The 248,507-nt window shown below is 42.1% G+C and overlaps 4 protein-coding genes and 3 non-coding genes across 8 annotated transcripts; 4 read left to right on the plus strand and 3 right to left on the minus strand.

The window, feature by feature from the left end:
• Window positions 1-6,306: 6,306 nt before the first annotated feature.
• Window positions 6,307-6,413, plus strand: LOC122107027. The gene has a single exon (XR_006147279.1). It is a non-coding gene; the product is annotated as a U6 spliceosomal RNA (small nuclear RNA).
• A 35,288-nt stretch (window positions 6,414-41,701) lies between these two features.
• Window positions 41,702-60,389, plus strand: Sirt5 (sirtuin 5). Of its 2 annotated transcripts, none has more exons than XM_042678518.1 (9): window positions 41,702-41,720; window positions 42,940-43,087; window positions 46,646-46,779; window positions 48,576-48,801; window positions 51,479-51,566; window positions 52,858-52,911; window positions 55,256-55,379; window positions 56,316-56,431; window positions 59,948-60,389. In XM_042678518.1, exons 2-9 carry the CDS (start codon window positions 42,973-42,975, stop codon window positions 60,021-60,023), a joined length of 933 nt encoding a protein of 310 aa, XP_042534452.1. In that variant the 5' UTR covers window positions 41,702-41,720; window positions 42,940-42,972; the 3' UTR covers window positions 60,024-60,389. The 2 variants fall into 2 exon arrangements, with proteins under 2 accessions (XP_042534452.1, XP_042534451.1); XM_042678517.1 differs by lacking the exon at window positions 41,702-41,720 and adding an exon at window positions 42,408-42,483.
• Window positions 60,390-63,569: 3,180 nt separating this feature from the next.
• Window positions 63,570-67,103, plus strand: Nol7 (nucleolar protein 7). The gene is made up of 8 exons (XM_042678578.1): window positions 63,570-63,868; window positions 63,957-64,017; window positions 64,559-64,614; window positions 65,691-65,722; window positions 65,925-66,006; window positions 66,519-66,640; window positions 66,726-66,803; window positions 66,951-67,103. The coding sequence occupies exons 1-8, from the start codon at window positions 63,609-63,611 to the stop codon at window positions 67,022-67,024; spliced, it is 765 nt and encodes a 254-aa protein (XP_042534512.1). The 5' UTR covers window positions 63,570-63,608; the 3' UTR covers window positions 67,025-67,103.
• Window positions 67,104-67,690: 587 nt separating this feature from the next.
• Window positions 67,691-147,686, minus strand: Ranbp9 (RAN binding protein 9). Its single transcript, XM_042678515.1, has 14 exons — window positions 146,950-147,686; window positions 131,528-131,639; window positions 102,937-102,989; window positions 100,142-100,309; window positions 96,289-96,311; window positions 89,890-90,074; window positions 87,714-87,826; window positions 85,145-85,253; window positions 82,695-82,885; window positions 81,691-81,835; window positions 79,025-79,146; window positions 76,792-76,943; window positions 69,855-69,966; window positions 67,691-68,682 (listed from the first exon to the last, which is right to left on the minus strand). Exons 1-14 carry the CDS (start codon window positions 147,542-147,544, stop codon window positions 68,552-68,554), a joined length of 2,211 nt encoding a protein of 736 aa, XP_042534449.1. The 5' UTR covers window positions 147,545-147,686; the 3' UTR covers window positions 67,691-68,551.
• LOC122107033 lies at window positions 107,055-107,163 on the plus strand. The gene has a single exon (XR_006147285.1). It is a non-coding gene; the product is annotated as a U6 spliceosomal RNA (small nuclear RNA).
• LOC122107028 lies at window positions 128,309-128,415 on the minus strand. The gene has a single exon (XR_006147280.1). It is a non-coding gene; the product is annotated as a U6 spliceosomal RNA (small nuclear RNA).
• A 53,441-nt stretch (window positions 147,687-201,127) lies between the features above and the next one.
• Mcur1 (mitochondrial calcium uniporter regulator 1) lies at window positions 201,128-227,938 on the minus strand. Its single transcript, XM_042678530.1, has 9 exons — window positions 227,487-227,938; window positions 215,329-215,448; window positions 210,928-211,031; window positions 209,595-209,696; window positions 208,764-208,805; window positions 207,358-207,429; window positions 204,736-204,789; window positions 202,839-202,953; window positions 201,128-201,698 (listed from the first exon to the last, which is right to left on the minus strand). The coding sequence occupies exons 1-9, from the start codon at window positions 227,863-227,865 to the stop codon at window positions 201,643-201,645; spliced, it is 1,044 nt and encodes a 347-aa protein (XP_042534464.1). The 5' UTR covers window positions 227,866-227,938; the 3' UTR covers window positions 201,128-201,642.
• Between the last annotated feature and the right edge of the window lie 20,569 nt (window positions 227,939-248,507).

Here is a 248,507-nt window from a genome sequence, read left to right on the forward strand (position 1 = left end):
CATTAGAAGAAAAAGACAAGAGGGTTGGAGTGGCTGGTAGCAGTGTGAGGAAGGCTGAGGCAAAGAGCATGCTGTCATCATTACTGGCAGGCTTGGCCAGGCACCTTAGCTCATACCTGTAAGCCTAGCTACTCAAGAGTCTGAAATATGAGGGTCACCAGTTCAAAGCCACACTAAGGAGGTAAGTCCATGAGACTCTTGTTTCCAATTAACTGCCCAAAGCCAGAAATGGAGTTGTGGCTGAAGTGGTAGAGCACTAGCGTTGAGCAAAAACAGCTCAGGGACCATACCTAGGCCCTGAGTTCAAGCCCCAGGACCAGCACCCAAACAACAACAGCAACAACAAAAACTGGCAAGCTTTGCAGGACTTTGTAAGAACTCAAGCAGGAATGCTTGTAGGTCTGGGGTGCCAGAGATAGGCATGTTCAAGGTCACATGCCAGAGATGGGAAGGTTCACTCAGCCTAAAGCAGAGCTAGAGCTTTGGGGGCTGACTTCTGCCTCTGCCATTTACTCTCTGTGGGATCCGGAACAAATTCCCTCTTTGGAAAAACGAGGGTGAGAGTATAATCTCCAGAAAACTATTGCTTTAAAAAAAAGCCCTGAGATATTTATAAAGTCCTGAAAACAGGATCTAACACACATACAGAAATACACTATAGATATGTATATAACCTATGCTTTAATTGGTCATTATATTTATTACATAAATATATATGGAGCATTAGCTCCATGTAAATGTTAACCTGTATATATACCCCATATAAACACTCTATCACAAATGTTAAATGAACATAGAGAGTGGTCTTATTCCCAGCTTCCCACCTTGATGGGAGAGACAATTGCACAAATGAAACAAGAGCTAGCTAATCAGAGGGAGTTGTCTTTGTGTTCCTTTAATGGGAGTTCTACTGGGAGCCTCCACGTGGCCGAGAACAAACCTGGCATCCTTATATCATCAAAAGAAAATGATCCTATTTGAGTCTCACCAAAAATGTGTAAAGTAAACATTAATATCCAAGTTTCAGAGAAGACAAAACTAAATCCTGACAGCAACTCAGACTTACAGGAGTAAAATAGAAAGTTTCACTTGAAGCCTCCCTTACCAACAGGTATTACCTCCAACCTACCCGGTAGCCTAAGCAAAACCCCTGAAGCCATTCAGCCCTCCCCTTTTTCTCCATTTGCACAGATAACTGTCAGGAAATCCACTACTCCACCTGACCATCTGTCCCTATGTCCTGATGAGGGCATCCTAGTTACCATCAGCATCAGGACCGCTGCCCTAACTTTACCTGTCTCTCACACTGCACTTCAAAGCCATACTCTCCATTCAGCAGCCACAGTGGTACTTTAAAAAGTAAGTCACACCATGTCCACCAGGCTCCACACCTACCACTGAAGGCCACGTCAACTCCAGAGTCCTTGGGATACCTGAAAGGCTCTACCTGACCTAAGCCCTAGGCTTGCATACTGTAGCGCCTACCACTTTACTGCTCCGTGCATGTCCTGAGTTCCAGCATGCTGGTGCACTATATAGGCTACCTCAGGCCCTTTGCACTAGCTGCTCACTCTATCTAACACCCCTCCCCACTCATTGGGAAGATTATTAGAATTACATAAAGTCATAGGGTGGACCAGGAGACATACTTGCACATCCCTTTCTTTTGCTGAGAGATAATCCAACACTTCCTTGGGTTTCTGCTGCTGGCTAGAAAGCCATCCATCCCTCCATGTGGGTCCTCTCCCTTGGACCAGACCCATGAACCAAAATAAACCTCTTTTTTTCTGTTTACCTACTCTAGGGGATTATGTCATTAGCCACAGAAAACAGACTGATACTGTTAATGTTCATTCAGTCCTTAGAACTATGCCAAGTGCCATGAACAAGAATGATTTGGGCATTGGATGCCCCAGGGTGAGCCCAGCCCCTGGGCTACGTACATTTGGAGACCTGCTGGTTGGGGCTATGGATTGAGACTCCTAGGACTGCCTTGGGAGCAGAATGGGAAGCCTATGGAGATGTGCAGAGAGAGAACTGTGCAGGACCCAGAGTTTGAAACCTGCTGGGGGTTAGCCAGAAAGAGAGCAGGAAGAATTTTCTAGACAGACAGAAGCTGTCCTCAGGATAGCTCAGAGTGGGAGAGCCCCGGCGGTAGCCAGATGGGGTATGACTGGAAGATGTAAAGCAGAGCGGAAAATCAGAGAGGCATTTTAGAACCAGCATCACTCAGATTCCACTGTGGAGGATGGTTTGTGACACACAGTCCCTAGGGAGACCCAGATGGACACCCTTAAGGGAAAGAGATGGTACTGGACATAGGCAGCGGCTGAGGGAAGAGGCAGGCACAAAATGTGGGATAAAATGGGACACTCATCAGAGACGACTCTCCCTGTGTCCTAGCTGATGGGACATGGGAGGTGAGGGTAAAGGAGTTGGGTGACTTCTCAGCCAGGGCCAACAGGTTTGGCTGGGTGTGTTGTGTCTTGTCTAGCTCACAGGTCTTGCTTCACCTGTCCCAGGCCTGAGGGATGAATGAGCACACGTATACTCTGAGCTTTGCTAACCCAGGCCCTGAAACACGCAGTACCTGTGCACGAGAGACCCCAAGAACCATCAGCCTGACTCCTCACTTGGTTCGTGGGCAGCCCTCTTCAACCTTGGATGCCCAATCCTTCCAGGCACAGCCTGATATTCAGACAGCTCAAGAATGAGCCTAGGATTTTCTTTCCCCTTGCTGTACTTTGGATGGAGAATGTCCTCGGTGTGTTAAAGGCCTGTACACAGAGCGACACTATTGAGAATGGAGGAAATTTTGCCATGTGAGGCCTAGTGGAAGATCGTAGGTTTTTTGCAGGGGATGGGGGGGGAGGGTGGGTCATAGAAGACACTATGGGCCCCTACCCTATTTTTCTTTTCTTCCTCCGATGAGATGAGAACTTGGCTCCACACTCTCTCCCCCAGCATTTTACTCCCTCCAGAAGCCCAGAGCAATCTGTTTGCTTCCATAACTATAAGCCAGATGAACCTTTCCTCTTTACAAGTTAGTTACCTCAGAAGCTTTGTTCTAGTGATGGAAAACTAAGCAACACTCCCCTCAGTCCATGATGCACCTGCCAGCCAGCCCCTACTTCTTGCATTTGGGAGAATATTTTGCGGCCCATTTGAATTTAGTTTTTAATTTAAATTTGAAATCATTGTCAGCTAAGTGTGGTAACTCACACCTGTAATCTCAGCTGTCTGGGAGCTGGAGGTCAGGAAGATCTTAGTTCAATGCCAGCCTGGCAAAAAGTCAGGAAGACCTCTTCTAAGCAAATGATCTGAATGTGCTAGCACCTGGGATCCTAGCTATGAAGGAGGTATAAATAGGATTACAACCCACGGCTGGCCCTAGACAAAAAGTGTGAGACCCTATGCAAAACAACCAAAAGCAAAAAGGACTGGAGGTGTAGCTCAATGAGTGAAGCATCTGCGTAACAGATATGAGAGCCTGAGTTCAAACTCCAGAAGTGTTACACACAAAAAAGATAAATCATTGTCATTTTGATTCTATGTTTAGGATCGCCTAAACCATTTAGAAATAAAAAATAGAAGGGTTTGTATTTTATTCCTATATCTATGATGATTGAAACATGAAATTTCTCATCACAATAATTTGGTTTAATGCTAATATAAGAGACTTTGCACCATAAAAGTCAGTTGTACCTACTACAGGAATTTCAGAAAATGAGAAGTTCTCAGGCTTCCTCTCTCCCTCCATAGCTATTGGCAACAATTTGGTATATTTGCTTCCACAATTTTAGAAAATGCATTAAAGTACTTTAACAAAACATAAAGAGGAAAGTTTGGCTATTTCGATCTGTTTTTTGTTCTTTTTAACGCAACGTGGAGACAGCTTTGGATATTTTTAACTGAATGCTATAAATACCCAATGTCCTTATAAATCTTAGTATCTGTGGAATGCAATGCTTTGCCCTTTGTAGACTCATGCCTTTGCCATCAGTGGTCAGAGCTCTGCAGCAGTTCCACCAACTGTTCTGAGAGCTGTCCTGCATTTGTTTGTAAAAAGAACCCTCTTCCATGATCATTTCATTCTTTGCTCTTGTTTAGGTTCCAAATAGCTGCCACTTCCTGAATGCTTGCTTACAAAGAACTTTGAACACATCACTCCTCCTAGCTTATCCAGGAAGGTACAGTGATCCATCCCCATCATCACAAATAAAGGAATGAATTTTAAGAGCTAACTTCCCTCAAGTTTTGACCTAAATCTCCTGAGTCACAAACCAGTAAGCGTTGCTGCCCTTGAACTTACACACCGCTGTTCTGCCTTCCAACACACACACACACACACACACACACACACACACACTTTTGCCATCTCTTTTCCAAACAAGTATTTGTTATGAAACCTATGCATTTTAGAATCTCCACCAAACAAAGATACCTTTATTTGATTCTTTTTTTATTAAGTTCTGAGGCTTGTGCATGCTAAATACAAGCTCCTATGGCTTACAGCTATAATCTCAGGTACTCAGGAGATGTTTGTGGCCAGTCCAGGCAAAAAGTTAGTGAACGTTCATCTCAACAAGTAAGCTGAGCATGTGGTGCATGTGACTATGATCTCCAGTCAGCAGGAAGGATAGGTAGGCATTTCACAGTCTCAGGCCAGCCTTCTCAGGACTAGAAAACCTGACTAGCAAGCATGAGGTCCTAAGTTCAAATCTCAGTACTAGGAAAAAAATAAAAAGCTCATGCTCTGTACTGTTACACTCCCAAACAACACATGACAATACATATTCATTCTGTAAGCCCACCCAGAACATTTCCACACTTAAACATTTAAACCACAAAGGAAATCACAAGAAATTCCAAAGGAATGATACCATCAGATCATAGTCTTCTACCAACCACAATGTACCGAAAATAGAAACCAACATCAAAAATGCAAAAATGTATCCTCCCAGCCCATAAATCTGAATATAAAAATATCCTAAGTGATCTCTAGATTCAAAAATAAACTATGATGAAACAAAAAATCTAGAAATGAAATGATTAAATAATGCATCTAAAAATATACAAGGCGGGGCTGGGAAGGTGGCTCAGTGGTAGAGTGCTTTCACCACCACATAAGCAGAAAAAGCTGGAAGTGGTGTTGTGGCTCAAGTGGTAGAGCGCTAGCCTTGAGCTGAAGAGCTAAGGGATAGCGTCCAGGCCCAGAGTTCAAGCTTCATGACCACAAACAACAATAACAACAACATATGTATATATTATATATAAAAAACTAGAGAGAGAGAGAGAGAAGGTACTGCTAAAAAATGGTGCCTAAGGAGTAATTTTAGAACTTGAATATATTCCTTAGAGATTGAAAATGTAATGAATTTAAAGTTAACTTAATCTAAAAAGAGAAAATGCTAAAGGGCCTGTTGTGGTATTGTACACCTGTAATTCCAGCTCCTGAAGAGATGGAGATAGAAGGATTCAGCAAGATCTGAGGTCAGCTCCTAGCAAAAATGTAAGGCCTTATCTGAAGAACTAACTAAAAGCAAAAGAAATTGGTGTTTGGCTCAAGTAGAGAACTTGCTCAGCTAGCTTGAAGCCTTGAGTTCAAACACCAGTACTACCAGAAATAAAATAAAATCTAAAAATAAAGAGAAATAAATATAAAAGCAATAGAATGGAAAACCAAGAATATAAAAATCATCAGTAAAACAAAAATGTTATTATTTAAAAGACCTAAAAGAAGCTGGGCCTTGGTGGCTCATCCCTGTAATCCTAGCTGCTCAAGATGCTGAGATCTGAAGATCAGGGTTCAAAGCCATCCCAGACAGGAAAGTTCTTGGAACTCTTATCTCCAATTAACCACCAAAAGCCAGAAGTGGATACATGGCTCAAGTGGTAGAGTGTTAGCCTTGAGCATAAAAGCTCAGGGACAGCACCATGTACTGAGTTTAAGCCCCAGGGCACAGGCATATCTCTCTCTCTCTCTCTTTCTCGCTCTCGCTCTCTCATGCACGTGCGTGTGTACACATATGCACATACACACACATAATCTCTGGAAAGACTGTTCAAAAATGAGAGAAAAGGCCAAATAAACATCACTGAACAAAAGCTATAACTTCTTTCATGTAATTTTGAAAGCCTTCCCAAAACAAGCTTTACAAAAACAAATGAATTATAAAAAGGATGAATGAAGAAAGAAAATCTGCCTGTTGTGTAGTTGAACTCCAAGGGAAACTTTAAGCAAACAAATTGTTAAGAGAGGTTGGCAAGGGTACTGGATACAAAATAAAACCCAATGACACTTCTGTGCTCACTTCAGCACCACATATACTAAAACTGGAACAATACAGAGAAGATTAGCATGGCCCCTGTGCAAAGATGACATGCAAATTCATGAACTGTTCCATATTAAAAAAAATATATATGGGGGGGAGGAGTTGGGGAGGTGGGAAGGAAAGTAGGGGGAAAATAAAGGAGGAGGTAACAATGCTTCCTATGAAATGTACTCACTACCCTACTCATGTAACTGTAACCCCTCTGTACAACATTTTTTCGGGGGGGGGGTCCGGTCATGGTGCCTGAACTCTGGGCCTGGGCGCTGTCCCTCAGCTCTTCAGCTCAAGGCTAGCGCTTTACAACTTGAGCCACAGCGCCACTTCCAGCTTTTTTCTTTTTGCTTATGTGATGCTGAGGAATCGAACCCAGGGCCTCATGCATGCAAGGCAAGTGCTCTACCACTGAGCCACCTTCCCAGCCCCTCTGTACAACATTTTTACAATAAAAAATTAATTAAAAAATACAATGACACTCCTTATGCCAACAACAAACTTGTAAATGTAGGGGGAAAACCCTTCATTTATAATACCAATAGAAATTGTGCTGATCCCATGTGCCAGTTATCGCATTGTGATTATTATCACTATGCAGGTATTGAAATGTCATACTGGACCCCATGTAATTACTATATGTTAATTAAAATTTTTAAAGTTTTTGAAAAAATGCACTTGTTCATGCCTATAATCCTAGTTACTCAAGAAGTTGAAATCCTGAGGGTCACTGTTTGAGGCCAGTGTGGGCAGAAAAATTAGCTAGACTCCAACATGACCAGCAAAAAGCAGGACTGCTGGAGGCATGGAACAAGTGGTAGAGTGCCAGGCTAGCAAGCATCAGGCCCTGAGTTCGAACCTTAGTACCAGCAGAACAAAGGAAAGAAGGATGGAAAGGAGGGAAGGAAGTAAAGAAGAAGAGACAGAGGAAGGAGGGAGGGAAGGAAAAAGGAGGAGAGAGGGAGGGAGGGAGGGAGGGAAGAAGGAGGGGAGGGAAAGAAAGAGGGAGAGAGGGAGGAAAGAAGAAAGAAAGCAAGGGAAAGAGGGGTGAAGAAAGGAAAGAGGAAGGAAGGAAGGAAGGAAGGAAGGAAGGAAGGAAGGAAGGAAGGAAGGAAGGAAGGATGGAAGGAAGGAAGAAAGGAAGGAAGGAAGGAAGGAAGGAAGGAAGGAAGGAAGGAAGGGAGGGAGGAAGGAAAAAAGGTATTGATATAAAAATAAGATAAACAAATGATATCCAAAGCATTAAAGGAAACACTTAAAAAATGTGTTTTTTAAAAAAAACTAGCTGTGTGCTACTGGCTCGTGTCTATAATCCTAGCTATCTAAGAAGCTGAGATCTGAGGATCTCAGTTCAAAGCCAGCCTAAGCAGGAAAGACTTTTATCTCCAACTAATCACTAGAAAATTAGAAAGGGAGCTATGGCTCAAGTGGTAGAGCATTAGCTTTGAGCAAAAGAGCTCAGGGACAGCACCTAGGCCCTGCATTCAAGTCCTACACAGACAGAAAAAAAAAGCCAAAAATGAAATATTTCATGTTTTTGTGTTTATTCCCTCCCCCAAGATGAAACTAAATTCAGTAGAACTAACCTTGAAAAAGAGGTACAAATTAGGGAGGGACTAGGATCCATTATTTATTGATCTCCAGAGGACCAGGGTTAAAATCACCACTATGATTCTTCATCAGGGGTGGGCTTGGTGGCCAGGCTGCTGCTCTTAGAGATGGTCAATGGTGGCTATGCTAACGTTTGGCTAAGCTGGTTTGGGCTCTGCCTTCCTCTGGCAAATCTCCGTCTCTCCCTCCCCCCGTATTATGTCACCCTAGGAGTTGCACCAGTAGAGAAGCCAGCAGATTATTCACCTGATGGCGCACAAAGAACCAAGACAACAGGAGCAAAAGTTCACAGGCCCAAGGTTTAGGCCAAAAACCAACATCATTTTACTTCTCCTGACTGTAAAGTCCTAGGTCAGCCTAGATTCAAGGGGGAAAACCAAAGATTTGTACACAGGAAATGTGGCTCATAGGTGACCTACCACAAGGACTGCTCATACATTAAGATTTGTTTAAAACAGAGTTGGTGCAGAACTAAATAAACACCAGTAGATCAGCACAGAGGGCCCCCAGACATGTCTATTCCTGTGGGAACTTGATAAATGGTAAAAGTGTTATAAGACATCAGAAAGGAAAGGGTCGATTTTCAAAGTAAATCAAGGAGGATTGGAACAAATGACTTCTTACACCTATAAGTGGGTGTTTTAACAGCTACAGGTTTTTAAATGCTCCTTCCCTTTAAGATGTGGGATGGAATTTCCCTCCCACTAGATTTCATGACTCACTTCTGACACATAGAAAGAAGCGGAAGTGACAATGTGTGACTTTAGAAAGGATGTCAGGCAGCCTCCTCCTGGCTCTCCTTCTTGCAGGGATGACCCCTAGGGGAGGCCTGAGGACTCTTGGGTAGATTTGTGGAGAGACTTCCAGCCCACAGCCATGTAAATGCATCATCTTGGAAGCAGATCTTCCCCCTCAGTCCATTCAGGCTGTTCAACAAAATGTCACAGACCAGATGGCTTATAGCTGTGGAGGCTGAAAGTCTGAAAGGAAGGTGCTGTTAGATCCAGCATCTGGGAAAGGCCTGCTTTTTGACTTGCTATATGCTAGCATGTTGGTGGTTGGAATGGTAAGTCTCTTCCTCTTCTTTTTTGTGCAGTTTGTGCTCAGGGCCTCTAACTTGTTAGGCAAGAGCTCGCCTACTTAAGCCATGCCCCAAGCTCTTGCTCTCTTTATAAGGACACTAAACACATCATGTGACTTCAGTGTCACAACCTCATCTAAACTTAACCACCTCCCAAAGACCTCTATCTGAATACCATTACACTGGCGGTGGTGCTTCAACATACGGGCTTTAGGGGGACATAGCATGGTGGCTGCATTCTCATGAGAAACTAAGCCAAGACCACCAAGGTGGGATAACAAATGTTGGGGTTCTATGCAGCTAAATTGGGGTCTGATTATTATGCAGTAGTAAACAACTGATAGAATACCTCATCCTTCCAAAAGAAATAAAACTAGAGCCCCACTTCACACCTCACACACAAAACTTTAGAATACTTGAGATGATAATATGGGAAAACATTTGGAAGAAATCAGTCTTAATGCTAGCCGCATGCCTGTAATTCTAGCTGCTCAGGAAGCTAAAATCTGAGGATTGTGGTTCCAAGCTATCCCAGACAGAAAAGTCTGTGAGACTCTTATCTTCGATTAACAAGCCAAAAGACAATAGTGGAAGTGAGGCTCAAGTGGTAGACTGCCAACCTTGAGTGAAAAAGCTCAAAGGCGTTGTCCCGACACTGAGTTCAAGCTCTAGTAGTAGAAATAAAAGAAAGAGAAAAAAGAAAGGAATATGTCTGCAATCAGATATGTATATGCCGTGACAAAAATACCTGAGAAAATCTTAAATAAAGATTTGTTTGGGGTCATGTATCAGACATCTCAAGCCATGATCCTTTGGTCCCAACACTTTGGGCCTGAGCTGACGGAGAATATCTTGGCAGGAACTGTGTGGTAGAGGAATGTTTCTCATCTCCTGGTGGCAAGGAAGCAGAGAGAGGGAAAGGGAAGGGGAGGGGGGGAGGAGGGGGGGAGGGGAGGGAGAAGATAGGGAGGGGAAGAGGGAGAGGGAGAGGCAGAGGGAGAGGGAGAGGTAAGGGAGAAGAGAGGGAGATAAAGAGAGAGAGAGGGAGAGAGAGAGGGGAAGAGAGGAAGAGAGGGAGAAAAAGAGGAGAAGAGGAGAGGGAAAGAGAGGAGGAGGATGAAGGAGAGAGAGGAGAGAGTGAGAGGGATAAGGAGGAAGAGCCAGGGACAAACAATGCTCTTCAAAGTAGGTCCCCAGTGATCTAACTTTCTCTAACCACTCCCCATCCCTGAATAGCCCTTTAAGTTCCAAAGTCATCAATGGCTAAACCCATTGATGAGGTCAAAGCTCTCATGATCCAGTTGCCTCTCAGTGGCTCCACTCCTCAACCCTGTGACTTGGTGGACCAAGTGTGCAACACATGAGTCACTGGGTAGTATTTTATATACAAACCACACACACACACACACACACACACACACACACACCATAAACTAAAAGACAATATAACCAAGTTTAAACAGATAATGACAAATAGGGAGAAAATATTTCATCATATCCTACCCATGTTATATGAAATAATTAAGTAAAAGACACACAAAAGAAAATTATGTAAAATACTGGTGATGCTTTTTGGGGAGCAAAGTGGGCGAAGAGCATGATAGCAGTGAGATGGATTAAAATATACTGTGAATATGTGGAGATGTAACAACAAAATATCCCCCTGTATGACTAACATAAGCTTAAAAAAAAGATGATTATATATAAAGATGGACCAGTCAAAATGGAACCCCTTTGTATAACTAATTGAGGCTAGTGAAAACAAACAAAAAGGAGAAAAAGAGAGATAGGTAAAGAGAATAGACAATTCATAGAACATGAGACCCAAATGATCAGTAACCCATCTTGTGAACCAAAGAATACTAATTAAACCAGGATAAGATTTTGTTTTCCATCTACGAGATGGGCCAAAATTGACAAATCTAAAACTATCAGGGGTTGATCAGGGTGTAGGCAAATAGATATTTTCCATCACTGTTGGTAGGAGAACATATTTTTCCAGCCATTATAAAAATAAGTTTGCTCTCAGCAGTAAAACTGAATTATGTACATATTCTGTGATCTCATAATTCTACCTTTAATAGTGCCAGACATTCTAATGAGAATTTCTGGCCAGTTACTGAAGGCAGTCTATGCAAGAATAGCTATTGTTGAATTGATTGTAGCAGACAAATACTGGAATCAACTGAAACATCCATTAAGAAAATGGGTAAATAGAAGATGATATATTTAAACAAATACTATACTGTTGCAGATGAACACCATGCCATTACAGATATCTGTATGGATTGCTCTCAGGAATGTCATTTGCCTCCCCAAGATTTATGTAGGTCTAATTGACAAATAAAAAATAGACATACTATTGGTGAAAATAAAATATATGCTTCCTCTTATATTGATTTTTTAAACACATTTAAATGGGTTAGGTATGGTAGCATACACCTGTAATACTCGAGTCTCAAGCCTGCTGCTTTCTGACTATAACTATACCATCAGCTCCCTTGATTCATAGGTCTTCAGTCTCACACCATCAGGGCTCCTGGGACTTGCCTACCTCTATAACTTCATGAGCTACTTCTATAGATTTCTACATGCACACACACACACACACACACACACACACACTCATACATACACAGAGTCATCTCTTGATATCCACAGGAGATTGGTTCCAGGACCTCCCAAGGATGCTGTTTACTTAGCACCTTTGCACATACTCCTGTCTAATTTAAGTCCTGTCCAGATTACTTAAAATACTGAGCACAATGTAAATGCTATGTAAACAGTTGTTATACTCTATTGTTTAGGAAATAAAAATCTGTTTAGCAAAAGAAAAAATCTGCACATGTTCCTTACACATGCAAATCCTTCCCTAAGTACAGTATTTTGTATTCACAGCTGGTTAAATCCACAGATGTGAACCCCACAGACACTGGATGTTTGTGTGGCCTGACTGTACATACACCCCATTGGTTCTGTCTCTCTGGAACATTCTGACTAGTACAGAGGATGTATACCACAGTCATGACAGTGGTCAGATCTTCAGATAGGGAGGGGAATAGGAACTAAGTTCAATGTTTATTCCTGTTATTTAAAAAAGCCAAAAACAGCTGGGTGCTGGTGGCTCACGCCTGTAATCTTAGCTACTCATGAGGCTGAGATCTGAGGATCGTGGTTCAAACCCAGCCTGGGCAGGAAAATCTGTAAGACTCTTATCTTCAATTAATCACATAAAAAGCTAGAAGTGGAGCTGTTGCTGATGTGGTAGAGTGCTACCCTTGAACAAAAAGAAGCTCAGGAACAGCCTTAGGCCCAGAGTTCAAGCCCCAGGACCAGCAAATAAATAGCCAAAAAACAAGTGTAACAAAATACTCACAAACCTCATTTGTTAATATATGGTCATGTTATTATACTTTCCTTCAGTTTTGGAAATTTTTCCAAAAATAAAACACTACCCATTGTACAGACTTCAGAAAACAAAGTACAAAGAAGTACTGTTACTCATGATTTCCCTGTAGTTGGCATTTTGGTGTACATACTTCTAGACTTTTCCTCACTAGGAGCCCACTGCATATACACATACTCCTGTTTTATGAAAATAAATCCATCCTGTTTGTAGTCTGCTTTTCTCACAATATTGTTAACAAACTTCTTTCCATGTTGATAGCTTTAAGGACTGAGTGATGTTTCAAAGAATGGTAGAAGTCAAATTGATATTAATCAATTCCTTCTTTTTGTTGGCTTGCTTTCTTGCTTTTTTTTGTGCTGATACTGGGGCTTGAATTCAAGTCCTCACATTCTCACTCAGCATTTTCCCCTCAAGGTTAGCATTCTACCAGTAGAGTCACAGCTCTACTTCCAGCATTTTACTGGATAACTGGAGATAAGAGTCTCACCAACTTTTCTTCCCTGGCTGGCTTTGAACTTCCATCTTCAGATCTCAGTCTCCTAAATAGCTAGAGTTGCAAGCATAGGTCACCAGTGCCCAGTCCCCCTCATATATAAGACTTTCATGTCTGGGCTGGCTTCAAACTGCAATCTATAGATCTCAGTCTCCTGAATAGCTAGGATTCCAGATGTGAGCCACCAGCTCTCGGCTCAGGAATCACATATTTTTATTTTACTTTTCAAAGGCACCCAGAGTAGCTCACCAAATTCTAGCTCCTTTCCTAAAATGAAGTCTGCATGTGAATTACCTCCTGCCAGACCTGTGACTATTGAGCCCCTAGATTAAAGGCAGGGTTTGCCCAAGGGAAGCATCACCATGCTACTCAAGGGTGATTGGTCTTCCAATGGTTCGGAATTCCTTCCTCCTCTATGTTTTGTTTTCAGACACTTTCAACTTGCAAAGAGCTCTGCTTTGGCTGCGTGTCAAACAGGTGGCCGGTCTCTTTTTGCCTAGGTGTGGCAACATAAAATGCTTTGTTTTTACTGAGTCTTGCGAGGAGTCAGGGGACTAGTTCAGAGCAGTCACTCTAGCACCTTGGAGTCTGTCCCCCACTGATGGGGAGTTCACTGGAGTTGGACAGTAGTAACAACATCTCCCTAAAATGCTCAGCCCAGGAAACAGAGTAGGACTTTTAGGGACAACATTCAAGATACAGACTTTAAAACTAAGCTTCAGAAATAGAGGCCCAGGTTAGAGCTTTGGAGATGGAGCATGAGAGTAAATTCAGAGGCTCCAAAGTCCAATGACACCATGCACAAGAAGATGGTGAGGGAGAAGAACAAGACCCCTAGGCTATGGTGTCATCCAGTGAAAACACACATCGTAAACTTGTGTGTACTCTCCGGGTGTACTTCCTAAGGGACTAGAGAGAATAGGCAATGTGTTGAGCATGTGCCGAGGTCTAGGGAAGCCCTGATGTTTGGATGGAAGTTCTGCTAAGGAGGGCAGGAGACCCTCGCCCTGCCCTTCCAGCCAGGGGGTGTGGAAATCCTAGAAGATGAAGGAGGACTGACAGCCACTGTCTTCTCTGTGACCAGCTGCTGTAAGCTGCTCTGACCTACAGGTCCCTTTATCCGAAAAATGGGAGGATTGTGCTAGAAGGTAACTTAAGTCCTACCCAGCTTTCATAAATTAGGGTCCAGTTATTCTATGAACAGGAAGCACCTGCCTGGTCATTTGGGAATTCCAAACCCTTGTCTAGTGAAGAGAGAAACTGTGCAAGTCATTGACTTGATCACTTTTTAAACAGACACACGCACACATACATACACACACACACACACACACACACACACACACATACACATACACTGCTGGGCAGTGTGGTATGTACTGTTGGAGATTACTTTTTTTTTCTTTTTCGGTTTTGGGGCTTGAACTCTGGGCCTGTGTGCTGTCCCTGAGCTCTTCAGCTCAAGGTGAGTACTCTGCCACTTGAGCCATAGTACCACTTCCATTTTTCTGGTGATTAATTAGAGATGAGTCTCACAGAGTTTCCTGCCCAGGCTGGCTTTGAACCTCAATCCTCAGATCTCAGCCTCCTGAGTAGCAAGGATTACAGGCATAAGCCGGGCTTTGTTGGAGATTCTTCATTCACATCCTAATGACTAGTCATGGTCCTTCATTTGGTGGCTGTGTAATATTCCACCGTTCACCTGTGACAGCTTTTCTTCACTTGGGTTGTTTTCCACTTAGTGTTATTACAAACTGTGCAGGTGGAATATTATGGTATTTAATTTTTTGGTAGCCAGCTCTGCACAGACTCTTCTTGTTGAATGCAGGTATATAGGAAATGAAATTGCTGGGTCATAGGTTATATAAATGTTCGATTTTTTTTTAGACAAAAAGCCCAATAGTTTTACAAAGTGGTTTTAAACCTTCATTTGTTCTTGGCAGCCACTTTTTAAATTTCTGGCAAGGATAAGCAGAGTGTGTAGGATTTTTAATATCTTATAGGTTTCTTGGAACAAAGTATATTCTTTGTAAACACTATTTGAATAAGTCAAGTTTAAAGCAATAATGGAGCTAGAGATAAAATTTCTTTCTAAACTCCAGAGCTGTGTTTTTTTTTAAAGAAGTGTAAAAGTGCTTGGGGCAAAATACAGTGGGATTTCCTTGTTGCCAAAATATCTGAAAAGTAATTCCAGATGCTCAACTCAAATATACACAACTTGTCTGGCCAGTCTCAGACCTGATATCATCCTGGGGATTTCAACAAAACAAATGAAATACAGTATCAAAGCCATATAGAAAGCCACATATAGAAATATATCCATAGTTGCCCCAAAAAGTAAAACAGGTTTTGAAATTTAAAAAAATAAAATGAAGTAAGCCAGGCACCAGTGGCTCATGCCTGTAATCCTAGCTACATAGGAGAATGAAATCTAAGGATCGTAGTTCTAAGCCAGCTGGGGCTCTCCAATTAACTAGCAAAAAGCTAGAAATGGAGGTGTGGCTCAAGTGGTAGAGTGCCAGCCCTGAGCAGAGGGAAAAGCTAAGGGAAAGTGCTCTGACCTTAAGTTTAAATCCTAGTGATGACACAAAAATAAAAGTAAGGGGGCTGGGAAGGTGGCTCAGTGGTAGAGCGCTTGCCATGCATGCATGAGGCCCTGGGTTCGATTCCTCAGCACCACATAAGCAAAAAGAAAAAAGCCAGAAGTGGCGCTATGGCTCAAGTGGTAGAGCGCTAGCCTTGGGCTGAAGAGCTGAGGGACAGCGCCCAGGCCCAGAGTTCAGGCCCCACAACCGGACCCCCCCAATAAATAAATATATAATAAATAAAAATAAAAGTAAGTTAAATTTAAAAGTCCAGGTGCTTCTCAGAGGTAGATTCCTTGCCTTGATTTCCCTGAGTTGGTCTCCGGCATTAATAACTATCTTAGGCTAGAATCTATCTTTTTTGCTTATCAGGAAAAAGAAGGAAACAACTGCTTTTTTAAAATAAAAAAAAGAAGAAGATTTTTATTCAGAGCACACTAACATGCCTTGTTGTTCTGCCCTGAAAGAACTTAATTTATTTTTTCCCTTGGATAGCTGTTTTTCTTGCATCATTAAGGCTTTGAAATCATTCTTTAAGGCTGTGTAAGAATTAGCTCACCAGCGCCCCCTAGATTTTTTTAAAAACGCATTTCCTGCCAAGATCAATCTGGTTTCAACCTAAAAAAAATTAAGGCTTTTGTGTGCACAAGCATAAAAAACTTAAATAACTACTTAATAATATTTCTAAGATCTCCCACGTCAAAAATAAGTTTGTGATGGCAAGCATTTGTGCCAGGAACAGTAAATACTTAGGAAGTATAAATGAAGAAATTGCAGCATATTCACACAATGGAATACTAGGTAGCAATAAGAATAAATGCAAGGCACAAATCACACAAATACACAAATCTCACAAACCTAATTAGGAGTGAAAGAAGCCATTCACAAGGGAGCCAAAGTTGATAGAAAGTAATTTTCTCAAGAACATGAGTAAGAGAGAGCTAGATTTGAGGTGGGATTTGTCTTTTTTCAACTTCTCCTTTATCACTTCAAAGCCCCTGAGGGCCTGAATCTATCAGATAGCCCTGTCACCACTGACTTATCTATTTGTCCCTTTAACTAAATGGTGAGGTGAACTTGAAGAGTTGTATTATGTATCCTCATTCCTTAGCAAAGCATAATCTAGAAACCTGTTCCTGGTAAGCCAAGGGGCATCATGATTGCAGGGAGAGAAGCAAGTGTCTGAGACACTACTGCATGGCTCCTGTGAGCTGTTTTTCTGCTGTGTGACCTTACTGGCCTTACATCAGAAGATGTCTATCATTCCTATACTCACCGATATTGGCAACTGTCAAGTAAACATTTAATACAGGTGGAGGTAGAACCTGAAGAATGACGAGGAAGGCTTCTGGGCTTGTGGGCTGTAGGTGGTTGATGGAAAAAATTGGCAGGACAAAGAACTAAAAAAGTTATCATGGAATGAGGATAAAGAGCACAAGACCATAGACCATCCAGTGAAGGTCAAAGAGATGAGAAACAAAGAAAATGAAGGGAATACCTCACTTAGTGTTCCAAAATAGAATGAATACTTTACCTCTGGGAGATGGGATGGCTTTATGGACAGCACTACCCATGATGGGATTGCTAGCACAGCGTTTGATCTAGGATTCAGGTTTTCCAGTTTTCTCAATCAAACAGATTCAGAAGATTGACTCATACTGATCAAAGTCACAAAAAAACAACACATATATTTCAAAATGCTTATATATAATTCTTCCACAAAAATTGCTATGGTGAGCCAGGTGATGATGGCTCATGCCTATAATCCTAGCTACTCAGGAGGCTGAGATCTGAGGATCAAAGTTTGAAGCCAGCTTGGGTAGGAAAGTCCATGAGACTCTTCTCTCCAAAAAAAAAAAAAAACCTACCAAAAAGCCAGAGACAGAGCTGTGGCTCAATTGGTAGAGTGCTTGCCTGGAGCAAAAGAAACTCAAGGACCGTTCTCAGACCCTTTGCTCAAGCCCTGGGACAGGCATACACACACACACACAAAAAAAACCCTGCTGTTGCCTAGAAGAATATAATACTTCTATCTAATGGCCAATGCATTACCTTCCCTGTAAGAGTCTAGGGGAATGTTAGTGACCAGAAGACTGATAGGTGAGTAGAGAACTAGATCAGAGCTACCGATAAATAATCCAGTTGTGATCATTTGGTGCTCCATTTTCCACTGAACTCCAGATCAGAATTCAGGAGGACTTAACCAAAATCTCTAACCCAATTTATGAATGTCGTTCATTCATTTTGCTGTCTTTACTGGTGAGAATCAATAGGTACATGATATCTCTCCCATAAGCTACTATTACTGGAAAGAAGTGAATAGGGAAGTAAATATGATGCCTAGGAAAAAATATCTAAGTCAGTGTCATAATTTTTATATATTGTTAAAGATGATAGGCTGATTTTCTACTAAAACTCAGTGTTCTCAATTACTTCTCTCTTTCTGTGTATGTGTGTGTTTGTATGTATGTATGAATGTATGTATGTATGTATGTTTGTATGTATGTATGAATGTATGTATGTATGTCTGCTGGGGTTTGAACTGAGTATTTTGTGCTGTGGGAAAGCCATGTGGGAACTATGAATTGATGCAGAAAGTATGAATGGACAGAATGGATAGCACTAGGCAGGTGCTTTACCAGTGAACCATACCCTCAGCCTTTTTTGCACTGTTTATTTTGAGATAACTTAGGTTAAGTTCTTTCTTCCTGTCCCAGCATACCCCTGGATTATAATCCTCCTATTTTTACTTTGCATGTGCCTTCACACCCAGCTTCTCCCATTCATTTTTTAAAACATTTTTATTATTATCTTTAAGTAGTTGTACAAAGAAGTTCCCATTCTACAAAACAGTATATGAATACAAGGTGTCTGACAACATTGTTACCCATCATTCCTAACCCATCCTTTCTTTCACTTTTCTTTTCTTTTCTTTTTAAAATTGAGATTAGGGGATTACATAAATTTCACATATTTCACAGTATTGTGGAGTAGTGATACTTAGTCAAAGTCATAAACACATGTTAACCTTCACAAGGCAAATTGTCATTATCATGGTCTATAAAGTTTGTGAATTCTATGAGCTTTGACAATACAATTATTTCTTCCACAACAGGTGATATGTACATTTCTTTCCTTTTGCTTAGTGTAAGATGTTCCCTCTTTCCCTCTCATTCCTCCCTTCCCATCTCCCATTGCTTTTTATTTATTTGGCAGTACTAAGTATGAATTCGGGACCTCTCTTTTTAGGCAGGTGTTTTACTACCTGATTCATGCCTCTAGCTCCAATTTCTTCCATAGATATGGGGTCTCTCAGACATTTTACCACACTTTCTCCACCTCAGCCTCCCAAGAAGTTAAGGCTATGGGACTAAACCACCAGCACTTTTTCACTTGATTATAAAAGAAGTACCTTTTAAAAAGTCCTTGAGGGCTAGGAAGGTGGCTCAGTGGTAGAGTCCTTGCTTTGTATGCATGAGGCCCTGGGTTCAATTCCTCAGCACCACATACACAGAAAAAGCCAGAAGTGGTGCTGTGGCTCAAGTGGTAGAGTGCTAGCCTTGAGCTGAAGAGCTGAGGGACAGTGCCCAGGCTCAGAGTTCAAGCCCCATGACTGACATAAAAAAAAATAATAAATAAAAATAAAAAGTCCTTGAGTGGCTGACTTGAGTTACTCAGAGCTGAAGGTAATTCTAAGTTACTGAAGGTATTTCTAAGTCCTCAGTACTATTCCTCATACCTAGAAGCAGTGACCATTGTAACATGGAATACTGCACACCAGGTGTGGTTTCTAAATGTCATTCTCTGGAAGAGAAACCTGGGATCTTTGTAGAAACAATGAACTCAAAATCTGAAACAGAATTGTTCTGCCCAACACTAGAATAAGTTGTTGTACCCAAAAGCAAAGACACAGTCAGAGATGGTAGGGTTACCGCAAGAAAAAAATGAAGAAGCCAACCTGCACAGGCTCTCTCTGGAAACTATTGGGTAATTTTAAACATCAGACAAGATATAATAGTTTATATCCAATATGGAAAAATTCAATTGCTCCCATAATGATAATTAGTAATCAAATCAGTGATCATCTATGAAAGCCGCAAGCTCTCCAACTCTCAGCAGACCATGAAATTAATAAACTTAAAAAGGAATATTATTCTTCCTTTTCTGTATAAGCTGAATTTCAGGGCATATTAATTTTCTGTTGCTATTCCCAAATGTGTAGGTCTTGTTAAATCCTGATTAGAATATACCAACTGCTTAAAAAGATGTCTGAGGCAATTTCAACTAATTGACCATGAGATGCATTAGATCACACTACAAGTTACTGTCCATCTTATTGGGGACAACTACATGGAATTCTGTTTTGGTTTTGTGGGCCTCATCTGTATTAATCAGATTTTTGTTGTTGTTGCTTTGACATAATGCTTAACCAAGGAGGGCAGATGTATTTTGCTCACTGTTTCAGGCATTTCAGTCCATCATGGTAAGGAGTGTGTGGTGGAGCAAAGCACCTCACATAATGGTGGCCAGGAAGAGGGCAGGGGGAAAGCACATAGGAAGGGGGAAAAGAGGGAGGGAGAATGTCTGTGCTAGTTACTTTCTCCTAGTTCTCCTTTCGTTCCCTCTGGGCCCCCAACCTATAGGATGAAGTGCCCCACATTCAGGAATCTCATTCCCCTTCCCCCACCCCCAGTTAATCCTCTTCAGAAACTCCCTCACAGACACGCCTAGAAATGTACTTTACTAATCTCTTAGGTGCTTCTCAATCTAATCCACTTGACAACCAAAATTAACCATTCCAATTCCATTTCTTGTCAAGCTAATACCCAAACACATCTTCATGAAACATAATATTACCTCCCTGGCTTCCACAAGACTTGTATCCATCTCATAATGTAAAATGTATTCATTCAGCCCAACTCCAAGGGTCCTCATAGTCTCAATAGATTTAACATTAGTCCAAGTTCAAAGTCTCATTTGAGACTTAAGGCAAAGTTTTAGCTGAGAAACCCTTTAAATTCAGCCTCTAGAGCCTCTACTATTGTCTCAAGCCATGAACAAAATGTAGACAACGTCTTTGGGAGTATATAACATGAATGACCTCTAGTCCAGTTCCCAGTAGTCTTCATTTCCATGTGACACTTCATGAGCTTGGCCTTTACTGTTGACATTTCTTTACTGTGGTGAAATCAGTCACCAGAATTACCCATTAATCTCTGCCTACAACATCCTAGGTGCTACCGTAGCCCATGTCTACAAACTCTTCAAAATGACTCCACAAACTTGCTCCAAAGGCTGAAGAATTGTCAAGTTGCCACAGCAATAACCCCACTTCTGGTATCAATTTTCTCGATTGCTTACCTTTGCATCTCTGTGACAAAATACGTGACATGAACAACCTGGGCATAGGAAGGATTTCTTTTGGCTCATGGTTTTAAAGAGTTCAAATCACAGTCCTTGGCTCCTTTGATTCTGGGTCCCTGCGAATCAGATCATCGCGGTGCTGGGAACATGTGACGGATGTTTCCTCATGTAGGATGTCCAGGGAAGGGAAGGCAGGAGAGGTCCAGACAAGTTAGGGCCCACAAAGACACACCTCAGTGACCTCCATCCTCCAGCTGGGCCCCACCTCCTCTTCTAAAACCTCCTTAAATAGTCCTACTAGCTTTTTTTGTTGGTGGTGGAATAAGGTGTTGTTTTTGTGTTTTGTTTGTTTTTGTTTTGCTTGTTCCTTTATGTCTTTTGAGGCGGGCTAGGGGATACAGAATGGAAGGAGAAGGGTGAACAATGCAGGCATGGTACTCAGTATACACTATGTGGAAAATAGATTATACAACTTGTGGTCAAGGATGGGAGGGGAAAACTGGAGGAAAGCCAAGGAAGTGGTGACACTGTCCAAAAATAAATGTTCTCATTACCTGACTTATGACATGGTGATCTTCTCTGTACAACACCTTAATAATCACAATACAATTATATTAGAAAAATAGTACCTCTAGCTGAGGACCAAGCCTTCAATACATGAGTCTTTTTTTCTTTTTTCTTTCTTTCTTTTTTTTTTTTTTTTGCAGGGGTGGGGAATGCTTCATATCCAAACCAAGCCATTATCTATTACAAACATATATTGAAACATTTTAAAAACATTGATAAAATCTAGGATTTGCATTATAATACCAGGAAAAGAAAATCAAGGAGAATGGCTGAAACACAATGGAAGGATGTTAACTAATTGTGAGACTTAGCCAATAGATAGAGGTTCATTACATGACCATCTGAAAGTTTCCATCAGAAACCATGTAAGAGAAATGATCAGAAAAGTCTCATGTTTCTAACCCAACAATGGCAGGAGAAATTCACACATCAACCTTTTGTCCATTTTCCAAGGAATTATGAAAACAAATGTTTTAGTCATGAAAAATGTTAAGTACTTTGGCTCAGCTCTGGTGTGTAGCTTCTGTTTCCCATCTGGCAAGAAGGGCTCATTAAGATGTGAGTCAAGGACACAGAGTTCATTAAAATGATCTCAGGTCACATAGTGGGAAGAATACTGGGAAAGCTTTGCTGTGTCTGCAGGGCATGTCTACCAGGATTACAGCAAGTCGTAGCTAAAGAGATTTGAGGTTTGGAGAGAGAGAGAGAGAGAGAGAGAGAGAGAGAGAGAGAGAGAGAGAGAGAGAGAGACCTATGGCTTGAACTCAAGGTCTGGTCATTGTCAGTGAGCTTTTTTGTATAAGGCCAGCACTTTACCATTTGAGCCACAGCTCCACATCCAGCCTTTTGCTGGTCAATTGGCTGTAAGAAGAGTCTTACAGACTTTCCTATTTGGTCTGGCTTTAAACCATGATCCCCAGATCTCAGCCTCCTGAGTAGCTAGGATTACAGGCCTGAGCCATTAGTGACTAGCTATGGGAATATGATACTGCATAATACTAACCGAAAATGGTATCTCAATGAAAAACAACCAGAAGCCAAGTTCTTATTTGGGATCTTTTTAATTTTTGGATGTCTTTTATCTAACAAGGTAGAAGTATTTTTATTACCCTAAGACTAAGTACTGGATGGCAGTGGCTCACTTTGGTAATCCTACCTATACAGGAGGCTGAGATCTGAGGACTGAGGTTCAAAGCCAGCCCAGACAGAAAAGTCTGAGAAACCCTCATCTCAAATTAAATAGAAAAAAGCAGGATTCAAATGGTAGAGCACCATTTGTGAGCAAAAAATCTGAGTGAGAGCACAAAGCCCTGAGTACAAGCTCTAGTTCTGGCTCACGTGCATGCTTGCACACACACACACACACACACACACACACACACACACACACACACACACACATCCCAATAGGCATTTACAGAAATGTTATCCCTATATTAAAATTACAACTTAAAAATCATTAAAATTTTTCTACCCTTCAAAGGGTGTAGAAGGGGACAGGAAGGAGAGAGAGAAGTTCCCTGGGTGTCTGTGCCTTGAGTAATTCACAAGTGGTGAGCAAGTAGAAGATGGGATGACCCTCGTTGTTCCTCAGTGAATGTGGAAGGCAGAGCAGAGGAGAGAGGTGGTAAAGAGGCCCAGGTGATTTCATCGAACACTTCAGTCTCCTCTTCCATCGCTGATTGTAGCCTGAATAAGGTGACAGTCATGTCCCATGTCACCCTGTCTAGGTTGCCTGTGTCCTGAGCCCTCCAGCCCTGTCAGGAATAGAATCTCAAATGGTGTTTGACTACCTTCATGACAGGCCCTGCAGACGTCTCAACCAGAGGGTGGAGGGGAGGAGAAATAAAACATTCTAAGAAGGGGAGAGAGTCAGCCAGCTTTCAAAAAATACTCAAGTTAAAAAAAAACAAAAAACAAATAGAGGCCCCCAAAACATCACAATGTCCAAGAAAATCCAGAGAGACACTCAGAAGGCTGTGCCTGACAGAAAATGAAGAGGGTCTAGAGACAAAGAAAATATATACTTGGATCACTTGGATGCTGGTGTGACAGCCCCAAGGAGACATTAGCTTGTTTAGCTGCATGCACAACCTCTGATTCCTTGCCAGCCACAGTGCTTGCATCAGGCCACTAAGGCCCAAAGCCAGACAGCCAGGCTCAGGGACAGCAGACAGGCACTGAGAGTCCCCCAGGCCTTGACTCACGTGATGGGAAGTCAGCAAGATCATTGAAGAGCTGAGGTAGCAGCTTTTGATAAGCCATAGTTCCAAGGTCACCTAGCTACTCCATCACAGAGCTGAATTCAAACATTTGATCACAAGCCAAACCTTTTCTTCAATAAGTTCATCAGAATAGCTCCTCCTTTATTGAGTAATGTCCATATGCAAGCCTTATGCTATTTACCTTACATGCTTCAATATAACTCTCATGAAAGCCCCATAAAGACATCTCACAGCTATGCTTATTGATACCAGAATTTTGCTACTATTCCCTCACTACAAACCCATAAATTTGGGTTAGGAAACATAGTCACAAACAGATGAGCACCCTAATAGAAAATTTAGAAAGTACACTGCTCACAGTTAGGACCTTGGTACGAAAGGAATTATTCAAAATCTCAGCCCACAAGCAGGAAACTGTAGGTGTTGACTACTCAATCTGGTAGATAGGTATCTCCAACTTAACATAAACCTAAACAGATGGTACACTCCGGGGGAGACTTAATCTAGGAGCCGCTTATAAATATGAAATATAAAAGACTCTGTGATGAGCTCAGAAAGTATAATCTTTTCAAAAGATAGTATAATCTTTTCAAAATCTTTCAAAAGGTCAAAGCCCAACAAAATCAACATCAGGAAATGGGTACATGCAAGGGGGTTGGGGTAGACAAATGAAGGGGAGAAAGCCATCAAGAATTCATTGTATATACCACAAAATTAAGAAAAGGAAGGGAAGAGGTGGGTAGAAGGGGTGAGAATATTGAAGAGGGGGTGACACTGACCAAGATCCATTGTATTCATAAACTGCTTTGTTATATGGCACCTCCTTTGTACAACTACTTAAAGATAATAAGTGTTTTTTTTTTTAAGTGTGGGCAGAACTCAAAAGAGGCTATGAAAGAAAAGGAGGCACCAGAAACAATAGTGCTGGGGTTTATTATCACTGCTAAAATGGAAAAGACTGTACTAACTGGCACTGGGTCACCACGACAAAATGATTTAATTAACTTTTAAGGGGAAAGGGGTGGTTTGAGGCTCATGATTTCAGAGGTTACAATTCATGGTTGGTTGGCCATACTGCTTTTGAGCCTCTGGTGAAAGATGTGATGAAGCAAAGCTGCTAACCTCATAGCAACTGGAAAACCAAAGAAAGAGACCAGAGTCCAGTGCTTCTATTTGAGGCCACACCCCCCAATAACCTAAAACTTCCCACCAGACTCTGCCTCCTAAAGGTTCTAGTACCTCCCAATAACACCAAACTGGAGACTAAGGCTTATCCACATGGGCCTTTGGAGGAACTCAGGGTCCACAGGAGCTAGGAGAATGACAGCTTCCCAAGCATTTCTAACACTGCTGTTCTACTCTTCCATTCCCTTCAGGTTCTTCCATCCAGCAGGAAGCTAGCAGGCAATGATCCCTGAGAAGCTGCCACTACGGTACATTGCCTGATCCATCATCATTGCAAAAAAGAAGAGAAAGCAGGGGCAGGAAAGGAGAAATAAATAGAACATGATTGACCCGTCTGGTGCCAGCTCTGCTCAAGAAATGGCTTAAAGCCAGGCAGTGTCCAGTATCTACTCCTTGTGCAGAACCAATGTACCCTGGCTCATGTTTTCTCTAAAAATGCAATGATTTGAGTGCACTAAATATTAAAGATTTTAGTGTGCTAAATTGACACTAAAGTGTCAACATCTTCTGCATTTCTTTACCTAGGGACTTCAGTCTTCCCCAGCATGGGGAGTTTTACCAGTATCTTCTGGTCTTTACTTATCATGCAGTTGGGTCCCAACTATCCTAAGATGACAAAAATGTAATTCACCAAACCTACTACCAAGTATCCTAGCTGAGCAGCACAGCACACATGGTATGGTTTACTCTCATGATCCCAGAGCTGACTGGAGGCTGAGACCCAAATGCCATATGTCGTGGAGGAAGATCCAAATTCAAAATTTGAAATAATTTGTCTTCAGTACTTCTGACCTTTGATTCATCATTACAAAGTTACCAACATTAAGGCAATCCCTTGTACAAGTGGTCATGGACCAATTGTATGTCTGAAACAAACAAGTGCACCCTGTGGCTCATGACAGCACTATTCACAATAGCCAAGATGTGGAATCAGTGTCTACAGACAGACAAACAGAGAAAGAAGATGTGATACATACACAAAATAGAATGGCTCAGCCATAAAGAAGAAAATCTTGCTATGTGTAACAATGGGGATAATAAACCCAGAGGACAAGTCAGGCACAGAAATGCAAATGCCATGTGACCTCATTTACAAGTGGAATGTTAAAAAGTAGAATTCACTCAGTTAGATGACAGGATGAGGTTGTCAGAGGCTGTCTAAGAGATAAGATGTTGGGCAGAGGCCAAACTTGGAGCAATAAAAGATATACATTGTGGATATTTGAGGCACCACCGGGTATCCTTAGTTAATAGCACTATGTTATACACTTGAAATCTGCTCAGGGAGTAGATCTTAGTGTTCTCAGGAAAATAACGACAATTTGTGAGAGGTAATGGTTGTGTTAATGAACTTGATCAGTGATTACACTGATAACATAGATCTGCTGTAGATTAATTTAGTACATTGCATACCTTAAATATATAAAATGTTTGTCCATTGTATGTAAAAAAAAAATCCTCCCCTAACCAAATAAAAAGGATTTGTGGAAGCAGAATCCAAGAGCTGTTTTCCCTCTGTCTTATCTTCTCCTCCTGTTCTTTTTTGAAAGGATTTATTTCAAAAGAGCAGCAACCAAGAGCCTGTTTCCAGGCTAGCTGTGTTTCCATCATCCTGGGAGCAGAAAGCATCTGGTTGTCATGCAGGTGGAGGTGACAGTATCTATACCAACATGTCTGGCAGGGATCGCGCATCTGCCTGGTGGGCATTTCAGCTAAGGAAGGAGGGGAGAAGAGAGTGGAATGGCAGTTATTCTCCAACCACCTGTTACCATGGAAGGGGGAGAAGTCTTGCTCCTGATAATCAGGGTTGGGGGGGGGGGGGATAGCAGAAGAAGTTTAAAACTCAAAAGCTGCCTATCATTCTAGGCAGAAATTGGGGGATTGATGTTAGAGGCCAGTCCTTTGGAAAGGTCCCTAAGCAGACTGCTAGCATCTGAAGAACAGAGACAGCACCAGCAGAGCAACCCAATTCCTTCATTGGAATTACGATCTGCGTTCTGGGAATTCCCTAGGACTTTCTCACATAGCCATATACCACTCCACCTATGGTATCTCTAACTAAGCGTAGAGGGGGATGATGGCCTTGAACTAGCTAGGCTGTGGCAACCTCCTAGAGCCATTATTGGTGAAGTTGAAAGGAAAATCATTCAGGCCAATTAAATGTAGTAGAGTTTATTGGGGCAAAACAAAAACCATTTCCAAAATCAGGAACATCCAGAACAGGTTCCAACCAGGCACAGTACCAGACAGCATTTACAGAAAAAGAGAAATGATGTCTGAAAGACAACAGTTGTTACAGCTCAACTTGTTAATCAGCTACTTGACTACAGGGCCTCCTGCAGCCAACCAAAGCCCAGTTACTGTGGTTAAACACATGTGGTAAATACACTACCAGTAAAAGGAATGGACAAGGTGGGGGGCATCCCCCAGCTCCCCAATTTCCTTATCAATCACACTCCTTGAGATGCACAGCAAAAACAAAAACATGTTGAGGGGTTTCACAAAAAGGATCGCCTCACAGAAGGAAGTTTAGCAAGGATTCATTTAGCAAATTGGAATAAGGTAGGGAATGTTGGATGGCGAGAAAACAAAGAAGCCACATTTGAGAGGTTGAATTTGGAGTCTATATTGGAGTGCCTGGTCTGCAGATGGACTCCTGTCACGGAGACACGAGGCTCTGCAGCCCAGTGAATACACTTAACACGGTTAGAAAACTGAGCCATGAGAGCCCGAAAGGAAAGAAAGAGCAGAAATACAATACCAACAAACCCAATCAACTCCAATGGGAGCTGGAATGAGACACCATGTTGACCAGGAGGAGTGCCAGGAGACACAGAGAAATCAACATGGAGCCAGGAGGCATGGCATCCCACACCTGAGCTGGTCTGGGCCTACATACAGTCAGGGGGTAGGGTCACAGGGAGCTTGAGAATTCATGATCTAAGACTAGCAGGTCCAGTAAACTGCCAAGTCCCTGTCCCTGCCTCTAGGAATTCAAGCATGTCCACCACCTGGGAGGTGGGACTTCCCCGCTTCCACCAGGAAGATGGTGCCAGTTAAATCCAATACCCTATCATCACCCACAAGGCCAAGATGGTGCTGGTTAGATCCAGTGCCCCTATTTCAGGAGAAATAGAAAAGGGAAGGACAGACACCCTCTGCTTGTTACATGGGAGATGGAAGTGAAAACGACTCCAAAATAGTGGTTATTTAAACTTTCTGAGCTGGGGGACTCCATCTTGCATTCCCATCTAGACATGTGGTCATGTCCATCACCTAGCAACCTCTAAGTTTCCAAGCATGGAGAAAACAGGGTGTGTCTCTGACCTGAAACCTAGCTAAAACGGGTCTTATTATTACTCAAAACACAGAGACTAGGAGTATGAGGCCTGCTGACACAGCTGGACAGAAGTGTCATGCTTAGAGCATTTCTCAGACATGCCTTTTTTTAATTCTCTGTCTCTCTGCCTAGTCTAGCTTCTTTTAAAAGAAGCTTCTGTTTTAGTGATTTATTTCCTGGTTCTGCTATAAATTCCCGAGTCTACCCTTTTTATTATTTTTAATTTTCCTGACACCTCATCTATCGGTGCCTTAAATACATGAACATTTCTGCAGCAGATATATCAAGATTTACATCAAATGATCCCATCAGCCACATGTCAGGTCAGGTAAGATTGTACCATAGCTGCTTTTGCAGCTGAAAAACACCGACTCTACCTGGGCCCATGAAAGTAAACTAAAAGCATAAGGAAAGCTTGGTGTCCCTGCCTCCATTTTTGTGTCTGTTTTCTGAGCCATTAGCCTTGGAGTAACCTTGGAGCCCTGGAAAGGCAGTACTGATTGATAACCTTTACTAGCAGAGATGGAGAAAACTACCCCAGAGAATGGGGATAACAGACTCCAAAACAGACTTCTCTGGACAGACTCCCTCTCTCCCTGCCACGAAACAGTGACTTCTTACCTTGACCAGATCATACCCCTCAAATGATTATAGTGATCACAATTTCTCTGGAATCCCTTCCTAAACTAGGTCTGAGAGAGATGACCGACCAGGCCACACATTGCTGAACTGGGCATGCCTCTCTCTCAAACTTGCCCTAATTTTTTCTCTTCTTGAACCTGAAGCTCATGTCTGGACCCCAAAGAGGGGCTGAAGTGCTTACTTGGCCTCTTCCTGCACTGTACCCATGGCACATAATAAATCTCTTCTCTCTGCCCTTCCCCATTGCCCATCTCTTTATTTGCTTTTCCATGTGTCAGGTCCAGCTTGACCTGTAATAGGCCTGGACTTTGGATCTCTAGAGCCCACAACTCCACTTTCAGCATTACCAAATTTGAGGTTTGCAGAGCTTTGTGGGAGATCTGCCTGCCAGATATCACACAAAGCTTTGTGCATGGGTGACCCTCATAAGAGCCTTGACCAATAAGTGCTGTACTGTCCCCAATCAAAGAAACAGGAAACCGAGACATGACAGGGCCAAGTAATCCATCTGTAAGAAATCTATTTAAGTTAAAAAGCATATAGTGAATATACATGAAATAAATGATATATAATATAGGTTATATGTATACATATCATATAATATGTACATATATAGCATTTATTATATACAATATCTATTTTACAATATATATATATATATATATATATGGATTTTTCTTTTTCTCATTGGATGATGATACATATCCAGGATTTCTAGCTAGGCATTGGGCTTTGTTTGAATGTCTTAGCTTTATAATTTAAATCTGCCTTCTATGCAAGACATTCAAGCTTCAGCAAACACACACACACACAGTGCCAGGGGCTGGGGGCTCACGCCTGTAATCCTAGCTACTCAGAAGACTGAGATCTGAGGATCACAGTTCAAAGCCTGCCTGGGCAGGAATGTCTGTGTATTATCTCTAATAAACCACTAGAAAACCACAAGTAGTGCTATGGCTCAAGCAGTAGAGCACGCACCTTGGGTTGAAGAGCACAGAGAGAGTGCCCAAGCCCAGAGTTCAAGCCCCACAACCAACAAAAATTGATTAATTAATTAATTAATGCTTTCTCTTTCTTTTCCTTTTTCTTTGTGTGTGTGTGGGGGGGGGGGGGAGGGGAGGTACTGGGGACTGAAGCCAGAGCCTTGCTCTTGCTAGGTAAATACCCTGCCACTTGAGTCACTCTCAGCCTCTTCCTTTAGATTTTATGAGACATGGTTGTTCTGACTTTGACTGGGTTGGCAGTGAATTGAAGATCCTCAATGTCTTTCTGCATCTGCCCCTGGAATAAACTGAATTATAAGTATACATCCCTATGCCTCCCTTGCCTTCTTTTTCTTGTCTGTCTTATTTCAGTGCAGGAAATCCACACACATAGCGGTAGAGCTCTCCATGGGAAGTCTGGGGAGTGAGGTGAAGAGAAAAACTTGTGGTTTATAGGAATTCATTCATTTGGTGCTTGATGAATACTGAGATTGGAGGACTGTGGACCATGGCTCAAAGCCAGCCAGGACAGGAAAGTCTGTGATTATTTCCAATTAACCACCAAAAAGCCAGAAATGGAGCCTGAGCTTAAATGTTAGAATACTAGCCTGGAGCAAAAAAGCTAAGGGACCATGCTCAGGCCCTGAGTTCAAGCATTCAAGCTCCAGTACTAGCGCCCGCGTACACACACACACACACACACAAACACACACACACACAAACCTACACCAATGTTGTAAAATTAATGTTGGGCAATTAGGAATGAGTCTCTGTGGAGCCTCAGAACTTGGCCGTGGACAGTACTCTGCTCCTGCATAACTCAGCTTCCTTTGCACTGATAACCTTTGCCTTCCCAAAGCAATCTAAATAACATTCTCAAAAGCAGTTTCCTACCATTGTACCTAATGTTTTTCAAAATGTACTTTTCACTGATGCACTAATAATCACAGAAGTCGAAAGTGTTAAGATCACGTGACCATTCAAAATTCTGCAAGTACAGTGTGCTTTGTTTAAATAACCTTTCATTTTCTTCCCCAGAAGACTATAAAACTGTTGTGCAAATATACAGAACACACTGGCTGCCATGCATTCATCTTGCCATTAACGAAATTTTATTATTTCAGAAAATTGGAAAATTACTGTTTCCTCACTAAATGTGTTTCTTAATGATTTGCTCCTGTCTCAGGAATGCCTTTCTTTTTTGCTTGTACTGAAGCTTGAACTCAGGGCCTAACATTTTCTAGGCAGGGCTCTACCACAAGCCACTACTGGTTTTTGAGTGGTTAATTGGAGATAAAAAAAATCTCACGGGAACTTTTCTGCCCGGGCTGGCTTCGAACAGCATTCCTCAGATCTCAGCCTCCTGAGTAGCTAGGATTCCTGGCATGAGACACAGGCACCTGGATGGACTCAGATTTTTATTTCCCCATAGTGATGATGCTGTTGGTTTGGTAACTCTACATGGATAGCCAGTCTGTTAGGGGGACTGCAGTCCCAGTCATGTTCTCCAAGGCCAAGTGGGGAGCAGTCTAAGGGTCCTAAACTCATCTAGGGGGAGAGAGATCATTTCTCCAATTGCAGAACATCCTAAGACCTTAAGGTCTTGGGATTGGAATTCAATAAACACTGGCCATTCTTTTTCACATTTTAACCTTATCAAAAACCAAATCTATTCTTTGGCTAACATTTATTATCTTCTACATTTTTTCAGATGTAAAGTGGTGTCTTACTGTGGTTTTGATTTGCATTCTTAGTGGTGTTGAGTCCCTATGATTGCTTCTTGGCTGGTGGCTGCATGTCTTCTGGGGAAAAAAAATGTCCTGTTGTGACTGTTGAGTTGGCAGGTTTTCTGTGACAGGTTCTAGACATCAAGATAAGAAAAACAAAGGAGATGGAGCTAGGCACCAGTAGCTCATGCCTGTAATCCTAGCTACTCAGGAGGCTGAGATCTGAGGCTCACAATTAGAAGCCAAGTTAGGCAAGAAAATCCGTGAGACTCTTATCTCCAATTAATCTCAGAAAAAGCCAGAAGTGGAGCTGTGGCTCAAGTAGTAGAGTGCTAGCCTTGAACTAAAAAGGCTAAGGGGCAATGCAGAGGATCCTAGGACTGGCCAAAAAGACAAAAAAAAAAAAAAGGGGGATGGAGAGTTTGTGGATAAATGAACTCTAAATGGCTCTTACACAGATGAAAACATGAAGCTATGCTAACAAGCCATTTTTCATCTATTGCATTGGATAGAGGGAGAGAGAAAAGGAGAAAGGATATCTTACTAAACACTTGACATCACATGTTTTTGGGAAGACTGAGGGGAAACAGGCTCTCCCATATATTACTGTAAAAAACATAACTCCTTTTGGAGAAGCTGGTGATACGTACCCAAAATGCCGAAGTATTTTCCCTTTGACCCATCAATCATTTTTTTTGAGAATCTCTCCTATGCTATCTCCCGCATAAGTATGAAAGGACATAGATATAAGTCTATCCAATTTGTCAACTTGTCAAATTTAAATATTGCAAACTTCCCATGTATTCAGCAGTTGAATATTGGTTGAATAAATTAAGACATATCTACCTAGTGAGATACTGTGCAGCTGTCAAAGGGGATGTGGAAAGTCTCATGTTTATGCAGAGAGGCCCCCAGAGTATAAGTTATAAAAACAAAGTGGAGCGCTTTGTAATGACTGCATCAAATGTATACAGTGTGCTATTTTTAAGTGCAGAAAAGAAAAACAAGACTATGTATGTGTGTATATATGTTTTGGGGTGTGTGTGTGCGCATGTGTGTGTGTGTGTGTGTGTGTGTGTGAACTGCCTTTATATAAGTGCTGGAAAACTAATTAAGAAACTAATGAAAATATTCACCTTGGGAGAAATGTTTAAGCAATATCAAAATTCTCTAAGGATATTAAATAGATTTGAGATATTTATTTGGTTATTCTATGTTCCAAATTATTTACTTTGGTCTCTGTATTATAAGAATGCTTTCAGCTGCAAGTAAAAAAGTCTTGCAAAAAAAGGCAAAAATATATATATATATATAATGTATCAGTGGCTCACACCTGTAATCCTAGCTACTCAGGAGGCTGAGATGTGAGGATCATGGTCTGAAGCCAACCCAGGCAGAAGTCTGAGACTCTTATCTATATTTAGCCACTAAAAAGCCAGAGGTAGAGCTATGACTCAAGTAGCATAATGCCAGCCATTAGCAAGAAAAAGCTAAGGTACAGTGCCCAGGCCCTGTACACACACACACACACACACACACACACACACACACACACACACACACACACACACTGCAATACAAGTAGATGTTGGCATTCGTTAGGGCTCATAACTCCATAGTTCTTTCAGCCTTTCCTTCATAAGATAGTTACCATTGCTCCAAATGTTGTATATGTATTTACAGCAATGTCATGGCAGCGTCAGCTATTTCCAGACTCCTCTATCAGAAGAGCCAGAGAATCACATAGTCTTCTATAGGTGGAGTTGTTTGGATCCCACAGAGGACAGGATCCTCATAACCAACTTGGGCCAACGATGATCCATAGCAGAACTGGACATATCACCACCTTGAATTACATTTAGGATTCTGTTAAGAAATACAGGTGGAAATGTCAGACAAGGCTATCTTCTCTTTGTGTCACATTTGGGCCGGAATTTCCATCTAAATCTCTGATTGTCCACTCTTATCTCTAAGAGTGAAGTATCAGCAAAAGCAGGGGTGTGGGAGACATGGGTACCACTGGGCAGAGCCTGTGTAAGGCAGGTCTTCTACTGAGATCACAACCAGAGTCTGCTTCGCATAACCTCAAATACCAGGATGGTTAGCTGTTCCTGTGGCCTGCTCGCCTCCAAAAAGGAACCTTCCAGAGGTCTACCTTGAAGCAGGGGGTGGAGATTGGCAAGAGGAAAGGCTCAGGTGTCTGGCCACTCATTCCCAACTTTAACAGATTCATCACCTGATTCATCCACCAATAACAACTTCCTGGTTCCTGGTGTCTTTAAGGCAGGGATTTAACAAGATGGGAAGTGATTTTTATTCCTTGGGAAGCATTTTCCAGATTTAACAAATGCATTAACAAAGCACCCAGTCCAATTTGAATTGCAGATCAACAACTGAGAATTTGTTGGCATGAGAACACTTTCAATCTCACATTCTAACAGTTCTCTGAAATTCAAATTTAGCTGGCCACCTTGTATTTTAACTATGCCCAGGAAACACTTGGCAGTATCTGGGGTCATTATGGTTGTCCCAACTTTGGAGGTACAACTGACACCTGCTGGGACTACAACATAAGAGATAGCCCTAACCACGAGAATTCTCCAGCTCTCAATGAGGATTAATGGCAGATGGAGAGACATACTCTTCCCTTTCAGCTTCTCTGGAGAAATAAAGATCCAGTCTCCTGCCTGACATCTGGGTCCTGAGATGGGACATGTCCAGCTAGTTTTTACAACACAGCGTGATCTCTTTTCCACAGCCACAGCACAGTGAATATTCAAATAGTCTTTCTTCTTTGTTTCCTTCTATAGCTAATAAACATTTCAAGGAAGTGCTGGCTAAGATAAGCTAGCACTTACAGTAAGTTGAAGGGCAGGCCTCCCTGCCTGTGCCCCTGGAGTCTGCTCTTGGTAAATCCCACATTCATTTCTAGCCCCACAAAGCAGCCTTGAAGAGCTCAGGAGGGCGGTTGGGGTGGGCTTGCTGTCTCCTTTGGGCAGGAAGGCCATCCTTCCTAAGGAAGAGGGGCAAGCCCCACGCAGCTGCCTTCTCTCCAACAGACTCTCTCTTTGAATGCACAGGGAGGGAGGGAGAGAAAGCGGGACGAAGAAAGGGAGGGAGGAAGGGAAGGAGGCAGTGGGCAGCTGAAGGTGGGGATGGTATACCCTGTCATAATCAAATCAACTGCTGAAAGAACCAGAGAGGAAGGAAGCCAAGGGGCAGGGAGAGAGTTCTGGGTGTTCTGTTTAGGAGACATGTATGAACTCTCGGGAGGTTATCTAAGGATATGTATCCCAAGCCCTAGTCACACTTGTCCTTGAAATGAATGCCAGAACATTAGAATTCAGGGGCAATGGTTCCTTCAGTGCAATAGCTTGCCTGTTCTCTTCTCTTTCTGCAGATCCCAGCCTGCTCATGGGTAGATGTGTATACAAAATGCATAAGCACTGTGCCCTACCCATTTGTAGATGTTGGAGGGCCACGGGGAAAGAATTACTGGTAGCGGTCTTTCCTTTGTTCAGGTTTTATTATTTCATTTGCTTTTATTTTTAGTTCATTTTTGTGCCAGTATTAGAGCTTGAACTCAGGGCCTGGGTGCTGTTCCTGTTTTTTGTTTTTTGTTTTTTTTTCATTCAAGGCTGTCCCTCTATTGAGCCACATCTCTACTCTTGGCTTTTTAGTGGTTATTTAAAGATTAGAGCCTCACAGACTTTTTCCCCCATACTTGTTTTGAACCTTGATCCTCAGATTTCAGCCTCCTAAGTGGCTAGTATTGCAAATGTCGGTCCTGGCAACCAGTGCCTTTATTTAGGTTTTAAATTAGAAATTAAAAAAAAAAAACTTAAAGAAACTAAATCACTCACTGCTGCTTCAAGGATAGAGACTAGGATGTCGAGGGATATTTTTAAAAAAATTCACTTGGGGCTGGGAATGTGGTTTAGTGGTAGAGTGCCTGCCTAGCATGCATGAAGCCCTGGGTTCAATTCCTCAGTACCACATACACAGAAAAATCCAAAAGTGGCACTGTGGCTCAAGTGGTAGAGTGCTAGTCCTAAGCAAAGGAAGCTCAGGGACAGTGCCCAGACCTTGAGTTCAAGCCCCAAGACTGGAAAAAAATCACTTGGGTATCCATTAAGCAAAGTAAGATAAATCAGCTGTAAGTTTTATAACAGCCTGGCTCTCCATAGAACATCTGGCTTTCTGCAGTACATCTGTTTTTTCAGTTCTCAGCTGGCTGGAGAAAGGAAGGCAAGAAGTATAAGAATACAGAGGGGCTGTGCAAAGAGCCTTGGGAATAGCAGGGAAGTTCCTTTAGGCTGGGTAGCATAGGAGGGACAAGGAATGGGGTGAAAACCTGCAACTCTTACGTAACCAGGGAGTCACTGAGTTTGCTACTAAGCAATATTTGTAATTTCTCTATGAACTTCAAGTCTGTCTCATCTTTGGAAAGTATTGTTGCAGGGCTGGGAAGGTGGCTCAGTGGTAGAGCACTTGCCTTGCCTGCATGAGGCCCTGGGTTTGATTCCTCAGCACCACATAAGCAAAAAGAAAAAAGCCGGAAGTGGTGCTGTGGCTCAAGTGGTAGAGTGCTAGCCTTGAGCTGAAGTGCTGAGGGACAGTGCCCAGGTCAGAGTTCAGGCCCCACGACCGGACCAAAAAAGAAAAAAAAAAGAAAAAGAAAGTATTGTTGCAAATTAAATTAAATTTAAGATATATTTTTTCCTATGTCTTATAAAATAGAAGCCAGGCACAGAGGCTTAGCTCTATGATCTAGCCCAACCAGAATTGTCTATAAAACTTTATTTCCAATTAACCAGCAAAACCCCAGAAGTGGTTCAAGTGGTAGAATGCCAGTCCTGAGTGAAAAAAGTAGGAGAGAGTTTGAGATCTAGAGTTCAAGCACCAGTACAGACAGACAGACAGACAGACAGACAGACACACACACACACACACACACACACACACACACACACACACACACACACACACATACACGAAGTAGTAGAGCCAACCAACAGGAGAAAACCTTCGAAAATACAAAAGCAGGGTGAAAGGTAAAGAAATTAGGAAATGAATTACATTGGAATTCATAAATACTGGCACAGAACACCCTTGTCTATTTCTTTCCAGAGTTTTCTCTAATCTTCAATTTTGAATTTAAATAGTTAAAAAATGATTCTTTCGTGGCAAGATCATATCTTCCTTTTAAAATAGAAAGAACTAGAGGCTGTGTGTAGTGCCATTGATATTTCATGCTAAGCATGCATGAGATTATGAGCTTCATTCCCAGAACTAAAACAAAAAACAGCAACAACAGAAGAAAGGATTGCATGAAGGGAAGGAGAGACAGAGGAAGAAAGAAATAAAAGAGAAAAGGAGGAAGAGAGAAAGGAAGGGAGGGAGAGAAGGAGGGAGGAAGGAAGGGAGAGGTAGGGAGAGAAGGAAAATAATTATTTATAATTGTCACTCGTGCCACAGTTCTACTTTTCAAGTTGTTCTGCTAAACTCTTCATGCGAGGAATTTCACTTAATAACTGTAACAGAGTTTTACTTAATACCTATAACAGCTGCACAGAGGAGATACAGTTGTTAACCTCCTATCTTAGAGTGGGCAGAGAGATTGACTAGCTACAGAGCTAGCAAGCGGCACATCTAAACCAATCCTACTTTTCTGCTTCGCATTGAACATATAACATGGTATGTTATAACTGTGGTGACACCATTTGGTACCCCATCATTTGAGTAGCTGTCACACTTTATAAAATCATCTGTCTAGCGCTGGACACTTGGGTGACTTCCAACTTCTTGTGTTTATAGATGGTGTGCAATTTCTTTTGTTTGTGGTTGAGAATAATACAATGGACATCTTGGAAAAAGTAACTGTGTTTGGATTTGGATTTTGTTTTCTTTGAGACATGTACCCCAGACTGGCCAGGAGTTCACAGTCCTGCCTCTGCCATATCTTCTGGGATTTCAGGACTATACCATATGCTAACTGCGTTTAGATGCTTTCTTAAGAGAGATTTCAAAACCCAAAAGTGAAATGCTGCAATCATTGTTAAGCAGTCTTACACATAGGTACATTAATATCCAAGTCGACCTTTGCTCTGCACCTCAGCAGCAGTGAACAGCATTTTTAAAAGTGGCTGCCTTTTTCTGACCTGGGCGGTTCACCTTTCCTTAGGCAACCTAGTTGTCCCAGAAGGTCACCATATAGATGTCAAACTTAGTAGGGCATAGCACACTACATCCTTGAACTCCTGTACTTAAGCAATCCCCCCACCTCAGTTTCCTGAGTGGCTGTGATTACAGGCTTTCTCCATCATGCTCATCCTGGCTGCCTTTAAGATAGAGAACTAGTAAGTAGTTTAGCTTTGTATATAAGTAACCAGGTGTTTATTTTTTATTTTTTTTGGGTCCGGTCGTGGGGCCAGAACTCTGGGCCTGGGTGCTGTCCCTCAGCTCTTCAGCTCAAGGCTAGCACTCTACCACTTGAGCCACAGCGCCACTTCCGGCTTTTTTCTTTTTGCTTATGTGGTGCTGAGGAATCGAACCCAGGGCCTCATGCATTCAAGGCAAGCGCTCTACCACTGAGCCACCTTCCCAGGCCCCAGGTGTTTATATATAGGTAACAGGTGTTTCCAGTATGCAAGATACCTCCCATGAATTATTTTTATTTCCTAGCCAGTCAGCTATTAGAGGTTTTAATATATAGCATAAATGACTACTCAAATGGCAAATATTTTGTCATTTGTATTGCCCCTGGGTGGCTCTTTCCCTCTGATGTTTTTCTTTGTATAATATTTGACAGTGTTTCTTAGACCCCAGCGTTTTTCACTGTGCCATGTCTCACTTCGGGGGCAGGTCTTCACTCCTCTTTTCTTCAAATAACCCACTTTTCACATTCTGAGACGTTCTCTAGTAGTATTTACAAAATTTAATGTTCAAGGCTGAGCACAGTGGCACATGCCTGTAATTCTAGCTACTCAGGAGGTAGAAGAAGGATAATGATTCAAGTTTAGCTTATGAAAAGTTAACAAGACCCCTTTCTCACTAAATTATCCAGATGCGGTGGTTCATATTTATGGTCACAGCTGCACAGCCTGGGCAAAAACTTGACATCCTATCTGGAAAATAATTAAAGAAGAAAGGGCTGGGCCCGGTGGCTCAGGTGTTTAGCAAGTACAAGGCCTGAGTTCACATTTAAGTATTAGGTTCACCCCCATCAAATGAAGGTTCAAAATACACCAGCAGAGAAGCAGCACAAACATGTATGGATCTCAGCTTCACTTGAACAATTTGTTTCTGTAGTATACGTCAGTTGCCATTACAGGAGAACTTCATCAAAGCTTACTTGAAGCTCTTGTTCTTCCATGCAAATCCATTTGCCTTTGTTACATACGCCACAGAAACAAACAGGAAGCCGGTTTCCATTTGCCATGCTTTCCCAGGGCACAGTGGACTCTCCATAAATACTTCCTGAACAAAATGATATTCAGAATCTCTAATATGAACCATTCTGCATTACTCCAAGTGAGATGACAATCTTTCTTTTCTTTTCTCTGTGTGGGCTTGAACTCAGGGTCTCACAGTCTCATTTAGCTTTTTTTCCTCAAAGCTGGCACTCAACCACTTGAATCACAGTTCCACTTCTGGCCTTTTGGTGGTTAACTGGAGATAAGAATCTCACAGATTTTCCAGCCCTGGCTGGCTTTAAACAGTAATCTTCAGATCTTATCCTCCTGAATAGCTAGGAAGAAGTGTGAACCATCACTGACAAATAAAAAGTCCTATACATGAAAAGAGATAAACAACAGTGTATCAGCTATCTATGGCTGTTAGAGTATTTTAGACTTTGCCAGAGAACCACGCAGATATCCAGGTACAGAGAACAAAGAAAGGTTTATTGCTGGGAAAGGAGCCGGCAAGAACACTTCTCACAAGGTAGAAGTGAGAAGCACGGGCTATTGTCTGGGGTGACCTATATAACCCAGGAGGCTTTGGAGGGCCTAGAAGGGGCTAGGAGGTGGAGACCCTGGTGTGGATGTGAGGGCCAGGAGCTTCATCACGGTGGACTAGGATTTATGGCTACTGAGCAAATAGTAGATAAGGGACGCTGCATCTGCCCAGACCTGAAGGTCACTCTAAGGGGTTCTTGCTGCCTTATATGGTGGTAGCTGCCCCAGAGAAGTGCCATCCCAAGGTAAAGGGAGTTGGAGGTTGATTCTTTATTGCCTTTACTAAATGGCCTAGTGTTACCTAGGAAGAGAGCATGCTAAGCTGTGGAGAGGGGAAACAATGTACTAAGCTTTGGGAAGGGAGCTCATTAGGCTAACAATGGCATTTAAGAAATGACTCATCACCTTTATAATAACAATAAATTAATTTTAAAAAGAAAGGGAATAAAAATAAATGACTTCTAGCAAGGTAAATTTTTTCTTAAATATTAAATTTAGCCACCCTAAAATCCCTTTTAGTTTAGAATGGGAGTGTGAATAGCATATAAAAATTCAAGAAGAACTATCTGCAGTGACAGTTTTAGTGTGCAGTTGAGGTAATTAGCTAGTTTCATTTAGATGACTTAAGGCCTGTGTGATTATTGGCCCTCCCCTGGCCAGTACTTCACCAAGTCAAGTATTAACAGAAATCAGCTCAGCATGCAATTAATCCTTTTCTTGCCTCTGACTTTTAAAGTGGCCAGATTAAGTTTAGCCTTCTTCCAATGAATAATACAGTGTTGGAATTTTCTTTCTATTGAATCATTCAAGATGCAGGCAGGCTTGAGAGTGTCAAACTGCCTAGCCTTGGGCCAGTCACTTAAACCACAGTCTGGATAGCCTCAGGTAAAATGGAAGATGTCTATATTGACTTGAAGATTCAGGGGAGAATGACTTGAAAGAATCTATGACATGCTATTAAAATCATTCCCATAAGCTGGATGCCTGTGGCTCACACCTGTGATCCTAACTACTCAGGAGGCTGAGATCTGAGGATTGTAGTTGGAAGCCAGTTAGGGCAGGAAAGTCCATGAGACTCTTATCTCCAATTAACCACCCCCAAACTGGAAGTGGTGCTATGACTCAAAGGCGCTAGCCTTGGATAAAAAAGCTCAGGGACAGTGCCCAGGCCCTGAGTTCAATTCCCACCTCCCTCCCAATCAATCCATCATAAATCACTCAATAATAAGAATATCAATAATAATAATAATATACAGATAATTTAAGTGAAGTATGGCAGCCAACGTCCATTCTTCGAAATGAATTGTTTAGGTGCCATTTTGGAGTGCGGTGAATTTTCAGGCACTGAGGGCATCCTAGATGCTCTATAAGGTTTTTGCCAAGTGACAAGGATATCAAAGCAAGCGGACACTGGTGAACTTGCCTTCTGCTCAGTTCCTTCCAGGTGTATTAGAACAAGTTGATGTCATTCGACGCTGTCTCTTGTGTCCAAACTTGGTTGTTTCTTCACTGCCTTTAGCCATTTTGGGCCACTATGTAGAACGCGAGGTCTGTGGGATGGAACATGTAGGAGAGGTGGATGCTTATGCTAACAGGTGAGGGGTGGGTGTTTCTAGAAACTACTGGAGTATGGAGAAGAGAGGCGGAGCAAGCGAGTGTCCTGTCAGCCATCCTCATGCTGGGGGAGAGGTGCGGGTGTGAAGACACCTGTGCTGTCCCATCGCCCGTGCGGCGCTGGGGTGCACCTGTGCCATCTCATCGCCCGTGCGGTGCTGGGGTGCGCCTGCGCCATCTCATCGCCCGTGCGGTGCTGGGGTGCGCCTGCGCCGTCCCATCGCCCACCCGTGCGGTGCTGGGGTGCACCTGTGCCGTCTCATCGCCCGTGCGGCGCTGGCGTGCGCTGGGCCCGACACGTGGCGCTGCGCGGGGCTTTACAGTGCGTCCTGTGTGGTTAGTATTACCCGAAGCACTGCACAAGTCGGGGTGGCGAGGCTGGGGACCCTCACATTTCATCGTTGTGCGAGCCAGCTGGGCACTAGGCGGTACCGCCCTGCGGGCCGGGCGCCCCCAGCGGCCCGGGCGCCCCTTGCGGCCCGGGCGCGCCTCGCGGCCCCGGACTCGGCGCCCGGGCACCGGCAGGGGGCGCCGCAGCCGGCACCGGACGGCGACGCCGAACCGCTCCGCCGCGCGCCCTCCGCGTCCTTCCCCCGCCGCCCGCGCTCAGGTGCGTCTCAGCCCGCGCGGGGTCGGAGCTTCGAGGCCAGGCTCGGCTCGGGTGGAGGGGTCCCCGTGGGGCCCCACGGCGCCCTCGCCCTCCCTGCAGGCCCGGGCACCTCCCCCCCCCTCCCGCGGTGCGCATGCGCGCCGAGTGGCCGCGGGAGGCTGGTGCTGACGGGGGTGGGGTGGGGTGGGGTGGGGTGGGGTCCTCCGGGAGGGGGGGGGCGGACAGTGGGGCTGACGAGGGGCGATGGGGCGCCGGAGGTGGTGGGGACGGCGGGCCCCATTCTGGGCGGACTCCGGCCGGCATAGCTGCCGTGTGAGGACTCGGGTCCCCCCCCCCCCCCAGGAGTTCGGAGGCCGCGGGGTCCCCAGAAGGGGCGGGACGCGGGTGGGAAGTCACTGCGGGCCGCGAGCACCCCGCGGGCGGTGGAGGGGTCGGTGGGGGGGACGGAGGAGAGGGGCAGGGGGTGGCCCGGGCCAGTCCGAGGCCTTGAACTCAGGGGTTTTGGGGAGGGGGGTTGCTCAAGGCTAGAGCTCTTTTCACACAGCTCCACGTGCTGCATTTTGCTCTTTAACAGCCTCACACTTTCCTGCCCACTTGGGTTTCAAACCGCGATCCTCAGACCTCAGCCTCCTGAGTAGCTAGGATTACAGGCAGGAGTGAGGCACTGGCACCAGGCCGGCTGGTTATTTTTAAGGCAGCGTCTCACATTAGCCTGGGCTGTGATTTTCCTCCTTGTGCTTCCTCTTGTCGCTGGGGATGACAGGTGAGGCTCCCTACAGCCAGCTATGGCCCTTCCCCCTTGGTCCTCCAACCTTGTGTTGCCCACTCTAGCCTCCGACCATAATCCTCCAATCTGTCCCTCTCAAGTAGCTAAGATTACAGACCTGAGCCAATGATCTTGGCTTAAAAAACATTTTTCATTAGCTGTATTTTCAGCTTACAATGAATGAGGTTATTGGGATATAAATTCATTGTAAGTCAAGGAGCAAAGATGTTTACTCAGCAAAAGTGTTGAACTCAAGGCCCAGGCCCTAAGTTCAAGCCCCAGTACCGCGGGTGCATACACGCACGCACACAATTCAAATCAGGAAAAATCGATAGATAAAAGGAATTCCAGTAAGAATTCCTATTATGAGACACAGATGCACTGTGTGTGCATATATTCAAACACATATCTGAATGTGCTTTGTTTCTATGTTGTTTTGTGGTTTTTCTAAAGCCTACCTGACATTAGTACTGCTAAGAAAACCGGATGCGACCTCTTCAGATTGTCCAGAGCAGATTAATTTCCCCCTTGTGTTGTGGATTGAAGCCTTTGGCCTCCTCCCAAAGCAAGGTTTGCCTAACGATGGCTCGGCCAAGTTCAAGTAAGTTATTCTTAGTTCATTATCTCCTCTCCAGTGGAATGTGAAGCTCTGGGTGCTCCCATAGTGGTAGGGGACACCTAGATTGAAGTAGGTATTCAGGATGATTTTGGGGATGCTGTGGCCTCTTGTCTTTCAAGCAAGTTCTTTCTAAACAAGGTTGGACTCTCTCTCTCTCTCTCTCTCTCTCTCTCTCTCTCTCTCTCTCTCTCCCTCTCTCTCTCTCTTCCCCTCTCTCTCTCCTGGGGCTTGAATTTAGGGCCTGGGCACTGTTTCTGAGCTTCTTTTGCTCAAAGTTAGCACTCTACCACTTGAGCCACAGCACCACTTCCAGCCTTTTCTGTGTATGTGGTACTGAGGAATAGAACCAGGGTTTTATGCATGGTAGGCAAGCACTCTACCACCCAGCAACATGGAGTTTCTTAATAAATTCAAGTCCCTTTAGGACATTTTACTGCATCTCTCGGAATGTTTGTATTTAATTTTTTCACACAGGATTTTTTTGCTTTGTTTGTGGTGCTGGTGACCAAACTACAAGCACTATATCTCTGAGCTCCATTTCCAGTCCCAGAAAATGTTTTGTTTTGAAAGATTTCACATTTCACACTACATTACCCTTACTGTGTTGTGTATGTGTGCGTGTGGGCTCTGGTACTGGAGCTTGATCTCAAGGCCTGGACACTTTCCCTGAGCTGTTTGGTAGTGTTCTTGAGCCACAGCTCCACTTCCAGCTTTTTGGTGGTACTTGCATATAAGAATCTCGTGGACTTTCTTGTCCATGCTAGCTGTGAACCCACAGCTTTAGATCTCAGCCTGCTGAGTAGCTAGAATTACAGGCCTGAGCCACTGGCACCTGGCCATTAAGTGCATTTTGCATCCCATTTTCCAAGGACCAAATCTAGGTTGACTTTTTGTTTGTAGAAGTTGCTTACCGTACCTTAATGGAAGTCACTCTGAGTGTGGAATATTTGTCAGGAGATGACAGTGTGTCCCTGTGGGGGAGAAAAGGCTTTTAGGGCTAGGGATAATTTCAGGGGTGAACTTTGAAGTCCTTAGGGACTTCTGTTCCTACATTTCCTAGAAAAATCTATATTTCCTAGAAAAAGTACATTTTTATTAATGTACTCACAGCAGAGTGCTGTGATACACATCTGTAACCTCAGGAGATTGAAGCAGAAGGACTGTGCATTGGAGGCCTTGGCTCCATACCAAGACTCTGACTTAGTGGCAGAGTATTCTAGGAATGGGTAAGGGAGAGAAGGAGTAAGCAAGGTAGGGGAAACTAACCCACCCAGGGTTAGTTCTGGTTAGACAGTTAGTCCAGCATTAGCCTCAGGTAGGCCTTGTTTTTCTCACCAGTGTCTCCTTGAGAGTCATGATGTCGGCAGGGCTTCGGCATGATACCATGCTAGCTGGGTCAACAATGTGTCTGGCCATTTCTTCCAGCCTGGTACTGCCAGGACTGTGGAGAGGAGAGCTCCAGTGAGATACCAGGGAGGGAGCTGGCATTCTCTGCTCCTTGGCTTCTGAGGCTGGCTTTGCTCTTTACTCCTTGTTCTCACTGGCTCAGTCCACTGTAGGACCAAGAAGAAGGGGAGGGGAGATTTTCTCTCCTGGTCCAGACACAGGTGCAGCTCATGAAGGTGGGACGTCCCGTGCCTGTTTAGAGAGAGCTATCCAGGTATGAGAAACCCCTGGGACATTGCCCACCCCCTCCCCCAGCTGGGGATACGAAAGGAGGCCATGCTTCCTTTACTATTCGAGTGGGCTACCCCCGAGTCCCCATCTGTCATCTGGTCCCTCTCCCAGAGGACACTCATCCACTCAAGAGTTTTTCTCGGTATTATCTCAGTGGGGAAAATCAGAAAACCTGCTCAGTTGAGAAATTCAAGATACTTTTTTTGGTTTTTAAGTCTTCAGTGCTGTCACCAGTTTGGTCACTCCATGTCTGGCACAGCTCCTGTTCCAGAGCTTTAGGCCTGCCACAAGCCGTGCTGGGTCAGCATGTGCTGTTTCATGGGGGAGGTGGGTAAGGGGGGAGGGTCTCACTTGTCCTCCTGGAAGGGAGCTGATGCCTGGCTCTGGACCCTTCATGCATGCGGTCTGCACGTGAGGGCCTGCCTGGCTGTGTGCCTCGGGAGCGGCATTGGTCCAGGCCGTGCCCTGCCTGGCATTTCTTTTCCAGTCACTGCTGCCCAAGGGCGACAATGGCAGCTCCCCATTGCCAGCTCCAGGTCTGGCTCCTTCTGCTTGTCTCGAGATGAGGTCATTTTGGGGGTAAATGACCCCTGAGGTCCACAGAAAATGATTAATACTGAGCTGGGCTCAGAGGCTTGGCTGAACACAGTTGCTGCCTCCGCTGGCAGAGATCAAGCAGGAGGGTCATGTGGAGGTTCAGGGGGAAGACACGCCATACTCTGTGACCTAGACTACTGTGGGCTTGCCCTTCCATGGGTCCAGCCCCTCCCTGGCATCCAGGTCCCTGGTGATGCCTTGTGGAGAAGCCTGACTCTTGTTTGAGCAGTCAGAGCGCACAGTTATGTCTCCATGTTGGGACAGAGCTGTTTACAAGAGAGGAATTCTTGCCGTGAGCTCACTATGCCTAGGGAAACTGGAATTAGCACCACCCCCACAGAGAGAGTGAATTAGGAGAGACGTTGAGTGTTTGGGATTCATCGAGCCTCCGCTCAGCCCTCTCCAAATCTACAGGCTTGTTTTGTGTGTGGGGGGGGGGGCGGGGGGCAAAGGAGTACTAAGGTTTGAACTTAGGGCCTCGTGCTGCCCAGCAATCAATCTAAACTTCAGTGTTTTTTTGCCTCAGTTATTTTTCAGGTAAGGCCTTTCATTTTTTTGCCCAGGACCAGCTCTGGCCATCCTCCTATCTTTAGCTCCTGTAGCAGGAGCAACAGGTGTATGTCACTGCATCTAGCTTTGCTTGTTTGTTTGCCCGTTCTGGGAATTGAGGTTCTTTTGCTCAAGGTTGGTACTCTACCACTTGAGCCACAGCACCACTTCTGGCTTTTTCTGTATCTGTGGTACTGAGGAATTGAACCCAAGGCTTCATGTATGCTAGGCAAGCTACTCTACCACTAAGCCATGTTCCCAGCCCCTAGCTTGTTTTTAAGACAGGGTCTTGCTAACCTTTTTGGTTTGAGCTGGACTCGAACTGTGGTCCTCCCATTTTCATCTCCCATTGTTTTGACTTTGATAAAGGAAGATGGATATTGTCCACCAGCCCTTCTAAAGTCTGCATAGTTACCCTGCTATGTACGCAGTATGTACATCAAACAGCCAAGGGAACCGAGCATAGAGAAAGGCAAGCAGTTTCTCTGGGGTGGAGGCAGAGCTGAGATTCCAAGCCAGGTGGTGACTAAGCTGCTGCTTTCCTCACAATACCCATACCCATGACATGTCTTACCCAACCAGCTACAAACAATTTTTGCTGAAGTATCTTAAAGAATAACTTTGTACAAGGTCAGGATCCAAAGTATAGGCAGTTGATATGGGATATGAACATCGAAATGTGACACTGGATTCATACAGATCTTATTCTTTCTCTAGGCATGGCAGACTTTCGGAAGTGTTTTGCCAAGGCAAAGCACATAGCCATTATTTCAGGGGCTGGCATTAGTGCTGAAAGCGGGGTTCCAACTTTCAGAGGAGCTGGAGGCTATTGGAGAAAATGGCAAGCTCAGGTTAGTAATGTTCCCTGAACAGTAAAAGGCTGTTCTTAATGAAGCTATAACCGAGTGTAGTGCGATGCTTTCTCATGACACAAACCACATTTCTTTTGAAAATTAGCATTATCAAGGCAGGATTTGTATAGGATGGAATGCAACATGTGTTGTATGCTCACTTTGCTGAGTTATGTGGGCCTGCGCACGTGTCAGTCCTAGGGCTTGAATTCAGGACCTGAGAGCTGTCCCTGGGCTTTTTTTGCTCTACCACTTGAGCCACACCTCTACTTCCAGCTTTTTGGTGGTAATTGGAAATAAGAGTCTCATGGACTTTCCTGCCCCCAAATGACTTTGAACTACCATCTTCTCATATCAGCCTCCTGAATACCTGAATCAGATTACAGGTATAACCACCAACGCCCAGCCTCATCTTGCTGATTTTTGAAAGGTGCATGCACCTAAGTTTCCATCACCCTCATAAGCCAGATGTAGAATATTCTATCTTGCCCATCCACCCTTGTGCCCTACCCAGCTACCACTGTGCTATGAATGACATCTGTTTCTCCTAGAAGAGGAGCTGTACTTTATTTTACATTCTGTTACCTTATTATATTGCCTTTACAGGTGTATGTATAGCTATATGTGTATAGTTGTGCATGCACATGCATATATGTATATATTTGGTTGAATGTAATTTGTGCGGTTACATATAGAAATATACAAGTATACATGTGTGAACTGTGTGTATATATAGGTGTATAGGTTTGTATTTAAGCATGTGTGTACTTGTATGTACATGTCATGTGTATATGTATACCTGTGAATATAGTTGGGTATATGTGTGTGAATTGTGTATATGTGTAGTTTGTAAGCATATGTCTATTTAGTTGTTGTGTCTGAGTTGTGTATATGTATATAAACATGTAGGTGGTGTTGTATGTGCACATGTATAGTTTGTATGCAAGTATGTGTGTAGTTATATGTATGGTTGTGTGTACATGCATGTGTATGTATATTTTTGAGTGTTATTGTGTATTTGCAGTTGTGTGTGTGAGTAGTATGTGTAGTTATGTGCTGGAATGCATGTGTATATAGTTGTGTGTGTAGTTGCATACAGGAAAGTATGTGTAGTCGTACATATGAGATACATGTAGTTGTATATAGGAATGTATCTGTGTTTGTATGTGTAGTTGTGTGTGTGAGGCATGTGTAATTGTGTATAGGAAGGTATGTGTGTAGTATGTGTGTAGCTCTAGTTATAGTTATAAAAACTAGGTTTCTGGGCTGTAAATGTGGCTTAGTGGTGGAGCACTTGCCTAGCTTGCATGAAGCCCTGGGTTTGATTGCTCAGTACCACATAAACAGAAAAAGCTTGAAGTGGTACTGTGGCCCAAGTGGTAGAGTAGTAGTCTTGAGCAAAAAAGCAGCTCAGGGACAGTGCCTAGGCCCTGAGTTCAAGCCCCAGAACTGGCCAAAAAAAAAAAAACACCCAAAGACAAAAACCTGGGTTTCTCAGCTATGATGCCTCAAGGGGGCATTTTACACCTTACCTTTTTCTTGGGTATATCTCAAAATGAGATTGACCCCCATATATTTCCGGGTTCTGTGAAGAGGCAAATTCAGCCCTAATGCCTTCCCACCTGACTTTCTTTGCTGTTCCTCGTTTGATGGGTGGCCATGACCCCGCTTTGAAATGAAGGACTGGAGACAACCCCTCTCCAGGGCCTCAGCTTTGCCCCAGGATTGGGCCTAGCCTGTGATCCGACACCCCTTCCCTCCCCCCCCCATCCCAACCCTGCCTCCTCCGCCCCCAGGACTTGGCAACTCCCCAGGCCTTCGCCCACAACCCGTCGCGGGTGTGGGAGTTCTACCACTACCGGCGCGAGGTCATGCGGAGCAAGGAGCCCAACCCCGGGCACCTGGCCGTGGCCGAGTGCGAGGCCCGGCTGCGTCCCCAGGGCCGGCGGGTCGTGGTCATCACCCAGAACATCGACGAGCTGCACCGCAAGGCTGGCACCCAGAACCTCCTGGAAATCCACGGTAAGGGCTTTCCCCACCGCCTACCCCCCGGGGACGTCCGCACCCGCTGGCATTTGAACGGCGGGCCGCCCTAGCCTCTAGCACCCCTCACTGGCCATTTCCTGCTCCTGTGGGCAGCACCGCCTCTCCTGCGCCCTTGGCGGATGAGCCTGGCCCCACCAGGGCCCGCTGAACCAGAGCCTGCGTGTTATCTGAGCCCTCGACCCTGGCGCCCTGGCTGGAATTGCGGGGGACACCGCCGCTGAGGGTCGTCGTGGCTGTGGCAGGATCGCAGTCCAGGCTTCCAGCGTGGCCCACCTGTTTGTTTAGCGCCTGTTTTTGCTTTAGGTAGGCTGGGCAACGCTGTTCACTTGGACTTTGTCTGCTGTGTCCCAAGAACAGTTAGCAGACTGATTCCCCCGGGTCTCTGCTCACGTCTCTGCCATGTTAGCAGTCAGCCATGTTGGTGAAGATGACAATGCCTATTTGCAGAGTTCTTTGAAGAATTTAGGCACACCATTTGGGTGGCCTGCTGAGGGCTTGCTTTGGTTGCAAGGAATGAGAACTTCCTTGTAACTTGTGTTCAAAAAAAACCTCTTCAGGGGCTGGGAAGGTGGCTCAGTGGTAGATGCTTGCCTTGCATACATGAGACCCTGGGTTCGATTGCTCAGCACCACATAAGCAGAAAAAGCTGGAAATGGCGCTGTGGCAAAAGTGGTATATGGCGCTAGCCTTGAGCAGAAGAGCTGAAGGACAGCGCCTAGGCCCAGAGTTCAGGCCCCACGACCAGCCAAAAACAAAACAAAACAAAAGCAACAAAGCCTCTTCATTTCATTAAAATTGAAGATGCCATCACTTTTAGGATGCATCCTGAGCTATGTGTTATTATAAATATGCTATCCAAGAGACACTAGAGTCACAACAATAGACACAAAAATAAAGAATTGTCTCAGCAATGCAAAATTTACTTCTGCAGAAGGGTGCACTAACAGCCAAAAATCTGGCAAGCAAACCCACAGAGCAGGCAGGCTGCTCCTATATTTATCCCTAATGCAACAGGCCCCACCCCTCTGTTCAGATTGGTTGAGCTCAGGTTCACAATGTGCTGGTGATTGGCTAGTTTGTAGAAAGATGTATTTACATAAGGTGACTTTGAAATAAAATTAACAGTTCACAATCTCCAAAATTACTAACAAATGGCTGGAGATAGATAAGTAAATAGATAAGCTGAGAAAAAAACCGAACAGTTGAGATGAAAAGGACCTTGAGGGGCCTTGTGGCTTATTGTTTACCCAGCATGCAAGAAGCCCTGGGTTGCATTCCTTAGTAACAGGTAAGCAGAAAAAGCTGGAGGTGGTTCTGTAGCTCAAGTGGTAGAATGCTAGCCTCGAGCAAAAAAAACCTCAAGCCTCAGGACTGGCAAAAAAAAAAATCTGCCCAAACTATGATATGCAATTTTATTATCCTTTATTTGTTGTTCTACACTTACAGAAAGGACTTGCTAAAACATACTAATGGCCAGGTGCTAGTGGCTCACATTTGTAATCCTAGCTACTCAGAACTTTTGGAGGATTATAGTTTCAAGCCAGCCAAGACTTGAAAGTTCACTCGACTTCATCTAGCAAAAAGCAGGGCTGGAGACATGGCTCACACTGTAGAACACCAGCCATGAGCAAGCAAGCTCAAAGCAATAAGTTCAAACTCCAATACTTTTTTTTTTTTTTGCCAGTTCTGGGGCTTAAACTCAGGGCCTAGGCACTGTCGCTGAGGTTCTTTTGCTCAAGGCTAGCACTCTATCACTTGAGTATTTTCTGTTTATGTGGTACTGAGGAACTGAACCCAGGGTTTTCATGCATGCTAGGCAAGCACTCTACCACTAAGCCACATTCCCAGCCCCTCTAATACTTTAAAACAAAAAATCCAAATAAGTTCCAAACACAAAGAAATGGAAATACATGAGATGCTAATTATCCTCATCTGATTATCAAAAGTTATATACATGTATCAAGTTGTCATACTGCACCATATATATATAATTATACAACAACTAAAAATAATTTTAAAACTTAGACTTAATTTCAAAACATACATGTATGCATGTTTATATGTAGTTTTTGGTGGTATTAAGTTTGAACTTAGCACCCAATGCTTTCTCAGCAAGTACTCTACCACTAGAGATACATCCCTACACTTTTTACCTCTAGTTTGTTTTTCAGATAGTCTCATGTTTTTGCCAGGACTCACCTTGGACCAAGATCCTCCTATCTTTGCCTTCAGAGTAGCTGGGATTACAAGTGTGAACCACTAGGCTCAGCCCTCTTTTTTATCAGTTACTTAATTCTATGTAAAAATTAAGGCTGCATGAATTCAAAGATTTTAGAAACATACTCTAAGCCACTGACCTTTCATAATTACATACATAGTAAATCATACCCTTAGTGTTAAGTGGAGATGCCTCTTCCCCATTGACTACTTTAGGTCTACCTGAACATCACTCCAAGGTAACTGAGCCACATTAGTCCTACTACTACTTGTTTTCTCCTCCAGATCCGGAAGCTTTTTAGTCTATTTGCCTTTGTATTTCCCATGATCCCTAGGCAAGGCCCATTTGCTAAGAGGAGTGGATAAAAACTCAATTAGACATAGCAACAGTTGTTCTTGATTATTCAGAGTTCTGAACTTAGTGTGTGTTTTTCAGGAACCTTATTTAAAACTCGATGCACCTCTTGTGGCGTTGTGGCTGAGAACTACAACAGTCCAATTTGTCCAGCTTTATCAGGAAAAGGGTAATTATGCTGTGTGACATAGTATGTCATTTTTCCCTCTAAGTTCAACATGGATAGGAGGAAATGAAACATTCATTGAAAATTCCTGTGGATATTTATGAGAAATAAGACTGAATGCACTAAAGACATTTGATAAAATAAATATTTGGCTCACAATTTACAGTGTGAAGTAAAAACAGTATACTAAATGATATACTATATGATACTGTACGATCCCAATTTAGTTAAATACAAATACTTCATGCTTATGCATCTATATACTAGTTAAAAGCTCAGAAAAAACACAACAAAATATTACAGTATTACTACTGATATTGGAGTGAAGGGATTGTGGATGATTGTTGGTGGAGGAGGACTGGGGATCAGACCCAGAGCCTTGAACATGCTAGTGACCTCTTCTCCTATTGAGCCCTTGGTCCCTGGATAAATGTTTTATTCTTTGCAACTTTTTTTTTTTTGGGGGGGGGGGGCGGTCGTGGCCTGAACTCTGGGCCTGGGCGCTGTCCCTCAGCTCTTCAGCTCAAGGCTAGCATTCTACCACTTGAGCTACAGCGCCACTTCCGGCTTTTTTTTTTCTGCTTATGTGGTGCTGAGGAATCAAACCCATGCATGCAAGGTAAGCACTCTACCACTGAGCCACCTTCCCAGCCCTCTTTGCAACATTTTTATGATGAGTATTCACTATTATGAGTAGGAAAAAATACTGAACTCAGAATATTGGTAAAAGTTTACTGGGCCATTTTAGTGTAGTATAAATTCTTTTTTCTTTCTTTTTTTTCGGGGGGGGGGGGGGGGAAGCGCTGATCCCAGGGCCTGAGTGCTGTCCCTGAGCTCAAGGCTAATGCTGTACCACAGTTCCATTTCTGGCTTTTTGGAGTGAGTTATTGGAGATAAGAATCTCATAGATTTTCTTGCCAGGGCTGGCTTTGAACCATGATCCTCAGATCTCAGCCTCCTGAGCGGCTAGGATTCAGGTGTGAGCCACTGGTGCCCAGCAATAATGTAGTATAATTTCTGTAAGTGATAAGTGAACATTGCAGATGAGCCAAATGATGCTAAAGCATATAAGGTAAATCACAAGACTCTGCAAGCTGGGTCACTCCAGGCCTCTTCCCCGCTACAAGATCCCTCTGGAGTGAAAGCCACTGGCCATTCCTTGACGCCTATCCTAGTTCTCTTCCTCGTGAGCATGCAGAGGAGTTCTGCCAAAAAGAGAAGCTTCAGGGTGAAGCTGTTCCTTCATTCTTGGATTATGCATACCAGTGACCCTCTTTCTTTTCTAACGCTTCAGCGCTCCAGATCCTGAAACTCGAGATGCAGGAATCCCAGTTGAGAAACTGCCCAGGTAAGTAAAAAAACCTTTATGTTTAGTGTTCCAGGTTGCAAAAAAGAAAATAACTAAAATGTAAATATTTATTATCATTGTTATTTTTATTATTGCACTGCTGGGGTTTGAGCGTGGCCTCACTCTGCCACTTGAGCCACGCCCCAGTCGTTTCCTTCTTCAGATAAGGTCTCATGATTTTGCCAAAGATGGCCTCCCCAGTAGCTGGAACTAGAGGCATGTATTATATGTCTGGATTGTTTTTGAGATAACATCTTGCAAATTTCTGCACAAGGTTAGTCCTGAACTGTGATGCTTCTGTCTCTGTTTTCTGGACAGCTAGGACTATAGGCATACACACAATGTCTGTCCATGAGATACCTCTTAAATGAAAAAATGCACAATCTAGTCCTGACCAGCAAGGCCAAGAGCAAAAAGACAAAAGGTGAAACAAAGGAACATCTTTTATCTAGTCCTGCCCCTCAGAGGGGTATGTGTGTGTTTGTGTGTGTCTTTTTGAGACAGTATGTGTGTGTGTTTTTGAGACAGTGTGTGTGTGTGTCTTTTTGAGACAGTGTGTGTGTGTGTGTGTGTTTTTGAGACAGTGTGTGTGTGTGTTTTTGAGACAGTGTGTGTGTGTTTTTGAGACAGTGTGTGTGTGTGTGTGTCTTTTTGAGACAGAGTGTGTGTGTGTCTTTTTGAGACTGTGTGTGTGTTTTTGAGACTGTGTGTGTGTCTGTGTGTCTGAGACAGAGCCCTCCTATATTGCTCAGGCTAGTTCCAGAGTTTTGACATACTATTTTATCCCTCCGTAACTGTGACTACAAACATACCCAGCTTCCGTCCCTTTATGTTTAGTGTTTTGGTGGATTATTTGAGTTCTGCAGCTATATGACAGAGCGTCATCTAAATTTTAGAAAGTACAAGGCTACATCCTGAAATTTGCCAGTAAATCTGCTGTTGTTACCTTCTCCTTCCTTTTTTTCTTCCTTCCTTCCTTTTGTTTCTTTTTCCTTCTTTCTTCTCCTCCTCCTCCTTCTTCCTTTTCTTCTTCCTCCTCCTACTTCTCCCCTTCCCCTTCCTTCTCTCCTCTCTGCCCTTTCCCTTCCTGTTAACCCTCCCTCTCACTCTTCCTGCCCCTCCTACTCTTTCCCCCTCTTTCCTGCCCCCTCCTCCTTCTTTTCCATTCTCTTCATTCTCCGCATTATCAGTTCAGGATTAGGGAGACATTCAAAGATCTTTCAAAGACAAAATTGCTTCACCAAACTATTTTTGTAGACTAAAGAAAAGAAGCTGGGCATAGGAGGTGGAGGTAAAAGGATCACAAAGGCTCTTTAAGAAAGTAAAAATAAAAGCCTGGGGTATAGCTCAAATGGTAAAATCTTATACAAAGCCCTGGGTTATATTTCCCAGCACTAGAAAAAAAATACATTTTTATGTCAAATTTTCAAATCTAGTCACTGAAACAGTGCTTCCAACAGTGTTCAGAGATTCATAGTACATGTCATACTAAGAGCATTTCTACAAAAAGATGTTACATGGCCAAAGAAATATGGAAGCGTGGGGCTGGGAAGGTAGCTTAGTGGTAGAGTGCTTGCCTAGCACGCATGAAGCCCTGGGTTTGATTCCGCAGTACCATATAAACAGAAAAGCCAGAAGTGGCACTCTGGCCCAGGCCCTGAATTCAAGCCCAAGGACTGGCAAAAAAATAAAAATAACTGCCCCCTCCTCCATTTACATTGTTACAGGACTTCTCAGAAGGTTCAACATACAAAAATACTATTGCTTTCTCAAAAATGGCTATAAAATGTTGCTAGTTCATGGCTTTATTTCACTACCAATCCCTTTGTGTTTTTAATGAGGGTTTTCATTACTGAATTCATTACTAATTGTAATTTGAAATAATGGGAGTTCTGGGGGTTCCTGAGTAGGAGATTATTTCTAAGCTACTGGTATTGGACGTGGTAAGCTAGAGGAAAAATTGAAACATGAGGGCTTGCAGTAATGGGCACTGGAGGGCTGGCTACAGACAGGTCTCAAGAGAGCCAGAAAGTGGAAGAGGTCATTGAAGATTTTAGGGGTTCTGCAAGTACTGAAGGCAGGTCCCAGGCCAGGGTTCTGCCCAGAACTGCTTTGTAATATACAAGGAAAAGCTTCTGAAAAGAGCAGTCCATCTCAGTTGATTCCATGTCAATGCCACTGGGTGGACAGGAAAAAGAAACTTTACTAGGGAAGTTCTACTTGGCAAGTTCCTGTTAGTGAAGTGTGTTAGTGTGAAGTGGCTCACTTGCATGGGTTCTGGGTAGTCCCCAGCCTTCCCTGGGTCTTAGGCAGCTAAGGGTGATTCAGAATTGCTCTCTTCCAGGTGTGAGGAGGCAGGGTGCGGGGGCTTGCTGCGACCACATGTGGTGTGGTTTGGAGAAAACCTGGATCCTGCCATTCTGGAGGAGGTGGACAGAGAGCTTGCCCTCTGTGACCTGTGTCTAGTGGTAGGTCACACCCTTCCTCAGTCCTCAGGATTCTCTGAAGCACTGAATCTGAGGGTGGGATTTATTATTGCTTCCTTTCCTTCTTCTTTCCCTCCCTTCCTTCATTTTAACTCAAACCATAAAGTGGGTGTGGTGGTACAAGCCTGTGATCCCTGCTATGCAGGAGGTATAAATAGGGGGATTATAACAGAGCAGGCCAGCTTGGGCAAAATCACAAGACCCTGTCTGAAAACTAACTAAAGAAAATAGACCAAGAGACATACCTGCCTATTAAGTGTGAGGCCCTGGGTTCAAACCCCAGTACTGCCTCCCTCTCAAAAATAACTATATATTGTTGGGTAGTGGAATCATGGGTAACATGCTAACATTTTGTTGTTAAATTTTCCAAGTTAGGGAAAGAACATAGATCATTTTTATAACTTCAAAAAGCAGAAACAGGGCTGGGAAGGTGGCTCAGTGGTAGAACACTTGCCTTGCATGCCGGAGGCCCTGGGTTCGATTCCTCAGCCCCACATAAGCAAAGAGAAAAAAGCCGGAGGTGGCACTGTGGCTCAAGTGGTAGAGTGCTAGCCTTGAGCTGAAGAGCTGAGGGACAGCGCCCAGGCCCAGAGTTCAGGCCCCACGACCGGACCCAAAAAAAACCAAAACAAAAACAGCAGAAACAGAAACAGTATTCTCCCACCCCAATCTTTCCAACATGTTGAATGGGTCATTTCTTCCTACCTCTGTCCATTCGTGTAACTCTCCTTTCTGTATCTCATGGTCTTCCTAAATTCTACGAATGGCCTGAAGGTTGCCGCTAAACTTGCATGTGTGGACCCCTCCACCGTGTCTCATCCTGCCTAGCCTGCTCTTGCTGCAGCGACAGCCCTACCTAAGTGTATCAAAGGTTTTCTGAAAGTCTCCCCACAGTCATTCCCATGTGCTGCTTTGCAGGTAGGGACTTCATCTGTGGTCTACCCAGCTGCCTTGTTTGCCCCTCAAGTGGCTGCTAGGGGAGTTCCAGTGGCCGAGTTTAACACGGAGACCACCCCAGCCACAAACACATTCAGGTACACGGGTGCCAAGCTGGGCATTGGGAGGTGGAGGGCAGGCTTGGACATGTCACCACAGATCTTAACTACTGTCCTAATTTTTAGGGAAGGGAAGGGAAGGACAGGGGAGAGGAATGAGGAGAGAAGACAGTCTCGCTTTATAGCTCCTTTTGTGGAAGAACAAAGTATCTCTGAGCACAGGTGCAGGTGTCTATGTTTCAACATAGGATCTGCCACAGGCTTTTCTTTTTTGAAAGCTCTATGTTTCTTAGATTTACCTTGCAGTTAATATTGTGAACTATGTTTGGTAATGACCTTTTAGATATAGGTGAGTAGCCCTCAGCAGGGAAGCCTGAAAAATGACCCAGAAAAAGCTTCTATTCACTGGGTAAATTTGTCTGCAATTTGATTCCAAAGAACCTCTGTATTCATGGCCATCTCACGAATCCCAGGTCCCATGTTATGCCTTGACCCTTGTTTTGCTTTACTTTTAATCCTTGGTTGCTAGTTAAATTTCCTTCTAGAATATAAATACAACTGACTCTCCTCTCCTCCCATAAAACACTTTGGTTCCTTAATCAAAGGCTTTTCATGTTGGTTGAGTATTTAAAAAATCCCAGTGACTGGGCTCCAATTCTTAGAATCATCATGATGCCACTGAAGGTTGCAGGACATGGTGATTGCTTTTAGTTTCTTTCTTAGCAATTATCCTGTGCATACAGGGTGTGAACTGTGGCTCTGAGTTGGCCCTGGGATAAAACGTGGCATAGGCACTTAAATAGCATCCTCCTCAGCTGACTTAGCTGACTTTGGTACTGGTCTTTCTTATGCATTTGTATATTTGGCTGCCTGGTCCATAATTCATCATTTGTTTGTAAGTTGTGAAAACTTCCCATTTCTCTTTTTAAAAAAGTATTTTGTTGCTATTATAAAGGTGATGTACAGAGGGGTTAGTTATATGTCAGGTAAATAATACGTTTCTTTTTGGACAATGTTACCCCCTCCATCGCTCAAAAAGTTCTCTAAAAACAGTCTTTATGCAAAATTTATACAAAACACTATTGAGCGAAATAAAGAATATTAAATAGAAACGTATCCCATATCATGGATTGGATTACTTAATATTATTAAAATGACCATAGTCTCCAAGAGGTTCAACCTACTCCCTATCAATATTACAACTAGATTTTTGCAGAGATAGGCAAGGTGATCCCAAAGTTCATATTGAAAATTCAGGGGACTTTTCTGTCAAAGCAAAAAGACCAAAATCACACCTAGACATTTCAAAACTTACTACAGTTATTTAACCAAGGTGGTGTGGCAATTGTTTTAAGGATGGATATATAAAACCAGTAGAACAGAACAGAAAGTCTAGTGAAATAAATAAATAACGCCTCATATGCTAGCACCAGTGGCTACTTAGAAGGCTGAGATCTGAAGATTGTAGTTCAAAGCCAGCATGGGCAGGAAAGTCCGTGAGACTGTTATCTTCAATTAACCAACAGAAAACTGGATGTGGTGCTTGGCTCAAGTGGTAGAGTGCTAGCCTTGAACTGAAGAGCTCAGGGACAGTGCCCAGGCCCAGAGTTCAAGCCTCATGACTGACTTCCCCCTCCCCCCCCAAAATAACTCCTCATATTTGTGGTCAGTTGATTTTTGCAACCTGTGAAGATGGTTCAGCAGGGGAAAGAACAACCTTTTCAATCACGGTGCTGGATAGCCTCATGCAATTGCAGTCTGATCCTTTGCTACAACACACACCAAAACTAACTCAAAATGGATCTTAGGCCTGAACCTAAATGTGAGAACTATAAAATCCTCAAAAAAGATAACCAAGCAGAAAATCTTTGTGACCCTGTGTTAGCTAAAACTTTCTTAGACCTGATACCAAAAGCATGAGTAACAGAAAAAAAAAAAAAAAAAGGTAGGGCTGGGAAGGTGGCTCAGTGGTAGAGCGCTTGCCTTGCATGCATGAGGCCCTGGGTTCGATTCCTCAGTACCACATAAGCAAAAAGAAAAAAGCCGGAAGTGGCACTGTGGCTCAAGTGGTAGAGCGCTAGCCTTGAGCTGAAGAGCTGAGGGACAGTGTCCAGGCCCAGAGTTCAGGCCCCACGACCGGGCCCCCCCCCACACACAAAAAAAATAGGTAAATTGGTTTTTATTCAAGTTAAATGTTTTTGTACATCAATAGAGTGAAAATCTACTCACAAAATTGAAGAAAAAAATCCTTTAAAAAATTATCTTTCAGCTGGGCGCCGGTGGCTCATGCCTGTAATCCTAGCTACTCAGGAGGCTGAGATCTGAGGATCACAGTTCAAAGCCAGACTGGGCAGGAAAATCCATGAGACTCTTATCTCCAATAAACCACTAGAAAACCGGAAGTGGCACTGTGGCTTAAGCAGTAGAGCAGTAGAGTGCTTGCCTTGAGCTAAAGAGCACAGGGACAGCGCCCAAGCCCAGAGTTCAAGCCCCATGACTGACGAGGGAAAAAAAAAAAAAAAAAAAAAATATATATATATATATATATATATATACATATATTTCAGTAGTTGTGCAAAAGGTCTTAATTCAACATGTCAATGTACAATGTAGAAATATTTCCAAGTCTATTTATTTATTTATTTTTGGTCATGGGGGCTGAACTCTGGGCCTGGGCGCTGTCCCTCAGCTCTTCCACTCAAGGCTAGCACCCTACCACTTGAGCTACAGCGCCACTTCGGGCTTTTTTCATTTTGCTTATGTGGTGCTGAGGAATTGAACCCAGGGCCTCATGCATTCAAGGCAAGCACTCTATCACTGAGCCAACTTCCCAGCCATATTTCCAAGTCTAATAGTTTAAAGATTTGTATATAGACTATATATGTATATATACCCGTACAGTCTAAATGTATATAAACTATATATGCAACTAAAAAGATAATACAGATAAAAGACTGACAGAAAAGTTAGACATTTCTCTAATATGTACATAGAATCAATAAGCATATTACAATGACATTCAACATCACTAGTCAGTAAGGATGTACATACAAATGAAAGCTCCAATGAGATACTACTTCACAACCACCACAGTGACTCTAATTAGAAAAAGAGGGGAAAAGCAAGTAGTGAGGACTTGGAGATCATATATGTCAGGTGGAAGGTACTGGCAGGAGTATGTAGGGCTGCAGCCACTTTTGAAGAACCTAGTTATCCAAAAAAAGAGATGGGGGAAATGAGCACAGAAATTATAGACACCACTAGATGCTGGTTCCTCACACTTGCAATCCTGGCTTCTTAGGAGGCTAGGAGCTGAGGCTCAAAGTTCAGAGCCAGCATGAGCCTCTTAATTGGAGAATTAACCACTAAAAAATTAGAAGTGGAGCTGTGGCTTGGAATGATAAAGCACCAGCCTTGAGCACAAAAGCTCAAGGACTGTACCCAGGCCCTGAGCCGTAGGACCAACAAGTTTTGATGTAATGAAGAAATGTTGCAGGTAGGCATTGTTATCGCTAACATGTAGCTCCTAACTAATACATCTGATCCTTTGATCAGGTTTCACTTCCAGGGACCCTGTGGGACCACCCTTCCTGAAGCCCTGGCTCCTCATGAAATGGAAACTGTTCCTTAAACATTCTGTGAACGGAAAAATAATAGTGGATCTGAGAACTAGGCCACACACGGAACATTCTTGTGGATGTTGAGCTGAATACTGAAGATCTAAAAATATCCTCTGATACCTGGTGGGGATTCAGCCTCTTGATAAATGATTGGCTTAGAAAAGCTGTGACAAAAGCATTTATTTAGATGAAGCTAGAGAAGTGTGGAGTTAACACACTTTAGTTGGTTTGAACTAAAATACAAGTTCTTATGTTTGATGTTTTGGTCAGTTATTGGGAGGGAAAAATTTGTGATTACATTGTCTTAAAAAGAAGTGGGTTAATGATTGTGGATCTTTGCTCTTTGATCCAGAAATAGAGGAAAGCCTCAGCTGGTACTTGATTCTGATTTTTTTTGTGTGTGTATATTTTGGTGAGAAGTGAATTCCTTCCCTTCTATAGGTCATTTATTATATAATGGTTCCCCAAAATGTGCCTGTTGGAGGCTCTTTTCAGTGTTTACCTTGCCTCAAAAAAACAGGGATAACTTGAGGACAAGAACTGTTAAAGGAGGAAAGTAGCTGGGTGCCAGTGGCTCACGCCTGTAATCCTAGCTACTCAGAAGGCTGAGATCTGAAGATTGTGGTTCAAAGCCAGCCTGGGCAGGAAAGTCCATGAGATTCTCATCTCCAATAAACCAGAAAACCAGAAGAGGCACTGAGGCTCAAATGGTAGAGAGCTAGCCTTGAGCTGAAGGGCTCAGGGACAGTGCCCAGAGTTCAAGCCCCAAGATTGGCAAAAAAAATAAAAAAGAGGAAAGTAACAACAAGTAGAAAATCCAAATGAGAAAACAGGACAGTACGCAAATGGGGTTGTACCAGGTGAGCACAGCAACCTGCACCTTAGCTCTGATTGCTTGGCAGCCAGAGGAAAGCAAGGAGTGATAGTTGACAGTTCCTCAAGACTACTACTGAAGAAAACAGCTGTCCCTGTAAGGCCTGCCAAGCTCCACAGACACTCGCTTCTGAAGGCAGTTTCTCTGTAGGACTTTAAAAAATGATGCACTTTTTCCCTTGGAATAAAGTAGGAAAAAACTACTCCTTCAACCCCTTCCAGCTATATGCTGAATTCAGGACCCTCTGCATGCCTGCTGGCCAGTGTGCATCAGGCCTGACTGGGAGGAATGGCTGTTACTGAAGTGTATGAAGGTCATGCACATCCTTTGGGTCTGGTGGGTCCTTGAATAATTACATGCCTGGGCTGCTTCACCTCAGCCCCTTGAGAATTATATTTAATGTTACAAACCTGGATTTTGTAGAAATAGGTAACAACCCACGATTATAGACAACTTTGTAATGCACATAAAAATCTTAGCCATTGATAAATCCATCCCAAAGGTCCTTTGTGTAGTTTTGGAGTGGGGATGTTCCTAGCCAGTGGAGAGTGTAGAGACCATGCAGGCACCCTGAGGTCTTGATTTGTGCTTTAATGAGGCTGAATCAGGGAGGGACAGAAAATATATTTAACAAGGTTCTGAAGTGTTTATAAGCCAATTTTTGTTTTGCCGTATTGGGGATGGAACTCGGGGTCTCCTGTTTGGCAAGGACTCTACCACTTACTTTAGACACACCCTCAATCCTGGATTTTTTTAGGTAGAGAGTTCCACCTTTGCCCTGGTTGCCTCTACTGCAGAGTAGCTGGGATTTCAGTGGTGCCACCAAGCCCAGCCCCCCGTCATGTACTCTCAGTAAGCCTGCAGCGGGAGTCTCCAACTTAACATTTCCCTGGTGCTAGTCATTATGTGAGTCAGCACAGTCTGAGGCAATCTTAAGAATGTTTGTGATTTATAATTTCCACCTAAGGCCCAGAAGTTTATGGGTTCTTTTGTTTTTACCTGCAGCGTTGTTCTTGTGTTTGTCCTGTTTTGTCCATGTTTGGTTTTATCATTTTGAAATTGAGAATTGCTTCTAAATCAGAAAAGATAAAAGAAGAATTGGAACTACAAGATACATGTGAGAGAGAATTATTCAATTCAACTGAATTGAATGAAGCGTCTACATACGACAGACATTGGGAATAAAATAATTAGTAAGGCCTGCCCCCACCCATCCCAAGTTTCACAACGGTTGGAACAACTGCCAAGTAATGTGTGGAGTGGAAGTTACACGAATGGAAATGTGTAGGAACTTCAGGAAGGAGCGTTTAGAGCTGCAGCAGGGTGGAGCTTAAGTGTCACTTAGCGCCACGCCAGTGTGCATTTCAGTAGAGTATCTGCACGTGTAAATACATGGGTGTGCAAACTGATTTGTGCAAGGAACAAGGCGTCAGTACTGTGTAATACTTGGCCAAGTATTCTCCCTCCCTCCTTCGGTACCACAGTGGCCTCAGGGCACGCGGGGCGGGCAGGGCCAGAGCTTCCATTCTAGCCAGTGCTCGGGGGAGCGGGGGGGGGGAGGGGGGGCGGAACAGCCGCGGGGGCTCCAGCACCTGAGCCCGGGGGGGGGGGGCCGGGACAGCCGCGGGGACTCCAGCACCTGGGGCCGTGGGGCCCGGGACAGCCGCGGGGGCTCCAGCACCTGAGCCCGGGGGGCCGTGGGGCCCGGGACAGCCGCGGGGGCTCCAGGACCTGAGCCCGGGGGGCCCGGGACAGCCGCGGGGGCTCCAGGACTTGAGCCCGGGGGGCCGGGGGGCCCGGGACAGCCGCGGGGGCTCCAGGACCTGAGCCCGGGGGGCCCGGGACAGCCGCGGGGGCTCCAGGACCTGAGCCCGGGGGGCCGGGGGGCCCGGGACAGCCGCGGGGGCTCCAGGACCTGAGCCCGGGGGGCCGGGGGGCCCGGGACAGCCGCGGGGGCTCCAGGACCTGAGCCCGGGGGGCCGGGGGGCCCGGGACAGCCGCGGGGGCTCCAGGACCTGAGCCCGGGGGGCCGGGGGGCCCGGGACAGCCGCGGGGGCTCCAGGACCTGAGCCCGGGGGGCCGGGGGGCCGGGGGGCCCGGGACAGCCGCGGGGGCTCCAGGACCTGAGCCCGGGGGGCCCGGGACAGCCGCGGGGGCTCCAGGACCTGAGCCCGGGGGGCCGGGGGGCCGGGGACAGCCGCGGGGGCTCCAGCATCTGATCCCGGGGGCCGGGGACAGCCGCGGGGGCTCCAGGACCTGAGCCCGGGGGGCCGGGGACAGCCGCGGGGGCTCCAGCACCTGAGCCCGGGGGGCCGGGGACAGCCGCGGGGGCTCCAGCACCCGAGCCAGGCCGTCGGTGACGGCGATCCCGCGCGACGCGAGCCCCACCTCCTAAAGAGCCAGGGAAGGCGGCGCGTCCACAGACGGCGGCGACCTGCGGCCAGCGGGGAACTGCCGAAAGGGCAACGCGGCGCCCCTTGACCGCCTGGAGCCCCGGAACCCGAGCGCTCCCAAGCGTGGCCTCCTTCCACGCCCGAGCGCGCGGGCAAAAGCGAGTCCGCGCCGTCGCGCCGGGGCCACGCCCCCGCGCCGCGCACGCGCTCCGGCCAGTCCAGGCGCCGCCGAGCCCGCCGAGCTGAAACACTCTAGTCGCTGGCTTTTTAACGTCACGCCTCCGACTGCTTCCGGGTCAGAGGTCCCACGGCCCGGCGTTTCGTGAGCGATGGTCCAGCTCCGGCCTCGCGCGTCCCGGGTGCCCGCGACGGCGGGGGCGATGGTGGACGAAGACCCGCCGTCCTCGGAGGAGGAGGAGGAGGCCGAGCACGGCCTGCTGCTCGGGCAGCCCAGCAGCGGCGCGGCCGCGGAGCCGCTGGAAGAAGACGGGGACGAGTCTGACGACGAGGCCCCCGAGGAGCTGACGTTCGCCAGCGCCCAGGCGGAGGCGCGGGCGTCGGAGCGGCGAGTGCGCGAGACCGTGCTGAGGTTCGCGGCCCGCGGCGGGGCCGGGGCGAGGCCGCCCCCTGCCGACCGGCTCCCCGCCCCGCGCTGACCCCGACGCCCTTTCTCTCAGGGACAAAACGCTCCAGAAGGAGAAGAGGAAGCGACGCGAGGAGCTGTTCATCGAACAGAAGGTGAGAGGGTGGAGGGCGGGTGGCGTTCTCAGACCCACTGGTGGCACGCTGTCACTACCGTTTCTTGCGACCACGGTGAGGAGTGAGATGCCTGTTCCCCGCATCTCCCTCAGCCGCGTGCAAGTGTGAAGTAGGAATTAGGTCCGTTGGGATCTCAGCACCGGAGCCTCGCAGAGAGAGTTTCGTCTTTAAAGAAACATTGGAACTGCATCTTGAGAATTGAGGTGGCTCCTAATGACAACACTCTGTGGTCTGATGTCTGGCACTGGCCACACAGATTGGCGATACCTTTGAGCCTTGCGGGTCCAAGCGGGGCACTGGGGGTGGCTTACTGTTGGCAGGCGTTCCAAGTCTAGAAAATGTGGGAAAGGTTCTGAGTTTCGTGGAGCCCTCTCTTCCCCTTTGGGGGGTAGTGAAAGCAGTGTTTAACCTAATTGTCCTGATGTTGGACTGTCCTAAAATCTCAACTTTAAAAGCAACTCCAGACACAACTTGTGTGTATCAGTTTTAACCTATATTAAAATGTCTTCTGTTCCCAAAGAAAAGAAAACTCCTTCCAGACACTGTTCTAGAGCAGTTAACATCTTCAGAGCCTGAGTAAGTAGTGAGTCTTGGATTACTTTACCACCATCTTTGAATTACAGACTGGTACAGACATTTGTTTAGATCCATATAGTTGTTACAGGATGGGAAAGATGGGGGTAAATATTCTACCACATTTTAGCGTCCCTTATTTCTTTTGGCTCATTCTCATAGGTAAATCTCTAGCATCTGAGTTCTAGATCCTGATGTGTTTATTCAGTAAATTTTGGTGAGCACCATTGCACTTTTGGGCAGGTAGATGAGTAAGAATGTTATACTTGCCACCTGCCACCCATCTGCCCTCCTCTGTTCCATGTTCATTCAGCAGTTTTGCCACCCACTCAAGTGTTTAAAGGTAGAAGCTATAGTTTCCTTCTTCTCTTCCAAGGAATCAGTCAAGCCCTACTGAATTTACACTTTAAATGTTTGAGGTATTTTTCTATCCCCAATGGCTCCCCATAGTCATTTCTAAGTTCAGAAATTGTCTTTTATTTGGCTACTGATTCTGCCCTTTTCAGTAAATTCCCCAGAATTATCCAGATCTTTAATACATAAGTATACTAGTGGTCATTTGGTTTAGCCCTTTTCACCTTTCAAGAAAAGTTCAAGTGTCACCTCATTTCCCACTCCTATCCTCCTTTGTGGCCTTTGTTCTTTGTTAAGTGCAAGTTGCTTCTACATTGTATCACATTTTCTCAACATTGGTCAGTTGATTAGTGCCTTGAGGCTTATCCTAGTCTCCAGGACGAACAGTTCTTTGTAATTCTCCCAAGTATAATGCGACAGACCTTTTATTTCTTATTTTGAATACTGTGTTCTGTAACTATTAAACACCATTCTGCCTTTGCTTTCAGACTAAAATTCAGAAGGATACATTCTCATTCTAGTAATTAGTTGGAAGATAGGGAAGAGCTGGTGGCAGTGTATAAGGTAGTAACTTGCTTCCTAAAACCATTGGGAACAGTAAAATGTGAGGATAGTGGTACCTGTAATCTTACTTGTAAAACCATGTGAATATAATGTTTTAAGTTGCTTTTTGCTGTTCGCCATTCCAACCAATGTTTTGGATTTTATCTTTTTGTTTTCCTCAGCATCAAGAAGTCACCAGGAAAGTCGAAAGAAGGTAGGAAGTGTTCTGATTTAGATAATTCTCATTTATGAAGCACATTTGCAGATATTTTCAGTTGTTATCAACACTTTCTTAGGAAAGAGCTGATTCCTCCGGTTTTTTACAGTTAGAACTTGCATCCAGATTGGTATATCATGGATAAAGTCAACTCCAGTAGATGTTGACTTATTATAAAATGGAGCTTATTTCTTTTTAGGTAATTTGGAAAAGAAAACTGAAGGCTGTAAAAAAGGAAGCAATGCCAAGAAAGTTAAAGTACAAAAAGTACGGTCTCTCAGGTAATTTGTGTTTTCCTCACAGATGGGATGTACAGTTGACCTTTAAGTTTTAACTTATATGAGCAGATTTAGTAGCACTTCAGATTGGTTTCTCTGTAGGAAAAAAATCAGTTTGTCTTAATTATGTAAACAGCATACTTGCCTACCGTACTAAAATGTGAATGTTGTCTATTTCTTGTAAAATGGCCTGTTATTATCTATAATTGTGTAATTATCAAAGAACAAGACTATTTCAATGTTTATGCAAGGGTGGGTGCATTTGCTCAGTAGAAGAACTGCCTTATGTAGCACATGTGAAACCTAACATTTGATCCTTAGCATCACCAAAACAGAAAAGCTGGTCTAAAGCTCGCTGGTAGTTGCCCAGCATGTGTACGGTGATCCAGTTGCTTATGGGCTGAGGTTGTGGCTCAAGTGGTAGAGTAAAACCCCGGAGTTCAACACTGCCATTTCCCCCCCCCAAAAAGTTGCAAATAAAAGTATGCATCCTTATTTGACCTTTTGATCACCAGCCAGACTAAGAGCTACGTGGCACTGAGGCTAAAAGACCAAGATCTGAAAGATTCAAGGCAACAAGCAGCCCAAGCCTTCATACAGAATTCTCTGTATGGTCCAGGAACCAACAGAACTACTGGTAATTTTCTTATAGACTATTTTTCTCAACTTTCTTCTAAACTGAATAGTACAAAGTTCTTTTCTCCTCTTTTTAAAATTTTTAGTAAATAAGTTCCTGTCACTGAACAACAAGAGGTTACCAGTGAAAAAGGCTGCAGCTCAGTTTCTGAATAATTCTTGGGGTAAGATACAACTTAGCTCTGACAATTGTATATCCATGTAGAGACTCTTTGAAGAAATGTTGCATTTTGTTTCTTGGAGTTATTTATTAAACTTATTAAACAAGTTTTAAGCTTACTATTCTTAATATATGAAACTTTCTGTTCTAGGAACCCAGAAAAAACAAAATGCCAAGAGGTTCAAACAACGGTGGATGGTCAAAAAGATGAAAACTTCTAAATAAATCTAAGCTAAAGCTAAATGAACAATCTGTAGTCTGTATGTTTAAAAGTTAATAGTGATAATAAAAACCATGAACTGGGCTGGGAATGTGGCAGAGTACTTGCCTAGCATGCATGAGACCCCGAGTTTGATTCCTCAGTACCACATAAAAAGAAAAAGCTGGAAGCCACACTGTGGCTCAAGTGGTAGAGTGCTAGCCTTCAGTAAAAGAAGCTCAGGGACAGTGCCCAGGCCCTAAGTTCAAGCCCCAGGAATGGCCAAAAAAAAAGAACTTACTTGAAGTTGCTGAATGCTTTGAAATGTTCCCAGGAGTAAGGTATTTTGAAAAAAGTACAAAAGATCTTAAACGGTACGATGTCAGCCAAAAAATTTTATCTTTGTCAAACCAAAGAATCAGATTAATCTGAATAGCTTTCAAAACTAAACTTTGAACTAGTTGGGGGCTTGAGTGACAAGTCTCATGTGTCATGACTGTGACAATAAGAAGGTTCTTTTCCTGTTTTCTTCTGCTTTGTGCTTATTATCAGGTTTCTAAAGAGGCCATTCATCTTTAAGGCAGTCAGTTATATGGTAAAAAATAGATTAAAAAATCACTGTTAATTGCTCCAACTTTTAAGACATGAAAAAGTATGTAAGTACCTGATATATAAACTCAATTGACACTAAGTATCTGTAGAAGTAAATTTTTAATGGCTGGTTAATTATATCACTACATTTTTTATTGCAATATAGTACTCATTTAAGCACTTAAAAATGGAAGGTGTACAAAGATTAAATTAAGACACAGTAAATTGACTAAATATTTGGTTTTATATAAATAAAGGTCATAACCACACTGTTGACATGTAATACTGTTATAATACAACAGTTAAACTTGTGAGTCTACAACAGAAGTCATCTGTAGTTAAACAGGAAACAAAGTTGAAAAAGACCAGGTTAAAACAAAACTACTGGGACTAACAGGTTGGGATTGTAAGTAGCAACAAACATATTCACTCAGCTCCTGAGTATTTCAAGTTTTACAGTACACATTAAAAATGATTTCTTCCATCAACACTATAAATTCAAACTGTCGGATGTTTATGCATTTTGCAAATTACACTGATTGAATGCTTATATGGGAGTGGGGGGGTCGGAACATCTCCCAATTTGAAGTTCACATCACCCACATGCTAACACAAACACAACTTTTCCACTTCCTTCCCCCTTCCCCCACAAAGAAGGCAGGATTTTTTTTTTGGTTTCTTTTAGGTAATTGTTTTAAAGGATTTCTGATGATCAATTTGAATGTCTGAAATTCAGTAATATTTAACTCTTAGACAACTAAGAGGTTAAAGATGGAAAATAATTTCTCCTAACACTAAGTTAGAAAATCATTTGCATCATGCTGTAAACTAGGAAGCAATGTAAAGCGACAAAAACCTGTCCCCAGTACATAATTAAAAAAATCTAAATTTCAAATCAGCAGAGCTGCTCTATTTCCATGTTCACTAATGCCACAATATAAGTGCGCTCTCGAAATGCATAGCTAGTGTAGGTAGTCTTCCACGGTGGCAAACGCACAGGATCCAATTCCTGATCGAGCCATCAGTCCTAGACATTGTGTGGCCTGTCCCATTGCTAGGGCAAGTGGAGGTTGCTTTGGCAGATTGTGGGTTTCTGAGGAAAAATGGTTTAAAAATGGAAAAGGCAATTAGGAAGACATTTTTAAAAAACATCTCAGGAAAATGGCATATATCCTACACAATTTACCAGATGATTTCTATGGCTTTCGCCTACCCCACTAGTACAGGTAGGTGGATGCTTTGGACAAAATACTGACAAGGCAGTGTAGCCACTAGATACTAACGTGCTAGCCTAGCCGTAAGTACAAGGCCTTGAGTACTACCACCATCAAAAATATCTCTTGAGAGTTGATAGGAACTAGGCAACTTTGCTCAAAATCAAGCACCACAGGTTTGTTACTGTAGTATTTGGGCCAAAGAAGGCATCTGGTTTTAATAACAACTTTCATTTTCTTTTGACATACAAAACAAATACACATTAGGTAGTGGATATATAGGTGAGCCTATATAACTTAATACTTAAAAATTCACATTATATACAACCTAAATGTCAGTACTGCCCCAAACTAGTATGTTACTGAATTTTATAAGAACAATAAAGGAAAACCAGTTCTGATCAATTCATCAGACAAAATGAATTAACTAGAAAGGTTCTAATACCACTACAAATTCATGCTCTCCTTTCTCAGTTTGACTGTCCAGGTCAGTGCCAAGTTAACTTTTAACCCATCCTACAATTTGTATTGAGTTATATTTCAATCATTTCCCTGGCTCTAAATCCCTACCACTTCCTGCAACTTTCACAACTTTTGTCCCTGATGATTACACAGAGAAACAACAGGACATCTTTCTACTGCGTCCATAATCTTTCCAACACTGGTCCAGCAATGAACAATTTAGCCAAACCCTGTCCCTTAATTCCTAGCCTAGAAGTAAGTGGCAGAATATACTTTTCACTGAAGAAGGCTATAAAGTAAAGTCTTTCATGGGCAAATATTTTTAATTTAAATACCTCGTTCTAAATGAGAAGCAGACATTGACAGCTCCCAGAAATGCTTACATACATAAAAAACCTATCCAAACATCCTGAAGCCCCCCAGTCTGCTTTTATTCCACTAGAATCGTGTAATCTGTGTTTGATATAAAGGAAACAAGTTTCTGTACTTCAACAAAAAAGCATTACTATTTTACCAAAATAAATGTTACGAGAAATGCCCTCAAATACTCTTTAAGAATCTTGTTAGCCTGACTTTTGGTTTTACTTGCCTAATATTGCACTGTTGAGAGCTGAGCACACAGGTTCTCTCTGAATTGGATCAAGTTGATTTCCAACTGGGCTGTTCCAAGGATCTGAATATGCTAGTAAACTGAATGCATCCTGTTGAAAATAAGCAGTTTGGTTTTCAGTTCAAATATTTCAGTTACTGTGCTCACAATGGTTCCAAGTTGAAAAGAAGGCTCTATATCATTGTAATCTTTAAACCCGCTTACTCCTGCTTCTGGGATGTTCTGCATTTCCAAACTACAGTATGCAAGCAAAACTGCCTTTTTTTCTTTGCAATTTTTCTTGTGAACAACCATCTGTATTCACCCCTTCCCCATTCCTACAACACAAATAAAAGGCAAAAGAGTTACAACTAATTCCAAAGGAATGACGAATATGGATTAAAGCAGAAGGGGAGGTAAAACATGGAGATGTTTTACCATTTGTTACCAGTGATAGGACTGAAACTGAAAAGATACAGCCCACTTACAGTATTTTTTGTTGGCTTGTTTTATTACATAGTGGATGAAGGAGCTGGGCAATCAATAGCATCTCAATAGATACCATCTCATATTAAACTGGCTCCCCCTCAGGGCTTCTCTTACAACTACACTAAAGCTACTCTTAGAATAACTGACAAAAAAAATTGTCTTTCTACAAAATCATACACTGTGGTGGTTTCAAACATTAGGTTCAAATCAAAACACCAAATCATTCATTGTGTACCTCTACAAGTAACAATCTCTCTAAATGCTAGTTTCATTTGTATAATGGGAGATTTTAAGGAGATCCTAATTTCAGGTCCTATGAAGACCAAATGAAGTTCTTAGCAATGTCAGTCCATGCCAACCTTTCAATCAATGATGTCTTGTTAGTATGCCAAAAGTCAATATTCTAGTCCAGAGTTAACAAACACAAACACCCACCACTATTGCTCAAGTCATCAGATTTTACTCCCCTTACCCAATATTATTCTTCAGTGTTACTACTAAAGTAAGAGATGAGGGCAAGACATTTGGTCAACTACCCAGGCCATGCCTCATCCACACAAATGTACATCCACTTCATGGTAGATACACAGCCATCGATGAAGAAACCTGTTCAGCCAGTTTCAAACTACAAAACAATATGTATACCTCTAAATAAACACATATGGCTCCTTAGTGTCTTATATATTGCTAAATACTTCATCCAGCTGATTCTTCTGCCCCAATAAAAGTTCTATGAAGAAATTGCTGTACTATTTTGAATCCTCTAACAGCAACGCATTGATGCTGGGTACAGGAAGTGTCTTCAAATACCTCCATAAGACCTAACGCTTATGGCACTAACTATGTTCCATGCATCCCAGTCTACTTGAAACTTACCGGGTAAAGAAAGTCCTATATATCTTATCTGTAAAGTTAGCTCTAATTAATCCATTATTTCCAAAGACTGAGCTTTGCCAAGACTTAAATTTACCCTGTAATCACAACCATCTAACAAAGTACCATTCAAATAGTACAATTAAAAAAAAAAAAAAAGAATCTGTTCAATGAATAATTGGTAATTAAAATCTTCAATATAAAACTTTCTTCATCATGGACCCATATCTTGATACACCATCAGAAAGGTAACATGTAGCCTCAAGTTGTCTCAAATCGCATCACCCTCTAGGCATTTGAAAAACTCACAGAAACAATAATTACAGTACTTCTGGGAGCACTAAATTGTGAGTAGCCGTTTCAAGCACTAATGGATCATGTCCATACTTCATAACATTCTGAAGCTGGTGCTGGCCATGTAAAAAGAGGCTAATGGAGGCAGTGAGAACTCAAGGTCACAAAGTACTGTACTCATTTAGTAAGATGCAGTTTCTCCTAATTAGCAATCTGAAAATTAAAAGGAACATGTTTGTATTCGGTTGAACACAGATGCCAGACAGGACATACAGTGACCAGAAACTAGTCACTGCTTCAAGAACAGACACTCACAGGGGGAATGAAGAAAGGCAGAAATGTAACATTCAGTGTACTAATGACCTAACAGATTCAGAGCACATGAATTCAGGCTGAAAGAAAAACTACAGTTAGAACCAAGGGTAAAGACCTTAGACCCTAAAATAAAACCTCACTAAAATTTCCACTGTAATTTTTTCTTTCTTTTTTTTTTTTTTTGGGGGGGGGGGGGTCTGGTCATGGGGCCTGAACTCTGGGCCTGGACACTGTCCCTCAGCTCTTTAGCTCAAGGCTAGTGCTCTACCACTTGAGCCACACACAACGCCACTTCCCGGCTTTTAATTTTTTGCTTATGTGGTGCTGAGGAATCGAACCCAGGGCCTCGAGCATGCAAGGCAAGCGCTCTGCCACTGAGCCACCTTCCCAGCCCCCACTGTAATTTTTCAACACAATGGGACTCTAAATAAAGCAATGTCATAGGGAATAGACTTCTATGCAACATGGCTTAGGAATAAAAAAGCCAAAGTAAGAAAACATAAGCTGTGGGCTGGGAATGTGGCTTAGTGGTAGATAGAGTGCATGCCTAGCATGAAGCTCTGAGTTCGATTCCTCAGTACCACATAAACAGAAAAAGCACAAGTGGCACTGTGGCTCAAGTGTTAGAGCACTAGCCTTGAGCAAAAGAATCTTAGGGGCAGGGCCCAGGCTGGCCAAAAAAAAAAGGAGGAAGTAAAGGAGAGAGGAGGAGGAGGAGGAGGAAGAAGAGGAGGAGGAGGAAGAAGAGGGAAGAAAGAAAATATAAGCTGTAAAAACAAAAACTGGGGGGTGGGGAAGGTGGCTCAGTGGTAGAGCACTTGCCTTGCATGCCTGAGGCCCTGGGTTCGATTCCTCAGCACCACATAAGCAAAAAGAAAAAAGCCAGAAGTGGCGCTGTAGCTCAAGTGGTAGAGTGCTAGCCTTGAGCTGAAGAGCTGAGGGACAGCGCCCAGGCCCAGAGTTCAGACCCCACAACCAGACCCCAAAAAACAAAACAAAACAAAAACACCAAAAAACAAAAACTGGTTTATGCCACTCAGTTCCCAGTAGTAAACAACTATAATTTATTATTCTTCATAAAAGTAAATGAAATCTGCAAGGTAACACTCGTGGGGGTTTTTTTGGTTTGTTTTTTTGCCCACCATGGGAGCCTGAACTCTGAACCTGGGCGCTGCCCCTAAGCTCTTCAGCTCACCGCTAGCATTCTGCCACTTGAGCCACAGGGACACTTCCAGCTTTTTCTGCTAATGTGGTGCCGAGGATCAAACCCAGGGCCTCATGCACGCAAGGCAAGCACTCTACCACTGAGCTACCTTCCCAGCCCAACTGAGCCTCTTTGTGCTCTAGGCTAGCACTCTACCACTTGAGTCACAGCACTGTTTCTGGCTTTTTTGAGTAGTTTATTGGAAATAAGAGTCTCACGGGGACTTTTCTGCCAGGGCTGGCTTCAAATTGTGATCCTCAGATCTCAACCTCCTGAGTAGCTAGAATAACATTCTTATTTTGAACCTTGCAGTAATATGTAACGATGAACCAAGGAAATACAAATAAGCAATGTTAAGAGCTTAGCCCTATTATAGTAGGTATCCTTGCTGACTAGCTGGGAGGTTTTTGGAAAAGAAGTATGTAGCAAGAACCACAATAATATCCATGTCCTTTCATTCAATGAAATAATTTTAAAGAACATCAAGATCACTATATAAACGTTTCATCTAAGCATTTGATATAAATGTGAATAGAATAGAACAATGCATAAACTCATAGCAACACAAAAGTATCTCAAATAATTTTAAATAATGTATAGAAACTGGGCAAAATAAAAACTACTCATAAAAACTATTACAATAAAAACAATAATAAAAATATAAAATAGTATCACTCTACTAATTACACAATATGTATGCAACATGGAAGGTAAAGCCCCAAACTGAAAATGTTTAGGAAGTAATTGTGCCATTACATATTCTGCTCTACTTTAAAGAAAAGGACATTGTTTCAATGGAAAGAATTTGAGGGAAATGTCATAAAGCTGGGGGAGACACCCATTACAATGTTAGCTGACAGTTATTTGGGTGTGCATAGTTTCAATGTAGAATTTAGAATTTAAATCTTATTTTTAATTTCTAACTAGATAAGTATCACCTGGGCCCACATAAACACAACTCTGGGATTTTTACTTTTTTCAGTGCTAGAAATGAAACCCAAAACATCCAGGTCTTTAGTCAACACTCTATCACCAAGCTAAATCCACATACTCTTTAATAATTTTTAAAGGATTCATTCAGACACCGAAGGAATTAAGAATCATGGCCTTAAAACATCCTTGGGGAACAGGAACAACACTGGGGCTTGAACACTCCTAACAATTTTTGCTTTAGTTACTTTTCAGTTTTTCTCTTTTGACCTGGGGCCAGTTGGACAGCAAACCTTCTACCTCTGCCGCTATATACCTGGGGATTAAAGCTGTTCCAATCATGCCCAGATTGTTTGCTGAAATGGGTCTCAATAACTTTTTGTCAAGGCTGGCCTTGAACTGTAATCCACCTGATGTCCATCTCCCAAGTAGCCAGAATTACAGGTGTGAGGAACTGTGTCTGGCTGAAAATCTTCGAAGGCAAATGAAGACAGGTATTTCCCTGATATATGTGATTGTTTACATGAAAAATTATACCAACCCTATTACTGACCAACTATTTAGCATAAAATCATAATTTAACCTTTTTTCTGATAACCCAGAGTCACCATTAGAGTTAATTGTACTGTACTGTAGTTGAAGTTCTCACTAAAGCACTAACTAATGCATTTCTCTTCCAACCCTGGCTAGTCAAACACAAGACTGCATGCCTTTACTAGGCATGGTTTTACAGTGGCTGCTTTAAAAGGTGTGGTTTTACAGGTGGCTAACTATTGTTAGAGTAGAAAGACCAGTAATGTCTACACAGGTGCTAAACTGAGGCTATTGTGCAGATTGCTATTTACTTTTACTGGTTTTGTGCCAAGTGTATTGTGTTAGGTGCTACTAAGAGCAACAGCCTATTATTGTTAGTCATTTGCCTTTCCCTATCATTCTTATCTATCATCAGACTCCAGGCCACCAAACGAATTTCTCCCCTTTGCTTTTGTGAACTTTATGGTTGAAAAGCTGGTGGAGCTGTTCAAGGCTAGAGAAATTTTAGGGAGGGCCTATTTAAGACAGAATAGATCACTGAGGGAAGGGTACACCTTTGAAAGATGCACCAAATCCCTGCGTCTTCCACAAAGTGAACAGCCTCATTGTCTATCTGCTCCCAGCACCAACATATCCTCAGAAAATTCTATAAACATTAACAAAAGCAATTTTTCCTCTGCTAAAATTATGCAGGTCAGATTTTGTCACAGTGATTAGAAAAGAAACTAATATAGGCTTCTTCCAAAACATTTAGGAGAAAATGTTTATAAAAAAGTCAACGTCGGGGCTGGGTGGTGACTCAGTGCTAGAATGCTTGCCATGAATGCATGAGGCCCTGGGTTCAATTCCTCAGCACCACATAAGAAGAAAAAGCCAGAAGTGGCGCTGTGGCTCAAGTGGTACAGCGTTAGCCTTGAGCTGAAGAGCTGAGGGACAGCATCCAGGCCACCACCACCACCACCACCAAAAAAAAAAAAAAAAAAAAAAAACAACACCTAAGACTCATAACATCTTTATAATGAATTGTGATCTGATTTAAATAGAAAACTCCATCAACTGATACATAATACTATAACTAACTTGCTGCCTCTTATTAACATTTTATCCTATTTACCATCCATCATGGATATAAACCCAGAAGACACTTGAAAAAGTATTTATACAATTCTAGTCATAAAATATAATTCATTCCTTAACTAAATCCACATAAAAATGAAAATCACAAATTATACATTCAATCTTGGTCAATGTTTACTAAATTTTAATTTATAGTTTTAGCAACATACATTTCTGCTAATTATATACATATTCTGCCAACTATACAGCTGAGGAAATAAATAAGAAGCTGACAAAAAGGGTACACAATGCTGATAAAGTAGAACTGGGATTTAGACTGCATTCTTCCCTTAAATCAGTGTTCTTCCCAACGGTGTCAGAGCTGCCTAATCCCATCATATTTTTACTTGCAAATGGTGATTAGAAGGTAAGGAGGAGAGATTTCAGGTCTAAGAGCCCCAACAACTTCTAGCATACAATTCAATGTTTTTTTTGTTTTTGTTTTTTTTTGGTCGGTTGTGGGGCTTGAACTCTAGGCTTGGGCACTGTTCCCTGTGCTCTTCAGCTCAAGGCAAGAGCTCTATCGCTTGAGCCACAGTGCTACTTCCGGTTTTCTAGTGGTTTATTGGAGATAAGAGTCTCATGGACTTTCCCACCTGGGCTGGCTTTGAACTACAATCCTCAAATCTCAGCCTCCTGAGTAGCTAGGATTCTATATAGGCATGAGCCACTGGTGCCCAGCTTCAATTCAATGTTTTACAGACTTTCTTAGTTTGACAATTTTGTGATTTTTTTCAAGGGAACAGTTATGCTATGGTGAGATATGAAATATCCTCCTAAAGCTAATGTGCTGAAAGCAGCAATGGTCAAAGATAGGAAGTGCCTTTGAAAGGTGATTGGATCATGAATTTCTAACTTTTAATGGACTACTAGATGATAATGGAAACTTGAGGAAGAAGGCTTTCTTGAAGAAGGTCTAAGGAGACAGGGCCTGAAGGGTACATTTTGCCCTCTGCTCTATCCTCTTCCTCTCTTTACTTGCTGGAAGCTATGAGGTAAGCAGCTTTGTTCCAAACACATGATCCCCTAACACCACAATCTCAATCACCACAGATCCAGAAGCAACAGACCCAAGTGACAATGGACTGAAACCTCCGAAACTGTGAGACAAAATAAGCCTTTCCTTTCTTACTTGGGGATCTTGTCAAAGTGCTGGAAAGCTGACTAACACTACCCACTTACCTTCAACATTTTTTTATTTGCTGTGTTTTTGCCACACTCTCTCCTCAGTTGCTCACTCATTGCTTGCAGCTCTCGCCCAAAATGGATCATTCGTTCTATGGCAGCCTGACTTCCTCCACACAACTGGCGTCTTAACTGACTTGAATCAACTTCTGTAAGCAAACAAACAAGTATTTTATTATCTATGGACTGCAGAACAATGAAGAATATACCTATATTTCTATAATATTTTGAGTACTCATTTCATCCTATTAATTTCATCTGAATCATTATAGATTTTCTATATTTTGTTTTTGTTTTTTGAGACTGGTTCCTGATATACAGCAACAGGCCAACCTGGAACAAGATCCTACTGCCTCAGCCTGCTTAGTGCTGAAAATACAGACTTACACCATCACACCCAGCTACTACACACACAGATTTTTGAAATGTAACATGGAACTTTGTAGCCCAAAAGCATACTTGATCTGGGTCACAAGGGTGTAGGATCCAATGTCTAGTACACTGCTGAAAAGTGAAAACCTTTTAATGTAATAATAGACCTACTATGTTAGTACATATTCACAATGATTTAAGTAAATTCTCTAAAACTCTATAAAAACAAATAGTTACTGCTTCTCAAACTGCTTTATCTGACATACAACAAGAAATAAAATGTTCCTGAAAGCTAAGAGAAGCTAAATGACTCCAATAAAAGCACAGAAGATAACATATTTTGCTAAGCAAAAGAGCTACAGTATTAGAAAAATTATTTTATGAGGTACTTTTATACTATATACTCAGATTAACAATTAGTAACCAACAACACTGTAGCTATATAAACCACAATAAAATAAACCATAAATACAACAAGACTGATGATGCTAATGGCTAACACTAATAAGTACTTGGTACTATTCACTGTTCAGGTTAACACATTTGTAAAGTCAGTGATTTTACTCATTTTACAGATGAAGAAACTGAGGCACAGAGAAAAGTATATTGTCCAAGGTCAAACAGCTAGTAAGTGGTAGTGGCAGTTGCAGGAATAAAATCCAGGTAATATAGCTCTAGAATTCCTGTTTTTTGTTGTTGTTTTGGTTTTTGTTTTGTTTTTGGTCATGGGGCTTGAACTCAGGGCCTGGGTGTTGTCTCTGAGCTTTTTCGCTCAAGGCTAGCACTATACCATTTTAAGCAAAAGCACCACTTCCATTTTCTAGTGGTTAATTGGAAGTAAGAGTCTCAGACTTTCCTGCCTGAGCTGGCTTCAAACCGTGATCCTCAGATCTTAGCCTCTTTAGTAGCTAGGTAGAATTCCTGCTCTAAATCATGTTTAAACTACTCTTTAGAAGCTGAGGTTGTTGGCTGACATTCACCCAATAAAGTAAAAGTAGGCTGCCTTTTGAACAATGAGTAACAGCTTTTAATCTCAAAATACTAACAAACCAAAAACAATCCATAAGCTTTAATAATTTTCACTCTCCATTTGATGGAAATGTTTGTAGATTGTTTCACCTTTGGGTATAAACTAACAAGAAAACAAAATTATACATGCAAATGTCCCCTGAATCACATTTTTTTGGGGGGAAGGAGTCCATTTGAGGGCTTGAACTCAGGGTCTGGGCGCTGTCCCTAAATCTCTTTGTGCTCAAGGCTAGCATTCTACCACTTGAACCACAAAGCCATTTCTGGTTTTTGAGTGGCTACTTGGAGACTCATTAGGACATTTTTGCCTGGGCTGGCTTCAACCTTCAATCCTCAGATCTCAGCCTCCTGAGTGGCTAGGATTACAGGCCTGAGCCACCAGTGCCAGGCCACATTTTTTTTTTTTTTTGATAGTACAGGAGGCCTAGCTAAGCATCACTTATGTGCCAGGCAGAGCACTATGAATGTCACAGATCTGCATTCAAAGAATTTAAGAAATTCAGTTTAATTAAAATCTGTAATAGCTACCCACTTGGTTCTACTGATTATATTAAAAAACATGTTAAGATTTCTGTTCTCTCCAACCTTAAACGTCCTAAGGGCTGAAATGCATAAAGCAACACTCAAGTTGAACCTAAGCAAGAGAGCTGAACTAAGAAACTAGCACTTCACTTTCAGAGGAACTGAAAGTAATTCTACTCTCACTAGAAACACACTCCCAAAAAGCTTTAAATTTGGTTTATGCTCATCAGCTGTAAATCAGTACAAGTAAGAACATAACCTGGTAGTCATCATTTTTATTAAAAATGTAAGAAATATCACTGCAGACCCATTTCGGTGTCACAATCTTCCATTTCGTGGTCATGTTTAGAGCTACCATTTAGGAAACCATTGGATGAAGTTTCTCCAACTCCATTGGAGTAGTGATCTGTTTCCATGTCTACATCATTACTGAAAACGAAAAGACAAACCTAATTTTAGAAATATTATTATTTGTAGCTTAGTTTAAAACAAATCACTATGCAACTATGCAGCCTACAATAATAATAGCAAACTGCAAATAAGGTATTTAGTTAAATCTCAAACATTCAAAGCCAAACACATGGCTGATTTGTAACAAATTTGTACCCCAGAGATGAGGGAGAAAAATGTACAAGTGCAAAAGTGTAGTGATTTGTGTAACTTTACATAAATCATACTTTGGCACAATACTCTTAACTTTCCCCAATTCAGATCTACGTAACAACTTCTTGCCTGAAACCCACCTACCCAAACCATTTCCCCTAGTGAAGCCCATGGCTCAACTGCTTCCCATCTTCTTATTCAACTCACTTTTAGCCTGCTTCTCAATCAATTCAGAACATGTGGGCCATCGTCCTTACTACTCAAAAACATGTTCTCTCAAAGGTAAATGAAACTTTCAAAACAAAACAAAAAAATCTCACTTGCTCCCACCTTTTCAATTCTCAGCACTATTTCTGTCTTGCAGGCTACCTTACAGGCCACCTGTTCAAAGTGCTATTGAATCTCCACATTGATTTGTGTGAAGATGGGGGTCCCACTACTGCCCTAGCTGGCCTTAAATGTATAATCCTCCTCCTATTCTGATACTCAGCTCCACATCTGTAAAATTATTTAAACTGGAATTGCAGGTGGGCATCACCACACCTTGTTCAAGTCTTCATTTTTAAACAAATGTCATAGATGGTTTCCAGACAGTTTTCCAATTTTCACTCATCCCACCTGAATAGTTTTGTGTCAGTAACAGTATCTGGATATACTAAAGTTATCAATATATGTCCTTTCAGATACATCCACTCTTTTACAAACAACAATATCTAATCTTAAGAGTTTTATGAAGAACTGGTGAACAGTTAGTTACACATCCCAAAGGTAGTTTCCTATTCCAGCATGATGGAGATCAGACCAATGGTAATCATAGGGACCTATATAACATGTTGTAGGGATGTAAGTTAAGGAAAAAAAAAGAGGTGGCATCTGAACTTGAGTTTTGCCCTGAACGGAAGTTACCGTGGAGGTGAGGGAGGATAGGGAAAGTCCATTTCTAATAGTGGGAGGTATGAGGGAAAAATCCTGAGTTTGCAAGGCAGAAATTCTAGAATGTAGTCTCAGCTCTGCAACTTACTACCTACTAATTGTTGACTGTTTTTAAAATGTCCTTTACTTTTCTGATATTCAGCTCTACATCTGTAAAATGGTTTAAACAGTCAATACCACCTTTACAATACTGTTGAAAGAAAATTATTAACAATTACAAAATAACTTGTTGTTGAACATATGAAGCATTTTACACATTGATTTGTTGCTTTACCTTTTCTACTAAACACAAAGAAGATTCTGTGTCACCCACGCTTCCAAAAAAGCTGAACTCACGTAATAATAGGTTTAGTTAGCAGCTTCTTGCTCTAAGGACAGTATGTAAGAGGAAAACTTGTACACTAATTGTACTCTTACCATCAGGCAAAGGCAGAACCTTCTATCAACTTAGACTAATGAATCAACTGTTAACATTTTAAAATGTCCACTCATAATTTCTTTACCACAATATTTTTCTATTATGTCAGCTCTTTAGTGAAAAGACACTCCAATCTCCCTAGTCCTTCTTCTGATGTTCTTATATCATCTTTGTAGTCCTCCTTTATAACATGTATTGCATAACCCCAGTGTTTTATAGAAACAGTTGTCATGTGTGATAAATGACCCAGATATTTGGCTCATCTTTCCAAAGATTCAAATACTTTTTTGTGTGTATTACACAGAACCCTTTCTGCAGAATGTCATTTCAAAGTAAGGTTCCATGCTAAACATTAGGTTTTGAGTAAGATGGATTGATAAACATCTCCAAAAATGGCATGTGACCAACTGGTTCAAGTTTTAGGACCAAACCAGTATCCAACTGATTCAGATGTTAGACAACTGGTAGGTAGAATACACAAGAATTTGCTCTTGCACACTAATTCAAATGCTTTTATGTTTCAGACTTTAAGGATTCATGAATACCAAGCTTGAGCATGTCAAGGCGCATAGTATGCTGATAAGACACATCTCCTCTCAAACTCCACAGCTAGCAGGATGTTTGGTACCCAATAGGTCCTTAATCAACTTGCTAATGTCTACTACAAATAACTGAACCATCTCCTCAATCTTCACAAAGATAGGATTTTTAAAAAGATACTTTGTAGAGTTAGTTATTTTAAACTCAGAAAACATTCTATACAATGACACCGACACTAAGGTATTCTATCTAGATCTGCAGCTGGCAGGAAGATGATGCACAAAGTCTGCTCCTTAGAGGGTTCTAAGGAAAGAGGGGAAAAACCTGAGTCCAAGTGCATACTAGGAACTTAAAACACACTGAAAACTCAATTCACTATAGCTTTTATTTTTGGGAATTTGAGAACTTCCAGATCCCCACAAAGAAATTATCTGCTAAGATGGTTGCTTATACTAATGAAAACTAGGGAAACCACTTACCTGGTGAAGTTATTAACTTGCTGTGACCTTGACATATTTATACTGTTCAGTTCTGGTACATTCAAATTGGGTGACTGATGTTTACTATGGCAATATGATTGATGTGCTTTATTTGATATGACACCATTACTACAACTTTCAAAACCTGGAGGGGAAGAGGGGGAAAGATACCACACCACATGGATCAAAACAAAACAATGATTTATTGGTTATGATGTAAATAATGTCCTCATATTTTGACTTTAGATTTAAGACTTTTTAAAGAAAACTGGCAAACTAAATAGTAAAAAATCTGCTAGCCTCTTTCAGAGTATTATAATCTCCTCTAACATTTCACTTGTGATAGATTTCATTTAATCCTCACAACCCTCCTATAAGGAGATAGCATTCATATACTGCTTAATAGCAGGATACATTCTGAGAAGTATGTCTTTGAGGGAATTATTGCGTGAACATCATAGAGTACACAAATTTAGATGGTGTAGCCTGCTATTTATTATATAGTGACCATTCATTTTACCTGCTCACATTGTTTATGGAGATCCACTAGTGAACTATTAAAGCAGCTGTTAAGTTACTTCTTGGGATTGATAACATGAATCTGAATCTACAAATTTTCATATTGAGATGGAGTATACACAACGGTTACACAGCTACACAGAGAATGTCTACTTGTTTTGTGGCTCAAAATTATAAAAGACAAGCTGGGTGCCGGTGGCTCACGCCTGTAATCCTAGCTACTCAGAAGGCTAAGACCTGAAGATCAAGGTTCAAACCCAGCCTGGGCAGGAATCTCCGTGAGACTCTTATCTCCAATTAACCACCTGAAAACCAGAAGTGTTGCTGTGGCTCAAGTGGTAGAGTGCTAGTCTTGAGCTGAAGAGCTGAAGGACAGCACCCAGGCCTAGAGTTCAAGCTCCAAAACCAACTGCCCACCCACCCCCTCCAACCCCCCCCAAAAAGTATTAAAGACAAAAGTCTAGGTCATAAGACTGAATTCTCACCAGAAAAATGTGCAGTGCTTCCTTTTCCTGATGTTAAGGTATGGATATTCATGCCATGACTAGGGCTCATACTTGGACTACTGAAGGGTCGAGGACTAACAGGGTAACTGTCTTGAGATTTTGGGCTTCGACCTCCCAAACATCGTACTTCACTATCTGTACCATTCACCATTTCTATAAACTGACGAACTCTAAAAGAAAAAAGAAAATTTTACTTAGACATATTTTTAATAGCTTTGGGTTTATATAATAGCATTTTTCAAAGCTTACATTTTTCAATAGGTCTGTTGTTTGCAAAAAAAAAAATTAGAGTATAAGGTAATATTATTCCCTTTAACTAAGACTAAAAATGAAAATCTGCATTGAGAATGTTATTCAAGTGGTACAGCACCTGCTTGGTAAGCTTAAGGCCCTGAGTTCAAACCCCACTGCTGCCACCCTCACCTCCCACACCAAACAAGGCCATGAAAATCTACAAATAGTTCTAAGTAAAATTAAGGTGGACTCCATTTTTAATCCCCCCTAAAAAAAAAAATCTAATCAATATTTTCAGCTTGTAGTGAATCAAATAGTACCTAAGAATGGGATTTTAAACACATGATAGATATAAGAACAGGTTTTTCCATCCTTCCTCACTCTGTCCCACTTCCAATGTCCTAACGCAAAACAGGCTTCAGTTAAAGCACTTGAGAGCCATGCTCCCAATACAAAAGGTTCAAGTGTTAGGCTCAACTGCTTTTTTTTTTTTTTAAATAACAGCATCATAAGGTCAATTTTAAAATGCCACATTAGGATGGCTATTATCTTAAAAAGCAGAAAACAAGTGGTAGGCATGTAAAGATATTGGCCTACTGGTGCACTACTGGTGGGAATATGAAATGATGGTAATTGCTGAGGTAAACAGTATGGCGGTTCTTCTAAGTAATAAACACAGAATTACCATGTAATCCCCTTCTAGGTAAATAACCAAAAGAAATGAGGCATCACTGGCTCATGCCTATTCCTAAGCTTCTCAGGAGACTGAGATCTAAGAATCACAGTTTGAAGCCAGTCCAGGCAGGAAAAAGTCTGCAAGACTCTTATCTCCAATTACTCATACCATCAAAGAGCCAGAAGTAGAGCTGTGGCTCAAGTGGTAGAGTGCTATCCTTGAGAACAAAAGCTCACAGACAGCACCTAGGACTTGCGTTCAAACCCCAGGACTAGCACAAAAAAAAAAAAAAAAAAAAAAGAAAGAAACCTATGAGCAGATATTTGTACATCAATATTCACAGCAGAATTATTTCTAAGAACCAATAATAGAAGTAACCCAACGTCATGAACGGATCCACAAAATGTAGCATGTATCTATTATGAAGTAGGTGTTCAGCCTCTGAAAGGAAGAAGTTCTGGCACATGCTGCAATATGCTATGTGCTGCCAGTCATGAAATGATCAATGCTATATATAATTGCCTGGAGTGGAGGGAGGGAGTGGGCAAGGGTCAGGGAAATAAGGGGCAGCCTCGGTTTGGGAAGATGCAATGTTTGTAAGAGATGCATAGTAGGGAAGTAACAAAGTGTGAATATGAACCAAACTCTAGATTTGACAATGGTAAAAATGATAAATTTTGCCGGGTGCTGGTGGCTCACACCTGTAATCCTAGCTACTCAGAAGGCTGAGATCTGAGAATCGTGGTTCAAAGCCAGCCTGGACAAGAAAAGTCCGTGAGACTATCTCCAATAAACCACTAGAAAAAAACCCGGAAGTGGCGCTATGGCTCAAGTGGTAGAGCACTCGCCTTGAGCTGAAGAGCTGAGGGACAGCACTCAGGCCCAGAGTTCAAGCCCCACAACCGACCAAAAAAAAAAAAAAAAAAAAAAAAAAGATAAATTTTATGTGTACAGTTGCCCTCGCTATATTGCAGCTACACTGTACTGCAAGTTTTTTAAAAAATCATAAATAGTGATCTCTCACCTATCACAGGAGTTAGGTTCCAGAGACCCCTGCAATAGGTGAAAATTCACGGAGTGGCAATAAGTGAACCTACCATATATGTAATGCTGCTACTTTGCAGATTTTCACCTATCGCAGGGGTCTCTGGAATATATCTCCTGCAATAGTGAGGGATCACTGATCATTATACTCTACAATTTTTAAGTATGCTAAAGCAGAATTACTATAGAATACTGTTCAGGAGTAGAAATAAAATCCTCACCTTGTAAGTTTTCTCATTTTTTATTTTGGTGCTGGGGATGGAACCCAGGGCCTTCCTTATACATGCAAAAAGCATATGCTCTACTACTGAGCTATACTCCCAGCCTCAAAGTATTTACAACCTGTTACTATTATAAAATTATATGTAAATATTTAAAACAAGATAAAACAAAATTAAAACCATGAAAGCATTAAAGTTACTATAACATTGAACAAATATGTGCAATATATGAAACCACATTATATTAAACTCACTTTAATGTAAAAAGGAGATTAGGATTTCTTTCAAGTAAACTTGGGTATAACTGTTGGGTAGTTTCAATGGCTTCTCCCATTCTTCCTGCTAACACCAATTTCTGAATTCCTAGTCAGAAAAAGAAAGCAAATCATTAACTTCTACAAAAGCACAAACTGAAACGTAATGGCTCCTCAAAGTTAGAAAAAAATCCTTAAAATACATTCTTAGAAAAAAAAAAAAAAAAGAGTACAGGGCTGGGAAGGTGGCTCAGTGGTAGAGTATTTGCAGTGCATGCATGAGGCCTTGGGTTCAATTTCTCAGTACCACATAAGCAGAAAAGGCTGGAAGAGGTGCTGTGGCTCAAGTGGTAGAGTGCTAGCCTTGAGCTGAAGAGCTGAGGGACAGCACCAGGCCCAGAGTTCAGGCCCCAATACTGGCAAAAAAGGAAGAAAGAAAGAAAGAAAGAGTACTTTCACAAACTAACATACAAGTAATACAAGAAAAACACCTAAATAGTATTGATGTTTCAAACAGCTAGGGATGTGGCTCAGTGGCAGAGCACTTGCCTAAGCATACAGAAGGCTCTGAATTCAATCCCCAGCACTAGAAAATCAATGAATGAACACACAAAGTTTCGAACAATAAATTTAGGAGACTACATTTTTTTAAAGAAAAAATATTTGAGGCTGGGCGCTGATGGCTCACACCTGTAATCAGAAGGCTGAGATCTAAGAATTGTAGTTCAAAGCCAGTCTGGGCAGGAAACTGTGAGACTCTTTATCTCCAATTAACCACCAGAAAACCAGAAGTGGTACTGTGGCTCAAGTGGCAGAGTACTCACCTTGAGCTTCTTAAGTTCAGGGAAAATACCTAGGCCCAGAATTCAAGCCCCAGGACTAGGGATGGAGGGAGGGAGGGATGGGAGGGAGGGGAGAGAGGGGGGGCGTTGAATTGTCTTACTGGACTTTTTGATCTTGTTGCCTTTTCAAAAGATCTAAATTTAACAAATAGTAATTGAGTGTTCACTGTGTGTCAAACATTTGCTGAATTAGAAACGAGGATAAAAAAATGAGTACCTGTTGCTAGAGAGTACTAACACAAAGAAAAAGGCAAACACACAATTTGCTACATACAAATATAATCAGAGTCATTATAGCAATTTCACCTATAAAAAAGATTGCTTTCAACTCTATGATTTAGTCCACTTGTTTGGCTTTCATCCCTGTTCTCTATCTACTTGCCCTGATGATTACCAGGTCTTACTTTAGCAGGTGGACCAGTTAGTTTTCAGGCTCACTTGTCTTGGTTAAAACAGGGCATACAAGAGAATGATAAAAGGGTGACAGTGATCAAATGCATTGTATTCATAAACTGCTTTGTAGAATCGTAACACCTTTATACAACTGCTTAAAAGACAATAAAAATGTATTTAGGGCTGGAAGGTGGCTCAGTGGTAGAGCGCTTGCCTTGCATGCCTGAGGCCCTGGGTTCGATTCCTCAGCACCACATAAGCAAAAAGAAAAAAGCCAGAAGTGGTGCTGTGGCTCAAGTGGTAGAGCACTAGCCTTGAGCTGAAAAGCTGAGGGACAGCACCCAGGCCCAGAGTTCAGGCCCCACGACCGGACCCCCCCCCCAAAAAATAATAATAAAAATGTATTTAAAGACTAAACAACAAAAGAACAGGACAATATTAGGATCCAAGCTAAAAATACTTAAAATCAATATTAAATTTATATCACAACTCACATTCCGAGATCTCTAAATTTCTTTCCCATATTATTCTCCACCATCGCCTTAAGACTTTACAATTAAAAAAAATTTTGTGTTTACTTCATGAATGTTTAAATAGTAAGATACTTCTTTAAAAAGTTATCAAAAATTATCTTTACATTTAGAATTCTAACAGTCAAAGCCAATGGTTAAAAGTTAATCTTAAAAATGCGTATGAAAATAAATTTCACAGGTACTCCGAAATGATTTGAATGATATATTTGAAAAAATTGGAGTTATTGCAATTTGCTTTATTACCATTATTACTATCAATTAATTACAAGGTGTTCCATTTTAATATGCCCATGTACGAATACAATGCATCTTGATTTGTCATCCTATCTATTATTTTCTCCTTTCACTTCCCTTCCCAAACCAGACTCATAGTTTCCTTGTTCCATTTTCACATATGTACTCAGATTATTCTGATTGTATTTGACCTCCTTCCCTATTTATCCATCCCCTTTCCCACTAGTACCCACATCCTAGTCTAAACATGTTTAAATTATTTAAAGAAAATAAAATTTCTGGGGCTGGGAAGGTGGCTCAGTGGTGGAGTGCTTGCCTTGCATGCCTGAGACCCTGGGTTTGATTCCTCAGCACCACATAAGCCGGAAGTGGCGCTGTGGCTCAAGTGGTAGAGTGCTAGCCTTGAGCTGAAGAGCTGAGGGACAGCGCCCAGGCCCAGAGTTCAGGCTCCATGACCGGACCCCCCCCCCCCCAAAAAAAAAAAAAAGAAAAGAAAATTTCTAATTGTTACAGTAACCAAACCTATAATTTGAGAACAAGTATTAGCCACATACACCGTGTCCTTACTTTGTCTATTCTTGATAGAAGCTAATTCTTCTAGAACGGTCTGGTCTGTAGATCTGGCAAAGGCCTCTGCTGTGGCACAGTACCCATGGTGAACTAAATACGATGAAACCATTCTTAAAATTAAAAAAAGAAACACATGTTTTAGTCAAGAGAACATAAGCTTGGCACTACAATTTTTGTCAGTAAGGCTTCTTTGTATCACAAATCTATTCTCTTAAAAAAATATGGCTTTAGTAACAAATTCTCAAGCTGAAAAATGTTTTGTTCTAGTAATGTATATTCCAAAATATTAACTGCAAATATACACACTACTCTAAATGAATATTCCAGTAAAATCAAGGGCATTAAACAACACTTTCTTTGATTCTTGGTTCTCCTATTATCTCACACACAGGCCCCTTCCTATAAATTTTCCCATTATTCAATCCTCGTAACCATAACCCATATTTCACTTTAATTACATGAAATACAGGTAATATCTTGGCATTGTGTAAGTTACATTTTTAAAATAACTGATCAACTCTCATTGTTCCAGAGTTCAATCACTTTCCTTTTCTTGTTAAATGGCATCAAAGGTGTGAAAAGCAAATAGTAAACTCAGAGAGAGAACTGTCCTATCAGAGAGGGATCAGTCTTCCTATCCAAATCGATTGCTGTTGTTTTAATCAGGAAACTAATTAGTCATGACTTACAATCTTCTAAGACAACAAGTATATGTATTTATTTGTTTTTGCTGGTCCTAGGGCTTGAACCCAGTGTCTGAGTGCTGTCTCTGAACTTCTTCAGGAAAGCACTCTACCACTTTTGCCACAGACACTCCACTTGTGGCTTTTTGGTAGTTTGCTGGAGATATATCTTATCTACACATTTTCCTGTCTAAGCTGACTTCACTTTGATCCTCAGATAAGATTTTAGCCTCCCGAATAGCTAGGGTTACAAGTGTGAGCCACTGGTGCCCAGTGAACAAGTATATTTTTAAAGACATTTTCAAGTGTTTAAACCATGTACTTATATCTATCCACTAAACACATTCAGAAAAACTAGTAATCTAACAACATTGCCCTCACAAATCCATGATGTTAAATTCTGTTAAATTCTGCCTCTGCCTGATACTACTAGAGCCAGTTAGAAAATGGTGAGAGCCAACTCACTAAAGGGACAACTAGGGGAAAGAAGGCAATGACACTGCTTTCTAAGAAAAATGTTTTCATCGTTTTCCTTTCTTCTGTGCAGGTCCTGGGGCTTGAATTCAGGCTCTAGGTAGTGTCCCAGACCTTCTTTTGCTCAAGGCTAGTGCTCTTCCACTTGGCTTTTTTAGTAGTTTATCGGAGAAAATACTCTCATGGCTTTCCTGCCCTTCAAATCATGATCCTCAGATCTAAGCCTCTGGAGTAGTTAGGATTATAGGTGTGGGCCTCGCAGTTTTCATTTTGCAGTTTTCATTTCTATTGTTCGAATTAAAACAAAGGAAAGCTTTTAGAATGGGCCTCCTGAGCATTCATAGTAGCAATTAAAAAAAAAAAAAGGAAGAAGATAAGTTGCTGGTTATAGAAATAAGACTACAGTCTTTCTTCTATTACTATCCTGTTTCTGTGGAAATCACTTTTAGACCATTAATAAAATGCTGCAATCCATTCTAGCACATGGAGATTATTAAATCATAGTTAGATATTTCTATTTAGAATCAGGGCAATTATAATCTTCCTGAATATAAATGATAAATAGTTCGCAAAAAAAAAAAAAAAGGTATTCCAGTAACCTGAAAATAATTGGTATCGTTAGAGTCAACCAAATAGAAAAATTTAATGGAATTATGAAAAATGTATACATCATGTATATACTCTAGTACATGTGGATGGTAAGAGTAGGAATCAAACAATAGTTCTTTTCCTCCAGAACTACTGCTGAACATAGCCAAGCGTAGTCCCCAAAAGCAGAGATCCTGAATTACAAAATCTAGGTTATCCCTCTGAATCTAATTTTTGTATCAACACTATTAAAGGGTGAATTATAAAACCTATCAAAATCACTAGATGCTATGGAAGGGCAAAAAATGAACTACCCTAGCCTATGTGACCAAGTGTCACTTTTTTTCCTTCATCAAATTAAGACAGAAACATGTTTTATTAAAAAAACTCAATGTGTGAGAGTTATGTCTAAAGTTCTCCACTCTTACTTTTGTATCATGGTCTGCCATTCTCCTTCCCGGTCTCCAATAGGAAAGCGGTCTATCTGTGCCTGTATTTTGGTTCTCCATTCACGCATGTAGTCTTCTATATCAAATACAAAGGGATGTTGCCCAAAATTGGCATCAACCACTTCTCCAGGTGTCTGAAGCCCCACAGTAGGATACAAATTTGGCTGTAAGACAACATATTGCACTGAACATCTAACCATTTTATAAGAAAGACTTCTTTATCCTCTTACTACTATCTTCGAAAGAACAGAACTATAAATTTATTTCATGATCATTTAAAACCCTTAACCAAAATATTGACAGAAGAAAACAAATGATATCAAGTACATGTTTGATAAAATAATTTTTTTTTCTATTTTTTTTGGGTCCGGTCTTTGGGCCTGAACTCCAGGCCTGGGTGTTGTCCCTCAGCTCTTCAGCTCAAGGCTAGCGCTCTACCACTTGAGCCACAACGCCACTTTTCGGCTTTCTTCTTTTTGCTTATGTGGTGCTGAGCAATCGAACCCAGGGCCTCAGGCATGCAAGGCAAGCACTCTACCACTGAGCCACCTTCCCAGCCCATAAAATAAATTTTAAATGAAGCTATTTCACTTTCTCATAGACTACCTTATATTATAACCATGGTGACATTTATATCCACATGACATATTTCTAATATGTAAAAATGTAATTCATCCCCTTAAGAATATACATATACAGTAGTTACAGAGATCCAAAAATAAATACTTAATTTGGATTTAGCTCAGCTTTGTGTGTATGTGTGTCAAAAGAGCTTAAATTTAGAGCCTAGGGTGTTATTGCTTAGCTTTTTATTCAAGGCTGGCATGCTACTTCTTGAGCCACATCTCTATCTCCAAATTTTGGTGGTTAATTAGGGGTAAGAGTCAGATTCTTACCTCTCACAGACTTTTCTGTACAGGCTAGCTTCAGACTGTGATCCTCTGATCTCAAGGATTGTAATCATGAGTCACTAGAGCCTGGCAGGCTCAGCTTTTATATAAAACACAGTGCACACTTAAAGCTAGTTCTCTTCTCATAAAAGTAGATTCCTTTCCACAAGCAGGTACTAATTTAAATATACTACTTTCATTTACCTGTATATTTGGGAGAGCTCTTTATATGAAGGAGATAGGAACTACATACAGGACATAATGCCAGTGCCATAGTGGGAATCCTCCCAATAAAAACAAAAACTCGAGAGCTGGGGATTAGCTAAGTAGCGCCTGCTTAGCAACACTGAGTGCAAACTCCAGTACCACCCACACCCACACCCACACAAAAGTTGGATGTATGTACTTCAAAGGAAAAAAAATAAATTTGAACAGTCAAACTTAGAAATGCTTAATGTATACTCCAAGACCTCAAAGCTAAACAATCAAGTATAAAGGAAGTAGCTTTAAATATCCAAAGAATCCTTCTTTTGGCTCTATCGCTAATTAAATGTTAAGTCTAAAAGGAAATTGTATTACTGTTTACTAAATGCCAAGATCTAATTATTTATAATCAATAATCTTGTGAGGTACTATTATTAATATACAAAGAGAAAGAAATTTTGAGAATAAGGGACTAAATAACTTGCCCATTGTTATTCTGCTAAATGGCAGAGACAGAATTAGAAGACAAATCTGTTTTCAGATGCAATTTTTGTTCCTAAAACCGGAATTCCTACCATATCTTCAGTCTTTGTATTTGCAGCTTATTTCTTTGCTTTAACAAGGTATAAAGATTAAAAGAGGATAACTTGTACCTGAATGAGATATTAGATTTCACAGCAGAAAAGAGGATATATCTAAAAACAACTGTTAAACAACACAAATGAGAAATAAATCAAACTGGAAATAAAATAAATAACTGAGCAGTGGCTTAATCCTAGCTACTATAATCCTAGCTACTTAGGAGGAGGGATCAGGATCAAGGGTTAAGGCCAACCTGGACAAAATCGAAGCCTAAAGACCCCAACCAATAGATGCACACTGTGGCACATCTGTCATCTCCAACATTGAAAAGCACAAGCAGTAGGTTCATAGCCTAGGCTAGCCAGAACATAAAAGGAAACTCTACCTAGAAAATAGCAACACAAATAGCTAGAGGTCTGGCTCAATGGTAGAGCACTTGCCTTCCTACTACTTACTGACAAAAGCAAAACACAAAACATAAATACTGTCAAAATATAAAAAATGAGAAGCTCCAGTGGATTTTGGAAATAAATGGTAAAGCCATGTATGAAAACAGACTGATTATCAGTAATCAGCAGAAATAAGGTCAAGGAATTTTATGACAAAGCAGATGAAATACTTAAGTTGCTTTTAATACAATCTCTCCATTTCACTAAGGTAAAAACTGAGACCCACAGTTTCCATTAAAACTCACTGCAAAATTACAAGATAGTTATTTTAAGTATGGAAGGACAAAGACAATAAAGAAATCAATAGAAAGTTCTATTCCGTCAAAAATGACTAGTTCAACCAGCTGTGAGACAGAGTATGGTAGAGCACCTGCCTAGTGCACCATGAGCAAGGTCCTGGGTCGATCTGTACTGCACACACACCTTAAAACTCCCAATGGAAATGTAGACAACCTGCACAAAAAAGGAAAGATGACAACAAACACAGGGAAAGAGATTTCACCCCCTTTTTTTAGAATGTAAATGAAAAACAAGAAGCTTTTGTTGTTTTATTTTCTGCTGGTGCTGGGATTTGAACTCAGGCCTCTGTGCTTGCAGGTAGGCATTCTGTCACTTAACTCACCCAGGGCCTCGGTCCTTTTTGCTTTATTTTTCAGATAAGATGGGGATGACTCAGATTCTACTACTCATCCCTCCTGTGCAGCTGAGATCATGGTCTGACAGATTTTTCATATTCTAACCATTTTGCCTAAATGAATTACACAACATGAGGTTTCATGTGATAGCATGTATCTAGATTATAGAAATATAGGAAATAATGGTTTTCCCATAAACTAGAGATCATTGTTCTTGCCTATTAGTTTAAATCTTAATGAAAAGAACAAGAAAACATTTCTGCACTAAAAATATCTCCAATCTAGACACTGTTCAAAAAGTGATATAAGAATTCATAATTAGCAATATAATTTTGTTATATTTAAAATATATCTTCTAAAGAAAATGAAAGCGAGTAATTCATTTATGAAATATTTCCAGAGTGGAATAGCATAATTTAAATGTGAATATTACTGCAACAGAAGGAATATATTAATGGATCCCAAATGAAATTGGCTTAATAAAGTATTTCTCAAACCAGTGAGGTGAGTTGGGAGGGGAAAAATCTATTTTTAAAATGATTTAAGGATTTTAGAGCTGTAAAAACACACTATGAATTGCACCTGAATGGTGCAATACAATCTAAGTAAACTGGCTTTCCTGCAACTATACCTGCCCAGGATTCAATGCTTATGTGAAGTCTCCAGTACAGAACACACAGATACTTCCTTTCTGACTCCTTTAAGGGAAAAAGATGTAGCATGTGGAAGTCCCAGAAGGTATTATAGTCATATAAATGAAAAACTAGAAATACTATAAAAGGAAATCTATAACCACCTCTATAACCACCTGAGCCATCATAAGAACAAACTTGCACATCACCATGGATCATCATAGACAAGAAAAACAACAGATGATTCAAAAGTGGGCCAGAAAATAACTAGAAGCTGGAGCAGAAACAGACATGTTTACAACCAGACCTTTCCCAAATGATCATTGCTCTATTTACCAAAAGGGCAATGCATAATAACAGTAACATGGCTCATTCTGACAAGTCAGTTAGCCATGGTTAGTGCCAAGAAAAAGAGAGAGAGAGAGAAGGAGAGAGAAGGGGGGGCTGAAGTCCTATAGCCAACTCAATTTTTTTTAATCAATATCTGTTTGATAGTACAATATACCTACCAATTTACCTTCGAGCTTCTACACTTATTAGTCTGCTAATCACAAATGCTCTACTCAAAAGATGACTGTCAGCTAGGAACTTATGTTTTCTTCCAAAAGATGATGATTATTTGTTCCATCATTGCTTAGAGCTTATTAAATAATGTCTTAGTGAACACTTCTGATCTATGTACTCTAACTTTGTAAGTTATTTTCCAATATAATTTTGATTTTTTTTTTTTGGGGGGGGGGGGGGGTCCGGTTGTGGGGCCTGAACTCTGGGCCTGAGCGCTGTCCCTCAGCTCTTCAGCTCAAGGCTAGTGCTCTACCACTTGAGCCACAGCGCCACTTCCGGCTTTTTTTCTTTTTGCTTGTGTGGTGCTGAGGAATCGAACCCAGGGCCTCAGGCATGCAAGGCAAGCGCTCTACCACTGAGCCAACTTCCCAGCCCAATTTTGATTTTCTTAAGGAGTACCAGTATATAAATGTGTTGTCTACTCTCAGAAACATCTCAGAAAACATCTTAGAAACTGAAATGCATTATATAATCAATGGCAATTATATCATATGGTTCAGGTGCTGTGCAGAACTAACTCGCTAAGACTTTGGTACTTTGCTTTTTTCTAATGGAACAGCAGTATAACTGCAACCTCTGATCTTTTGTCTACAAGCCTCTTAAGAAAAACTGAGAGGCGTATCAGAATCTTGATTTAAAAAAAAAAAGTAAAAAGCAAACATTTGATTAATATCATCTTGTAATGGTAAGAAAATGACAGCATCAATATGCACAATGTAGCCAGCTGCTTAGAAGAGAATTACAAAGACATAATAGAGAACTCTAAAGTATTCTTGGTGTCATAGAAGATACTATCATTCAGAGAAACCACAAATATCAACTTGAAACAAGTAGTGTAACAGGCTGGACTCTAAATATGATTGATTTTAGGGAATACCTTAATTTACACTGTATTTCAAGAAAAGATACTCATTTAAGACCTATGTTTAAATAACCAGAGACCATTCAATAAGTATAGAAACTCTATAAATGATTAAAGATAGTGTCATGGCTTATTTTTTCCCCTTAATGTGAGTATCATGTACCCTGCAACTAACAGTGATTTGGTAAATAAGGTATCTAAAATCAAACCTCTATGAGAGTCACGACACTCTTGCTCTGGTAATGGTCACCACACTTTCACTTTTTTTCAAATAAAGCAGGCACGCTGTGCTCCAACACCTCTAACTTCCCATCTCTTGGAACACTCATGCTCTACACATCTACTCATTAGCTAACTCCCAACTCCCTACCTGCATCCAGCAACTCAAGTTGTGCTCTGAATGAAAATGAGCAGCTTACCAACAGTGTCCTGCTTTTGGGACTTCCATGCCATATTTGTTCCTTCTTTCATAAATACTTAAAATCTTTTAAAATACATTATAATTTACTGTTTTTGGTTTTTTCTTGTACTACTCTTCATGTTCCTAGCTGGGATACTGTAAACTACAAAAGAACAGAAATCTTTACTACCTGGTCTTTCAAATGATAAATCTAAGCACAAAACCTGACACTTGGCAGGCCTAAATACATACTAGACAAACAAGAATTGTTACAAAGTCATTTGCCAAAGAAACACATTTTGAATGCACAGTGAAAATAAAACTATTTTAGGGGTCAGGGTATAGCAGTCACATGCAAGGTCTGGAGTTCAATCTCTAAAACAAAATCACTGTTTTAGATAATTCTGATTTACTTGTGTGCAGCAGGATCCAGTGCAATCTGAAGCTAAACTTCTTAATTCTTAAGGTCCACACCAAGTAATAAAGATCTTTATTCTACATATGGCATGTGGCACATAAACAATACGAATACAACTGTGTTTTAAATAGCCCAGGTCTACTTTTTCTTTTTTTTTTTTCAAGGAGTGGGCAGTATATAGGTGAAACACATCTCATCCCTTTTTGCTTGTTTTTTGTGTCAATTCTGGGTCTTAAATGCAGGGCCTGGGCACTGTCACTGATCTTTTTTTGCTCAAGACTAGTAGTCTACTATTTGAGCCACAGCTCTACATCTGGCTTTGATGGCTAATGGAGATAAATAAGAGTCTCATAGATCTCTTTGCCCTGGCTGACTTTAAACCAGGATCCTTAGGTGATTTCTGCCTTTTGAGTAGCTAGGATAACAGGTATAAGCCACCAGTGCCTGGCTTGCTCAGGTTATTCTAATAGGATCTCAATTTTTGCCTGGACTGACGTGGACCCGAATCCTCTTAACTATCTGCTTCTGCACCACTGTACCCAGTTTTGTTTTATTTTGTTAATTGTTTGAGACGAGGTTTTTGCAAATGTTTTGCCTATGCTGAACTCAACTACAATCCTCTAATCTCAGTCTCCCAAGTATCTAGCATTACAGCACTCTCCAGTTCTACTTTCTTTATACAGTTCTCTTAATCAAAAAAGGAAAAAAAAAAAAAAAACTGCTTTAAAAAGTGATGTCTTACCGGTAAGTCGGTGAAAGCAATACCTAAAAAGGAAAACAGAATGGCATTAGAAGCTGTTTTTCAAAAGCAAATAATAGTGACAAGCTGAATATATGTAACTAAACAGAAAGGATAAAAATATCAGAAGAAACAAAAATTGAAGCTTAAATATTTAAAAAAAAAACAGAACTGATTTTTCTCAGTAACACTAATGGCTATCTGGGTGAATGCTGTCCCACTGAAGATAGCAGCTTTGTAGGTCACATACACATTTTATTTCTGAGAGGCTACCATTACCTCCAGGATTTTTTTTTTAATGGTTTTAGATTTATCTTAAAAGCTACAAGAGGAACACATAAAAAAACTGCTTGCAAAATCGTTGCATGATTTTCTTATCCTCAAACTGTGCTATTACCCACCTTTGTCAACTTACCTAAACTAGCTTTAAAGTAACTGTAGGTGGAAGGAAAAGAAGACATTTTGTTTTAAAAGATTAAATAAGGACAGGTATAGTACTTGTTCCTTAAAAAAAATTATTTCTTAGATATTTTAAAATAATTATTGGCTACTGCAGAAAAAAAATCAAGACCTCCTACAAAAGATAAAGATTTTCCCATTGAGAATTTCTCTGGGAAGTGGCGCTGTGGCTCAAGGGGTAGAGAGCTCGCCTTGAGCTGAAAAGCACAGGGACAGAGTCCAAGCCCAGAGTTTAAGCCCCACGACCGACTAAAAACAAAAAAAAGAGAGAGAGAATTGCTCTGGAACATCCTGATCATTTGAACAAAAACCTGTTACAACAGAACTAGAGCAATACTATTGGAGTAAGTCTACTGGCACCCAAAGCGATGGTTCAATAATCTCCCTTTAAGTATCCAAATATATCACTTGACTGAGAATAATAAACAAGTACCTTTTTGAAATGAGTCGCTAATTTCTTTTTTTTCTGGTCCTAGGGCTTGAACTCAGGGCTTGAGCTTTGTCCCTGAGCTTCTCTTGTGCTGAAGGCTAGCACTTTACCACTTGAGCCACAGCTCCACTTCTGGCTTCTTCTCTCCCCCCCCCCCCACCCCCCCCGCCCCCGCCCCGTTTATGTTGTACTGAGGAATAAAACTCAGGGCTTCATGAATGCTAGACAAGCACTCTACCACTAAGCCACCTTCCCAGCCTCCACTAGTTTTAAATGATTAAATTCTAGAGTTATGAGAGTGATGAGGACACACAGTGAATCACTCAATTCTTCCAGTCTTTACATTAAAAAACCACCCAGCACAAGCACCAGCACCTTCAGCATTGAAGACAGCTTGAACATAAACTCCTGACTCTACTTACTAAACAACAAAGTTAAAAGATACTAAATATAAATTTTAAGCAGTTAAACAACATCCCTCATCTGAATATCTGAAAGCAAAAACTCTTGGAACACCAGCTTGAGGCCACAAATGTTAAGACTCCCATCTGATCCATGTTAGGATCCCACTCAAAACAAAGGTATACTAAAACATCGTATCAATTACTTTAGGTTCTGAGTAGAGGTATACATGAACTATGAACAATTTTGTGTTTAGGCTTGGGTTCTATCCTTAAGGTAATTCTGCACATCTATATACTCAACTTGTATATGTGTTTAAATATAAAAGTAATGTTTTCAAGTTTAGTAAAGCCTTTCTTTTATGACTTTTACAAACTAGTAAATTCAATTTAATTTGTCAAAAGAAAACAAAACTAAAATTATTTTTCTAATCTTCATCACTCTCGTAACTCTAGAATTTAATCATTTAAAACTAGTGGGGGCTGGGAAGGTGGCTTAGTGATAGAGTGCTTGTCTAGATGCATGAAGAATTCTGTTACATTTAGTTTCATTTAAAGTAACCATAAGGGCTGAGCACCAACTGCTCACACCTGTAATCCTAGCTACTCAGGAAGCTGAGATGGAGGAACAGGGTTTAAAGAAAGCCCAAGCAGGAAAGTCTGTGAGACTCTCATCTCCAATAAATTACTCACAAAAGGCCAGAAGTGGCACTGTGGCTCAAGTAGTAGAGTGACAGCCTTGAGCACAAGGAGGCTCAAGGACAGCATCCAAGCCCTGAATTCAAACCCCGGGACTGGCAAAAATAAATAAGCAAAGTAACCATAAACCAAACTGTGAGCAAACTTCACTCTGAAAATTTTCAGGAAACTAAATATAGAAAACACAGTATTTTAACAAAATGACTGTATACTATTTTTATCTTTTTGTAATATAGCCTAATTACTTTTCTCAAAGATACATTCTAAATTTAGATGTTTTAGAATTCTACAATAGAATATTCTAAATTTATACTGTTTTAGCAAAAATTCTCATCTGGGGCTGGGAAGGTGGCTCAGTGGTAGAGCGCCTGCCTTGCATGCTCAAGGCCCTGGGTTCGATTCCTCAGCACCACATATGCAAAAAGAAAAAAGCCGGAAATGGTGCTGTGGCCCAAGTGGTAGAGTGCTAGCCCTGAACTGAAGAGCTGAGGGACAGTGCCCAGGCCAGAGTTCAGGCCCCATGACCGGACCCAAAAAAAAAAATTAAAAAAAAAAAAAATTCTCATCAGTCATTACTGAAGTTTTCACTTTATCAAAAACTTAATAAATTCCAGGTTAGTCTCACAGAAGTTACCAGACTCAGCTTTCACAATCTATGATTCAGACCATAAAAAGATGCCCCTTTAGCACACACACACATTTTCTGAATATGTGAGATGTAAAGGATAGAAAGAGGGGAGAATGATGGAAGAAGTAATACTGATCAAGATGCATTGTACATAGTAACAGACATACGAAATTTAAATCCCTTGTACAACTCCTTGAAGAAAAAATAAAACAGTTAATAATAAAATGGTTTTATAAATAAACATAAATAATAGTTAAAGCCCAATTTATGTTGTTCTGTGCATGCTGATGTGCTATTATATGAAGCAGAGGCAGGATACCCACCCAACTCCCTCAAATGAAAAAAGAATGCTCTTATCAGACAATAATTCAGATCTGAGAAATAAAAGGATTAAGCTGTGGCAGGTTCTCTATTTGTAATTTCCTGGTTTGCCAAGGTTTCTGAAATATGATGAAATGATAGTCAATAAAGTTAAAAATGCAAACTAAGTCTACCTATATACTGAAATGCTTCTCCCTTTTTAATGTGGCAATCAAATATATACATTTTTAAAGCCCTATATGAGACAGAAACTGAAATGTTTTGGGTAAAATTGCCCCATTTGAGAAACATAACTGAATAAACCCATAGTAGCAATGTATCTTCTAGATGCTACTATCCAGACCAGAGACATGCAAACTTTTCCTGTAAAGCACCTGCTTTCCAGAACACAGTCTTTGTTACCACTATCAACTCTATACAGGAAAGCAGTCACAAACACAATTGTGACTATGTTCCAAGGAATCTTAGACAATAGGGAGTTTTAGCTATAGCTTTAGAGAAGCACTATCATTTCTTCTTAGTTTTATTTCTTTAACTATGAACTATCCACTATCCTCTAGACACCAGGCTAAGCAGTCTTTCTAGGTCAATACCCTTAATTTTCTGTGCTTGGACACTTCTCTCCACATGTTTCTGATCATCGTAATACCTTTACCTAGAGAACTAGATCATATTATACAATGTTTTAATCCAGAAAAATTTTATTAAAGCGAAGTACTTTGCATTCCTATTGTCAGAATAAATATCTCAGGGATTATTTCTATCATCAATCTTATACATATTTATAGAAAGCTGCCTTCACAGAATGTAAGTCTTATTTCTTAAAGAAACAATCTCTAGAGATAAATACAAAGGAGAATCACATAATAAACATGACTACCATGGCAAAAGTTATTTTGCATACATCGTTCTCAGTACCTAAACTATGTCCATTCTTGGTGTAAAAGCAGGTGTTGTTGATAAGGTTAACACAACAGCCAATGACATCGCCAGTTGTAAAAGTTGGTCCATAAGGTTGTCCGGTTCCAGAAGAACAAAATGAATGTCCATCATCCCCATGGTAACCATATGAATGTTTATCCCAACCTGAAGAGAAAGGTCCAGTGTATTTACATTGTAAAGTAAGGCTCCTCAGTAATACATTTATTTGCTAACTTATGTAAGATAAGCCAGAATACTCCAAGATATAATATAATATGAACAGAAAATTTCCAAATGTACATTTACACTACATAATTACTTTATATTAAAATACCATTTACAGCTTCAGAAAAATAAATTAACCAAACAAAAGACTAAAGTATTAAACAGAAAGGAATTCTACCAAAAATTGTAAACATACAGGCAATACCCACAGCAGGATGTTTTCCATGCATGTTTCTTATGCTAATACACCAAATGAATTTTGCTCTAATTTGAATCTCTATCTACACACACACCACAGAATAAAAGATTTTATCTTATTCAATTACTGCAAGCTTTTCAAGCCAGTGATCCAAATACAAGTCAGATAATGTATGATCTTACCACAATACCGAACTACAGACATTCTATACCACTATTAAAAAATTATCAACACATATCTTATCAATGTACTTCTAACCTTTTTTTCTTCCGGGCGTGGGGCTTGAACTCTGGGCTTGGGCGCTGTCCCTGCACTCTTCAGCTCAAGGCAAGCGCTTTACCACTTGAGCCACAGTGCCACTTCTGGTTTTCTAGTGGTTTATATAGGAGATAAAAGTCTCACAGACTTTCCTGCCCGGGCTGGCTTTGAACCGTAATCCTCAGATCTCAGCCTCCTGAGTAGCTACATGAGCCACTGGCACCTAGCTTCAATTTACTTCTAAAGGAAATTTTTAAATAAAATCCTAGCTCTCAAGTATAATTTTAAGAAAAAAGATACAAGGAAATTTTGTATCAAGTCAACACATCTGTTTACTGTTAGATAACAACTTTATACTACTTTGGTGTACTTCTCTCTTCATTTTTTAAATTGAATCGAGACTTACATTGGTTAGCTAGACAAGAGCTCTTATACTGGAGCCATCCCTCCTCTCCACTCCGCAAACCGCCCCCCCCAGTCCTGGTTCCCCTGTTTCTCTGGTATTTAATTAATTTTATTTATTTTTTTTAGAATACTAGGGTTTGAACTCTAGGGCTTTCTACTTAGTAAGCAGGTGCTCTTGAACCGTATCTCCAGCTCATTTTGTTCAGTCTCGCTTTATGGCCAAGCCAGAATGCCATGACTCACAAATTTACACTTGCTACCACAGCTAGGATGACAGATGAAAGCCACTAGACCCCCAGATGGAATCTTACAAACTTTTTGCCTTGGCTGGCTTTGAACTATGATGCTCCTAATTGCCATCTCCTAGCTAGGTAGCCACCCTGCCTACCTGTTTCTTATTTCAAGGCACTTTGTGTTTCTTGTTTGTTTTTTGCCAATCCTGGGGCCTGAACTCAGGGCCTGGGCACTGTCCCTGACCTTCTTTTTTTTTTTTTTTGGGGGGGGGGGGGGGGGGAAGGGGGATCTGGTCGTGGGGCCTGAACTCTGGGCCTGGGCGCTGTCCCTCAGCTCTTCAGCTCAAGGCTAGCACTCTACCACTTGAGCCACAGCACCACTTCCAGCTTTTTTCTTTTTGCTTATGTGGTGCTGAGGCATCGAACCCAGGGCCTCAGGCATGCAAAGCAAGTGTGCTACCAGTGAGCCACCTTCCCAGCCCTGTCCCTGAACTTCTTTTGCTCAAGACTAGCACTCTACCACTTGAACCACAGCGCCACTTCTGGCATTTCTGTTTATGTGGTACTGAGGAATCAAACCTAGGGCTTCATGCATGATAGGCAAGTATTCAACCACTAAGCCACCTCCCCTGCCCCCTTCATATTGTTTTAAATTGGTCATTTTCCAAAAGTTCTCCACCAACTTTTAACACTGAGAAATAGTATTAAGAAATAGTTCTGGCATTCCAAATCCTACCTTCCTTAGACTCACTTTTAATAATGGCAGTATTAGTCTACTACTTCTCAGGAAACAAGGACTGTGATAGGTAGTAAACCAGTCACATTAAAATATTTCAAGTAGCTGCCAAGCATTAGTAGTATCAGCTCATGCCTATATTCCTAGCTACTCAAGTGTTTGAGACCTGGAGGAAGTTTGAAACCAGCTCAGAGAGAAAAGTAGTTGAGATTCTATCTCCAATTATTCAGCAAAGTGTTGGACTGGAGAAGTGGCTCAACTGGTAGAGCACTAGTGTGAACAAAAAAATTGAGTAAGAGCTCAAAGCCCTGAGTTCAAACCCCAATACCTGCAAACACACATTCCTCCCACACATACATGAAAAAAAAAAAACATTTAAAGTAGCTGATGTGAGTATATGTTTAAATTGTAGATATTTAAATGCCAAAACACAAAAAAAATGTTAAAAAAAGTACAGTATATATACCATGTTAAGTTTTGCTAAAGAGCATTATATTAAATTGGAAAATATTCTTGTTTTGTTCAGGGAATCTTTGTCCATACATTTGGTAAACTGGGAAACCAAGTTATTCAAAATGTTTTCCTACGGAAGAAAAACCCTCCATATTTCTACTTAGAATTCCTAATATAGGTGATTAAAAATGTTAAAACTTAGTACCTATATTTTGATTACCTGAAAATTTTAATCAAACAGAGCTAGTCATCAGACTACAACAGTTAACAATTGTAAGTGTACCTGGTAGTCTATTCATGTTCACACCTTGAGCAGAAAGACCAATTCCCATGTAACTGTTAAGGGGGGAAAAAAGAGAAATGCAGATTGTTATAGTCATGTACATGAAAATTACTAAACATTCTCAAACATTATCAGAACCAAGATGAAACTCCTGTGCAACTGCAAGAAATGCTATTACAATTTATTACATAGCTACTACTGGCATTATTAAGTAGTTTTTGCACAGATTCTCAGTAAACTCCTTTAGTAGTCACTCATAAATACACCCAAAGTCTTAGTAACTTATAGATATTTTACGTGTGTGTGTGTGTGTGTGTGTGTGTGTGTGTGTGTGTGTGTGTGTGTGTGTGTGTGTGTGTGTGTGTGTGTGTGTCATGGGGCTTGAACTCTGGGCCTGGGCACTGTCCCTCAGCTCTTCAGCTCAAGGCAAGAGCTCTACCACTTTAACCACAGCACCACTTCGGTTTTCTTAACTGGTGGTGACTGGCTTTGAACCACAATCCTCAGATCTCAGCCTCCTGAGTAGCTAGGATTACAGGCATGATGAGCCACTGGCACCCAACTATTTTACTATTTTTAAATCCTATAATTTTACTCTATACAAATCTACCTTCTCTACAAATAATTATTTAGGATACAACTTCTCAAAACAACTATCAGTAAACTTGTGAGGGAAATAAATGTTAAATAAGACAAAAATGTATTTCCAAAAGGACACAGTGAAAATGTAGTCCACTCAAATGGGAGATGTAAATTCATATTGAAATATACAAAATGTATACAAAAACATCTGAAATAGTTAACAAAACTATACTAAAAAATGAAGACCTTAGATTTTCTAAAAGCTGGGTAAAGAAAGTCTACCTAAACAAAGGACTCTTAATTACTGATTTATTTATTTTTGCCAGTCCTGGGGCTTGAACTCAGGACCTGGGCTTCTTTTGCTCAAGGCTAGCATTCTTACCACTTCCACTTTTTTTTCTGTTTATGTGGTACTGAGGAATCAAACCTGGGGTTTCATCTATTACTTACTAATATATAAAATTACAACAAAATAATCTCCAAAAAGATAAATGCATAAGGTAGTTAATGATTAAAGTTAATGAACACTTTCAAAAGCATATAAAGCACTAAACTTAAAATTAAATGAAAGAATCAGATCAACAGAACCAAGATCAAGAACCACATGATTATCTCCATGGATGCAGAAAAGGCTTTTGATAAACTACAACACCCATTCATATTAAAAGCTCTGGAGAAAATAGGAATAGAAGGAACATTCATTAAAACAATAAAAGCCATATATGACAGACCAATAGCCAATACTATATTAAACAGGGTAAAACTACAACCAATTCACCTAAAATCAGGAACAAGGCAAGGATGCCCACTATCTCCGTTCCTCTTCAATATAGTTCTGGAATCCTTAGCCAGAGCAATAGGCAAGAAAAGGACAATAAAAGAATTCACACAGGGAAGGAAGAAATTAAACTAGCCCTATTTGCAGATGGCATGATATTATACCTCAGCAACCCCAAAAACTCCACTCCCAAATTCCTAGAACTTAAAAACCACTTTGGCAAAGTAGCAGGATACAAAATTAACCCACAGAAATCAACTGCCTTTCTGTACACCAACAATGTACAAGCAGAAAAGGAAATCAAAAATCCCCCCCAAAAAAATAAAATCTAGGAATTAACCTAACCAAAGAAGTAAAGGACCTATTTAGTGAAAACTATAAAAACCTAAAGAAAGAAGTCAAAGAGGACACCAGGAAATGGAAAGTCCTTCCATGTTCTTGGATAGGCAGAATCAATATTGTGAAAATGGCCATACTGCCAAAAACGATATACAAATTCAATGCAATTCCCATCAAAATCCCAATGATGTTCTTTACTGAAATAGAGAAAACAATCCTAAAATTCACATAGAACAACAAAAGAGCTAGCATAGCCAAAGCAATTCTAGGCAAAAGAAACAATGCAGGAGGGAGCACGACACCACATTTCAAGCTCTACTACGGAGCCATAACAAAGACAGCTGGGTACTGGCACAGAACAGTCCAAAGACCAGTGGAACAGATTAGAAGGTCCAGAAATAAAATTACATACCTACAGTCAGCTGATATTTGACAAAGGAGCCAAAGACATACAGTGGAAGACACACAGCCTCTTCAACTATTGGTGCTGAGAAAACTGGGCGGCTGAGAAAACTAAAAGTGACCCTAGCCTATCACCATGCACTAACATCAACTCAAAATTGATTAAAGAAAGACCTTAACATCAAACCTGAAACTCTGAAATTACTGCAGGACAGAGTAGGAGAGACACTTGAACTTACAGGCACAGCAGGAACTTCCTGAACAGAGAGAGTCCCAGGGTCACAACAAATTGGGAGAGAGACAAAAAATGGGACTACCTTAAAATAAAAAGTTTCTGCACAGCTAAAGACATAACTGCCAAACTAGAAAGACAACCAATTGAGAAAAAATATTTACCAGCAACATTATCAGACAAAGGCCTAATAGCCATGATATACAGGGAACTCAAGAAACTAATCCCTCACAAATCTAACAAACCAATCATGAAATGGGCAAGGGAACTAAAGAGACACTTCTCAGAAGAAGAGATAAAAATGGCAAAGAAACACATGAAGAAATGTTCATCATCTGTAGGTGAAAAGGGAATGCAAATAAAAACAACCCTGAGATAACACCTTTACCCACATCCTAAATTCAGCCAACGACAAATGCTGGTGGGTATGCGGAGAAAGAGGAACCCTATTGTATTGCTGGTGGAAATGTACACTAATACAACCACTTTGAAAAGCCATCTGAAGGTACCTCAGAAAGCTAAATATAGACCTCCCCTACGATGGAGCCATACCACTCCTAGGCATCTACCCTGACAACAGGAACCAGAATACAAGGACACATGTACCTCCATGTTCATTGTGGCATTGTTCACAATAGCCAAGATATGGAAACAACCCAGATGCCCCACTACAGATGAATGGATCCAAAAATTGTGGTACCTATATACAATGGAACATTATACAGCCATTAGAAATGATTAATAGCATTTGCAAGGAAATGGATGGAACTAGAGCAAATCATTTTGAGCGAGGTAAGCCAAGATCAGAGAGACAAATGGCACACGGTCTCCCGATATGTGGATGTTAAATCTAAAATGCAAGGAGGTATGACAAAGTAAATGGGACGTAAGAAACAAAGGACATCTACATAATTTGTCATAATTTCTAAATGACTCCATGACCTCCTATATGGTATACATATGTGCACATCTGAGGGAAGCTAGGATAAAGGCACAGAATCAGAGGGAAACAGGAAAAAATACAACAGAGGGGCCCATCAGCTCCACTGGACACTGATGAAAATGAACTAAGCAACTCAAGGACAGCAAAGGGAAGGAGGGAATAAGAGGGAAAGACAGAACAGCTAACACTAAGCAAAAGGAAATGTACATATCACCCAACATGGAAGAAATAGTTGTATGGTCAAAGCTTATAGAATTCACAAACTTTATAGACAAAGATAATGACAATTTGCCTTGTAAAGGTTAAAATGTGTTTGTGACTTTTAAGTATCACTATCCTACAATACTGTGAAATCTGTGAAATTTATATAATGTAATCACTTAATCTCAATAAAAAATATTTTTAAAAAACTAAATGAAGGGGCTGAGAAGGTGGCTCAGTGGTAGACGCTTGCCTTGCATGCCTGAGGTCCTGGGTTCAATTCCTCAGCACCACATAAGCAAAAAGAAAAAAGCCGGAAGTGGTGCGCTGTGGCTCAAGTGGTAGAGACCTAGCCTTGAGCTGAAGAGCTGAGGGACAGCGTCCAGCCCCAGAGTTCAGGCCCCATGGCTGGACCCCCAAAAAAAAAAACTAAATGAAAGAGAAAATTGAGTATAGCTTATTAAAAGCCTCAGTGGCCATATTAGTATCAAAATTTACAATAGCACCTGAAAAAGTTGTTACTATTTCTTATAAAAACCCTAGTATATTGGGGCTGGCTCAGTGGTAGAGTGCTTGCCTTGTATGCATGAGGCTCTGGGTTCAATTCCTCAGCACCACATAAGCAGAAAAAGCTGGAAGTGGTGCTCGCTTCGGCAGCACATATACTAAAAAATTGGAATGATACAGAGAAGATTAGCATGGCTCCTGCGCAAGGATGACATGCAAATTCGTGAAGCGTTCCATATTTTTTGACATTGCCCCATTTGTTAGGAAATGGAAAGACTTGGAAAAAATTATATTAAGTGAAGTAAGCCAGGCCCAAAGAAACATAGGCCCCATGGTTTCCCTTATTTGCAATATCTAGTATATGTATAAGTCAAACAGAAAAGGTCAGATAAGGTGATATTAGGAAAATGAACTCTAAGATATATATTCAAATGTTTTTTTTTCTTTCATGCATTTGTTTCTAACACATTTATAAGATTATTTCTTTGTTGCTTTGTATGTCCCTCCCCCACAGTATAACCCCTGCTTTCACTGTATTTGATGTCGGTATAATTTGTGGAGGGGAAGGGGAAAAACAAGTCGTTTAAATAAGAATACAGGTGGACCCGCTGCAACAATGAGAAGTACAAGTTGTCATGTAGAAAACGGAACTTTACAACTTTGGTGTGTGTGGGGGGGAGGATTGGGTGGGAAGGGATGGGAAGGGGAAACAAAGGAGGAGGCTACAATGCTTGATAAGAAATGTACTCATTATCTTACCCATGTAATTGTAACCCCTCTGTACAGTATTTTCACAATAAAAAATAAATTAAAATTTAAAAAAAAAAAAAAGTTGATGTTAGGCGAAATGAACCCCAAGGGAAAAAAAAAAAAGCTGGAAGTGGTGCTGTGGCTCAAGTGGTAGGGCTCTAGCCTTGAGCTGAAGAGCTGAGGGACAGAGCCCAGGCCCATAATTCAGGCCCCATGACCGATCCAAAGAAAAGCCCTACTATAACATGAATAAAAGGAAATTACTCAATTTGACACTTTTCCCAAACCCAACACAAGCTAGACCATCAGCAGTGAAACTCTAAAACCATGTCATTAACCTCAGGAATATGGAGGTATGTTGTTAATATTGTCTTCGAAGGTTTTTAGGTAAATTTCACATGAAAATACAATAAAGCAGTAGAAACATTAAAAGAAAAATGGTAGTTATTTCTTTGCATTAGGATTATGTACATACTAAACACAGAACCTACCAGAAGTGATTGGAACTAGGTATCCTGGCAAAACAACAGACATAAGAAAAACATTTTACTGTCTAGGAACAGCTAGGAACAGAAACAATGTATAAAAACATCAGCCATACAAACTATAGAAACTATAGGCAGGATACCTGGCTTTACCAAACTGAATGAAGAGGAACTCATGCAAAAAAAAAAAATTTTTTTTTTGAAAAAGTAAAAATGGATGTCAAGATGTTAATGTAAGAGATTAGTGTAATTGTGAAATGTTCTATACATTATCAACTATATAAAGCTTTCTATATTGAATGTACATTATACAGATCGTTCCTATGTGTACATAAAAAAAAATTTTTTTAAAGGGATTGACTGCTTTGTTAATGAAAAAAAAAAAAAAAAAAAGAAACTACAGGCAGGAATAACATTCTTAAGTGAAGCTCAAAATACAGTAAAAGCAACAAATCCAGTATATTTCTGGATAATTTGACAACCAACATAAAAACAGCAATCTTTCTAAAAGCAGAAGCTCCAAATATATGTATATATCTCTCTGTATATAATATATATATATATATATATCTAATGTGTTTCAACACAGATTCCAATCCAATTTCATAAACCAGACAAAATGGTTTTTTAAATTCACATGTAAAACTACAAAATTCTAACTAAAAGACAAAACCTCTAGAAAAAAAAAAATAAAAGGATTCCCCCTACTGGATACTAAAAGTACCAGCCTAAATTCTTGAACAATACTACCAAGAGCCCTCAGTGAGTGAGCCAAAGAATGATAAAACAACACTGAGATGTTCAATCAAGAAGTCTACTCAATTTGTATTTGCTACAAGTACAACCTAAAATGTAAGTACTTAAGGAGAAACTCTGAGCTCTGGGATTGTGAGTATTCACTTGGTAGCTCTAAATTCTCCCTTCCTGCAAGAAAACAAGGATGGCGAATGTTCTACAGAAGAGCATTCACCACTGCTTAATGCCAAAGACTGGAATAGGATTCTTCTGAAAGGAGGCTAGAGAAAAAAATGGTATCACTTATTACCTGGTTCCATTCAACACTGCTGCCTACTTAATAGGCAAGAGAGAGAAGAAAAGTTCTTGTCCAGGATCTGAACTAGTTACTGAAAGCAACAATGAATGAATCTAAAATACTGCCTGAATAAGCCTGAAGTAAGGATTGTAAACTGCAATATAGAAGTGGTCTGGAGTAAAAGTCAAGGAATTTTAAAAAAATAAATAAATTTGTAAGAAAGAAACAGAGGACCAAAACTAAGAAAAATGTAAAACTTGGCTAGGTGTGCCTATAATCCAGCTAGTAGGGAGAAGGAGATATGGAAGGCTCTCTGTTCAAAGCCAGCCAGGGTAAAAAGTTAATGATACTTCATTTTAGTAAACAACCTGGGAACAGTTGAAGCCTATAGTCCAAGCTCTATAAAAAGTTTAGATAGGAAGATACTAATGTGAAGTCAACCTGGGCAAAAAAGTGTAAGACCTTATCTGAAAAATACATTTAAAAAAAAAAAAAAAAAAACCATAGTCTGAGGCCATTGCTTAAGTACTAGAATGCCTGCTTGGCAAGTGTGAGGCCAGGGAGGGAGGGGAGAAAGGGAAGAAGGGGGCTGGGAAGGTGGCTCAGTGGTAGAGCACTTGCCTTGCATGCCTGAGGCCCTGGGTTCGATTCCTCAGCACCACACAAGCAAAAAGAAAAAAGCCGGAAGTGGCGCTGTGGCTCAAGTGGTAGAGCGCTAGCCTTGAGCTGAAGAGCTGAGGGACAGCGCCCAGGCCCAGAGTTCAGGCCCCACGACCGGACCCCCAAAAAAAAAAAAAAAAAAAAAAAAGAAAGGGAAGAAGGGAATGTTAAACAAAAATAAAATAAAATAAAAATGAAGGGCTGGGGATGTGGCTTAGTGGTAGAGTGCTTGCCTAGCATGCACAAAGCCCAGAGCTTGATTCCTCAGTACCACAAAAACAGAAAAAGTCACAAGTGGCACTGTGGCTCAAGTAATAGAAAGCTATCCTTGAGCAAAAGAAACTCAGGGACAGCACATGGGCCTTGAGTTCAAGCCCTAGGACTGGCAAAAAAATCAACAATTTTTTTTTAAAGAAGATGAAAAATGGGTTTTCTAGTTTTCTAGTAGTTAACAGGAGGTAAGAGTCTCACAGACTTTCATGTCCGGGTTGGCTCTGAATCAAGATCTTCAGATCTCAGCCTACTGAATAGCTAGGATTACAGGCATAAGCCACCAGCACCCAGTCGATTTTCTTTTATATAAAAGGAAAAAGGAATCACCATCATGAAAAAGTAAAGATATCAGCAGAATACAGGTAATTGCCAAGATTTTTTGGTGGTGGTGGTGGTGGTGGTCGTGGGGCTTGACCTCTGGGCTTGGGTGCTGTCTCTCAATTCTTCAGCTCAAAGCTCGTGTTCTACCACCAGAGCCACAGTGCCACTTCCGGTTTTCTGGTTATTGGTTAAGAGTCTCACGGGCTTTCCTACCCGGGCTGGCTTGTTGAACTGAAAATCCTCAGATCTCAGCCTCTTAAGTAGCTAGGATTACAGGCCTGAGCCACCAGCACCTGGCTTGCCAAGATATTTTAACTAGTAATTTTCCAGAATTAAAAAATACATTGCTGACCTCAAAGTTTATATCATATACTGAAGAAACTTAAAATCAATTCACATGCAAGACATTTTGAAAATATCAATGATAGACATAGTCTCAACAGCAGTCTTTCCAGGTGGCTGACACCTATAATCCTTACACAGGAGGCTGAGATTAGGAGTACCATAGTTTGAGGCCAGCCCAAGAAAAATTTGTGAAATCCCTTCTCAACCAATAGTTGATCCCTCTGGTGCATGCCTGTTATCTCAGTTACAGAAGAGGCTTCAAGTACTGCAGACCAGGTATGTTCCTGGACAAATAGTGAAATCCTATCTGCTATCTTGAAAGAGCCAGACCTACAAACTTGGCTCAGTTAGAGCACTGTTGAGCAAGCCCAAGGCCCAGACTTCAAACCCTAGTAAAGAAGGGAGGGAGGCCGGGCACCAGTGGCTCACACCTGTAATCCTAGCTACTCAGGAGGCTGAGATCTGAGAATCACGGTTCAAAGCCAGCCTGGGCAGGAAAGTCTGTGAAACTTATCTCCAATAAACCACTAGAACACCAGAAGTGGCGCTGTGGCTTGCCTTGAGCTGAAGAGCACAGGGACAGCGCCCAAGCCCAGAGTTCAACCCCATGACCGACAAAAAAAAAAAAAAGAGAGAGAGAGAGAGGGAGGAGGAGAGGAAGCTTCCAAGAAGAAATGGGGAGAAGTAGAGAAAGAAAATGAGAGAAGAAACAACCACAGAGAAAAAGCAAATTACTGCCAACCAATGACAATTGGATTAAGTCAATGACAAAAGCAATGCAACAGGTTCAAAATATTACGGGTAAAGGACTTTCAACTTATCAGGGGTGGGCTCAGGGGCAATTTGGATATTGATAACATCATTCACAGGCCATGTAAAATTATCAATGTGGACAGATGGCCAAGAGGCTTGTCAACTAGAAGCATATCTAAAGTGATACTGTGGGCTTTATATGGTCTATATTCCCCACCTCTGAACAATTTTAAATTCCCAGGTAAAGCCACAAGAATGATCTTTAAAACTAAAGATTTTTAGGAATATCAAAGCTAGTAGTTTATTAACACACACTCACAAAAGAACTATTTGAGGATACACTTTGGTGGAAAGACAAGGCAAAAGAGAACAGAAAAAATTCATTGGATTAAGAAGCAATAATTAGCACAGATAAAACAGCTCACTAATATTAGATTTAAAATGGCATTCAGGATTTTAAAGTAGATTGATACATAATGTAACAGGAGACAATTATTTGACATAAGAGGAAAAAAGGAAACAAGATCAAGTTCAATTAAAAAAAAAGTCAGAGGGGCTGGGAAGGTGGCTCAGTGGTAGAGTACTTGCCTTGCATGCATGAAGCCCTGGGTTCGATTCCTCAGCACCACATAAGCAGAAAAGGCCGGAAGTGGGGCTGAGGATCAAGTGGTAGAGCACTAGTCTACAGCTGAAGAGCTGAGGGACAGTGCCCTCAGGCCCAGAGGTCAGGCCCCACGACTGACAAAAAAAAAGTCAGAGAACCACTTTGACAAGATTCAGATGATAGAAATAACCCATATAGCCATTAAAACTGTTACCAATTATTATCATGATCAAATGAAAAGGGGAAGTTTGATTATTTTAAATGAAAAGACAGGAAATCTTGACAAAGAAAAGGAAACAATAAAAAATAATTTCTAGGGCCCCAATGTTTTTGTCCCCTAACATTCCTATGTTACTATGAGGCAGGGCCTTTGGGAGGGTGGTCAGATCATAAGGGTTCTATTCTCAGAAACAGGAGGAAGATCCTTATGAAAAAGGCTTGAGAATGCACATTTACCCAGCCACCATGTGCCATCTATGAAGTAGAGATGCGTTCTCACCTGAAAAGAAATCTGATGTGTCTGGATCAAGAACTTCCTAACTTCCCAAAGTGAGTTTATGTTGCTTATAAATTACTCAGTACAAAAGGCTTTGTTATAGCAGCCTAACATACTAAACCAAGAACCAAATGCAAAATCTGGAGTGAAATAAATATTTCCTTACACTGGAAGCCTGAATTGTTTGCAGATTATTACATGCCATTATTCTTACTTTTGGTCTAAACCCTGGAATCCTGGGTGTTGTCCCTTAGTTTTTTTGCTCAAAGCTGGAACCTGAGCCACAGCTCCACTTTTTGCTGGTTAACTGGTGATAAGAGTCTCCTGGACTTTCCTGCTCAAGATGGCTTCACACTGTGATCCTCAAATCTCTCAGCCTTCTGAGTAGCTAAGATTACAGGTGTGAACCACTAGCACCCATCTTAGTAATATTAACTGCAATTCTGACCATGGGTGGCAAAAATTTTAAAGAATAATTTTTTTAAATCAAGGAAATTTCAAAAAAGCTTTTAAGTTCCCTGACCCCTATTAATTCAGTTGATGCAGAGAATTCTCAGTCCTATGTCATAATCAGCTGTGTTGAAATTGTTGTATAATCTACAGTTTTGCCTGTCCTCAATTATATAAAAATTACGCCTCCCAAAAGGCAAATGGTACCCTATAAAAGCAAAGTGGAAGTTAATGTGCCTTTTGTACATGCCTGCATGCACCAGCACCAGAGTTTGAACTCAGAAGCTCGTGCTCTTACGTGGCTTTTCACACAAGCTGCCCAAGCTTTTTTGCTAGTTAATTGGGAGATAAAAGTCTCTTGGACTTTTCTGCCTGGACTGGCTTTGAGTCATGATCCACAGATCTTTGCCTTCTGAGTAGCTAGGATTACAGGCATGAGCCACCAGCAACACAGCTTAATATGCTTAAATTTAAGGGATAGTAAAAAATGTGGAATTATCTCATAAAAGAATTTGATGGGGTTAGGGATGCAGCTCAATGGTAAAGCATCAACTTATCATGCACCAAAGTCTGATCCCCAGCACCACAAAAAGAGGGGGAGGGGGCAGGAAGAACAGAACAAAATCCATCACTCATGATGAAACACTAAGCTACAGTGAAAAGAGAAGTTATTCATCATGACCAGGAACATATACAGAAACTCCATAGCTGGCATCATACTTAGCAATAAAGAATAAATGCAGGAAGTGGTGCGCTGTGGCTCAAGCGGTAAAGCGCTCACCTTGAGCTAAAGAGTGCAGGGACAACGCCCAAGCACAGGGATCAAGCCCAAAATAAATAAATAAATAAATAAATAAATAAATAAATGCTTCCCTTTCAAGATCAGGAACAAAAGAATGTCCTCTCACAACCTGTATTCAACCAATAATGTGAAGTTCTTCTACAATGACAGAAAAGGAAACAAAAGCCATTCAGATGGGAGAGGAATATGTAAATATCCTCTATCATACATGACACAATCTCATATGCAGAAAATTTTATGCTAGGCTGGGAAGGTGGCTCAGTGGTAGAGCACTTGCCTTGCATGCCTGAGGCTCTGGGTTCGATTCCCCAGCACCACATAAGCAAAAAGAAAAAAGCCGGAAGTGGCGCTGTGGCTCAAGTGGTAGAGTGCTAGCCTTGAGCTGAAGAGCTGAGGGACAGCACCCAGGCTCAGAGTTCAGGCCCCACGACCGGACCCAAAAAAGAAAGAAAGAAAGAAAGAAAATTTTATGCTAAAAGTAATAAGCTAGAGTTCAACAAACTTGCATACTTCATGCAAAAATCTACAATTTTTGAACACTGTCAATAAATAATTTGAAAGTAAATTCAAGGAAACCACAACAGAGTAAAAAATACTTGGGAGTAAATTTATTTTATTTTTTTGTCGCTTGGGGGCTTGAACAGGGGCCTGAACACTCACTGTCCCTGAGCTCTTTTGCTGGAGGCTAGTGCTCTACTGAGCCACAATGCCACTTTCTGCTTTTTGGCAACTGGAGATGAAGAGTTTCATGGACTTTCCCGCCTGGGCTAGCTTCGAACTGCAATTCTCAGATCTCAGCCTCCTGAATAGCTAGGAATACAGACATGAGCCACCAGCATCTAGCTAGAAGTAAATTTATGTAGTAAGCCAGGTGCTAGTGTTTCATCCTACAATCCTAGCTACTCAGGAGGCTGAGATCTGAGGATTGCAGTTCAAAGCCAGCTTGGGCAGGAAAAGTCTGTGAGACTCTTATCTCCAATAAAGTACTCAGAAAAGGCCAGAAGTGGCACTGTGGCTCAAGTGGTAGAGCACTAGCCTTGAGCTCAGAGACAGTACTCAGGCCCCTAGTTCAAGTCCCATGACTTACAAAAATAATAGTAGTAGTAGTAGTAGTAGTGATGATAATAATAATAATACAAGAAGTATAAGACTTGAGCGCTAACTACAAAATATTGGTGAAAGAAATTAAAACTGAAATAAAAGTCATGACCATGGATGTGAAGGCTTCAGATGGAGACAATATTCATCAAAATACTCTAGCGATTACAAAAAACTGTTTGCTTTTTCATAGTGACAAACTGATCCTAAAATTAATATGGAAATGCATGGGATCCTGAAGAGCCAAAATAATCTTGAAAAGAAAGACCAATGTTGGAGGAGTCAGACTTTCCAATTTTATTTATTTTTGCCAGTCCTGGAGCTTGAACTCAGAGCCTGCACTGTTCCTGAGCTTCTTTTGTGCTTAGTTAAGGCTAGCACTCTACGACTTGAGCCACAGTGCCACTTCTGGCCTTTTCTGTTTATACAGTACCAAGGAATTAAACCCAGGGCTTCCTGAATGCTAGGCAAGCACTCTACCACTAAGCCACATTCTCAGCCATACTTTCCAATTTTAAAACATAATTAAATTACAGTAATCAAGAGACTCACTTCCTGGATCTCAGACATGTAGTGCAATATAATGCATTTAGATCAATAGTTTCTCATGCAGAAACTAGACCATACATCTATGTGGTTAATTGAAAATTTTTGGTGCTGGTACTAGGACTTTAATTCAGGGCCTTGCATTCTCAACAGCTGTCATTTTACAACTTGAGTCACACCTCTAGCCCACATTTTGCTAGTTAACTGGAGAGTCCCTTTGACTCCTCTAGGCTTGGGCTGGTGAAATTAGAAAGTAACCTTCTTGAAATAAGCTCAGAACTCTCTGTCTCTTCACAAATGCCTTCCCTTCCTTCAAGGAAACTACTTTATACCCTTCTCTGGTTCTAACTTTCCCAACAGAACTGGAGATGGGAGTAGGGAGGCTGCTAAAGTCTTTAGAAGATCATCCTTACCCCAATAAAAAACAGAAACAAATGGATTTCATCTTAAAACTATAAAACATTTCCCCTTCCCCTGGCTGATGGTGTGTCTCAAAGTAGAGCATCTGTCTCAGTCCAAGATTCTGAGTTCAAACCCCAGTAAGAAAAAAAAAAAAACCTTTCTTAATACCTTATTACAGTATCAACAAAGCTCCAAATAACAGATAATCACTAAAGGAGCTACAACAGACTCTATATAAGAAGTTTCAAGGGAAACTGAAAACAAGAAAGACAACAAAAGCAGGGAAACTAGAAGAAAATTAAGTCTCTGACATCTACAATTAATTCAAATACCTAGCAACATTAAACACAGCCTAACTCCCCAGAAACCTCATGTTAGCAAGCTATTTACCCAATCATCTATTTGAGTAGATTTAAAAAATTACAAGGCATGTACATGGCAAAGATTTTATTTAAGCAAACCAGGAAGTTAAAAGAGCTGGTTAATATTGTGGGGGATGTAAGAAAAAAAAAAAAGGCAAAAGCAAATTTAAAAAAGCAAAAACACTGTGGGACAACTAGAAAAGGTATACTGTGCATGATAGAAACACCAGAAAGGAAAAAATGGAAGTATTTTAAGTAAAAGCAGTCAAGAAATTTCCAAAATTATTAAAAACAAGCCATACTATGAATGCTCTCAGACCATAATGGAATTAAACCAGCTATCAATGAAAGAAAGATACTTGGAAAATTTTTAAAGATTTTGGAGATTATACAACACACTTTTATATAACACATGATCAAAATACTTTAGGCAAATACAAATAAAAATTTTATCTAAACATAGGGGCTGGGAGAAGTAGAGCTGTGGCTCAAGTGATAGAGCCTTGAGCAAATAAAGCTCAGGGACATCACCAAGGCCTTGTGTTCAAGTCCCAGGACCAGCACCAAAAATAAATAAAAATAAATAGAAACATAGGGGCTGGGAAGGTGGCTCAGTGGTAGAGCACTTGCCTTGCATGCATGAGGCCCTGGATTCGATTCCTCAGCACCACATAAGCAAAAAAGAAAAAAGCCAGAAGTGGCACTGTGGCTCAAGTGTTAGAGTGCTAGCCTTGAGCTGAAGAGCTGGGGGACAGCACCCAGGCCCAGAGTTCAGGCACCACAACTGGACAAAAAAAAAAAAAAATTTTATCTAAACATGTGATATGAATTGGAAACAATGCTTAAAAGGAAATTTACAGCACTTGATACAATATAATGGCTAAATAAATTCAGTCATTTAAACTTCCACATTAACAAACTATATTGTAAGACCAGACCCAGAAAAGGAATTTTAGATCAGAAATCCATAAAACTGCAGGAAGAAATGAAAATCAACTAAAAGCTGTTACTTTGAAAATATCAACAAAGTTGATAAATCTCTAACCACATTAGAGAAAATACACAATTATTAACACCAGGATAAAAAAATCAAAATTATCAACAATACTATCCATAGTGACTTATAAAGTAAAAAGAAATTGAAGGATTGTGCCCACAAACAACTCAATGCAGCCTGAGTTTGGGGCTCATGCCTGTAATCGTAGCTACTCAGGAGGCTGAGATCTGAGGATCATGGTTCAAAGCCAGACTAGGCAGGAAAGTCCGTGAGACTCTTATCTCTAATTAACTGCCAGAAAACCAGAATTGGAACTGTGGTTCAAAGTGGTAGAGTGCTAGCTTAAGCAAAAGAGCTTAGGGACAGCACCCAGGCCAATCAACAACAACAACAAAAATCAATACCTGCAAATTTGGTAATATAGATGAAATAGAGCAATTCCTTGGAAGCCAAATTTTACCAAAACTCCCTGAGGAGAAATACACAATCTGACTATGCCTTTGGAAGAAACTGCACCAATAATAACTTTCAAGCCAGGTACCTGTGACTCACAACTGTAATCCTAATTATTCAGGAGGCTAAAATCTGAAGGATTAAAATTTGACCTCAGCCAGGGCAGAAAATTGTCCATCTCCAAAATGACCAGCAAAAATCTGGGCTGGAAGTATGGCTCAACTGATAGAACACAGGCCTAGTAAGTATAAAGTTCTGACTTCAAATTCCAATACTACAATTAAAAATGGTAAGCATTAATAACTTTCCAAGAAGGAAAACACCACTCCCAGATGATTTCACAGATCATACCTACTAAATACTTAAGTGTATAAGCTCTTTCAGAAAATGCAGGTAGAGAAAAACAAGTCCTAAATTATCTTATGAAACCAGTATAACACTAAGATCAAAACCAGATAGACATTCCAAAAAAAGAAAACTATAAGCAAGCCAGTATCTCTCCATAAACATAAATGCAAAAGTCCTCAAAATACAAGCAAAGCAAATTCAGCAGTGTATACAAGTAACCATACATATCAAAATGATGTGGAATTACCCAGGTATTCAAAGCTAGTTAAATATTCAAAAATCAATTACCGTGATCCATCACATCAGCAGGTTAAAGAAGAAATATCAATAGTTGTAGAAAAAGCACTTGACAAAATCCAACACACATATACAATTAGCAAACTACACAGAGAAACTTCCTCAACTTGATAAGGAATATCTGCCAAAAATCTATAGATAGTATTATACTTAAATGATGAGATATGAGATGTTCCATATGCTTAAGATGTCCACTTTTTTCCAAGTTAATTTACAGATTCAACGTAATTTCGGTCAAAGTGGAGCTGTGGCTCAAAAAGGAAGAGTGCTAGCTTGAACAAAAGAGCTAAGGGACAGCACCCAAATCAAGTCCCACAACCAATAAAAAAAAAATCCAGTCAAACACCCAATAAGTTATTTTATGGAAATCAAACAAACTGATTCTTATGTATAGAAAAGCAAAAATTCACAAATAGCAAAACAAAAAACAAAAATAAAAACCATGAAGAATACAGTAGGAATACTTCACTGAACTTTAAGACATACTACGCAAAGCTATATTGTCAAGAGGGCATGGCAAAAGACAGACAGACCAATGAACCAGAACAGGGAACCAGAAATAGACCTACAAAAAGAGAGTCAACTGATCAACAACCATTATGAGGTTTCTTATGATTTATAGAAATAAAAAAATATTCAAACTATACTAAATCTAAATGATGCCCAGGCAAAATTCATCTCTTGGGTTTAATAGTCATCTATCACATTCCTTGCCTGGGAAACAGGACAAGAGAATGTAATGGGGGCAAATATACACATGGCTACACATGTAATGCTCCTCAGGAGACTGAGATCTGAGGATCACAGTTTGAAGCCATCTTGGACAGGAAACTCCATGAGATTTTTGCTAAAGATTAGCACCCTACCACTTTGAGCCACAGCTCCACAATCCATGAAACTCTTTATCCAACTAAACACCAAAAAAGCCAGAAGTAGAGCTGTGGCTCCAGTGATAGAATGCTAGCCTTGAGCACAAAAGCTCAAGGACATCACCCAGGACCTGAGTTCAAGCCCCAGGACTGGCAAAAAAAAAAAAAAAACCTATTTTTAAAAGCTTTCTGGCAAGCTGAGTGCTGGAGGCTCATGTCTGTAATCCTAGCTACTCAGGAGATTGAGATCTGATGATCACGGCTCAAAGCCAGCCCAGGCAGGAAAGTCTGTGAGACATTTAACTCCAATAAATTACTCAGAAAAAGCCAGAAGTGGCACTGTGGCTCAAATGGTAGAGTGTAGCCTCGATCAAGCTAGGGGACACAGCCCAGGCAGAGTTCAAGCCCAAGGACTGCCCCCCCACCAAAAAAAAAGCTTGGTAGCAATGAAAAGCCTAGGTCCTGATGGATTCACAGCTAAATTCTGTAAGACTTTTAAAATTGAACTAAGACTAGTACTCCTCAAACTTTTCCAGGAAAAGAAACAGAAGGATCAATTCCAAATTCATGTTATGAACCCATCATCACACTCATCCCAAAACCAATGAAAAAAGATAAATATAGACCAGAATCTCTGATGAATGCAGATGCAAAGCTCCCTCTTCAATAAAATACTAGCCAAAATAATTCAGCATATAGTTAAAAAATTATTCATTATGATCATTTTATGATCTAGGTTTTATCCCAGATGCAAGGCTGGTTTAACATACATAAATCAATAATCATAATACATCACATCAACAGAAGTGAAGACAAGAACCACATGATCATCTCTATAGATGCAAAAAAAGTCTTGGACAAAAATCTAACACCCAGGGGCTGGGAAGGTAGCTCAGTGGTAGAGCGCTTGCCTTGCATGCCTGAGGCCCTGGGTTCGATTCCTCAGCACCACATAAGCAAAAAGAAAAAAGCCGGAAGTGGCGCTGTGGCTCAAGTGGTAGAGCACTAGCCTTGAGCTGAAGAGCTGAGGGACAGCGCCCAGGCCCAGAGTTCAGGCCCCACGACCGGACCCAAAAAAAAAAATCTAACACCCATTCATGTTATTTAAAAAAAAAGCCAGGCGCTGATTGCTCAAGCCTGTAATCCTAGCTACTCAGAAGGCTGAGATCTGAGGATCGCAGTTCAAAGCCAGCCCGGGCCAGTCCATGAGACTCTTATCTCCAATTAACCACCAGAAAACGGAAAGTGGTGCTGTGGCACAAGTGGTAGAGCACTAGCCTTGAGCTGAAGAGCTGAGGGACAGCGCCCAGGCCCAGAGTTCAAGACCCATGACTGACCCAAAAAAACAAAAAAACAAAACTCTGGAGAAGTTAGGAATAGAAGGAACATATCTTCTTTATATGACAACCAACATCCTACTGAACAGTGAAAAACTAAAACCATTTCCTCTAAAATCAGGAACAAAGTAAGGATGTCCACTCCCTATACTCCTCTTCAGTATAGTTCTGGAATTCCTAGCCAGAGGAATAAGGCAAGAATAAAGACATAAAAGGAATTCACATAGGGAAAGGAGTCAAACAATCCCTATGTGCAGCTGACATGATCTTTTTTCCTAGATAATTCAAGATTTATTATTTCATTATTTTACTGAAAACTAACTTACTTAAATATAAAATTCTTGACCTTTCCTCTTTTACATTTGAAGCTATTAGTCTTACTGAAATCTTTTATTCTCCCAAAGCAAGATGACATGATCTTATATCTAAAAGATCCAAAAGAACCATCCCCAAACTCTTAGAGCTTATCTATAACTTTGGCAAGTAACAGGATATAAAATTAACCCACAAAAATCAGTAGACTTTTTTTTTTTTTTGGGGGGGGGGTCTGGTCGTGGGGCCTGAACTCTGGGCCTGGGTGCTGTCCCTCAGCTCTTCAGCTCAAGGCTAGCGCTCTACCACTTGAGCCACAGTGCCACTTCCGGCTTTTTTTTTTTTTGCTTATGTGGTGCTGAGGAATCGAACCCAGGGCCTCATGTATGCAAGGCAAGCGCTTTACCACTGAGCCACCTTCCCAGCCCTCAGTTGACTTTTTATATACCAAAACAAGCCCATTTGCAACAACCTCAAAAAAAAAAAAAAAAAGAGCTGGGAAGGTGGCTTAGTGGTAGAGTGCTTGCCTTGCATTCATGGGGCCCTACATTCAATTCCTCAGCACCACATAAGCAGAAAAAGCCAGAAGTGGTATTGTGGCTCAAGTGGTAGAGCTCTAGCCTTGAGCTGAAAAGCTGAGGGTCACCCTCTCTGGAACCTGAGTACCATTAACTTCCTCCTCCATTTTCCTACAGCCACACAAACTTTTTCCATTATCATACCCAATACTTAAATTCTTTGGGCAGACATTATTAAAATACTAAAAGAAAATTAAGTATACGCATGCTCAAAATGCAAAGCTTAACACTAATCACCAGAGGGCTGTCAGAGCCAATAGAGGTGAGGTCTACAAAAAAAAAAAAAACCAAGGTTCAGGTGGCTCACATCTGTAATCTTAGCAGAAGGCTAAGATCTGAGGATCAAGGCTCAAAACCTCAGCCTAGGCAGGAATGTATGTGAGATTCTTGGATTTGTCAGCAAAAAGCCATAAATGGAGCTGTAGGCCCTGAGTTCAAGCCCAAGGAACCAGCACCAAAAGAGAGACAGAGACAGAGAGAAAATAGACCCCCTTTTACGAGTATTTCCATTCAGACCTATTTTCTTTTCTCATTTATGATTTAAATAAAAAAGCTCTTGCCGACTCTTAATTTTATGTTGACAGTAAAACAGCTGCTTCCCTGTCTATTATACTTTCTCTTTTCTATTCATGTCTCCTAAAGCATAAAGAACAGCAAACAGAAACTTGTTCTGGGCTCTGGGAAATCCATAACTACATTCATCAACCCTTCAGTACATCTTTCTCCTCTTGCCTACTAGTGAATAACAAGGTAGACGTCTCATATATATATATATATATATATATATATATATATATATATGAATATGAGACTTGACAAATAGGATTATATCAAAATAAAAAGTTTCTGCACAGCAAGGACTATAGTTACTAAACCAGAAAGACAGCTAACAGACTGGGAGAAGGTCTTTACCAGCAATACATCTAACAAAGGCCTACTATACAAAATATACAAGGAGCTCCTATATGTTTATATTTACATAAAAAGGTATGTAAATATGCAACACCTTTTAAGGTCCTTTTTTTTTTTTTTGGGTCCAGTCATGGGGCCTGAATTCTGGGCCTGGGCACTGTCCCTCAGCTCTTCAGCTCAAGGCTAGTGCTCTATCACTTGAGCCACAGCGCCACTTCTGGCTTTTTTCTTTTTGCTTGTGTGGTGCTGAGGAATAGAACCCAGGGCCTCATGCATGCAAGGCAAGTGCTCTACCACTGAGCCACCTTCCCAGCCCTACCTTTTAAGGTCCTTTTAACACCTTTTATGCTGGGTTTATTAAGTTTTAAACTAGGTTTATTAAGTTATACCTAAGCTAAGGTTTAGGTATAATCTGTCCTGCAAGGGTTCAAATGTTCAAAGTCTAGTTCCCCCAGTGTAATGATGCTTAGAGATGATAGAACTTGAAGAGGTGGGCCCACTGTGAGTTGGTTGGGCCACTGGGGGTGCTACCTTAGAAAGAGATTCGTGGGGCTAGGGGTTTAGCCCAGCAGAAGGGCGCCCGCCTGGCGCGCCCAAGGCCGTGGGTTCGGCTCTCAGCCCTAGTTTTAAAAAAAAAAAAAAGAAAGAGATTCGTTTTAGTGACCTTATTTAGCTGTCATAAGAAAGCTGTCATAAAAGAGTAAATGTAGCTTCACTGTTACCTGGCTTCCTGTCTCACCATGTGATTTCTCCTACCTTGCTATTCACTGATAGAGCCAAGGAGACCTTAATGATACCACCTGAAGTGGTATCATAAAATAGTATCTCTGTTCTTTATAGGCTTTCCATTATAGCAATGGAAAATAGACTTAACACTGCTTTCTAGTATGCATTCATTCTGCATTTTAAGGAATAATTAAGACACACTCTAAGAACAGCCAAATGCTGGTGGCTCAACTCTAAGATCTAAGGATTGCAGGTAGAAGCCTGCATAGGCAAGAAAGTCTATGAGACTCTTATCTCCAACTAACCACCAAAAAGCCAGAAGTGGAGCTGTGGCTGAAATAATAGAGCATCATCCTTGAGAAACAAAGCTAAGTGACAGCACATACACTTGTTATATATAAAAATAAATACTGCAACAAGATATAAATGTGATTTAAGATTTCAAGTGTGGGATGGGAAGGAGAAACGAGGAGGCAAAAATGCTTGATAAGAAATGTACTAATTATCTTGCCCATGTAACTCCTCTGTATGGTATTATCACAATAAAAAAAAAAAAAAAAGATTTCAAGTGTGCTGAAGATAACCACCTCACAGATCCAGCCTAAGCTGGCTTCAAACCACAATCCTCAGATGTCAGCCTCCTGAGTAGCTATGATTATAGATCATTTGGACACATTTCTTGCACAAAAAGTATATGCTAGCCTAGCCAGGAGCTGGTGCCTCACACTTGTAATCCTAGCTACTTAGGAGGCTGAGATCTGAGGATTGTGGTTCAAAGCCAGCTCAGGCAGGAAAGTCTGTGGGACTCTTATCTCTAATTAACCACCAGAAAACCAGAAGTGGTACTATGGCTCAAAGTGGTAGAGCACTAGCCTTGAGCTAAAGAGCTCAGGGACAGCACTCAGGCCCCCAAGTTCAAGCCCCACAACCAACAATAACAACAACAACAACAACAAAAATGTGTGTGTGCTGAGGAGGACCTCAGCAGCAGCAGCAAAGCACATGAGTATGCCAGGCACCAGGCATCACAAGAAGCCACAAGTCTGCTATGAGCCAGGCACCCTAAGAAATATGCTAAATGAATAATTTAGTCCCCTGAGGTTGCAACTTTTTTTTTAATAAATGAGATAAGAGTCTCTTGAAAAATACAAAGTGACAGAACTAATGAGAAGCAGGGGCAAGATTAAAATCTCCACTAGAATACTCAACAGAAAGAACTTACCAGCTTTTTAGAACTTACACTATCTCAGGAAGGATACCCAAGAAACAAGTCTAAAGAAGGTAAAGGTGATTGTCTTCTGTAACTATACACAAGTTTTCTATAAAATCTTCTTAATCATCAACTGAGTTGGTCTCTTCTTCCTCCATACTTCCCTAGTATATTCATATGTCTATTACTAGACTTACATGTCCAGTTCTCGTCTCACCAGTATAGTTCTGGCGTAACTCTGTTTCAGCCATGTTTACAGCCTCAACCCTGTCCTTCTCAACACGGTACCTGGCACATAATAGGTAATCAACAAATTAAGCCATTCCTGATTTTTTTCTTTAATTCGATCACTGTCCATCCCTCAGCAACAGTTCAATAATGTAACTTCTACTTCTCTTTGTAGCCATCTTGCACACATTCATCACATACTGCATTCTTTCCCTAATCCTTATTTCATATTGTCTAATACACCCTATTAACTTTCCTCCTCAAAAGAGGGCTTTATCTACATATTGAGTACTCTACTTTAGAACATTAAGGTATTCCGATATCTATTTCCGTTCTGCAAATTCACTAAAATCTTCCCAAATAACAATGAGCTATACTTCTGCCAAAGACTATACCGTTTCAATTCTTCTTATGAGATTATGCAAACTATGTACAGAGTCTGGAACATTCTTCTGCAGCAAAGCCTTCCAAATTCATTTTATAAAATACGGTATATACCACTACTTCTATACTCCCCACAGGTCTTCAATATAGTTTAAATTTTATTTAGTATATAATATCACAATCTAAAGTTAGCCACATAATATGTGTTCTCTGCCCTGCCCTACTGCATTTTCCAAATTGTTTGATACCATTCAGTATGCTTTCAGACATGCATAGAATCATCTTTCTTATACTCATCTGTTGACCATGTAATGTGTTCAGCAAGTATTTAACATATTGCTTTTTGTTCCCACTTTCCATCTGGGTTCCCATGAGCTGCCTATAGTCAACTGAAACTAGAACAGTTTTTCCATTTTTGATCTTTTTAAAGCTAGAAGGCTTTAAAGGAAGCTTGAGCTTTATTTCTTACTCCCCCTAAAAAAATAGCTTAGGCAGTTAACAGAGAAGGAACACTCTGAAAACAATATTCCTGAGTTTATCACCACAGAAGAACTGAGGATTAATTACTTTGCCAGCTTTTCCTGAATCACTGTCAAAGAATGACATCAATGTTTTCTTTGAAAAGCTGAAAATATCACTTATAATAAATTATAATTCTAAACTTTTTCAAGTAAGTTTTATCTTTAACATTTAGAATTAACTGGATCTCCATTGCCTAAAAATAATATATATAATATTAAACTTGAATGAAATTCTTGAGCTGAGAAAGTTCATTTCATAAAATATGAACGTTTTTAAAAATCTATTGATCACTAATAAGAACACAAAGAAATACCCCCTTTTAACTATGTCCATAAAAAAAATCATGTTCTCACGCCTGTAATCCTAGCTACTCAGGGGGCTGAGATCTGAGGATCACGGTTCAAAGCCAGCCCGGGCAGGAAAGACCGTGAGACTCCTATCTCCAATAAACCACCAGAAAACCGGAAGTGGCGCTGTAGCTCAAGTGGTAAGAGTGCTCGCCTTGAGCTGAAGAGCTGAGGGACAGCGCCCAGGCCCAGAGTTCAAGCCCACGACTGACAAAAAAAAAAAAAAAAATCATGTTCATCAGGCAACTTAAATTCTTAAATTTCTCTTGAAATGTCAATTTTACACACACACACACACACACACACACACTTGGTCCCAGTTCTGGGGCTTGAACTCAGCATTCACTCTAACTTTTTTGCCTCAGGCTGGATCTCTACCACTTGAACACATCTGTTTCCAGCTTTTTGCTGATTAATTTGAGATAGCTAGCTTCAAACTGAGAGGCCTCCTGAGTAGCTAAGATTATAGGCATGAGCCACAAACACCTAGCCCAGAATTTTATTTTCAAATTAATCACAAATTTTGGCAGGCTATTTTAACCTAGTAAGTTAAAAGTTATTTACTAAAAACACACAAAAATGATGCCCAGTGTAAATGAAAAGCCAATTCGGAAAATTAAACATCATTTTCCTTCTCACTTGGATAAAACAAACTTCCTCAAGCCTTATTTTCTAGGAAATATAAATACAAGTAACAATGATCATAGTCATAGTCCTAATTTTCCACAACAGACGTAGAAGTAATGTATATGATAGGTGAAATAAGTGTTTTCAAGTGCATAAAATATTAACCATCTGTCCCTTCTGTTTTCTGTGTAAAGAAGCAATTTATATGAAATTCCTACCAATTTGTGAGAAAACTTGTCAGTAACAGCTGATTTTCCTAAAACACTAGGATCTTATATTCAAATATTTACTCATCTGTCCTAATCTTGTATAAATACAGTTTAAAAGATCGTTCACCTTAAGGCTCCAGGGCCAGCAGCTCACACCTGTAATCCTAGCTACTCAGGAGATTAAGACACTGAGGATCTTGGTTAGAAGCCAATATCAGAGTCCTGAGATTCCCTATCTCTGATTAATCCACAAAATACTGAACAGAAGGCATAGCTCAAGTGTTAGAGCACTAGTTTAAACAAGTAAGTCAAATGAGATCCTGAGTTCAAGACTCAGTACTGATATCCCTACCCTGCAAAAAAGATAATTCAATTTTAAGTAAAATAAACTCTCAGGAAAGCATGCATCATTGAAAACAAAAGATTTCCAAAACAGCTAATATTTCTGGTCCACTATTCAGAAAGATGTTAGGATTTTAGGGGGAAAAAAAACCAACATATTATTTGATTTAATGTTCAATACAGCTCCAGAAAGAAATTATTTGGTCAAAATTAGAGATAGAGCCAGGTACCACTGTCTCATACCTGTAATCCTAGCTACTCAGGAGGCTGAGATGTAGATCACAGATTGAAGCCAATCTTGGGTAGGAAAGTCTACAAAACTCTTATCTCCAATAATCTATTCAGAAAAAGCTGGAAGATGTCACTATGGCTCAAGTGGTAGAGCACTGCCTTGAGCAAAAAGCTCCTCAGGGACAGAGCACAGGCCCAGGATGGAAAAAAGAAAAGAAATAGAGATAGGAAGTTGCCTTTCTTCTATAAATGAATTGTTCTTTCCCATTAAAATGCACAGAACTGGACTTACAACTCTGTTCAACAATTTTACAGAGATATAAAGAATATACAGAATATACAAGAATATACAGAAGGGGCTGGGAAGGTGGCTCAGTGGTAGAGCACTTGCCTTGCATGCATGAGGCTCTGGGTTCGATTCCTCAGCACCACATAAGCAAAAAGAAAAAAGAAGCTGGAAGTAGCGCTGTGGCTCAAGTGGTAGAGTGCTAGCCTTGAGCTGAAGAGCTGAGGGACAGCACCCAGGCCCAGAGTTCAGGCCCCACAACCGGACCAAAAACAAAAACAAAAAAAAAGACAGGAATACTGCCTACCATTTCAAATCTGTTCTGATCTTTGTTATATGTCATATACTAGTAAAGAGACACTTAAATAGCATATAAAATAAGTCTGCCAAAGGTTAGGGGCATGGCATAGAAAAGATACAATATTATTTTAGAGAAAGAGAAAAACAAATCTAGGCCTGAAAAATTGAAAATATGGCTCAAGCTGTAGAATGTACCTTAGTTCAAGCCCCAGTAAAGGAGAGGGGAGTGTGGGAGACTGATGAACTCGGTTCACTCATCCATACAATCAGTAATACAAAGGAGTGTTCTACCAATAGATGCAACAGCAGAGATGAATCTCAAATGTATTATGCTAAGATTGCTAAAATGCCAGGCTTAAAAAACTGTATAAGCCAGGTGGCTGGTGGCTCACATAATCCTGAAATCCTAGCTACTCAGGAGGCTGAGATCTAAGGATCACAGTTAGAGGCCAGCCTGGGCAGGAAAAGTCTGTGAGGCTCTTTTCTTTTTTCCTTTTTTATTGAACACTTCACAAATTTGTGTATGATCTTTATGCAGGGACCATGCTAATCTTCTGTGTATAGTGCCAATTTTAGTATATGTGCTGGTAAAGGGAGCAGGAAGACTCTTATCTCAACTACACAACCAAAACAATCTGTGGAAGTAGAGCTGTGGCTCGAATGGTAGAGTGCTAGACTTGAGCAAAAGGAAGCTCGGGGACAGCATCCAAGCCCTGAGTTCACATCCCAGGACTGGCAGAGAAAAAAGCTGCATACTATGACTCCATAGTGCTTTATATGCTAACACATAAATCTGCGGTTATCAGGGGCTGAAGAAAGGAAAAGGCTTTTCTGGGAGTAGAGTAGGGAATTTAATATAGTGGTGGTAGAAACTCACAGAACTGCACACTAATAGAGATGAATTTCACAATATGTAAAATATACCTAATTTCAAATAAAAGGAAAAGTAGAAGGATGAAAGATTCCAGCTACAAGAGTGAAAAAAATTACAGAACAGGTAGTTACAAAGCACCTTGCTAAGAAGTTTCAGATTTTAGCTTTAAGCATCAAATGTTCCAAATGATCTCAAGAAAGACACAGAGACAACTCAGTTCTCTATTAGAGAAACAGTAACAGAAATAAACATGGAACAACAGGAAGACCAGCTACACAATAACCTTACACAGAAAATAAAATTATCAAACCTAATCAAGGAAAAGAGACATTAGGGATGGACAGAAAAAAGGTGAAGGTTTTACCAACAGTGAAATCATTAACCAGTGGGTTTTGAGAAAAAAGATTTCAAGCCAAATGCCTGTGAAACATCCAAATACAAACATAGATAGCTATATCTGTCTGGAGCTCAAGGGAATAACTTAGGATACAGGATTAGATTTGAGACTCCTGGGAGCATTTGCAACCATAAAAAAAATAAGGTCAAGATCATGAAAAGATAGGACAAGTAGAGTAAAAGTAAAGAGAAGCATGAGCATCATCATAAGCAACACCAGCATTATGGAGTTAAAATACTGCCAACTGCCATAATCCTAGCTACTCAGGAGGCTGAGATATGAGAATCATGGAATGAGCCGGATTGGGCAAGAAAGTCCATGATACTATCTCCAATTAACCACCAAAAAGCCCCAAGTGGAGCTGTGACTCAAGTGGCAGAGCACCACCTTGAGCAAAAATGCTCAAGGACTGTACCTAGGCCTGAGTTCAAGGACCATCAAGTCCCAGGACTGGCACAGCCAATAAAAAAATAAATAAGCTTCCTGAGTATGCAGCTAACACAGTTAGAAACCAAGTGACTTATTTCACCTAGTTTCACAACCATTGTATCATCACTGGTATCTCTGATTTTATCTTTGGTTTGCTAGGAAAACAGGAAGTAAAATGAAAAGCTGTTACTGTAATCCAAGAATTCACTTTCTACTTTTCATATTGCTGACAATGATATGTTTAGCAAATAAAGAATTATCTATTGGAGCTGGGCGCTAGTGGCTCACCTGTAATCCCAACTACTCAGGAGGCTAAGATCTGAGGATCAAGGTTCAAAGCCAGCCAAGGGCAGGAAAGTCCATGAGACTCTTATCTCCAACAAACAACCAGAAAACTGGAAGTGGTGCAGTGACTCAAGTGGCAGAGCACTTGCCTTGAGTTGAAGAGCCGAGGGGGAGGGCCCAAGCCCAGAGTTCAAGTCCCACAACCAAGCAAACAAACAAACAAGAAGGACCACATAGGTATTCAAATATAGGTCAACTTGGGCTAGCTAGGAAGGTGGCTCAGTGGTACAGTGCTTGCCTTGCATGCATGAGACCCTGAGTTTGGATTCATTAGCACCACTTAAGCAGAAAAAAGCCGGAAGTGGCACTGTGGCTTAAGTGGTAGAGTGCTGGCCTTGAGCTGAAGAGCTCAGGGGCAGGGCCCAGGCCAGAGTTCAGGCCCACAACCGACAAACATAGATAGATAGATGATTAGATAGATAGATGGATGGATGGATGGATGGATGGATGGATGGATAGATAGATAGATAGGTCAACTTATACACCAAGCCCAATTTTTATCCTAGTAGCTGGATAAATGCTTAAAACAATCTTTGGTATCATAATGAAGAATCAGGAAACACTAAAGGCTAGATCCACTGATTTTTCAATAGTCCTTGAACACAGGTATGCACCAAAATTCCCATGCAACATTCTCAAAATGCCTGTCTTGCCTAAAGCTCTACTTTTGAAAACTCTGATGAGGTTCTTCTTGGGATAAGGCCTAAGCTTTGAAAATTTTACTTATTTATTTATTTATTATTTTTTTGGTAGGGCTTGAACTCTGGGCTTGGGCACTGTCCCTGCATTCTTCAGCTCAAGGCAAGCGCCCTACTGCTTGAGCCATAGCGCCACTTCCGCAGTGAATATTTTAATAGTCCCACAAATCATTCTGATGTACATACACACCATACAACAATGCCAAATTGAAGAGCAATAATATCAAAGTTGATTCCAGGACCTACCAGGGAGTTCTTATTTTGAAAACTTCTAAATCGCATCCTTACTCATGAGGCTTTCAGTCAAGAGCATACCTACACACACTTTTCAAGTGAAACCAAAAATTCTAAACTTTATCCACTGCAAAAAAACCTATAAAGCACCTAATGACTAGGCTCACTAGCTTTTAGAAGATTTAGCTTCTCAACAAAATGTAGAAAATAGGTAATATAAGAAAAAGCCAAGCCAGGCGCCGGTGGCTCATGTCTGTAATCCTAGCTACTCAGGAGGCTGAGATCTGAGGACTTCGGTTCAAAGCCAGCCCGGGCAGGAAAGTCCGTGAAACTCCAATAAACCACCAGAAAACCAGAAGTGACACTGTAGCTCAAGTGGTAGAGCACTTGCTTTGAGCTGAAGAGCTGAGGGATAGTGCCCAAGACCAGAGTTCAAGACACACGACTGACAAAAAAAAAAAAGTCATCCAATTGAGACATTATCCTATTGTTTAACCCCCAACTCTCTATTTTAGTAGTAAACCTACCAGAAAAACCTCAGTTGAAATCAAACTCAAGCTTTAGCCTAAACTAGTATTTAATAAGAACCAGACCCAATCTGCAGTAGTCAGTTCTACCCTGTGCACACCAAAACTTTCAAGACCACAACTTTTGAATTATATCATCAATTTATGAATCAGAACAAAAATAATTACCAAAAAAGCAAACTGATTTTCCTACCCAAATTGTACTTACCCATCTCTTCCCTTACTGACAATTTTCACTTCAAAATAGTAAATCCCACAGGCTGCTGGTATTGGGTGCGTGGCACGAACTGATGCAGCATCTTTGGGAGTTTTACCATGACCTGCATGTGAAACAGAAAAGAAAAAGGCAAGTGAGACACACATATGGAAATCTTAAACAATTTCAGGAATAAGTTTTGGGAATGAAGTTTATTTTCTATTTCCAAAAGATCAAATACTTAAAAAAAAACATTTTCCATAATTAACCCAACATGCAAAATAGTTCATCAGTCACAGAACTGTTCACACTATCAAACGTTTACTAAATTTTCAGAATATGGCCAGGCTTGATGGCTCATGATACTCTAATCTTAGCAACTTAGAAGGCTGATCTTAAGGATGATGGTTTGAGGCCAGCCAGAGCAAAATAGTTCCCTCCCCTCTTTTTTTTTTGCCAGTCGTGGGGCAAATCTGGACCTGAGTGCCATCCCTCAGCTCTTCAGCTCAAGGCTAGTGTTCTACCACTTGAGTCACAGCGCCACTTCCGGCTTTTTTCTTATGTGGTGCTGAGGAATCAAACCCAGGGCCTCATGCAAGGCAAGTACTCTACCACTGAGCCACTTTCCCAGCCCCACAAAAAAAGTTCTTGAGGCTCTATCTCAACTAATAAAAATCTGGGTATACTGGTACATCCCAATACTGTCAAAAAGAAGAAAAAATAACGTATTGTGAAATATAGCACTATTTATTTACCTTTTTTTTCTTTCATACATGTATATTGGGGGAGGGGACATTAGAGAGTTTAAAATCCAGGGACTCCCAATTGCTAGGCAAGTGGTCAACTATTTGAGCCATACCACAAGTCCTTTTGACTTCTTTGAATAGGATCTGAGTTTTTGCCCTGGTCAGTTTGGACTATGATCCTATTTATGCTTCTTACACAGGGACAGACCACTATGCCTCATTTTTTGTTGGTTAAGATGGAGGTCTCATAAACTTTTGTGCCTAAAACTATAATCCTCTCAAGCTTCCGAAGTACCTAGGATTATAGGCATGAGCCATTGCAACCAAGTTTTTTTTAAGGTAAAGAAACAAATACAACATCATTGCTGATATTTTAGGAAATAAGGTAATCAATTTTAAACTAAGCTATTTTTATCTAAGGTTTCCTTCACTCACAATCATATCCCCTACTCTTTGCCCAAGACCAAAATTACCTTGAAAGCTAGCTATCTTGAAAATCTGTAATGAAAATCAAATGAGCAAGAAAAAATTATGTCCATAAAACCACATGGAAAGAAGACAGAAGTTTAAGTAGTATATCACAAGGTACTGGGTTTGAGAAATCTCTATCTCCTCAAAAGGACTGTATAAGAACCAAAGCTCTGGGCTGGGAAGGTGGCTCAGTGGTAGAGCACTTGCCTTGCATGCTCGAGGCCCTGGGTTCGATTCCTCAGTACCACATAAGCAAAAAAAAGAAAAAAGCCAGAAGTGGCGCTCTGGCTCAAGTGGTAGAGCACTAGCCTTGAGCTGAAGAGCTGAGGGACAGCGCCCAGGCCCAGAGTTCAGGCCCCACGACCGGGAAAAAAAAAAAAAAAAGAAAGAAAGAAAGAAATAAAGCTCTAACTCATCACTCAAATGTTCTAGTTAGACATTCTTCACTTAGTGCAATGTTGCCGCTAATCTTTGAGTCATACTTTAAAACTATCTTCATGGACAACAAATTTCTTCTCAAATTCACTTTGTTTTAAAATTAAATACTTCTAATAAGTAAAAAATGTCTTAAAATATACAATGACAATTAAGCACAAATGAGTTATTTTCCCTTACCATTCACTTTACCAAATCACCAATGCACAACCCATCATTGAACAGTTAAGTTTACACTTAAAATACTAATTAATAAATACACACAAGGCCCAAAAGAGAATGAATGGTTCAGTGCTAGGGATGAAAGCAGGGCTTCTTGTAAGCCACTTCTTTCTAATACTATGAAAACTTTTTGTTATGAGCAACAACAACAAAAATGTATTAGGTCTGTGGCCAAGGAGTCAATAAACTAGGTTATGAAGATAAAATCAGAAGTAGCTATGCATAGGCCTGCCAAAAAACTGCCTTAACAAATGTAGGTAACAGATTTTCACTAAGCTAAGCAGTAAGGAAAAACAACAGCACAGATATGCATGATAATCACTTTTAATAAATGTTTAATCAATTACAGTCACAGTAAAATTACGTTCAAATAATTAAATACCATGCTGTGCAAACAAAAGGCAAGTTTAAAACAAGATTAACAGAGAAATCTAAAGTAAATCCTAACTAAACAGACTCTAACTCAAGTCCCAAATCAACTACATTATTATATTTATCAATAGTTTTATCCTAGTAACCAATATTGAAACTAATATCGACAATCTCAAGATGTACTTAAAAACAGTTAACACAATCACTATATGCAATGTACATTATGTAAAAAATCAACTATGTAATTTGGGAGCAGGGATGGAGGGGAGAAATAAGGGAGAACAAAGGAATAGGTGCCACTAACCAAGATATATTGTACTCATAACGTGACTTACAAAATTGTAATAACTACTTTATAATAATAAAAAGTGCCAAAAAAGTTAACACATATTGTATAAAGCACTATATACTACGTTCAATACAGTTATTCTCACGAAACAAGTGTTCCTTACCATCATTTTACAATGATGTAAGTACTTCTTTCCTCATTTTACAATCATGATACTTGCCCCTTGTATTACTGCTAAGCAAGAATTCCAACTCAAGTTTGTGCTAGGACTAAAACGCAAGAATCCCAGCCCAGTATGATTGTGAAGAACTTAGGTACAGTGAGCATTCTGGGAGCACTTCATCTCCTATTCCTGCAACTTCTAAGACAAAAAAGGAAAACTAACATTTGATAGTAAACAACAACTCGAAATGTTAGGTGCTTTTGTACTGATCTTTCCCATTTAGCATTTGTGAATAGGTATTATTTAATCTCATCTTTTATAATGTAGCTTTTAGAGATTATATACCTTGCACTATAAATCCGTAGAATCATGCGTTATTATATCCATGTCTGAATTAAAATCTCATACATTTTTGTTATGTTAAAATAACTACAAAGTACTACACAATCTTAAATCTTGTATCAAGACCTCTATATTTATTATGTTTTATTAAGACATTGTAAAAAAAGACATTGTAAAAAAAAATCTGTAAATGTGAAAATTTAACAGATTTGTTTCAAATTGTGGTACATAGCTGTAATCCCAACAACATGCAGGAAGACGGCAAGTTCAAGGGCAGACTATATGATAAATGAGACTCTTTTCATTTTTATTTAAATTTTAATTCATTTGAAAAGGTAAAGGGAGATGTTTAGATATAAGATAAAAAAATTCATACTACTTCCTAGATGAGACTATTTTTTTTTTTTTTTTTGGGTCCGGTTGTGGGGCCTGAACTCTGGGCCTGGGTGCTGTCCCTCAGCTCTTCAGCTCAAGGCTAGCACTCTACCACTTGAGCCACAGCACCACTTCCGGCTTTTTTCTTTTTGCTTATATGGTGCTGAGGAATCGAACCCAGGGCCTCAGGCATGCAAGGCAAGCGCTCTACCACTGAGCCACCTTCCCAGCCCATAGATGAGACTATTAATATCAGAAGGATAGGACCAATTTCTTTTTTTTTTTTTTTTTGTCGGTCGTGGGGCTTGAACTCTGGGCCTGGACGCTGTCCCTCAGCTCTTCAGCTCAAAGCGAGCGCTCTACCACTTGAGCTACAGCGCCACTTCCGGTTTTCTGGTGGTTTATTGGAGATAGGAGTCTCACGGTCTCTCCTTCCCGGGCTGGCTTTGAACCGTGATCCTCAGATCTCAGCCTCCTGAGTAGCTAGGATTACAGGCGTGAGCCACCAGCGCCCAGCTGATAGGACCAATTTCTAATAATGTTCATCAGCTGCAAGTTAATTACTACTTTAAATTCTGTAAGTTAAATAGAAAAACACTGCCAAAGTTTAAAACTTTTATAATCCCAAGTCCTTATTAAGTGTTCTCCATGAAAGAAACCAATGTACTGCTTTAAAACAGAAAGGTTAGCAAACTAGGCACACGCTCTACCACTAAGCCACATCTCCAGCCTCGTCCCGGGCCTTTCATTAGACTAACTTCAGTATTTTCGTCCAAGCACCACACACACACTGGCTTTTAACATTACCTGTTATTTCACCTTGGAAACATCAAGTTCTAATGAGGTCTGTTCTACCTCAAAATACAACTCTGCTTGAATTCAAGATGGCAGCATTAAAAAAAAAAATCACTTAGGTCATAACACAGCTTTTCCCAGTACCTTAATGAATTTTTTAAAAGTTACAAAACAGCCCTAAGTTTAAAAAAAAAAAAGGTTTGGTTTCATATAGAAAATTGTGCATGCCTACAATGCAATGCAATACTTCAGAAGCTTCTCAACCTGCCACTATGCTCAGCTACCTGTACAAAATCCAAAGTCTACAAATTACAAAGTGATAATGTACTTCCTCAATCAGTACAGATTCATGCATCTCATGTATATTAATTTTATGGTTTGGATTATAATTAAATATTACTTTATTATTCCAACAATTCTAGTTGTGGCTACTGGGAGCTTTCTCATTTGCGCCCCTTCCCCCCCTCCCCCCATATGAAGATACTCTTGTTAGATGTTTTTGTTTGTTTACTTGTTTGTTTTTTTGTCCGGTCGTGAGACCTGAACTCTGGGCCTGGGCGCTGTCCCTCATCTCTTCAGCTCAAGGCTAGCGCTCTACCACTTGAGCCACAGCGCCACTTCTGGCTTTTTTCTTTTTGCTTATGTAGTGCTGAGCAATCAAACCCAGGGCCTCATGCATGCAAGGCAAGCGCTCTACCACTGGGCCACTTTACCAGCCCATTGTTTGTTTTTATGCTAGTAATGGGCCTTGAACTCAGAATCAGGCATTCTCCCTTAGCTTTTTCTGCTTAAGGCAGACCAGACCCAAAAACAAAATTAAAAAAATATTACAGTTATCCATCCAAAATTACAATATAATACAGAGTATCTTCTGACCTAACAATATAATCACATTTTGTATACTCAATCTTCTCTTCCTCTCCTCAGGCCATGACAACCACTTATCTTTTTTTTTTTTTTTAATAAGCTTTTCTTTGTCAGTTGTGTGGCCTGAACTCTGGGCCTGGGCACTGTCCCTCAGCTCTTCAGCTCAAGGCTAGCGCTCTACCACCTGAGCCACAGCACCACTTCCGGCTTTTTTTTTCTTTTTGCTTATGTGGTGCTGAGGAATTGAACCCAGGGCCTCTGGCATGCAAGGCAAGCGCTCTACCACTGAGCCACCTTCCCAGCCCCACAACCATATCTTTTTACACAACCTTACACAATCTTTTTACACAACCTTATCTTTTTACTGTCTCTATCAGTTCACTTTTTTCAGGATGTCATACAATAAAATCACAGATTATCTAGCTTTTTTACATTCTCAGACATCTGTCTGACTAGTTCAATTCTTTTTACCATTGTTAATAATCCTTTGTATGAATGTGCCATAGTTTTTCCATTCACCTGTCACTGAAAGGTATCTTGATTGTTTCCAGTTTATAGCAATTATGAGTAAAGTTGCTATCAATACTCACATGCAAGCCAGGCACTGGTGGCTCACACCTGTAATCCTAGCTATTTCAGAAGCTGAGATCTGAGGCTCAAGATTCAAAGCCAGCCCGGGCAGGAAAGTCTGTGAGACTCTTATCTCCAATAAACCGCCAGAAAACTGGAAGTGGCTCTGGGGCTCAAGTGGTAGAGCACTTGCTTGCCTTGAGCTGAAGAGCTCAGGGACAGCACCCAGGCCCAAAGTTCAAGCCCCATGACAAAAAAAAATAAAATAAAATAAAAAAATTCACATGCAGAAATGAGGGTGTAACTCCATGAAGAATAGTGTGTAGAGCACAGGAAGCATGTAGTTTGGCGCTTGCCTAGCATGCTCAAGGCCGTAGGCCTTGTGAGTTTTCCATGTGACATGAGTTTTCAGATCAGTGTGTAAAATACCTAGGAGCATAACTACTATAAGTATGATACAATTATGTTTAGACTTACTAGGAACTGCCAAACCATCTTCTAAAGTAGATGTGCCATTTTGCATTACCATAGCAATAAATTTGAGTTCCTGTTGTTTGGTATCCAAACCAGCAACTGACACTGTTTTTCAATGCTAGCCATTCTAATAGATATGGATTTCCTCTTTGTTAAAGATAATATAATATAAAACAAAATAAATCCTGGTTGGGTTGAGAGGGGGGAGAATGACGGAAGGGTGACATTGATCAAAATTCATTGTACTCAAACTGATTTGCTGAATGGCAACTACTTTGCACAACTACTTGAAGATAATAAAAATATGATTAAAAGAACAACCCTGAATCCAATTTTAATTTTAATTAACAGCTATCAAGCACTTCACAAGTCAAAGAAGTCCAAGCAGGGCGCTAGTGGCTCACGCCTGTACTCCTAGCTACTCAGGAGGCTGAGATCTGAGGATCTCCGTTCAAAGCCAGACCGGGCAGGAGAGACTGTGAGACTCCTATCTCCAATAAACCACCAGAAAACCGGAAGTGGCGCTGTAGCTCAAGTGGTAGAGCGCTCGCCTTGAGCTGAAGAGCTGAGGGACAGCACCCAGGCCCAGAGTTCAAGCCCCACGACCAACAAAAAAAAAAGAAGTTCAAAAGCTACAGTTATATAAACAGCAGAGTCAGCCACTTCTGAAACTACACACAAATGCCCATATGTAGACTATTAAGGGCAGTAATATCTGTAGTGCTTGGCTAATGCTTTACGAAGTTCCTCACACATTTTAAGTGCTTCCTGAGATCTATGTCTCCCCTAAGTCCTGCTCTTTTTAACACACATGTATGTGGAAAATGGAAAACATGGGTTTTCCCAGTAATACATTTAGGATACTACAGCAGAGATGCCATTATCTTCTTCTAGGACATACATTCCAAACTTCTACTTTTTAAAGGACTTCACTTGTCAACACCCCCTCCTCAATGTGATGGGAACATCAATTCTCTGAATCTTTTCTTGTATTTTTACTCCTTTTTTCCTCTTCCTTTTTCTTTCCTTCTAGAATAGGCTAATGATTCTTCTAGAATCATTTAAAGGCTCTCAAATACTGTCTTATGTGTATCTTTCCATCACACATATCCAGCAAAACCAGTCTCTAACCAATATTACATACACTCTACCTTCCCTACTCCTACAGATGTCCTTTGCTGAATAAAGTAACAATCTTGACAATAACCACCACTATGAACTTAAGATGTTACCTGGAGTTTCCCAGTGCTATCAACAATAGTTTCAGAAATCTTCAGTCAGCTTGTTCCCCATTCCTCTCAATGGCTAGTCCACATTTCATCATTCACTTTTAAGTCCTCTACTCAAATTCAGTGAGCCTATTTTGTAAAGAAAATGGGAGGCCATTAGACGTGGTCATATTCAGCTCTCTACCTGCTATTACAAAGTGTCTAGGCCCATACTAGTCTTCACCTCTTCCACTACCATCAGAGTGGAAGACAAAATTTCCTCTCTTTTCTCCTGAGCTAGACACTTGTGGCTCACACCTATAATCCTAGCTACTCAGGAGGCTGAGCTCTTAGGATCACGGTTCAAAGCCAGACTTTTATCTCAATTAACCACAAAAACCTGGAAATGGAGTTGTGGCTCAAGTTAGCCTTGAGCACAAAAGCTCAGGGACAGAATCCAGGCCCAGAGTTCAAGTTCCAAAACTGGCACGCGCGCGCACACACACACTCCTTACACACACACACACACACACACACACACACACACACACACACACACACACACACACACACACCTTCCAGTGCTCTATAGATTCTCCACACACACCTTCCTGTGCTCTATAGATTCTCTTCTGCTCCCAGTCTTTACTCTTTCTCCTCAACTCCTCCTTTAAGAATACAATGTCCCGGGCTGGGAAGATGGCTCAGTGGTAGAGCGCTTGCCTTGCATGCCTGAGGCCCTGGGTTCGATTCCTCAGCACCACATAAGCAAAAAGAAAAAAGCCAGAGTGGCACTGTGGCTCAAGTGGCAGAGTGCTAGCCTTGAGCTCAAGAGCTGAGGGGCAGCGCCCAGGCCCAGAGTTCAGGCCCCACAACCGGACCCAAAAAAAAAAGAATACAATGTCCCAAACACCCACTTTGCACAAAATACTGTGCATTGTGGTTATATATCATTCTCATGATATACTAGTTGGTGGTGAATATAATGAACTTTTTTAACTTTAAAGTAATAAAACCAGATATTGTTAATATCTATTTGCTAGATTCCATTAAGCAAATTTTGTTCACATTTATTGAACACACCTTGAACAAACATCATAGTCTCAGTTAACTTATGTCCTTTCAGTTTTACCTACACATTCAAATTCTCAGATAGACTTAGAAATGATACAACTTTTGCTAATAGTACTTTCTAAAGTAAATTTAAGGATAATTTTGATTATGTGGAGTTTTCACCTTAAATGCTCACATTAAAAGCTAACCCTGGCTGGGCAATAGTGGCTCATACCTTTAAACTTAAGTCACTCAGGAGGCTGAGACTGGAAGATCCTGTTTGGAAGCCAACAAGAAAAGGAAAGCCCATGAGCCTTCCTATTAACCACTAAAAAAGTCAGAAGTGGAGCTGTGGTTCAAGTGGCAGAGTGCTAACCTAGGCACAAAAAGCTCAGGGGCAGCACCCAGGCCCTGAGTTCAAGCTGCAGAAGTCAATTAAAAACAAACAGCTAACTAGCTAAAATGTAAAAAACAACTTGCTTTAATCTCATCCTCCTCATCTTTCTTCACCTACAGTTCTCAAGAGTAATTTATATACTAGCCTTCAGCCTTCTATTTATTTGGTCTCTTTTTCAACCTGCTGAAATCTGTCTTGCCCCCATCACATAATTCTCACTGGGCTCTAGATGATCAGTGATCTGACTTCCAAATCTGGTGGAAGACTGTGCCTACTACTAAGGCTGTCTGCTGCACTGCACACCCAGGGTCTCTTCCTTTCTGATCACCCTACCTCTATTTTCCTTAGATTTCATCTGGTCTTTCAATGGTGCTATTGCTCAGGCCCACCTCTGACCCAGTCTTTTCTCTTCACATCCACATGCTCTTGAGTTCAACTACCTCCTACAGGTGACCCTTAAGTTACTCATAACCTAGACTTCTTTCCCTCTCCCAAGCTTTGGTTAAGTCAGGACCTCTGCCGACCCTTCCTAGATAGTGCCTCACCATATGGTCCTTACTGAAAGAAGTGAGGACCAGACTATCTTTGTGGCAGGAGATATTTTGCTTGTAACTGTGTGCCCACACCACAGTTGGCTCAAACACAGATCAGCCCTGCTATTGAAGATCACCATCCACACCAAAGCACTTAATGAAAGCCTTTGTCCAAATGAGAAAAAATGGCAATTAGCTAGATCAATCTGATATACCTCTCAAGAATATAAATAGGAAAGGAAAGGTAAGCCAATTAGTAGGGGGGAAAAAACCCAGCAACTTGCAACTGTGACTGAGTCACTCCAACTGCAGAAGAGAATGAATGAAGTGGATTCTGGTGGCCAAGATCACTTGGAGCCCTGGACTTTAGAAGCCTTGTTCTGTTCCTTCCTGTAAGGACTGTTTCACTGGTGTTTTCTGCTTTCCATGAAGTCATATCACAGGGTTAGAATTCCCATTGTTACTCATCTCTAAATATATTGGAGTATAGTACTAATATCTTAATCAAAATATATTTGGTCATGTTAAGAACTTTACAGAGCTAGAAAACCAAGCATCACCCTTGATTTTCTTCTCTCCACAGACAGTGTGGAGGCCCTGAGTTTAAGCCCCAAGATTGGCACCAAAAAGAAAGAAAAAAGTATAATTTACAATTCCATTCTTCCTATTATTCTCAAAATTTCACTTCCCTGGCATTCCTCCTGATTTATACTAATAGTATCAAAAGTGTCCCCAACTTTGATATTCTGAAGCACTGTGTTCCAGTTATCTTATCCTCACACAGGAAGTACTTTTCATTGCAATAACTCTTCATAAAGTTATAAATGTGACCAATACCTGAGATAAATAAGTCGCTCACAAATTAAAAGCAGCAATAATACAGAATAAAAAGATTACTAAACTTGGGAGTCAAGAGATTAGCTTCCACTCCTGCCTTACTTGTGACAGAAAACCTGACTTTCAGGTGTCCCACTTTCTCAAATCTAAAATGAGATAGATATAACAACCTTGTCCAGATCTACTAGTGCATATATCAAAACACTCTGCAAAGTAGCCAAATAGTGATAACTTAAAGATATAAACATCACTCTAGAACTGAAACATACGAAGTCCACTATCACGTTCAATAAAATGTTTTAAAGTACAATGAAGTCATTATTATAACCGAGTCTAAACCTGTTGCTTGTTTGCGTGCACACGCGTGGCCTCGCATGCGCGTGCCCTCGCGTGTGTATGTGTTTGTGCATGCCAGTCCTGAGCTTGAATGCAGGGCCTGGGCTTTTTGTACTCAAGACTAGCACCCTACCACTTGAGCATCCTCCACTTCCAGCTTTTTGCTGGTTAATAGCAAGTTTTCCTGACCAGGCTGGCTTCAAACCTGGATCCTCAGATCTCAGCCTCCTGCATAGCTAGGATTACAGGCGTGAGCCACCAGCATACAGTTTACATGTCACTTTTGTAATTATCCAATACTGGAAAGAACATTTAAAATAAAAATAGCTATTCCGGGCTGGGAAGGTGGCTCAGTGGTAGAGCGCTTGCCTTGCATGCATGAGGCCCTGGGTTCGATTCCTCAGCACCACATAAGTAAAAAGAAAAAAGCCAGAAGTGGTGCTGTGGCTCAAGTGGTAGAGGGCTAGCCTTGAGCTGAAGAACTGAGGGACAGTGACCAGGCCCAGAGTTCAGGCCCCATGATGGGACCCAAAAAAAAAAAAAAAAAAGAATAGCTATTCCTTGAGGTTAGTATTTGATCAAAAAAACCTCCAGTGATTTTAACACATACTATTCTATTCTTCTGCAATCCAACCAACTTTATCTGCATAGTTAACATTTTTAACATTAATACCTTCAAATCACTTAAAGAACAATACTGAGTTGGGTGTGGTGATACACTCCTCTAATACTAGCCTTCTACTTGGTCAGGAAGACAGGGGAAGCCTAGGCAAAAAGTCACAGGACCTCTCATCTGAACTAACAGCCAGATGTAGTGTTTCACACCTGTGATCCCAGCTAAAGGAGGCATAGGGAGGAGGATCCTGGGTTAAGCCCAGTCTACACAAAAGGCACTGTGACTGTATTTGAAAATTAACTGAAGCAAGAAGGGATGGAGACAAGGGGGGGAGAAGGGGAGTCAGTGTCCATAGCTCAGTGGTAAAGCAATTGCCTAGCAAGCCTACAGTCCTGAGTTCAAACTCCAGCACTACCAAAAAGAAAAATAGGAAGAGGAAAAAAAAAACAAACTGCTTCTAGGGGGCTGGGAAGGTGGCTCAGTGGTAGAGTGCTTGCCTTGCATGCATGAGGCCCTGAGTTCGATTCCTCGGCACCACATAAGCAAAAAGAAAAAAGCCGGAAGTGACAGTGGCTCAAGTGGTAGTGCGCTAGCCTTGAGCTGAAGAGCTGAGGGACAGTACCCAGGCCCAGAGTTCAGGCCCCACAACTGGACCCAAACAAACAAAACAAAAAACAGCAATCCAATTAAGAGTGACAACTCAAAACAGGGAACGTATTCACAGTAAAAACAAAAACTTTTCTATTTAAAAGGTATGGAAAAATCATCATTCTTGAAAAACTACGAATCTTTAAAATTCTGTACCATATAAAATATTATCCAAAGTTCTTAATATTTAATAAGTGCCTCATAAATGGCCAATAAATACAAGAAAAAATGTTCAACATTTTAGCCACAAATGAAATGCAAATCAAAATGACACTGAGATTCCATCTCATTCCAGACAGAATAGTAGTCAACAACAAATACTGGAGAGAGAGGGGGGCAGCAGGGAAGAACCCTCATTCAGTGTTGGTAGAAAAATAAACTAGTGGAACCACTATGGAAATCAGTATGAAGGGTCATAAAAAAATTTATAAACAGACGTACCTTATAATCATGCCCTACCATTCTTGGGCACACATCCAAAGGAGTGTAAATCTATACCAGAGAGATACACTTATTTATCCCAGTGCTTTAGAATCAGCCTAAGTGTCCAACAACCATAAAAAGAATAAACTGTGGTATATATACATGATGGAGTATCATTTGGCAAAACAAGAGTAGACTGATATCATGTGCAGGAAACTGGATAGAACTTAATATCATGTTGAGAAAGAAAATCTCAAAAGGCAAATATCTCCTATTTTTGTTTATATGCAGAATCTATACCTAAAATGATAATGACATATGAGTGTAAAAGGGGAACTGGGGTGGGGGGGAGCATGAGGAGGGAGAAGAAGGCACTGTGCAGGGAGCATGACCAAATATATAATACCTATATATAATATATACTATATCATTATATATTTTAAAATACAATTATAAGCCAGTGCTGGTGGCTCATGTCTGTAATCCCAGGTACTCAGGAGGCTGAGATCTGAGGTTTCCAGTTCAAAGCCCTGCCAGGGCAGGTAAGTCAGTGAGACTCTTATCTTCAATTAACCACCAGAAAACCAAAAACAGAGCTGTGCTTCAAAGTGGTAGAGTAACAACCTTGAGCGAAAGAGCTTAGGGACAGCACGCCCAGGCCTGAGTTCAAGTCCACAACCGACCAAAAAAAAAAAAATATATATATATATAAAGTTATAGTTATAGTTATATTTTATAATTATATAAAATATGCATGTATACAGTTCATAATGAACATGCATATATGTAGATAACATCATGAAACACTCTAAACGCTGCTAAGGGGGGAGAGGAAAGTGGAGGGCGAAAAGAGAATAGATGGGATGAGTCTCATAAAGTGCATCTTACAGATCTACAGAAATACAATTAACCTCTTTGTACAGTTAATTTATGCTTTTTTTTTTCAAGTGCTTCAAAATGCTTAGGTAGAAGCCACACAATGTTGTTGTTGTTGTTGTTTTACTTCAAAGTTGTATTATCCTTTACCTATCTTCATTTGCCCAGTCCCACTGAGTCAAAGTTGCCCACTACATTTGGTGAGGATCTCTCAGAAGACACACAGAAAAGTAACAATGACAACAGAAAACACAGAGACATTAAAATAACAAGACTGAAGGAAGAAGTTAGAGAGACTGTAACATGGGGAAAGGGAGAAACAGGAGAAAAAAAGATGACAAATAACAAAATCTGTTCTTCCACAATAATTAATGGTTTTAGAAGAGTGATGTTTCTAGAAAGTGAATCTTAGTATTACACAACAGAAAGTAACAAAAAGGCCAACAGGAAAGATAGACATGTTCCATGAATATTGCAAACTCCAAGTAATTCTACATAAGCAAATCATCAATTTTATGTAAAAGAAGTTAGGTATAACTAATCAAGACATAGTACAGTGCCAACAAACTATCACCAGAAGGTGAGATATCATAGAAATCCAAAGCTGGACATTTCCTAAGCAATCATCTAGCTGAATTGCCACATTATTCAGGAAGAACTGAGGCCTGGTATTGTAATAAACCTACAATCACAAATGATTTCAGGGCTTAGGAAAACTAAGATTCTTTGTTCAGTCATTTCCTATAGACACTGCTTGATTTCATAAGCTAATTATTTACCATCAATGATAGATGTTAAATGATCAACAATGTTAAATGATAAATGACAAACTTTTGTCAAGTGGAACAAAAACATTCTAGTAGCCAGATCAGAAGTAAACACCTCATGACACAGAACCTGCTCACACAAACTTAAAAACAAAATTAAGTAATACTTCACAAGGGAATTAACAAAAATGTCCTAACTTAAGGGGAAAAATACAATATTTTGAAATGTTCTCCGTTTAGATTAAGAAACTATTCAAAATTGAAAGTACTTCTTTGGGCCTAAGGCAAAGATAAAAAGAAGGGATCTTCAACAAGGCTTTGATAGCCAAATAAATCATTTGCTGGATAAATCAACCTGATAAGGTTTCTGTAGCCAAAGCTCCTTTGATTAAATAGTAACTTATTTATCAAGGTTCATCTCAAATTTCAACCCCAAGTACTTTTAGGTTGTTTATACCCTCCACAGCCAGGCTACCGGGACCTAAAGCAGCCCCTCCCTTCGTAGCCAATCAAAATGAGAATGCTTAGAACGTAAAAGCCCCAGCTTTAAGGTTTGGGGCCTAAACCCCTGTATTTGTTTCCAGACAAACTGATAGACCGGATTGATTCTCCACCCTCCCTCCCACTCGAGTAAACTTGACACATGCCATAATCTGGGTTCCACTTCAAAAAACCTTACTGCGGTTTACAGATACACCTGATTTGTTTGAAGCTTTGTTTTAACCTAGGACAGCGGTGGGGGGAGGGTAAGCATAAACCCAAGGAGGTTGCTTTTAACTGCAGGTGCAAAATATAAGGCAATCCTCTTCAAAATCGCAAATAATATTCCCCCCCCCCCCAAAAAAACCCATTGTTTTCAACAAGACTTCACATCATACCAACCCGGAAATGTAGAGCATTTCCAATCTGGAGAGGCAGCTTTCTGCTCCCCAGAAAAAACACGTACTCATGGGGTTCTGGTCTGGCTCTCTTTTTCCAGTTGCTTTTAGTTGATACACTGATGGCAACCTTAGGCTCCATCCATGTCCTTTTGTCCCCCGCTTAGACGATCTCTGGCCTAATTTTGGACAAAATCCTGCACTGATTACCCCGAGTGTGTGTGTGTGTGTGTGTGTGTGTGTGTGTGTGTGTGTGTGTGTGTGTGTGTGTGTGTGTGTGTGTGTGTGTGTGTGTGTGTGTGTGTGTGTGTGTGTGTGTCCACTGATTACCCCTCCCCGTGTATGAGTCCCTCCTGCCCTCCCTGCCCGAGAAATCGTTGCCTCCGAACCGGGCCCAGCTTCGTCCCCCCCCCCCCCCCCCCCCCCCAGTGAAGGAACGATCGTCCGACCCGCCACCTGGAGAACAATGTAACCCAACTCCAGCCCTTAGATTCCTCCATCCAAGCCGCAAGATTTATCTCCGAGCAATCCGACAGAGACTGGCATCCCGTCCCCGGGAAGACCCCGGCGGTGCCTGGCTCCCAGGCCTAGGACCCCGGGCTGCCCCCCATGCTGGGGAGGACTTTGTACTCCAGGCGCATTTCCAAGACCCTCGCCCCGGGGACCCCACGCCCGCCCTGGGGCAGCGGGCCCCGGGGGTCAGCGCCCGTGCCGCCCACCCCCCCCCCCGCGGCCCCGTACCTTTGTAGTGCACCCGCAGGTTGTTCTGCGAGAGGCCGATGTAGCTGAACTTGTCCTTCGGGCTCCAGGAGCGGGGCAGCGGCGTCTCCTGCTCGTCCACCGCCGGGTAGAGACGCTTCAGCCGCCGCTGCAGCTCCTTCTCCTGCTCGTTGAGGGCCGAGTCCCCGTGCGGGAAGGGGGCCGCGGCGCTGCTGCCCGCCGCCAGGGCCGGGGCCGGGGTGCCCGCGGCCGGGCCGGGGCCCGCGGCCAAGCCGGGCGGCGCGGGGGGCGCAGGGGTCGGGGCGGCCGCCGAGGCGGGGGGCGGCGGCGGCGGGGCCGCGGTGGCCGGGGGCGGCGGCGGCGGCGGCGGCGGCGGGTGGAGGAGCAGAGCCGCCGCCGCGACCCCCAGGCCGCCGCCGCCCGTGCCGCCGCCCGGAGAACCGGCCGGAGAAGAGCCGGCACTGACGGTCGGGGGCGCGGGCAGAACGACGCCGGAGCCGGGGGCCGGGGCCCCGGCCGCGGGCGGCGGCGGCGGCGGCGGCGGCGGCAGCTGCTGCTGCTGCTGTTGTGGCTGCTGCTGCGGCTGCGACGGCGGCGGCGGCGGCTGCCCGGACATCCCGGCCACGACTCAGACTCGGGCCACCTCCACCTCTTCTTGGGCTCCTTCCTCGTCGGCTTTCCCGAGGGCGCTGTCGCTGCGGCCGCCTGCACCAGGCGCCCAGTCCGCCCGCCCCGGAAGCAGGCGGCGGGCCGCGCGGCGGGGAGAACGCGGCGGTTGGGGGCGCGGGGAGGTGGAAGTGGGCGGCGGGGCCCAGCGGCCCCCCGGAGAGAACGTTGGCCCGAGCAGCGGCCGCGCGGCCGGGGACGCGGCGCCGCGGGCGGGGGCGGCGCGGGGACGCGGGCTGAGGGGGGCGGACGGGGCGCGCTGGCGGCCGCGGCGGCCGCTGCTCTCGCGGCGGTTTCCCGGCGGGCAGGCGGACGGCGCGAGACGCTGCGCGCGGGCGGCGCTAGGCGAGGGGGCGGGCCGGAGGCGCGAGGGGCGGGAGGAGGCGGGCAGCTGGGGCCCGAGCGCGCCTAGACCCGCCTCTCCCGGGGCCGCGACCGCTCGGCGGCTGGGGCGCGCGGGGCTCCGGGCGCGGCGGCTCCCTCGGCAGCGCCGCCTCCTCCCGCCCGCCGCCGCCGCCGCCGCCAGCGCCGTCGCCGCCGTGACTCCGCCCACTCCCCTTCTTTTTGTTGTTGTGGCCCCGCCTCCCTCCCCGCCCGGGGCTGCTCGGGGCCCGGGTGCCGCGGGTCGCCCAGGCGAGAGTAATCGATCCCCGCTGGGCCGCTGCGAGCCGTGCCCCGGGGGTGTGGGGGGGGAGTGCGCCCGGGCTCCGCCGCCCGCGCCCGGCCCGCTCCTCCGCTCCCGTTGGCCACGTCCTGCTTTTTTTTTTTTTTATTCCCCTCCTCCATCGCCGTCGTTCATGACCGCAGCGTGGGCCATCGGGGCGGCGGAAACCATGTCTGAAGGCGAAGTCCCCCGCTTGGAGCGGACACCATTTCGTTCCTTAGTTTCGCGAGGGCGCAGAGTGAACTTAAACGGCGAGTTCGAGTCACACCGGGGACACCGGTGCCCACGGGCCGGGAGCTGAGGGTGTTCGGGAAGGCCTTGCGGAGACGTCAAAGCGTTTTACAGGCTCATTAATTCTCATAACGGGCTTCTTTGTTGGGTAGCAGAGAAAGATGCCCTTTACAAAAAGAAAAAGAGGAGAAAAATAACAAGGAAAATATTTACTGAGGTCAGCAGAGCCGAAAATAAGACTCCCCACTTTGCAATTCCCAATAGAGTGCTCGGTCAACCCATTTGGCACAAGTGGCTGAATTTTGCCCTCTGACCCCACACAGCATCACGACTTTGTTTACATGATTTCCCTTTGTCTACCCTTTCCCTAGCTGGCGACATCAGGATTTGCACACGGGAGGTACACGATAAAGATTCTGCAATGTTAGTGTGCTACCTTAGGTAGGGCAGTAACTGTTTGGTCAAGGAGCCAAGGATGTTTTTCTGAGAAGAAAATTATTGACCTTGTTTTGAAAAGTATAGGTAAATAGCGACTCATTGGAAGGCCCTCAATTCCTGGACAAAGCTAAAAGTGTCACTCATGTCTCATTCAAGGAGTCCAGTTGTTCTTTAAGATATCCAACAATGTTAATATTCGATGCGTTTTGTTGTTAAGTCACAGGATGTCATTTTGTATTTAAATTGTTCTAAAATTTTCCTTGGTATTGCCATAACTGAGTTCCACGTAAGCCAAGCTCTGTTGAGATGTACAACAAATGGGTTTTAAGTCTCAGCAAACTCTTGAAATAGTCATCACGATTTTACTTATGAAAGTGTAAACTTGGGTGCCAGGGGCTCAAGCCTGTAATCCTGAGAGGCTGAGATCTGAGGACCGTGGTTCGAACCCAGCACAGGCAGCAAAGTCCATGAGACTCTTTATTTCCAGTTAACCACCCCAAAACCAGAAATGGCACTGTGATTCAAAGTGGTAGAGTGCTAGCCTTGAGCAAAAATTGCTCAAGGACAGCACCCAGGCCCAGGACTGACAAAAAAAAAAAAATGTGTAATACATCTTTTTTGTTTTTGTTTTCCTGTCCGTATGCCTAAAAACCTCTAGAATGGTTTGCAAATCCTAAGAATCTTTAGAGAATAGGGAGGGACTGGTTGTCTTCCAAAGAAGCAACCTCAAGAAGTTAATATCTCTTGCAGGGGAGGACAGCTTTAAATAAGCACTTTCTCATACCAAAGGAAGTAGCGAACAGTGATAATGTCATTTTGGAAAAGTCACATACTTGGTGATGTTTATAAAGAGACACAAAGCTATTCATGCCCTTTGACTTCATTAATCAAAACTTAAAAATCAACCCCCCCCCCAAAAAAAACAAATGTGGAAGTGTTTTAGGCCTAAAAATGTTCAACAACAAGTATTTGTTCTTGTTCAAAAGAAATGTGGAAGGAATTTTTTAAATTTATTTTGTCAGTTGTGGAGCTCAGGGCCTGGTCACTGTCCCTCAGCTCTATTGTTTTGAGCCACAGCTCTACTTCCTGTTTTTCAACTTTTTTTTTGGGGGGGGGGGGGTCCGGTTGTGGGGCCTGAACTCAGGGCCTGGGTGCTGTCCCTCAGCTCTTCAGCTCAAAGCTAGCACTCTACCACTTGAGCCACAGCGCCACTTCTGGCTTTTTGCTTATGTGGTGCTGAGGAAATCGAACCCAGGGCCTCATGCATGCAAAGCAAGCACTTTTACCACTGAGCCACCTTCCCAGCCCTCTACTTCCTGTTTTTGAGTGGTTAATTAGAGGGGTAAGAGTTAATAGGGACTTTTCTACCTGGACTGGCTTTGAACTGTGATCCTCAGATCTAAGGCTGCTGAGTAGCTAGGATTACGGGCTTGAGCCCATAAGGAAAGGAAGGAAATTAAATGCCCAACTCAAAAGGATTGGCTGAAGAAATTATCCTATACCCACTTAATGGGATTAGGGATTCCAGCAAATATACAGCCTATTTATGGATTTTTTTTTAAGGCATGCCCTCTGGCAGTAAAATTGCCAAAAGAAAGCTAACCAATTAGAGAAAGGCACCCCTTCCTTTTGATTTAGTCTATAGGTCTCAGTCCCGGTTTCAGACCCACGCTATCCAGGCTTCTTGAATGAGCACAGACTGAAACATTTTATAGCCTTTTAAAAATGTGGTTTTTAAAGACATGGGAAAATGACTCTGATGTACTAAATGAGAAAAAGGCTATACAATAATTATAGCACTGCCCAAATCATTACCAAAAAGACGTGAAGAAAGGTCATAAAATGTTTCTATGATGGGCCATTGAAATGTATAATTAAAAATAAATTTTTATTGTGAAATATAATTATACATAGAGATAAAAATCCATTAGCCACGAACCTACCTACACTCTTGTTGAATCTGGGATTTCTATCTTTATCATGCATTGTTATAGGGTTGCTGTTCATTAGCTTTTGCTGGATTTTTCTGTCGTAAACAATAGGAGCAAAATCTGGCTGACTTAAGAATAGAAAAACCCTGCTGGAAAGATTGAAGGGTTCTCAGAATTGACCAGCAAGATATAAAAACAGACAAAGGCCAAAGGAGGGGCATGCCCAGACCCTACCAGAAATTATACCTCAAAATTCCACCCCAGTTTTCACACCACACACTCAAGTTTCAAAGTTAACCAACCCTACATTATGTGTCTATGTCAAGAACTACTAAGGAATTAAGATTGTTGTCTTATGCAATGGTTGAGATTCAGAGATGCTAAATTATTGCTATCTTCTTTTCTTTTTTTGGGGGGGGGTCCAATAGTGGGGCCTGAACTCTGGGCCTGGGCACTGTCCCTCAGCTCTTCAGCTCAAGGCTAGCGCTCTACTGCTTGAGCCACAGCGCCACCTCCGGCTTTTTTCTTTTTGCTTATGTGGTGCAGAGGAATCGAACCCAGGGCTTCAGGCATGCAAGGCAAGCACTCTACCACTGAGCCATCTTCCCAGCCCAATTATTGCTATCTTCAAGGGTAGCCATAGAGCAGGAAGTTTCCAGAACAATCCTAATTACAATGAGCAATCTCATGCCTCTAAAGAACCTTATGTTTGATCCTTTTTCATACCTGGCCTCACATGAAAAAGTTTATAACATATTCATCTGTGGGAAAGGCTCACTGATGCCCACAATAGAGAATTTTCTCTACTACGAAAGAGGTTCAGGTATCGATCAGCTTGTTTTAATATATAACCATGGCAATATCCTTCTAGGCTGTGGAAAATGTTATGGTAATATGTGCCAAGGTTTAAGTATAGATTGGTATCAGTTATCAGTTGCTTATAACAACCCAAAATCTTAGTGACTTAAAATACTTGATCATTGTCTTTGTGGAGCAGGAAATCTGGCACACCTTCCCTGGGGCCTCTGTGGGCCTTCCTTGGGTGTTCCAGGAGTCAGCTGGGGCTGTAGTCACCTCTGGGGAAGGGTTTACTCCCAAGCTCACAGATGTGGTTATTAGGATTCCATTCCTTGAGGAGTTTTAGACTTAAGGGCCTCTGTTCCTTCCTAACAGTTGGTTAGAAGTGGCCCTCAGTGCTTTGCTGCATGGGCCTCTCCAACATAGCACCCAGTCCCACCAAAGTGTGCAAGCTAAGGAGACAAGAGGGGCAGGGTAAAAATCATTTGTCTTTGTCATCTGACCACAGAAGTGGCATTCCATCACTTTTGCTATTATCTGTTTGTTAGAAGTAAATCTCAGGCCCAGCTCTCATTTAAGGTGAAGAGTCACACAAAGCCATTTACTCTAGAAGATGGGTAAACAGACATTTGAAGGCCATCTTCCAAAGTTGTTACAAGTTCCTGTGGGTGACTGCAATGGACTGCACTTGTCATGTCCAACATAGCCAGTGGTTGGCAAACTTTTCCTATAATGAATCAGTAAGTAAATATGTTAGGCCCTGTGGGCCATATGATACCTGTTGCAATGACTTAACTTTGCCATGATCGATTTTTAAAAATAGCCAAAGTATAGCCTCTCAGGAGGCTGAGATCTGAGGATTACAGTTCAAAGCCAGCCTGGGAAGGAAAAATCTGTGAGACTCTTCTCTCCCATTAACCACCAAAAAACTGGAAGTGGTACTGTGACTCAAGTGTGATCTCCTTGATCTGAAGAGCTGAGGGACAATGCCCAGGCCCAGAGTTCAAGTCCCATGATAAAAAAAAAAAAAAAAAGTGGCCAAAGTAAACAAATGAGTGCATCTCTATGTCTATCAAACTTTATTTACAAAAATAGGAAGATTAGGCTACCGCAGGATATAGTTTGTGATTCCTGTTCAGGATCATGACATCAACAGCCCATACAAGCCATTCTCAACACTAAACAAAAGTACTTAGTAGTAATAAAATTCACCAGTAATGACATTGCTGGAGTCTACAAGTTCAGTTTGTTACCCACAATGTGTGCTGTACATATATTCTGGATAGCCTTGTGCCCCACTGAGCTGGATCCAGATATTTCTGCAGCTAGTGTTCAACAAGTTAACATAGATCTAGGAAATGACTGAACATAGCTAAGAATCTACAATAGTAAGGGGTCCAAACTGGGATGAGTGTCCAGTGAGCATTTATTCAGTATCTCTTTCACATGGAAACGCATATGAGGTTCTCAGCAGGATTGCAGATGTTGCTACTGCTGTGGGTCCATAGACCACATCTTGAATTGCAGGGACTGAGAATCCGTTGCTGCTGTATGGAAACTTATGCTTAAAAAAAAAATGCCAAGCCGGGCGCCAGTGGCTCATGCCTGTAATCCTAGCTACTGAGGAGGAGGCTAAGATCTGAGAATTGTGGTTCAAAGCCAGCCCGTGAGACTCTTTATCTCCAATAAACCACTAGAAAACCAGAAGTGGCTCAAGCAGTAAAGCACTCGCCTTGAGCTGAAGAGCACAGGGACAGCACCCAAGCCCAGAGTTCAAGCCCCACGACCAACCAAAAAAAAAAAAAAAGCCAGGACAGGTTGACAAAGGTCTAATGAAATAGAGGAACTCTGCTTGCAAATTTGTATCCTTTCTGGGACAGATCACAAAGGTGGTATTGGCTCTTGCCATAAACCAGAAGACATTGTTCCTGGGATTCAGGGTTCAGGGTCCAGCAGGCAGGGAGGCTATAATTCAAATGCAGTACTTCCTAAACATGTCAGGAAAAAAATGATTGTGACTCAGTGTTCATGAAATAAAATCTGTATGAACACCCCAAAATTAAATTTAGGGGAAAAATATGTGCATCACTTTCATCTAGAACATTAGATGTTTTTGAACAAAAACTGTAGTTTGGGCTGCAATCACCCGCATTAACATTTATTTGACAAGTTAATAGAATCTCACTCTCCTCCAGATTTTCCTCACAGTTTTTTTTTCCTTTTGCTAACCCACTACAGTTCTTCTTTCATTTGATAAAACTCACATGCTTTCTGATGGAATCATGGAATGGCAGGCTGACAACAGAAGTTCTCTGAGCCTCAAGCGATACCACCTATAGGACTCAGAAATGCCTGTGTTCACTGGATGCGGTATTGAATGGGGCAGCTGAAGGCATGGTAGGAGGGAGGAGCTGGGGAAAACAAAAGTAAAAGACAAGAATAGAAAGTATGGGGGGGTAGGGCGGGGGCTGGGAAGGTGGCTCAGTGGTAGAGTGCTTGCCTTGCATGCTTGAGGCCCTGAGTTCAATTCCTCAGCACCACATAAGCAAAAAGAAAAAAGCCGGAAGTGGCACTGTGGCTCAAGTGGTAGAGCGCTAGCCTTGAGCTGAAGAGCTGAGGGACAGCGCCCGGGCCCAGAGTTCAGGCCCCAATACCAGACCCCCCCACCAAAAAAAAAGTATGGGCAGGGGGATGGGGGAGAAGAGAAAATGGTTGAGCTTTGGGTCAATGAGAAGTACAGTCCTTGCTGAGGAACAAACATGCTTGCTCAGAATGCAGAGAGTTCAACACTATTCTGTGGATGCTTCATTTTTGTTTCTCATTGCCCAACACTACAAAATTAAAGGTAAAGAAACACTCAGCAGATCACACAAGGATTTATACACAGCTGGTGATAACATGGGCCCGAGAGCATCTCCGCTTCAACTGAGCCATGTAATGCACCCATGAAATTTTTTGTTTTTTTAATTCATTAAATGTTAGTAGAACTCAGGGCCTTGTGCTTGCCACGCAAGTATTCTGCGACTTAAATCATGCCTGCAGTTCCCTTTTTATATGTTGGTCATTTTCTAGGTAGGGTCTCACTTGATACCTGGTCTGTGATCTCCTCATTTATGTTTCCCCACATTGCTGGGGATAATGCACATGCTGCTATGCTTCCACCATATCTGGGATAACAGCCTTGTGCCACAGCACTGAGCCATTGCTCTAGATGGAATCTCGTGAATCTCTATGCCTAGGCTAACCTCAAACCTTCATCTACCATCTCTACCTCCCAATTAGCTAGGATTACAGGTTTGAACCACAGTATCTAGGTTTATGTTTCCAAAATTTATATATTGTCATACTGTGGTTAAGGCTGGCTTACTGTTGTTACCCAGGTGCAGGTATCCTGGAGCTATAACATGTCTATGTCCATATAAGCCATTCTCTTCACCTCTCTGTCTCTCTGTGTGTCTGTCTCTCTCTCTCTTCTCTTTCTCTTTGTGCTGATACAAGGGCTTGAACTAGGGCCTCCTGCACTTGCTTGGCTTTTGGCTTTTTTGTTCAAAGCTAATGCTTTACCACTTACATTACACCTTCAGCCTGGTGTTTTGGTGGTTATAGATTGAGTTTGTCAAACATTTTTTATCCCCTGTGCTAGGTTCAAACTGCAATCCTTAGATCTCAGCTTCCTGGGAAGCTAGAAGTGGCATGGGCCACTGACAACCTGCAGCCATTTTCTCTAGACCAAAAAGTTGAGAAGTTGATCCTATTCCATGGATGCAATGCATAGTGCTAAACAGCATATAGGGTTTTTGTGTTTGTTCCTGGTGCTAGGGTGAGGATTGAACCACTCCTGTCTTAAGTAGGTGCTCTACCACTAAGCTATGGTCCCAGCTCCTAGAAAAATTATTTGTTGAAAGAACTTAGCAACTTTGCCATCAAGAATTTTTGGGGAAGACTATGCTAAGTGTTCTCATAGAGACAAAAAAAAATACCGTGAAAGTTAAACAACAATAGTTCATGCTTTTAATCCTAGCTACTCAGGAGGCTGAGATCTGGGGGAATCTCAGTTCAAAGTGTGAAGTGAAAAGCTGTCTTTTCTCTCAAAGTGGTTTGTTTACAAGTTCCTGATTTGGCCTAGTGGCTTAGCCATTATTGGATTATTCTGCTAAGACAATATCAGCAAGTACAGAAAGGAGAAGAGGAAATGCTTTGGCATCAGGAAGGGTGTGTGTGTGTGTGTGTGTGTGTGTGTGTATGTGTGTGTGTGTGTTTTGTTTTGCCTGGGGCTTGAACTCAGGGCCGGTGGGTACTGTTTCTGGCTTCTTTTGCTCAAGGCTAGCACTGTACCACTTGAGCCATAGCACTACTTCCAGCTTTTTCTGTGTATGTGGTACTGAGGAATTGAACCCAGGGCTTCATGCATGCTAGGCAAGCACTCTATCACTAAGCCATCTTCCTAGCCCCAGAAGATTTTTGAAATATAAGGTTTTGTCTTAACTGCTTGTTCTAAGAGAGAATTAAGACACATCCTAGATTTTTCTGAGATTGCTTGTATACAGTTAGTCTTATCTCAGTCTTTTAATTTTTCAATTTTTTATCTCAGTTTTATTTATTGTAAATATAAATAGATCTTAGCCTCTTTAAACTAACCCAGAAGATTGTGAATCTGACCTTGGCCAATTAGGGCAGAAGGGCAGGGCCTGTTTTTTAGGGATAAACAGAGGAACAAGCCTGCCTGCTTTGTGTACTTGGCTAGCCAGATTTTTGGTTGATGGCACAGCTTCTGCAGAAGCAAACATCTTAAGATGGCTTCCTTATTTCTATCTGACATTCTAACATCCAAGCCATTTCTAACAGAATTTAGCCCCAGCAGAAAAGTCCAAGAGATTCTTTCCCCAATTAAGCAGCAAAAAGCAGGACTGGAAGCTTGTGTCAAATGGTAGAGTACTCTCTCCTTCCCTTTCCCCTCCCCCTCATACTAGTGAACCTAAAAGTGTTCCACCAGAAGTGCCCACCAAATTCCCAGAACACATGAATGTGACTTTATTTGAGAAAAGTCTTTGCAAATGTGATATATTAAGGATCTTGAAACAAGATTGACCTTGGATCATCCTGTGGGCTCTAAATCTAATGACAAGTACCTCTGTAAGAGAGGTTAGGTGCTGGTAGCTCATGCCAATCCTAGATACTCTAGAAGCCAAGCTCTGAGGATCGCAGTTCCAAGTCAAGGCAAGTCTTTTATCTCCTAATTGGTTAATTACCAGGAAAAAAAAAAGCCATAAGTGGAGCTATGGCTCAAGTGGCAGAGTACCAGCCTTGAGCAAAAAAGCTAAGGGACATTGCCCAGGCCTTGAGTTCAAGCCCCAGTATTGGTACACACACACACACACACACACACACACACACACACACACAACCAAGACACAGAGAAAGAGACAGAGACAGAGAAAGAGAGACTAAATATAACATGTAGCATGTATAATAGAGGCCAAAATTATATAATAGCAGTTCCCTAATCTCCTATCTCCTCGTAAGGCAAATTGAGGCTTGTCATTACTAGTCTTAATTTTTTTTTTTTTTTGGTCAGTCGTAGGGCTTGAACTCTGGGCTTGGGTGCTGTCCCTTAACTTTTTTGCTCAAAGCTCTAGCACTCTACCACTTGAGCCACAATGCCACTTTCGGTTTTCTGAGTGGTTTATTGGAGATAAGAGTCTCACGGAAGTTTCTGCCCCAGCTGGCTTTAAACCACGATCCTCAGATTTCAGCCTCCTGAGTAGTTAGGATTACAGGCCTGTCTGCCTTAGTCTTAATGTTCTAGCATTCCCCCCCCCCCCTCCCCCAGCTTTGACCGCATTTTGGTCAAAGGAGCTATCTAAACGTTCTGATTCAGGGGAGAGTAATTTTATGATGAGGTAGGAATTGAAATACTGTTCCATGGCAGAAGTCTTTTTTTGGCCAGTCCTGGGGCTTGAACTCAGGACCTAGGCAATGTCCCTGAGCTTCTTTTGCTCGAGGCTAGTACTCTACCACTCAAGCCAGTGTCACTTCTGGCTTTTTCTGTTTATGTGGTTCTGAGGAATTGAACCCAGGGCTTCATGCATGCTAGGCCACTACTCTACCACTAAGCCACATTCTCAGCCCTGGTAGAAGTCTTAATGTGGTCAAATCACACTCACTATATGCTGCTGCAGTTCAGGGCAATTACATTGCAGCCATTAGATGCCTTATACTATATATCTGCTGTGTCTTTCTTCACTATTTTCCCCACCAAGAGAACATTGTGAGCTAAGTTAGGTATCATGATCAGCTTCCTAGGGACCACCATCCTGAAATGGGGTTTCTGGTACCGGTGAGCATTGGAGATTCTGCTCTCAAGTGTGCCCTGCAGGGAGATAGGGAAGAAACCAAAAACAGATCTGGGCTCACAAAGACTGGTTTCAGCCTGAGCTCAAAGCTTTATAACCTGTGTTAGCTCATTACTCATTAGTTGCAAAGCACCTCCTTTCCTGGAGTGGTGCAACATCCTGGTATCTCTGGGTGAAGAGCCATTGGCAAGGGGCGCACTCAGCAGCTCTTGGATGGGTGTACCAGTGAGTGATACAAACTAGGGATGCGTGAGCCCTACTTCTAATCTCTGGCTTTTCCAAGTCTACAGTTTGTCATTTCTTTTGTTTATTTTTTTGTTGTGTTTTGAGACTGTGTCATCAGGAAGCCCAAGCTGGTCTTGACCAGCAAGCCCTTTATCTTGCTATGTAGGCCAGGCTAGTCTGTTTCAGCTTCCCAAGTGCTGGGGTTACAGTCATTCACTACCATACTCTGCTCAGCTGATCATTTTGAGGAGTATACTGCATTAAGTGAACTTTTTGATTGGGGGGAAGGGTGGAGAAATAGACACATCAGCATTGCTAAAGTGTTAGAATTTCACAAGTCTTGCAACTTATATTTGGGAGATGTATTCAGCAAGTTCATTGATTTTTCATAAATTTAATCTGGGAAGTCCTCTCATACAGTAATCAGTTTTCAGAATAGAAGAGGAAGAAGGGGTAAGATTGTGTTTATTTTCATGATCTTACATGTTACCTGACTCTCTGCTATCTGTGCCAGCAATGGTTCATCTTAGTAAGGTCCTAGTAGGTATAGGTTACATTTATTTAGTGTTCTTCAAGTAGTTTGCGGTAGTTATGGGCTTAGTGACTGCTTCTCCTTGCTGATTTTATGTTAGATTGCTTGCTTCTGATGATGTCAATAATAGTCTACTTAATAATTGCTTGAGCTTTAACCATATGACTGTGGCATCATCCCAAGTAGGAAGAATTGCAAATTCAGGAGCCCAGTAATGTAAGAGTGAACCATGTCAGGTACACAGAAGCAATAGACTGGAGAAGAATATAGAGATGTCTTAAATCAGAATGTGTGAAACACTACACAAGCCAAACAAGACACTTCCATAGAACAGGATCTGTGGAGAGGTCATCAGTAAGTGGCCTAAAGGCAGAGTCTTAAGTCAGAACTGGAAATTTCAGCAATTATTGGCCTCCTGGATTTGTCTTAAAATTTGCCCCAGTCACCAGTAATCCCAAAGCTGTCATCACTTGCCCCTGCCCACCAGGGGTAAAACAAAGCACCAGATTCCCTAGGCCCTTGTGCTGCCTGTAGAATCGGGCTGAGAGATCTCAAGATGTTCCTCAGCTTGCCAGGGAAAGCTGAATCGTTGACTGGATATGAAAACACCTTAGAAAAACCTGTTTCCTATTATAGCGCCCTGAATCTAGTCTTCTCTTAATGCTTCCTGACTATGTAAATGAGCTGGTTTCATAATGTTCCAGTCCAAGTCTTTCTAACTCACCCAATGGCTTTTTTCTTCTAAGAACATATTTTTCACAGTTTAATTATGATACAAGATGACACATGGTACTTGAACAAGTATGGGAGAGGATGTGAAGAAATGGAAACCTTGCTACACTTGGACACTGCTGGTGTAGAAACAGTACTACAGTTCCTTAAAAACTTAAACAAAGTTACCCTATGACCCAGCACAAGGACTCCTAGGTCTCTATTTATCTAGCCAAGAGAAATGAAAGTATGTATCCTCTTGCCCACAAATGTTTGTACTTTGCTGAACTGTCCACAATAGGGGAAAAGTAGTAACAATCCAAATGCCCATCAATAAATGAATGCAATAATGAAATGTTGCCTATCTACAAGGGGAGGGGGCTCATCATGCAGCAATATAAAGGAAGAGAGGTTTGATAAATGTTTCCATGTGAGTGAAACTTGAAAATATTATGCAAGAGGAAGAATGCTAGTCACAAAAGATAACATATTTTATGGTTCCATGTATATAAAATGTCCAGTATAGGCAAAAACTACAGAGACAAGTACATTCATTTACCAGATGCTGGAGGGAGGAGAGAATGGGGTATGACTACTAGTGGATACAAGATTGCTTTTTGGAGCCTGGTGATGGTGGCTCATGCCTGTAATCTTAGCTACTCAGGAGGCTGAGACCTGAGGGTCAGGATTAAAAGCCAGCCCAGGCAGAAAAGTCCTGACTCTTATCTCTTAATAAACTACTCAAAAAAAGCTGGAAGTGGCACTGTGGCTCCAATGGTAGAGTGTTAGTCTTGAGCACAAAGAGGCTCAGGGACAGTGCCCAAGCCCTGAGTTCAAGTCCCAGGACCAGAAAAAAAAGAGGGGGGGGGTCTTTTTGGATGGTCAAATGTTCTGGAATGCATTGTGGTCATACTTCTACAAAAGTTTTCCCCTTTCTCCCTTCCTTTCTTCCTTTCCTCATTTGTTTGTTCATTCATTCATATCGGGACTTGAACTCAGGACCTGGGTGTTATTCCTTAGCTTTTCTTCTCTCAAAGCTGGAGTTCTATCACTTGAGCCATAGCTCCATTTCCAGATTTTTGTTCATTAACTGGAGATAAGAGTCTCATAGAGTTTCCTGCCTGGGCTGGCTTTAAACCACGCTCCTCAGATCTCAACCTCCTGAGTAGCTAGGAATGAACCACAGGCTTCCAGATGCTTCTACAACTTTTTATTTTATTTTATTTTATTTTGGTCGGCCGTGGGGCTTGAACTCTGGGCCTGGGCGCTGTCCCTCAGCTCTACAGCTCAAGGTGAGCGCTCTACCATTTGAGCTACAGCACCACTTCCGGTTTTCTGGTTGTTTATTGGAGATAGGAGTCTCACGGTCTCTCCTGCCCGGGCTGGCTTTGAACCGTGATCCTCAGATCTCAGCCTCCTGAGTAGCTAGGATTACAGGCGTGAGCCACCAGCGCCCGGCTCTACAACTTTTTAAAATTATACTATGTTCAACTGTACACATTAAATAAATTGTCATATGTGTTATATATCAATAAAACTTTTATTTTTTAAAAAAAGATAGCCAGGTACAGTACAGGTGTGTCATACCTGTAATCCTACCTACTCAGAAGGCTGAGATCTGAGAAGCATGGTTCAAAGCAGCCTACGCAGGAAAGTCCGTGAGACTCTTATCTCCAATTAACCACCAGAAAACTGGAAGTGGCACTGTGGCTCAGATTGGAGAGTGCTCCATGAAAAAGCTCAGGGAAAATGCCTAGGCCCTGAATTCAAGCCCCAAGAATGACTGACAAAAAAAGATGACGGGCTGGGAAGGTAGCTCAGTGGTAGAGCGCTTGCCTTGCATGCATGAGGCCCTAGGTTTGATTCCTCAGCACCACATAAGCAGAAAAAAAAAAGCCGGAAGTGGTGCTATGGCTCAAGTGGTAGAGTGCTAGCCTTGAGCTGAAGAGCTGAGGGACAGTGCCCAGGCCCAGAGATCAGGCCCCATGACCGGACCCCCCCCCCCCCCAAAAAAAGATGACATAACTAAGAGTATATATAGTACTTGCCTATCATAGATGAGGCCTTGGGTTTGATCTCTAGTACTTCAAAATAACAGAATTAAATAAGTAAGTAAATATATAAGTCAGATATAGGTTATAAAGGTACAAAATATTTCTTCCACAGATGGTGTAAAGTGTGAATGGCTAGTCTATTCATTTTCAATATTAGCCAGAGTTGGAGGATGAACTCTAATATATCAAGCAACAGGAAAAAAAGAAGCAATGGAGAGGAAAAGCCAACATTACCAGTTCATACCTTGCTCAAGGACTCCTGTATCCAGTCTGAAAAGCTCATTTTTCTCTCTTTCACACTTGCTCAGCACTGTGCTTCATTCAAGGGCCAGTTCATAATGTCTCTTCCTCCACAGAGTTCTCTCACTCCTCCCAGCCCATCATTTCCTCCCATTTTATAATCCCAGCTTCTCCTCAAGTCTTTGTCAGCCACATTCTAGTTCTGGGATCTGTGTGACTACATCGATCTCTAGCTTTGTCTCTCTCCAGTGGATAGTTAGTTCCTTGAAGAGACATTTTATGGTAGCTTTTGTACCTTAGCTGAGTGACAGAGGCCAGCCACGTGTCCAGGGATAATAATGTTGGGCTAGTGCAGCATGCTGGGAACCCTTTCAGGTGAGTGGCCATGAGCCTTGTTCTGTTGTTGAGCTCAATCTCTCTCTTTTTTAAACCAGTCCTGGAGCTTGATTGAACCCAGGGCCTAGGCACTAGCTCAAGGCTAGCACTCTACCACTTGACCCATAGCACTACTTCTGGATTTTTCTGTTTATGTGGTACTGAGGGATCGAACCCAGGGCTTCATGCATGCTAAGCAGGCACTGTACCACTAAGCCACATTTCCAGCCTAGGATCAATTTTTAAAGGGGGGTTTGTTTCTCAGGGATATATCAAAGCTATTCAGGGTATGGAGCTACATGTGATTTGAATGCCAGGCTCTATTTTATGATTTGTTTGTTAATCCATGAAATTCTTTTGTGGTGCTGGATCTCAAACCCAAGTCTGCAAAAGTACTAGGCAGACAAGGGCACAGGCTCATGCCTGTAATCCTAGCTATTCAGGAAGCTGAGATCTGAGGATTACATTTCAAAGCCAGCTTGGACAGGAAAGTCTGTGACACTCTATCTCCAATTAACCATAGAAAAAGCCAGAAGTAGAGCTAGAACTCAAATGCTAGAGCACTAACCTTGAGCAAAAGAAGCTCAGGGACAGTGCCCAGGCCCTGAGTTCAAGCCCTAGGACTGGTAAAAACACAACAACAACAACAACAACAACAATACTAGGCAAATGTTCTACCACTGAGCAACACCCAAGCCCTGAATGTTAGAATTATTTTTGTCAGTGTGGGCTTGAACTTTGGGGCTGGGCACTGTCCCTGAGCTCTTTTGCTCAAGGCTAGTGTTCTACCACTTTGAGTCATAGCACTACTTCCAGTTTTCTGGTGGTTAATTAGAAATAAGAGTTTCACAGACTTTCCTGCCCAGGCTGGTTTTGAATTATGCTCCTCAGATCTCAGCCTCCTGAGTAGCTAGGATTATAAATGTGAGCCTCTGGTGCCCTGCTCAGATGTATTTATAATAACAAATCAGAAGTTTGTCTACTAGCAAAATCTCTAGGAACATGCCCAGGTTGGATATTAATCCTAGTGGAAGAAAGCTTAAAGTGTTCGACCCCATGCACTGAAAAGCATCAAAAGTGGAAAATCTTGACCTTTGCACTAGTTGTATTACTGGAGTTCTTGTGGATTTTATCATTTTTATTTTCTCTCTCTCATTAGTGTTCATAGCTAAGAAGATAGTGGCTTTGGGCTGTTTACCATATTTGAGAAATATTATCAAGCTCTCCCTAACCATCCTGATCAAAGATCCCCAAGCAGACACAACACAGAGCACACAATCACCACACACAGTACTCCCATTGGCTGCTGCAGGCGACTGTCACAGCGGCTCCTTTAAGGGGTTGAAGCGGGAGGAATGCATGCGGGCTGCCAAAACAACATGTGAGCTCTGAAGACGATCCCGAACTTGAGCACGTGAAAAGGGTGATGGGAAACATACACAGCGCCCTTTCTTCTTGGCAAAAACAAGAGACAAAAGACACCTCGTGGGAGAGAGGAAGGGCATTTGGGGGAGATGATAGTTATGGTTATTTTTTAGAGGAGTTTCTCATCAAATTTAAAAGGTGTTTTTTTTGTAGTGGAATCTGGTTTTTTTGGTTGGAATCTGGTTCTATAAATAATTGGATACACATGTGCACACACGCACACATGCACACACACACACACACACACACACACAGAGAATGCCTGTTTTGTTGCTCAGAGACTATCTTAAGAAATCAAAGTGACGTTTGACTTTTGTTCTGCATGTCAGGGGTCAGGAGGAGCTTGTCTCTGAGGGCTCTGGTTTCTCTGAAGTACCACAGTGAAAGGCTTTGGTTGGTGTTCAGAACACAGCTAGCCCTAGAAAGAACTGCTTATGGAGGTCATCTGAGTCCATGGGCTGCCTAAACTCCATTCTCATTGCACGTATTCTCTGGATGAAGATGAAACTCCATTACAAAGGAGGCCAAACAATAGCTGGCAATAGGAGTCCTTTTCTTTTCTTTTCTTTCTTTCTTCTTCTTCTTCTTCTTTTTTTAAAAAATAGGTCTACAACATGACTCAAAATGGATTTGTTCATTGGCTAGTGGTCTACCAACTAGTAGTCTACTAATGGAGTCATACCTCCAACCCCAGAATCCATCCTTCCTTCCTTCCTTCCTTCCTTCCTTCCTTTCTTTCTTTCTTTCTTTCTTTTTTCTTTCTTTCTTTCCTTCCTTCCTTCCTTTCCTTCTTTCCTTCCTTCTTTCTTTTTCTTTCCTTTTTTTGAAGCATGTACTAAGGTTTGAACTCAGGGCCTAGACACTATCCCTTTTTCACTTAAGGCTGGCACTCTACCACTTGAACCATGCCTCCACTTCTGGCTTTTGTCTGGTTATTTGGAAATAAAAATCTCACAGACTTTTCTACTCAGGCAGGCTTTGAACCATGATCTTCAGATCTCAGCCTCCTGAGTAGGCAGGATTACAGGTCTGAATCTCCAGCACTTGACTAAATGTTCATTACGTGTGAAACAAAGTAAAACCTGAGAAGCTTTTGCTCAGGGGAAGCGATGTGATGGATTCTTTTGTGTAGCCAATACTCTAGTTGTTTTGGATATATCCCTAAATCTTCCATTGTCTGATTTGCACAGGTTCCTCCTGGACTAATCTGAATGTTAACAAATGCTAGGAGCCGTTGCTTTTTCCTCCAAAGCTGACCAAATTATGACCCACTTTTTATCCCTAAGTAACAGTATTTGCATCGTTGAGCCACTCTGATCTTCAGTCCCCACCTGGAGAATGGGGATGATGTTTTCAACCTCACAAGCATTGCACATCCCTATAGTCCTGGCCTCCAGGAGGTGCTGTGGAATGAACGTGACTACGGTATTGTTTTTGTGAATTACAGCATCAGCAACCTCAAGAGATTGCATGTCATACAAAACCAGTGGCTCAGACCTAACTCCTACTTGGCTCTCAAGAGGGACAATCACTTCTCAGAGATGGCAGGGTTCCCAGTTCAGGTTCTACAGGAAGAACTGCCTGAGAAACATAGCTTCAAAATCCAAGGAAGGCACAAAAGGATGCGGCTGCAGTATTGCACGTGTGTGAAGCATATTCCTGGCGGCAGAAAGTAGAGTGGAGGTTGTCAATGGTAATATGGATGAAAGCTCTCAAGTTGGATGGTGGTGATGGATACACAATAGCACACACACCACTCATCAGAATATATAAAACCATTTAAAAGGGTAAATACTTATGTCATTTGCTTTGTATCACTTTTTCCCCCTGGTCTTGGGGCTTGAACTCAAAGCCTCTGGTCTTGGGGCTTGAACTCAAGGCCTCTCTCTCTCTCTCTCTCTCTCTCTCTCTGTCTCTCTAGCTTAGCCTTTTTGCTCAGGGCTGGCACTCTTATCGCTTGAGCCGTACCCTCATTTTCTCCTTTTTGCTGGCTAAGTAGGGATATGATTCTCTTGGATTTGTCTGCCCAAGTTGGCTTCAAACCAGATCCTTGTATCTCAGCCTCCTGAGTAATTGATCACAATTTAAAAAAATCAATCTGAATTAAGCAAATCAAGACATATCTAATTGTTGAATACTATGGAGCAATTAGAGGAGAGGGCATTGACGTTATCCTCTGACATAGAAAGATACCTTGGATATATTGATAAATGAACAAAGCAAGTTGCAACTATATGCATAGTGCAGGTTTACAGCCCTTGTTACCCTTGACTTGAATTCTGCTAGAAGTTAGAGATGTCTTCCCTTAAAGCTCCTTCCTGGAGTCTTTCTAACACAGTCTTTTATAGTATAATAAAATCCTGTTACATGGAACCCAATTCTGAATTGTACTATCCTTGTTTGGAATATGCTGCAGTCTTTGATTAATGTTAGAAGAAATTGTTTAGTAAACTAGCCCCCAGACTTATAAGGGGCAATAGTTAACAGCCTGAATAAAGTCAGCTCCTTTTTTTTTTTTTTAATTTTAAGACTTTTAGTACATGAATTGTTCCTGGTTATAAATGAGACATCAACATTTATTAAAAACATGACAGTCCTTCTCCATGTCAGTCTGGAAGTACTTAGCTAATTGGTGGAGTGTAATTGAATGTGGTAGAATGAATTTCTGTAGCAATAATTCTATAATTTATATGCCTTTTAAGCAGTGTAAATTCTGCCACCCTTCCACATCCACCCTTGCAACTGAGCTGAATTAATTAGGTTCCATTTTTATCAAGCTTTGAATAGTGTTATATAGTTATGATGTGGTTAAATTCTAAGGAAGTTCCCTTGACCATCTCTAGGGCTCTGTCTCAACATCTGGAAAATGGGCACATTAAGGAGATGTAGGCAGACTCTCTATGTGGTAGGGAATCAAACTGTAGAGGCACTGTTTCCAACCTTTGTGTCTGGGGGCCCCCTCTGCTGGGTGGTCTCTGAGCTGATGACACGAGTGGACACACACAGCTCAAGGAAAATTGTACCCAGCACAGAAGAAGAGCTGGTCCAGTATTTCAAAATGTTACCAGCAAAGGTCTCGCATGGAAACAAGAATTGTAAATACAGGTCAGTAGGAAGCTGAGACCTGGCTTTTTACTTTCTTTTCTTTTCTTTCTTTTTTTGGGGGGGAGGGGTCCAGTCGTGGGGCCTGAACTCTGGGCCTGGGCTCTGTCCCTCAGCTCTTCAGCTCAAGACTAGCGCTCTACCACTTGAGCCACAGCACCACTTCCAGCTTTTTTCTTTTTGCTTGTGTGGTGCTGAGGAATCGAACCCAGGGCCTCAGGCATGCAAGGCAAGTGCTCTACCACTGAGCCACCTTCCCAGCCTGGCGTTTTACTTTCTAACTTAGGATACCTGTTGAAGCTGTTATCTGAAACAGAGATGGCTTTCTCAAACACTACAATTTTGGTGTCAACAGATTGTGATCCACTACAACATCTTTAGGTTGTTTCTTCCTAGCACAACCATCAGACAACCCTGAGATCTAGCATATGTTTTGCTTCATCTTTATCTTTCACTTTAAGTTATAAACAATGTTCCTTTTTGTTGTGTTTAAATTTTTCCTTATATTTTGTGCATGTGTGTCTGTGTGTGACTATTTCTCAGTCTCTTGTTCAAAACATGCTTATATTAAATCATCATCCACCAACCAACCTCTTTTCTTTAAGTTGAATCTTTCTCCCCCCCTTCCCTTCCCCCCCCCTGCCCCCTTCCCCCCCCCCCCCCCCCCCCCCCCCCGCCCCGCAGCATTATGTCACTCCTGGGGCTGGCTTCAAATCTCAGTCCTCAGATCTCAGCTTCCTAGGTAGCTAGGATTATAAGCATGAGCCACTGGCTCTGCCTGTCTTAAATATCTCTTGATGCAGATGAAGCTTCAGATCCTTGAGTGGTGTATTTAGTCAGATTTTTTTTCTTTACATATCTGTCTGTCTGTCTGTCTGTCTGTCTTTTTAGGCTTTCTCTTTTCCAAAATGTCATTGTCCTCTCACCTAAGCATGGTAATGCTTGTCAGGAAAAACAAATTTGAGCTGGGAGTGGAAGTAGGAAGATCCAAAGCTCAAGGCTAGCCTGGGGGCTCCACAGTGAGCCCTCCTCACACATGAAAACAAACAAAGAAACAGAATAAAGTATGGTGGAAGAGTATGATGTATTTTCCTCCATCAGAATTGACTGACTGCTTGGCACTGGTAGTTCACACTCACAATTGTACTACTCATGACGCTGAATCTGTGGATCTGAAGATCTGAGGATCTAAGGATCATGATTCAGAGCCAGACCTAGCAGCAAAGTCCATGAATCTCTTATTTCCATTAAGCTACCCCCCCAAAAAAGAGGAGGAGTTGTGGCTCAAGTGGTAGAGCCCTAACATTGAGCAAACAATTCAGAGACAATGCTCATACCCTGCATCCAAGCTCTAGGACCAGGACTGAAAAACAAACAAACAAACAAAAAAACAGAGCAAAACAAAACAAAAAACAAAAACAAAAGAAGCAGCTGAAGCAGGAGGAGGCAACTCCTGAGTCTGAGGCCAGCAGGGCTCAAATTCTAGCTCTAATAGCAATAGTAATGTCATAGAACCACTTTAACTCAGTTTCCATATCAGTAAGTAATGGGGTTGGATTAGACAACTTTTTTATGGTAACCTTTGTACTCAGGGCTAAGTACTTATTTGGGTTTCTTCGTAGACTGGTACTCTACCACCTATACTATGTCTCCAGCTCTGCTTTTTGCTGATGTGTGTATGTGTGTGTGTGTGTGTGCTGGCATTAGGGCTTGAACTAATTGTCTTCTTTTCTTGCTTAGCTCCACTCAAGGCTGGCCCTCTTACCACTTGTGCCATACCTCCATTCCCTGCTGGTTATTGTGGAGATGTAGTCTAGCAAACTTTTCTGTACAGGCTCCTCAAACTATAACCCTTCAGATCTCAGCCTCCTGAGAAACTAGGATTATAGGTATCAATCACAAGTACCTGGCTAGATTAGACAACGTTTAAGGTCCTCTCCCCTCCCCCTTTATTTTTGCCATTCCTATGGCTTGAACTTAGAGCCTGGGCATTGAGCTTGTGTCTCTGAGCTTCTTTTGCTCAAGGCTAGTGCTCTACCACTTGAGGCACAGCGCCATTTTGGGTCTTTTCTGTTTATGTGGTACTGAGGAATCAAACCCAGGGCCTCATGCATGCTAGCAAGCACTCTACCACTAAGCCATATTCCTAGCCCCTTAAGGTTCCTTCTATCCCAATTGTCCTTCTGTTATTTCTTTTTTTTTTTTTTGGGTCCAGTTGTGGGCCTGAACTCTGGGCCTGGGCGCTGTCCCTCAGCTCTTCAGCTCAGGGCTAGTGCTCTACCACTTGAGCCACAGCGCCACTTCCAGCTTTTTTCTTTTTGCGTATGTGGTGCTGAGGAATCGAACCCAGGGCTTCAGGCATGCAAGGCAAGCGCTCTACCACTGAGCCACCTTCCCAGCCCATCTTCTGTTATTTCTAAGATTATCTATTTATCTACCAATCTGTCTATCTATCCCCATTTATGTTAGTAATTTTGGAAGATTTAAAATATTATATGCATAAGAAAAAATATTCTAATAATAAAAAGTATATATAGTGGAAATGGTGATGTAGTTCAAGTGGTAGAGCATTAGCCTTGAGCACAAAGAGGCTCAGGGACAGGGCCCAGGCCCTGAGGTCAAGCCCCAGGAGGGGGGTGGGGGAAGTATATATTATAGTGAAAAACTTCCTCCTATCTATGACACTCTAGCTTCAGCTCCACTGTGACAGCTCTTAATGCTCAGTATTTATTTCTCTAGTTCTTCACCAATATATCATCAAACTCATTTCTGTTACCATGCATGATCTGAAAAAAAAAATCACATCTACTGGGTATGGTGGCACATGCCTGTAGTTCCAGCTACTTAGAAGGCTGAGGCAGGAGATTCAGGAGTTTTGGATCTGCTTGGACAGTATCACAAGAACTCATCTGAGCGAGAGAGAGAAACAGACAGACAGACAGACAGAGAGAGACAGGGGGAGGGGAGGGAGAGAGAGAGACAGAGACAGAGACAGAGAGACGGGGGGAGGGGAGAGAGAGAATCATATCTTTTTTTTTTTTTTGTAGGTCATGGGGCTTGAACTCTGGGCCTGGGCGCTGCCCTGAGCTCTTCAGCTCAAAGTGAGCATTCTACCATTTGAGCCACAGCACCATTATCGGCTTTTTCTGTCTATGTGGTGCTGAGGAATTGAACCGAGGACCTCATACATGCGAGGCAAGCACTCTACAACTGAGCCACATTTCCAGCCCCATAGAATCATATTTTTTCTTAGGTATGAAGTTGAAAATATTTGATAATCTCAGAAATCATTGACAGATTTTTTTTTTTTTATGTCAGAGACTGGGACTCAAACTTCCATACCTGAGGTTTTCACTCATGGGCTAGCACTCCCAACTGAGCCACGCCTCCAACTCCTATACTTTTTTGTTGTTGCTGTTGGTGGTGGTGACAGTGATGGTGGTGGTCATGGGGCTTAAACTCGGAGACTGGGCACTGTCCCTGAGCTCCTTTTTGCTCAAGGCTAACACTTTACCACTTTGAGCTATAGTGACACTTCTGGTTTTCTGGTTGTTAATTGGAGATAAGAGTCACAAGTTTTCCTGCCTAGGCTGGCTTTGAATGGAGATCCTCAGATCTCAGCCTCCTGAGTAGCTAGGATTATAGGCATGAGCCAGCAGCTCAGCACATATTTTTAGTCCTTGAATTATAGATCTATATAGTATTTCCCTGGGGAAGTACTCTATGATCAAACCTTTCCTGCTTTTACACACACAGCCTACTTTTTAGCTGAAATTACTAATGGCTTCTTTCAATGAAAACTCTTTCTTATGGCTGGGCATCCTGTGACACTACCTTGTTGGGAAAGGTATGAAAACCATAACTCTAGCTTTTAATCCACATTTCCTTCTTCCGCTGTCTTTTTTTTTTTTTTTTTTGTCAGTCGTAGGTCTTGAACACTGGGCCTGGGCGCTGTCTCTCAGCTCTTCAGCTCAAGGGAAGCACACTACCCTTGAGCACTCTACCACTTCTGATTTTCTAGTGGTTTATTGGAGATAAGAGTCTCACTGACTTTCCTGCCCGGGGTGGCTTTGAACTGCGATCCTCAGATCTCAGCCTCCTGAGTAGCTAGCATTACAGGGGTGAGCCACCTCCACTGTCATTTTTATCTTCCTTAACACTCTGGAGCACCTAACACCTGATGTCTAACTGATGTTCCATAAATGTTTTAAACTATGTATTTCATCTGTAGACATTGCAGATATTTAAAAAAAAACCTATCTATTTCATTCTTTTTCAATCCTTTCAATACCTTCCTGCTTTCCTGTAAAGTCAACATAATGAAGGTATAATTCATACAGAGTAAAATACCCCATTTAAGAATATAGCTCTTCACTTCTTTGGTTAAGTTTGACCCCTCTGATGAAAACTTTAAAAACCTGAAAAAGGAAATCAAAGCAGAACTTAGAAAGTGGAAAAAAATGCCCATGCTCCTGGATTGCAAGGATCAACATTGTGAAAATGGCAATACTTCCCAATGCTATCTACAAATTCAATGCGATACCTATCAATACTCCAACCTCATTCTTCAAGGAAATAGAAGAGGCATCCCAAAAATTCATATGGAACAATAAAAGACCTCCAAATAGCAAAACAATCTTTAACAGAAAGAACAGTGCTGGAGGAATATCAATACCAAATTTAAAACTCTACTACAAAGCCATAGTAATCAAAACAGCTTGGTATTGGCACAAGAAGAGACCTCAGGACCAATGGAATAGAATTGAAAACCCAGAAATGAACCCACAGACCTATAGCTACCTAATCTTTGATAAGGGAGCTAAAAAAATAGAATGGAAGAAAGACAGCCTCTTCAGTAAATGGTGCTGGCAAAACTTGTTAATCACTTGTAGAAAACTCATGCTAGATCTTTATATATCACCCTGCAAGAGAATCAACTCCAAATGGATCAAAGACCTTGAAGTCAAAGCAGACACCCTGAAAACATTACAGGATGGAATAGGAGAAACCCTAGGTCTCCTTGGCACAGGCTGAAATTTTCTTAATAGAGACCCAGAAACACAACAAATCAAAGAAAGGTTGGACAAATGGGATTGCATGAAACTGCAGAGCGTCTGCATGGCAAACGACATGGCTAGCAAGATCAATAGAAAGCCCATAGACTGGGAAAAGATCTTTACTAGCCATACAACGGACAAGGTTCTCACATCTAAAATATACCTGGAACTTAAAAAATTAAATCCCCAAAAACAAATCTTCAAAGAAACAACTGCCCAATAAATAAGTGGGCTAAAGACTTAAAAAGAAACTTCTATGAAGAGGAAATAAGAATGGACAATAGATACATGAAGAAATGCTTAACCTCTCTAACCATAAAAGAAATGCAAATCAAAACAACATTGAGACCACCTCACCCCAGTTAGAATGGCTATAATCAAGAGCTCTAATAACAACAGATGCTGGAGGGGATGTGGCCAAAAGGGAACCTTACTGCATTGTTGGTGGGAGTGTAAACTTGTTCAACCACTTTGGAAAGTAGTATGGAGGTTCCTCAAAAGTCTCCACTTAGAGCTTCCCTATGACCCAGCAATCCCACTTTGGGGCATTTACCCAAATGATCACAAACAAGACCATATTAAAACTACCAGCACAACTATGTTTATTGCAGCATTATTTACCATAGCTAAGATATGGAACCAACCCAGATGCCCTTCAGTAGCTGAATGGATCAAGAAAATGTGGTATATGTACACAATGGAATTCTATGCCTCCATCAGAAAGAATGACATTGCCCCATTTGTGAGGAAATGGAAAGACTTGGAAAAAATTATATTAAGTGAAGTAAGCCAGGCCCAAAGAAACATAGGTTCCATGGTTTCCCTTATTTGCAATGACTAGTAAATGTCTGAGACAAGTAGAAAAGGTCAGATAAGATGATGTTAAGCAAAATGAACCCCAAGATAAGGACACAAGTGGTTTTTTTCTTTCTTGCTATTGTTTCTAATGTATTTATGAGGTACCAGTGATTTTTTTAATGCTTTGTATGTTCCTCCCCCATGGTATAACCCCTGCTTTCACTGTGTTTGATGTTGGTATAATTTGAAGAGGGAAGGGAAAAAACAAATTGTTTAAATAGGGATACAGGTTAACCCATTGCAAAAATGAGATGCTATGTCGAAAAAATGAACTTTACAATTTAGGGGGATGGGGAGTGCAGTTGTGAAGATGGAAAGGAAGGGATGGTAGGGGAAAAACAAAGGAAGAGGCAACAATGCTTGATAAGAAATGTACTCATTACCTTGCTCATGTAATTGTAACCCCTCTGTACAGTATTTTCACAATAAAAAACTTATTTTTAAAAGAAGAATATAGCTCATTTGATTTTGACAGACACAGACTTTGTATAATCATAAAAGTCAAGACTTAGAACATTTCTATAATCACAAAACAGTCTCTCCTCTTCCTTCCCCACCCATCCCTGATCCCAAGCAACTATTCACCTGCATTCTTCCATTCAAGATTATTTTCTCTATTTCAAGTATTTTATTTTATTTTATTTTATTTGGTCCGGTTGTGGGGCCTGAACTCTGGGCCTGGGCGCTGTCCCTCAGCTCTTCAGCTCAAGGCTAGTGCTCTACCACTTGAGCCACAGTGCCACTTCGGCTTTTTTCTTATGTAGTGCTGAGGAATCAAACCCAGGGCCTCAGGCATGCAAGGCAAGCACTCTACCACTGAGCCACCTTCCCAGCCCCTCAAGTATTTTATATAAAAGATCTCTTTGGCATTTGGCTTCTTCACCTAAGGCAATATTTTTATCACTAGTTTATTCCTTAATAGTATTTCATTATATAGGGATACCATAGTCATCTGATTCCTTGCTGGTAGATATTTTATGTGTTTTCAACTTTGGGTTTACCATTATCAATAGAGATGCTATAGGCATTTTTGTACATGCATATATAGACATAGTTTCATTTCTCTTGGGTAGATAACTAGGAGTAGTTACTCATGGTTAGCGTAACTTTATCATTGTTGTACCATTTTGTACTTCTGTCAGCCATATAGGAGAGTTCCAATAGCTCTGCTTCATTACCACTGCTTGATATTGGCAAATTAAAACTTTTTAGCCTTTCTAGTGGTTGTGACATGGTATCATCTCATAGTTTTAATTTGCATTTCTCTGGTGGATGGAAATGTCAAACATTTTTTTGTAAGCTTGTTGGTCTTTTTATTTTTCCAGTCCTGGGGCTTGAACTCAGGGCCTGAGCTTATCCCTGAGCCTTTCTGTGCTCAAGGCTAGCACTCTACCACTTGAGCCACAGTTCCACTCCTGGCTTTTTTAAGTAGTTTATTGGAGATAAGAGTCTCATGGGGACGTTTCTGCCCAGGCTGGCTTTGAACTGTGATCTTCAGATCTTAGCCTCCTGAGTAGCTAGGATTACAGTGTGAGGCACTGGTGCCTGGCTTTGTTGGCCAATTTTATGTCTTCTCTAGTAAAATGTTAGTCTAATCTTTTGCCCATTTAAACAAAGTTGGGTTTTATCTTTGTTTTTTTTTGTTTTTGTTTTTGTTTTTTCTGATCCTGGGGCCTTGGATCTATCTATTCCTGAGCCTCTCTGTGCTCAAGGCTAGCACTCTACCACTTGAGCCACAGCATCACTTCTGGCTTTTTCTGTTAATGGGTACTGAGGATTCAAACCCAGGGCTTCATGCATGCTAGACAAGCAATCTACCACTATTGGACATTCCCAGCCCAGTTTTTATCTTCTTAATATTGATTCATAAGAGTTGTTTATATATTAGAGATATGAGTCCTTCATTAGTCCTTCTTAGTGTATATACAAAAAATTAAAGAGTTTTGCTAGAGTTAAATTATTAACTTATTTTGTTTTTTTAAATGTTATTGTTAAGGTGATGTATAAAGGGGCTATAGTTACATAAGTCAGCTATTGAGTGATTGAGTGCAGTTCTTTTTTTTTTGAGTGCAGTTCTTTTTGAACAAGGTCACCCTTTCCTCATTTTCTCCCAGTAATTTTTTCTTATTTTATTGTTCATACTTTTGTGCCCCATCTAAGTAATCTTTGACAGCCTAAAATTGGGAAGATATTTTCCCTATTGTTTCTTCTAGCAGTTTTATAGTTCTAGCTTTTAAGATGTGTAGATTTTTAGCTGGGTACTGGTGGCTCACACCTGTCATCCTAGCTACTCAGGATTTCAGATTTGAGAACTGCATCTCATAGTTCAAAGCCAATCTCGGCAGGAAAGTTTGAAAGACTCGTATTGCCAATTAACCACCACAAAATGGAGCTGTGGCTCAAATGACAGAGTACTAGTTTTGAGTGAAAAAGCTAAGGGACAGCACCCGGGTCCCAAGGTCCACCCCCAGTATCAGTGCACACACACACACACACACACACACACACACACACACACACACACACACACACACACACACACACACATCATACACATGCATAGGTTTTCGAATAATTGAGGCTGGGTGCTGGTGGTTCACTCCTGTAATCCTAGCTACTCAGGAGGCTGAGATCTGAGGATCACAGTTCAAAGCCAGCCTGCACAGGAAAGTCTGTGAGACTCTTATCTCCAATTAACCACTAGAAAACCAGAAGTAGCCCTGTGGCTCAAATGGTAGAGTGCTTGCCTGGAGCTGAAGAGTTTAGGGACAGCACCTAGGCCCAGAATTCAAGTCCCATGACTGATAGGGGGGAAGGAGAGAGGGGGAATTATGTAGAGAACAGAATGATCTTGTCAATTTCTTTTAAAAAATGCTGAGATATATAGGATTACATTGAATTTATATATGTAGCTCAATAGTTTTTCATTAACAAGTTATCCTTCAGGATCTGTTGGCTCTTATGCAGGACAGCTTGTGTATTCTGAGATACTTACATTATGAGCTCATCTTCCTTGGAATCTATCCCTAGTGATTTGTGTGCCTGGATATAAACTGTATTTTCCAAAGAAGATTTGTGTTCATTTTTTCAGGCATACTTTCACATGGCTTATTTCAAACAAAAATTTTAATAACAACAAAAGGTTTCTTTTTCTGTTGTAGAATGGTGTCCATGTCGATGGTTTGCTTTTCCAATTTTCCCTTGGGTATAGGGATGGAGGAGGTTGAGGTTGACTGCTTTATCTCTCTCTCTCTCTCTCTCTCTCTCTCTCTCACACACACACACACACACACACACACACACACACACACACATGCACAGATAGAATAAAGAGTTTATAACAAGGTAATGTCTTCACAGAAGATTAACCAATTGGGGAACTGAGGATGTGGCTCAGTGGTAAAGCACTTGCCTAACTTGCAGGAGGACCTGGGTTCCATCTCCTATCACTGAAAACAAAACAAAACAAAAAGCAAGGAAAATTAAAAAAAAAAAAAGATTTCCCATTTGGTATATAGCTAGATTAACCAAGTCAGAGATGATGGTTTTTATGAAACAAGAAGGGCGTTGTTAGAATGACAGCGCACCACACCTGGGTTTTGTTCCCCTGTTGTGAAATTGGAGCCAACTGGCAGCAGATGTATTTTAGATCATCTTTATTACAAATATATAAATGTAATAATATATGAATATATAAATGTACGAGTAGATGAATAGATTCATGCTATTCACTAATGGTGGTGAAGGGAGGTGTGTTTCAGTGTGGTCATGTTACACAATAACTGTGGACGTAGAGGGAGGGACTTGATTATGTTCGCAAGCTGGGCTTTAGATTAGGTAAGGGGAAGGAAGAGACAGCAAAAGCAAGCAGAAAAATGGGCGCTCGGCATCCCTCTGCCCTCCTGTCTGGCACAGGCTTCCCATACAGATGGAATGGATGATTCTTATGTCTCATGGTTACTGAGGAGGACAGTGCTTTCTCAGATTGTACACTGCCTGAGAATCATCCAGGTATTGTGTTAAAATCAGATTCTGAATCAGGAATTCTAGGAGGGCCCTGGGATTTTGCCACAAGGGATCTCAGTATTACTTCTCCATTAGTGACAGTCTAAACTGTAAATCCCTAGAAATCTATATTAGCTCTCTTCCTCCTCCTCTTTGTCTTTTCCTCCTTTTCCTCTTCCTTTTTGGTGCTGTGAGTCTAACTCAGGGCCTTGGGCATGCTAAGTACATGCTCACAGCCCTCCTTTTCCTCTTCCTCCTCCTCCTCTTCTTCTTCTTGCTAATCCTAGGGCTTGAATTTAGGACCATCACACTATCCCCAAGCTTTTCTGCTCAAAACTAGTGCTCTACTACTTGATCCACAGCTCTACTTTCAGATTTTTGATGGTTAATTGGAGATAAAGGTCTTACAGACTTTCCTGCCCACGCTGGCTTCAAACCTAGATCCTCAGATTTCTGCCTTCCGAGAAGTTAGGACTACAGGTATAAGCCACTGGTGCCTGACTTACATTGAACTTTTACCATGTGCCAGTGTGTTTATATGCTTTTTTTGTACATTCTCATTTGATCTGAAGTATAGTCTCATCCCCATTTCACATACAGGGAAGCTGAAGCTTAGAGAGGTTCTACAATTTTTCTTTTCTTTTTTTCTGATTCTGGGGCTTTAACTCAGTGCCTTGCTCTCTCACTAGATTAGTTCATGGCTGGTGCTCTAGTTCTTGAGGCATATCTCCAGCCTGACTTTTTGCTGGTTAATTGGGGATAAGAATCTCACAAACTTCTCTTTCTTTTTTTTTTTTTTGTCGGTTGTGGGGCTTGAACTCTGGGCCTGGGCGCTGTCCCTCATCTCTTCAGCTCAAGGTGAGCACTCTACCACTTGAGCTACAGCGCCACTTCCGGTTTTCTGGTGGTTTATTGGAGATAGGAGTCTCACGGTCTCTCCTGCCTGGGCTGGCTTTGAACCGCGATCCTCGGATCTCAGCCTCCTGAGTAGCTAGGATTACAGGCGTGAGCCACCAGCGCCCGGCTCTCACAAACTTTTCTACCTGGACTGACTTCGAACTGCCATGCTTAGGAAAGCCTGTGGCTAATAGGATATGAAGTACCCTTCCTCTTTGCTCTCTCAGCTTCTAGGCTGCCACAAGGTAAGCGGCTTTCTTCTGCCAGGCCCTTTTGCTATAATATTTCTGCCTTGCCTCAGGCCTAAAAGCAATAGAGCCAGCTTGTCATGGGCCGAAATCTTGGAAACCAAGAAACTAGGCAGACTTTCTTTCTTTAAACTGCCTATCTCAAGTATTTAGTCCCAGTTACAGAAGTGATTAACACAGAGAATTGGTTCCACAGAAGTGAGGCCAATGTTATGACTATCAAACCATGTTGTTTAGGTGCCTTTGGAACTAGCATTGTGGGAGGGATTTGGCAATTTGGAAAGGCAGGCTAGGAGAAGCTTGCTTTGCCATAGGTAGAGTTTAATGGGTGATTCTGGTAAGAGCTCAGAAGACCAAGGCTTAAAGGCATTCAGGTGGTAAAAATTGTGTTCATGAGGTTTCAGATGAAAATGAGGACTCTATTGGAGATTGAGCTGGGGGCAATTCATATTACATTCTGGCAAATAACTTGTCTGTATTTTGTCTAGGCCCTGAGACTTCATGTGAAGCTGAATTTAATGATGATTGACTAGTTAACCTAATGGAGGAAACAGACAAGTTAATGTGATGGAGAAAATTTTGAAACGTTTCCGTTTTTAGGCCATGACATGGATATTATGAGCTGCTTTTAGCATGGCAGGGCCAGATCCCTTCTTCTAGCACAGAGAGGGAAATGTGTGAAGTTGTGAGGATGGAGCTTAAGCTGCAATGGAGACCTCAGGAATTTAGAAATGTCATGATTGTGGAAGATTGTTCAAGGAAAGCTACAGGTAGTAAGCAGAGCAGGCCAGAAGACAGGCCGTGTAGGTTGCAGCCAGCAAAGCTGTAGGTTCAGGGCTGTCCAAGGCCTTCACATCAAACCACATGCCCCAGAATGACAGATGGGGAGTCATTGCATTTACTGTGTTCCTCTCTAAAATTTGGTCTTGCCTTGGCCCAATTTTTTGTAATTTGTCTTTCTGAGCCGTTGTATTTTGGAAGCATATAACTTGCTTTTCTTAATTTTGTAGGGGCCACAGTTAGTAGTTTGCCCCGAGGCTCAGAAAAGTCTTCAGACTTGATCTTTTGAATGGTGCTTGAACTGTTAAGACTTTGGAAACCCTTGGAGATGGTCTGAATGCCTTTTGTATCCTGGAATAGTTGTGAGCCTTTGGCAATAAGAGGTAAAATGTTACAGGTGTTTTGTTTTTTTTTTTGGTCCAGTTGTAGGGTTCAACTCTGGGCCTGGGCGCTGTCCCTCAGCTCTTCAGCTCAAGGCTAGCTCTCTACCACTTGAGCCACAGTGCCACTTCCGGCTTTTTTCTTTTTGCTTATGTGGTGCTGAGGAATCGAACCCAGGGCCTCATGAATGCAAGGCAAGCACTCTACCACTGAGCCACCTTCCCAGCCCAAATGTTACAGTTTTAATGTAAAATATCCTAGGTAAGATAGATGGGGAAAAACTCTCAGTGGAAATGATGGAAGGGGAGACATTGATCAAGATACACTGCTCTGGGCTGGGCACTGGTGGCTCACACCTGTAATCCTAGCTACTCGGGAAGCTGAGATCTGAGGCTTGTGGTTCAAAGCCAGCCAGGGTAGGAAAGCCCATGAGACTCTCATCTCCAATTAAGCATCAGAAAACCAGAAGTGGAGTTGTGGCTCAAAGTGCTAGCCTTGAGCACAAACGCTTAGGCCCTGAGTTCAAGCTGTATGACCACCACCACCACCACCAACAACAACAAAAGATGCATTGTTCTCATAAATTGATATGTTGACTTGAAACCCATTTGTATGGCTACTTAAAAATAATAAGAAGAAATGTCCTAGACTCATGTGTTACAAGCTTGGTTGCCAGCTGATGAACTTTAGAGAAGTATTTGCACCTTGAGGAGTCTAGTCTCATGAGTGGATTAATCCATGGATGGAATCATAATTATTGAGAGCTGGTGGCAATCCGGAGGTGGGCCTAGTGAGAGGAAATAGGTCCCTGGGTGTGGTTGAGTGTGCCCTCAAATTGTACATCTTCTGCTTGCTCTTTGCCTCCTGTACACCATGCGTGAAGTCATTTTTCTTCACAATGCTCTCTACTATGATGTTCTCTGTCTCACCCTGCAGGGCCTAGAAGCTATACAGCTAAGTGAGATGTACTGAAACCTCTGAACTGGTGATCTGAAATAAAGCTTTCCTCCCTTAAGTTGTTTTCTCAGTTATGGGGCTGTGTCAGCAATAAGGCTCACCATCACAATCTCATTACTTTCTTGTTTAAAGATGTGCTTATAGGGCTGGGAAGTTGGCTCAGTAGTAGAGCGCTTGCCTTGCATGCATGAGGCCCTGGGTTCGATTCCTCAGCACCACATAAGCAAAAAGAAAAAAGCCAGAAGTGGCGCTGTGGCTCAAGTGGTAGAGAGCTAGCCTTGAGCTGAAGATCTGAGGGACAGCGCCCAGGCCCAGAGTTCAGGCCCCATGACCAGACCCAAAAACAAACAAACAAACAAAAAGATGTGCTTATATCCTTTATTTTTAAGTTTGTATTCTAAGTTTATACCCAAAGGAATAGTTGAAACTTGGTAATTCATTGGCTCCACAAATGGATTCAGATAGAATGAGAGGGTTCAGAAAGGCTGTCCTGACCAAATGCGTTTTCAGGTCACTCCTGAAAAATGAAGACATTGCTAGAGCTAGACAGAAGAGCTGCGTAGTCCAAATGGGGAGGAAGAGAGGGGGAACAGTATGTGAAAAGCCTCTGAGGTAGCTTGCTCTGCTGAAGATGTCTTTCTTCCAATTGACTCTCTAGCACAAGATGGATACTTTTTGCTTAGTGTAAATTGTAGCTGTGGCCTCATCTCTGCAGGCATTGTGGGGGAACATGCCCTTTGTCTTCCTTCCCATGTTTACTGGGCTCAGCATGCCAGCAATTCAACTCTTCAATTCCTTAAAGCTGTTCCCCAAGCTTTGAAACTCTTCCTTATGTCCTCTGATGTGACTCCTTGGGTAGTGAGGGTGACTGGCCTTCTGGCCCAGAATTCTTCCCTGGCTTCACTGCTATCTCCCAGGCTTGGCTGGGCCTTGATTCAGGAACATCTGGAAAATAACTTTGCTGCACAGTGTTTTAGCTTTGGAAAACTACATATCACATTGTCATCTCACAGACTGATTGTGAACAGTCTCAGTTTTAAAAAAAGGTTTGTGGTACTTTGACAGACATATTATATAATGCTGTTTAACTTTGTGTTTGAATGGAGTAGAGAACCAAAAGTGTAATTATAGGTGTTCCCTGCTTTTGGAAAAACTGATACATGGAAATTCTCATAGCACAGTTATATTTGGAGAAGACTTTTCACATTAAAAAAAAAAATCTCCACTTGGGCTGGGAATGTGGCTTAGTGGTAGAGTGCTTGCTTAGCATGCATGAAACCCTGGGTTCAGTTCCTCAGTACCACATACACAGAAAAGGTTGCAAGTAGCACTGTGGCTCAAGTGGTAGAGTACTAGTTTTGAGCAAAAAGAAACTCAAGAACAGTGCCCAGGCCCTGAGTTCAAGCCCCCAGGACTGCAAAAAAAGAAATGTCCATTTGCTTCCTTTAAGTAATTTGTTCAATACAGGATTAAGTTTCAAAAGAATCCCTTTCATATCTAACATTTTAGCATCTAAAGGAAGCTGATGATTGGATGAAGAGTAAGTGCACAGGCATTGTTCCTCTACTTTCTCTGCTCATCGTGTCTGAATGGCACTGTCTTTTAGCTTTTTTTCACTCAAGGCTGGCCACAACTCTTCTAGATTTTTTTTTTTTTTTGATGGTTAATTGGAGACAGAAGTTTCATAGACTTTCTTGCCTGGGAGGCTTTGAAATGCAGCCTCAGATCAGACTCCTAAGCTGGGATTATAAACATGAGCTACTGGCACCCTGTCATCTGGTTCAGGTTTTGAGACATTTTAGTGTTGGCCTGGTTGCTTTGGGGCTTGCATGAGGTAGCAAAAATCATTCACTTTAGGATATGAAGGAGAGAAAGCAGAAGAGGCTGAGATCCCAGTGTCCCCTTCAAAAAGATGCTTCCAATGACTGGAAGGCCCTACTTTTCAAAGTTTCTACTGCTTTTTAGCAGTGCTATGGACTGGGGACCAAGCCTTTAACACACGGGCCTTTGGGAACATTTATCTGAACCATGGTATCAACCTGTAGATTCAGTCCAGCCCAGCCTAGATTCTAGAACCAGAGCTCCCTGTGGAAGACTTTGTCTTACTGGCTCTCTCTTGATCTTAAATTCACTCCAGCTACTACCCCATCTCTGCTCATTTTTTTCTGATTAAAAAAAAAGAAGAACCTTTGAAGAAACTGTCCATTATGATTATTTCCAATTCCTTTCCTCTTTTACTTCTTGACTGTTTCAATCAGGCTTTCATCTCCCAACATGCCTTTGGTCAAGGTCACCAGCCAAATTCAATGGGCTCTGCTCAGTCCTCATCTTACTCCACCTCCCAGTAGCCCAATACTTGTACTTTCTGCTGCCAGCCTTCTCCTCATTCGGCCTCTGAACCTATTCTTTCATGTTGTCTTTGTCAATCTTGGTTGATTCTCCTTATCTCTCCAGTCCCCAGCCATCAGAATATTCTGGAGCTCAAACCATAGATTTCTCGTCGTACTGATAAGGATACTTGTCATCTCTTGAAATGGTAGTATGGCTTTATATATATCACAAAAACGGCCAAATTCATATCCAAGTAGCCCCCTTTCTTCTGAACTCCAGATTCATCTATTCCAAAGTGGACTTGAGGTACCTACTTGGACATCTCAAACTAATATGCCCGTATTTGAATGCTTCTTCTACCACACACAACTGGCCCTTTTCACTGTGCGAATTATTATCTCCCAAAGATGGCAAATAGCTATATCCTTAGAACTTGTGAATATGTGATATGTGGCTTCATGTGATAAAAGATGTGATTGAGTTAAAAATCTTTGGAATGAGAAGATCAGCCTCAATGTAACCTCAAGTATATTTTTTAAACTTAATTAAACAAATTTTATCATAAAAGTGATGCACAGAGGGGTTATAGTTACATAAATCAGGTAAAGAATACATTTTGGTTCTGGACAACATCACCCCTTCCCAGTTTTCCCCTCTCATCCCCACCCACAAGTTGTATAGTTCATTTTCAGCATCATGTCTAGTGAGTACTACTAGTCAGTCATGGGGCTTGAACTCAGGGCCAAAGCATTGTCCCTGAGCTTTTTTGCTCAAGGCTAGCACTCTACCGCTTTGAGCCATAACACCACTTCCGGTTTTTCTGGTGGTTGATTTGAGATATGAGTCTCATGGAATTTCTTGTGATTGAACTACAATCCTTACATCTCAGCTTCCTGAGTAGCTAGGATTATCAGTATGAGCTACTGGCACAGAGCCACTGCTGCATTCAAGTGTAATGTGTGTGTGTGTGTGTGTGTGTGTGCATATGCACATGCGCGCACACACACACGCACATGCCATTCCTAGGGCTTGAACTCAGGGACTGAGTGCTGTGAGTTTTTACTCTCAAGGCTAGTACTCTACTACTTTACCCTTAAGTCATAGCTCCATTTCTGGCTTTTTGGTGGTTCTTTTGCAATAAGCTCCAAGAATCTCATCACAAATGAACCCTTGAATTAATGCCTGGGCTGGCTTCAAACCTTGATCCTCAGATCTTAGCCTCCTGTATATCTAGGATTACAAGCAATAACCACTGGCTCTTAGCTCAAGTATCCTTTTTTAAGATGGAGCCAGGAGGATGTGAGTCAGAGAGAGAAAAAGGAATTGTATTCTCATTCTTTGGCCACATGCCAAGGAGTAAAGGCAAATGGACAAAACAAGGGAGCAGGTTTCCCCTGGAAACCCCTAAGAAGGACACATTTCTGTCAATACATTGACTTTAGATATCATACCCCTAGAACCATAAAAAATCATATTTAAGCTTAGCACTATGTTTCTGGTGATTTGTTTCAGCAGCAATAGAGAAGCTAATACACACAGCTTACAGGGATCAATAATGGTGATTGCATCCTTTTAGCTATCCCGAGGCATAATTGGAGTTGGCCTCGTTTTTGTTTTCTTGCATTCCCATCTCAAATTCACCTATATATCATATTACCTCCAAAATATATCCAAATACATTCAATAACTTCTTTTTTTTTTTGCCAGTCCTGGAGCTTGAACTCAGGGCCTGGGCACTGTCCCTGAGCTTCTTTTGCCCAAGGATAGCACTCTACCACTTGATCCATAGCAACACTTCTGGCTTTTTCTGCTTCTGTGGTACTAAGGAATTGAACCCAGGGTATCATGCATGCTAAGCAAGTACTTTACCACTAAGCCACATTCCCAGCCCTTCAATAACTTTTTATGACTGCTGTCTGTACTAACAAGTCTCTCCATGGTGCTGGTCCTGAGGAGCTCAAGCCTGTAATCCTAGCTACTAAAATCTAAAAATGTTCATGAGATTCTTATCTCCAACTAACTAGCAGCAAGCAACCCAGTAGTGGAGGTGAGCTCAGGGAGTAGAGCACCAGCCTTAAATAGAAAAGCTAAGAGCTCAAGGTCTGAGTTCAAACCCCAGTACAGGGACAGAACAAAACAAAAACCCTTCAATGACTCCCATCTCCTGTGGCCTGAAAGCCCTCCTTGGTCTTAACCTACAAGAGCCCACGTGCTCTGATTTCCACACCCTTCTCTGAGATCATCTTCAGTCCTTGCTTACTCTGCCCCAGTTGTACCAGCATATACTTCCCAGGTCACCCAGAGATACAAGACAGCTGCAGGCAGACAGTACCCATGTGTCGTGGCTGGGAGAACAGCTTCCCTCAGTAGCCTAGCCCATCCCCTTTCCATGCCAGTAGAATTCAGTAACTGAATGGCATGGCAGCACCTTCTCTCCTGTCTTCAGAGATCCCCATGTGGTTGTCAGAAGCATTCCCTGGGACTATGTTACAGCTTCCTCTGCCCAGGCTTGCTTCCCTCCCAAGAGCACTCCCTAGTCAGCACTGTATGTGTAGACTGAATCTCAGAGGCTTGCTTCAGGGAGCCCAGCCTGAAAGCCTGATTTCTGCTATTCCTCGAACACTCCCAGCAAACCTTTGTTCAGGACTTTTTTTTTTCTTTTGTAGGTCATGGGGCCGGGATGCAATCTCTGAGCTCTTTTGCTCAAGGCTACTACTCTACCGCTTTGAGCCACAGCTTCCAGTTTGGGGGTAGTTAATTGGAGATAAGAATCTCCCGGGAACTTTTCTGCCCAGGATGGGCTTCGAACTGTGACCCTCAGATCTCAGCCTCCTGAGTAGCTAGGATTACAAGCGTGAGCCACCAGAGCCCAGCTGCTTAGAACACTTGTCATTCCTGTTCCCTTCTGCCTGAGAACTCTGTTTTCACATATTCAAAAGCTCAGTCTCTCTTTTCCTTCCAGTCTCTGTTCAAAAACAAGACAAACCATTGTCTGTGGTCTTTCCTGATGATCTTACATAATACAGCGACCACCACCATCACACCAGCCCCACTGTCTCCATCACAGAGCTGAGGTTTCTCTATAGTAGCCTTCCAATATTCCTATTTCTGTGTTTTCTCTACTCAAAAAGCCTTATCTATTTTGTTTTGATTTTGTTGTATGGGAACTCAGTCAAAAGAAACAGAGAACCCACATTTGGAGAGGTTGAATCGGGAGTCTCTATTGGAAAGCCAACAACTGCAGGTGGATTCTTGTCACAAAGCCCTGCAACCACTCGAATACACTTAACACTGTTAGAAAAACTTAGCTATGAGGGCAGAAGAGGAAAGAAAGAGCAAAAAACAATACCAACACACCAGATCAGCTCCAATAGAGAGGTGATGTGGGACGCTGAAGTGAAGAGGAACAGCAGCAGCAAGAGTTCTAAGTAGCCAGGCGGCTGGTGGCTCACACCTGTAATCCTAGCTACTTAGGAGGCTGAGATCTGAGTGACTGGAGGAGAGCCAGGAGACATAAATATGGTGTAAAGGCATCTGAGCTAGTCCTGGCCTAAATAGGGTCAGGGTCGGGGGCTGGGTCACAGGAAACTTGAGTGTCTCATGAGTTCAAGGTCCAGTAACCAGCCATCTAAGTCCCCACCCCTGCCTCTAGGAATTCAGGCACACTCCTCCCCTGAAGGTGGAACTTCCTGGTCTCTACCATGAAGACAAGATGGTACCAGTTAAAGCCAATTCCCTATCATCCACCACATGTCCAAGCTAGAGCCTGTGAGACCCAGTATCCTCATTACATTTAATTCTTCTCACTAGTCCATTAATACCTGAAGACTTTCCTTGACCCCTTTGGTTCCACGGATTCTATTTTTGCTCAGCGTGAGGATCGAGTCCAGGGCCTGGCACTAATTCACCTACCTACATCTCCAGCCCTGACTCCTTTGGTTCAGTCATTGTCTTCATGGCTTCTATCACATCCTCAGTGGCTAAAGCTCTCTTTTGAGGTCTCTTCCTCAGTTTTCTAGATTGCAATCTAGCCCCTCAAGCCAAAGTTCCTCCCCACCTGCTGTTAGGCCATCAGTAATCTTATCTCTCAGGCTCCAGTAGACCTGGAGATGTTAGTTCTTGGAATACTTCCCAACTGAACTCCCCATTCTTATCAATGCCTCACTAAACCCCCTCAACCTCTCCACTGGGGCCAAATGGCCTGGGTATAAATGCCATCTCTGCCACTTAGCAGCAGGGGAGTCTTGGCTTCTCTGTATAATAGCCTCCTCCCTGGCAAAGCTGAATCCATGATGTCAACCTGGTAGAGCAGCTGTGCAACCAGATGTGGCCTGTCGGAAACATATCTGGCACACAGTCAACACAGCCAGTGTCTTCCATTGTGTGAAGTGAAGAAACAACATTCTCTGGAGGACATTTTGAGACCACTCAGCTCCATATGCAAAGGAAAGCATTTGCTTTGAAACTGTTCAATACAACATGAAATTCTGTGATAATTCCAAACATATTTGGATAGCACCGTCATGAATGCAGCAAAATTATATTGTCAGTCAAGTATACTAGGCCCAGGCATTATTTCATGTATAAGAAAGCAGAACTTTTCCTTCAAACAATAGTCTTTGTTTTAACTCTCCTTTTCTGTTCAGTGCTGGGGATAGAACCCAGGGTCTTACATATAGCTGGCAAGTGCTCTACCACTGAGCTATATCTTCAGGCCCCAAAGGCAGCCTTCAATGAACAGGTCACAACAACGAAGGTTTAATGGAAACACTTATACTAAACCTTGCCAAATCCACAGAAAGCTTTCTAGTTCTCATTAGTTTGCTATTCAAAAGGCAGGGAGTGATTGCAATAGAGGTTAGGGTGTGGTATATTTAATTGAGTGCTGAAAGCAACTTCAATACAAATAACCAATGTTGTCAGATTGCACAATTCTCAAGTTATTTTTGTGATGGGTAATGTTTTTCTTTTTTATTCCTCTTTCCTCCTGGTATTGCTTAATGGTTTCCAAAGAACACAACTCTGTCTAGTATAATCCTGTGAGCCCTCACAGAACATGGGGTGTTAACGAGAGAGGCTGTGTTGATAGTCTTCATTTCAATGGATTCTCAGCATTAATAAAGATGAAAAGGGAGTGTGTGTGTGTGTGTGTGTGTGTGTGTGTGTGTGTGTGTGTGTGTGTGTATACTGGGGCTTGGGGCTTGAACTCAGGACCTGGATGCTATCCCTTAGTTTTTTTGCTCAAGGATGGCACTCTATGACTTGAGCAACAACTTCACTTCAGGTTTTCTGCTGATTAATTGGAGAGAAGAGTCTCATGGACTTTCCTACCCATGCTGGCTTTGAACTGTGACCCTCAGATCTCAGTCTCTTGAGTAGCTGGAATTAAGATTACAGATGTGAGCCATGAGTGCCTGTCTTGAAAGGAAAATATTGTTGGAGGTGTTCCTTTGTAATTTCTGAGTCTTCAGCTCAGCAAAGAAATTATAATATCACAAAATAAGGTCACCGTAACTCTGGAGTCTGAGCCATCATCCCTTGGAGAAGCAAAACATGTGCAAACACATTGTGAAAGTGTTTAGCATTCTTTTGCGGGTTGAGAGAGGAAGTTTTCTTGTCCGACCTGTGAGCTGTCTCACGTTGGCTCGGCAGGTGACTGCAGGTGTATGGGGGTGGGGAGCGTGATGTATGTGTCTAGCTATAGGTAATCAGAAGACTGCTGCATTCACAATCAGCATTTTCTTTTTTTTTTTTTGTCGGTCGTGGGGCTTGAACTCTGGGCCTGGGCGCTGTCCCTCAGCTCTTCAGCTCAAGGCGAGCGCTCTACCACTTGAGCTACAGCGCCACTTCCGGTTTTCTGGTGGTTTATTGGAGATAGGAGTCTCACGGTCTCTCCTGCCCGGGCTGGCTTTGAACCGAGATCCTCAGATCTCAGCCTCCTGAGTAGCTAGGATTACAGGCGCGAGCCACCAGTGCCGGGCACAATCAGCATTTTCTCTGCACTACTGCCAGGGGGGGAAATGACAGTTAAAACCATGTATTGATCACCCTTTTATCTACACTGTTAGGATCAGGATTGAGTCTGACAGAGAGGGCATCTCTTCTTAACCTACTTTTGGCATTTCCAGTGCGTGTGTGTGTGTGTGTGTGTGTGTGTGTGTGTGTGTGTGTGTGTGTGTGTGTGTGTGAAAAAGTCATGTCCTAGTGTGCAGCTGAAAAGCCAGGCAGGCTCCTTCTGTGAACTCAGTTCTTCTGTGTACTCATAAGACTTCAGAGATTCCCAGTTTTCCCCCTAGGCAGTTGAGTGCAGGGATCAAGAGGGATATTTGAGCCAAGGAATAGTTCCGAAGAGAAGCCTTGACATTTCAACCTCACTTTCCATTATTTAGAAAGTACCATAGTTGGTCACTCATACCTGTCATTCTAGCTACTCAGGAGGCTGAGATCTGAGGATCGTGATTCGAAGCCAGCCTGGGGAAGAAAGTCCATGAGACTCTTATCTCTAACGAATCACCCAAAAGCCAGCTGTGGAATTTTGGCTCAAATGGTAGAGTGCTAGCCTTGAACAAAAAATGCTCAGTGAGGTCTGGGAAGATGGTTCAGTGGTAGAGCATTTACCTTGCATGCCTGAGGCCCTGGGTTCGATTCCTCAGCACCACATAAGCAAAAAGGAAAAAGCCGGAAGTGGCGCTGTGGCTCAAGTGGTAGAGCGCTAGCCTTGAGCTGAAGAGCTGAGGGACAGCGCCCAGGCCCAGAGTTCAGGCCCCACAACCAGACCCCCCCCCCAAAAAAAAATGCTCAGTGACAGCACCTAGGCCCTGTGGTCTGGCATACACATAGAAAAGTATTACACACTGTGTATGGATAGACGAGCTTTGATTTTTGTACTGCAGGTGATATGTTCAGCTCAAGTGGTTTATAAGATGTCTTTTCCAAATAACTCCATGGCAACATAACTCCGGAACACACACACACACACACACGCACACACGCACACACACACACGCACACACGCACACACACACACACACACGCACACGTGCACATGTGCACACAGTGGTTCTTTGAAGCATAAAATGGAGGAGAAATGATGCAACTGAGAGCAAATAAGAGGCATATTCCAGCTAACCACAGTGGTTAGTGGCTTCTCAGATGGTTCCAGACAGCTTTTTCTACAGAAATAGCTCAGTGAGAACATCCCAGCCTACTCAGACTGCAGAACAGATCCCAGGAACCTGCCTTTGTGCAACTTTCCCCTTGGAGCTCAAGTCTAAACACATCAGAGCTGGCAGGGCTGCAAGGCTACGTTAGCACACAGAAATATACCAGCCCCCCTTCTTACCTCCCCCCTCCATTCCTTCGCCTGTGAATTCACAGTTTCCTGTAGCTCACACCTGCTCCTCCCCAACCCTGTACCACACAAAGGGCAAAGCCCTTCACGTTTTTCTGTCGCGAGGTTGAATGAAAACCCAATTCACAGTCACACACTAAAGCAAGGATGGAAAACATCCTGCCAACAAAGACAAAGCTGTATGTGTGTGTTCATCAGAAATAAGCACAATTCTTCAACTTGGAGACCATTCTTAAACTGAGTGATGTCCAATACCATTCATGTTTGCAAAGTGTATTTGTCATTAAGAACAGAGGTGGCTAGCGGGGTGCTGGTGGCTCACGCCTGTAATCCTAGCTACGCAGGAGGCTGAGATCTGAGGATCACAGTTCAAAGCCAGTCCGGGCAGGAAAGGCTGTGAGACTCTTGTCTCCAATTAACCACCAAAAGACCAGAAGTGGTGCTGTGGCTCAAGTGGCAGAGCGCTCACTTTGAGCTGAAGAGCTTAGGGACAGCGCTCAGGCCCAGAGTTCAAGCCCCATGACTGACGAAAGAAAGAAAGAAAGAAAGAAAGAAAGAAAGAAAGAAAGAAAGAAAGAAAGAAAGAAAGAAAGAAAGAAAGAAAGAAAGAAAGAAAGAGAAGGAAAGAAAGAGAATAAAAGTGGCTGAGCAGAAGTGACAACAGGGTAACGAGAGGTTGTTGTTTTAAGATTTCCTATAGCCCAAGCACGAGGGAAGGAGTAATGATAAGTATTTTCACTGAATTACTGATATAGAATAAAAAGCACTGGTAGTGGGCTGCTTCTGGCTTACGCCTGTAATCTTAGCTACTCAGGAGGCTGAGCTCTAAGGATCGTAGTTTGAAGTCAGGTGGAAGTAGAGGTAAGGTGTGGCTCAAGTGACAGAGCACCAACTTTGAGCAAAAAACTTAAATAAGAACACAAAGTCCTGACTTCAAACTCAAAAAACAAAACAAACAAACAAAACAACATTGGCAATATACTGGCCCAGCTATAGGAGTTTGAGTAAGCTAAATTCTAACATAGGAATCTAAGGAAGTCAGTAGGAAAGGAATATTTCTGCTGCACTAAGTAGACAGATGTGAAAGCGTAGATCTTATTCCTGGTTGATGAAATCATTGCTTGTATGGATGTTTCTGGATGAAATCATTGCTTGTATGGATGTTTCTGGATGAAATCATTGCTTGTATGGATGTTTATGGAAGAGTTGCCTTATTTTGGGATTATGGTCTAAAATTTTTTTTTGTTTTTGTCGGTCCTGGGGCTTGAACTCAGGGCCTGGGCACTGTTCCTAAGCTTCTTTAGTGCTCAAGGCTACCACTCTACCACTTGAGCCACAGCGCCACTTCTGGCTTTTTCTGCTGATGTGGCACTGAGGAATCGAACCTAGGGCTTCATGCATGCAAGGCAAGCACTCTAACTACTAAGCCACATTCCCAGCTGCCAAAAATAATTTTTAAAAAAAGCTTTATTGTTTGAAGGAGGATGGGGGTGTGCGGAAATGGCTGGAGGAAGGATGAACAAATCCAGGCATGGTACTCAGTAGACAGGATATGGAAAATGAACTATGCAACTTGTGAGCCAGGACAGGAGGGAGAGGCTGGAGGGAAACGAAGAAAGGGGTGACATTGTCTAAGAAGGTATGTGCTCATTACCTGACTTTTGAAAACCCAAATCCTATTGGCTGAAAACATGGGCAGTTCTTCCATTCCTCCTACTTAAGTTCCTGTCCCTTTCAGGTATACTGGCATGTTCCCAGCCCTTGGTTGAGATGGAATCTCATGTGTTTTATTTTTTGTTTTCCTAGACTGGCCTCAAACCAGGTTCCAATTTCTGTCTTCCAAATAGGCTTAGAGGTGAGCGCCATTAACACTAGGCCTGTCTTGTTTTGTAAAATAGGTGGGTGTTTGGTTTGTTGGTTTTTGTTTTTTGCCAGTCCTGGGGCTAGAATTCTGGGCTAGAGCACTGTCTCTGAGCTCCTTTTTGTTCAAGGCTAGTGCTCTATCATTTGAGCCAGAGCTCCATTTCCAGTTTTCTGGTGGTTAGAGATAAAAATCTCACAGGCTTTCCTATGTGCTAGCTTTGAACCCTGATCCTCAGATCTCAGCCTCCTAGGTAGCTAGGATTATAGGCGTGAGCTACCAGTGCCTAGCTAAGATAGGATTTTGATAACATTTTTGTCAAGGCTGACCTCAGACTTTAGTCCTATCTCTGCCTGCTTAGTGGCTGAGATTTCAAGTGTGAACCATCATACCTTGTTTGAATGCTATGATTTGAACCCAGATCTCTGCTGTCAAAAAACCCCTTCAGTCTGTAACCAAAAGCAGTGAGGTTTGTTCCATTTCTGACAGCAGAAGGATTTTTTTTTTTTTTTTTTTTTTTTTGGTGCTGTTCCTGGGGCTTGAACTCAGGGTTAGAGTGTTGTCTCTGAGCTCATATTGCTCCGGGCTAGCATTCCACCACTTGAACTACAGTTCCACTCACTTCTGGGCTTTCTTGGGGATTAATAGGAGATAGCAGTCTTCAGGACTTTCTAGACCTGGCTGGCTTTGAACCTAGATCTTCAAATCTCAGTCTCTTGAGTAGCTAGGATAATAGGTGTGAGTCACCAGCCCCTGGCTAGGATTTGTGTTTTTAGTGGACGTCTGAGGAAGAAGAGGAACCACAGAATGAAGAGAGAGAGAGGAACTGATGAACAGAAGACAAATAATTCCACTAACTTCTGTTTTGGGTTGGCCCTGTGCTCTAGTATTCTTCCATATCCTAAAATTAAATGATATACTTTTTCCTCTCCTTTCTCCCAAACAGATTGACATAATATGTTGTTTTGCAAGCCTCACACCAGAGGAGTGTAAAGCCAGTGTTCCTTCGAGGCGGAGGCTGATTGGTCCAAGTACGTCTATAAACTGCATCCGCCCACACCATACCACGCCAAAGATGGTTTATAACCACAAAAGGAACAGTCTGGAAGATTCCAGTTATCAACGCAGCTAGAAGGTAGCAACGGCCAACCTTAACCCAACAGACACCTACCACAGGACAACATCAACTTGGTAACAACTCTGGGGATCCCCAGGTCTTGGGCCCCCACCCTCTGCCCGCCACCAGAGGAGGAACTATTTAAGAGTGGGATGGGGGGGAGAGGCTCACGCCTCCTCTCAATTGTTAGGTCAGCTTTCACTCACTTTCGCCACTTTCCTGCCTCCTCCAGTGCCCCCTCAGAGTTAAGTGGCTAATTTTAACCTGCAATCTGAAGCCCAGGGCAGGGAAATCCCAGGTCCCAGTGCGGCTGCGGCTAAAGAAACATGACACAAGATCTCAGAGAAACAAGGCCAACCAACCAGCGGCATTGCTTCTCTCAGATCATGGCTCAGAATTTAAAAATAAAGGCAGATTATCGTTGGTAAAACTGCTAATTAGAACCGAATTAGTATGGGAAAGACTGAGCATTTACTGAAGGCTCTGCCTGGCATGGGGGATTGTTTTGGAAAGTGTCCCAGTTGGAGGACAGCCCTCCTCATGCTGTTTGGATATGGCTATCAATCAACAGGTTAAGGCTGGGCAGCTGTTTGGATATGGCTATCAATCAACAGGTTAAGGCTGGGCATAATAGTGCATATCTGTAATCATAGCACCGGGGAGGTTGACAAAGATCTTGAGTTTGAAGCTGTATAGTCAGACCCTGTCTCAAAAACAACTACAAACCAAACCAAACAAAGCCAACCTCAACAGGTCAAGTACAAGACCAACACAGGGGTCTTGCAAAACACACTAAACATGTGCTAAATTATTCCCAGGTTTGGGAACTTCACACTCTAAAATAATCTTAAAATCCACGGGTTCCACATTTGTAGATTTAGCCAACTGAGAAAGGATAATATACTTTAAAAAAAAAAAAAAAAGAGCTGGGCACCAGTGGCTCACTCCTGTAATCCTAGCTACTCAAGAAGCTGAGATTTAAGGATCATTGTTCAAAGTCAGCCCAGGCAGGAAAGTCTGTGAAACTCTTATCTCCAATTAACCTGCAAAAATCCAGAAGTGGAACTGTGGCTCAAATGGTAGAGCACCAGCCAACCTTGAGAGAAATAGCTTAAGGGACAGCACTTAGGCTCTGTGTTCAAGTCCCAGTACTGGCATTATGTAAGAGTGTGTACTGAACATGTACAGATTTTCCTGTCATTATTTTAAGCAACACAGTATAACGACGATTCACATAGCATTATAGTAATGTAACTAATCCAGAGATGAGTTAGAACACTCAGGAACATGTGGTTAAGGTCTAGGCAAATACTAAGCCAATACATGAGGGATTTGGGCATGCCATTTTTTTTTTTTTTTTTTGTAATCCCAGCAGGTCCTGACCATAGGTCTTGGGGATATCAATGAAGATTGAACTATTTTATTTTGTTTCTTTTTTTTAAAGTCTGGGTCTTTGGCATTGCCACCAACTTGGGCCACACCTGTAGCCCTTTTTGCTTTCTTTCTTTTTTTTTTTTTTCAGGTACAATCTTGAACTTTGACCCAGGCTGGCTTCTATAGCTGGGATTACATGTGTGTGTTACATATGCTGTTTGTGATAGGGGCTTGGCAACTTTTTTTTTTCCTCCATAGCTGGTCTTGAACCACTATCCTCCCAAAATGTTGCCTCTCTCGTGTAGCCAAGATTTCCGGCAGGAGCAATCGTGCCCTCGGGGTGGTCGGAGGAGTTGTCCTGTCGTAGGTAGGTGGTCTCGCAGGGTTTAAGCCCAGGCAGTCTGGCTCTGGAGATCACACTTCCCACAAGGACACCGACCGTTATTGGAGGAACACAGGGAAGAAAGATCTGGAAGCTTTCCTGGAGGAAGTGTATTTTGACCAAAGCTCTTGGCACTGGCAGGGCTGTGTTGGGGGAAGGAGGCGTGTTTCTAGGGGTTTCCTGTGACCCGGTGTGAACGTGGGGGGGGGGGGGGGCGGGGCGGGTTCTGACCCAGGCCCAGGGGCCGGCGGATCACCTGTGGCTGCACCGCTCTCCCCTTCATTCGAGGCCTGGGGCTCCCCGCAGCCCTCCTTTGGAGGCCCCTGGGGCAGCAGCCGGGGTCCCAGGCCTGGATGGGGGGGGGGGGGAGGAGGACGGGCCACGGGGCCCTAAGCAGACGGCTCCCAGCTGCGGGGATCCCACGCGCCTTGGCCGGCCTGCCGAGGTTGGCGGGGGGGGGGGGGGGGGGGGGGAGCCCCCTCTCCAGGGCTCCTCTCTGACCTGCTTCTCCCACAGGGGCTAACCTTGGCCTTCCGGATAAGGCAGCAGCGCTGGTCGCGCCCCCTTCTGGCCGCTCGCGGACTCGCTCCTGAGAAGAGGCCTGGGTGATCGCGACGCCCAGCCTTGTCAATCAGAGCCTCCACCTGCTGACGGACAGCGACCCAGCCGGCCAGGCCCCGCCTCTTCCTGCTCAGCGCCGCCCCTTACCGCTTCTCCCCGCCCCTGCCCGCTTCGCCCCGCCCTCCCTGCTTGGTCCCGCCTCTTTCCGCCTTTCACCGCCCCGTTCCCTCCCCCGGCGGCGCCTGCTGCCGCTGGACCAATCCGGAGCTGCAGGTCACTTTCTCCTGGTGCTCCCTGTGGTCAGCAGGCGGGGTGTCTCTTCCCTGGCGTTGGGATGCTTGGCTCTGCGTCTGCTGTCACCACCTCTCTGGGCTATTGGGGCAAGTGACTTCAATTTCAAGTGGTTATTTTGCAGGCGTGTGAGGGAGATGAACATTGCCTGTGACCCAGTGATCAATCCATGCGCTGTCACTATCCCCATCATCATCATCATCATCATCATCATCATCATCATCATCATCGTTTTTCAGAAGTGTGAGCAACTAAGGTGCTATGATGGGCTGAATGTTGTGACATGCTGAGACCTCCTGAATGCGATGTTAAGGGGGGTGGGGTAGTTAGGTCCTGAGGTCAATTCCTCAGGATGAAGCCAGTGCTCGCAAAGAGGAGCCTGCAAGCCTAGTCCAGCATCACTCCCAATGCTGACAAGAGCCCTGCAACTCATACACTGCACAGACCCAGAGGAACAGCCGGGGGAACACACACACACACACACCTACACACACACACACACACGTGTGTGTTAAGAGCCTGACCGGGGTACTGTGAAGGACATGACACCTGCCATCTGGCAGCTGTCACTTTTCCCCTGGGACAATGAGGAAGTGGAGCTTAAGGAGGCTGTGGGAAGTTGTTTAAAAGACACTCAGTGACAGACATGAAGAGGAACAAGGATGTGCTAAGCTGAACCCCGGAGTACAGCTTCCAGACTGTAATACTCAGCAGACCTGAAGCTTCAGCACTACCACTGATAAGGAGTGGTGTTGAGTAGCCTTAGACGAGATGGGTTTCAACTTGGGTGGAAATGTTAGGGCCTTATTAACACACACATATTCCAAATGCATATGCCTTCAAGTGTTGGCCTGAAAAACAGTGATCTGCTTATCTGTGACACTTGAAAGTCTAGCATCTCATGGATCTCTGCTCTGAGAAGAATGCTGATGCTTAGGCTCTCATGCTTGACAGCGCCTCACTGCCCGTGACCTTTGTCTCTTGGCAGAGTAAAGGTGGAGAAGTGACTGGCAGTGTGTAATGAGTGGTGGAGATCTGCTGCAGAATGCCAGTTTAGAACCACAGAACGCAATCTGTTTCGAGAAAATGCCTTCCTTTCAAATAATTTTATTTTTGGAAAAATGAAAGGCCCAAGGCAGACCGTTTTAGTTCATTCATAGACATAGATGGGCCTGTGAGAAAGCAATGTGGGAAAAATGTGGTCCACTACCTATTTTATTTTATTTTTTTTGTCAGTCGTGGGGCCTGAACTCTGGGCCTGAGCGCTGTCCCTCAGCTCTTCAGCTCAAGGCAAGCGCTCTACCACTTGAGCCACAGCTCCACTCCCCCTATTTTATTTTTTGCCAGTCCTGGAGCTTGAAACTCAGACCTGGATACTGTCCCTGAGCCTCTCTGTGCTCAAGGCTAGTACTCTACCACGAGTCACAGTATCACTTCCAGCTTCTTCTGTTTATGTGGTTCTAAGGAATTGAACCCAGGGCTTCATTCACGCTAGGCAAGTATTCTACTATTAAGCCACATTCCCAGTCCCAACTACCTATTGTTTTCTGAGCCCGGAAACTGAGATAGGCTTTGGCCTACCTCATCTAAAAGGCACCACCTTCAAGAAACACCACTGCTTCCCCTCAAGTCTAGTTTCTCTAACTTTGGTAAAATTGGAGAGAAATGTACATTAACTTCCTTTCTATTTCATTTTCTCACCTCCCTCTTTGCATGCCCCTAGGACAGACATTTCTCACACTGGAGACCAACTGTTTTCTAGAGGTGAGAATTTTATCAACAGGCCTTCAGGAAGGAACAAGGAGATACAACCTCACCCTAAGGTCTTTTTTGCTCACTATGGCCATAGCTGCACTGTCTTCAAAGGGAGCTTATGTATTTATTTATTATTTTTTGGTCCGGAGGCTTGAATTCAAGAGTCTGGGTACTGTCTTTTGAGCTCTTTTCACATGAGGCTAGCACTCTAACACTTTGAACCACAGTGCCACTTCTAGTTTTCTGGTGGTTAACTGGAGATTAGAGTCTCAAGGACTTACTTGCCTGGGTTGGCTTTGAACCTCAGTTCTCAGATCTCAGCCTCCTGAGCAGTTAGGATTAGTGGTGAGCCACTGGCACCTGGCTAAAGAGCTTTTTCAAAGTCACTGGATGGGAATGTGCTGAGCAGTTCTATAGACAGATGAGCTCCCAGCTTGCAAAAGGTCTGTGAGGCCAATGCCCAACAGACACCACCTGAGGCACAGCAAGTTCTGATGGCTTTCGGGTTGCGCCTTTCCTAAACTTTGGTTCTGTAAGCCAAAAGAAGAAATTTTCTTTTTGTCAGCTGTGGGGCTTGAACTCTGGGCCTGGGCGCTGTCCCTCAGCTCTTCAGCTGAAGGCGAGTGCTCTACTGCTTGAGCCACAGCACCACTTTGGTTTTCTATTGGTTTATTGAGATAAGAGTCTCACAGACTTTCCTGCCCAGGCTGGCTTTGAACCTCGATTCTCAGATCTCAGCCTTCTGAGAAGCTAGGATTACAGGCATGAGTCACCGGTGCCCAGCTGGAAATTTTCTTTAAGGATAGAGAAAGGAAGTTATTATACAGTCTGGGACATGCTGTGTGAAGAGGCAAAGTAAGCATTTCAAGCCATCTTTAAGATATAGGCATGAGCTTCAGGTTTAAAGAATCATAATACATTAATTATTCAGAAGTACAGATCACCAGTATGTTTTGGTGAAGCCCAGTTTAGTCTTGTTTTGGGAGGGACTCTGTCAGTGCTGGTCAGGGTAACCAAGTCATTGTTGCTTGGTGGGTGGTTTTACTTCCCCCTCCGCCCTCCCAGCTTCGGGAAGTTTCTTCCACTCCTCTCAGTGAGCATGTTATGCAGACGTACTCTCCTCAAAAACGGAAATTTTCTGCTCAGGCTGGCATGATTGGATTCCCATCACTTGCCTCACAGTCCATATAACTGTTTCCAAAAACCTGTGTATTACCTTCACCATGTTTTCCCCACAACCCCACATCAAATGAGTTCAAAATACTTCACACAGCACGCTGAAGAAATCCTTTGAATAATATGTTTATTTTATAAATCAAATATACACTTCCAATTTTCTACGTAAATCCAAATGTTTAGAAATTAGATTTATTTACAATTTTAACTAGTGTGATTTTTACAGCTGGGTGGCATTTACAGTTGAAATACGAGTTGTTCTTGGCAGAAGAGTTGTTCTTAGCTTTTCATACTTGACTATCACACAACACTAAATATTTTTATCTTAGATAATATTTACTCAGAGTAATAAAATATAATGGGACACTTGCTTAATAAAAGGGTTAAGAAATGATTTGGGTTATAATCAAAGGAATGTAACTACAAATCTGTAGAAAGGCACTTTGCATGTAAAATTCCAATAAAAAAGCTATTCTCCAAAATTTTACAGATCTAAAGAATTACTCCTAGTTAACATGTTTTCTGCTTTAGTGCTTAAAAGCCTCCATAAATCCGATCACCTTGGGTGCTGAGGTTAGCTTACTTGCAAGGGTTCTAAGCAGTCTATAAAGTATGCTTGGAAGGCTGCGGCATTGTGGCCCACAGCTAGTGAGTGAGGCCAGTGATGACACATGGATCACAGGAAGCGGGTGGGAAGAAGGGACTAGAAAATCAGAGTGCAGCTACAGAGAGAAGGCGACGGAGGAGGAGATGAGAGATGTCTGCTGTGACTCATACTCTTGTTTTCTAAGTGTTCAGGGACAGATTCCAGCAAAACTTCTGGTTTGGGTCAAGCCTTTTTGAACTGATGACTTCCCAACTAAGATAGTTACATAGTTGCAGTGTGTGTGTGTGTGTGTGTGTGCGCGCGCGCGCGCTGTGAAACACGATTTTTTAGTTTTGCTCCTATTCAGCCAGAAAACCAGCTGAGAGAATAAAACCAATACAGAAATCAAAGCTGCTTCCACGAAAGAACTGTATATGCAAGTGTTTCATCTCAGTGGAGCAGGAAGAAATGAAATTGGAGTGTAGGCTCCTGAAGACTGGTAAGGGCAGGAGGGGAGAGTGCAGAAAAGGAACCTCTAGAAAGGAGATGGTGAATGGAAAGGAAATCCCAGGCACTGTCAGTTTCATGTTGTTTTAGGAACTGGTGTTTCACCCATCTAGGCTGGGGGGGGGGGGGGGGGGGTTAGTGGTTAAATCTAACAATGGTCATCTGCCCCAATCCTCCAGAATTAGGTTGCTACCAGGAAGTTCTGCCAGGCATCTTCCTACTTTATAGTTTCAATGCCTCATTTCCTAAGGTGATCTGAATTCTAACTAGCACAGGGAGTTCCCACAGACACCAGTGTCTAGTTATCACATGCTCATATGGTTCATATGTGTCTCTGTCAGTTATGGGAAGCGTACATTTGTACTTTTAGCTCAATGCTTTTCACACAGAACACATTTGACGAAATGAAGAGATTACAGCCTGGAACCCCTAATCTCTAGTTATGCTTCCCCTACTCAAGCACAAGTTCATTGTTTCTAAGGGGGAAAAAAGGCTTTTTTGTACTGTAAAATTAAAAAAAAAATTAAATGACTAGATGCTGGTGCCCTCTGTCGCCAAGAACGCTGCTGGGAATGCTTTTAGCAGCTTGCAACCAAGTCCCTCACCTGTGTTATTTAACAATGTCTGGTCAGGAAGTAAGGCACTTCACCTAAAAGGCTAGGTGTGACCTGTATAAGTGCCAGGGCTCTAAGCCCTTTCTAAGCACCAAGCTGTCACCCTGGGGGCCTTTCCTGAAGGTTGTCAACACCCAAGAAATGCAAAATGTGTGTGGTCTTGACTGGAGACTCTTTCACTGGGGGTGGGGTACTGACAAAATACTCCATTACGTGGTTTGACACAATTTCTGGTCTACTTGAAAAAGGATGAAAATTCATCTCAAATTGTTGTCATGCACACAGAAAGTACTAGATTTTCCTTTGACACTGAGCTCAATTTTCAGTTTGTAATAATGTCTCCTAAAAAGGCAAGGACTTCCAAGTCACATCCAAAGGACAAAAGGATTCTTATTTAGTCTAGCAGTCTGATGAGAACCCTCCTATGGCCCTCCAAGGTGGGCACAGGCGGTACTGAGTGAGAACTTGGGGACAGGCAGCCAAAGGTCCTGACAATGTCCCTGATTCCAGCATGCTGACTTCAATTGGATGAACATGTGTTTCTCCAGAACAACCTGTTACAGCCAGGACTTGCTTGTTTAGATACACAGGGAAGGAAGGTAGCTGTGTGAGGATAAATAAATTGTGAGGAGTAATAAATCTAGAAATCTAGATTAGACTGGGCATGAGCATTCTCATTTGGAAAGTTACAATCTGAGCAGGCCAAAGTCATGTGTATTTATTAACAGCATAGTGTCATTATAAAAAGTATACACGCGGGCTGGGAAGGTGGCTCAGTGGTAGAGTGCTTGCCTTGCATGCCTGAGGCCCTGGGTTTGATTCCTCAGCACCACATAAGCAAAAAAGAAAAAAGCCGGAAGTGGCGCGGTGGCTCAAGTGTAGAGCCCTAGCCTTGAGCTGAAGAGTTGAGGGACAGCGCCCAGGCCCAGAGTTCAGGCCCCACGACCGGACCCAAAAAAAAAAAAAAGTATACACGCTCCATAGATCAGAAGGAAGGCTGAGTGCTTCTCTTGTAGAGCTAAGTGGAGTTCCAAGCTGAGAAAGTTTTCTTGGTAGGTAATGACACCAGTGGAATTCTGGAATTGAGGGAAAGGAAAAAGGAGAATGTGAAGGGAAATCTAGTATTCTAGGAGGTCAGAAAAGTGAGTGTGGTAAGTGCATGCTTATAATCCCGGCACTTGGTGAGGAGCGGACTGGGATGAGTTTGAGGGTAGCCTGGGCTACACAGCAAGACCTTCTGTACTCAAAAGACAGACAAGAACCGAAGAGGTAGAGTCCCTGTTAAAATCACAACACTTCATTAGGCAACAAGATTTTCAAGTGGGAAAGCATGCTCAAAATAATCATAACAATACTATGACAATGGAAATGAACAAAAAAAGTCTTCTTTAAGTGCATTAATACAGCATTATTAACATATCAACCAACTACAATGGAAGCCACTTGGGCACGGGGAATGGCTGTGAAGGTTGCTCAGGAAGCAGAAGCTGATGCCACGGGCTGAATTTCAATGATCCTTCAGCACATAAAGCCACTGTGCCCTTGACATGGAAATTCCAAATCATCTAAGTAACAAAACATTGTAAATTGTAGAGAACTATACAAGTATTTACTCTGGTGTGCATCACAGGTTAGAACAAGTTCCCTGGTTCAGCTGGGTGGCATTGTCAATGGGCGGTCCATAAGGTCAGCTGAGCAGAGAAGATGTGAGGGATTGTTGTGGAATCTTGACCTTGGTTATATTGCCCACAATATGCATACAGATAAATAATATGCAGTATGTCAGAATCAGGATTTGAAATTAGAAACAAGGAAAAAAGCAGATAACAACCTGGTATTCTTAAGGCAAACAATAGAAATCTCTTTAAATAGACACTTTATTATATCCACAGGCGATAAAATCCCAGAGCTACTGTTAGGCATGTAAATACAGACCCTGTAAGAAAAAAATAATTGAGAGTACTATTAGTTGTATGAATTGTTACTTGAATGAAATGGACTTCCCTCCTGCATTTTACACTGTATATGGGTATTACGAGTAATCCACAGATGATTTAAAGAATCTATTAAGAATATAAAGGGACTCATCACCTATCCACTAAGAATATAAAAAATAAAAACTAGAAACTCAGAGTCTTTTTCATGAAACACCTGCCCAAACTGCACACCATGAGATCGTTCAAAAATCATTGCATCATTCAACTGAATATCCAAGAATAACTTTTCAGTAAAAGTACAGAATCACAAATATTCTGTGGTTACAAAGTATATGTATGTGTACTATACCAGGACATATACTTTAAGCCAGATATAGTGGTACACACTTATAATCCAGGAGTATTCAGAGTTGAAGGCCATACAAAAAAAACCGTGTAAACAATTATATCCCTAAAACTGATCTGAAATAAGGGTTATTTTTTTTGATAAATTTTCATTTCTTATTTTGGCTCAAAAAAAAAAAAATCTCAGAACAATCCTTAAAAGGAGTGTCACCGATGGAAGAAGAAAGAACACAAGGCATACGCCTTCAAGCTTGTCTATAACATATCCCCTGCATTGAATTCCTCTAAAATTACATGTAACCATCATCCAATGACAGCATCTTATCAAATTTATGATTCCACCAATTATGAAATACACAATTTAAAAAATGTATGAGCCGGGTGCTGGTGCTCATACCTGTAATCCTAGCTACTCAGGAGGCTGAGATCCAACGATCGTTGCTCAAAGCCAGTCCAAGCAGGAAAGTCTGTGAGACTCTTATCTCCAATAAACTACACAGAAAAAAGCCAAAAGTGGCACTGTGGCTCAAGTGGAAGACTAGCCTTGAGCACAGAGGTGCTCAGGGACAGAGTCCAGGCACTCACTGTATTTTAAGCCCCAGGCCCAGCTCCCTCCCCCTGAAAAAAAATGTATTACCAAGAAAGGGTACATGCAAATTAAAGTACGATGCTCTGGGAAGTGTAAGATGCTTTCCAATTTAAGAGGTTTTTCAAACATGAAAGAAATATCAACAAATTACACCACCAGACATGGGCTTAGTTTTATAAAGCTGAAGTATTTTCTTATATCTTACCTGCTAAATATTTGATAGTATCAAGCTTGTGCGCCTCAAGCATGGTTTTTAGGCCAGCAACCTCAGTTTCTATCTTCCTATCGGTCTGGGTCAAGGCGCGGTCTTGCTGGGCATGCTTTTAAAACAAAGAAGTGCAGAGCATTAGCTCCTTCTGCTGTCAATCAAGTTCCTTTCTGGCAGGTGCAGTCACAGAGAAGTCTGGGCTCAGACTAGGGGCTGGAGCTTAGTCTTGGTTTTATTATCCTCACGCCTGGCTGCTTCTGCCCAGACCTTAGTCTCATGTCTCCATATCTTTCTGTTTGGGAAAAAGGAAGAAAAAAGTACCATTGGCCCTGTCTTCCTAGGGGCTATTTAAAGAATCAAGTGTGAGAATGTATGTAAAAGCTACAGATTGCTTTAAAAGTGCTGCAGCATTATGAATCTGGGCTGCCCCCTCCCGTTGCCATCCCCACCAAAGGCGATGCAGTCAGCACAGTGCAAGTCCTTTGTGTTCATCACGATACTATGTCTAGTCATGTCTTTATAAGCTTTCCTTTTCATAGTTCAAACATCAAGTATTTTTTATTAATATAAGGCTGAGCTACCAAGGGCCAATTTGCATCCTTCTCCAAATATAATCCAGTTAAACAAGCTACATAATTAGCCCCCAAAGGGCAGTTTGGCTACTGTTATAAAGAAGTTATACTAATGCATAAAAATTTCCAGGATGCTTCTCTGAAAGTCCTAAAACAAGCAAGTCGTTTCCTGTGGTTACCAAGGCAGGCAAACAATCAGGACGTGGTATGTGAGCGGAAAGCAGTGCAGAAAAGCATTCTAAGACCTCATCCTCATGGAGGCCGCGTAGAGTCAGGTGCCAGAGAACACAGTAATGATTGTTGCTTTGTGTGTGTTTTCTGGCACCAAAACCTGAGTGCCTGCCTTGCGCATGCTAAACACACGTTCGACCATGGAGCTTCAACCTCAGCACGAGGTAACACTAGTATGGAATAGGAACCAATGCATCCCAGTAATTAATCTCCATTTCTTGTTCATTGATAGTTACTGAGATTTAAACTAGTATGAAGATAACATTTTAAGACCAAAATATTCTTTTTTTTTTTTTGGAGGGGGGGGGTCCGGTCGTAGGGCCTGAACTCTGGGCCTGGGTGCTGTCCCTCAGCTCTTCAGCTCAAGGCTAGCGCTCTACCACTTGAGCCACAGCGCCACTGCCAGCTTTTTTCTTTTTGCATATGTGGTGCTGAGGAATGGAACCCAGGGCCTCAGGCATGCAAGGCAAGCGCTCTACCACTGAGCCACCTTCCCAGCCCAAGAGCAAAACATTCTATGACATTTAACTTCTGGATACATACTGAAAAGAACAGACAGCAGACACCCATGTTCATTGTGGCATTATTCACGATAGCCAAAGATGGATGCAATCATGCCCACTGACAGATGAAGAAACAGAATGTGGGATATACACATAATGCAATACTATTTCACTCTTGAAAAAGATGAAGTTTGTCAATTGGAACAACATGGATAAACCTTGAAGACATCATGCTGAGTGAAGTAAGTCTGCCACAAAAGGACAACTACATAATTCTACTTAATAAAGTTACCTATAACAGTCAAATTCATAGAGGAAAAGAATAGAATGGAGGTGGCTAGGGGCTGAAGGAGGGGATGAGAAATTGGTGTTTAAGTGTTAGTTTCAATTTTGCAAAATAAGTGCCACTGATGCTTACATATAAAAATAATTAAGAGGGCAATGTTTATGTTATGTATACTCTGGCACAATGAAAACCATCCCATGACTCTGAGCCTGTAAGATATCCATACAAACAATAGTTCACCACACATGGGATGAAGCAAGGGCGAATGAAATGACAAAGAAAAGTCAAGTGGTGTTTCTTACCAATTCCACTATTTCTGTTCTCAGTTCCAGTAGCTTCCTCTCGTTCAGTGAGTACTGAAACAAACATGCAACTTGAGTGAGATTCTGATCTACCATCCCAGTCCTCCTCTGGAGCCTTACATATCCTGATCTCCGAGCCTTCTACGACATGCATCAATAGAGCATTGCCTGGTAAGAGCAGCCCACCCACCTCTTCTTTAACTGTTACTCATATTCATGGCTTTGGTGTGTACAATCCCTTTTGTCATCTGCCACTTCTCTGCTGACTTTGTCATCTTGTGGTGTGGTCCTCCCACGGGAATAGCATTTCCTGGGACTCCGTAGATGGATGCTGAGGTATATACATTTTGTTTTTGGTTCCGTGAGGATTGAAAATGGTGGAGAACCAACCTGACCCTGTCATAACTACTTGCAAAACAGGTCACTATTGAGGCTCAGAGGAAAGAAGGGAAACAAATATGCTGCTGCGGGAAAATGAGATCTTACAATTACTATTCTGTGACAAAGACTGTATATTTATAAAACATAATAAAAATGTAAGAAACACAGTAAACCTTCACATACTGGCTCCAATAATAACTAAAATACCCCCAAACCTACTTGGGGATAATCATAAGCCAGTGTTACTACAGGAACTAGTAAGTCATATGAATTCTTTGTTTAGACTCTTTAACTCTCATTTCCTGCATGGGGAGCAGAAAATGTTTCCCTCTTTTTCTATTTTTTCCTAGAATAGATCCTTACTAAAACCTGAAGAAAAATAAAGTGGGTTTTTTTGGCCTTTGGCTATTAATACTAGTGAAAAGATTTAGTATAATTTTGTTGACACTAAAATCAAAATCAGACTTCTCTTTCTCTGTAGTAGTGGGCATCCAGATTTAACTGAGCAAATGACAACTAGTACTTAATACACAAAAAGTTCTGAATTACCATATATTTGTAGTAGGAGGGGATTTCCTTGTGATATTTCTATACATGCATACAGTGTACTTTGGATAAATTCACAGCCTCTAACTGAAAAAAAATTTAAGACCCAAATTTATCAATGTTATAGGGGAAAAGTTGATGTTCTGAGGTACTAAATTTTTTCTTTTCTTTTCTTTTTTTGGTCGGTCGTGGGGCTTGAACTCTGGGCCTGGGTGCTGTTCTTCAGCTCTTCAGCTCAAGGCGAGTGCTCTACCACTTGAGCTACAGCGCCACTTCCAGTTTTCTGGTGGTTTATTGGAGATAGAAGTCTCACGGTCTCTCCTGCCCGGGCTGGCTTTGAATCGCGATCCTCAGATCTCAGCCTCCTGAGTAGCTAGGATTACAGGGTGAGCCACCAGCACCTGACTAATAAATTTTTTTCTAGCTATAACATGTTCTATTTTAGTTAAAAGGAAAATAGAGTGCAAAAAGAGCAGTGTTTAGAAGTGAAAACAAACCTCCCCAACCTTCAAGCCTCACACTAAGGACTGCTCACAGGCAAAGAACAATGTTCTATTATATAAGGCAGGGCTCAGACCAGCAGAGCATCATGTGTGAGATTACCACTAGAGGGCAGTGTGGAACTGCATGTTCACACACCTTTAAGTACTCTACACAGGAATACCAACTTTCCACAAGGACTACATCTTGACACTTTCTATGGTTTTTAAAGTAACACCTCTGTGGATCTAGCTCCCAAAGCAATTTCTATGTGATATTACTATTCTCTCCGCCCACCCCCCGGAATGATGGTGAGACCACATTAGATCCTTGTGCTTGCTGGAACTAATTTAATTTAAAATAAATTTATATTATTTATTGTCCAGGAAAATGAGAAGTCGTCCTCATTACCTGTTTCCGCCCCCCCCCCCCCCAAAGCTGAACAATGTGTCCTACAGAACAATCTACATGTGGGATTACATGAACACGTTCCCAGGGCTGGCAAACCACAGAACATCACTGGCTTTACTCTAATGTACTTCCTCTACTTCCCAGTCTCCTAGATGTATTTCTTCCCAGTTTTGTTAGTTACAGGCACATAATTATCTTCACAAATCATATAAACACAAGTTTTCCTGTGGAGAAAGCGAAGGATTTCTCTTCTATATACTAGACAGTGCTGATTGTCACTAAGTGTTTAAAATGCTACCTGGTTAATCTTCACTATTGAAAAGTACCATCAGACTACAAAGAGGGGTAACATGGACAGTAAAAATTATTTTGCATAATGACGCTAAATGTAACTTTTCAAGTCCACAGCAGGTCCCAATACAATTACATACTTGGCTGAGCTTCAGCTTTATCTTCATTATCATTTGGCACACTTTGACTAAGGCAAATTGTGAGAAATGACACAACAATGAACAGGTACAAGCACTCTTTCCCACTGGTGTATCCAGCTGGTACTGATGAAAACTGCTCCAAATGGCCTATTTCTTATTATGCCAAGAACAAGAAAGGAGCCTTCTTGAATTAAACAAAAATTTAATTTTAATGTTACATTTGAAGGGTCAAATTCAAACCCTAATCCAAAACAGAATTAAGACTTTTAAATTGTGTCTAATATCAATAAATGGTAACTAATAATATTTATAACCAACCATTCCATCCTGAGAAGAAATCAATTCATAATCTACTGCTAATAAAGGCACTTACCAATTCTTTCACTCTGCTTTTTTCTAGGTTGAAATCTAACTTGGTATCTGTGCGCACTTTGATCACTTCATCCTGGTCAGAGGGCAAATGACAAAGACAAATAGAAATCCTGAGTAAGAAATCCAAGGGGCTAGGAATGTGGCTGGCTTGGTGGTAGAGTGCTTGCCTAACAAGCGTGAAGCCCTGGGTTTGATTCCTCAGTGCCACATAAACAGAAAAAGCTGGAAGTGGTGTTGTGGCTCAAGTGGTAGAGTGCTAGCCTTGAGCAAAAAGAAGCTCAGGGACGGTGCCCAGACCCTGAGTTCAAGCTTCAGGACTGGCAAAAAAAAAAAAAAGAAAAAGAAAAAGAAAAAAAAAGAAAAGAAATCCAAGAAGCATAGGACTCCTTGCTGCCTCTTTCTAAGGGAGCCAGTCCAGGGAAGGAAATAGGGTTGGGGCCTGATGTCAGGGGGCTGGGGATAAAGTACAACTGAAGCCAACTCTGTCTCTGGGCCTCCCCTTTGGTGCTCAGTCTGGACTAGACAGAGAATTATTGCTATCAACCTCAAGATTCTCCCATATAATCTCCCTTGAGGAATTTATGAATAAAGCAGTTCCTAAGACCACCTGGAAAGCAAAGATGGGCTCAAATATTAACTTCTGGTTTAAATAAAATTATTTACTTCAAGCTCATCAATGTATTTTACAACATCAATGTCCTTTCTACTTAAAAAAAAAAAGTCAAGCCAGGTGCGGGTGTCTCACACCTGTAAACCTAGTTACAGGGAGGCTAAAATCTGAGGATCAAGGTTTGAAGACAGCCTCAGTGGGAAAGCCTGTGAGACGCTTATCTCCAATTAACTACCAAAAAAGCTGGAAGTGAAGCTCCGGCTCAAGTGGTAGAGAGCTATCCTTGAGCAAAAGAAGCTCAGGGACAATACTCAGGCCCTGAGATTAAGCCCCAGTATTGGCAACAAAAAACAAAAGAAAACAAAACTGCTGGCCTGGTAAATATGGAAAAACTATATACAATCCTCTACAGTAAGTCTCTATTTGGCTACTTTAAAACAATATTAATTTAAAAATAGTTTAGCCAGGCCTACTGGTGCACACCCGTAATCCTAACATTTGGGAGACTGAGGCAAAAGGATCATGAGTTTGAGGCCAGCTTGGTCTACACAGTAAGACCCTAGGGAGGAAGGAGAAGGGGGGAAAAAGGATACCACTCCTCCCAGAACACTATTTTCTTAATGCATTTGGATAGACATTGGTCATTTACTTATTGGCTGTGTTCCAATGTGTGCTTTTGAGGCATATTACACAATCATTCCACATAGAATTAGGTTTTTAAGAACATGTATTTTTGACACTATTTTATTAGTTTCTGTAATTACAAACAAACTTGCAAACAAGAAGGAGAATCTTACCATTACTTGTTGTTTTAGCTGATGTAGCTCAAGTTTTATTTTCTGAAAATACATTAAAAAGAAATTAAACATATATTTAGAAAGAGGAAAAAATAGAAAACTTGACAATAAGCAAATATTATAATATTAACTTATGCACAAGATTTTCACCTTCTTCCCTTATCACAAACCTGACTATATTCAGAACACAACGCTAATGATAGCTGTACAATGCACAGGAAGACCATAAGATTAGTTTTAATTCCATCTTGAAGATTACCTAAAGTGATTAACACACTGCCCCTTCAGTGAACCTGCTTTCTTTCACCCTTGAGTTTTTCTTTCAACTAACACTGTCCTTAACTGGCTGATTTCAAAGGTGACTTTGAGAGTTCAACATCCAATAAACAGTTCCCTTTGGGACTCTAAATAAGGCTGAAGACAAGAATGAGATGCAAGGAGAGTACTTAAAAAGACAGAACGGGATATTTTGTAGCACCACCTTTCTATAACAAGCTGAAACTGGGAACAACTGCAACACACATCCCAGGGGAAGGCTGTAGCACAGGAGTGTTACACCAGACGATGAAAAAGGAAGATTTCTTGCTACAAGGCACACCATTCACTTCCATTAGTAAAACTCCAGAAGAGGCCAAACTAGTCAATGATGGCTTCCTTTGGGAGGAGGGACTAGAAAACACCCAAGTAGACCTCTGGGGGCTAGCACTCATGTGTCCTGACCTGATCAGCAGTGTACACAAAAATTCTCCATGGGGACATTTACTTGTGTGCTTCTACGTACATGGAGCTCAATGTCTTTAAAGCAATCTTTTGAGTGCTCTGTAGTTTTACCTCATTTTCTGCTCTGAGGGCTGAAAACTCACTCTTTTCCAAAATAATCATATCCTTTTTCACATTGGCAATCTTGGACATTATTTGCTGAAGAGTAATTTCCTAGGAAAAGAACAAAAACATATTCTAGTTCAGCTCAAGTCCATCTGCTGTCGTTCCATCTGCCATCATCTTACTAAAAAGCTAGAAGAAGGTAGACAAGGGGGGCCCTCAGAAAGGTCGCCCTCCATTCCAATATGAGAAGACAAGTAAAATGCCCACAGCAGGACACACACAGCAATAGCAATACCAAGAGAACTACAGTTGAGAAGTTAGTCTGTGGATTCAGTAACACGACACTGTAACACCACACTTCTTGCTACATCTGTCTTAATTAAAGTACTCTTAACTGAATAATTGCTTTTCAAGCATAGTAAACTATCAAGCACAATGAGTTTTTTAAAAATATATTTTTGTTATTATTAAGATATTATACAGAGAAGATACCATTTCACAATTCAGATAATGCATACATTTCTCTTTTGGACAATGTCATCCTTTTCTTTGCTTTCCTACAGTTAAGCACAGTGAGTCTTACCTACAATAGTTGACAAAAAAGCTCTGAATATTCTAATATCATTATTTTTTTTTGGGGGGGGGTCCGGTCGTGGGGCTTGAACTCTGAGCCTGGGCGCTGTCCCTCATCTCTTCAGCTCAAGGCTAGCGCTCTACCACTTGAGCCACAGCACCACTGCCGGCTTTTTTCTTTTTGCTTATGTGGTGCTGAGGAATCGAACCCAGGGCCTCATGCATGCAAGGCAAGCGCTCTACCACTGAGCCACCTTCCTAGCCCCTGAATATTCTAATATTATTATAACTATTTTTCCTTTCAACTATATTAATTTACTATATACTATAATTATTTTTCCTCTCAACTACATTAATTTACTTATATGTTTTTTTTTCTTTTTTGGTGATATCTAGAGTTTGAACCTAGGGCCTTATACTTGATAAGCAAGCATTCTACCCCTTGAGCCATGCCTCAAGCTCTTTTTGCTCTTCAGGTAAGGTTTTTCATTTTTTCCTGGAGTCACTCTTGGACCATGAACTTCCTGTTTCCTGCTTACCTGGGATTACAGAAGTGAGTGACACCTACGTTGTTCTTTGAGATGAGAGTTCTTGCTAGCTACTTTTTTTTTTTGGCCTGAGCTTGTCTCCAACTATGATACTCCATCTCTATAATTACAGGTGTGAACCACCATGCCAGGCTCCCTATATTCAACAGAATATTATTCAGCTAATTACACTGACAGTTATTACAACTAATACACTGCTTTCAGATTTCAAAGCTGACCTGCTGCATTTTGGTGACCATATCTTTGTAGATGATATCCATGTTGGCATCCATGATCTTGACCAATGCAGACACAATGATTTCTGCTTGTTGAGTAGTAAACCCTGAGCAAGCACACAAATAAACCAATTAGATTTACAAGAACTGCAGTTGTCAGGAAAAAGTGTACATTCCCATGAAGGTCTGGAGGTCTGGATTCAAAAGCGAAAGGAAGACAAGGTGTGGCAGGAAGATAAGGAGACTGTGTTACAGACTGGGGTTTGTCTGTCTTTCAGTGACATCTGAGTGTTTCTCACATAAAAAGGGGTGGCCTAGCTGACTGACCATCTCTAAACCTCCTTCCCAGCTGTCAGAAACTATTTGTGACAGCTAACCAGAGAATGGCTGTTATCAGAGGAATGGCCTGCAATTCAATGTTAAAGGAGAAGAAGATTTAAGATTACAGATAACAATCATTAGTTTAGCAACTTAAAGACAGTCATTTTCATTTTCTTTTTTGATTTTTAAATCTTTTGGCAGTGTAGGGATTGAACTCAGGACTTGTGTATGCCAGGCAAGTGCTGTAACATTGAACTAGATCTTAGCCCTTTTCTTTTTTTGTCTGTATTGTCTCAATTTTCTATACCAGAAAACTTAATTAAAATGTTTTATTTTCCATTCTTGAGGCTTGAACTCAGTGCCGAGGTGCTATCTTGAGATTTTCTGCTCGAGACTAGCACTCTACCACTTGAGCCACAGCTCCTCTTCTAGCTTTTTGGTGATTAACTGAAGAGTCTCATGGACTTTCCTGCATGGGCTGGCTTCGAACTGTGATGATCAGATCTCAGCTTCCTGAGTAGCCAAGATTATAGGCATAAGCTACTGATACCTGGCTTGTTTCTTTAATTTTAAAATGTATGCTAGGTAGCACATAAAAATGTACTAAATAGGCTCAATTATTTTATTTTTCACATAAATAGGATCATTGACTCTGAAGAGTAGAACGAAAATCTATCTTCAGTTTAGTGTCAAATGAAAAGTCAGTTTTACATTTTTGTCTCTTCTCTCCAGTTACATTCTAGGGGACCCAAAATTGAGAAGAGAAGAAATTAGCCTTTGCTTCTTAATAGATGACACAGTGAGTGACAAGAGGCTCAGACTCAACAACAGATGAACTAAATACTCAGCAGTTCACCCAGCACTGTCACTGCTTAAACATCAACACCAGTCATTTTTTCTATTAAATAAGGACTTTCATTCTTAGTGTATCTGAACAAAGTTGTAATCAGTACAACTGAGATTAAACATGGTACTAGGATTACAAAAAAAGCAAACTCACAGATGAAAAGAATAGGCCCTTTTCCCACCGTCTTATTCTAGTCTTTAACTTCTCAGAAAGCTTGCTCTGAGCTACTAGAGAAAACACCTAGAAATGGGACCACCAAAATATCATCATGTACCAGGCGCCGGTGACTAACACTGCTTGCCTTGAGCTGAAATGCTGAGGGACAGTGCCTAAGCCCCAAGTTCAAGCCCCACAACTGACCAAAGAAAAATATCATCATGGTTTGGCTATAGAGTGTTGGTTCTGAGATTTGTTTTCTTTGTAGCCTTAATTTTTAAAAAATTAACATGCCTTCAAACTTTTTTTTGGTGCTGGTCCTGACTCAGGCTCTGAACTGTGATGCTCAGATCTCAGCCTCCTGAATAGCTAGGGTTACAGGCATGAGCCACTAGCACATAGCTAACTATTTTTAAGAATAGCAAATTTTAAAACTTTTTAAGTTCATAAATTACGAGAAAAAGAAAAAAAGAGAAAGGGATAAAGAACTAATAGTCAAGATAGAACAAACTCCAAAGCCACAGAGTTTCGGACCATCATGGGAGAAGAGGTAAAGAAAAATGAAAATCCAGCCTGAAAATCTGCATCAGGCCACAAAGGAATCTTTTGCAGGAATGAGAGAAAAAAACATATTAGAATTGGTGAAGCTGGGCGCTGGTGGCTCACGCCTGTAATCCTAGCTACTCAGGAGGCTGAGATCTGAGGATCACGGTTCAAAGCCAGCCTGGGCAGGAAAGACTGTGAGACTCCTATCTCCAATAAACCACCAGAAAACTGGAAGTGGCGCTGTAGCTCAAGTGGTAGAGCGCTCGCCTTGAGCTGAAGAGCTGAAGGACAGTGCCCAGGCCCAGAGTTCAAGCCCCACGACCGACAAAAAAAAAATAAAATGAAAAATAAAAATTTCGAATTGGTGAGATCTAAAGGGAAGACCTAACAGGAAGTTTGGTCAATCAGGAGACCAAGCCCTGGATAAACAAAGGATGGAATATTCCTTGAATAATCTTCCCAGGCTTCATGCTATCCAGTCATCAGATACCCACCCTTCATCCAGAGTGTGTGAAGCAGGCCCCTGAGCTCTGTGAACAATGCTGAGGGTCGTGTGCTCATGTCTTGAGATACAAATACCCTGGGTAAAGGTTTGAAATTAAGGAAAAGTAGGAAAATCTCTGCCTATCAGGAGTTTCACATGTCCCTTATCATTTTAATGTTTCCTTACATTTGCACTGAAAGAAGTTTGATGAGCTGGGCACTGGTGGCTCATGTCTGTAATCCTTGCTACTCAGGAAGCTGAGATCTGAGGATTGAGGATCCAAGCCAGCCTGGGCAGAAAAGTTCCTGTGAGATTTTTATCTCCAATAAACTACTTAAAACAACAACAAAAACCAACAAAAATGGCACTATGGCTCAAGTGGGAGAGTGCTAGCCTTGAGCAAAAAGAGGCTGAGGACAGCGCCTAGGCCCTGAGTTCAAACCCTAGGACTGACACAAGAAAAAAGAAAAGAGGGGGTGATAAAGGCCTAACGTTCCAAGTCTGGCAAGAAAAGCTATCTAAATTACTATATAGCACTTGATAGTATGCTATGTACATTGATTCATTTAATTAATTAAAAGGATTTGGGATTCTCACAGTAGGGCCACAAAATAGAAGAACAAATAGGAGCCAAGAGTGGAGAAAGGGCTTCTGCAGCTAAGCACCCAGAAGAAGGGAAGAAGTGGCTGGAACTGAAGCCTGGCAGTGACTCATCGGAGTGCCCTGTTTTAATGGTGAAAAGCAAGTCTGCCGAGAGTAAAGATAGCTGTTCAAATTCAAACATGTACAACTGGGTAAACAACTAGTCAGTTGAATGAAAACAGATATATTTATGTTTCAAAGGCATAACCTAGGCTCATTTGAAATTCTGATCTTAAGAATGTGCTGAGAATGAGAATTCAAAGAATAAATGTGTCTGACTCTCAGTATGACAAGCCCCCTCCATCCCAGATGCACTTGCAGTAGCAGTAGACGATCCTGTGAGCACAGAGAGGTGTAACGACCTCTGTGATATAATGGCTACTGAGCAACATCATCTCATAAAAGCTTGAGAAGCACACAGGACGCACAGTGATGGAACTGTCATTTTTGTGTTTCAGATGCTGTTATCATAGGAATCATTCTTGAGTTTTGCTGACTTGTGTCCAAATTTTTATCTGACACTCTACTTCTTTTTTTTTTAATTTTTATTTATTTTTTATTGTGAAAATACTGTACAGAGGGGTTACAATTACATGGACAAGATAATGAGTACATTTCTTATCAAGTATTGTAGCCTCCTCCTTTGTTTTCCCTTCCCATCCCTTCCCAGCCTCCTCCCCCCCCCCCACCCAATCTGACACTCTACTTCTAAAGCACTATTATAAAAATTCAGTTTACTTTGACAAAGAGAAAAATATGTGAAAAGTCTTCATTGTATTGATGAAGCAAAAATGAAGACTTCAAAAAAGACACTGATCAAGCGAGATGCTGGTAGCTCAGGCCATAGTCCTAGCTAATTTAGGAGGTTGAGACCTGAGAATTAAGGTACTAAGCCAGCATAAGCTGTGAGACTCTATCTCCAGTTAACTGTGGAACAGGTGGAAGTAGAGCTCAAGAGGTAGATAGAGCATTAGAGCTGGGAAGGTAGCTCAGTGGTAGAGCGCTTGCCTTGCATGCCTGAGGCCCTGGGTTCGATTCCTCAGAACCACATAAGCAAAAAGAAAAAAGCTGGAAGTGGCGCTGTGGCTCAAGTGGTAGAGCGCTAGCCTTGAGCTGAAGGATAGCTCCCAGGCCCAGAGTTCAGGCCCCATGACTGGACCCAAAAAAAAAAAAAAAGAGGTAGAGCATTAGCTATGAGCAAAAAGTTTAGGGAAGGGCCCAGGCCCTGAGTTCAAGCCCCAGTGCACACGTGCGCACACGCACATGCACACGCACACACACTAGAAAGACACTGATCAAAACTCTGCCTGTAGATCTGAAAGTCAAAGAGAAACACGAGGAAGTAAATGAGTAGAACAAGTAGGAAGTAAAGGAAATACTCCAGGGCCCCCAGGGGAGAGAGGATTACCATTTTCTTCCAGAAGGCACACTAAAGCATGAGTATCAAAGTAGAGCTTCCTATTCCCAGCAGAGGTGAAATCTCTCCTTTTGTGTTCCAGCTGCAGGCACCCAGCAGACAGGCTTAGCTCTGGAAAGGAAAGAAAACAGACTTAGTGCTAAAGAAAATAACTTAGCCCGGCGCTGGTGACTCATGCTTGTAATCCTAGCTACTCAGGAGGCTGAGATCTGAGGATCACAGCTCAAAGCCAGCCCGAGCAGGAAAGTCTATGAGACTCTTATTGCCAATAAACCACTCCGAAAACGGGAAGTGGTGCTGTGGCTCAAGTGGTACAGCATTAGCCTTGAGCTGAAGTGCTGAGGGGCAGTGCCCAGGCCTGGAGTTCAAGCCCCATGACTGACAAAATAAAAAAATTAAAAAAAAGCACCCTGGGATATTCTTTAATATCCTGAAAGCCTAGCTATTATATATGTATGTATGTATGTATATATGCATCCATCCATCCATCCATCCATCTATCCATCCTTGGTGGTATGGGAGTTTGAACTCAGGACCTCGTGCTTGCTAGTCAAGGTCTCTACTACGTGAACCATGCTCTTGGCCCTTTTTTGAGTTTCTGCCCAGGGCTTGCATCAACCACAACCCTCCTACCTATAGCCTCCTTAGTAGCTGGGACTGTTCTAACTTTTTGCTCTGGTTGGCCTTGAATCACAATCTTTCTGATTTCTGCTTCCTGGATAGTTGGACTGTGGGCATGAGCCACTGTGCCCGGCCTTTGAATAATCTTAAAAAGAAAAAAGAAAAAAAGAAAGAAAAAAACCCTAGAATTCATTTCAATACTTTAAGTAATTGAAATATAATTCACTCTCTCCACAAGTCACTAATTTCAAGTGTAACATTCAGTTGTTTTCAGTATACTTCCACAGTTGTGCAATCAACACCATAATCAACTTTGGAATACTTTCTTCACCCAAAATGAAACTATTTCAGTCATCATTCTCCGTATTACTGCATTATATAACTCCTTATCCATTTCTGTCTCTATTGTCTGCTTACTCTGGAAATTTTGTATAAATGGAATCACACAATATACAATTTTTATTCACTTCATATATTGTTAATGATCAGCCATGTTGTAGAAAATGCCAATTCTTTGTGTTGCTGAATAATATTCTACTTTATGGTTAAGACAAATTTTGTTCTTTTAAAGCATGAGCTGTTTTCAGGTCTTGGCTACTGTGAGAGTTGCATGGACGTTTCAGTTCTCTTGAGTATATGTCTAAGTGAGGAACTGCTAGATTACATGGGGACCATGCTCAACTGTTACAGGAATTGCCAGGCATTCCCCAAAATTCCAGTAGCAGAAGCAATGCCCTTTAGTCTCCACATCCTCACTAAAACTTGCTATTTTGTTTTTTTAATTTTAATCATCCTACGTACGGTGTTTCATTGTGGTTTTGATTTGCATTTCTCAGACTGCTAAAGATGTTGGACATCTTGTCATGTTCTTATTTAATACTTTTAGATCTTTTTTGGAAAAATGTCTACTCAAGTCTTTTGCCTATTTTAATTAGGTTTTCTAATCATTTTTAGTACTGAAATGAAAGAGTCTATACATACTCCAGCCACAAGTTTCTTTCTTTCTTTCTTTTTTTTTTTGGTCCAGTCCTGGGGCCTGAACTCTGGGCCTGGGCACTGTCCCTCAGCTCTTCAGCTCAAGGCTAGCGCTCTACCACTTGAGCCACAGCGCCACTTCCAGAATCGAATCCAGGGGCTCATGCATGCAAGGGAAGTGCTCTACCACTGAGCCACCTTCCCAGCCCAAGTTTCTTAACAGATGATTTGTAAATACCTTTTCCCATTCAGTGGGCTATTTTTTTTTAACTTATGTCTTTTGAAGCATGCTAGTTTCTTGTTTTTTTTTTTTTTTTGTCAGTCATGGGTCTTGAACTCTGAGCCTGGGCGCTGTCTCTGCACTCTTCAGCTCAAGGCTAGTGCTCTACCACTTGAGTCACAGCGCCACTTCCGGTTTTCTCGTGGTTAAATGGAGATAAGAGTCTCACAGACGTTCCTGCCTGGTTTGGCTTTGAACTGTGATCCTCAGAGCTCAGCCTCCTGAGTAGCTAGGATCACAGGTGTGAGCCACCAGCACCTAGCTGCATGCTAGCTGCATGCTAGTTTTGATGAGATATGTTATCTGTTTTTCCTTTTGTTGCTTGGGCTTTTGATATAATGTAAGAATCTACTGTCAAATCCAAAATGCACTCAGGTCTTTGATCCATTTTGAGTGAATTTTTGCATAAGGTATGATGTAGCTTCATTACTCTGCCAGTATATGTCCAGTTGTCCCTGAACCATTCTCTACTGCACAGACTGGTCATTCTGTCCAGAAATCTGGGGATTGTATGATGTATCTCTCTGGGCTCTCTATTGGATTCCACAGATCTCTATGTCTGCCCTATGCCAGTGGCACACTTTCTTCATTACTTGCAGCTTTAAATTTTAACATCAGAAAGTGAATTTTACACTTTGTCCTTTTTCATGATTGTTCTTTTATATGATATAGTTTCCTTGTGCTGTCAATTTCTGCAAAGAAGTCTGTTGAAACTTTGAAATGGACTGTGTTAAAGTTGCACATCTATTTTGGAATGGTGATGGTCTTGCCATCTTAACAATACTAATTAATCAGGGAAATAGACCTGGTTTTTCTATTGATTTAGGTACAAAGCAACAATGTATTGCATTTTTATGAATGTATCTTTTATGCTTTTTTTGTTAAGTTTATTACTAAATATTCTATTTTTTTATTTTACTACAAATAGGATTATTTTCTTTCATTTTTGGATTGTGTATGGTTAATATATAAATATGTAACTGACTTTGTATACTGATTTTGTGACTTGCTGAACTTCTTAGTTGTAAAATAATCCCTTAGCATTTTCTATACTCAAAGTCCTGGTATCTGAGAACAGTGATAGTTTTATGTCTCCTTTCCACTCTGGGGACTTTTATTTGTCTGTCTTGGCTAGACCTTTTGAGTACAATACTGAATAGAAGAACAAAAGCAGGCAATCTTTTCTTATTCTTGAAAGGAAGGAAAGTTCTTTTCATTATATATTAGCTGTAAGGATTTTGTTTGTTTGTTTCTGGGCCTGGGCGCTGTCCCTCAGCTCTTCAGCTCAAGGCAAGCGCTCTACCACTTGAGCTACAGCGCCACTTCCGGTTTTCCGGTGGTTTATTGGAGATAGGAGTCTCACGGTCTCTCCTGCCCGGGCTGGCTTTGAACCGCGATCCTCAGATCTCAGCCTCCTGAGTAGCTAGGATTACAGGCGTGAGCCACCAGCGCCTGGCTCCTCCTTCTGTTCTTGAATTTGTCTTCCACTAGGATTCCAGGTATGAGCCACTACACATGGTTATTTTTAATTAATCTTGAAAGGAGTTGAATTGTGACAAACATTCTTTGTTGGTTGAGATAACTATGCAAGCCTATGCTCTTTAGCCTATTAAGATGGTATATTACAGTGACTTCCAGATGTTAAATGAACTCAACATTCCTGGCATACCCACTTGATCATTGTAGGTAATACTTTTTTTTGTTGTTGTTGGTAGTGGGGCTTGAACTCTGGGCCTGGGCGCTGTCCCACAATTCTTCAGCTCAAGGTGAGTGCTCTACCACTTGAGCCACAGCACCACTTCCAGTTTTCTGGTGGTTTATTGGAGATAGGAGTTTTATGGACTTTCCTGCCTGGACTGGCTTTGAATCACAATCCTCAAATCTCAGCTTCCTGAGTTTAGCTAGGATTACAGGTGTGAGCCACCGGTGCCCAGCTGTAATACTTTGTTTCATGTTAACTGATTAAGTTTGCTAGTTGGGGTGTGTGTGTGTGTGTGTGTGTGTGTGTGTGTGTGTGTGTGTGTGTGTGTGTGTGTGTGTGTGTGTGTGTGTGTGTGTGTGTGTGTGTGTGTGTGTGTGTGTGTGTGTGTGTGTGTGTGTGTGTGTGTGTGTGTGTGTGTGTGTGTGTGTGTGTGTGTGGCTTGGGGTGTGTGTGTGTGTGTGTTTCTGCGTGTGCGCACATGCCAATCCTAGGGCTTGAACTCAAGACCAGGGAGCTGTACCTGAGCTTTTTTTTTTTTTTTTTTTGGCCCGGTCATGGGGCCTGAACTCTGGGCCTGGGCGCTGTCCCTCAGCTCTTCAGCTCAAGGCTAGCGCTCTACCACTTGAGCCACAGCGCCACTTCCGGCTTTTTTTCTTTTTGCTTATGTGGTGCTGAGGAATCGAACCCAGGGCCTCAGGCATGCAAGGCAAGCACTCTACCACTGAGCCACCTTCCCAGCCCTACCTGAGCTTTTTTGATCAAGACTAGCTTTACTATTTAAGCCATAGCTTCATTTCTAATTTTACTTATGATCTCTTGGGTTTTTGTACCTACATTCACAAAAGATACTTCTCTACAGTTTAACTGTATAATCTTTGTAAAAGCCTATCTTTTGGAGAAACATACTCTAACAATCTTTACCATAAATTTAACAACAGATTCAGACAATTCTATAAACTTCTTGTTCCAAGGTATTCATTTAAGGGAGGTAATATAGTTTATTGCATTGGTTTCCTGGATTTCAGGAATTGCTAAAATAAATTTTTTTAAGTGGAACAATATTTGGGTTGCTAATCATTTCATCAAGACAGGACATTAAGAACTGTGAATGTGGCTTAGTGATAGAGTGCTTGCCTAGCATGCATGAAGCCCTGGATTTGAATCCTCAGTACCACATAAACAAAAAAGGCTGGAAATGGCTCTGTGGCTCAAGTGGTAGAGCTCTAGCCTTGAGCAAAAGAAGCTCAGGGACAGTACCCAGGCCCTGAATTCAAGTCCCAGGACTGGCAACAAAAGAAAGAAAGGAAGGAAGGAAGGAAGAAAAAAGAAGGAAAAAAGAAAGAGAACATTAATAGCTTTTTACTAAAAAAAAAAAAAAAATTGAAAAGGTACTTTAACACTAAGAAGGAAAAAAAAAAACTAAAGACAGGCAGTCTAAAAGAATTTTCATGCCTGTTTGTCATATATATGTGCCTGTCCTAGAGCTTAAACTCAGGGCCTGAGTGCTATCTTTGAACTTTTATCCTCAAGGCTAGCCCTGGTAGTTAATTGCAGATAAAAGTTTCCTGGCCGGGCGCTGGTGGCTCACGCCTGTAATCCTAGCTACTCAGGAGGCTGAGATCTGAGGATCTCGGTTCAAAGCCAGCCCGGGCAGGAGAGACTGTGAGACTCCAATAAACCACCAGAAAACCGGAAGTGGCGCTGTAGCTCAAGTGGTAGAGCGCTCGCCCTTGAGCTGAAAAGCTGAGGGACAGCGCCCAGGCCCAGAGTTCAAGCCCCACGACCAGCAAAAAAAAAGAAAAAGTTTCCTGGACCTCCCTGTCCAGGCTGGCTTTGAATTACAATCCTCAGCTTTTATCCTCTTGAGTTGCTAAGATTACAGGTGTGAGACACTGACAGGCAGCAAGAACTTTCATTTAAATTTAATAAACTTAGGTATATGGGAATCTTGCTAGATATATATCCTTACTTTTCTGTTTTTTCCATAGCCTGGTGCCACTCTCAGATCAATCTTCTCTCTCCTACCTATCTTCTACAAAACCTTGTAGATCTTGATAGATTACCAGATCAGTGATAATCAGGAAGCAAGTAAATCCAGCTCTGTTAGAGTGTAATTTGTAATTTTTCTGGAAAAAAAATCAATATATCAAAGAATATTAAAATCCTACCTATTGTTTATAATAGCCTTTAAAAAAAAATCTAGGATGAATCTAACCAAGTGAAAAACTTTTATGGCAAAAATTATAAAGCTCTAAAAAAAAGAAACTGAAGATATCAGGAAGTAGAAAGACCTCCCATGTTCATGGATAGGCAGACTAATTTAGTGAAAATGGCCTTACTATCAAAGGCAAACTATAAAGTCAATGCAATACCCATCCAAATTTCAATATCATTCTTTTCTAAGGTAGAGAAAACAATCCAAAAATTGGTATGAACCACGAAATAGCCAAAGCAAGTCTGGCCAAAAAAAAGCAACAGTACTAATATCACAATTCCAGACTTCCAATTTTACTACAGAGCTATAACAACAAAAACAGTTGGTATTGGCATAAAAACAGGTCTGAACAGGTGCCAGTGGCTCACATCTGTCATCCTACTCAGGAGGCTGAGAGGATCACTGTTTGAAGCCAGTCAGGGAAAATAAAGTCCCTGAGACTCTTATCCAATTAACCATCAAAAAAGCTAGAAGTGGATATGTGGCTCAAAGTGGTTGAATACAAAAGCTCAGGAACAGTTCCCAGGCCCAAAGTTCAAACCCCAGGACGGGCGCACCTGCACATGTGCACACATACATGCATGCATGCACACGCACACACACGCACACGGCCTAAAGACCAATGGATTAGATTTAAAAATATAGAAATGAACCCATATACATACAGTCATCTGATATTTGACAAGGAACCAAAAATATCTGTTGGAAAAAAAAGTCTCTTCAACTAGTGGTTTGGGGAAAACTGGATGACTGTAGAAGACAAATTGGACCCATTACCTTGTCTAATATTAACTCAAAATGGATCTAAGACCTCAACATCAGACTTGAAACTACTGTAAGAAGGAGTAGAAAAACATTAGTTTATTGCATAGACAAGAACTTTTTGTGTAGAGTTCCAGAGGCTCAGCAAATTGGAGACAGACCAACAGTCTGGAGAGAGACTGCATCAAACTAAAAAGGACATAGTTTGCATGGCAAAGGACATAGTTACTAAGCTAAAAAGACAGCTTACAGTTTGGGAGAAGATATTTACCAGCTAATATGTGGAAGCTAGATCTAAAATATAAACATACATGATAACATATATAGGGCTTTATGAATATATATGTGAACTAAAGAATGGTATACGTCAAGGAGGAATCCCAATGGTTCAACTCCTCTGAACAACTAATGAACTGTTTAACAAAATGAACACCAGGTATCAGGGTTGGGTATGGATGGTTCACACCTGAAATCGAACTACTCAGGAGGCTGTGGATCCTAGTTTGAAGCCAGGTAGAGCAAAAAAGTCTGTAAGACTCTTATCTCCAATTAACCACCAAAAAGCCAGAAGTGGAGCTGTGGCTCAAGTGGTAGGGCACTGGCCTTGAGCAAAAAAGCTCAGGGACAGCACCCAGGTCCTGAGTTCAAGCCCCAAAACTGGCACACACACAGCCTAAATTAAGTATCAGAAAATGGAAACATGTTTGGAGGAGAGGGTATGGGTGGAGGACACAAATGGAAGGAGGAAGAGTGAGCAAATGCAGTGAGTATATTCAATGTACATTATGTAAAAATCGAATTTGAGGGTGAGGGGGAAAACGGGGGCAAATGATGGAAGGGGTAACACTGGTCAAAATGTACTGTATTCACAACTGACTTGTGAAAATGTAACCTCTTTGTATAACTACTTAACAAAATTAAAACCAACTCAAAACAACAACAACAAAATCTACCTATTACAAACCCACCTCCAGGAAATAGAAGTATGTTTTCGGTTGTTTTTTTTGTGTTTGTTTTTTGTTTTCTTCTGTCTTTTGATGGGGGGCAAAAGGTGGAGCAGAAATGGAGGAAGGAAGGGTGAACAAATGAAGTCATGGTACTCAGTAGATACTATGTAAAGGATGAACTAAGCAACTTGTAGGGCGGCGGGGGGGGGGGGGGGGGGGGGGGGGGGGGGGGGCTAAGAAAGGGATGACACTGTCCAAAAAGAAATGTACTGACTTACACAATGGTAACTCCTCTGTACAATACCTTAATAATAACATTAAATTTTTTTTTATATATGCTTATTGTGTTGCCGGGCGCCAATCCTATAATCCTAGCTACTCAGGAGGCTGAGATCTGAGGCTCATGGTTTGAAGCCATCCTGGGCCAGAAAAGCACCACCAAAATCTGGAAATGGATCTTAGTAGCGTGCTAGCCTTAAGCATGAGAGGTGAGGGACAGCACCCAGGCCCTGAGTTTAAGCTTCATGGTTGGCACAAACAAAACTATGCAAAACACCAACATAGAAGACTGGAGAGAGAAGAGAGATCTATTAATTCAAAAACCAAAAGTGTTTTCAGTAAGGCCTCCTGATGACTAGAAAGACAATTCTGCTAATCAACTACCACTCTCAACCCTTCTCCCATCAATTCTTTTTTCAAAACCTGTTAGCACACATGTGACCCAGTAAGACACTTCAGATTTGATGCTTCTCTGTGGCCTAAGGTAGTAGTAGTCAGTGCCAAACCATTACCAATTTGGGAAGAGGAGAGCAATTGTGGTCATGGTCAGCAACAAGGTAAGGGCAAGAGGTGCAATGATATTTCCCTCCATTCCATTTGCTGACAAAATATAAAACTGCAATGACCAGTATTTGATAGTTAAAAATAGGCCCTTATCTTCAAACAACCACTGGCCTGTATAATAGCCCAAAGTCCTTTCCTAGGTACACCAAGTCCTTCCTGATGTAGCCCACTTGTATCCTTGAGTTTTTTAGTTACCCTTGGATGGGTTAAGCATGGGTTTACTCTCCTTCCCCAACTTACATTTTAGCATTGCTAGTCAATTTATGTGGGTAGTTGACTAGAGACACATTATGTTCTAGTCTGGCATGATGTCATTGGTTATGGTTCGACTTCCTCCACCCAGGGAAGGGAGCAGCTTTTATTGCTCTCTGCTGTGTTCTCAGCTCAGTACAGGTAGCTTTAACACAATACTCATTACTTTATTTCTGTGTTTGTATCATCTATGAGTCCAAGATGCCCAGAAGCAGCTAGTCATACATCATTTAAAAAATTATTTTTTTGTGACAGGCTTGAATTCAGAACTTCCAGTCTCTAGGCCTTTTTGTTGTTGTTGTTCCTGACTGGCAAGCCACACCTCCAGTTGGCTATTACTCATTTTTTTATCTTTTTTTTTTTTCTTCCCAGAGCTGAGGATCGACCGAACTCAGGGCCTTGAGCTCGCCAGGCAGGCGCTCTTCTACTGAGCTACACCCTCAGCCCCTCATTTTTTTTTTATCTTTATCATCTAGCAGACAGAATGTTATGCAGTAATGCAGGAATACTTTTTTTAAGAATTGTAAATAAACTGTAATGATTTCTAAGTCTTGGATATGGGACTATCTAGAAAGACATTTTGAGGTTGACTCCTTTTCCTCGTCACCTCAAGTCTTCTCTTTTCACACAAATGGGCTGCTTACTGATCCTTCCTCCCTCCCTTCCTTCTTTCTTTTTGCCAGTCCTGGGGCTTGAACTCAAGGCCTGGGCACTGTCCCTGAGCTTCTTTTGCTCAAGGCCAGTACTCTACCACTTGAGCCACAGTGCCACTTCATGCTTTTTCTGTCTGTATGGTACTGAGAAATTGAACCCAGAGTTTCACTCATGCTAGCCAAGCACTCTACCACTAAGCTCACCTCTTTCTTTATTATTTATCTCTATCCCTTAAAGTTACAAGAAAGTCTACAAGTAAGAAAGCCTGCCCAGCACAGAACAGATGGAGCTCTAGAAACCTGGGTGCGAATAACTGGAAGTACTTTCCAAGTGGCTGTCTAAGGCCATTTCACCCATAATAGAACTCTGTGGAACTGCCCTATGGACTTCTTGCCTCATGATGTCAAGGGTCATTCCATTCAAATGATTTAAAACAACCTACTGGCCGGTGCTGGTGGCTCACACCTGTAATCCTAGCTACTCAGGAGGCTGAGATCCGAGGATCGCAGTTCAAAGCTAGCCTCGACAGAAAAGTCCAATACACCACTAGAAAACTGGAAATGGTGCTGTGGCTCAAGCAGTACAGCACTTGCCTTGAGCTGAAGAGCTGAGGGACAGTGCCCAGGCCCAGAGTTCAAGCCCCACGACCAACCAAAAACAACAACAACAATAACAACAACAAAAACCTACTCAACAAGACCTAAAGGCTGGTTTTGACACTATGGTTTATTTTTTTTTCTTTTCCCAAACCAACAAGAACCAGAAATAAATAGCAAGCTTATTTTAAAGAAACACAGCTTCTGGAAAAGTAGGGAAAAGGGCTGGTCACTTCCCATCTGGCACTCTACTCCTGCTATGTGAAGGGAATGTCATTTTGCCTTCTATCAAAGAACAATACTGGAGGACACAGTAGTACTCTGAATTCCCACAGATAATCTGGAAGGAAGTAAATGGAGTTATGTGAGAAAGTAATCTAATTCTCCAGGAGCAAATCCAACATATCAAAGGGTATTAAAAACCTAAAATTACAGAAGAGGCCCAATGTCAGCCTTTACTGATGAAGAAACCAAGTGTATCAAGTATATACTCAGTGCTAAGCTGAAAACAAAGGAATAAAAGGCTAATTGGCTGATGGCTCAAGGGCACCCCGGCTTCCTTCCAGTGTCTTTTTTGTTGTTGTTGATTGTACAGCTTGAACTCAGGGCCTGGACACTGTCCCTGAGCTTTTCAGCTCAAGGATAGCACTCTACCACTTTGAGCCACAGCTTCATTTCCAGTTTTGTAGTGGTTAGAGACTTTCTGGACTTTCCTGTGTAGGCTGGCTTTGAAATAGTTCAAAGCCAGATCTCAGCCTCCTGAGTAGCTAGGAATACAGGCATGAGCCACCTTTCCAATGTCTACTAATCTTAGAACTAAAGAATGAAATCTTCCATGCTAAGACAATAGCTTGTTGACAAATGAGAAACTCTTCTTTGATCTCACAATTTCAAATTATGAGGAAACAAAATCAAAGTTATTAGCTTGTCAAAAGTCCAGTGGCAGGCAAAATATAGACTAAATTAATTAATCTCTGGACTAAATCAATCTCTACCTCTTAATTCCCACAGGACATGTATAAAACATTCACTACTCTCCCAGCTGTGTGTGAAAATTCCCCCACTTTGTTACTCTACCACACTTTTGCCCCAGCCAACGGTATTATTAAATTTTAGATGCAACCAAAATGGAGCAGTTCTGTTGAGAAAAACAGGAAAAGGAAAATTTGGTTACTGATCACTCTGAATGGGCATGCATCAATTACTCAAAGTGATACTTGTGTCAAGCTTGCTGATTAGCCCAAACAAGATTCACACACATACACTTTTTTAAGTGTGTGGTAGTACTGGAGCTTGAACTCTTCAGTTTTGAGCTCTATCTAGTCTTTTGTGTCTCACAGCTGGTACTCTATCACTGAAACCACACCTCCAGCTTCCAAATAATGTTTTCATCATCATATTGCTTGGAGTAAGGTATTCCCAGCTACTGTGGAGGCTGAGATCAGAGGATGGCCTTTCAAAAGCTAGCCCCACCAAAAAAGTCTATATCACTCTTTTTAATTAACCAGCAAAAAAATAAAAAGTGGACTTATGGCTAAAGTGGTAAAGTGCTAGCCTTGGACAAAAAGTAGAGAGAATGTCCTAACCCTGAGTTCAAGTTCCAGTACAGGCAACACACACACACACACACACACACACAGAGTAGTTGGAGCAAATTACACACACACACACAAAGTAGTTGGAGCAAATTTGAGCCTGTTTGCTTTTCTAATCTGATGTAGGGTGAAAAATCTCTCTCACTTCAAGTGCTCAACCAAAGAAATGGATTCTGCCCACCCTATCCCATTAAAATTCACAACTGCAGACCCACTGTATTTACCCCTGTATGTGTACTTATAACATTAATCAGACTGTGTACGTGTAAAAGTACATCTGCAGAAAGTACAAATGCATACGTAAGTCACACGTACACGAACACACTGGACGATCCAGAGGTTAAAGAACTTCCTTGACTGATCTAGAAAGTGCCAGGCAGGAAGACGCCCTCGTGCCCCACGAATGAATCAGGAAAAGTATGCATTCACACGGTTAGAACACAACGCTTAGGGGCGCAGCCCCCCGGTCCAGGCGGACACCCTTTCCCCCCAGCGGCGCGCCCGTGAGACAGGTGCTGTCAACCCCCGGAGACTCGCCGCGCTCCGCGGGGACCAACGTCCCAGCCCCGGAGACGGCCAGCGAGCGCAGGTGACCTCGGATGACCCCCCTCGGGGCGCAGGCCGGAGACTCTCGGAAGACACGCCCCCGGGCCCCCGGCCCCGCCCCCGCCCCGCCCCGCGCCCTCGCAGCCGCCCCCGGCCCTCACCTCTCCGGGAGCCAGCGCGGACAGCCGCCGGGCCCGCCGGGCACAGGCCCGGGTGAAGGGCGCCGGCCGCGCCCGGCAGAGCCGGCGGGCATCTCCACGCGCCGCCGCCGCGCCCGGCCGGGGCCACGGCGGCACCGGGCCGCGGGCGCGGCACGAGGAGGAGCAGCAGCAGCGGGGAGGCGCGTGACGCACCGCCGCGGGCCGCCCGGGCGCGGGGCCGCAGCGCCCCCAGCCCGCCGGGGAGTGGGGAGAGGCCGCGGCGGACCGCCGCTCCGCGGGCGCCCGGGCTTCCGCAGCAGCCGGCGGGCAGGAAGAACTGAAGCCGACGGCGGCCTAGCAGGAGCTTCGGCCTCTCGCCCGTGACCGAGCCGTAGTCCATTCCCGAGCCGGTCACAGGCCCGGGCGCGCGCTCACGGCGCCCGCGCGCGGCCCAGGCCGGGAATGGATGGCGGGAGCGCGCGTGGGCGGCAGCGTGGACCCGCCCCTTCCTGCTGGGCGCTCCTCCCCCCCACCCCCCGCAGGCCGGGCGGGCCGTGGCGCTCAGTCTCACGTTAGCCACGCCCCCAAGAGGCCCCACCCACGACTTGGCCACGCCCCCGATCGCGGAGTAGAGCAGTCGCTGTGCGCAACCCTTGGCACTGGGGAACTGGATTGAGCTCTGTCCTGCCACGTTTTCATATTCATTACGCTGCTGTCCTTAGAAATACTAACGATTCCGGTGCCCTTCTGAGTCCTGGTCAAAAGCCCCTGGTCACTAGACTGCCCAGGTTTTACTGATTAACTACACCAATCCCAAGGCCCGCAAAAATGTGGCTCTGTTACGCCTTGTTTTGGAAGCAGCGTTTTAATAGCTCAACTTTCAGAGCTTTTGTTACCAGATTAGACTACCCTAGACGTGAGGAGGCCAAATCGGAGAATTTAAAACCCTGGTCACGAATATAAAATGAGACCAACCGGTATGACAAAGATACTTTATGCCGGCGGCTCACACCTGTAATCCTAGCTAGCAGGAGGCTGAGATCTGAGGATCACCGTTCAAAGCCAGCCAGGGCAGGTCCGGGAGACTCTTATCTACCATTAACCACAAGAAAGCCGGAAGTGGCTCTGCGGCTCAAGTGGTAGAGTGCTCGCCTTGAATCAAAGAACTCAGGAAAAACGCCCAGGACCAGAGTTCAAGCCCCACCACCGACAAAAAAAGAGGTATTTTATACCTCTGTAGTCCTTGATCACTTTTATTGTCATTTCCAAGCCATTCATTCATCCATCATCTCTTACTAGCAACCTTAGCAGTGGAGTTTTGTACTTAAATGGCCGAGATGAAGAAAAATGAGGTAGAATCAAGCACCAGCTTTTCCAGACATGAACCTAACAGAAGAAAATAATAGCAAAAAGAATTGCTAAAAAATAGTAACTTTTTTCTTCTCTCTTTCTTTCTTTCTTTCGGTGATGGGGATGGAACCATGTGCTAAGTGCATGCTCTACTTGCTGAAGAAAAAGTTTTATGACTAAAATTGCAAAAAAAAAAAAGCCAGATATCAGATTTATAGTACTGCATTTTAGCCATATTGCCACACAAAGTTGAATAGATTTTTAAAAAACCTTAGAGTAGGTCTTAGTGCTATTGAACTCTTCAAGTATGTCTGTGTGGTCAAAACTGAGATTAGTTGGATGGATTTCTAAAACACTGTAAAAAAAAGAAAATTGAAGTAAGGAGACTGGCTCTGTTTCCCCTAGATAATTGGCCCTTGATTTCCCTGATTGTTTCCCCAGATGGTTATTTAACACATTTAGGTTTAAGTGACCTCCTTTGGTTTTCTTTGCTTATGTATAATACTTTTGTTAGGTTTAATTCCTCACACCTTATGTGGGTTTTGCCTATATAAGCTTTGTGCTAGCTGCTTTGGGGCTGCTGGTCTTTGAGACTCTCCAATAAAGACTCACAATTTGACCTCTTAAGTGGTGGCTTCTCTGTTTCTCACAACTGAGTTCCCTTCCAACAAAAATCTCATGTATCTTTATACACTGGACACAATTAAAATGAAAAAAAATTGGGGTATATTTGGTTAAAGTGCATAATTAAGATAATCTCATGTATTTCTTTTATTTCTTAAAATAGACATAGAAGAGGCTGGGGATGTGGCTTAGTGGTAGAGTGCTTACCTAGCATGTGTGAGGTCCTGGGTTTGATTCCTTAGTACCACATACACAGAAAAAACTAGAAATGGCGCTGTGGCTTAAGTGGTAGAGTGCTAGCCTCGAGCAAAAGAAGTTCAGGGACAGTCCTCAAGCCTTGAGTTCAAGCCCGAGGACTGGAAAAAAAAATACACCCAGTAGAAAATTTAATATTAATTCTTTGCCCATATTTCTTCGGGACATTGTGGGTATAGAATATTGAATTTTTAATAAACCAGTAAACTTCATGAGGATTGTCTCAAGGAATATCCCTGAAGATACTGTAACAGGTACTTAGAAGCTGCTTTTGCTGAAAAGTGTTGACTTTTTACTGGTGTTCATAGAATAACTTAAGAGCAGGAGAAAAGCTTAGATTCCCCATTTCCACTTTTTATCTGTCTTTGCTCTAAGCCATTCTCTCTGAAGTCACTTTGCAGTCACTTGGAATCCAGAAAGGACAGGACTGATGATACCCAACATGTTTATAAGGAGAGATGGAGGAAACTATCCCACAGGTAGAGATTGAACAAGTGTTTCTCCTGAGAGACCACCTGTCAAACACTAAGGATTTGTTACCCTGACAAAAATTGCTTTCCTCATGTAATGGCGCAGCAATGGCAGCTTCAATGGGCGGGAGGGGAGGGCGGGGAGGGGGGGCACGCTCTCTAATGATCAATTGGGTTATCCTTTCTCCAGGACTGGTGAAATGCACACTTCTCTCTTGTGCCTCTTGTTTTTTGTCTATTTAAATCTAAAGCTCCTGTCTGGATCCTGAAGATGAATTAAAGTGCCTTTTCCTGACTGTGCCATGCTAATAAAACTTTTTTTCTGCCCTTCACCATTACCCTCTCTTTATTTGTCTTCTAGGGATAGGTGGCTAGACCTGACATGTAGAAGGCAACACTAAGTCCTAAAGCTTGGGTTTCAATACCAATATCCATGAATGTTCAAACCTCATATATAAAATGGCATAATATTTTCATGTAACTTACATAATCCTCTCAAAAACTTTAAATCATTCACACAAGATTTATTTTACCTAGGATGCATAAGTACTATGTAAATGTTTATATTCTAATGTTTGGAGGTTAATGGCAAGAAAAAAAAGTCTGAACATATTCAATACAGGTATAATTTTCTTTCCCCAAAATATTTTCCATATGAGGTTGGTTGAATCTTTAAGCATGGAATCCTAGGCGACAGAGGCTGACTGTATTTGGGGAAAATACAGAACTAATCTACAAAGCATGTGGGTTAACTGCTGGAAATTGTCATCTCTTCCCTCTGGGATCTCTGCTCATTTTGCTGTTACTTCTTGAGTATATGAAAGCTTAAATAAAAGATTATTACACTTTGCCAGAGAACCACGCAGACATCCAGGTACAGAGAACAAAGAAAGGTTTATTGCTGGGAAAGGGGTCTGGCAAGACCCCTTCTCATAGGGGAGAAGTGAGAAGAAGCACCGGCTACTGTCTGAGGTGACCTATATAACCTAGGAGGTTTAGGAGGAGCTAGAAGAGGCTAGGAGGCTGAGACCCCGGTATGGACATGTAGGCCAGCGGCTTCATTATGGTGGACTAGGATTTATGGCTGCTCTCCAAATAGTAGATAAGGGGTCCTGCAACTTCCCAGACCTGATGGTCACTCCAAGGGGCTCTTATTGCCTTATATGGTGGTAGCTGCCCAAGGTAAGGGGACTGGAGGCTGCTTATTTACAGCCTTTACTACGTGGGCCTAGTATTGCCTAGGAAGGGAGCTGTGGAGAGGGAGCTAAGCTGTGGACAAGGGAAGGAGAGGATTAAGCTATAGGAAGGGAGTTCATTTCGCTAACAGTATGGACTTATGGAAGACACTTATCCTTTTTATTCTTAATCTAAAAATGTGCAAGCACAAGGCTATTTTGATTAACAGAAGTTTTTGAAGTTTTAGAGGATACCGACTAAGCAAAGGAATTCAGATGATCACTCCTGGTTCTCCCTGCAATCCAAACTTTCTCCAGTAGAGGGAGTGCCTCACTTTTATGAGGCTCTCCTGTGGTTTCTGTGAGTTTCCCAGCTTTCCCTTCTCATTCCGCTGACAGTGTCAGAATTTCTTGAGATTTCATTTTGCTTAAATATTTCCCTATTGCCCTTGCTTTGCTTTTCAAGGGTAAATAAGGTCATTTTGGTGACTTCCAGAAGGTAGATCTGCTCAAGTTTCTGGGAACATCTTTACATTTGCCTTTTGTTAATGTTGTTTGTGGACCGGTGGAATAAATCTTGTTATTAGCCAAGTTAACAGAGGGCTTTAGGTGTGAAATATCTGCCTGTCAAAAATGAAGATCATCCATGTTTTCACTGTATTTGATGTTGGTATAATTTGTGGAGGGGAAAGGGAAAAAACAAATTGTTTAAATAGGGATACAGGTGGACCCATTGCAACAATGGGATGTACAAGACCTTATGTCCAAAGACGAACTTTACAACTTTGGCGCAGAGGTGGGAAGGTGGCTGGGGAACAAGGGGGGGATGGGGGAATGGGAAGGGATGGGAAGGGGAAACAAAGGAGGAGGTTACAATGCTTGATAAGAAATGTACTCAATACCTTGCTCATGTAATTGTAACCCCTCTGTATGGTATTTTCACACACAAAATTTTTTTTTTTCAAAAAAAAAAAACGAAGAGGGCTGGGAAGGTGGCTCAGTGGTAGAGCGCTTGCCTTGCATGCCTGAGGCCCTGGGTTCGATTCCTCAGCACCACACAAGCAAAAAGAAAACAAAGCTGGAAGTGGCGCTGTGGCTCAAGTGGTAGAGCGCTAGCCTTGAGCTGAAGAGCTGAGGGACAGCGCCCAGGCCCAGAGTTCAGGCCCCACAACCAGACCCCCCCCCCAAAAAAAAAAAAAAAAGAAAAGAAAAAGAAAAATAAATGAAGATCATGTGGCTGGCTTCATCTGTGGAACAATAGTGGTTAAGCCTGGAAGTGGGCACCTGCTTGGCGAGCATGGCCCACCACCTTGTGTTCTCTCTCTCCCCCACACTGAATTGTTCCATTCCCAAGGAGAATTCTGTCAGAATAATACCATGTGCCTCCTAGATGGGACTTCATATGAGCTCATGAAATTGTGAAATGGTGCTCCTGTGTTTGGCCTCTAGTCTGTGTTCAATAAGTAGCACCGACTTTGCTTATTAATATTATAATCAATGTCAAATTCAAGGAGTCTTAGGTAACAAGAGATGTGTACCTTCATTAAGGTAATGTGTTTCTTAGACATTCTTTTGATTGCAAATAACAACAAACTTGATCAATGATAGCTCAAAAAGCCAGCAGCTTAATCTGATATAACAAAACTGGAAGTTGACAATTCTGGGCTGTTTCAGTGCTCAAAAATGTCCTAAAACTCCTTCCCCACTGCCATTTCTGCCTTTTTGTCTTGCTCAGTGTGTGGTTTTCATCCTCCAACTTGGACTCAGGGTCATAAGATGATTACTGTACCCCTAATCCTCACAACCATATTCCAGGTTGGAACAAAACAGAAAGACAAAGGGCCAAAGACTTTTTATACCAAGGAGGGTAGCCTCCTAGGGCCTTCTACACAACTGTCACTGGCTCCAGGTATGTTTTATAGTCTCAGCTAAAAGGAACACTAGAAAGTCAAGCATTTAGCTTCTTTGCTTCAGTAGAAGCAAGACAAAAGTAGGGAAATGGATATTGATCTAAGCTATATCATCTGTCCCAAGATTTTGCTGTAATTTGAGTGGTCACAATTCATTGCTGGGGAAAACAAGCAAATTCCATGCAACTTGTTGTTGTTATTTGTAATGCTGGGGATTGGATCCTGCTCTACAATTGAGCTCCCATCCCCAAGTGTGGTTCTAATGAGAGAAAATCCTTGAATCTAGTGACTCATTTTCCCCAGGCTTCTCTTATGTGTCTTTATGCTTGGAATCCTTTTGTTCTAATAAAGCATGGTTATAAGTGTATCTATATACAGAGATCTGCAAGTACTCTTGGTGAATTACTGAAACTGAGGGTGCTTTGAAGAACTTCCCACACTGAAAGAAGTGAAATTGATCATATATATATATCCAATCAATTAAATTCCTCTTTCTCATAGTACAAAAATTCCATGAGGTCAGGGGCTATGTCCTTCTCCTTACTCTCTTTAGCACCTGACAAAGTGACTATAAAAATGGCGATCAATGACATTTTTTTTTTTTTTTAACATACTGGCTGACTATACAGGCTGGGAGGAGCAGGTTCTGAGCAGGTGAATTAAAGGGAACCAGATGCTGTGGATTTGGGCCCAAATTTGACTCTGTTTGAAATCATGTAGAATTCCCAGGTTGTGGGAAGCTATTTCAGGCTAAAAATCATCACACCTGTGTTGCCATCTCTGGCATAGACCTAGCTGCTATTCCTGTGTCAGGAAATGTAATTCATCTGTTTTTCCCCTTTGTCTCAGCTGAACAGCATCTTTCCAATATTCATGTCGTCCCAGAATCTCAGATGGCTTCATTTGGAAATAGGGGAGTTGCAGATATAATTAAAGTGAGACCAGAAAGGAATTGAGCTAACCTTAATCTAGTGACTAATATCTTTATAGGAAAGACAAACAGAGATGAAGACAGATCAAGTAAGGAGACCATGGGAAGATGTAGCCAGAGCCTGGGGAGATGTGTCTGTAAGTTGCAGAACAGGAAATGCGGAGGTAACTAACAGCAGATGCCCGGAGAGGGGTATGGAATGGATTTGCCTGCACAGCCACCAGAAAGAATCCAATTCTCTTGATACCTTGATTTCAGCCTTCCAGGCTCCCAAACTGCAAAGGAATTCATTTCTGTGGTTTTAAGCCACTCAGTTTTTGTGGCTCTTTGTCAAAGGCAACGCTAGAAAACCAGTTCACTCCTTAACTCTGATGCTTCGATCTAATGAAGATGCTGATTCCCCTCACTCCCAGATTCTTGGGAATAGGCACGGATTTCTGAATAACACATTGAATAACAACTCTCAGTGTGATTTTCTGTACTATTTGTATATGCAAACATAGGCCTTTAGTCTCATACTAATTCTTAACTCTAAATGAACATATCTGGTGGGGTTACTTTGGACTTAAAAAAAGAAATTACTCCAACTAAGTATCTTGAATGACTGCTTTTGTATGCCCATTTAGAACTTAAGTTGTCCTCATTTGAATTTTTCCTTTGGAAGAAATAGCAATATACAGATCTAGTAAGTACCTATTCACTGAAGTGCAGCACAGTGATTTTCTTTTCTGTGAAATCAACGAAGCCATGTGTAGAGTGTCATAACAATGAGTGGATTGCAATGAGCTTACAATTCTCAGGAACACTGGGCACAGTCGTTTGTGCCTAATCCTCAGGCTAACACCTGAGGATAGAGGTTCAAAGCCAGCTTGGGCAGAAACATTGTCTTAATAATTTTTAAATAGCAATAAAATTGTTATCATTGATTACACAGCAAATTAAACAGCAAAATGCTGGAGGTGGAGCTAAGGCTTAAGTAGTACAGTACCAGCCTTAATATCTAAGCAAGCACATCAGGCCCTGAGTTCAAGATCTCATACCCATTTGTGCACACACACACACACACACACACACACACACACACACCGTACCCAGGAGCATCTGACTGGTGGTGGTGATGCTGGGAAACAAAAACATATAAACTTCTATCCACTAGTGAAGAAAAGTTCACTCAAAGGTTAAGGTTAAGGTTAATCTTAGGCTAAGTTAAGGCTAAGGTTAAGGTTAGGCTTAGGTTTGTTTAGACACCATTATCTGTTGAGTGTTTAAGACAAGATGTTGATTCTCCTTACCACCATAGTAATGAGATCTATTCCTCCTCCTCTTCCTCCTCCATCTCCTCCTCCATCTCTTTCTCCTCCTTCTTCTCTTTCTCCTTCTTTGTCTTCCTCCTCCTCTTCCTCCTTCTCTTCCTCCTCTTCTGACTTTTCAATGATTAATTGGAAATAAGAGGCTCATGGACTTCCCTGCCTGTGCTGGGTTTGAACTGCTATCCTCAGCTCTCAGTCTCCTGAGTAACTAGGATTGCATACAGTCATGAGCCACCAGTGCCCGGCTTTTCCTGAATGCTTTATAACTGCCATGCTTCCTTCCACATGGGTTATCCCTGTCCCACAGATTGTGCTCTAGTGTCTAAATGTCCCACATCCGCTCCATACTTAACTATTTTCTGCTTCTTTACAGTTTGGAACACTTTTCTTTTAACTGGTACAGAGACAAGAGGACTCCAGTTACTTGGAAAGCAGTAACTTTTAGCAGTGATTATGCAAACAGGCCACAAGATAGATAGAGGTGGAAATGGCACTGCTATTCAGAAGTTAATTGGGATCACAGGAAATGGCTCATCACAGCCATTGATTGTAGTTTCATAGACTCAGTCCAGATAGCAGAAACAAAATCTCTTCTTCCAAGGTGCTGTCCAAAGTGCGAAGAGAGCTGAAGATGGTCTGCAAATTGTGCAGGAAGTAGAAAGGGATGAGGAGGGACACTGGAGGAAGGAACAGGGGTATTTGTGGGCGGGGGGGGGGGGGGGAAGGAGGGGGTTGAGGATTTGGGAAGAGTTGCAGTTAAAGTTATTAGAAGTAGATACTTAGGTGAAACACTTCCTTGGACCAAATCCATCTATAGTTCTCAGAGTTTAGCAGGGAACCTTAGGTAGTGCCCAACCTGGTGGGTGACATCTTTAGGTTCAGCCAGTTCCAGCATAGTTGCTCTCATTTTTTTTTTTGTTGTTGTGTTGAGGGGCGGGTTGGGGTGCTGGTACCAGAGCTTGAATGTAATATGGGGCACTCACTTGGCTTGTTTGCTGGGCTATGCTTGCTAGTCTAGTCTACCATTTGAGCCATGTCTTCAGCTTGTCTGTTTACTGGTTATTTTGGAGATGGAGTCTTGTGGGCTTTTCTACCTAGCCTAGCCTTGAACTATAATTCTTAGTTCTCAGCCTCCCAAGTAGCTAGGATTATAGGTACGAGTCACTAGCATTAGGCTCTGATCTTCATTTTTCCATTACCTCTGTGACAGGAACTTTAACCACTCTGTGTACTGGTGGTTTTCTCTCTCTGCATAGGTAGAAAATTTCTTACAATATGCAAGGAAGAGGGGGGGAGGGAGGAGAGAGGAGAGAGATTATTCATAATTATTCTATCATTTCCCCTCACCCCTTCACATATTGTTTTACCAGTGCCCAACAATCAAGAAGAAGTTTCCAGACACCATTTGAGGCAGTTAAGGTGGGACTTCACAGCAATCTTGGGGTAGGGCTTAAATACAAACTGAAGGACGGGATACATCAAGACAGTAAAGGTCCTCTCTTCCTATTTCCTGCTTTGTCTCCTCCTCCATCACAAGGGTCAGCCAGCAGGGTAACTATCACCTGCTGAGCTGTCCTCTACTCCCTAATTTACATGCTCCAGTGTTTTAGAATGGAACCACATGGAGAACTGGTACTTACAGAGGTATTTGAAATAAAATGAGGCTATTAAATTCCCTAGTCCAATTTAACTAGCAGCAGTTGGGAAGGTGGGGGTGGGAAGGGAGGGAGGGAGGGAGAGAGAGAGAGAGAAAAGAATGGGTGGGAACACACATTGGGTGGCCATCTACAAGCCAAGGAAAGAGTTTTGGAGGCCAATTCTGCCACATACCCTGATCTCAGACTTCTGGTCTTCCCAACTGTGAGAACAGAAAAACTTTCTGTTGTTTAAATCCCCATCTGTGGTATAGTTTTTAAGTGGCAGCTCTAGCAAACTACTGTAGTAAAAGAGGTAGCCTTCTCTGACCAGATGTGTGTATGCGTGTAGGCACCTATGTGTGCTTACGCTGCATTTGGTGTGGACAGGGATGAGGTGGGAGGCAGAGGACTTTAGCAGAAGCCTGGTGCAGTAGAGAGAAGGGACCAGGGAGCTGGTAGCTTTTTCAGACTAAAACTCACTCAGCTTTTTCAGAATAGAGTAGTAGCTACTCCTCTGTGCCTTTCCTGTGCCCAAGGGGAGTTTTTGTTTGTTTGTTTGTTTGTTTTGTCAGTTGTGGGGCCTGAACGCTGTCCCTGAGCCCTTCAGCGCAAGGCTAATACTCAACCACTTGAGCCATAGAGCCAGTTCCGACTTTTTCTGCTTATGTGGTGCTGAGGAATGGAACCCAGGGCCTCATGCATGCAAGGCAAGCGCTCTACCACTGAGCCTTCTTCCCAGTCCCAAGGGGAGTTTTTACTTGTCCTTTCTGTTAGTATGTTCATCTCCATTTGGGGCTTGACAATCTCCATCTTAGGCCCTCAGCTCCATCCCATTCCCGAAAATACACACATCTCTAGCCTCCAGCTGTATCAGTGGAATGCTGCCTAACTGTAACTGTTGCAATCAGAAAACCCCACCACAGCTATGCACTACCTTTAGCATTCAGCTGCACACTCAGAATGCCTCCTGCCCCCTAATGAAATTTCCCCGCCTCTAGTCCCCTGACTGTATAAAAATGCCCTGAATAAAGGACAGGCACCATTTCTTCCTCTCCCAGGAGAGACTTGTAAGCCCTGCTGACAATGAACTCCTTATGCTGCATGTGACTGTGTCCGTGTGGTTTTCTGGGCTGAGGCTTTATTTTTCCACCTCCCATCGTACCCAAGGGGTAAACCATCGTGAATTTCCAGAAATTGGGGGCTGGGAAAGGATGCTGCAGCAGGTCCCATCTGTGGCAGGTGCAGGGGGGCTGTGCTGAGTGCTGGGCCCAGCTGTTGAACACCAGGCAGAGCGGTGGGAGGGATGATGGACTTCCTAGAGTTAGGGCAAGATTGGGGATTGCTGCTCTCTGGTCTCCATGGAGTCTTCAGGATCTTAGGAGAGCACCTTTTATTGTGATAGTCAGGCTGCTAAAGTTTCCACACCAGTGTCTGGGGGTTCCTCCCCAGGAACCAAGGCAAGTGCCACAGGCCACATGAAGCCAGAAAAAGTCACAGCGATTGGGATCTACAGAGGGGGAGGGGAGAGAAAGAAACCTCAAGACCAGGTGATTGGAGGCTTGGGTGATGGGAAGGATGAGGGTGTGGTTGGGGCAGGGGATGCTCAGCTTCTGGCATTGCTTTGGGGCGGGGCTTCCATCTGGACATGGACCAGGGGTCAATGAAACCCAACAAGACCAATTTTTCTTGGCTAGATGAAACTATCATGTACTCAGCTGGATTTAAATTACCTGAAGGGACTGCTACATTTAATTACTAGCTTTCAATTTTCTCTTGTGCTTGCCAGGGCCCCAACAGGGTGTCTGGGCAGAATTCCAGGAAACTAAATCATCATCAATTACTGGGAAGAGGAAATGCACCCCGCATTTGTTCTGATGGCGTGGCGAATCCTGAATCAGGGGAATCCTGAAAATGCAGGCTCAAGGCCTCACCATCAGTCAATGTGATGGTTGTATCATGTAATCCTTTAGCATAGAAACAAGTAACAACAGGTACTTAGAAACAAACTCATGAAACTCTCCTTCCTTGGCTCCTAATATGAACTGAAAGCAGGAGAAAAACTTGACCTTTCTGTCTCCATTTTGTATTGGTCTTTGTACTTAGCCATTCACCTGTAGCCACCTTGCAATCCAGCAAGGATAGGACTGATCTTCAACTTATTTTTACAAGGATGAATGGAGGAAATGGCCCTCAAGCAAAAGTACAAAGGCCTCTGCAGGGCAGATCACCTGCCTCAGAACAAGGACTTGCTTATGGAGACCAGATCCTTCCCTTGCTGGGTTGACAGAGATAATCAGAATCCGCCTCTCCTCGGGGATACTTATGCCACACGAGTGGCTTTCTCTTTCTCTGCTTTTTACCATTTCTTGTCTCTTTATCTGGTGCATTGAGCCAGTGGCTGGACTTGACATGTAGAATCCTTGGAGTTCGGTGTGGGGCCTAAAACTCCATTTTTTTTTTTTTTTTGCCAGTCCTGGGGCTTGAACTCAGGGTCTGGGCACTATCCCTGAGCTTCTTTTGCTCAAGGCTAGCACTCTACCACTTGAGCCACAGCACCAGTGCCACTTCTGGCTTTTTCTGTTGTTGTTTTGTTTTGTTGTTGTTGTTTTTTTGGGTCCAGTCATGGGGCCTGAACTCTGGGCCTGGGCGCTGTCCCTCAGCTCTTCAACTCAAGGCTAGCGCTCTACCACTTGAGCCACAGCGCCACTTCCAGCTTTTTTCTTTTTGCTTATGTGGTGCTGAGGAATCGAACCCAGGGCCTCAGGCATGCAAGGCAAGCGCTCTACCATTGAGACAACTTCCCAACCCCGGCTTTTTCTGTTTATTTGGTACTAAGGAATCCAACCCAGGGCTTTGCGCATGTAAGGCAAGTACTCTACCACTAAGCCATATTCCCAGTCCTAAAACTTTCATTAGCTGTGGTGTTGACACTAGAAAATCCAGATCTGGGGTCAGAAAGTGTGACTAGATATAAGGTCATGTTATAATTGTCATAATGATAAAATGTTAATGCTCCCAAGAAGAAATTGCATATGTTTATACTGAGATACACTGAGAAAAGCTGTCAGAACTAGTAAGAAAAATAGATAAATCCATTCTTTCAGCAAGCACACTCTTCTCAATTATCCATCATCAGAAAGCAAGAGATCAATAAGAACAAGGGAGACTTCAACAATAGTACAAATACTAAAGACACTAAAACATATTACCCAACAACTGGAGAATCTGGGTATTTTTCCCACTAGTACACGCGGGTAAAAAAAACATACAAATATTCTTTATCCATAAGCTCTGCAATCTATTTCAACAAATTTCAAAGATTATATCTTCTGACTATGGTGCAATTAATGTAGACCTCAAGAAGAAAAAGCTAAAATTTCCTTATTTAGATACTAAAAAGCACTGTTGCAAATATCCAGGGGACATAAAGGAGAAATGCATAAATATTACTAATAGAATGATATTACTACCCATCAAAACTTAAAGGACAAAGCAAAAGAAATAATATATAAGAAACTTGTATTTTAGCCTTAAAAGGGAAAGCTGAAAGTTGAGAAAGGGCATAAAAGAAAACCATACAGAGCATCAGTAAAGTTAAACGTGATTCATTAGAAAGATAATTTTTTTTGACAATGTTATATAAGAGGACATTGGCAATGAAGCATGGTAATAAAATTGCAAAGTATCTAAAGCAAAATATTATTACCTAGCCAAGAATAAAATTATACTGTCAGGTTAGATCCCTCATACCTTTTTGCCTGGTACAGGCTCTCCTTAGGCTGGGGCTATCCCAGCTGCTGCTTTGAGTGTCCTTGATGATCTTGGGGACGCACAGAAAGCTGCCCTTGCCTCAGGGTTTCGAAATCAGGGACCACAATATTCTTCAGTTGCTGAAGGAAGAGTTGTCATCTCGGAGTGATTCATGGATTACCCTCTCCAGCCTGGACAGTCTTCATTCCTGATACCCTACGTGAAGCCAAACCTGGCCCTCCTCCTTCCTGCTCAACCACTTGCAATCCTTCTCTTAACTTTTTTTTCTCACAGAACTCCCTGCCATTTGACCTACAGTATATTTGCTTACCCACTGGTTTATTATCTTCTCCTTCTTCTTCCCCATCCCAGTAGAATGAAAGCTCCAAGAGGGCAGAGAATCTCCGGGAAAACAGAGCCCCTCAGTAAGTATTTCTGGGGGATGAGAGTGTTATTCCCAGCATAAAACAACCCCAAGTGCACAGACACATGTACAGTGATAAAAGAACAATGTGATTTTATTTTGTGTGTGTGTGTGTGTTTTTTTTTTTTTTTGGTTGCTGTTGTTGGTCGTGGGGCTTGAACTATGGGCCTGGGCACTGTCCCTCAACTCTTCAGCTCAAGGTTAGTGCTCTACCACTTGAGCCACAGCGCCACTTCTGGCTTTTTCTGTTTATGTGGTGCTGAGGAATCGAACCCAGGGCCTCATGCATGTGAGGCAAGCACCCTACCACTGAGCCACCTTCCCAGCCCTATTTTGTGCTTTAAAAACTCTCCATGATGTATATATACCACATTTTCTTGATCCATTTGGCTACTGAGGGGCATCTGGGTTGGTTCCATAGCTTAGCTATGGTAAATAATGCTGCAATAAGCATAGTTGTGCTGATAGCTTTAGTATGGTCTTGTTTGTGACCACTCAGGTAAATGACCCAAAGTGGGATTGCTGGATCATAGGGGAGCTCTATGTGGAGTCTTTTGAGGAACCTCCATACTACTTTCCAAAGTGGTTGAACAAGTTTACACTCCCACCAACAATGCAGTAGGGTTCCCTTCTGTCCACATCCCTTCCAGCATCTGTTGTTATTAGAGTTCTTGATTATAGCTATTCTGACTGGGGTGAGGTGGTATCTCAGTGTTGTTTTGATTTACATTTCTTTTATGACTAGAGAGGTTGAACATTTCTTCATGTGTTTATTGCCCATTCTTCTTTCTATGCCTCCATCAGAAAGAATGACTTTGCCCCATTTGTTAGGAAATGGAAAGACTTAGAAAAAATTATATTAAGTGAAGTAAGCCAGGCCCAAAGAAACATAGGTCCCATGGTTTCCTTTATTTGCAATAACTAGTATATGTCTGAGACAAGCAGAAAAAAAATCAAATAAGTTGATGTTAGGCGATAAGGACTCAAGTGGTTTTTCTTTCTTGCTATTGTTTCTAACATATTTATAAGGTGATTTTTTTGGTTGCTTTGTATGTCCCTCCTCCACGGTATAACCCCTGTTTTCACTGTATTTGATGTTGGTATAATTTGGGGAGAAGGGAAAAAACAAATTGTTTAACTAGGGATACAGGTGGACCCATTGCAACAATGAGGTGTACAAGATGTTATGTAGAAAAATAAACTTTACAACTTTAGTGGGGGTGAGGGGGTGAGGAGGTGGGGGTCGGGGTGGGGGGAAGATGGGAGGGCAGGGATGGTAAGGGGAAACAAAGGAGGAGGCAACAATGCTTGCTAAGAAATATACTCATGTAATTGTAAACCCTCTGTATGGTATTTTCACAATAATAAAACTTATTAATAATAAAAAAAAACCCCTCCATGATGTTAAGCATTTGGTGGAGTTTGCATAGTAACAGTTCCTTCCTTGGCCCCTTGCTCAAATATTTGTGGCAGTTATAAAAAATAGTCAACAATGATGTTGAGGTTCCTGCTGAGCACCTAATGGAGTTTCTGGCAACGTCTCCAAATTCCTCCTATGCTTCTTGCTGGGTGTGTATGTGAGTGCGTGCACATGCGGGTTTGAATGTATGAGCACAAGTGTGTGCATGCATGAGCATGTGTGCCTGCGTGTACATGCATGTGCGAGTGCATGTGTGACTGGGTGTGAGTATGTAGGGTGTGTATGCATGTGTGTGAGGAGTATGCGTGTATGGGCCTATGAGTATGTATGTGTGAGTCTGTGTGTGTGTGAGCATGTAGGGTGAATGCCTGACCGAGGGTGAGTGTGTAGAAGCGTGTGTGTAGAGAGTCTTCACTGTGGTACATGGTGGCATCTCCTTTCTGGTGCTCCCTGGCTCTCTGTGCTCACATCATTGTGTGGACAGTGCTCCCTGGGTCCTCCTGTGTTTTCTGCTACCCATGGCCCTGCTTTGGGTGTTTCTCCTCTACTTAGCTCTGTAAGCCTCTAACCTAGGCCTCTCTTCCTCTTTATTTTTGTTCTATCCCTTCCTTTTTGCCTTTTTTTTTTTCTTAAGGAAAATGCTCTAACCTTTCACTCCAGTCTCCTCTTCTTTGGATATGTTTGATATAATCAGATCTTTCTCAAAAGCACGTGGTTTCACACAATCATATACAAATAGTCTCCTTGCTGTAACAATTGTGCTTCTATCTGTATCAATTATATAAGGGTGCTATGGAAAATTTCCTCTATTGTAACTTCAAAATTTAGTCTCTTAAAACAAGAAGCATATACTTTGTACACGAAGACAAATCTCTCTTCTAGAAACTTCTTGGCATTTCTAAACACTTTATTGGACCCTTCAGTTTTCTTTCCACCCTTACAGAGCACAGTGTGCCTGGCTTTTGGAAACGATCCTCACTAGCTTTAGAATTTTGCTAGTTCTTTTCTCATCTTAATTGCTCTTTGGAGTTTCTCCAACACGTTAGCATTTATCTCCAATTAAGAGGTGCCAAAAATATGGCCACATTTCTTCCCCTTAGCTAAGAGCTAAGCTAATTTACTTCATAATTGAGCCAGTTCTCAGCTAACTGGATAAAGGCAGTTGAGCTGCAAAGGAGACAAAAATCAAACTTCCAACTCCATTTTATAAGGAATACTGTACAGTTGAAAACTGGGACTTGCCGTGGTCCTCAAACTTCAGAACCAGCTGGAAATCTTCATGGAGCGGTCTATGCCTTGGCTTGCTGTTTCTTCTAGCAACATATCTCAAGCAGTAAGAGGTTCCATGACCAGAGAGAGCAAAGCAAATTGTTATTCGTTCCTCAAGGCGCCCACATCTCCTTGATGTGATAGATAGATTTTTTAGATGCCTATGTATGACAAGCGAGGTTTGGAAATGGTAACAACAGCTGATGGGGGGATGGGTACTCCACGAGTTACCCCTTTCTTTGGGAATGACACCACCACCTGCTCAAATGAGTGTTCCAAATGACTCTCTTCCCTTGGCCACACCATGGAGAGTCAGACCTCCTGATCATGGCTCACCCTGCTGGAGCTATATAGCCCCCACAGAGGGGGCCTGCTGTTCTTCCTCAGTTGATCCATTTCAGCACCCACATTGTTCCATTCTGTCCCCTGTCTAGTCCATTTTCCACCTGCAGTGTGTCACTCATTGGATCCACTCTGCAGCAGGCAGTGTCCTGGGACACAAATGCTGTTTTGTTCCCATGCCTCCCACACCTCAATGGCTTCCATAGCTCTTCATAGACAGTTCCAGATCCTTCAGGGTACAGGTGCTTTCCACTCACTCAGCCTCTTCTCTGACCACTTCCCCTCTCACTCCACATTCTAGTCTCCTGCTCCTTCAAGTGCCATCCATTCCTGCCTCCCAACCTTTCACCTATTTTACTTCTGGACTCTTCCTTCCTGGGTGAGCCTCAATGTCCGCTCCTCATCCTTGAAGCCCTCTCTGACTGCTCCTGCACACCCTGCCACATCTGTGTATCCACATCACTCTATGCATCCTGCACCACTGCTCTGGCACTCACGATGCTCCATGATCCGCTTGTTGTGTTCCTTACTGACCTGTTGGTGCCAGCACTGTGTCAAACACAGTGTTGGTTTTGTTTTTGCCGATGAATGACTTAGGTTTCTGGTGTGGTGAAGGATGAAGGTTGCAGGATGGTGCAACTTCAGGCAGGAGTGAGGGATCCTGTTTACAGAATCCCGGCTGTCTGTGTCAGTTTGTGGGGGCTTCCAAAAGAAAGCATCAGTAGTTGCCTGGTGTAAGCATCAGCAGTGGGGCTAGAGATTAAGGAGTTGGAATGGTTGGTTTTTCCCAAGGCTTTCTCCCTGGCTTGCAGGGCTGTCTTTGCTGGGACCTCACATGTTTTCATCTGGGTGCACATCCCTGGTGCCTCTTCTTCTATGAGGACACCAGTCACTGTGGACTAAACCCCTCCCCACTTAAGTCCTCATTTTAACTTTGTTGCCTATTTAAAGGCTTCCCATCTCTAAATACAATCACATTCTGAGGTGCTTGGGCTACTTCAGATTTTCATATATTATTTTCCTTTTTAGTTGTGGAGCTTGAACTAAGGGCTGGGGTGCTATCTTTGGGCTCTTTTTTTAGGGAGGGTCCAGTCGTGGGGCCTGAACTTTGGGCCTGGGCGCTGTCCCTCAGCTCTTCAGCACAATCACATTCTGAGGTGCTTGGGCTACTTCAGATTTTCATATATTATTTTCCTTTTTAGTTGTGGAGCTTGAACTAAGGGCTGGGGTGCTATCTTTGGGCTCTTTTTTTAGGGAGGGTCCAGTCGTGGGGCCTGAACTTTGGGCCTGGGCGCTGTCCCTCAGCTCTTCAGCTCAAGGCTAGCGCTCTACCACTTGAGCCACAGCGCCACTTCTGGCTTTTTTCTTTTTGCTTATGTGGTGCTGAGGAATCGAACCCAGGGCCTCATGCATGCAAGGCAAGCGCTCTACCACTGAGCCACCTTCCCAGCCCTCCTTGGGCTCTTTTGATCAAGGCTACCACTCTACTACTTTGAGCCACAACACCACTTCTGGTTTTCTGGTGATTAATTGGAGATAAGAGTCTCATGGACTTTTCTGCCTGGGGCAGCTTTGAACCATGATGCTCAGATCTCAGCTTCCTGAGTAGCTAGGATTATAGGCATGAGCCACCAGTGCCCAGCTCATTTATTATTTTTTTTAATTTTTAATTTTTTTAAAAAAAATTCAGTCTACTACATGCTTATCTCCTTGTTGGACAGCCATGCTGGCTCCAGACTTCTTTGCAAGAATTCCTGTTTTCCACACTTCCTGCTTCTTTTTTTGTCTTTCTGGGTTATTTTCTTAGAGCATTCTCAAATAGTTGATTTCACACCACTGTGCCTCAGCATCTGTCTCCAAAGAGCCCCTCTCTGACCTGCAGTTTTCAGGACACTGGCTATTTATGGCACCTGCCTATATTAGGTTCTCATCTTTCTTAGGTATGTTTGAACACCTCAAAGTCTGATTGAAGAAGTTAGGTCCATAACAGTACCCTTTGTAAAGAAAGATGTACTAATATTACCAGTCAGCAGGGTGATATTCATATGATCCTTTGTAGCTGAAAGACCTCAGAGTGAAGACTATCAGATGACATTCCAACCGCTGTGACCCATTTTCTACACCTGTTTTCTGTTTCTTTGAGTTCATTTTTGGAGTCATTATATTGCTAAAAATATCTGGAATCTGTTTTAACCATAAGTTTCCTTTCTTGTGGGCTGCTGAGTTTGTTGACTATGGATTTATCCATCAAAAGAAGACCCAACTCCCTGCCACTGCCCATATGTACTTTGGTGGGTAGAATTTTTAGGTCTTGGGTTTGATCTCTCATGTTCTTTGGCAACTCTTTTGAGACAAGAAGGATTGTTTCTACCTGGTCCTTGTATGATAAATGGGAGAAGAGCTCAGGGTGTTCAGGAAGTAGTTTTATTAGGTTTTCCTAAAAAGGATATGAAAAATGTGGATCAGTAAACTTGAAAAAAATAAAATTCTTGCTATGTTTCTAGATGGACACTGGATCCATTGTTGTTTGACTTACCATGAAAAACCTGTTCAGGTGGTGATGGAAGGTTCTAGTTCCTCTGGGATCTGGCTGCCTGCCCTTGTTTTCCTCCAGGGGATCCTTATGTTCTTACAGGGCTGCCAATTGTTGTGTGATGATGCATTAGCTAACTGTAGCTAGTCATACTCATTTTGCCAGGAATTTGAATGGCCCTGAAGCCATTTAAATTATGAATCAAATTTCAGATTGACAGGCTATGCCAAATACGTTAGCCAAAGTATATACACTGAAGTAAGTCGGTGTGAAAACTCAGGAACTATGAGGAGTCATGTACTCTGAATCACATGGTCCTGGAAATCGAAAGCAAGACACACTTTCTTCATTAATTAAGTCGGCATTATATTGAACAACTCATTATTCAGTCATTAAACATTTACTTAGCCTATGTCAGGCACTGAACTGATCCTATCACCAAACGTCAATAAGACAAAATTTCTACCTTTTAGGATGGTGTTGGATATATCTAGATCTCTCTCTCTCTCTCTCTCTCTCTCTCTCTCTCTCTCTCTATCTATCTATCTATCTATCTACACACACACACACACACTCACACACACACACACACACACACACACACACACACACACACATATATGTATATTTTTTCTGTAAAGGGCCAGAGGAATAATACTTTAGGCTTTGTGGTCATGTCATTACTGTCCAAATTTGTCCAATTCTGTTGGGATCTGTCCAATTGTTGGGATCTGTCCAATTGTTGGGATGACTAATGATGACTGTTCTCAGTAAGCCTCCATATCTGTCTGGGGGCTGTGAGTCCACAGCATTCCACCACCCTTGGTGGGGTTCTCAAACTGATTCCTGGTAGATACCTAGGGACACCTAGATGATTAACTGTTGTTGTGTTGTAATAAGGTGGAAATACATTAAGGATTTTGAAGTCTGAATTCCTTATAATGTTCACATGCCATAAATATCACTTAATTCCATTTGAAAGTGTAAAAATCACTTTTAGCTCCTGGACTGTTCACAGCCTGGTAGTGAGCTGAATTTTCCTTGCAGGTAATTGTTTGTAGACCTCTAGCTTGAAGAATTGATTTTGGATCTTTTTTTCTTTTTTCTTTTTTTTGTGCTAGTCCTGGGGCTTGAATTCGGGGTCTGGGCACTGTCCCTGAGCCTCTCTGTACTCAACGCTAGCATTCTACCACTTGAGCCACAGTACCACTTCTGTTTATGTGGTACTGAGGAATCAAACCCAGGGCTTCAGGCATACAAGGCAAGCACTCTACTACTAAGCCACATTCCCAGCCCCTCATTTTGGATCTTTTTGTGGAGATGTACATATGTATACATCACTAATTGCTACATGACTTATAAGTGGGCTAATAGCCTAAGATTATGTGAAGGGAGTAAAATGGAGGAGCCATAAATCCTATTCCCAGGTGTCAGAGAAGTGTCACAAGGTGATGATAGAGGAAAGGAGGTTGACAAAGAGAAGCCTGGGAAGGACCTTTCAGCTCTGTAAGACACCAGAGTAAGATGAAGGAAACTAGGATGTATTGGGCAGCTCAGAGCAGGTGGAGTGTAGAATATAGTGTGGCATGGAATACAGTGAAGTGGATGGAGTCTTGGTAGGATGGAGGCTTGAAAGGTTTAT

Source organism: Dipodomys spectabilis, unplaced genomic scaffold, assembly GCF_019054845.1.
Source record: "Dipodomys spectabilis isolate Male_0828 unplaced genomic scaffold, ASM1905484v1 ptg000045l, whole genome shotgun sequence".
Taxonomy (NCBI): Eukaryota; Metazoa; Chordata; class Mammalia; order Rodentia; family Heteromyidae; genus Dipodomys; species Dipodomys spectabilis.

Excerpts from the sequence above, each read along its gene's own strand:
- Sirt5 (XM_042678518.1), top strand. The coding sequence starts at position 42,973 with ATGCGACCTCTTCAGATTGTCCAGAGCAGATTAATTTCCCCCTTGTGT. Across the intron at positions 46,780-48,575 it reads GGAGAAAATGGCAAGCTCAG|GACTTGGCAACTCCCCAGGC; the intron begins GTTAGTAATGTT and ends CTCCGCCCCCAG. Across the intron at positions 56,432-59,947 it reads CCAGCCACAAACACATTCAG|GTTTCACTTCCAGGGACCCT; the intron begins GTACACGGGTGC and ends TCCTTTGATCAG.
- Nol7 (XM_042678578.1), top strand. The coding sequence starts at position 63,609 with ATGGTCCAGCTCCGGCCTCGCGCGTCCCGGGTGCCCGCGACGGCGGGG. Across the intron at positions 63,869-63,956 it reads GTGCGCGAGACCGTGCTGAG|GGACAAAACGCTCCAGAAGG; the intron begins GTTCGCGGCCCG and ends CCTTTCTCTCAG. Across the intron at positions 64,018-64,558 it reads AGCTGTTCATCGAACAGAAG|AAAAGAAAACTCCTTCCAGA; the intron begins GTGAGAGGGTGG and ends CTGTTCCCAAAG.
- Ranbp9 (XM_042678515.1), bottom strand. The coding sequence starts at position 147,544 with ATGTCCGGGCAGCCGCCGCCGCCGCCGTCGCAGCCGCAGCAGCAGCCA. Across the intron at positions 131,640-146,949 it reads CCTGCGGGTGCACTACAAAG|GTCATGGTAAAACTCCCAAA; the intron begins GTACGGGGCCGC and ends TTTCACATGCAG. Across the intron at positions 100,310-102,936 it reads GAACATGAATAGACTACCAG|GTTGGGATAAACATTCATAT; the intron begins GTACACTTACAA and ends CTTTCTCTTCAG.
- Mcur1 (XM_042678530.1), bottom strand. The coding sequence starts at position 227,865 with ATGGACTACGGCTCGGTCACGGGCGAGAGGCCGAAGCTCCTGCTAGGC. Across the intron at positions 208,806-209,594 it reads CCCTCAGAGCAGAAAATGAG|AAAATAAAACTTGAGCTACA; the intron begins GTAAAACTACAG and ends ATGTATTTTCAG. Across the intron at positions 207,430-208,763 it reads AGCTAAAACAACAAGTAATG|GATGAAGTGATCAAAGTGCG; the intron begins GTAAGATTCTCC and ends CCCTCTGACCAG.